Source organism: Crinia signifera, chromosome 3 (assembly GCF_055691185.1).
Source record: "Crinia signifera chromosome 3, ASM5569118v1, whole genome shotgun sequence".
NCBI classification, from domain to species: Eukaryota; Metazoa; Chordata; class Amphibia; order Anura; family Myobatrachidae; genus Crinia; species Crinia signifera.
This window is the reverse complement of record NC_139219.1, coordinates 268,849,817-269,138,174: the sequence shown is the minus strand read 5'-3', so window position 1 is coordinate 269,138,174 and position 288,358 is coordinate 268,849,817. Positions and strand designations below refer to the sequence as shown.

General features: G+C 44.6%; 4 protein-coding genes across 6 annotated transcripts in view; 3 read left to right on the top strand and 1 right to left on the bottom strand.

The window, feature by feature from the left end:
* CP (ceruloplasmin) overlaps nt 1–50,178 on the top strand; it is a 54,070-nt gene extending 3,892 nt beyond the window's left edge. The window contains exons 2-19 of the mRNA XM_083178034.1: nt 4,441–4,685; nt 7,661–7,873; nt 8,883–9,053; nt 11,467–11,721; nt 11,794–11,965; nt 18,995–19,134; nt 20,195–20,338; nt 23,499–23,707; nt 26,478–26,628; nt 34,517–34,729; nt 36,205–36,409; nt 37,516–37,655; nt 38,554–38,682; nt 38,853–38,959; nt 40,208–40,427; nt 47,351–47,490; nt 48,634–48,790; nt 50,002–50,178. Of these exons, the coding sequence (XP_083034160.1) occupies nt 4,441–4,685; nt 7,661–7,873; nt 8,883–9,053; nt 11,467–11,721; nt 11,794–11,965; nt 18,995–19,134; nt 20,195–20,338; nt 23,499–23,707; nt 26,478–26,628; nt 34,517–34,729; nt 36,205–36,409; nt 37,516–37,655; nt 38,554–38,682; nt 38,853–38,959; nt 40,208–40,427; nt 47,351–47,490; nt 48,634–48,790; nt 50,002–50,063 (3,073 nt within the window). The 3' untranslated portion in view covers nt 50,064–50,178. The remainder of the gene's footprint in view (nt 1–4,440; nt 4,686–7,660; nt 7,874–8,882; nt 9,054–11,466; nt 11,722–11,793; nt 11,966–18,994; nt 19,135–20,194; nt 20,339–23,498; nt 23,708–26,477; nt 26,629–34,516; nt 34,730–36,204; nt 36,410–37,515; nt 37,656–38,553; nt 38,683–38,852; nt 38,960–40,207; nt 40,428–47,350; nt 47,491–48,633; nt 48,791–50,001) is intronic.
* Nucleotides 50,179–57,650: 7,472 nt separating this feature from the next.
* Nucleotides 57,651–94,011, top strand: HPS3 (HPS3 biogenesis of lysosomal organelles complex 2 subunit 1). The gene is made up of 18 exons (XM_083178032.1): nt 57,651–58,153; nt 60,340–60,728; nt 62,927–63,412; nt 65,433–65,619; nt 66,459–66,544; nt 67,962–68,139; nt 69,496–69,577; nt 74,181–74,335; nt 74,746–74,854; nt 76,400–76,581; nt 78,121–78,295; nt 78,631–78,861; nt 86,206–86,391; nt 88,083–88,271; nt 88,432–88,536; nt 88,943–89,149; nt 90,515–90,605; nt 93,842–94,011. Exons 2-18 carry the CDS (start codon nt 60,512–60,514, stop codon nt 93,973–93,975), a joined length of 3,000 nt encoding a protein of 999 aa, XP_083034158.1. The 5' UTR covers nt 57,651–58,153; nt 60,340–60,511; the 3' UTR covers nt 93,976–94,011.
* Nucleotides 94,012–100,447: 6,436 nt separating this feature from the next.
* Nucleotides 100,448–176,216, top strand: HLTF (helicase like transcription factor). Of its 2 annotated transcripts, XM_083178030.1 has the most exons (24): nt 100,448–100,613; nt 110,847–111,072; nt 115,396–115,562; nt 116,282–116,415; nt 119,092–119,180; nt 120,255–120,329; nt 123,877–124,068; nt 125,027–125,122; nt 125,677–125,728; nt 127,820–127,874; nt 129,303–129,379; nt 137,484–137,573; nt 138,518–138,606; nt 140,328–140,471; nt 142,061–142,193; nt 147,046–147,181; nt 149,085–149,264; nt 159,378–159,502; nt 161,540–161,718; nt 161,812–161,937; nt 163,573–163,685; nt 172,501–172,681; nt 174,743–174,823; nt 175,578–176,216. In XM_083178030.1, the coding sequence occupies exons 1-24, from the start codon at nt 100,594–100,596 to the stop codon at nt 175,728–175,730; spliced, it is 2,913 nt and encodes a 970-aa protein (XP_083034156.1). In that variant the 5' UTR covers nt 100,448–100,593; the 3' UTR covers nt 175,731–176,216. The 2 variants fall into 2 exon arrangements, with proteins under 2 accessions (XP_083034156.1, XP_083034157.1); XM_083178031.1 differs by lacking the exons at nt 100,448–100,613; nt 115,396–115,562 and having other exon boundaries at nt 110,936–111,072.
* A 19,304-nt stretch (nt 176,217–195,520) lies between these two features.
* GYG1 (glycogenin 1) lies at nt 195,521–209,974 on the bottom strand. Of its 2 annotated transcripts, XM_083178028.1 has the most exons (8): nt 209,817–209,974; nt 202,588–202,723; nt 202,336–202,510; nt 200,330–200,492; nt 199,396–199,522; nt 197,808–198,027; nt 196,423–196,473; nt 195,521–196,226 (listed from the first exon to the last, which is right to left on the bottom strand). In XM_083178028.1, the coding sequence occupies exons 1-8, from the start codon at nt 209,911–209,913 to the stop codon at nt 196,056–196,058; spliced, it is 1,140 nt and encodes a 379-aa protein (XP_083034154.1). In that variant the 5' UTR covers nt 209,914–209,974; the 3' UTR covers nt 195,521–196,055. The 2 variants fall into 2 exon arrangements, with proteins under 2 accessions (XP_083034154.1, XP_083034155.1); XM_083178029.1 differs by lacking the exon at nt 196,423–196,473 and having other exon boundaries at nt 209,817–209,973.
* Nucleotides 209,975–288,358: the final 78,384 nt, after the last annotated feature.

Genomic DNA, 288,358 nt, shown 5'->3' with positions numbered 1-288,358 from the left:
CCCATGATTTGCCGCAACCCCCGCCCCGTAACCCCCCCTCCCGCGATTCGCGGCACCCACCCCCGCGACCCCCCCTCCCGCGATTCGCGGCACCCCCCCCCCCGCGCGATTCGCGGCAGCTCCAGAATTAAATTGCACATGGAAAACACTGACATGGCTATGGTCGACAATGAAAAAGGTTGACATGAGTTTTTGAAGTTTTTTTTTTCATTTTTTGAATGTTTTCATATTCATTCTCATGTGTCGACATGGACACCAATGAAGTGCCACACTTATGTCAACATTTACATGTGTTGACCTTTCTGTGTTGATTTTTTCTTGTGGCGATTCGCGTCACACCCCCCCACCCCCCCGCAACCCCCACTCCCGCGATTCACGGCACACACACACCCCCCCGCGATTCTCGGCACCCCACCCCGTGACCCCCCCTCCCGTGATTCACGGCACACCCCCCGCGACCCCCCCTACCATGATTCGCCGCAACCCCCGCCCCCGTAACCCCCCTCCCGCGATTTGCGGCAACCCACCCCGCGACCCCCCTCCCGCGATTCTCTGCAATCCCTCCCCTCCCGCGATTCGCAGCATCCACCCCAACACAACCCCCCCTCCTGCAATTCGCGGCACCCCCCACGACCCCCCCTCCTGCAATTCGCGGCACCCTCCGCGACCCCCCCTCCCGCGATTCGCGGACACCTAAGTTGCAATACAGGGCATCTTTCATACAATTCTAACCATATTTCTCATATACAAACGTTCACAAATTAAGGGGGCGCAGCCCCTTACGACGGTGTGAAGAGCGCCCGTAGGGCGCGATGAATCACCTAGTCATCCTATATTTGTGGCTAAGGGGTAGATTTATTAAGCTTGGAGAAGAGATAAACTGGAGATAAAGCGGAGAAAAGGTAAAAGGAGATAAAGCACCAGCCAATCAGCTGTGTTTGAAAAAGACAGTTGGGAGTTGATTGGCTGGTGCTTTATCTCCTTTTACCTTTTCTCCGCTTTATCTCCAGTTTATCTCTTCTCCAAGCTTTATAAATCTGCCTCTCTATCCCCGAAAAGAACCATTTTTGATATGAAGTATCCCCCGAATATATCAGGAGGGACCGCAGCAGGAATATTCGATCCCTGCTGCGATCCCCCCTGTACCGCCGCTGGCCGCTTCCCCCATAGCCCATGTATTAACATTGGGCAGCAGCGCTTCGCATCTTGGGGCTACTGCCATTCTGAGATGGCGGTAGCCCATTGTAGCCTATGGACTACACACTGCACTGCTGCCAGGGCATGTGGTCAGCGGGGTTGGCGGGGGGTCAGTGCTAACCACACATGCACATGCGCAGAGACCTTCCCCGGCACCCTGATCAGCAAATCGCTGGGATGGGCTCCTTTTGGGGCCCTGTCCCTGCAAGTCAGGGAAGATACATCCCACCGTTAGGATCGCATTTTACAATACGATCCTGGGCGGTAATATTCTGCCCAGATGGCATTGTAAATGCGATCATTGATAAATGGGCCCCCTTAGAGTGTTAGTACAGTGCATAGTACAGTACATCTAAACACAGTGGGGACCTAATTCAGACCTGATCGCAGAGAACATTTTGTTAGCAAATGGACAAAACCATGCTGCACTGCAGGTGGGGCAGATTCTTATATAGCGCAGAATAAAAATAAAATAACTCAACGAAATGTAACTCTCTCTGCACATGTTACATCTGACTCACCTGCAGTGCACATGGTTTTGTCCATATGCTAACAAAATGCAGGTCTGAATTAGGCCCAGGGTAACACACAAAATATAATTGCTTCCTAACCCTAAATAAAATAAATGTATCCCATAAACATTAAAAGGGATACTTTCTTCTGTCACATACCTCCCAATATTCACATTTGAGAAATCGGGATGCTCTCGCACACCTGAAAAAGGTGAGTGGCCTATGTCACAGGGGGCGTGGCCTAGCAGGGATGTTGTGGCCGCAGGCCATGCCCTGCATTTTCCATCACTACGAGGCATGGCCAGCACTGTATATGCTGCCTGCCATGCCTCCAGCCCCTCTGCCTCTCCCCACTCTGCAGTGCAGGGCAGGGGGGACTCTCAGATGCCCACCACCGCAGGACTGCCGGCCCCAGGCAAGACCATCTAAAAAAAATGGGACAGTTGAGAGGGATGCTGTCAGGACTAATGTCATGTGATATCTTTTGCTCAATAGAAGCAGATATTTGGGCTGACATGTCAGCGAAGGGCCATAAGGGAATGATTTGAAGGCAAGTTTTTGCAGGAGATACTTAGAAAAACAGTACAGAAATAATAAACTATATGGCAAATACCCTTTCCAACAAGTAAAAGAAATGTTGGCACATGTGTCCAAAACTGATGCTTATCAGGAACCCTCTGCAATCGTCACAACTTCTGCCAGAGAATGTAGAAATATGCTGAAGTCCAGTGAGCACTTTTGACCCTAGAAAGCACTGAGCTACTGTAAGCAGAGTTCAACATTTCCTTATTCGGAGTGCGGTTCCAGAAACACCAGAGTAAGACTGGCACCTGGTTACTTCCAAAATAAAGGCAGAATTGAATTCCAAAGTTAGGGTATACAAAGTATAACCCTTAAAATGGGCTGGAATTCCCGAACTAATATAACCTCTAACTTGCAACATTACAATAAAAATAATACAGGAAAACTATCATTTTTACATTTAGATTGTATAACATTTTTAACATACAGTAGTGACTGGTGCGTTCATATCTTCTTCCACTATTAAATTCATTTTGGGAGTGCATAGATGGATAACTACTCTCTGTGAATGGAGATTGTTTGTTTTTTAATACTGTATGCCAGGGGTGGCCAAACCTGTCCTCAAGATCTACCAACAGTTAATGTTCTCTGGCAAACTGTAGGAATGAATGCAGCATGTTTGAAAATGTGACAGTTAGTAATGACTACAGCTGTGCACCAGCTAGGTGTTTGGGAAAACATGGACCATTGGTAGATCTCGAAGACCGGTTTGGCCAGCCCTGCTCTATGCTAATGCTTTTGCTGTCCACTTTACTAAGCCAATATTACAAGCCATAGGATGTTGTTTGAAGGAAAGCTACTTATAAAATGGAAACAATATGGAGGGGAGTGATGGCACATAAGGAGCATCTGGAGTGGCCTGATGGCATATAAGGGGAAAGTGGAGGGTTCTAATGGCATGTAAGAGGCACTGGAAGGTTTTTTATGGCACAAAAGGTGTATGTGGGGTGGACTTTAGGGGCATTTACATGATCTGCCAGGGGTTATCATGCTCTGCCAGGAGTTAAAAATGCTCTTTGCCATGGGATTAACCTGCTCTGCCAGGGGTTACATGCTGTGCCCGGAGTTACATCCTCTGCCAGGGGTTAACATGCTCTTTGCCATGGGATTAACCTGCTCTGCCAAGGATTACATGCTCTGCCTGGAGTTACATGCTCTGCCAGGGGTTACCATTCTCTGGCAGGGGTTACCATGCTCTTTGCCATGGGATTAATCTGCTCTGCCAGGGGTTACATGCTTTGCCAGGGGTTAACACACTTTTTGTCATGGAGTTACAGTATAAGCACTGCCAGGGGTTACATGCGGACTTCCAGAGTTGGATCTCAGCCCCAGCATGGGGATGGGAATTTGGGGAGCGGAGCAGGCTGGATTCTGCAGAGTGGGTGGTACTCCCACGGGAGGCGGCCTCTCTCTGACCCAGTTCCTCCCAGCACCCAGGGACTACCTACCCTAAGTATCCTCCTGTCGCCGAGCCACGGTAAACTCCCAAGTCACGTGGCAGGCTCTCAGCAGGCCCTGGAGTTGGAGAGCGGAAGGACCTCTGTGATGCTGCTGCCCCCACGTCGGCTCGCGTTTGCCCACATCCAGACTCCCAGGGCTGCCACTGAAAAGCTGACTCCAGTGCACTCAGACCTGGCGCACTCGCCACCAAATAAAAAAAACTGTGTGTCCAGACCGGGGCCCCCCTGACAGGCCCGGGCCCGGGTAAACTGTACCTGCTCCCCCCCCCCCCCTCTCGGCACCCCTGCCTATATAAGGGCCAGCCAACAAATTATGATGTATTTATGTTCTTCAAATATCTCTCAAAATGTAATGAATTAGGTCATTCTCACTGTATTTTGGCAATAGCATGTTTTATCCTGATCTGGAACATTTAAATGGAATATACTGGGAAAAAAAATTGCATAGAACAATTATAACTTGGGTGGCCAATCCTGGGGCTGTTTTTTTTTTCAATCCCAGGATTCAAATCTCTGCCAAAAATGCCCTAAATCCCGGGATCCCGACGATCCTGATACCAGGATTGGCATTTATAATAATAACAGTAATATGCATTATGGTTAAGTACAATATTAATAATAATAATAATAATAATAATAATAATAATAATAATAATAATACTGCATATTGTGTTTGTATTTCTTTACAGGCATGCTGGCACCTTTTTACAGCCAGGTCCCAATAGAATAGGCAGAGTCTATAAGAAAGCTGTATACCTACAATACACAAATGACTCCTACACAGAAGAAATGAAGAAGCCGGATTGGCTGGGATTCCTGGGACCTATTATGGCAGCAGAAGTTGGTGACACAATGACCATTCATCTTAAAAACTTTGCTTCCCGGCCATACACCCTACATCCACATGGAGTGCAATACACAAAGGAAAATGAAGGTACAGTAATATCTTGTGACTGGGATTCAGATTACTAAAAAATATATAGCAATAAAATGTAAGTAATTGGGTTAACGCATTAGTGTTGCCAACGTCAGCGCCTGCCCAGAATTCGGTCATCTCCGTCGGAAAGAAAAGTCAGTCTATGACCATCAAATGATTTTTCGCTCATGCGGCCACATGTGAGTGTAAGTGTACACATCACCCTGCATCCAAATGCGTGGATTCGCGTGGGGTGGGGGTGGGGCCTAATGATAAGGCGGCGGGCAGGTGGCGTTTACCTGTTCGCTAGGCTGCGAACATACACAGCCTAGTGAACAGGTCTGAATTAGGCCCCAAATGTGAATAAAGGCAGCACTAGATCAGCTTCCTTGCAGCTGAATCGCCACTCAGTGGGCCCGGTGCCTCGCTACGCTTGGCACGATAATTTATTCTCCCTCCAGGGGTGTCGTGGACACCCACGGGGGGAGAAAGTGTCGGGATTTCGCTGTCGGGATTCCAGCTGTCGGGATTTCGGCTGTCGGGATTCCGGCTGTCGGATTCCGGCTGTCGGGATTCCGGCGTCGGGATTCTGAACGCCGGGATCCCGACCGCCGGGATTTAAACTGCATCCCGAATGCATAACCACCCAGCAATTATGAAAAAACACTAAAGGGTCAACTACTTCCAAGAAGCTGTCCACGGCCCCATCCATATCAGCTAGGAACAGAAGCATATCATCCGAATAAACTGCTAGAGCAGGCTGCAAATCTGAGCATCACGGCAGATAAGACTTACTGTACCAAAGGCTCCAGGGACAACATGAACTGCACAGGGGAGAGCAGGCAGACCTGTCCAGTACTCCTATAATGGTCAAACTGAGCCATGGAGACCATGGGAAACTGAGCCATGGAGCCATGGGAAAGATGACAGTCACAAGTGCGGTACTTACTGCTATCCGCAGTTGATTTCGGTCCGTCACTAAGCACTCTACAGTCTGTGACCAGCGCAATCTACAGTCTGCATCCCTCCTGCAGTGCAGCGGTTCGGCATGAACCAGGTGGGCGCCGCGTGGTGGTATCGGACCTCGCACACACACAGGAGGCGCCCCGCTGAACATTGCTGCTTAGTGACCGACTGAAATCAGTAAGTACCGCACTTGTGACTGTCATCTTTCCCCCATATTCGGGACGTTACTTACTAGCTGAGCACTCCAGCTACCCCATCAGGGGCTCACAAGTGGAATTACAAATTACCCTAGCGTGGAGCTTTACCATCTTACCGCTAATTGATGGGACATTTTCCCTACATTAGGGACTGACAGCAAGCTGCTGTGTCCTTTGTGAAACTATCTTTTCTGAAATTTGTTACACTCCTGGGACCAGTATTGTTGGTAACTATGAAATTATAGTGGAGGACCAACTGCTGATACATTTATTCCCAGCTAGCTTATTTAGCTATACATTTGCATGCATGCAATTAATTGTTTGTATTGTGAATTACTTAATTGTTATTAAATTGTAATTTTTTTGTGGGTACATAAGGCGCCTAGTGGTTTTTTCTTCATTTCTTGTTTGTATTGAGGGCGGCATCCCCCAATCACAGGGCAGCCTCTGTACACGGCACATCACAACCAGTCCCTAGCGCTCATACCTTGCTTCTATATTGCAAAGAAAAGGTGCTGTAAATCTGGTTATACCCCTTTTGTATTGTAGCTACTCCCCTTTGTGTCATATGATCACTTCCCATGACCACACCCGACCACACCCACAATACCACTAAGAGAGTTTTTCTACTTGCACTTCTGTGGCCCAGAGAGTTCTCACATGCAGTTTGAAGCTGGCCTCTACCGCAGCCAGAGAAGGAGCTGTCCCTGCTGTGGTGTATTGGCATCTGCAGCTGTCGATATCGATAGCTGCAGGTGTTGGAGCAGTCAGTACCACTAACTGTTCATACATTACCTGTCATATTGGCGAGCTATCTTGTGGATAGCAGTGCCAATATAGACATTGCGTCCCTTTCATTGAACATACAGTACTTTTCCGCATTCATACATGGTGGAGGAACGGTATAAGCACATGAAGAGCTTGCATACATACTGTATACCCTCAAGTTTGGGAACCACTGCTCCAGACACTCCTCTTACTGCACCTGGCTATGATGCAGCAGGAGTACAACTCTGGATGGGGTTACATTGTGATTTCAGAAATTGGTAAAATATTCAATATGCCACAAAAAAAAACATCAACTCATGTGCAGGCTTCAACTATCACAACTGAGTATACAATTGTGTTAAATGAGTGTGCACTCCAGCAGGAATCCATTTTTCTAAATTGTTGGATCAGTTTTAAAGGTTTTTTTTTTATGAAATATGTTTATTGCAGTATGTGACCAATCACGTGCAGTCATCCTCAGTGACACCTACACCAGGAGGAGAGCACACATAAATCAGAACCCTCTAGGATGGTGCATTTGTGACTTTTTGACAGCCAATTGAGTGCTGGGGGCTCACCAGACCACCCCCACTGGTGAGCGGAGGCTACATCTGACTGGGACGCGCATCCCAGTTTCCTGTCGGCAGGGGATGGGAACCCTGCCCTTCTCTGCTTCAGGGAGAGGGGTAGAGTTACGGGGGGGGGGATCACGTTGGGGACCGCGGCGGGGACCCGGGGGGAGCTCTGTTGTAAGCGGCTGTTCCAGCGGCTGGTAGGGGCTGTCGGCTGGCGAATCTACCACCAGCCCCTGCAAGGAAGAGGGACGCTCCATCTGTACTGAGAACATTTGCTTATGGACATAGAAAAATGCAACTTGTGGCCAAATAAGACACAAACCAAGTTTGCATCAGACTTTGAATAATGCAGTACCAAAAGGTCAATGCAAAATATTCTAAGGTGATCCCTGATTTAAGCATTACATTGGGAGGTCAAAAGTAGAGATTTAAAAAACAATTTCAGTCAATATTACAACCTCCAAAGCATAATTCATTTTTTGTGCAGGAGCAATATACCCAGATAACTCTTCAAAGGGTCAGAATAATGGAGATTCTGTCATGCCCGGGGAATCACACACTTACACATGGGATGTTGTTGAAGATCAAGGGCCAACTGCATCGGATGAGGACTGTGTGACCAGGATTTACCACTCACATGTTGATGGTCCTAAGGATGTGTATACTGGACTTGTTGGACCCTTGATTATCTGTAAAGAAGGTGAGTAATTCATTGAGTTATTTGGTTATTTAATAACTGCATGCTATATGAAGTATTTTATGAAAAATTGCATAATTTGAGTGTGTAGTTTTTATAATCATTTTTGGGGGGAAATTTACTAAGCTAAATATGGCTAAAAAAGTTGTATTTGTATTGTAAAATACGATTTTTTTTTTAGGCGTATTCGTATTTTCAGGATTTACTAGCCTGAAAATACGTTAATTCGTATTCATAGCAAATTTGTATTTGTATTTACAAATACGAATGTAAATGCCATGGTGATTCCTTATTTACTAATCGGACGTATTTTCAATTACCAGCAATTAGCGGGATAAAGCCGCTAATTGCCGGTAAGATACGCCTGAAAAATACACTTCATTTTCTATTCGTATTTGGTAGAAGCCTGCACGGCTGCAGTGTAAAAAAATAGAAAAGTAAATAACCAGCCCCAGGCTCAAAGAGCCAGTCCTGGTTTTAAAAAATCAGGGGGAAAAAACGTGTAGGGTTCCCCTTATTTTTAAAACCAGCACCAGGCTGGTCCTGGTTCCCAAAATACTGGGGACAAATTGAGTAGGGGTCCCCGTATTTTAAGAACCAGGCCCAACCAGTCAGCAGGGTAATGCCACACCCGGGGAGAGACTTTTTATACAAGCCCCCCGGCCAAAGCATTAACCCCCTGACTAGTCAGCCTGGGCAGGGGTCCTGGGGTAGTGGGGACCCCCCCAATGAAGGGGATCCCCCCTCCAGAATGTACCTACCTAGCGTGGGGCTGACCCCGATGCCCCTGTGCAGTGGGCATCCGGCTAATAAATGTGTAAAAAATTGAATAAAACTATTGTATATTGCTGTGGAACTATGAGTTATTGCTTACTGCATTCTTACTACAGTATGGCTGGAATGGCTGTCAATACTAACTTTTGTAATCTCAAATGTTTTAAGGTAAGGCCCATAGTTGTTGTACATGATTGTCAGGGGAAGTTTTTCAAGAGTTTATTTCATTTTACTACAGGTCTCCGAGATGGAGCAAAGGCAAAAATGTATGAGGAATTCATCCTGATGTTCTCTGTGATAGATGAAAACCTTAGTTGGTATCTGGATGACAATATCAATACTTATTGCACTGACCCTGCTTCCGTGGATAAAGAAGATGGGGACTTTCAGGAGAGCAACCTAATGCACTGTAAGTTCTATTACTAATACTACTGTACTGTATATAGTACAATTGGGCGACAATTATGCTGTCTTTAGTCAAAATGTTGAAAGCAAAATGTCGACTATAGAATGCTTATGCCGTAGTAATGTTATTTAAAGCATTTTCGGCATTGTTACTTTACACATGGAGGTACATACTGTAACACATTATGTTTAAAGTTATGATTCTGACAGTTTCTACCATTACATGTACAAGGATAGTTGCACTACATAGTAAATTCAAGGTGGTGCAATTAATAAATTAAAAGAATGGTATTTTATTAATTACTTAATAACTCTTAAAAGATAGGCTTTATAGCCTCAAAGAAAAGACATACAAAAAACATGTAAATTCCTTAGAATAAACCAGAATAGCTGCAAATGAGTGTGCACATTCTGGTGAACCAATAGCCATTGGTTCACCAGGATTGCTGCAAGTACTTCTCCAATCCGCAGTTGCAGCCAAAATTTATTATTCTCATCCTGCACTACAGAACCAACTGGATCTAATTCAGGCCCCACTATTAACTGTGGAGGTACGCCACCTCTCTTATTCGCCTGCTTAGGATCAGACCTACATCCTACTTCAGATATTCCATCTCTGTGAACAAAAGACCTTTGTGGAGGAATGCCATGCCCCCCTAACTTGAGTGGAGGAAGTAGTTGAAGGAACACTGCTCTATACCTAATATTCGGACGAACTACACCTTTTTGGGCCCAAAAAGAAAGGGACACAACAGGAGGAGAGGTGATTCAAAAACCTTTTAAATGTGCACAATCATTTGCAGCTATTTTTGTTTATTCTAAGGAATTTACATGTTTTTTATATGTCTTTTCGGTTTCCTAGCACGGCGCCCACGATGCGATCAGACCCGATTTTTCATTGTACAGCAACCCTGATGGGTGATTACTATGTTAAATGCACCCCCATTGTTAATGCCACCTCCACTATCAATGCCAACTCGAAGCGTGGCGGTACGCGTCCTCCGACCTTTTCATACCCCCACTATCCACGTCGGTGTGGAGTCGATGTTATATAGTGCCCGAAGCATGGCAAGCACAGCGAGCCCCGCGAGGGTACGTGGATGACTTCACGTCCCCTCGCGGGGCTCGCCGCGCTTGCCACGCTTCCGGCTCGGTGGATTGCCACACTATCTAAAATCAACTCCATGCCAACGTGGATAGTGGGGGTATGAAAAGGTCGGAGGACATGTACCGCCGCCCCCCCCCCCCCCCCCCCCGCGCGGGCTCGTTGCGCTCGGCACGCTTTGGGTTGGCGTTGATAGTGGAGGTGGCATTAACAATGGGGGTGCATTTAACATAGTAATCACCCATCAGGGTGGCTGTACAATTAAAAATCGGGTCTGGGGGTGCATTTAACATAGTAATCACCTATCAAGGTGGCTGTACAATGTAAAATTGGGTGTGATCGCGTCGCATCACATGCCATTGTAATGGCATGCGATGCAACGCGATTGTACAGAAAGCTCTTAAAACCCTAATATCGGGTCCCATCGCATACCTTAACTAATGGTATGCGATGGGACCCGATGGGCGCCGTGCTAGGAAACAAGTACCGTCTTTTCTTTGAGGCTATATAGTCTATCTTTTAAGAGTTATTAAGTAATTAATAAAATACCATTCTTTTAGTTAATTGCACAACCTTGAATTTACAACTATCCTTGTACATATAACTATATTGGTAAGGAGGTGACACCCCTTCTTCTTTTGTTGCTGCTTGGCAAATCAGTGCTAATACAGGCACCCTATTCAGATATCTTGGTATCTGTTTTTACTGTTCTTTCGACAGTTACTACCATGTCACATAGGCGTGCGCAGCACATTTTATTAGGGGGTGCACCATCAACGGGGTGTGCCTAGCACCACATCTTAAACATGTATAACACCGCCCATTGGGTGTGTCTAACAGTGCCAATCAGACGTGTCTACCATCATCTATTGGTACTCGCTACAATATAAAACATCTCTCAGTATAATAATACATGCAAATAAAGTAAAAAACATATATGGAGGATATGTAGTGATATGACAATGGTCTGGTACAAGTAACAATGCAAAATACACATAATTGATTGATGGGCGCTTCTTTGAATGGAATACAGTTCTAAAAAGCAAAAGTCTTTGGTAAAGGTATTGCTGGTAGGGAGGTGTTCATAAGGGTGGGCACAGCATTAGGGGGTGCCTGTGCACCCATATGACTTAATGTGCGCACACCTATGCCATGTCAGCATTTCCGGCCTACATTACACTGATGATCATTTGAACACATTCAGGGTAGGAGGTCATTTGACCATTTGACTGCCAACAGCCTAATTGTCGACTATTTAGCTATTTCCAGTGTCTCTTTCCATTATATGAACAAAGTATTTCTGTGTTCATAGCTATCAATGGATACATGTATGGGAATCTCCCAGGCCTCTCCATGTGTGATAACAGAAAGATAAAGTGGTATCTGTTTGGAATGGGGAATGAAGTGGATATACATTCAGCATATTTCCATGGTCAGGTGTTAACACATCATCGTTATCGTATGGACACCCTTAGTCTCTTCCCGGCAACAATGATCGAAGGGGAAATGATTACCAAGAACCAAGGGAAATGGCTTCTCAGCTGTCAGGTTAATGACCACTTGGAAGGTAAGTTATTAAAGTTGAGCTAATGCAGAATCCAAGTAATAAATATGCTCTGATAACTCTGTTGACTCACAGGAGGCATGCAAGCGATCTATGAAGTAAGGAACTGTACAGGCCGTTCAGAGTATTTCAACAGATATTGGGGAGTTGTAAGACATTATTACATTGCTGCAGAGGAAATTATCTGGGATTATGGTCCAACATCTATCAATCAATTCACTGGACAGAAATTAGATCATCCAGACAGGTAACAAAATCTGGTACTATTAGTGCAATTTTTATTTCAAATAATGAAAATCTTATATTGCCTTAACACAAGCTCAGTCTTGGGCAGTAGGTGGGTCAGGTAAAATCGGATGCTTTCCGCATGTGGTACGTAGCCTGCAAACTAGTGGTATGATTAGAAACTTGGAGCCCCCGCGCAATCTTTTAAGAACATCCTATTAGATTTCTACAAACCCTTAGGTCTACTTGTTTAATCATATCTAAATAATTTCCATATCATGCTAATTAGAAATATGTAACATATATATATAATTTACACCCAGGCTCTAAATAGGCAAGTGGGGAACGGGTAGATCCCCCGGTAGGCCACGGTGATTCTGACCCCACCCACTTGTTCAGGCAGGCGGGGCCTGATGCAACCCTAGGGTAATGCCACTGGGCAGTCAGCAGCAAATGACAGACCCGGTGTCTGCAAGGTGATTTTGCTACCGTGGCTGGGCAGTCAACTACTGACTGACCTGGTGGTGGCTACAGGATGCAGGCTCAGAGGCTTTCTTAATCAGTAGTGGCTCCGGAAGTTCAGCTCTGGTTTTCCCAGAGAATCCGTGCGGGTGGGCATCATGTTGCATCATGACTTAGGATGCTGGACCTGCACATCGTACACAGTGAAGGAGCAGCATATACACACTGTGTCTATGTGGTGGGGTAGGTGAAATGCTGGTGGTACAGATCCATCCATTGGGTAGATGGACAAGGGGAAGGATGTGTCTATATATAATATAATAACTATGGAATACACCTATTGTGCCAAGCTAGTAGGGTGAGTTTAGAGGTGCAGCATGCCAAAATATTTATTGTAAGGTGTGATGCTTATAGAAAGGTAGTGAGAGAAGTTTAGTTAACAAATCTTGACATTTATTATAAAAAAATTAAAATAAAATGCGAATGCAGAGTAGCATAAATATCGTCCAGCGTCCAAATTTGGACCTGGCCAAACAGGTCTAAATTGGGCCTTTAGTTAGTAAGGTGGCACAGAAATGCCTGTGTAGTCAGGTCCCTGCCCAGGATGACCCGGTGCATGGAGCACAGTGTCTATGCAAAGGACGGCGTCCTGCTACTCTGCTATGTCTTAGGGCTTAGTCGCAGAACCAAGACATAACAAAGTAGCCACTCTCGGGTCAGGTGGCCACACCCCTTCCAGAAAATTACAATGCCCCTCGGTGGGCCTCTGTGAGTGCATTTTCCTGGTGAGCCCTTCATGCCCCAGTCCGACACTGTTTACACCAAAACTTCAATTCATTGATCGATGCATACAGCACAATATACCGGTGAAGCCACGCTCATTGTTGCTGTTGGATCGCCATCCTGGGGTCCTTGTCGTGCAATGAGATATGACCCATTAAGGCGCACTAAGACATAGTACGGCAAAAGATGATCCAATGGAAATAGCACTACCAAATACAATGTACTGTATGCCTGACAAACGGCTCAGTGCACATTACATTAAATACAGTTATTTTTAATACAATAATATTGCATACATTATGAAATTTGACAAACCTAAGTGTAGCCCCGAGTGCCATTTACTGGGCACCAAATTACAATTGGGGGTAGGAGCCTAGCTATGGAGATGAGTCCCTGTACAGTAGTCCACCCACATAGAATGCACTTTGGCCCTCATTCTGGTAAATGAACTCCTTCGTATATTAGTACGGAGAGTTCAATGTTGATGATCTGCGCATGCGTACAAGTGCATGTGCTGGTCTTCACTGCGGGCACCCTCGGAGACATGCATAGTCTCCGAGGTACTTGCACCGTTGCTTGTAACCTGTAATTTCTCAAACCCATCCTGCATAACTAATCAGACTATGCTATGAATAGTTAGACCCAATTGGGAAGCTGAATTTGCCAGTTTCTGATCAATACTAACAAAAAGTAATCAGTTTCTAATTCTTACTGATTAAAACCGCTAATTATGTTCGTAGCAATATAATTCCTAAAGCAGGGGTGGATCCAGGATAAAATGACAGGGGGGGCACCATGATAAAAGAGGGTTTAGGTGGGGGAGGGGCGGTGCCAGTGTACATGCTAAGAGAGAGGGAGAGAGAGGGTGGGAATGGGATAAAAAATAGGGGTACTTGTTTCCTAGCACGGCGCCCGCGATTTTGATTGTATTGATCGCGGCCGCAAAAATCATGTCGATGCGATCGATGCGATTTTTCATTGGAATCAATGTAAAATGGTCCCTGAGACCCAATTTTACATTGATTTCAATGTAAAAAGCCCCCCCAAAAAAACATTTTCATTTAGTCGGCGTGGAGTTGATTTTATAAAGTGTGGCGAGCGTAGCGAGCCACCGAGCTCGAAGCGTGGCGAGCGGACACGCATAACTTCACAGGTATATGCATCCCCTCGCGGGGGTCGCTGCGCTCGCCACACTTTATAAAATCAACTCCACGCCGACGTGGATAGTGGGGGTATGAAAAGGTCGGAGGATGCGTACCGCCGCCCCTCGCGGGCTCACTACGCTCGCCATGCTTCGGGTTGGTGTCAATAGTGGGGTGGCGTTAACAATGGGGGGGGGCATTAACCATACTTAATACCCATGAGGGGGCATATACAATGAGAAATTGGCCATATTGGCCCATTTCCCATTGTTCCCTATGAAAAATTGCGTTGATCGCGTCGATCGCATCGCATGCCATTATAACGCGATTTTAACTTTAAAACTCATTTAACATTGTTCTATATGGGACGCGTACCGCCAACCCTCGCGGGCTCACTGCGCTCGCCACGCCACGCTTCGGGTTGGCGTCAATAGTGGGGTGGCGTTAACAATGGGGGGGCATTAACTATACTTAATACCCATGAGGGGGCATATACAATGAGAAATTGGCCATATTGGCCCATTTCCCATTGTTCCCTGCGTTGATCGCATCGCATGCCATTATAATGGCATGCGATCGATGCGATCAACGAGATTTTAACTTTAAAACTCATTTAACATTGTTCTCTATGGGAAAATCGCGTTGATCGCGTCCATCGATGGACGCGATCAACGCGATTTTCTCTTTACCGGCAATTAAAGCTGGTAATTGACAGAAAATCGCGTCCATCGCGTCCATCGCATGCCTTAAGTACCTTAACTTAAGCCATGCGATCAACCCCGACGGGCGCCGTGCTAGGAAACAAGTACCAAAATAGGCCCTGGCATTTAAAGTAAGCAGGCCCACCATGGTGACAAAAGTGAAGGATGTAGTTGTGCGAGCGTCGAAGGCGCGCTCCGGAAAAGGGGGTGTGGCCACTCAACAGGGGGCGTGTCCTTGAGTGTAGTGTACAACACCATATACAACTTCTACACATTATGCAACAAAATAGTAGACCCCATTATACTTGCCCCTTACACATGATGCCAAATGGAATGAGCCAAACTTCACATAATGCCAAATGGATTGAGACAAAATTCACATAATGCCACACGGATTGAGCCAAATTCATAAAATGCCATACGGATTGAGCCAAAATTCACATAATGCCATACAGATTGAGCCAAAATTCACAAAATGCCACACAGATTTAGACAAAATTCACATAATGCCACACGGATTGAGCCAAAATTCACATAATGCCACATGGATTGAGACAAAATTCACATAATACCACACGAATTGAGCCAGAATTCACATAATGCCACACATATTAAGCCAAAATTCACAATACGCTTCTTAAACAGGGACATTGTCCACCAAAGACACGCATTAAACATTTACACCATAATGTCCATTACATGTTGGAGGAAATTTACTAAGAATACGAATACAAAAAATTGTATTTGTATTCTTGCTACAGCCATAACCAGCACCAGGCTGAAAGAGCCGGGGCCGGTAATTAAAAATCAGGGAACCCGACAAATAGGGGTTCCCCGATTTTGAACAACCAGCCCCAGGCTTCAGGTCCGGGGCTGGTTCCCAAAATATGGGGGACAAAATGAGTAGGGGTCCCTCCAGGGCCGGTGCCACCACTAGGCAGTGTTAGGCATTTGCCTAGGGCGCCGGCCACTGGGGGGCGGTAGTTGGGAGCAGGGCAGGAGGGAGAGCTGGAGGTCTGGCTTAGCGGGCAGGAGGGAGGGCTCGCTGCGCTGTAGTTCAGTCCTGGTGCATGTCAACTGACATCTTCCTCCACCCGCACCGCGTACAGCCACTCAGCCGGGCAGCGTCTGAGGGTGAGCCAAGTGCTCAGCGCTGCCCGGCTGAGCGGCTGTACACGGTGCGGGTGGAGGAAGATGTCAGTCACACTGCGCCGGGACTGAGCTGCGAGGCCTCCCTCCTGCCCGCTAAGCCAGACCTCCAGCTCTCCCTCCCACCCGCCCGATGAGCTAGACCCGGGTGAGTAATTATGTATGCACTGGAGGGAACAGCACGGCTGCCGTATCCCTCCCTCCCCCCCCCCCCCCAGATCAGTGCGCCGGCCGTATTCGTCCCCACCCCCCCCCCCCCGTGGAGCGGGTGAGCGCCGAGGTGCCCCCCCCCCCGCCTGGGGCGTTCCGGCACTAGGTCCCCCATATTTTAAGAACCAGCCCCAGGCCAAACCAGCCAGCAGGGTAATGCCACAGCCGGGGGTAGACTTTTTATACAAATCCCCCGGCCAAAGCATTAACCCCATGACCGGTCAGCCTGGCCAGGGGCCCTGGGGGAGTGGGGACCCCCCCAATAAAGGGGTCACCCCCCTTTCAGGACTTACCTGACCAGGCTGAAGCCTGGTGCTGTCCCCGGTGGCCCTGTGCGGTGGCCACCGGGCTGATTCAGTGTAAAAAAATAGATGTAAAAACTATTGTTTTAAACTGTGGAACTATCCCAGCAAGTCTCCCCCGCAAGCTGGGACTTGGAGAACCACAAGTTCCAGCCTGCGGGGCATTAAAGGGCCCGCTGGCACTTGTAGTTCCACAGTAAAAAAAATAGTGAAATAAACACACACTGACACATAAGAAAAATAAAACTTTAATACATACATTACACACATACTGATACTTACCTATCTTGATCCCGTAGGTAGGTCCCAGGGTCTTGATCCGGTGCCTTGTCCTGGTCCCAGATCCATGTCGGCATTCTTCTCCATGTCGATGTCCATGTCGGCGTCGTCCGTGTCGTCGTCCGGCCCGGGGTCCGAAGAAATCCATGGGGGACCTGTGGAAGGAAATCCTACTCACCCAGGTCCTCCATGGAAGATCTGAAGTCTTGATCCGCCGTAGTCCTGTGCTTCTTCCAGCTTCTTCAAACTGCAGGGGATTCCTGGAGCTACCCGCGTCGGACTGAGAGGCGCAGAGATGTTTCATCTTCCGCGCCTCTCATCAGAATGATTCTATTGGCCGCTTAGCGCGGCTTCTGATTGGCCGCTAGGTGGCCAGTAGAATCATTCTGATGAGAGGCGCGTATTATCAATATGGCTGCTTAGCAAATCCAAATACGAATGTCCCATCATTAAGAATACGAAAATACGTTTTTTTGGCATAGTAAATGCCAAAAATACGTAAACACCAAAAAAACTTGTATTTTCTTATGAAAATACGATTTTTTTTTAGTAAATTTCCCCCGTTAAGTTACACGCCATTATGTCTATTATGTATTATGCCAAACACCCTATTAAAAATTATGCTACATACAGTAAGTGCTGCTTATCTACATGCTCATTGCCAAGGGTTCCATGCTCATTGCCAGAGGTTCCATGCTCGTTGCCGTGTGGGATTACATGCTCATTGCCAAGGGGGGATACATGCGTGCGGTAAATGGGGGACAGCCGCCGCCAGGCAGAAGTGATATCCACTGACAGTGGCAGAGCCTGGCTGTATTCAGAGCACTGCAGGTCCCGGCTATTTGACATAATACCCCTTTTCACACCAGAAAATGCATTCCCTTTTACACCAGCCTAGTCCCTGCATTTTCTGGTGTGAGGGGGAGAGAAAACCACCCCTCCCCCCCTTTAACCAGTTATCTCATTTAACTGGCTATATCTTCGGAACCAACTGACCCATTTACATGAGACAAGTATCATATTGAAGAACTTTTGAGTGGGCTTTGAATGATTTTGGTCCAGTAAAACTGGAACGTTTGCTTCCAGAGTAATCTGCCCTCAAAGAACATGAACAGCCATGAAATAACATTTCAAAAATAAAAAAATCGGTTTACACGCAATATCTCCGGAACTGATTGACCGATATGGACCTGCCTGGTATCATATTGAAGGCCCAGCGATTGGGAATTGAATGCGATTAACCACAAGCTTCTGTAATGCCAGGGGGAAACTGGCAGCAGTCGGAACCGGGTGGGGGTCGGAATTGACGGGTCCCATATTATCCTATATGGAAAAAACGTTACAGATTTGCCAGGCGATATCTCCGGCTCCCGGGGGGCTGGGCTCGTTGGAAAGCCCTGGTCCTCAGCTACAAAATGAAATGACAGGGGGGGCACGTACCCAGGTGCCCCCCCCTGAATCCGCCACTGTCCTAAAGTGTGATATACATTGGATTTTTATTCTTAGTGGGACATTAACTGATGTCAATTACATATTTTTAATAGCACATAGACCCCTTAGGCTCCTACTTTTCAAGAGTACAGGGCAGCCATCAGGGGAGTACTGTGGGAACTCCTGTTCCGGGCCCAAACAGAAAGAGGGCCCAGGACTAGAGTTTATAAACTATAATTTGTCATATACAAAGTTCACATTTCCCTTGAAGCAATGTAGAGATTGAGTAATGCTGCCAGTGCTGAGGACACTGGAGGTCTCACCAGGCATTCCAGGTGTTTGAGAAAAGGAAGGGGGGCCCTGTCTATTTTGTCTCAGGCCCCAAAATTTCTGATGACAGCCTTGCAAGAGTATATTGCAATTTATCGCAAAAAGCATCAGAAATCCTCGGAACAGTAAGTAACAACTTATGTTGTTACTTACTTAACCATACAATAATGTAATCAGTGCACTGTTAATATGTTGTATATAATTGCAATAGTATGTTGACATGATAACAAATGATTTGCTTTTATTATTACTATCTGTATAGTGAACCAGCAACATTTTTTGAGCACGGTGAAAAGAGAATTGGAGGTCGCTATAAGAAAGCAGTCTATGTAGAGTACACAGACTCAACTTTCTCTAAACGGAAAGAAAGGTCCAGCGAGGAAGCACATCTTGGAATCCTGGGTAAATATGTCCAGATGCTCCATTTATGTTCCCATAATATTTATACTTTATATTTTTAATTTTATTATTAAAAAGCTATTCTTAGGGAGGTATTCAATCTGAGGGTCACGGCAGTCGAGCTTGCTCGATCGCCGTGACCCAGTCCTGTTCTCGGTCAGCTCGACCGAGAACATGCAGGCGGGATTCAATGTCCCGCCTGCCAAGAAGGGGGCGTGGCCGCGAGTTGCGGCCGGGAAGAGGCGGGCTACAGCCGGCAGCTCGTCACTTCCCGGCCGTTCTCGGAAGAACGAGCCTGACAGCTAGTAATGTTGGGCTCGTTCTGATGAGAAACCCTGCTCAATGCTGTCGGGGAAGACAGCATTGAATAGGGCCTGACGGGAGATGCTCGCCGAGGATTGAATATCCCCCTTACGCATTTATTGATACTTAGGTACAGCCAAGGGCGTAACTACCGTAGGTGCAGGGGGTGCAGCTGCTATGGGGCCCAGAGCTGAAGGGGGCCCATCTTTGCTGTCTAATATATTTTACATACATTTATCACCATCAGTTGCTAAAATAGGGGGCCCTTACAAACTTTTGCTATGGGGCCTACAAATATCTAGGTACGGCTCTGGGTACAGCATATTCATGTTCCTGTGGTTGAAATGTAAGGTGCCACACTGCTTTTCGGCACTGTACAAGGGTGAAAGTAGAATCTTTATTATACTGAGACATACAAAGTAGACTAAAAAACTGCAAAAGTGTAAAGGAACAGTGAGAGGGCCCAGGGGACTACCCAAAAAATCAGGAGTCTCTTAGAAGTTCCAGGAAAGTATGGAAATATGCCTATTGTGTCTAATCAGACATATATTAATTTAATATAACATAACATCAGATCATGATATAATACAATGAATATTTGTTAACAAATGTCAAGTGTCAACAGTTGCTGCTTCAGTTCAAAGTGTCCTATACTATAGTATAAACTAGAATTAAAGCTTAATTTTGTTATCTATTTATTTTGGTACTAGATATATTCTTATTCTGCATGATATGTATTAATTTATCTCTCTGTTGTTAGGGCCAGTCATTTTGGCACAGGTAGGAGATTTCCTCAAGGTCACATTTAAGAACAATGCAAGCCGTCCATACAGTATGCAGGCCCATGGAGTAAGCTACATAAAACGCATGGAAGGTGCTGTCTACAAAACAGACATCGACAATGGTGAATGTAAAATATTTTACATACTATATGGGTACTATCTATCTATCTATCTATCTATCTATATATATATATATATAGACATTGGATGGGCTCTGCACACACTAAATTAACTGATAATAAATAGTGGAGATTTGGTTCATGAATTGATCAATGCATTTAAGCCTGCATAGCTTGTGTTAGCCATTTCCCTAGATGATTAGTGACAGGTGTGTTGTTAGCTGCTCACCTATAAAAGCAAAGTCTGCTGTGAGCTTCAGACCTGATAGCATGCCTGGTATCAAACATTGATGTGATAGCTATGTATATTGCAACCATTTTCAGCGATAGTGGTAGGACCTGCAGAACAGTGGGGTCCCTTGAAGGGGGCTGCAGGCTTAAATGCATTGATCAATTCATGAACCAAATCTCCACTATTTATTATCAGTTAATTTAGTGTGTGCAGAGCCCATCCAATGTCTGTTTAAACAATGTGGTCACAAGCCATAGGGCACCCCAAAACTAGGAAAGGTGAGTGCCGATGTTAAGTGTATATATTGTTTATTAGATTAATTTTTTTTAATTAGTCTTATTGTGGTCACATTCTCTCATGCACCCTGTTTTTAACTAAGATTCCATAGCTTGTGTTAGCCATTTCCCTAGATGATTAGTGACAGGTGTGTTGGTAGCTGCTCACCTATAAAAGCAAATTCTGCTGTGAGCTTCAGACCTGATAGCATGCCTGGTATCAAACATTGATGTGATAGCTATGTGTATTGCAACCATTTTCAGCGATAGTGGTAGGACCTGCAGAACAGTGGGGTCCCTTGAAGGGGGCTGCAGGCTTAAATGCATTGATCAATTCATGAACCAAATCTCCACTATTTATTATCAGTTAATTTAGTGTGTGCAGAGCCCATCCAATGTCTGTTTAAACAATGTGGTCACAAGCCATAGGGCACCCCAAAACTAGGAAAGGTGAGTGCCGATGTTAAGTGTATGTATGTGTGTATATATATATATATATTATATATTATAATTACAATAGGTGCGGAACTCCCAAACAGCAACAAACTCCAAGTAGGAGAAAAGGGTTAATTCCAATGCGGTGCCTGCCAGGAATCACGCTCCGCAATGGAAGTTGGATGAATACAGCATATAGTGGGGACGGCGGCACTCGCACAATAAGACAGTCAGGCTTGCTTCACCAACGTTTCGTGGCCCGTCGCCACTTTATCAAGGTGCCTTTAGAGAGCACTCACCAGACTTCCAATTTTTGATGCAGAATAAAACTTTTAATACATCACCAGAGTCTTCATAACAATGTCGATGTTTCGAGCCACGCCGGGCCCTTTGTCAAGACCAAAATGAGGGTGGGTCACAGCCCCAGAAGATATCTGTGACCCACCCTCATTTTGGTCTTGACAAAGGGCCCGGCGTGGCTCGAAACGTCGACATTGTTATGAAGACTCATGATGTATTAAAAGTTTTATTCTACATCAAAAATTGGAAGTCTGGTGAATGCTCTCTAAACAAAGACTGTATATTTGGCTTTACCCCTGGGACTGCGGCTTGAGTTTGGCACCCCAGCAGTTGGAAGTGAGGATTGCGTGTGCTGGTTGTATGCTACAATATCTATATATATATATATATATATATATATATATATATATATATCAAAATGATGGAGCTGCTAGGAGTGTATGTGTGTGTGCCTATGCGTGAGCGTACGAGCGTATGCGTGAGCAGTAATAACAGGTAGGGTTAAGGTTAGCCTGCAGGGGTGGGGAGGGGGAGATAGGTGATATATACCGTATATACTCAAGTATAAGCCGACTTTTTCAGCACATTTTTTATGCTGAGCAAGCCCCCTCAGCTTATACTCGAGTGAGGGTCACACTTACCTGTGATAAATTTTTCCAATTTTTTGTGGTAAAATTAGGTACCTCGGCTTATATTCGGGTCCGCTTATACTCGAGTATATACGGTACTCTAAGTAGCCACAGTAATCACAACCAGTGCCAGATTAAGCCTTTGGGGGTCCCGGGGCACTTTAGAAAGGGGGGCCCCTTCTACTTGTCATTACTGGCCGCAAACTGCATGGGAGAGTATTACACTGTCAATACACAGACTAAAAACAGTATAAACTTGGTCAATGGTCAACTGCAGGGGGGGATTAATATATATATATATATATACACACACACACACACACACACACAGTTCTTTTATGCCGGCACTCCCAATATAAATGGACATCCAGTCCGGTGCACTCCAAAAAGTTTCAGATATCGGTCCAATGACAGAGGCACACAGACGTTTTTCAACAGGTACAAACTCTATTTTGGCATAATCGAGCGCTTTCGGGGAAATGTGTCCCCGTCCTCAGGATAACAGCCACAAAGTGTACAGAACAAACAGCAAGTGCTCCCCCATCCCCCCGCACATAAATACCTGCAAATGTTAATTAGTCACCTGTCGATCCACGCGCCGCGGTCCCTGTTTGTCAGACGTCACTTGCTGTTTGTTCTGTTACATTCTAAAAGACTTTTTGAGCATCTAGGGGTAGAGTCATTAAGCTCGGTAAAGTTATAAAGTGTCCGGTTTTTATCACCGGCCAATCAGCTCCTACTGCCATTTCTCAAACCAGTCCTGTAACTTCACAGTTAGGAGCTGATGAGCCGGTGATAAAAAACAGACACTTTCTCACTTCACCGAGCTTAATAATTCTACCCCCTAGTTCCTACTCTGTCGTTTTCTCTTGCCAAGTTTTGATATACTGTATGCCGAGCTTAATTGTTTAATTCTGTACTGTACTTAGTGTAAAAGCTTGGTACAAAATATTGCGATAAACAATATGCATGGTAGCCATATCGCTAACGACATTATTGTGCATGTGGTCTAGTGTGTAACCATTATAAAATTAACATTGTGCTCTCCATGGGGGGTCTCCCATTGTGTATGCACTTTATCGTTCATTCTGTCAGCTACAGGGAGTTTAAGGCACAACAGTAACGATATTGTTGACTGAGTGTATTGCATAGGGTGTACCGAGCTTAAAAGAAATTGCAGTCATACCTACAGAACAAACCAACAATTGGCAATGTGACTTTTTACACATTCGTAAAACTTTAAACCTCAATCTTTATGTATAATATTCTGACTGACATTCTCATTAAAACAGAGCTGAATACACAGTCCCAGGCTTCTCACGTGGCCCCTGGAGAAACATTTACATATGAGTGGGATGTACCATACAGCGTGGGATCTACCATTCATGATCTAAACTGCTTACCATGGCTTTACTACTCATCAGTTGATGCAATACGGGATACGAATTCTGGTCTTGTGGGTCCTTTGTTAGTTTGCAAGACCTTAACTAACAACAGACAGGTAAGTAGTTTTATATACATTATGCAGAAGTCATCCATTTGTTACAGTGCTTTGGGATTCCTGTGATGGAGAATATAAGTGGCTGTAATTTGTAGGATCAGTAACCTCATGATCTGTATTATGATGGAGGTTCTATTCTTTCAGATGTTGTCAGACGGAAAATAAAGCTAAGCACATAAGAGTACATTTACTAAGATTGGAGTTCTATTGAAGATGGGATGTTGCTATGGCAACCAATCATAATCTACTTGTTTATTTTTCACCTTATACAAGAAAATAGATAGAATCTGATTGTTTGCCCATTGCAACATCTGAAATAGAAATCCCATCTTAGTAAATAAACCCCACAGATTCTCATTGCTGATGCCCAAAATGGTACATACGCCATGATTTTTGGAAAATAGTTTGGGGTTGTGTGGAGCAGGGTGGTGGGGAGTTGCAGGGGCAAATGCAGGATTTTGTAGGGGGGTTTCCAGATATGTGCAATACAGTGTGTGTGTGTACAGATGAAGCTGGCTTCATCTTTGCAGGGGCTGGCGAAACTTTTGCCAACCCCTGCCAGACGCCGGCTCCTGCCAGGGGGCGTGCACGCACGCGACACTCGCGCACCCCGTGGCAATGGAGCTTGCCCCGGGTCCCCACCGCCCTCCTAACCCTGCCCATCTCTCTGAAGCGGAGACGGGCAGGATGCCGCTGCCCCGCCATCAAAGACTGGGACATGTTACGCGTGAGATGCACCCACGTTCCAGTTTTAATGGAGTCCCTCTCCACCGGCGCTTGCCAGGGGAGGTGCTGGTGAGCATTGGCACTGAACGAGAGGGGCTCCATCTGTATGTGACCAGCGACAGTCCTAATGGGGTGCTCCACATAAATAAATAAATATGTATGTATGTATGTGTAATAAATATATAGTACCCCCCTTCATACTCGAAATAGGAACAATGTATGCCAAAGGTGGGCAACAAAAATTTACAGCACGGCTTTGTGGGGAAGGGTCGTGGCCACATAATAGGCTGCATGGTGTGTGTGGTTGGGAAATAACCTTTAAACACACAAGGAACTAAAGAAATCTTAGTCTACCAACAAATGACTGCAGCCAGAAATGGGACTTAAGGTGCCCATTCATTAGCGATCACTTAACAGAGCTAGTGATCCCCCCCCCCCATTAAATTATTTCCCCAACCTATCTGAATTGCCCACACATTACAGATTTGTTTTAGTGATGGGTAGATTTTTCCTGCCACAAGATTTCATCTTTGAATATGGAAATTGCTCATATATCACCTCAATTTGATTGTCATTTTAGCTAAAGCTGGCCATACATCTCCAGATCGATTGTCAGATTGGGCTGGTTGGAACAAAATCCTGGTAATAGATGAAAGCAAATGACAGTTGACCATTTGCTTTGAATTGCTGGAAAACTGCCAAAAACTGTCATTCAGATATTACCAGGATTTTGTTCCAACCAGCCCAATCTAACAATCGATCTGTAGATGTATGGCAACCTTAACACTTCTTGAAAGAATTTAAATAAAGGGTGGTGCTACAAGGAAAATGAAGGGAGGTCAAAAATACAGGGTAAAAAAATGAGTGAAGGTCCCCTTTATTTTGGGACCATCACATGGCTCATGGAGCTGGTCCTGGTTCTAAAACCACAATGGAAAAAAAGGAGTGGGGATCCCCTGTATTTTCAGAACTAGCAGGGTGGTAATGCCACAGCCAGGGCACACATTTGACGGGGACTCATTGGCAAAATAATTATCCTCCCTAACTAGTCAGCCAGAGATTCTTGGGGAGGTGGGAACCCCCAAATAAAGGGGTTCCCCCTCTCCAGAGCACCCCAGATCTGAGCTGAAGCCCAGGGTTATCCCCGCACCCCTGGTTGGCGGGTGCGGGGTTGGTAGCTTTTGCATAAAGTAATACAGTTGGACTACAGGTCCCAGCAAGCCTGCCTTACATGCTGGTATTTAGTGAACCACAAGTATCAGCATGTGGGGCATTAAGGGTCCACTGGTATCTATAGCTCCCCTGCAAAGGCAATATTAAAATAACCACAAAACACCAATTGTTTTCATATTTTATTATTCTGGACCTTCACCTGGTGGCGGCGTTGAAGCTCCTTTGCATGGCTGCCGGCTCCCCAGGGCTTCCTCCACGATCATCTTCTTTGTTCTTCACCCAGGAGGCGGTGGCCTTTAAGCTCTTTGCATTGGATGCCGCCCACCTAGGACTTTAACGTTTTCAATAGCTCTTCCCAGCTCCACACCACCATCACACTTCCTTCCCCCTGTCACATGCTGGCTATTATAGCCAACTTAAAGGGGCTCACCGCGAATGGCTCGCCATGGCCATTTTGAAATAAAAAAATAAAAATTTGCCGCTGCTGCCTCACTGCGCAACAAGGGGACCCCTGGAATGCTGCCACTGCTGGATCTAGGGCCACAGCAGATGCGGTCCAGCATCCAGGGGACCCCAGACCACCACCAATATGTGCATGTGCAAACCCCTTGAGTGAACACCGTTGAGGGGGGTTTTACAATCACCGGGGCAGGCAGGAGACTGCCCAGCATTATATGGGAGTGCCCACAAAAACGGTTGGCATACCTATGGAAACGCTGGGTGGACACCTTCGAATGCAGGTGTGTCTATGCCTGCTTGGGGTGGGAAACGTCAGTCCAGGCTAAAAAAAGTAATTGAAACTCACTGCTTGCAAATCAATGCTACTCAAATTCAGCCCTTGTAATAATATAAATATCTCATTGCATTGCAGAGAGGTATAGCGCACCATTACTTCTTGATGCCTACTGTTTTTGACGAGAATAAGAGCTGGTACCGGGAGGAGAACATTGAGCTATTTACAAGCAGCCCTCACACCGTGGACAAGGAAGATGCAGATTTCCAGGAGTCTAATAAGATGCATTGTAAGTGTTTTACAAAGAATCACCTTAAATCATGGGCAGTTTGTATATAATTTGGCTACCATTACACTCTCTTCCACCATCATCCCCACCACCACAAGGAAGTGGAGGGACCTTTATGTGCGCCGTAACTGCACATGTGCAAAAGGGGTTAGGCCTTGATGAGAAGGGTGTGGCCTCATGGCACGCTACCCCATTTTCATAGCTCTTGGGGTGATGCAGGCTGATGTCCCCCACATACACACAACAGACCTACATTGCAGTCAGCAGTAGTGTTATCACCATGATACAGGCCACCCCAGTGACCATCACACACCTCCAACCAAGCTCTTATGTCCATCCTCCCGTCCCATCACAGAACACCAGAGCACACTGGATTTCATCCCGCAGACATGCTAACATTACCTGCAAGGAGACAAGCGCACAGAAACCTGGCACCCACCACTCCGCCTCCTTATCACCCAACACATGCACAGCCAGCTAGAGAGGGCAGACATTTTCCCTGACAATAGAAGTCATGCCCTCTCTCTTCCCTGTGAGCATGGTCCATGCAGATTTGACAAAACATGTCTTCAGCCATTTGCGGCAATTCATTGCTTTCAATTGAGCATGATCGATTGACTCAGGTACAAAAAATATGCTGCCACTCCCCTTGCCTGATAGGTCCTGCTTTCAAAAGAAACACAAAATGCAAGTAGTAACTTGTGTGCCTATGGAAATTCTGTATTGTTTAATGCAGATTATTTCAGGGACAAAGATACGCACTTGGGGTGAGATGTAATAGGGTGCAATTTTCGGGGAAAAAGCTCCATCTGAAATCGCACATTTTCCAAAAATTGCACATGTAATAGGGTGTGATATGTGGTAAATATTGCACGTTTCATGGTAAAATTCACACGTTTTTACATCTCTAATAAAATCGCATATTACAAATCCATCCAGGTGTTTTCTCATAGAAAAACATCAAAACCGCAAATGTAATAGGGTGCAATTTTTGGTAAACGTTACAAAAATTGCAAACAAAATAGACCATAGCCATTATTTGAATTGACGCGCAAAGCTACGTGTCCCCTCCCCCCGGACTTCCCCACCCCTGTGCATGGCTGCGCAAATAATTAGTGAGCCTTACATCAGTAGTAGTGAAATTGATGGAAACACTCTTAAAACAAAGAGTTGTAGAATATCTCAAAACCAGCAACTGACAGGATCCGAAACAGCATGAGTTTACTGGGGGAAGATCATGTCAAACAAATCTTATTGACTTTTTTGGCTGGGTGACTAAAGTAATAGATCAAGGTGGGGCTGTAGATGTAGCTTATCTAGACTTTAGTAAGGCTTTTAACACTGTCCCACATCGCAGACTGTTGTTGTTGTTGTTTTTTTGGGGGGGGGGGGTGTTAAATTTTTCTTTATTTTGTCATTTTGTTATGGTCAAACAAACAAATTACAATGCAGACTATACATTTCAAATCAGGAAGGAGAAAATCGTATGGCGACATTTCAATTTTTAACAATAATATAATGCATAGATCCATTGCACTTTTGGAATTGGAATGCAAATAAACAAATTATTTATTGCAACAACATTCTACCCTGTCCCTTTTATATATCTAGCTTTGTATTAGGACCTCTAGGAATATACATTTAGCGATCAGCAAGGGAGAGCAACCTGGATTTATCTAGCTCAGTTGCTTGACCCTACCTAACAAAACTCCCACCTCCCCAATTACCCTCCCGCAACAAGTATAGGACGGCTCGGTGTGTTAATCAATGTCAATAATGACCTATGCAGGTACCATGTTGTACCCTCAAACACTGTATAAATGTGGGTTCGCACTTCAGGTTCCACATAATCGATATAGATTCCCCATTTTTTGTCAAATTTTACAACCCCCTTCTCCATATCTATAAGAGCAGCTCTCCTGTCCATGTATAACAGACACAGACCCAGGGCTGACAGACCCAGGGCGGGATGTTCTAACATCCACAGCCCAGCTCCGCTCCCATCGCCGCCCATCGCATACATAATTATAGCATATGCTCTAACATATGTGGTAATTATGGCAAAGGACAGGTCTTGCGTTAAGAGCTGTCCTTTGCGGTGAGTCAGCAGGTCCTGGCGACTCCCCCCTCCCTCCCTTACACGGCGCTGCTGCTGCTGCGCCGGGCTCCTCTCCTCCATGCACCCGGAAGAGGATCATAGTGCAAGGAGGAGGTCACAGGTCAGGGCAGCACAGCTCTGTGCTGCCCGAACACAGGTGAGGGGGGGTCGGTGCGGGGCATCAGGGGTCGTTGCGGGGCGGCGGTGGGTCGGAGTGGGACGGTGCTGGGCGGCAGTGGGTCAAGGTAGAAGCCCATAGGCTTCTATGGGGCATCACCAGATTTTTCTGACGATGCCCCCCCATCGTGGTAACCCAGCAGGGGATGCTTAGAGCATCATTTTTAGTTTAGAGAATCTCCCCCCCCGACAGTTTCTTATTGATGGCTATCCATGAAAGATATGTGTCAGTGAAGAAAAGATTCTCCAACGCCTCCTGGGGCAGGTCAGACTGTGGAACACGTAAAAGGGCAGCAGGGGAATAGGGAGCAAAGATATTCTCCTCTAATGACTTATGGGTGTAAAGTTCTGTACCATGAAACCAATCATGTATGTATCTCATAAACACTGAATGTGTAAAGGCCTGAATGTTAGGGATCCCCAGACCCCCCTCTGCCTTTCTAGAGTATAACCTATGGCGAGCTATCTGTGGCTTTTTCCCCTGCCATAAAAAACACAAATAAACCCTATTAATTTTGGCTATATCAGATCTTGAGAGGCGTAAAGGAATCATTTGAATACAATAGGATAATTTCTGAAAAAAAAAATGGATTGCAATATTGCTGCCCCCCCCCAGTAGATACAGCGGGAGAGTTCTCCATGCTTCAAGCTGCGCCAACACTTTATTTATTATAGGAGCAATATTAAATGAGTATAGTTATACTCATATATAGTTAATTAGTATAGTATAGATACACTATAAGGAATAAATACTCATAAGTATTGTATAGATTGGGTTTTAATTTTAAATTGATTCAACAATGGTAGCGGGTTGGAGGATAATTGCCCTCCTGAAACCTGAAGGATCTCTGATTTTTTTTAACATTCATTTTATATCCTGCAAATTATCCGAATTTCTGCAACATATCTAATGTAGTTTATTGCATATTGTAAACGAAAAGTAACATATCATCCACAAATAAGCAGATTTTTAGGGTGGTGGTTCCTATTGTAATACCCGTAAATGATTACTACTTCTCAACGCTATGGCCAAGGGCTCTAAGGCCAAGGCAAATAATATTGGAGACAAGGAACACCCCTGCCTAGTGCCCTTCTAGATCACGAAGGGGGCAGATATATGACCATTACACGCCACCTGGGTCACTGGGTCATTATATAGGTTCCGCAGCAAATTAACAAAGGCTTCAGGAAAACCAAATCTCTCTCAAGATGTTGCACCGCTGCCAAGACTTTTCTCACGTTAATAACCAAGTGCCTACCATGGATAAATCCCGTCTGGCCCGGGTTGATTATTTCTGGTAATGTAAATTTCATTCTGTCTGCTAAAAGTTTAGTTAGCAACTTATAATCTACATCAGAGGCAGAACTCTGGGAGGCAATGGAGTCATCTGCCGCCGGGATCCTGCTCCCAAGGGGGCACCTCTACTCCCCTGCAACTTTGAATAAGTTAATTGAAAGCCGTTGATATCACTTCTGTTGCTAACTCCCCCTCCTAGCAGGACCATAGATGTCACAGTTTCTTTATTTTAAACATAAAATACATACACACACGTGCATACATAAATTTATATAAGGTGGTGTGTGTGTGTGTTGGGGGGGTCACCAATATTTATCTTGCCTCCGGGCAACTGGGACGAACTTACGCCACTGATCTACATTGAGAAGCAAGATGGGTCTATAGGATCCTGGGTCTTCCGGGTCTCGTCCCCCTTTATAACAGCCGAGTGTGTGGGTAATTGTGAGCCTGTCATCAACTGATTAAACAGATGTTAGGGTATTGCTAATTTCTCAACCAATATTCTATAGAATTCCCCTGAGTCTGGCACCGGTGCCTTCAACGGTTTAAGTTTTGCTATTGCTAATTTGACCTCCTCTACGTGAATGGGAGCCATTAGGTGTTCCATAGTAGTAGATGGCAATTAAAGTAGGTCCATAGCAAAACCAGAAGTGGGTCTTTTTAGCCTCGTCTAAACTCCCTTTCGTATATAAATCTTTGTAAAATTTTTGAAATATAATTATAATCTCTGTGCTTTTATGGGCTTTAGAGTTCAGAGTAGGGACAAATGCGGAGGGATGGCTCCTCTGATTAAATTGGATAACAGCTTGCCATTTTTATTTTCATGGCGATAAAATTGGAAGTTGGAATTATTAATGTATTGGGTAGTCTGGTTATCTAGCAGGGATTTAAAATGGATTTTGGCCTGCAAATAAGCTATTTTGTTGTTAGGAGAAGGCAAAGTTTTATACGTAGCATAGGTAGATGTTAATGCAGACCGTGCCAAAAGAACATTGGCTGACCTATCCTTCTTAAGTTTGTTAACATAAGAGATGATTTCCCCCCTCAAGACCGCTTTTGCTGTTTGCCATAACAGGACAGGATCATCCATGTGGCCCTGATTGTCATGAAGGAATTCGACCCATCTCGCTTCCAATGCTTGTCTAAATTTTTGGGATGTGGCCAAGTATGAAGGGAATCTCCACTGTTTGTGTTTGCCTATATCTACTGATGTAGTTAGAGTACACCACACCAAAGAATGATCAGATATACACATGGGTTATATCTAAGCATCTAGCAATTTAGCAAAAAGGCTCTCTGATGGCAACAAATAATCTATGCGTGAGAGTGTCCCATGAGCTGCAGACAAACAAGTGTAATCTTTAACCGTGGGATGACGAACCCTCCAGCAATCAATGAGGTGTAGCTGTGATGTTATTTGTTGGATCCACAAGGTTGGCGTTGGGGGGGTCTTCTAGGCAAAGAAGACCTATCCATAGAGGTTAAGGCTACTATATTAAAATCTCCTCCCACTAATAAGTTAGAGGTTGCATAGGGGTACAGTCTTGTCAAGAGCCTACCTATAAATTTCTGGGAATAATTATTGGGCGCATATACATTACAAATTATATACATCTCTTGGAGCATGGAGATTTGGTAATACCATATCTCCCTCCCGGGTCGGCATATATCAAATCTATCACTGGGGCTAGTCTCTTCTAACCAAGACAGCCACCCCCCACACTCTGGAGGTATACGAGGCAGATGCCGCCACCGTATATCCCATTTGGTCTAACTTGACATGTTCCGTTTCAGTCAGGTGAGTCTCCTGAAGAAGTGCTATGTCCGGCTCCTGTTACTTAAGGAATTTGATGTTTGATGGGAGAATTGATCCTGCCCACGTTCCAAGAACATATCTTAACCTGTGCCACAGATCACAACAAGCAAAGTCACTTTAAGGACAGTCCTACTGAGCCACCCACCCTCCCCCATCCCCTTCCCCCCCTACCCAAACAGTTATGTCTGTAAAACATTAACAGACCCTAAGGAAAAAAAGGAAACGAGAAAACAGACAACATACACACATACATGAAAGGTAACCATCAGAGGACCTAAACCTCTGAAGCAAAATATCACTCACTCTAATAACTTCCGTAGTATTGTGAAAGGTAAAAAATATAACACCTACTACATTGACCAAAATGCAAATGAATGCACATCAAAACATTATACTGAGAACCAAGGTCATAGCTTAAGCATAATCAGAGTCATACTTGTAAGCACTTGTCCTGCTCACTTTTGGGTCCTGCCCCAGAGGGCTAGTATTTTCATAGCTGCAGGACAATGTTCATGATGTCATGCATGCCTGATATTCTAAACCTGCTAGAAATGAAAAATTTACCATAAGGCTAAAGATAGAAAAATTATATGATAGCTGTGTTCTTATCTGGAGCAAAAGAGTCCGCAAGTCAGAAATTATAACTCTCGCTGTGATCATCAGTCAGAGAGGGGGGGACAACCACTTTAAATCCCGGCAGGGAAGGCTGTGCAGGGTGCGCAGAGATGAAGGGTGTTGGAGGCGTGGCCGCCATCTTGGAAGTCTGTGGCGTCTTAGATACAGATCACCGGCATTTTGTCATGGGGGAGAAGTATCTCTCCATACAGTGGTGGGGAAGCCTTGTGGTCCTGGTGATGTCTCTCAGCCGAGTAGACCGTGATGCAGTGAGTCTGGGGTACCGCCCGAGTCACACACCATGGAGCTCCTCTAACCCGTGTCCTCTCCCATAGAAGCCCATCGCAGACTGTTAAATAAACTTGAAAGCTTGGGATTGGATTCTAAGATAGTTGAATGGATAAGAGCGTGGTTGCAGGACAGAAAACAGAGAGTTGTAGTAAACGGAGTACAGTCAAAGGAGGGAAAGGTTACAAGTGGGGTACCCCAGGGATCTGAACTTGAGGGTAAAATGTGCCTTTTTGCAGATGACACAAAGATGCAACAGGGTAGACACACCAGGAGGGGTAAAACAAATGGTTGATGATCTAGGTAGATTAGAGGAATGGTCAAGGGCATGGCAACTACAGTTTAATGCCAAAAAATGCAAAATCATGCACTTGGGTCTCAAAAATCCAAAGACTAAATATAGTATAAATGGCACTATAATGGAAACTACTGAGGAAGAGAGGGATCTAGGTGTCACTTTTTCAGGGGACTTAAAGGCAGGGAGGCAATGTAACAAAAGCAATGAAGAAGGCAAGTCAGATGCTTGGTTGCATAGGGAGAGGTATCAGCAGTAGAAAGAAAGAAGTAATAATGCCACTGTATAGGTCATTGGTACGACCTCATCTAGAGTACTGTGTTCAGTTCTGGAGGCCATATCTCCAGAAGGATATAAATACATTAGAGACTGTACAAAGAAGGGCACCTAAAATGGTGCATGGCCTACATCACAAAACTTACCAGGAAAGACTAAAAGATCTTAATATGTATACTTTAGAGCAGAGAAGGGAAAGGGGGATATGATAGAAACTTTCAAATATATCAAGGGTTTTAACAAGGTACAGGTGGGAGACATTCTTCAAAGGAAGATGAGCAACAGAACACAAGGGCATGCACTGAAACTAGAGGGAGGAAGATTCAAAGGAAATTTGAGGAAGAATTACTTCACTGAAAGAGTAGTCGATAAGTGGAATAGTCTCCCATCAGAGGTGGTAGAGGCAAATACAGTAGAGAAATTTAAACATGTTTGGGATAGTCATATTGATATCCTTACAAAGAAATAAGATCAAATGCGGTTTGAGGTAACATGTTTAAAAAAGGGGCAGACTAGATGGGCCAAGTGGTTCTTATCTGCCGTCAAATTCTATGTTTCTATGTTTAATTTTCCCCGTTTGCAGCACTGAGTGACCCAGTACTCACTCAGCACTGCAATGCTGTGGGGAGAAGGAGGCTGCTGATGATGTCAGCGCCCCTCCCTCCCGTTGGCCGGTGAATGCTTGTGTTTTCTAGGGAATGACCAGAAAATACAGGCGGCATGCTGCAAGTGCCCGATACCACTGAGCAGACCGCTTGTGCATGTGCACAGTGTACAGTGTATTTAAATTTTTGTAAATTATACCTAAAAATGGTTTGACCAGGTTCTGGGCTAATGACCTAAGCAACTGCCATGCCTGCAGGAAGGCCAAAAGTTATATATATTCCCATACAGTGGGTTTGCCATACTCACATACAGCTACAATAATTACCGACCCCAGCCTTTCAAATAACCTGCAACACCTCTTTATGGAAGCCTCCTGTGTGAATGTAGCATTGTTTTTATTGTCTTGTTTACTGTACACAGCTATCAATGGCTACATGTATGGAAATCAGCCTGGGCTGGATATGTGTACAGGAGATACAATCAGCTGGTCTATGCTGGGACTTGGCACAGAGATTGACATGCATGGAATCCACTTCTCAGGCAACACTATACAAGTCCGTGATGTGACAAGGGATGTAGCAAGCGTATTTCCACACATCTCATACGGAATACTAATGAAGCCTGACAATGAAGGTAAGTCACAGAGCACTGCTATAAAAGATGTTACCGGTCCAGACTTGACAACAAGTCAGTTTGGCAGATGATGGATCTTTTCACATTGCGCACACTCCGAAGCTGACTGTATGCATTTACGGGCAATGCAGAAGCTATGCATTTACGGGCAATGCAGAAGCAATTCCAGACTACTTACTTGTTACTGCACATACTAAAATACGCGAATGTTTAACTAAGTAAAAACTGTGCTTCATCTGTGATTTTATACTTGTTTAAAACTAATTCATGTGAAGTTAAAATCACAGCCCAACATCTCTAGTACGCTATGAGTGGTGTTTGAGTTTTGCAGCCTGCTAAGGACAACAGTCAGGTAATCAGCAACACTTGTAAGTTTGTCCAGCATCATGAAGCAGAGTTCTTGGTTCCTGATGCTGGACAAGCTGGCCAGGAGATGGGGGTGGTGGTTAGTGTCAGGGTCCTGGGACAAAGGGTGCTGTGACTAAAGAGTTTAACTTCTCTGTTTGCTATCACATTTGCTGTGGTTATTGAAGCAGTGGTGAATAAATGCTTTAACCATATCTGCTGGAAATGGTTCTTCCAAGTTGTTAAATTGTAGGCATATGGACTTTTGAGCACCTGGAGAAGACACAGGGATATTATACATACCCTACACTTGTGGGGGGGGGGGGGGACTGGCAAAATAGGGAGGGCCCCCCTGCCCCCCTTCCCCTTATTGGACCCTTTGTGTGATTGGTGAGAATTTCAGTGTTCACACTGACCTCACTACTCAACCTTTAAATCGCTTTAAGGGAAATGTGAACTTTGTTTTCGAAAAAACGAAACTTGATAGACTGCAGTCTCCCCTGATGGATTCCTGCCATTTTATAAAGCCGCCTGGGATTAGGGTTATAGGTACTTTCTGGCTCCAAGGACACTGGTTCTAACAACTAAGCATTACCGTGAATCCATCTACTCATACCAACAGGGAACACCTTGTGCGGCCAGTTACAAGCACACTTGGCCATGACAGTTGCTGTTTTTGAGAACAAGAAGCAAAATAGTTCAGCACGTGCCTAATACATTCCATTCCAGCCACGCCTACGACTATTGCTTATCTGCCCTCTGAGAGCATTTATTATATGTGGAAAAACCCAATTAAACTCCTCAGTTCCGCTACGCTCCAGCCTCAGCGACTAGGACCAACTTAGTTCAGACTCAACCCTCAAGCGTGACACACGGTGTATGCATTAGCTTAGTAGAATTTTAATACCCCCAGGAGGTTTGAGTTCATATATTGTATATTTCAATAAATATTATCATGTTTAATCCTGTGATATATGTGTGATTAAGCGCCTCTGGGTTCCTGTGTTTCATTTTTTCCCGCCTGATTGCAGCCCAGCCCATTACTGTGAAGGCAGCAGCGCTACCTGTTGTGTAACAAACATGTATGTCATGTACAGTAGCATAGAAAACTTCATTTTCTCTCCTCTTAGGTGTTTTTGATGTGGAGTGCATGACTACAGACCATTACACAGGAGGAATGAGGCAGCAGTACAGAGTTAAATCATGTAATAACCAGAAGCCTAAACTTGAGATCTCCCCTATATACAACTATTACATTGCAGCTGAAGAAGTAGAATGGGATTATTCTCCATCCCGTGTCTGGGAACATGAGAGACACGCTTTCCATGCTGAGAGGTAATGATGCAGATTATACACAAGCTATCTACAGTAGATGTGCTCTTTATATCAAACAAATCACTGAATAGACATAGCAGATAATACATTCCACCGACCTGCTTTGCCATGCTAAAATGGATGAAGAAGGTCCAGGCAAATAACGGCATATACATGGCTAATGATACATCTCTCACAGTCCTTGAGCTGCAATGTTGCTTCACTATTTAATGGAAAAATGTACAGCATTGTATAAGTATATTCTGATATCATCTGGATTTATTGAGAGTTTCTTATTTATTTTTACCAGTTATTTATATAGGGCACACATATTCCACAGCGCTGTACAGAGAATAGTTGAACATTCGGTGGAGCTTACAATCTATATTCCCTACCACATGTACACGCACACACATTCTAGGGTTAATTTTTTTTTGTAGGGAGCCAATTAGCCTACCAGTACATTTTTGGTTTGTGGGAGGAAACCGGAGTACCCGGAAGAAACCCACGCAAGTACGGGGAGAAAATACAAACTCCGCACATTTAGGGCCATGGTGGGAATCAAACCCATGACCTCAGTGCTGTGAGGCAGTAATGCTAACCATTACACTGTCTGTGCTGCCCAGCACAGCATATTCCATAGCACTTTCACAAGAGTGATAAAAACAAACTGGGTAGTAACAGACCAATATAGAGGTAGGAGGGCCCTGCTTGCAAGCTTACAATCTATAGGGATAATAGGAGGGATAAATAAGGATAGGAATCTGAAGCATAGCTGTCCCACCAGATTTCCCCATTCGAACCTATTATGACTACCTGCAAACTGTGTAATCAGGCCACACATGACACTTTATCTTGTCCCCATATGGCACAGATACAAGGTAGGAGCAGTAGCTCTTCCTACAGGACTTGGTAATATAAATACTGAAACGGTAAATGTCCAGTGATGCAGTGCTCAGGATGAAAGGCTGAATCACGCAGCGACAAAGTAGCCCAGCTGCCACACATCAGATCTCTGTCTGTATTTTATGTTCATCTAAATTGATATCAATGGTTTATCTACAGCACTGCTGATCTTTGTGGCCAATGTACTCTTACTATAATACTTTTTCTTTATACCCCTACAGCCCTGCAGATGTATTTTTAAACAAGAGCCGAACATCCCTTGGTTCAAAATACAAAAAAGCTGTTTACCGGGAATATACAGACAACACCTTTACAGTGCAGAAGGAAAGAACAGCAGACCAAGAGCACTGGGGTATTCTAGGTAATTAATCAGCAAGAAGTATAAATGAGTTGCTTTTCATATCCAGGTATGTGGAGTCTTGTCTTCCTGGCACACACTGTCTATGTACAAAGCTCTCCTGACAATGATGGTTGGTTTGGGGGCTATGGATGAGGATGCCTGGTGCTGGTGATGTCATTGACAGTTGATGTCATTGCCAGGACTGAAATACAAAATGGGCATTTAGTGCACATGTTCAAAGGAGCAAGAAACACATGGGATGTGCACGTGTCACTCTCAAACTTTACTGTTGGGACAGAGATGATTTCATATGATTTCATATGATTTACTTATATCATACAAGTGCACATTGAGAATCAGCTTTAAGACATGGGCAGGACTCGCTAAGAGTCCTGAATTCTGAATAATAATAATAATGTATTTAAAATGTCGAGAAGGTACATGTTGACATATGAAATCTCAACATTGTTGCAATGTCACATTAGGACTAAGCTGCTGAACGGAAGGGTTTGGAATTAGGGGAATGTTAGAGAAAAGCGCTAGAGGAAGATTAGGGTTAAACACAAGGGAATTTAGGGATAGGATCTAGAGGGATAGTAACAGTTAGGGGTAGGCATTAGGGATAGGGCCATTGTACTCACTGGAGTGGGGGTCTGTCAGACAATAACCTGACCACCAAGACCTGAAAGACACCGCTTGAGCTGCTGCAGCCTTTGGGAGCAGGTAAGTCATTGTGGCTCCACCAGGGAACTCAGACCACAAGCCTGATTTCTTAGATGTCCAGACATTATTTCTAAGCTGGTACCAACTAGTTCTATAAAATACTTTTACTGGAACAGCTTTTAAATCATGTAATTAAAGACCAAAGTAAGCGTCTACATTATCCTTGTTACAAAGAAAACTTTCTTATACTTCACAGGTCCACTCATAAAAGCTAATATCGGTGATGAAATTCATATAATATTTATGAACAAGGCAAGCAGACCGTATTCAATTTATGCCCATGGTATAAAACTAGAAGATAATGAAATCAAACCAGCTCAACCTGGTAAGACATTCTTTATAATAATTATAGAGTTCTAGTCATTGACTTTCCTTTTGGATATAAATATATGTAATGCATTTATGTATAAATCATATAATGTACTGTATGTTGTGCGTTATTTGTATAAAGGGTTTGTTTAATAATAATGCTTAAACTATTTATATTGCTTAAAGGACAGATAGAAAAGTATAAATGGAAAATTCCCAAACGTTCTGGACCAATTAGGGAGGAAGAAGAATGTGTGACTTGGGCTTATTACTCCACAGTTGATCAAACTAAGGTAAGGTTCTTTATTTTCTTCAAAGTTTCTAAGCCATAAAACACTATGCAAATGCAATCAAACACGTATACTATCTATTTTACAGTATGTCAATAAGAGTCCAAGTGTATTTCTCCAAAGATAAATTCCAGCCTCTTCTCAGGGTATTCTTCTCCTCTGTGATGAATAAACTTAGGAAGGAAAGGAAAAAAAGAATAATGTGTAGATACCTTTTTATACACAATTACACTGCTATAGGGTAAAACAAGTATTCTGTTTTCAAAATGTACCCCAGTAATGGGTCTAATGTTGCCATGTTAGCTGCATAACAGGCTAATGGGCGTCTGATGGAAGCAACAACTGAATAGCTCTGATAGACGTCAACTGGCAATAATGCGGTAGGGGGCAATTGACAATTGAATCAGTCTCAAAATGTTATCTGATAAGCATTGCACCTGGAATACCTTTGGTCAATAATATAACCACCCTAAATTCACCCTAACACAGGTATCCTAAGGTAAGTAATATATCCCAGGGAATACAAAGTTTTGGCGATAAGGGGTACTACCATGGTTATATAAGGGATTGTATGGTTGATTTCTAGGTGGACTTGGCTATTGGAAATTCAGTTACCATTAGAGATGTGCAGGCTCTGATTTACTCTGATTTCAAAGCAGGATCTTACTAGCTATCAACTGTCAACAACTGTCATGTGATTTAGGCTAGCCAAAAAGATACAGCTTTGAAATCAGAGTAAATCAGAGCCTGCACATCTCTAGTTACCATGTTTCATAAGAAATGTTGAGAACTATGTAATGTAGATATTGCAGTATTGTATAATCTGAGTGCCAACATATCCTGCTGTGAAACATATCCACAAATGTAGGCATGCTCATCGTTGCCGCGCCAATAAGGTGCAACTCCCGCAGCAATTGGTACCATCAAGACGCCACATGCATATGTCTAATTCGATCAAGCATTGAGCAGCGAAACCCCGGCATGCCGCTTACGTATCGTGGGTGAGAATTTGGCACAACAAACAAGCACAAGCGGCCATATTGCCGCAATGATGAGCAAGGCTACATCTGTATGTTATTACAACTGTTCTCCTTATCGGTACACTATGCTGTCGAAGACCTGCTATCTGCCTGCGTCTGTCCTTTTACGGAGTGAAAGGGGTCATGTTATTAGTAGACATTTTTCTCACATGAGACAATACAATATACGTTTTTTTGAAAGATGTGTTAAAACTATTGTATGTTTCCTTAGGACTTGTACAGTGGACTGATTGGGCCTCTTGTGGTCTGCAAGAAAAGATTTTTATCATTCTTTTTACCCAAAGTACCTCTCTCTCGCTTCGCCCTACTTTTTATGGTTTTTAATGAGAATGAATCCTGGTATGTCGATGAAAATATCAAGACCTACTCCAACTATCCAGATGAGGTGAAGAAAGATGATGAGAAGTTTGTTGAGAGCAATATGATGCACGGTATGTTTCTATTTTCCTTTATGTATTACAATTTGGGTTATAATGACGACTAGTGTTTTATAGTCCACTATTATTGCAGTCTAATCACTGAAGTAACGGTCACCTTTTTTAGCTGTAATGTATTGCGCATGTGCATTTTCCTGTGATGCGTGCTTTTCCTACTCATGTTGCACTTACGGCCTACTTGTCTACTCTCTCAGAATGACCGGAAAGCTCCTGGCCCCCTGGGAGAATAGACATGCTGCACTCCCGCCTGCACCAACCTGGCTGATTCCTCATAGAGAGGGCAGGCAATATGTCATAATGCTGGCCATACACCCGACCAATTTTCCTCAAATCATCCAACTGACCAACCGTCCAACATGTAACCAACTTAGGAGCTGCCAAGGGAGCTCAACTAAAGTCGAATGCGACACTTCGCGAGTGCTACAAAGCACCGAGGATGTGCTGTAATGGACCCAATTCCTATGTTCTGCACGTAGGATATCAGGCTCCAAACTGATGCTCACGGGAACATGCATCAGGTCTTATATGATGTCAAACACCTCCGATTTGGCCAGTTTTCATCTGATATATCAGGCCGATCCGTCGGAATCGGATATCAGGACTGGCCAAATCGCACCAGTATTTGGGCACCTTTAGTTCTTTTCTACCGCTTAAGTGTACAAGTAACAAATAAGTGAAATCATATTTAAAATACCTGGGCACGCCTGCGTTTTCAGAAACACACAAACAAAATGCCATGTTTCCACCCCTAAATGCTGGTTTCCTGTCAATCAAACAGCCACTTCCATGCGACTGCTATGCATACGGGTATTTGTTTGCTAAATGCGGGCCTGCATGCACAATGCAAAAGCAGCGCATACACATTCGATAATCGACCGCATTGCAAATTCTCTAATTAGCAATCCATGCTGATTTAGGCCCTATGTCCTTATTCACTTGCCAGCGTTTATAGTGGTTACTTTCTGTGTGATTCTGGTTACTATTATTGTTTGTCCCAACTCTGACTTCTGGTTTAATGTTCCCTGCTACTCCCCTGCTCCGCCACTAGCAAGATTGTGTGCACACTCAATCTCACTTGTTCTGGGCTCAATGGAAAAAATATAGTCTATAGGAGTAAATTCAGCTCTGCTTAGTACATCTGATCCTAGATGTTAAAAATGTCATAGGTCGGACGCACAAACTCCGCCGGTGCATCCTGGGGGTTTTGCATCCATACTGTTTGCATATGCACTAAAATATGCAATTAGATAAAAGCTGTCCTCACCATATACTATATGGACAAAAGTATTTGGACGCCTGACCATTACACCAACAGGGACTGTAATGACATTGTATTCAAATACATATAACAGGGGTTCCCAATCTTTTTTTAATTACCACACCCTAGAGTACAAGAGTTTTTTGGAGGTTATTCTGATTAATACGCTTGCATGCAAATTCACGCGCAAGGCGAAATTTAGCTTATTACACCTGCGTAACTGCTGCAGTGCGCAATTGCCTGTTTGATAGTCCGTGCTCGCACCTTGCTCACAGAAATAAGTTTGCGAACGAGCCCCAAAATGAAGGCGTGATGTAGTGTTTCTCTCGGCGTGGCCCCACAAGAGGGCAAAAATGGGCAGAAACCGGGGCGTATACTAGGTTAGTTGACCACAATTGCTGGGTGGTGGCTTCGCAACATTGCATGTACACGTGCAGTGCTTGGACTGAAAATCATTTGCAAAAAGTGACTCTCAGGTCTCGCAGGGCTGCAGCTTAGCTGACCAATGTTCGCAACACCAATCAGCAAGCACAATAGCTAAAATACATGCCACCTGCACACAATACTCACCCATGCACCATACAAGTTTTTCTCATTAAACAATTAACTAACCACATCAACTCAATGCAGGGCCACGGTAAGCACAGTTTTGGAGCTTAAACATATGTAATATATATGAGTTTTTCACATTAATATCCAGAACATTTGTAGGAGACATATATTCAGGGCTATTTTTGTGCAGGCTCCAGCAGGAACTGTGGCCCTTATTCTAGTTCACTCTTTCTGACAAAATATTTCTTAGATGGACAAAACCATGTGAACTGCAGGTGAGGCAGGTGTTACTTGTGCAGAGATAATCAGATTTGGGTGGGGTTTTACACCTGCCTCACCTGCAGTGCACATGGTTTTGTCCATCTAAGAAATATTTTGTCAGAAAGAGTGAACTAGAATAAGGGCCACAGTTCCTGCTAGAGCCTGCACAAAAATAGCCCTGCATATATTTAAATGTAGCTAAGGAAGTAATACATAAAAAACACATTAATCATCCATTTAAAAAAGCGTCTTTGCTAATTATTAATGGCCAGTAATTTAGTAAATTACTTGCAATAAGCAAAGTGAAATGAGCCAAATCATGTAATTTACTATAGTGCTCTGAATGGGTTGGCTGCGTGCGTATGGTAAGAGTTGTGAATGAAATCAAACAGAGAGGATGTTCGCAAGCACAGTGCATGATCTTACAAGCATGGCTATGTGCCTAGGACTAGGAGCACACAAGTGAGTGGGTAATTTGAGGCCAACTACCCTTTGGGTACTTTTGCTAACAAGCCCGTTCTCATAGGGCATGGGCATCGGATCGCACGAGCGCGTGCGAATGAATCAACCAGAAAAAGGTCCCATGTTTCCCCTGCTCCACAGTCCAGTGTTGGTATGCTTTACACCACTCTATCTGACATTGGTGATGCAAGGTTTGTATGCAGCTGCTTGACCATGGAAACCCATTCCATTAAGCTGTACATTAATGACAGTGGAATTTGGGATCTCTTCAGCTATGGATTCAGCAGAGGGGTTAGGATCATTTGGTCTACAGCATGATGGTCGACACCATTAGGTCGACTTTGTAAAAGGTCGACATGGGAAAAGGTTGACATGGTTCTAGATTGAAAGGTCATTAGTTCGACAGGTCGTTAGTTCGACAATGTCTAGGTCCACAGTGAAAAGGTCGACATGGGGTTTTTTCACTGTATTTTGACCTGAATGTCAACACAGTTTACATGGACACAGTTTAAAGTGCACCGCATCGCGAGTGCAGTTGGCACACTATTTTATTCTCCCACCACGTCCTAGTGGATGGTAGGGCATGAAATACCGCCTGTGGGCACGTCGGCTCAAAAAACAGTGAAAACCCCCACCTTTTGACTGTCGACATAGACACTGTCGAACTAATGACCTGTCAAAATATTGACCAGTCGACCTAGACCCATGTTGACCTAGACCCATGTCAACCTTTTGGTGTCGACCTAATGACTGTCTACCATCATGCTGTAGACCAACTGACCGCAACCCCAGCAGAGCATTGGTGACTTTTACACACAATGGGGTAGATGTATTAAGCCTTAACAAATAGATAAATGCAAGTGTGATGAGGAGAGATAAACATCCAGCCAATCACATCCTAACTGCCATATTACAGGCTGTGTTTGAAAAAAGTCGGTAAGGAGCTGATTGGCTGGATGTTTATCTCTCTTTATCACCCTTGCATTTATCTCTTGTTAAGGCTTAATACATCTGCCCCCATGCACCTTAAGCCCTGTATACATGCTTAGATTTGCTTTAGATTTGATGTTAGATTCGATTTTCTATTAGATCTGGCATTGGATCTTCCCATTAGATTTGGCATTAGATCTGTACTTTTGCATTCGATTCGATTTGGATTTCACAATGTAGGCACAATGTACTCATTCTATTTACTGGATCGAATTGAGATTTCCTTGGCTGCATAGAAGATTTTTGTGTTCGATTTGGTGAAAACGGGAGCGCGCATCGAATCGAAAGCAGATCAAAAGTGACACAAAAACCATTCGATTTCGATTAGGATTCGATTTGATTTTGCTTCTATAAGCAAAATCGAATCGAAAACAGGCAAAAATCTAAGCGTGTGTACAGGGCTATAGCTGTCATTGACCCTGCTATGTGATTTTACGTGGTCTTCTGCTTGATGGCTGAGTTGCTTTTGTTCCTGAAGGCATCCACTTTATAGTGATATCACTTAAGCTGTGTACACATGCATCAATTTTTGGCTATTTTCGATCTGCATTCGATCCGATTCTCCCGTTTTCTCAAAATTGAACAGAAAAATCTACTGTGCAGCAAAGGAAATATTGAATTCAATATAGTAAATCGAATGTGTGCAATGTACCATGAATGTAAATCGAATTTGATATCTAATGCAAAAGTACAGATCTAATGCCAAATTGAATGGAAAGATCTAATGCCAGATCTAATAGAAAATGTAATCTAACATCGAATCAAAAGCAAATCGAAGCGTGTGTACGGGGCTTTACAGTTGACTGTGGAATATCCAGCAGGGATAACATTTTATGAGCTGTCTTATTGCAATGGTGGCAGCTATCACAGTACCACGCTTGAAGTCACTCAGCTCTTCAGAACGACCCATTTTGCTTCAATTTTATACACCTGTGGCTTCAAATCTGACGGAAACACCTGAATTCCACAGGTGTGACCAAATACTTTTGTCCATATAGTGTTTATTTGTTTTTATTTATTTGAGACCTAAAAAGAAGTGTAGACTAAATTCTGTACTCTTAGAAATCATCAGTACATGAGTATGGGAGAATATGCTAGAGGGAAGCAAAGAAAGACTGGCGCTTGAATGAGAGGGTACAATGAGGAGAGGGATGAAAATACAGTGTGGAAAAGGAGAAATAGATGAAATAAAATAAATAAATAAAATATAAAAAGATAAAGGTAAAAATAAAATAAAAATTAAGAATAAAATAAAGAATAAAAATAAAATAAAAATAAACAAATACTGGCAATAATGTTTACAACCCTTTGAGAGTAAATTGAGATGAATTGTCCCAGAGAGTACACTAACATTTGCTGACCCTATCTACTGGTACCTGGAGTCCGTGTGGTCAGAGCTCTCGTGTGTAGCAGCAAGCGGCAATGTGCTGGTTCCCGGCTTCAGCTTGTCCGGAAGTTTCAGGGGTGACGTCACCTGCTTCTTCAGCGGTACGGAGCAGTGCCGGGTAGTGGTCTGTTAGGTCTTTCTGCTGGGGGTCTTTTTCTTTTTAGGATCTTTCTTTTTAGGATCTTTTCCTAAAAAAATCCCCTCTACCAGTACATGTGTATGACCTGATTAATAACAGTTACCTTAACCCTTTGAGCGCAAGGAAATTTGTCAAAATAGGTGTGAAAACTGCCAATCAAACATTTGTATTCATCACAATGACCTGTAATGTTTACCTTATATAGGAAATATCTTTCTTTACACACATTTTTTGGGGGAGGATTTATATAAAAATGTGATCGACGCTGGCATATTTAGTGGATATTTTGCGCACCTCTCATAGGGCCTTATTTTGGTTAATTCTTTCTGACAAAATCCTTCTTAGATGGACAAAACCATGTGCACTGCAGGGGGGGCAGATGTAAAATGTGCAGAGAGAATTAGATTTGGGTGAGTGATATTGTTTCTGTGCAGGGTAAATACTGGCTGCTTTATTTTACACTGCAATATAGATGTCACTTTGAAGTAAAACCCCACCCAAATCTAATTCTCTCTGCACATGTTACATCTGCCCCACCTGCAGTGCACATGGTTTTGCCCATCTAAGAAGGATTTTGTCAGAAAGAATGAACCAAAATAAGGCCCATAGAGATGTTGGCACTCAAAGGGTTAACAAAATCAGTATGAGAGGTGTGGGTAGAAATGCAGATTTCTGATTCCTAATTACCTAAATCGGAGATCCCAATTAACTCAGGTACTTAAAAAGCAATTGCTGCACTACAGTAAACCATTGCCATAACTACTGTACAGACTAACATCTAAAATTGTACCAGTGGTCCCCAAACTTTTTTGAATCACGGCATCCCTGAGTTTCAAAACATTTTCACAGCACCCCTAGGCCAAAAGTTTGTTATGGAGAAATTCAGAAACTATTCAATTAAATAACTTGTGTCATCCCTAGGCTCAGTAATGTGACGAGGGAGAGAATTTACTTCTGTTTGTACACAAATTTCATGACAGGCAAAACCAGCGCCTGTGGCTGCCAATTACATTGACCATAAATTATTGAAATTGATCCTGGACCACTAACCCAGGGCACCCCAGCAAGTGTTCTGAGGCAACCCAGGGTGCCACGGCACCAGGGCTTAAAGTGGTCCTGGAGAGATGGTGGAACTCCTGACCCCTAACACCGACCCCCCTCCTCTTTAGGCAGAGCTTAGACTAGTGTCAGGGAATTTGTGCCCTACTGTACCTTCTATAAAGGGATAATGGTCCCACAAGGAAGGGGTGTGGTTACACAATAATAACACCAATTAAAATTACAACACACAGTAGCACAATCATATACATATTACACGGCATGTAGTGCCCTTAATTGATATTAAATCACATAGTTGTGCCCCTTATACACATAATGTCCACAGTTGTGCTGCTTATACACATTTGTCTCTGTCACTCCAGCAGCTCACTGTCCATGTCCCTCAGCAGCTCAATGCCCTGTGTCCCTCTAGCAGCTGAGCCCCCTCTCATCTGTCTTTAGCAAGCACAGAGCCTGCTCCTCTTAGTGACCCTTATTCAATTCAGCGGTGGTGATGGCATGACATCACATACTCTGTGTCAGAAGAAGAAGCCGCTGGGACAGACTATTCTGTTGGAATTTCTGTTCAGGGCTGTGGTAGAGGTGGAACTCAGTTCCCCCTACCATTAGATGTGGTGGAACTCAGTTCCACCCCATTCCCCGTCACTTTAACCACTGCATGGCACAAAGTTTGGGAACCACTGAACTAAACAGTTTTACATATTTCACTTTGAATTTGAATAAGAATTATTATTCAAATTTTAGCAATAACTGGTAAAAGTGCAAACACACCTCATCATCATCAATGTGAATGACTTCTTTTATTTCAGGTATCAATGGAAGAATGTATGCCAACCTACCTGGCCTTACTATGCATGTCGAAGATCGTGTAATGTGGCATCTCATTGGCCTGGGGAATGAAGTGGACATACATACAGTGCATTTCCATGCACACAGTTTTGAATACTCGGTAACCATTTTTGGCCTTGGTATTTTTATGTATGAACAGGGGATGTCTGACAACTGTTATCCTGGCGGCGAATGCATGAAAGTAACATTGGAAAAATGGATGTGAACCTAGAGAGGTGCAGCTTCCGGGCGACCTGTGGCAGTGAAGATGCTGTGAGCCTCAGAAGTTTTCAGGGGCAGATGGAAAAAGAGATGAAGAGAGTGGTGGACGTTCTTTTGCACAATTCTTTCACTACTCTGAAAACAGTTTACAGAGGATTGCTTCATTAGGGCTAATTAATAATGGCATAACACAGCAGATGTGAGCAGATTGGTAGTTGCCGGCAACCTGTAAATTAAAAAACCTGATAAAAAACAGGATTTTTGGTACTCCTATCCTTTTGATCCTAGTAGGGCTGACCCCCTATTTAAATGAAGCTTCAATCATACAATCATGCAGCAGATGGATTGTATGAGGGATTGTATGACAGATTGTGAGTACATTGTGTGTCCAAAATCCACCAAGGACTGCCGGGGAGTTGAAGGGAAATTGGACACAATCATGATTATATAGACCTGCCACCATTAGAGTAAACACTGGGCTTTCCCATAGTAAATGCATCTGTTGCATTGCCAACACATTTGTTTTGAGGAGCTCTTTAAATAGAATTGAATTATTGTATTACCATTATGCCAAGATGGAAAGTGAATTTAGGTTGTAGAACATGTCAATTCAAAGTTGCTCCCGTGGAAAGCTGAGGCAGGTTACTAGTTACTTCTACTATTACTAGTGTTTAATACAAACCTGCTTACCTGTAAGAAGAAACTGGAGATGATAATTTTTCCATATTGTTTTGATGTAAGCTGCAATTAATATTATAAATTGTTAAGTATAATACAATTACCATGGCAACCACAGTCTCCTAACAAATGGATATAAAGAGGATTTTTGACCACTTATACAATTTTTGGACAATGCAAAGATTAATACATATAGCCAAATATACCACAGATTGCTGAACCATTTAAAATTACATAATTGACATAAAGGAAATTTAAGAGGGAGAACATTTACATTTACATTGTTTTCTTTGTGTTTTGCTGGATGAATTGTGTATGTATTACTTAGTACCCTTTAATGTCTTACTTATTTTCTGCTCCCTAGACTGGAATTGATTTCCGATCCGATGTATTTGATCTTTTCCCTGGAACTTTTCAAACTGTTGAATTCACTGCAAAGAACCCTGGAACATGGCTATTACATTGTCATGTGTCTTACCACATCCATTCTGGAATGGAAGCTTTATATACAGTACTGGACAGTAAGTTATTAGAGAAAAAGGAGGGAGATAGTAGCGCTAATGACAATTTATAGTTTTTTGTGATTACCAACAGATCACTCAAATCCAGCTGCTGACTTATTTAGGATAACCAATCCTAACAGAAACAACCAAGAAGCAAAAAATATAAGAGAGCGCTTGGATTTGAGGGATATATTGGGACCAGTCTATGTTATAACATATAGATACAGACAATAAAAGTTCAATATTAAAAATAATTTAATAACCAATCATAAAGGTACCGGCCGATACCGAACAATTAACAATGCAATTAAGATAAATCACAATAAAAAATTCAGGATTGCCCTGAGAAAAATGAAAAAAAAAAAAAAAAAATTATAATAATAAAAATACCACTATATATGTGTAATAATCCACTTAAAACAGCCTCATGTTAGTAAAAATAAAAACAGTCCAAGTGTTTGTCTGTGGTTAGATATTAGCAGTCCAGTGTTAGTGGTTATAGCTTAGCAGTTATTGGTATAGTTACCACATCCCTGTTTGCATAGGCTGAAGGGCATCAGGTAGATAGAATTGGCACCGATCCACAGGCAAACATTCAAATATGTGAAGTGGAGATGCAGCGCAATTGCGGTAAAGCGTTTCCAATGGGCCAGCCGGCAGTACCTTTCAATTAGGCAAAACAGATTACGATCTAATCTGTTTTGGATTATTACACATATATATTGGTCTTTTTATTATTATTATTTTATTTTTATTTAATTTTTTTCATTTTTCTCAGGGCAATCCTGAATTTTTTTTTTTCAAAGTTCTAGTATAGGGTGTGTGCACAGGAGTCCAATCTCCTATAAAATTTGTTTTCCAGCACTCACTAGTGATGAGAATAAGCGCTCCATAGTGCATGAATCTGTTTTATGATTGGGTAAACCTATCCGAAACCCTAGAAGCATTGAAACGTTTTGATCAGGGTCATTTGGGTAGTTTCTGTTGTCATTTTTAAAAAAAAGAGTAAACAAAGTTGTTTGACAATAAATGGCTTCACCCAACAAATAACATGAGTGAAAGAAAAGTTTGTGAGTTATCATTAAAATTCTCTGACAAATGGCCAGTTAATCACAAATTCTGCTAGGGTATGTAAACTTATGAGCGCAACTTTATATAATACATAGACCTATGACTTTTAAGTGATTCTGCATTTTATTCATTTACATTTTTCCTTTTTTCCTATACAGATAAATCTTTAATTCAAAAAATTATTAAACCCATATTTGGACATTTGAAGCATGGTGGATAAGATACAGCAACTTAAACAAACAATTACATAAAATGTCACTTACGTATGTTTTGCATTTCAGCTGTATGTACTGATGGAGAATGTGTTTACCAAAATAAAACCCAATAGCTATTAATTTATTTTCACTCATTTATGTACTTTCATTTATCACTAAGATGATAAAAATGTATATGTTATGTGTATCAGCAAATGAAAAGCCATTTTTATGGCCCGCACACACCTACTGGGGACCCAGCATCAGCATCCACACTTGCCAGTTCTGGCCCTCATGAACGATGTGCTCCCTCATTTGTACATGCACAGACGATGGGGCAGGTTGTTATGGACCCATGGGAGCACGCGGAGTTGGAGACGTACACATTGAAAGGATATAGGGTTTTCCAACCTAAATGGCGCAATGCTGCCTCAGTAAAAAATCTGTTTCTAAAATGTCAACCACATTTTCAAGCATATTCTAACATAACAAAAAATTTAAACAGACAACAAACATCAAGGCGCAAATGTATATCAAAGGTAATATAAAGGAATTATATTTTTAAAAATACGTCCCTTAATCCAGATATACAGTAGATGTTTTGGAAGTTTTCAAGAGAAGTAGCGGGATCAGCTTCAAGATGTCGCAGTGTCTTTATTAAGTTGACTCAAACCATGTGAAAAAAGTAAAAACAAACCAATGTGAAGATTTTTTTTTTAAATAATAAATAATAAATGTGCTATGACAGTAGGGAAGGAGACGTACCAAGCTCACACTCTATGGTGCAGTAAAACTCCTATCTAGGTTTTTTTATTTTTCAAAGGATAATTCTAAGAGACGGGAATCGTTTAGGTGATGTAGGAAGATAGCGTACCCAATTTACAGCTTCTGATGTTTATGACAAGCCCATAGTGGTTTCTTTTGTAAACTTCAATGAATTCTGAATATCCCATCGTTGATTCGTTTGTAGTAGGGTACGACACTCAGGATGATTTAGAATCGAGTTAAATAGAAAACACTTTTACATATAGTATTGTGAGGCTAAAGTGTCAAACACCCAGTGAAAAGAATAGGTGGTGAAGGGGCATACCCTTACTCACAATGGATACCGCTGGATATGTGCGTATAAAGGTTTCTTTTAAACTCCACAGAAAAAGAGCCTCCACCTTTCAGAAAGACATTATGGCTATACTGTGCAATGAACTGGAGTAGAAAAAACATATACCGGTTTCTTTCAATTTGATCAGAACAATGTGCATACTCAACTCACATGATTATAAGAAGTTTCTATGCATATCAAGGTTTCTTTATGGGTTCCCAATTGATTCTGACAACACAGTTTATTGTCAATTTTATGTGTAGGACTGTATGCATAGACAGTAACAACACCATGTGGAAAGGAGGGGAACACACTGATGATGGGGCCTACCCTGACTCACTCTAGACGCTGCAAGATTTGTGCCTATCAAGATTTCTTTAAGCTTCAGAGAATGAGCCTCCACCTCTAGATGGGCACCATAGCTGTGAAGTGCATACCTTACAGAAAACTTGGGTGAAAAAGATATAACGGTTTCTTTGATCAAAACAGGGTTTTGTGTGTACCCAACTTCGACTTTAGTGGAGAATTTTCAAGCATATAATGGTTTCTTTTCCCATTCACTGAATCACTTCACAGGAAAGGTATCTTTCTCCAAATCCTTAATATCGTAGTTTGTAAAAAAAAGTTTTTATTTGTATTATTAATAGTAAGATAACCCTGCACAAACCAGGGAATCTTAACACATTCTATATAAAAGTATATCAAAGTGCACAGGCATGAAAAAATGTAAACAATCCAAAAAAGGGCATTTCCAATGGAAAATACATACTGTACAGGGTAGATGAGGTTCACAAGGTCCACGGTAAAATTCATCTGTTCACATTCTTGGGTCACGTGTTTTGGTCACAGGGAGTCTTGAAAAATATGACTCCATGTTGCTGAACATCAGCCTGATGACTAATCTCTGTCAGTGATACAAGCAGCAGTGATCACGAAAACCCCCAAAAATAATGGGTACCTGGGACCCCTCACTTACAAAAATCGGGGTCCTACTTGACCTTTTCTGGGTCCCAACGGAATAAAGCCTCCTCTCCCCTTCCCCTGAGCCTATTTTATTTTTTATTTTTAGAGTTAATTGGTGAGCTGCAGCCTCTCTGCCAGCCATGCAGTGAGGGGAGGAGGGGACAAGTGGGCCATTAACAGCCAGCACTCAAAGCCTCGAGGAGGTGACAGTGACACACAAGAGAGCAGCACCGCGAGGTAGGAGAGGTAGAGGGAAGTCTGCAGCCCGAGTCCTGCTAGCAATAAATCCCCTTACATGACACAGCCAAACAGCCTGCTAAATGGACCACGCACCCCTCTTACCTCTACTTCCTGCCCGGGTCTGCTCCATCCTCACTGTCACACCTCCCTGGTTCTGGCCCCCAACGCTGGTTTCAGTTCCTCGTGCTCCGTCCTCACACCAGCCGCAGCTCTGTTCCCCTGCTGAGCAGCTGCTTCTGGTGTTGGCTCCAGCCGTCTGTTGAGGCGCAGTGCAGGAGCCAGCTTACGCGGCTTCCGTGCACTGCTGCCTATGACTCTGCGATGAGAGGGACCCTTTCATTTTCGCGCCCAGCAGATGTATGCAGTGGCCGTACGTCATGCTGTGTCTTCTCCACGGTCGCATCACAACTGAGGGGGAAACAGATCCCTCCTCCCTTGTCACACATATTAACACGGCCTGCACGCTGAAATGGCTGGGTCCCAGGGGACCCAGCCATTCATAAAAAATTAGTCCCTGGTGCTCCAAAGTGGGTAAAATACTCGCTATAGCGAGTATTTGCGAACCCTGAGCAGTCTGCAAAATGTGGTTGTCTCTTTCTTCAGACTCCTTTCATTATTTTGTGCCTCCACATGTGTGATAACCATTCTGAGGTAACTTGCTGGTGTACTGAAATAATTTTTATTGTCTGACGGGGTCCCAGAGCAATATAATTTGAGAATCCTTGGTTTGTGTATATGCAGTGTATCGTTAATTAGGTATACGGTCATTAGGTCGACAAGCATTGGGTCGACATGCTGAAAGGTTGACATCGGTCTAGGGTGAAAGGTCATTAAAGTTGACTCAAGCACTAGGTCGACATGGGAAAAGTCGACAGTCAAAAAAACGACATGGGTTTTTCACTGTTTTTTTGAGCCATGTGCTGACAGGCGGTATTTCATGCCCTACCACCCACTAGGGCGTGGAGGGAGAATAAATAATGTGCCTGAAGCATGGGGAGTGCAGCAAGCCATGCGAGGGGACACGGTGCTACGTTTCAGTGTCCATGTCGACTGTGTAGTCCCATGTCGACCTAATGGTGTTGAGCCAATGCTTGTCGACCAACTTCTTGTAGACCTAATGGTCCATACCCGTTAATGAGGAGTGCTTTCACAAGTTTTTAAAGATGTCCTTTGTCATGTAAACATAGTTACATTTTCACTATATTGTCAATGACTACATGTTCTAAGTGGGAGACAGGTGACGTCACCGAACAATAAAAATAAAAAACACAAACGATATAGCTCATGGAGCATATACTATACTGTGTACAAGGCTTATGACTGAGCTGATCATCCTCCCACCTTCCTCACTTCCCACTATTTCACTGTATGAAATACAACTAATACATCCAAATTTTTCACTAAACCCAGCAAAATCTCATCTGAGCTCTGATCCAAGCTCTCTGTATACCCCATATGTCTCATCCCAGTCTTCCCCTCCTCTTTACAATGTAAGCTCTCGTGAGCAGGGCCCTTTCTCCTCATGCATACCTCCCAACATTGGTATGCTGTGAAGAGGGACACATCGCACGTCGAAGCCGCACACCCACATTTTTGGGGTTATGGTCTAGCAATATGGGGGTGTGGCCTATCCCGCGAGGCCACGCTGCTGTTTTCACCACTGGGGGCATGGCTAGTGGCTCTCTGAGCTGCTGAGGAATAAAAGGGGAAGGCTGAACCACGGGTGCTACTACAGCTGCTGTAATGGGAGGGTGAAAGACTGCCTATGTGATAAAGAAAGAACGAAAGTAGATACAGCGCTTGGGTTGACTGAAGAATGTAACACTGACAGATAATAAAAATTAAATTAACATTTATTCAATAACAACAAACACTATAAATATAAATAGTATAGAGAATTCTCTAGAGAAAACTACATTAGCTGTAGAAAAAATATATACGTATAAAAAAGGAATGAAAAATGAATAAAAATCAATAAAAAGTGCTCCAGCTTAATATGTTGACTCCATTGAAAGAATAAACAATGTTTCCATGGTACCAATAGATTGTATAGTTACCAGACTTGGAATTTTGAATAATATGATCTCCTTAGGCTGGAGTAAATGTTCTAAATGAGTCCCAGAAAATTGCCCAGTATGGATCCTGGATTAACTCAGATGGCATCTAAGCAAGGAAGTCTTTATGGTATATGAATACCTGGCTTATTTTTGGCTGCAAATGAGCTGAGGATATGGGATCCAAGATGATAAATGTGCAACTGGTCCAGATAACTTAATGGGTCTGGTTAGGTGTCAATGCTGGAGAAGCTGGAACAAGATAAATGGCTTAACGCTTTCCAACGTGTTCCCATGTCTTCATCAGGAGAACAAGTGGACACTGTCGGCCCCGGGTGGGACAGTCCCCAAAAAAGGGACGTTCCTGCAAAAAGCGGGACAGTTGGGAGGTATGCTCATGTGCTTTTCCTTCTCTTAAACTATCCTGCGTTTTTCTTGCCATCCTGATACTTATAATTATAATTTGAGGTACTTGTGTACTAGCACAGCGCCCATCGCATCGCACACCATAAGGCATGCAATGGTATGCGATGCGATGTTACGTGATGGCAGCCGATGTTATACAATTTTAAATTGTATACCATGGCAATGTATGGCATTGTATGCCATTTAAAATTGTATAAGCACCCTAATGGGTTTTCCATGTTAAAAGTGGCCCATGTTAAAAGCACCCCCAACGGCACCCCCACTATCAACGCCAACCCGAAGCGTGGCGAGCGCAGCGAGCCCGCGAGGGGCGGCAGTACGCGTCCTACGACCTTTCATACCCCCACTATCCACGTCAGCGTGGAGCTGATTTCATATAGTGTGGCGAGCGCAGCGAGCCACCGAGCCCGAAGCGTGGTGAGCGCAGCGAGCCCCACGAGGGGACGCGGAATACAAGTAAAGTAATACGCGTCCGCTCACCACGTTTCGGGCTCGGTGGCTCGCCACACTATATAAAATCAACTCCACGCCGACGTGGATAGTGGGGGTATGAAAAGGTCGTAGGACGCGTACCGTCGCCGCTCGCCACGCTTTGGGTTGGCGTTCATAGTGGGGGTGGTGTGGGGGTGCATTTAACATTGTTAGCCCCCATTAGGGTGCTAATACAATTAAACATCGTATAGGGGGCTTATACAATTTAAAATCGCATCGGTGTGCATCGGGTGTCTGCCATGCGATGGGATTATATGTCGTGCGACCTAATATCGTGGGCGCTGTGATAATACACAACTACCTAATTTTATTTATAAGGCGCCACAAGTGTTTCGCAGCGCCGTACAAAGGAACAGTACAGGGAGACAAAACTTGGTATAACATAGATTAAATAACAAAAATAGAGAACAAATAAAGAGTGCCACAGTTCAATACACATTACACATTATAAGTAGTGAGGACTAAATTGAGGCCAACGATGGAGATAAGTATGCAGACGAAGATGGTCACTGAGTGTTTGAGTATAGGAGAGCTGTGAGTGAAATGTGGAGAAGAGGGCTTTGACAACAGGAGGGAAGAGGGCCCTGCTCGGAGGAGTTTACAATCTAGTAGGAAGGGGAGACAGACATATTACAAGAGGTGCAAGCAAGTGGGTGGTGGTTAGATAGCAGGATGTAAACAGGCAAGGGGGTCGGAGAACCAGCTAGTTTATGCAGTGGAAAGGTACTCTTTGATGAATAGGTGAGTTTTCAGTGCCCGTTTGAAGCTTTGCAAGGTCGGGGAGAGTCTAATGCCCCTTTCAGACCGCACTTTAAAAACGGTATATTGCCGTTTTTTTACCGTTTTAAAACGGTAATGTGTGCGGTCTGAAAGGTGCAGGACCACTTAACCGGTTAGAAAAAAACATTTTTTCTAACCGGTTAAAATGCAGGGTCCTACCCGTTTCAGAACCGGTATTTTAGGCTCTGAAACGGTATTTTCGGTTCTGAAACGGTATTTAGGACCCAGCCAATGAGCTGGGTCCTAAATTCAGCACAGGGAATACTTAATGAGCGCTCATTAAGTATTCACAGCACTGGAGCCCCCCCCGCGCGCGTGTCGACACCCCCCGCGTGCGTGTCGACGCCCCCCGCGCGTGTCGGCGCCCCCCCCCCCTGTCGACTTACCCCGTGCCGGTATCTCCGTTGTGGTTCCCGGCACTGCAGCTCAGTATGCTCGGAAAGCACTTATGAAAAAAGTGTCTTTCAGAAAATGGCTGCCCCCATACGAAAGACAGTTTTTTTAAACTGGGTTTCCTATGGGGCAGCCATTTTCTGGAAGACACTTTTTTCATAAGTGCTTTCCGAGCATACTGAGCTGCAGTGCCGGGATCCACAACGGAGGTACCGGCACGGGGTAAGTCGACACGGGGGGGGGAAGGCGCCGACACGCGGGGGGGGGTCGACACGCGCGGGGGGCGTCGACATGCGCGGGGGGCGTCGACATGCGCGGGGGGCGTCGACACGCTCTCGGTCGACACGCGCGAGGGGGGGGGGAGCTGCACGGAGGGGAGGGCTGAAGGCTGCACTGGCTTTGACCCTGTATTTGGAAAGTTTCCAAAAACGGGTCTGCCAGTGTCAAAAAATCGGCACTTAAACGGTAATATACCGTTTAAGTGCTGCGGTGTGAAAGGGGTTTTATCTGGCAGACCCGTTTTTGGAAACGTTTCCAAATACAGGGTCAAAGCCAGTTATGCGGTCTGAAAGCAGCATTATGGAGCGAGGGAGTGCGCTCCACTGAAGGGGTGCAGCACGGGCAAAGGGGTAGATTTATGAAGCAGTGATACGGGAGGAGAAGTGCCAATCAGCTTCTGACTGCTAAGTTACAGGCTGGGTTTAAATAGGAGTTGATTGGCCGGTGATAAATTACCAGGCACTGTATCACTTCACCTCCCTTATCACTGCTTCATAAATCTACCCCATAGTCCTGTACTCTAGCATGGGAAGCAGTGATCAGGGTGGAGAAGAGAGGACGGCCGACCGTAGAGGGTGTGTGAATGGAGATGTCAGCGCTATGGGTTATGTACCCTGTACTGGTCCTCTATTGTATTCAGCTGTAACTGTTTGTGTTCTTGTTTTGCTTATAATGTTAATGTACCCTGTAAAGGCACTGCGAGTTCCTTTTGAAGCCATATAAATAAATGAAAAAATAAATAAATAAATAAATAACACAGTGGGAAGGTGAGCATGATGTGATGCCCTCTCTCCCGCTTCCGGTGCACGTAAACATCCGGTCGGTGCTGCGCAATGTGTATTGTAATGTATACTGACGCTGTTACTACCACGGGGAAGGACTCAGTGCTCATCCCCCGGGTAGGGCGGGGTACATGATCGGTCAGCTAGGGTGCTCCCCCCGCCATGTGTGCAGCTGCTGGGGGGTGTCAGCCCACTCAGCCGGTTCCGAAAGGGTGTCATTCAATTCGATTACCAGTATCGCTACACAGATTGTAATGTGACATAACTGCCCCGGGCTGGGTCCAGGCCAGGGACCTATGGCAGACACGTAGAATACTCCTACCATCCCCCCAGCACTTGTGTATACCGATACTCTCTGCCTCCGTCACTGCTAGTGTTTCCAAATTCCAAAATGAGAGTCTTGTCTTCCTGCACCGGCGCTGCGAGGGTTAAGCGCCATGCATCATGTGACACGGTGTAATAGCCGAGGAGGCCGTCACGTGATGGTGCCGCTGCTGTAGTTGTACTGTGTATCACATCGCACTGTCCCTCAGGCTCATACACAGACTCCCAGCACAGCAAGGACCCCGGCGTATCAGCGCCCGTCCACCACCCTGCAGAAGCATAGGGTAAGAATGATGCCATGTCTGTGGGTGCTGCCACCATCAATGTATGTGTTATTAGTGGGGTTGCTGAGGGGGTGGAAGGGCGGGGGCTGTGTGCCATCTCTGTGTATGCACCCACACTAGACCCATCACCCAAGTGTACAGCTGTGTTTACTCATATCCTGTCAGGGACATAGCTAGAACTGTGTGGGCCCCATAGCAAAAGCCTGCATGTAAAAAGAAAGACCTCTCCAAGCACAGTCCCACAGCGCTGGGCATTACCTGCCTGCTGCTCATCCTCCTTGTACCGTGGCACCAATCACTATATATCCTTGGGCATGTGAGGACAGCGTGCGACATATGACCTATGATGTCACTTCGCTGTCAGTGGGGTCACACCTGGGCAGTATCTGGCCCATTTGGTGATGCCTGGAGCTAAAGTTTATGAAGGGAGGACATAAGTGTGCCACTGGTGGGTGTGTTCAGCACTAAAACATTATACCCCAGTTTTCCGGGGGTACCTTTTATATCAGCACTTGGCTGTGGGGACAGCGTTTGTGTGTGGCTGTGGGGGCAGCATCTGTACACATGAGGCAATAGTTAAAGTGATTGTATGAGATGGGGGGCTCCAAAGGAAAGCTCTGTATATTGGAGCCAAACAAAAAACGGTACTTGTGTATTATCACGGCGCCCGTCGCGTCGGATTGCATACCACTAATTAAGGTATGCGATGGACCCGATTTGAGGCTTTTCCCGGGATGAGTGTACAATTTTAATATCGCGTCGCTTCGCATGCCATTATAATGGCATGCGATGCGACGCGATTTCAATGTTAAATGCCCACCCAGACCCGATTTTTAATTGTATCCCCACCCTGATGGGTAATGACAATGTTAAATGCCCCCCCCCCCCCCATTGTTAACGCCACCCCACTATCAGCGCCAACCCGAAGCGTGGCGAGCTGTGGCGGTATGCGTCCTCCGACCTTTTCATACCCCCACTATCCACGTCGGCCTGGAGTTGATTTTATATAGTGTGGCGAGTGCAGCGAGGGGACGCACATTACCTCACAAGTATTACGTGTCCCCTCGCGGGGCTCGTCACGCTTCAGGCTCGGTGGCTATATACAATCAACTCCACGCCGACGTGGATAGTGGGGGTATGAGAAGGTCGGAGGACGTGTACCGCTTCGGGTTGGCGTTGATAGTGGGGTGGCGTTAACAATGGGGGGCATTTAACATTGTCATTACCCATCAGGGTGGGTGTACAATGTAAAATCGGGTCTGGGTGCCTGTACAATTAAAAATCGGGGATAATCGCGTCTCATCGCATGCGATGCGATTTTGTGGTTGTACAATGCCCTGCGATGGAAATCGGGAGCGCCGTGATAATACACAAGTACCCAAAAAACAGCAATGGATAGTATAGGCAGCTCAGCATCAGCAGCTTCACTTTTTCTCATAATTTCAGTGCACAGAACTGACTGACTGATAGCTCAGATGTCCTGTGGTTGAAGGAGAATTATCCCCCCCCCCCCCCCCTCCCTTTCATAATAGGGACAGTTTTCACCAAAGGCACATGCCAAATACTTAGAGCATGTCCAAAGTATAGCATAAATTCACATGACTCCACACAGTATCTTCCCTTATTCATGTTACCCCACACAATAGTGTCCCTTATACACATTACTCCACACAGTAGCGTCCCTTATTATGCACGTTACCCCACACAGTAGTGTCCCTGATGCACGTTACCCCACACAGTAGTGTCCCTTATGCACATGCCCATGCTGCAGCACTGCCCACTGTAAAGTATATTAGCAGTGGTGTGTCCGGCAGATTAGGAGCTGGGCACACTGCTACGAGTAGATATTCCAGGAGGCAGTGCGCATAAGCAAATGGAGGCGTCAGTTTTCCCCAAGAGGGTAAGTGCTCTCTGTGCGCACAAGCTGCACCATAGTTACCATCTGTACAGCCAATGGCTGTGTTTGAGTGGTGTGGACTCCCTGAACTCATACTGCATACCCAGCTCCCATTAGAGATACACTGCTGCCCCCAATCTTTCAAAAAGTTTGTCTCCTATGGTAACTAACAGGTAACTAACACAACAGGTGGCGTTGCTGGGGTGTAGTCTAATGCTTTCTAGGTTGCAGCAGTGAGAAGATACATGTACAATTTTTTTTTAATTGTTTTCCTTTTGTTTGCTTCTAGGTTTACAGAAGGTTTTGCTTCTGTCCCAGATACATATCTGGGCAATGTGTTTCTTTAGATATCTAGGTAATTCCCTGCTTGGGCAATGCATTTATATGAATCCTATCACCAATGACTAAAATGTCTAACTGGAGAGATTTGTGAACTCTAAATTCATCAACAAGAAAGAAAAATGGTGCAGCTGTACAATTGCCATCCCTTTGGCTCACAAAGGATTGTGCCCACCAAGCAGGCGCCAGAGGTATTTTGCTGTGGACGGGACAGTGTGTTTGTGACTTGCGCTGGTGGCTGTAAAGTGGAAGTATTCAACGTGTGCAAGGAACAGTGCCAACCAGTGTGCAGCTTCAACACCCTGGGGAAAGTGCTGCATATGAGTTACAGTGAAGTAGGTAAGTCTAGGACGGCAGCTAAAATTCTAATACGTCTACTGTATGCAAAAGTTCTCAATTACATTCACAAAGTCAAATGGGTTGTAGTGTTCCTTCTAGGAACTAAATGAGATAGGGTGCTGTTGTATTTGGGGCAGCATAAGAGGGGCGGACCTTGCACGCCGACGTCACTTAAGGGGGCGTCCCCGGGCCGCCACGTCACTAAAGGGGGGCGCGCCCAGCCGCAACAACGTCCCTGAGCTGCCGGGAAAGCGCTGGGCTTGCTAACTGCGGCGGCGCTGGGCTTTCCTGGTGCACCCCGGCGGGACAGGCAGCAGGCTGTTTTAGTGGGCCGCTTCTAGAGGGGCAGGGTGCATTTTGCCCTTAAAATATCGGGCAGGGGGCAGCGCCCCGCTAAAACAGCTTAGCGGGAACACTAGGTTAGAGGTTGGAGAAAGGCTGCAGTTGTGTTGTAGCAGTGGTTTCCAAACTCAAGGACCCCCAGCAGTTCTGATTCACCAGGTCACCTGGCAGGTACACAGGTGTACTCATTACTCACTGACATTTTAAAAGTTCCATAGGTGGAGCTAATTATTTTACTTGTGAGTCTTAAAGGAGACCTGGAAAATGTGCACTATTGGGGGGTCTTTGAAGACCCAAGTTTGAGGACGACTTAGTTAGAGGCAATAATATGCAGGCAAAGCAACATGGGTACTTTAGAGATTCAGGGCCGGTTGGTAACTAAGAATATTTATTACTGGTTTATATGAATCTTCTTGTTTTGTGTATTGGAGACTGGTAATTGTGAACCAACACAACGTATCATTTTGATTATGTTAGTTAATAATCCTTTAATTTCTGAATGCCCTTTCACTAATTAACTACTGTTAGTTGATTACTGTTAAAATGAGGGTCAGTAGAAGTTAGGAGGAAAGCTGAGCAGCTACCTTTTAGATCTTAATCCTGAGTACTCTTTAATCACGTACATAGTTAATGAGATGTACTGTGTGTTTAAGCAGCCTGATCTTTCGACATGCCTGAGGCAGATTACTGCAGTTGGATTATGACTGCACACAGACAGGTATGATATCCTTTGACCACGTTTAACCCATAACATAATTGGGTACTCTTTACCTAGCCCATCGCAGGTAAAAAAATCGCGGGCATCGCGGCCATTGAATGCGCTAAAAATCGGGTGCGACGCGATGCCCGCGATTTCTTATAGGGATCAATGTTAAATTTCTCAATTGACCCGATTTTACTGTTCAATGCTTCAATGGACCCGATTTTTCCATAGGAAACAATGTTAAATGGCCCACAGAGGTCAAATAGCCACCCTGAAGTGTGAAATGGCCCCCACAATTGTTAACGCCACCCACGATCAACGTCAACCCGAAGCGTGGCGAGCGCAGTGAGCCTGCGAGGGGCGGCGGTACGCGTCCTACGACCTTTTCATACCCCCACTATCCACGTCGGCGTGGAGTTGAGAATAGAATAGTGTGGCGAGCGGAGCGAGCCACCGAGCCCGAAGCGTGGCGAGCGGACGCGGATACCTTTACAGGTAAACGCGTCCCTTCGCGGGCTTCACAGGTATCCGCGTCCCCTCGCGGGGCTCGCTGCGCTCGCAACGCTTCGGGCTCGGTGGCTCGCTGCGCTCGCCACACTATTCTATTCTCAACTCCACGCCGACGTGGATAGTGGGGGTATGAAAAGTTTGTAGGTCGCGTACCGCTGCCCCTCGCGGGCTCGCTGCGCTCGCCACGCTTCGGGTTCACGTTGATCGTGGGGTGGTGTTAACAATTGTGGGGGCCATTTCACACTTTAGGGTGCCTATTTGGCCTCTGTGGGCCATTTAACATTGTTTCCTATGTAAAAATCGGGTCAATTGAGAAATTTAACATTGTTCCCTATGGGAAATCGCGGGCGTCGGTCGCGTCGCACCCGATTTTTAAGTGCATTCAATGCCCGCGATGGGCGCTGTGCTAGGTTAAGAGTACCCATAATTGTGTTTATTGAATTTCATAGACACATCTAAACTTGTGCTGCACATACTTTTTGTACTAGATTGCATCTCATTTGCATTGCAAAACTGATGTGATGCTATACGATCTAGTATAAATTGTATACAATAATTGTACCATGTATGGGCACCTTTAGGGTTAAGTATAATATGACTTTATTTAATCTAACATTATCTCAATCTCCTATTTACCACACAGGAGACTATTTGGTTACCATTGAGGAGAAAAACAATATCTCGTCTCTGCGGACATATGTGAACTGCAGAAGTCAGTCTACCGGGAGTTCCCGGGTCAGTGTGCGGATGGTTGGCCTCCAGTTAGACTCTCTCCAAACTGCAGTCTCAAAAGACCAAATGGAAATCATAGAAATGCCGATCTCTGAAAACCCTCTCTGTCTCTCTTGCTGTCCTGTGCGGGGAGACCTCCTGGTTGGCTGCAAGAACAAGCTGATGCTCTTCCGCTTAAAGTACTTTTCCATCGGTGATGCATCTGTGCTAGATTTTGACAGATCCCTGATTATTCATATTGTTGGAATTGTACCTGCACAGGTGTCTTTCTGCGCTGGATATGTTGGTGTCTTGAGTGATCTGGAAGTCTTTGTGTTTAGGATGGCCTCTGAGCCCCTGAAAGGATCCCTTACTAGACCCACAAATCTGACAGCTCTACAAACATTCCCAGAAAAAGGTAACACATTTTATATATCGTTTCTGTTTGGTACAGGTGCGCTAGTCTTTGGCTTCAGTTTAGTTAGAAGTCCATATAACCAGACAATCTACCACAATCTCGGCGCCAGCTGAGGTTAGTGCTAACAGTATCGGGTTCCCACATCCATTAGGACTGCTGCTCCCCACTCTGGCAAAGATGGCTACTACAAGAAAAAGTGGAAGGAGCGTTCATGGTGCAATATCTTTTATTAAACATATATGTTTGCACGTAAAATTGGTAATTGTTTATGAGTCGTACCAATTACTCCCACTATGGGCTAAAAACCACATGGCATAATGTTTATCACCTGGCAACACAGCAGTGCCGTCAGATGTTCCTGCAGGAGAGAAGGCCACCAGTACTTGCACAGCTCCGTAATCTCAGTGCCCTGCCTAGGCACAGTGCTCTCCGGGACACCAGCAGCATGTCACGAGTATATTTTTTGTATTTTTAAGAATTTTTGATACTTGTTTCCTAGCAGGGCGCCCACTTTTCCTACGTACGCTACCATACCGAAATCGCATTCGGTTCGCCGTGTGCACGCACCCTACATGGCGAGCAGGGGGCAGAGAAGGGCGGGGTGCGCCGGGCAGCCCCATTACCATATGGGAACGCTGGGCGTTCTCATGGTAATGAGGCCGTGATGGGGATGTGGGGGTCAAGCAGCTGACCTCACCAGATGTCTGCTGCCCACCCATATCCATCCTAGCGTGCACTCATATGGAAGTGACTTGGAAGTCACTTTTATATGCATGTACCTTCCACATCTTTCGATGGTCGGCGACCATCGAAAGATGTGGGTTTCCCCGAAGCATGCGAATGGATATTTAAGCTAAACATCCATTCGCAGCCTATGCAGACGAACCCGCTCTGCGAGGGGGAGCGGGCGGCCGGACATTCGCCGGGTGGGGTTTGGTGGACTTGGCCTTGCGAATCAACCGGAATAACCCCCTTAGTGTTTTCCTATAACAGTTTGGCTTTTTTGGGAGTTTGGCAGATTTCCCTACTTGGAGGCGGACGCACGCATAGCTACGTTCAGCTGTTTTTTTGCGGAACTATTCATGCATAGGCTGCGAAAAGTTCAATCGTGGTAACTAACTACATTTTCATAACTAATTGGAATCCGGCCTCAGTTTCAAAATATAAATTTCTCCTTACTCGCTAAAAATAGGTGTTGGAGAAAACATGGCCGTACTAAAGTATTTGTGCACATGACTGGTTAATTTCCACAAATAGTGCCTGGTTTCTAACCTCCATTCATGCAATGCTAGTGATATAGATATTTTTTTCTTCCAGAGGCTACAGAGCCATATTAAGATGCCATAGGGTCCTAGGCAAGACACTGATTTGGGCCCCATTTCTGCCCTCATTTAGAAAAAGAGAATTTTGGTCAGTCCAAGGCTCATTGAGCCCGAGACTTGGGTTGCTAAGGAATTGTCCAGCTTAAGTGCATACCTAGGCGCTATGCTCGGAACAAATGGCAGCCAAAAACAGAATGGGCAGAATTTCAGAACATACAGTAACAAATTCATGAATTTGTGTAGTTATCTTTAAAAACAAAGCATTTGAAGTAGGCTGATTTCTTGTAAGGCTACGGCCACACGGCCAAGTGGGTCCCCTGGGGTCACACATAGTGTTGTGGCCAGATCCTGCAGAACAGGATCCAGGCACCTCCGACTGGATTTCAAGGGGAACACAGTGCAGCTCAGCCGCAGTGTTTGACAAATACATTTAAATATTTGTATGCGCCATGAAATCCTGTCGTCCTGTCTAACTACAACATTCTGCGGTTGGACCAGGCTTTTGCGGCCCCACCATGTATTTGTGGGTGGCTGTATAGTAGGCTCTGCACAGGCTCCTTCCAGCCAATCTGGTTCCGTTCTTAGCCGCTATATGTCTCCCCAGCATAAGTTGGTCAATACTTTTTATAAATCTGTATGTTAAAAATTCATTTTTTAATTTAAAATTGTATAAAACCTACTTCCTTTAAACTTTTTAGGTAGTAAAGATGCTCTTACATTGACGTCCACTCATCCATTAGAGTGTGAGGATTTTGTCATGTGCGATAGGCCTGTAGAACTTGTTGGTGAAGAGTGTAAACCCTACAGCATTATAGTAACCCCAGAGTCAACAGGGTTGTCTCCCGATACGCAAAGTCCTTTCTTTGTAAATTACATGTTGTACAGGTAAGTCCCATTTTACAGTGAATAGAAATAAATCATAGGGGCTTGGGGTTTAGCTACCATGTCCAATCAGACACTTGCTTTCATAATCAAACTCACATTAGCTTGGCAGATTTTTTGTTTAATTACTGTACATTTGCATGGTATAACTTTGTTGACATGAGAGTCAGAACGTAGCATGTAAATAGTGACCATATCAATATTCATCCTGTCTACCAGGATGATCAGTGGACATGATGAACTGTCGACAAACCGTCCATGGTGGTTTTAGTGGCTACCCGCAAATATTAAGTATCTCCCAGATATAGTATGGAGAAATGGCTGCAGATATCTCCAATATTTCCTGTAGTCTCTCCTTTCCCATACACATTTAGTAGTGTTCATTCTAGCACCCAGCTATCTTTGAAAACCCATGCAGTTCCTCTTCCCTGCCTGGGATGTTGCTGTCTGCTGTAGTGCTTTTAGCACAGTGTGGTCTGTATATCAGCACTGATATGCAAACCAGACCTGTGCTAGAAACAACACAGCAGACAGTGACATCCCAGGCAGGGAAGAGGAACTGCATGGGTTTTCAAAGATAGCGGGTGCTAGAATGAACACTATTTAGTGCTGCTGGATTTAGCAAGCTCCATAATGCAAAGTGTTTCGTTACCTGTCCATGATAGAATAATTCCATCTCCGGATGGCGTTGCCCTGTAGTCACCTATGGCTTACTTTTGTTTTAAAAATGAATCTGATTACTGATCTGAAACTGATTAATTAGCAAATATGCCCCTTAATGCTACTAAGTCTGTCTCTTTGTAATGATTGCAGTACTGTAAATGCCTTTTTGTGCTCTGTAGGAGGTTTGCACCAGACTTAACAGATGGTTTCAGTGTTGAAAGCACAAGATTACATTCTCTGCAGCTACTGCCATTGTATAAGATGGGTAAAGTAAAATGTTATTTTTCCATTGACTCCTCCTCATGGTGTGTCTGTGCACTACGTGCGTGTGCTTTACTGTGCTGATTATATTATAAAACCTAATACACATTGGCCTTCATATCAGTTGTTAAATGGCCTTCTGGAACTTAAGCTGGGTACACACATATATACAATCGTCGGGCTGTTCTTCCGTTCTGGGACGAACGGCCGTTCGATTTGTATAGGTGTGTACGCTGTTCCGACTCCCTCTGTACGATCGATAAACGGTCTTGTCCGTGCATACTCGGTCGGTCGAAGGTTCAGTGCTGTTTAATATTCATCCGACAGGACAGACCCATATCGGAACAAAAATGCAGTGTGTACACACGTTCGATGGATATGCTGGCCGTTCTTGCGATTATACTGCCAAAGCTGGAACGCCCATGTGGGCGTTCCATAGCTGCATGATCTCTACTACAGCACAAGAAGCGTTCACCTCTCCCCATGTATATTTAAATAAATAATCATAATATACATGCACCCCACCTTTACAGGTCGCTGTATCTGTCCCATGTCACGCTGCTGTAAAGACGGGGTACGCGACTGCAGTCAGCCGGCAGGGTGACTATGGACAGATACTGCAAACTGACTGTAGTCGCGTACCCCGTCTTTATAGCAGTTTGCTGTATCTGTCCATAGTCACCCTGTGGCTGACTGTAGACGCTTTCCCCGGTCTTTATAGCAGTTTGCCGTATCTGTCCATAGTCACCCTGCTGGCTGACTGTAGACGCTTTCCCCCGTCTTTTTATAGCAGTTTGCCGTATCTGTCCATAGTCACCCTGCCGGCTGACTGTAGACACGTACCCTGACTTTTGTTTAGGTTCTGTAATCACGCCTCTTTGTTTTGGTATGCCCTTAACCCAGCCCATTATGATAATTATGTTTATATATATATATCGTGTCAAAAGCTGTTGTTTGTGGACGGTCTGTCGTGTCTATGGTCGGTTGAACGGTCGCAAGAAAACAGGGATTGTATATATGTGTACCCAGCTTTAGTACATTCCATTTCTGTGTAATCACATTTATGTAAATGGCTCTGTACACAGAACCCACTTTGTAATAAGCATTTGGTTCACTACATCTACTTCAATTGTTGAAGAATTCAGAATTGATAAACACTCAGTAATATAGAAGTTACTTTACTGTCCTGTCTGTTGCATTGCCTATAGTGAGACACTCCCTCTCTCGCTTACAATCCGATTTCTCCCTATGCGCTTCTATTGGTCTACAACTGATTCAATTGAATACTAATTGATTGGCATAAATTATGTTTAGAAGTCCCTATATTTAGTACAAACACTTTACTAAGTCATCGCAAGGCCAATAGCAGTCCATATGCTTTCTGTTCTTACTTATTGAAATAGAAAACTGTATTGTTGCAGACTCCAGAAGTAGAAGTACAGAAAAGGAATTGCTGAGCCTGTTCTGTTTCTTCTCCATGCCAAATGCTGGCTATTTGTACACGTTGGTGAATGTGGTGGAGCTGATATCGGTGTATCAGTATCCTGAGCGGTCTCAGCAGGCAGTTCTCACTCCACAGTTCCTGCATGTCATCACCAGGTACTTTACTCTCTGTAACGTGTTCAGATTTGGTTCTGCTGAGTATTAGTCATGTGACGGAGTAGTTAGCATCTGCTTCCATACATTTATACCACTGACCAGCAAATACCACTAATACTAACCTATAGTAATGTTTTAAAAGTGAGTGGAGGGAAGGAGGTTCAGAATAATTTTATAATGATGATGTCGTCATGGTCACCTGAACTATGAAGTCCTTTGGTATGGAGGGCCCCAAATATTATCTTGTGAATTCTATGAACCATAACAGTAACTGTATGGTATATGGTTATTGGTGAAAAGGTTACTATTGATTTCCTTTTCAGGGTCCATGGGTCCCACAGAGACTGAAAGAACATAGAAATAAAGGAAGTCAGGAGCAGATTTATTAAGCTTGGAGAAGAGATAAACTGGAGATAAAGCGGAGAAAAGGTAAAAGGAGATAAAGCACCAGCCAATCAGCTGTGTTTGAAAAAGACAGTTGGAAGTTGATTGGCTGGTGCTTTATCTCCTTTTACCTTTTCTCCGCTTTATCTCCAGTTTATCTCTTCTCCAAGCTTAATAAATCTTCCCCTTAGTTCTGTTAGATTTTATGTTACATTTATAATTTCCTATATTTCTGCCAGGACTGGATACAGCAGGGAATTTTACTTAGAATTTACATTTTGTTTTTGAAATTGAAACAAGGAATGTTTCTATATTTTGTTAAATTGTTACAATGAATAGTACATATTTTATTTGGGCTATTGCATAAACATTTTTTTTAGCCTATGTAATTATCAATGCCATTAGTTGCATCACTCCAAAGTCCACTGCCAGCTACTTATACACAATAATTCACTCTAATGGTGTGTACACACTGTCAGATGTGCCTTAAGATCCTATCCACGATAGGATCGTGGATAGGATCTTAAGGCACATCCGATTTGCATCCAATCTTGACTATATAGTGCAGATCTGCACTATATAGACAAGGCAGCCAAGACTTTCTGGCTTCCGATACGTGAACCCGCATCGGGATCGGATCGGGATCGCAACGGTTAAAACCCTTGCGATCTGCATCCAATGCCGATCCGATGTTGACTATATCGTCATATATTTAGCCCCAATGCTGACTGTTATTGGGTATTTGAAGCAGGCAAAACCATATCCCAGTACGTAAAAAAAATCCTGCAATGACTACACATAGGTTTGCGGCTTATCGTGGGCACTACGTGTTCTCAGGTGAATATGGGTCATATTTTGCCCAGGAAATAACCACCAGCCAAATATCGTGTTAAATGCCCATTTTTTCAATGTCAAAAAATAGCACAGCTAATTGGATACCCCCTAACCTTTTTTTCTCTCCTGGCTTTCCAGTAACAACCTGCAGTGTTTCACAGTGCGGTGCAGCGCAGCAGCAGCTCGGGAGGAAGACCCATATATGGACACCACTATGAGGGTAGGGCATCTGTGAATAGCTGCTTTAATCTCATGAGCTCTTTAAATAATGCTGCCATATTTATTGAGTACATTTTTTTTTTTCCCCCCACTGGATAATCATATGTCAGGTGTCGCTTAATTAGAATTGACAGATATTGTAACTTAGCATTAAAAAAATATTTGTTTCTTGGCTTATCTTATAACTGTACTGTTACAGTCTAAACTCGTCTGAGCTGCTTTCAGCTTGAAAGCCGCCCAGTGTGTACGGGGTGGCGATGAGCGCTGATGTATGCTCCCATATCATCACTGGCCTGGCTGCTCATCTGCTGGTATTACCAGCAGGTGAGCGAGAGTGTGGACAGCTTTCCATAGAGTCCTGCTATGGAAAGTCGTCCACCCTGGGGAATATTGCTAAAACGGGAGCAATCTCTCGGTGTGTAAGCACTGAGCGTTTTTCAGCCCAGCGATTTCCCCATCATCTTGTCAGCATACACGCTGGGCAATGACAGTGATTTTTCAACTAACGGCACTCCAAAGAAGATTTTTTTTACTTGCACACCATCTGATCCCACACAGGGAAAAACACACTGTTCCCCCAGGGAACAAAAGTAAAATACATTTGCCCTTACATGTTGGCACTTACCCCACCTGGTGAAGAAGACACCTCACATGAAAATAATTATTACATTGATCCCCACGAAAATAAAACAAACAATGGCATTGTCCCCATAGAACAAAAAAAGAAAACACTAAAGGTGCCCATTCACGAGCCAATTGCGATGAATCGGGCCGTGAAATGGGCCTAAATCGTTTCGGTGTGATGTCCCCTCAGGTCCGATTTACGGTCCTGTGTGCATTGGACCCGAGCAGGTGGTCGAACTGCTGCCTGTCCGACCACCCATCCTGGGACCTCCATCCCGTGCAGCAGGGGATGCGGTCTAGCCAGCTGGGAGCGGGCAGCGGCGGCTGGGAAGTGATGTCCGTGCGGGGCGGGCAGCGGGGTCCCTGCGGCGCTGGGCATTAAGTCAGTGGGTTCGTTGCTGCAGATGGGAACTGAGTAGCGCTATTTGCCGGGAGGCGGCGTGGGAAGCACTGCTGAATTTGAAAACACTGGCCGGATGCTGATTGGCTGAATATCAGCCACATGCTGCAGGGACGTCGCTGCCCACCCCACGGACCCCCGTGCCTGCCCCCCCCCCCCCCCCCCGGCGCTGCCAGCTCCCCAGGGATATACATGCAATAAATCGCATGCGATTTATTGCATGTATAATTTGGCACATCAAGTGCCAAATCGTAAGCAGCCTCCTGGAGAGCTACTGGTGGTCTTTCAAGGGCAAACTGGTCCAACTTGTCTTAAGGACAAGTCGGATCCAGTGTATGGGGGCCTTTAGGGCCAGATGTATTAAGCTTCAAAAAGTGATAAAGTGGAGAGTGATAAACAGCCAGCCAATCAGCTCCTTCCTGTCATTGTTCAAAACCAGCCTGTAACATGGCAGATAGGAGCTGATTGGCTGGTGGTTTATCACTCTCCACATTATCACTTTTTTGAAGCTTAATACATCTGGCCCATTGACCCCAAGATGAATACAGTACAGTCTGTGCCAGGCAGAATACAGGAGATACCTTATGCCAATTGGTTTCAGTGTGTAGTGCCCCAGGGGGTAGAGCTAAAAATGTCCTCATGTGAACACCATATGTCACTGTCTAGCTGCCATTATGTTCCCCTAGGGAGCTAATGGGGATAGTATAACAGCAGGACACCCGAGCAGCTCCTCACCTAGCTCCCTGTGACTTGTCTTCTCTATATCAGATTTATGTCCTATGCAGTCTCTGTCCGTATCGGTCAGTGTGCATGCTCTATATCGTTCTCCCACTATATCGGCGGATGCGGGAATCGCCCAGTGTGTACACAGCATAACAAGTAATCAATGCAGTGGGTGTTTTGTTCATCTGAAGTATTTATATAGTCACTTACAGAAGAATTCTAGAGTTAACAGACATCAACGAGATCAAATGCCTCTACAGGTGCCCATACACGTTCTGATCCTGCCGTGCATTTTGAGCTTAAATAGCAATGTATCGCATTACATGCCTTGTGCATGCAATGCGATGCGATAAAAAGACAGTACAAAAAGTAAGAGCAGCACATACTTTTTGTACTGTGCGATGAGATGACGCGGGAGCACTCATCTCATAACACACATCGCAGCGGCAGGATCGGAACGTGTATGGGCACCTTAAGACTTTAGGTGTTTTTTTTTTTTTTACAGGTTACAGACTGTAATTGTTTAAAAGTGGGAATTGGGTTACCTTATATTTCCTTCAGTTACACATAACTTGGTATATCTGGTCCAGGCCATCGACTTCTACCAGGAGTCTATAAAGCTCTCAAAATAATTGTGGAATCAGGTAGTGTGGTATCTCCTTAAGTGCAGAGATTTATGTGGCCTCACACAGACACACAAAGTGGTGTCCACTGGGGTCGAGTATGGGTAAGATGGATAGCAGGGTTTCCTCAGTATAGTTAGGGTTGTAGTTGGCATCAAGAGTTTTATATATGTGTTTGTATGTACAGTATGGCATGGTGTGCGTAGTCTGATATCAGCTACTGTCTGATCATACTCTGACCGTCTGTGTTTTACCATTACTTGCAATTAGTAATAACAAAACATAAATACATGGAATTACATTATTTAGGCATGTACAGCATTTCTGCTAAGCAAGATTAGATCATGACATTGAGCACATCGAGCCTCAATATGTCTCCTAGAAGGAGGTGCCTGGAATTAATGCGCTGACAGGTTCTGTGCAACTCTACTACCAGCAGCCATCTTTTTTTGCCAAAAATTCATATTTTTTGGCAAATTAATTAATATGCTATTTTTATCACTCACACATATTCCGCAGCTCTTTATAGAGAATATTTGAACATTCACATCAGCCCCTGCTCCAGTGGAGTTCACATTCTATATCCCCTACCAAATGTACATGCACACAGACATTCTAGGGTTAATATTTGTTGGGAGCCAAATAATCTATACCAGTATATATTTTTGGATTATGGGAGGAAACACAAGCAAGCACGAGGGGAATATACAAACGCTGCACAGTTAGGGCCATGGTGGTAATCGAACCCATGACCTCAGGACTGTGAGGCAGTAATACTAACCATTACACCGTCCAAGTTTTCGTCAAATGACCAATTACAGCAGTCTCTCACTGAACCTTGTATGTCTAGAGGGGCTAAAACATTGTATAAATTGAAAGACAAGTAGGGGATTGTGGAGTTTAGGTTTATACAATATTGAGTGTGTAAAATGTAAGTACAGTGATCTATCCATTTCCTCCACTTCTCCTTCACTTAATGTTGTAAGAATTTTGTCTGACTGCAGGGCTCCTTCAGTATAATAAGGGCCTCCTACTGTTTTCTTGCCAAGGACATGTAATTGACTGATTAGATTTCTGTAATTGGAAGTCATATGATCATTTATAGACAGTTTTACTTTTCAGGGACAAACACGATTTCTAGTCGTTTATTTCCATATGCATGACATTATATGATACGTCACAATGTGTTGTTAATAACATATAGAGCTAGTAATTGATTACTAGTATCTGCTTATCTGGTGAGTGGTTCTCCTATAGAAGCTGCTATTGACATGTGTTTGCATTGGCCAAACTGACTCCACTGACTTGCAAAAAATGAAACCATGCTATGGATGGAATCCGGTCCCTGGGTCAACAATCTGCGGTATTCAATGCTCTGACGGCGAGCTAGGACAGCGAGCAGTGGCGATAGCTCAGAGTATACAACTGCCTCCCCATCACTTGCCGTTTCCACCTTGCTGGTTCTTTTCAGCAAGCTGACTATTGCTGACTATTTTCAGGTGTCGACCTAGTCACTGTCGACCATTTAGTGGTCAACCTAGTGATGGTTAAACTAGACACTGTCAGCTCCCTATACCATAACCGCTATGGATATGTCAGTCATGCGTTTCCCCACTAGCACCCCCTGCCTGAGATCGAGCTGCATGTTTCACCACTGGTAGCCGGCTGTCGTGGAAACTGTGGCGAACAATGTGTATGAAGCAGCTGGTGGCAAATCAGACTTAAGTGTTTAATGGTCACTCAGCCAATGAGACTGTTGTGGCATACAACTCATATTTATTTATATGTGTGTCTATATGTATATGTGTGTGTGTGTGTGTGTGTGTGTGTGTGTGTGTTTGTGTGTGTGTGTGTACACACAGAGAAAGTGTACAGATAAGGAGCTGATCTAGAATGAGTGATTGTTTGCCATCTTTATGTTTTTTTTTGTTAATCTATCAATCATATATAAATAGATGTAATACACTAGAAGTTGGATCAGTGATGGTAGCCAGTAATATTATTTATCGAAACATAGGCAGATACTTTGTATAGGGATTACAAGACTGTTAACCATGTGTTCATTTCATTTACAGTACTAATCAGATGGATGACAGAACATTTAATACTAAACTCTAAACCACTGTATTCCCTCCCGAAGTGCGCCTTTGTGTAGGCTTCTTTTTTATTTCAGAAGATTCTACAAATGTTAGAGATCCGCAAATTGTTTAGCATTGACTTCTCTCTTTTGCCAGACTTGCCCACCTGTGTCCCTTGATGTCTGCACACTGAGAATGCAGTTGTTTATAGGACTCAAAGCTATCCAGCACTTTAACAACTACATAATCATCTTGACAAAAGCAGATATTGAATGTATGACGGAGAAAGGAAAAAATGACAAAAGATCATCGTAAGTTTTTCACTTTCACTTTTTGGCTTGGGGGAGATGGGGTTGTGGTTTGGCATTGGGGTAAAATACTTACTGGAATGCGGTGTGTGCTGGAACTGCTGCTCGCATGACAATCACGACTTACCTGCTACCACAGGTACCATGTGAGTGACCGCTGGTCCACCAGGGATGTAAGGAAATGTTATAATGTCCACATGGCCTCCTTGTAGATGTGATGTATAACCGTATGGTCATGATCAACATTCTAAGCATTTCAACATTTTAACCATGTCAAAATTATCATGTCGACTTGATCAATGTAGACCTAACATGCCACACCTATTTCCTAGAGTCGATATATGCAGTGTTTTACTTTTATTTCTATTTTGCTGATCCTCCCCCCCCCCCCCCCCCCCTTTCTTTTCTTGTAGTATAAGAAAGTTGGGCAGTGTAAAGAACAAAGCCGCAGCTGAGACAGAATCTAGCTGGAATCTCTACATTGTGAGCACTACACCTGCTGTCCAGCTCTACAAAGAAATGGTACTCCCCTTTACTACGACGTATATTATACTAAATATACACCGAAGTGCTTTGACATAAAGAAGTAATATATTTTACTATATTTGCTGTGTCATTTAGTGCCAACAACAACATACCTAGCAGTGCCTGCAAGTATTCTTTTCATTTTAATGGGCAGTCCATTTAAAAATAACTTACAGCCACATGGGCTTGCTCTGAGAATAAGCTGGATACAAAGGCAGGTATTCAATGCAGCCGGCAAGGGGGTTAAACAGCAAGGATTGCAGAAAACCAGCGATCCTCGCTGTTTAACCCCCGCGCCGGCCGCTCGCTCTATTCAACGTTCTGGGGAAATCCTCGCCGTCACAGTACGGTGAGAATTCCCCAAAACAGCGAGACCCGCAGCTAATGCAGAAAACTCGCTGTATTTAGCTGTGGGTCTCGCTGCTTCTGGAGCCGCATACGCCAATTCCCCCTCGCTCAAATAATGGAGTGAGGGGAAATTGACGTATGAGGGGGCTTCGTTGAATACTGACAGGGTGAGTGGTGACAGCGAGCAGGAAGCTCTGCTCGCTGTTGCCGCTCGCCCACAGCATTGAATACCTGCCATTGAGGTAATCTGAGGTCTGCCAGAACCAAATAATGAAACCATTAACTGTGTTAAAAGAACATTTCTGTACTTTCGTTGTAATAACATTTATTATGAATTTTAAAATCTACACTAGAGGTATTTTTTTTTTTTTTAATAGTGCGAACATTCTAGTTTTTAGTAAAACGTTTTTAGTGCCAGCCTGTAAATTGCTGTACTAGGCTGTGTTTGGCTTGAGAAAATGACGCCGATCAGCGTATAGCTGCAATTCCGTTCACAACTTACTCAGCATCTAATGATTTTTGCAGTGTGCGCAGTCTGTGCATAGCCCAGGACTGGGCAGCTGTGACAGAAACAGGCTGATCGGGGCCTGAGCTGACATCACACGACTGCCTTTCAAATGCCTGGGCACACCTGCGTTTTCCCTTACACTCCCAGAAAACAGCCGGTTACCACCCCCAAATGCCAGCTTTCTGTCAATCAACTTGTCTATGGCCAGCAATAAAAAAAAGTAGCAGGATTTTATAGCAGGACAGCCTCACGTATGCATACTACAATCTGTACGCATGTCGTTTGATTAGCACCCAGCCTGCAAATTTGCAGCCGTGCGATCAGGTCTGAATAACCCCCAAAGCTTTTGAAAATGATGGCAGACCCTTGAAAGCCATTCCAGAATTACCATGTGGTTTATTATAGTGGGGTTTCGCCACCTTCTGAGTAGACTTTTTCTAAAATCTCATGTGCAGATTTTTTGCAGTTCTGTATTTCTGTCCAGTGATCCAGTGAATTCCTATACTCTTATATACAGTTTCAAAGTAATATTTAACAATCTAGATATTGGTGTAGTCTGAAATGGTTCTATATTTCTGCGAAATGAATTATTAAACAACGCTACATAAAAAGCTACATAAAAATTGCAGCGCCTCTATGATGGCTTACCCCAATGTGGTCACAAGCCTTTCTACTCTTGTCACTAGGTAGAGTATAGCCGGATATACGAGACTATGAAAACACATGGCACCATTCACCTTCTAAGCGAAGCTCACCTGCTGCTAAAGGCAGCTTTAATGGACCCAGACTTGGCGGACTCTGCGGAGAAAGAGGAACTAGTGTCAGCGTTCAGAGAGAGCTGTGCACACTTAGGCGACTGTTTCAGCAGGTACGTGTTTCAGCACATCAATATGAGCTCCACCAGCTATGAATAAGCGAGGATGCAAAAGAAACACCTCTAGAATGATTATGGATTTGTAGCTAGGGAAAATACAAGCGGCTTATGTACAGCGATGTGTTAAAAGCTCCATACACACGGACCCTTATTCAGATCTGATCGCAGTACAAATTTGTTCTCAAAATGGGCAAAACCATGTGCACTGCAGGTGGGGCAGATGTAACATGTATAGGGAGAGTTAGATTTGGGTGAGTTATTTTGTTCCTGTACAGGGTAAATACCGGCTGCATTATTTTTACACTGCAATTTAGATTTCTGTTTCATTACACCCCACCCAAATTTAACTCTCTGCACATGTTACATCTGCCCCACCTGCAGTGCACATGGTTTTGCCCAGTTTGAGACCATTTTTTTTACTGCGATCAGATCTGAATAAGGGCCATGATCATTCCATCAGTCACGGCATATTAGTAGACTCTGCACGACCCTGCTTTCCTCTGATCCAGCAGAGAATTTTTGGGTTGAGAGATGACAAACACGAATAGGCATTAATGCTCCCCGTATCTCATGAATACAGAGGCACAATTGCAGGACAGTAGTGCATGACCGCTATCCTTCTCACTTTAAGGGGTTCATATACATTTTGTTTATTCCTATAAAGGGTCATATCCCTCTTCTCCAGTGACAGAAATTTTCCATGGAAAGTCTGTATGGTTGGCGGTGTGGTGCGGTGCATACTGGAAGGTCATAGTTGACATGGGACTTTTGTCATTTTGTTACCTCAGAGAAGAGGGAAATAACTGAAGAATTATTGCTGGAATTCTTATAAAGCCTCATGGTTGTCATCAATGAAAAAAAAATAAAGACTGCTGCATGGTCTTACCCCACCTAGTCCTTCAAGCATGTGTGACTCCACCCAAGCCTAACATTTGATGAGCAGCAGAATCAGTGACTAGCTTGGCAGTACCTGCTGGAGACCAAATTGGACAGGGTTTGACTGATTCCTTTAGGACATGACCGTGTCCTGTTCATACATTTGAACCATGTGTGGTTTCTGTGAGCATTTATAAACATGCCTTATTCGGATCCAGTGGATTTAATCTGGTTTGGATTGGGCATTGCAGTCTGTTCAGATCCAACATGATTTGGGCCAGTTGTACTGTTACCACATGTGTGGCCAGCTAGCTTTTACGCCCTCATGGCATCTTGTATTTGTACTGCAGTTCTGAGTTGGATGTATGTAGGAAGTCATTTATGGGGATTTGTATACTTTTGTGTTGCCTTCCTGTTTTTTGCATTTTTCTGAACAATAATTCTTTGCGCACAAATCTTAGAAAGATGAAGATTGCTATCATGTTCCAGTATGTGACAACCCACATTCTGCTAGAGGTTCTAGTGACTTAGATTATAAATCGTCTTCTCCAGAAGTGCAGATACCTGACATACAATTATTTTGGATGTATCCAGTCTGCCTTACTGACCGTACTAGAGTTGACTTGTAGAGTTGACTTGTTCTTTCATGGTGTTTAGGATGGACACAAAGAATTCCCATTTGGCACTCCCTTACTACAAGATGTCGTGCCTGTCTGTATCTGACATTGTAGACCGTGTACTGTGCAAAGATCGAACACAGGACTATGGGAAAGGCTTCATGTTTTACTTGAAACATATACTTTTTGAAGAACTGGACGAACAACTGAGTGAAGTATAAATGATTGTTTTGTTACCGTGTAACATGTGCCTATAGCAGTAGTGACCCATTAATATCGGAATTATAAATTCTATTTCTATGAATGAATGTTTTTAAACTTTTTTTTTTAATTATTGGATCAATTTATATTTTGTGTTCAATGGCACATTAATGGGAGTGATCAAATCACATATAATGTTAACCTTGTTCTATATAAAATGTACAAGCATTAAATAGCATACAGTATAACAGTATTGCTGATGGCCGGCATTAAGAATTACATAATGACTTTTGTATGTTCTAATCCAAGCGTGATGATTGGTAATAATCATATTTGTTTGTTTTCCAAGGACATGGCCATGAAAGTGATGGAGATCTTTAGTGCCACAGAACCAAGCCAGCTGCCTCATGTATTATGCAGTCCCTGTATGACTAATGCTAGCCCCACAAAGTCTATGGAGTTTTTGGAAAGGTTAGAAAATTCGGGCCCCTCGGCCCTCCTTTCTCTTACAAAGGCATCCATGGCCCTGAGAATGCAAGACCTCCAGGCCTACGAGGCAGCAATGCTGCGCCATTCTGAGGTGAGACATCATGTGTGCTATAGCAGCACTTCAGTTTTAGGTGGAGGTGTATCAACCCTCCAGGCCTACGAGGCAGCAATGCTGCGCCATTCTGAGGTGAGACATCATGTGTGCTAGAGCAGCACTTCAGTTTTAGGTGGAGGTGTATCAACCCTCCAGGCCTACGAGGCAGCAATGCTGCGCCATTCTGAGGTGAGACATCATGTGTGCTATAGCAGCACTTCAGTTTCAGGTGGAGGTGTATCAAACCCTGGAGAGAGAGAAAGAGGAAAAGTAGCCCACCGCGACCAATCACCCATCATTTCTCTTTCAATGGTCCTGGTGACACAGCTCAACACTGGGATGTAGGAGGGTCCGAAGGAGCCAGGCACCTATCCTAAAGTTTTAGAGGGTAGGCTCCTCCCCTACTGCATCCCTGGACTCTTCAGTTCGTGTTAGGTGCCCACTGGAGTGGGTGCTATTCTAAAGGGCTGCAGGAGCAGCCGAAGAATTAGAGTAGTTAGGGGATTTTTATTATTTTATTAACTTTTACCCTAGCTAGGTAGGCACAGTGTGAGGATTCTCATAGTGAATCCTCACACTGCTTGCGCAGCAGGAGCTGACAGAAGCGCGTCCTGTCAGCTCACTGTGCACAGGGGAGACGCTGTCTGGTCTCCCTGTGCAGCGCTTATAGCCTTTTCTAAAAGGCTGCCTGGGCTCCGGAGTACCCTGAAACCGGCTCCACGCTTAGGTGGGGATCATGGGGGACAGGCGCTCCGTGATGGCGGCGGCCATTTTATGCGGAGCTTACACGCTGAGCTCCTAGATGAGAGGACAGCAGCGTTGTGACAGGCATGTTCCAAGTGATCCCCATTTGAGGGGGAGACACTGGAACTAGGAAATCCTACCTAAGGAGCGGCTTGCTGGGGGTGGTTGGCGCCAAAAGGTCACGGACCCCGCAGCAGCAGGGACCTGTGGTCTCTTCCTTCACTCTGACTTTGGCGCCTTTCAGAACGCTTGCAGCGGAGCTGAGCTGGCTTACTGATCCTGGCAGAGTGACTTGGATTTCCTGGGCATCGCTTCCCCGCAGTTGAAACCAACAGACAGATAAGTGATTGGGTGCATTGCCTCTGTATAAACGCTTGTACATTGTTTGCACTGTGTATACTGATAGATATACTTTTATCACTTGCGTCATGTCTGAGCATCAGGCTGTGGTTTTGGGGGAGGGAGCCCTTAATGCACTGAGCGCGTGCAATGTTTGCACACAAAAATTTGTCCCTGAGCAGATGGCCAAGGGGGGCTTATGTATTACTTGCGCTGATGTGAGACCCATGGGCAGTGATCCCCATAGGGCAGAGCATATGGAACCTGCGTGGGCCAGGGCCCTAGGCAGGTCAGTAAACGCTTTGGTGCAGCTTTTGGACAGGCAGAGTGATGGGCTGGTAGAATCACAGAGACCTATGCCATCATCTCAGCAGTCGTCTGGCTCCTTGCCTCTTACCCAGGCAGATCCTGCACTTATCCAGGTGATGCAGGATACTGCAAAAGGGATTAACAGGTTCAGTGAAATGCTGGACAAAATGGATGATGTGGCAGGGACCCCTAGAAGGTCTTATGCCTTAACTACTGTGGTAGATGAAGAGGAAGGAGAGTATACTGACATCCCCTGGGATCAGGGTGATGATTTGGAAGAGAACTCTGCTGCTGGTATAGAGGATCTCATTATAGCTGTGAAGCAGGCTTTAAAGCTGACTGTGGAGGATAAGACTCCTGTTAAAGGTGTTTTTAAGCGACAGCGGAAGGAGGCTGTTACTTTTCCTTCAGATGAGGGGTTACAGGAATTGTTAGAAGGGGCTTGGAAAACTCCTGATAAGAGGCTTCAGATGCCTAAGCGATTCCTTAGTCTGTACCCCATGCCAGAGTCTCATGCGGAGCTCTGGGAAAAGGTCCCAGTTGTGGACGCTTCAGTGGCACGTTTGTCCAAGGCTACTGTATTACCAGTACAGGGCGGTGCAGCTTTTAAAGATTCTGTGGATAAAAAGCTGGAGGGAAACCTCAAGGCTATCTTTGAAGGGGTGGGGTTTACCTTACGACCCCTTATTGCTTCAGCCTGGGTTTCTAAGGCCATGATAGAGTGGGCTGGTGAATTATGCACCATGCTGCAGGCTGACCCGGGTGCATTACTGCTGGCAGAAAAGATTAAGGCAGCAGCAGAATATGCAGTTGAAGCAGAGGAGGAAGCTATTAAAATGGCAACCAGAGTGTCCACAGTCTCCATTAATGCCAGGAGAGTGCTTTGGCTAAAAGCCTGGGAAGCAGACAATGAGTCCAAGAAGGCTCTGGAAACATTAGCCTTCAAAGGAAAGGTACTCTTTGGTACCGAATTAGAGGAGATTATAAAACAGGCCACAGGCGGCAAAAGTACATTCCTGCCGGCCTCCTCAGCAAAGCAGACGTCCAGATTTTCTGCTTTTAAGCCGTCCTTTCGGCCCTCCCCTAGAGGTGGTGCGTCCTTTCGAGGACAGTCTTTCAGGGGAAGGTTTCAGCCCTCTAGAGGCAAGACACAAAAGTCAAAATTTGGCTCTTTTCACAAGAAGCCTGCCAATAAAGGAGAGGATAAACCCTCTGCATGACTGTCAGGGGCTTTGCCCGACAGTGACAAAAGTGGGCGGGCGTCTCACGCTCTTCAGGGACGCTTGGGCTTCTCTAGACCAGGATGCCTGGGTGCTAGACATCATAACACAGGGTTACAAAATCCCTTTCAGAGGGCCACCTCCGAAGAGGTTCATTCCCACATCCTTACCTAAGGAGGCACGGCTGCGTACAGCTCTTGTGAGAGCAGCGCACTCCCTTTTGGAAAAAGGGGTGGTGACACTAGTCCCCAAGACAGAGTGGAAGAAAGGCTTTTACTCCACGCTGTTCCTGGTGCCCAAACCAGACGGGTCTTTCAGACCAATACTAAATTTGAAGTCTCTAAATGTTCATTTATGGGTAGACCATTTCAAAATGGAGTCTCTACGGTCAGTACTCCTGAGTCTGGACCAGGGAGAATTTTTGGCGTCCATGGATGTCCAGGACGCATATTTGCACGTTCCTATACACCCGGAACATCAGACCTTGTTGAGGTTTGCCATAGGAGACCTGCATTTACAATTCCGGGCGTTACCCTTTGGGCTAGCAACCGCGCCAAGGGTATTCACAAAGATAATGTCAGTAATGGCGGCGGTGCTGAGGCTCAGGGGAATCACAGTAATACCCTATTTGGACGATCTCCTGTTCAAAGCAGAGTCAGCAGCCATGCTGCAGAGTCACTTGGCAGAGGCCATCAGTTTTTTGCAGGCTCACGGCTGGATTTTAAATTTGCAAAAATCTCAGTTGGTACCGTCACAAAGGCTCCAATTCTTGGGAGTCATACTGGACACCCATCTTCATCGGGTATTCCTCCCGGAGGTAAAGGCCAGGGATCTGGTCACCCTAGTCCAGGAGATTCTCAGGGCTCAGAGCATTTCAGTATGGAGGTGCCTCAAGCTCCTGGGGAAGATGGTGGCGTCATTCGAGACGCTTCAATTTGCCAGGTTCCACTCTCGGAGGTTCCAATGGAACATTTTGTCAGCTTGGTCAGGAAACACTTTGACCATGAAATCCGAGATGATAGTGCTGTCTTCGGACACCCGAGAATCTTTGAAATGGTGGACAGAAGTAGATTCCCTTCAGTGGGGTCGGTCATTACAGACCTGGGACTGGTTGATAGTAACTACCGACGCCAGTCTCAGGGGCTGGGGGGCAATAGTCCTGGATCTCAGGCTTCAGGGCCTGTGGACGGCAGAGGAATCAGCGTTACCAATCAACATCTTGGAGCTGAGAGCTGTCTGGAAAGTCATTTCCTTGGCGGGAGACAGGTTACAGAACCTCCCTTTGAGGATTCAGACCGACAATGCCACAGCTGTGGCGTATCTGAATCACCAGGGAGGTACACGCAGCAGATTGGCCATGTGGGAGGTATCCAGAATCTTCCTATGGGCGGAACAGAATGTTCCAGCTGTATCGGCTATATTCATCCCAGGAATAGAGAATATAGAAGCCGACTTCCTGAGCAGGGAGGAGCTCAAGGAAGGGGAATGGAGCTTACACCCTCAGGTGTTTCACCAAATCACTTCGATGTGGGGAACTCCGGATGTGGACCTGATGGCATCCAGGATCAACCGTCAAGTGCCCAGGTTCTATGCCAGAACAAGGGATCCACTAGCGGAGGCAGTGGATGCCATGACTATTCACTGGCAGGGAGATCTCCTTTATGCATTCCCACCAGTACCAATGTTACCGATACTTCTGAAGAAAATACAGGGGCAGAAGGTTCCAGTGATCTTAGTGGCCCCAGATTGGCCAAGGAGATCCTGGTACTCGAGGCTTCAGAGGTTGTCTGTGGACTCATGGCGTCTACCTCTGAGACCAGACCTTCTAAGACAAGGCCCTTTCAATCACCTGGATTCAGATCGATTGATTTTGACGGCCTGGCTATTGAAACCACCATTTTGAAAAGAAAAGGGTTTTCTGAGGCAGTAGTACAGACTATGATAAAAGCCAGAAAAGCTGTATCTTCGGCAAATTATTATAGAGTCTGGAAGACTTACATTCGATGGTGTGAGAGAAGAAAGGCTCATACATCTCATTTTAAGCTATCAAGAATGATGGAATTCTTACAAGATGGTTTTTCATCGGGCCTAAGCCTTCAGTCACTGAAGGTGCAGATTTCGGCCTTGTCCATCTATTTCCAGAAAAAGATAGCCATTTTGCCGGAAATTCAAACCTTTTTACAAGGAGTATCCAGGTTGAAACCTCCATACAAGCAACCAGTAGCACCTTGGGATCTATCACTGGTTTTGGAATGCCTTCAAAAGGCACCTTTTGAACCTTTAAGGTCGGCTGACTTTAAGTTTCTTACGTGGAAGCTAGTGTTTTTGTTAGCAGTAGCATCTGCTAAAAGAGTTTCAGAATTGGGAGCTTTGTCATGTAAATCTCCTTTCTTAATTTTTCATGATGACAGGGCTGTTTTAAGAACAGTGCCTCAGTTTTTACCGAAGGTGGTATCTACCTTCCATTTAAATCAGGAGATAGTTCTACCTGTGTTTCAACCCCCAGAGGGTTCTAAGAAAAGGGACAAGTTGAGAACTTTGGATGTTGTGCGTGCCTTACGCATATATGTGGACAGAGTGAAGAGTGTCAGGAAGACTGACACATTGTTGGTATTGTATGACGTACACAAGATTGGTTGGCCTGCATCTAAGCAGACTATTGCTAGGTGGTTGCGGTCTGTGATAGCCTTTGCATACACCAAAGTGGGTAGACCAGTACCGGCCAAAATAAATGCGCATACCACCAGGTCAGTTGCCACCTCTTGGGCGGTTCGACATGGGGCCACAGCTGAGCAGGTTTGCAGAGCTGCCACTTGGTCATCTGTTCACACATTTGCCAAATTCTATAGATTCCATGAGTTCGCGTCGGAGGACGCATCATTCGGGCGAGCAGTGCTGAGAGCTGCAGACCTGAGCGTACCCTCCCAAAGGACCGGCTCTGGAACGTCCCAGTGTTGAGCTGTGTCACCAGGACCATTGAAAGAGAAAAAGGGATTTTTGTAAGAACTTACCGTTCGAATCCCTTTCTCTGATATGGTCCTGGTGACACAGCGATCCCTCCCTTACGCTCAGTAAGTATGCCAGAAGTTTCATGATGTTCATGTTAAAATGGTTAAAAGTTAACAGTTTTCTGTTATAAAATGTGCATATAATATGTGCAGGCGTTTGTACTGAGTTAATGTATTCCAGTGGCTTTGAAAGATGAACTGAAGAGTCCAGGGATGCAGTAGGGGAGGAGCCTACCCTCTAAAACTTTAGGATAGGTGCCTGGCTCCTTCGGACCCTCCTACATCCCAGTGTTGAGCTGTGTCACCAGGACCATATCAGAGAAAGGGATTCGAACGGTAAGTTCTTACAAAAATCCCTTTTTATATAGCTTAGTCTATAAAATAGTAGAAGCTGATTCATTCCTATGGCAAACTTTTCCACTTCTCTACAAAGGTTTGATATATCTCTGCGTAATGAGCTATAAACAACTGCTGAAAGGTAAAATATACTATATCTTAGTAGCAACGTTTTATTAATTACCATTTATTTATTTAGAACATGTTGGTGTTTCAATGATTGCAGATCCCTGGTTTTCATTTGCGCAGTGGCAGATTGTCGTCATGAAATGTGTCAGACATTCCTGTAATTTACATAACAACCTCCACAACGGCATCTCTCTCTGTCCCCCCTCCCCCCCCCCCCCCCCCCCCGGGCGCGGCATATCTGTGTCTCTCGTGACCTTGCTGGACCCCCCCCACCCCCACCCCAGTGGAGCTTCTATCTCTTGTGCCGTTTGTTGCAGGGAGGGGCAAGGATGGGGCATGCCCACCGCATTATGGTGTTCCCATGGGCACGTGGGCGGGCCGATGCCTGCCGGGGCGGGTGGCTGACATCACAGGACATCGCCTCGTCTTTATCCACTTGCTTGCAAATAAAAGTCAGCTTTTACTTCTATTCCTGCAGCGGAGGCATGCGAGGGGATGTGTTATCGTTACACATCCCCTCTCATGATACCGTTGGGGCGGCCTCTCAGGTGCTCGGTTAGCATCGCAGCTTACTGAGCAAACCTGAATCAGGCCCCATATGTGTTATGTATTGTCTATGTGCAAACTTGCAGTAGTGAACACAGGTGCAAATCAGCGGCCATATTGGCTCAGGGTATATAAACCCAACTACACCAGCATTACAAACACCTTTGAAAACACGTCATATGCCAACTCTGGGCAATGCTCTAAGCTCCAGCAACTGAAGTCTGAACCAGTCCTGGACCCGATCTTTTGGTCTGTGGGTGGACCCCATCCTTTGGCCTGTAGACACCCTTTCTAATGCTGCACAAGAGCTGATTCACTATCTACCTCCACACTGTGACAGCGGTTCTAGCAAGAGAGGGGAACGGCACACCGTCAGCCACTGCACGCCTAGAGAGGAACATTTGGGTCCACACTAGCCTATAGATACAAATTTGGGGATCCCCCACCAGGACACTATAACAGACATACGCTATATCTTCAGCTGGACCTTGTCCAACGTGGGTGATTATTTACACTTGCAATTCATGCAGTATGCTATTTATTTGTGATTTTAATGTGCTATAATTGTTTTACTTATCTACACCGGGTTATTAGCGCAGTTACTACCTTTCATTGTGAGCTGTGTTTTCTCTGCAGCATATGGTACTTTGTAGCGGAACAGTCTGTGGCTAAATGTATGAAGTCATGAGCTTCTCTGATTCTTCCTGCAGATGCTGGTGCTGTGTGGTTTTCTGGATGAGCCAAGGCTGGTAATGAGGCGCAGAAATGGAGAGATCATACCAACAGAGATGTCTTTTCATTTCCGGGATACTCAGCCTGGACTTCTCGTAGCCATTGTGGTGTCTCTTCATGAAAACAGTAAAATTAATCTGAAAGAAGCAGAGTTATTCTTTAAGGTGATTTACTTTCCCTCATTTGAATACAGTTCTACTTTTTCTTTCTATGAATTTTTGAATATGATATTGATGGTGTGATGCCCGCTTCTTCCAGACTCACGGCTCAGATAAGTTTGAAGAGTAGAAATAGTAATTTATGTATTTACTTCCCTTCTCTATCTTGAGTACCTATGCTACATTTGCTAAATCTTTGTTTTGGTCTACTCTACTGCAAACAACTTGTCTGGTTTATTTATTTGATTTAGCAATACCCTTTTCTCATTGCCAAATAACCTGGGTTCTTGCCAGCTTGACCCGGGTCAAAGTGCAGTTTGAAAGGGTCTGACCCAGGTTATTCAACCTGACAGTCTGTAAAAGGTGCTGATTGGCTGTTTCTGTGTCTCCCTTGATGATGTTTGCTGCCAAAGATCTGGACACACAGGGAGCGCACTGCAGGCATCCAGAGGAGCAGCATTTTATAAGTACAGCAGTGTGACAGTTAATTGCCATGGCTAATTGGAGTGATGAGGTGAGGGAGCTGTTAAGGATCATGTGGGAAGCTGAGATATGCAGACAAATTGCAAGCACTGGAAAAAAGCACTTGTAAGGAAAAAAATGGTTATGAGCTATGTGTAAGTCCATGGGGCTGTGCTTTCCCTACCTCTAAACACACAGAGCGTGTGGAAGCAAAGCCGCTCGTCTTGTACGCTGCCCGGTCCTTGTTGGTGACGTCACGCAGTCCAGCGGCACCAAGGAGTTACTTCTGGAGTGCAACTGGGAGAGGCTCCTCCTCCCCAATACCCATTCTGTCCCAGGCCAGTCAGTTCTTTCCTTGGTGCCTCAGGAAAAGGGGACAATTTTAGGAGCATGGCACTTTAGCCCTGATTTAAACTTAATTTTTAATCTATTTATCGATTTGCCTTATGGATCACCAGTTGGTGGTACGATGGGGTTGTCCCAAAATCAGCCTGTTTGCCTCACAGCACAACCACAAGCTCCCCCATTACGGAGCACACACAAGAGACCCGGTAGCTTTCCTAATCGACGCTTGGCGGTCCCGTGGCCATTTCACGCGGTGTACCTGTTCTCTCCGATTGCTCTGCTTCAACGAGTACTGCGAGTACTTCGAAAGATACAGGAGGAAAGGGTAACGGCCATTCTATTTGCCCACAACTGGCCGAAACGAGCGTGGTTCGCAGATCTAAAGAATCTGTCCATCACACCCCCATGGCGTCTACCTCTACGGACAGACTTGCCCATACAAGTCCCATGCCTTCACCCAGACCTTCCCCGTCTGAGTTTGATGGCATGGCGGTTGAGCGGTCGGTCTTAAGGGCTAGAGGTTTTTCAGACCGGGTTATTCAAGTGTAGCAAACGTATTTTTCAAGGTGATTAGCGCATCATTTTTCACATTTTTTTGTATCAAGACTATTGGCTTTCTTGTTCACTCAGCTGGTCATTAACCCTTTGAGTACCAACATCTCTGTGAGAGATGTGCAAAATATCCGCTAGAAATGCCAGCGTCCCTCACATATTTTTCTTTATTTATTTATTTATTTGAAGTTCTAGATTTCGACCTACTGTATATAAAGTAAATAGTACAGGTCATTATGATGAACAAACATGTTTGCTTGGCAATTTTCACACTGACTTTGACAATTCACTTGGCACTCACAGGGTTAAATAAGAATTTTCTTTGCTGTTTTTTTTAGGCTTTATGTGAGAAGGCTGATGAAGATGTTCCACAAATACTTGTAGATTTTTGGGAGGCCCGTCTCACCTCCTATCCCCCAGAATCTGTTCTACAAGACATTCTGTTTAAACTTACGTCTCACTATGTGTGTAGGATATGCAAACCGCAGCATGTTTGTGTGAGGTCCTTAAAGTCCCCTGAAGATTTGGTAAGTTCCTCATTACATTTCCTCATCCCCATACTTTTTACCTACCTGAAATATCTGCTTCCATTGTGCCCTCTTTCATTATTTCATATATGAGACATAAGTGATTTTATAAAAAGAAAATAAAACCATATATATACTGATGCAGCCCCTGTGCTTGCAGAGAAATTCCTGCAGCCATTTTGGCGTAATCAGCCCGTGGATAACGAAGATGGTATCTTTAGAATCCATATGCTGCTTCTGCTGTGGAGACTTGATGAAGCTACAGGTACGTTTTATTTAGTTAGGGGGTGGTGAGGGTTTAACTACACACACACTCATTTTAAACCTATGATGTGCTACCGTGCTAATACCTTTAGTGCCATGCAACAACAAAATGCTGGGGCACACTAAACAGTAGGAACACTGGTAGTTGTGAATTTTATTATTGTTCTGACAAATGACACTTTGGGGGGAGATTGAGGTTCACTCGCCAAGCACATTTGGTTTGCTAATAGACAAAACCATGTTCACTGCAGGTGGGGCAGATGTAACATGTGCAGAGGGAGTTAGATTTGGGTGGGGTGTGTACATCAACCGGATATCTATATTGCAGCGTATAAATAAAGCAGCCAGTATTTACCCTGCACAAAAGATCTAACCATATTGTGTGTTGCTGCTTTATGTTTTGGTAGTCCCTTCTCTGTGGACCTTCTTTGGAAATAGCATCATTTCTTCCATTTTTGAACTTCATACCAGAAGATAAAAATTCATTTTTGAGCATCCACATTGTATGTGCAACACGCCTCCTGAATTATGAGAGCTCTATAGAGAAACTTTTGGAACGGTGCCCTGAAGCTGTTACATTGTATGCAAGACATGAACTGAAAGATGGAAGCCAGGTAACTCCTAAATTACACTAAAGGTGCATACACACGGTGCGATTTTGGCTATCGATCTTGACTATATTGTTTCCAACAGCATTAAAGGCAGATTCTGACAAAACAGATTTGACTTTAAAACAAGTCAGATCTGTTTTGTCGGAAAGAGTCGCGGAAGAGAGATTGTGTTTGGGAATTGAAGATTTGTCATAATTTGAGTTTTTAGTAAAAACTGGTCTATTGGTTCTCTCTGATGCCTGTAAAATTGGTCCATACAGAGGACGTGGAACTTCAGCTGAGTTGCTGTGTTTAGCATCCACATTTCCGAAGTGCATGCCTTACACAATTTGGCAAATTTAAAGTGAGAGTGAAAGAGGGTACACACTGTGAGATATGCACTATTTTTCTATTCCACTTTGATTATAGAAGCAAAATAGAATTGAAATTGAATGCACATTGAATGCTTTTAGGAGCATTTGATGCAGATTCAATCCTAATGCGCGTTCACGTTTAGTAGAAATTGAAAAGAGAAATAGTCTTGCCAGGAAAGACTATATGGTATATAGAATCGAAAATTAATTGAATACCAGATTGAATGGAATGGCTTATCGAAATCAAATCGAATTCCACATCTAACCGTATGTATACACCTTGATAGAGGGTACACACGGTAAGATATGCATTATTTTTCTATTTGATTTTGCTTATGGAAGCAAAATTTAATAGAAATGGAATGCTTTTATTAGCATTCGATTCACATTTGATCCCAATGCGCGCTCCCGTGTAGTGTAAATCCATATAGAGAAAAAAAAAAAAAAAGACTTGGCAGGCAAGACTATATAGTGGAAATCTAATAGTAGATAGTGCAAATCTATTGTGTTCACTGCAGCATTCGATTCGATTTCAATCTCCTCCCTGAGGAATCAGGAACACTCTGAGATCGAATTGAAATCGAATAGCAAATTGAATATAATGGACAATAGTGAAAATCCAAAAGGAGTAGAATAAACTTCAGAACAGGCCAAACCTAAGCGCAATCGAATCGAACCATGTGTCCCCAATATTTGGCAGGAAGTACCTACCGTATGCAAATTTACAAGCATGCCCACGTTAATGGATAGCTTGAGGAAAACTGGAATGTGGATCATTCCCACTATAAAGATTTATTAATTTTTTTTTGAGTAGTCAAGAGTTGCAATTTGTTGAATACTAATTACGATGTCCCCTAATCTTGGTAAAAAATCCTTAGTCTTCAGTAAAAAAATTTTTTTATTGTATATGGAATGATGGCTTATTAATGTCTAGCAGAAACTTTTGTTAAAATACAGTATAATCTTGTGGCAGTTTGAGAAAAACGTTTAATAACAAAGTTCTCTTTTGGTGTAGAACCTGTGGTGGAACAAGTTGCTACCTGAACTTTGCAATCGTATTCGAGAAAATGAAAGCACTAATGAAGTATTTATCTCCTCTCTGAAAGGTAGGAGACTTGATTATAGGGTAATTTACAAAGAGGTCTAGGGTCATCTTACCTGTGAAAAGGAAGCGGGAGCATACTGCACACTGCACCTATGCCATCCTGTGGATCATGGGTGCGTATGCAGTGCACGTTCGTGGGCACAGAAGTCATGGTAAACAACCACCATTATTATGGAAAAGATGGGATATATAAACCAATGGCGCAATAAATAATACTTATAATTTCTGTGTATCCAGACTCTTCCTAGTGAGGCGATGGTGATTCTCAGGTAGGTCGGATTTTTCCAGATGGAGGTGTTTGACGTGAAAAAATAAACAAAAAAGCAAAAATTAGATAGGTGTGTCTGTGTCTATTTATTATAAACGCTCAAAGGCGTAGTGTTCATTTATATATGCGGAGATCGTTTCGATGCCCCTTAGGCGTACCAGAACTCACGTGGGTTCAAGATGGTACTCCTCTTGTAAAGGTTTCTTTACTGTGTTGACCAAAGGGGGATGTGACTTCTCTTATCTCTGGCAAGATATCTTTCGCTTTCCTTCAAACATACAAAGATACCTTTACACGTGTATCACTTCTTCCTATTTAGTAAGTGAGGTACGCTGTTTAAGCTCTTTTGTACTTACACAGCCCTCACATCACTTATTGTATGCACATATGATGAGACCATAGATCTCAGACATCTTTCTTTTTCCCGAGTAACCACGGAAACATCGGGATTCATTCACCCATCGGTGACACCAAACCAGTGAGATACCGTACAAGAAAAGAAACCTTTGTACGTTTGAAAACCTCTCGAAACACCGTGAGTAGGGGTACGCTTTCCCTCAAGCATACAAAGACACCTTTACACGTGTATCCCCTCTTCCTATTTAGTAAGTGAGGTACGCTGTTTAAGCTCCTTTGTACTTATACAGCCCTCACATCACTTATTGTATGCACATATGATGAGACCATAGATCTCAGACACCTTTTTCCCGAGTAACCACGGAAACATCGGGATTTATTCACATATCCACTTGGAAAAGTCACATCGAAACGATCTCCGCATATATAAATTAACACTACGCCTTTGAGCGTTTATAATAAATAGACACAGACACACCTATCTAATTTTTGCTTTTTTGTTTATTTTTTCACATCAAACACCTCCATCTGGAAAAATCCGACCTACCTGAGAATCACCATCGCCTCACTAGGAAGAGTCTGGATACACAGAAATTATAAGTATTAATTATTGCGCCATTGGTTTATATATCCCATCTTTTCCAAAATTGTATGTATTGAAGTAAGGGTGTATCTTCAGGGATTGGTAACCTAAGGCAGCATTGCGCCACGTACCATCTATCATTTTTCTGTTTCTCGTACCCACCATTATTAGCTGGTAAGAAGAGCAAGGACTTTTAAAATTAGGTTTATAAAATGAATTTGTTTGTGATGAAACCAGAGTTAAGTCATAAAGCCCCCCTTTAACTACAGTGATCACCAGTGGCGTAACTGGTGATCACTGCCCCCCCCCCCCCCCCCGCCGATAATTTGGCAGTGCTCCGGCTACCCATTCCACTCCGTGCCTTGCCTCTCCCACCCAGCAGCAAGGACCTGCAGAGTTTGTCATTGGTGCAGTCCCGGCTCCCTTCCTGGCTTCTGCTATGAAAAACGGACCATCAGAAAATGTCCGGCCCCATACAGCACACAGTTTCAGAGAATAGTCTGCTATATGGGGGCGGACATTTTATGATGGTCCGAAACCAGGAGGGGAGCCAGGACTGCAGTGAATACAAGTAAATCTGCAGGTCGGTGGCAGCGGCGTTACAATAGCCCCGCAGCCCCCCGAGGCCCGCACTTCCCCGCTACCACGGGGGCTGCGGGGCTAATGTTAAACCATTAGTTATCACACAGATAATGAGATACACAAGACTCCTAGGTGACATCACACGATCATCAAAGTGCTTTTTTAACAACATCTCAAATTTATTATGAAAACCAGTCTCTATGAAAGTCCCAGCAGAGTCCTCAAAACCCATCAGAGTCAGTTACTAGAGTTTAATACAGTTCCTACCATGATCTCAGGAAAACAACTCCACCAAACTCTTCCGGGTCCCGGCTACTCGCCCATTGCACTTCACCAATATGGTGGAGTCCTGGTAACCGTGCCTTTATCATCTACAGCTTATAGGAATATGCCAGTGCCTTCAGAATACTTCTGCTCAGGCTATACTAGCATAACCAGCTCCTGCTACTTCTCACTTTGCTAGTGTTGCCAAACACCAGAGCTTCGACATCTCCTGCAGCATAAAAACGTTTGTTCAAACAAATTGGTTAAATGCGCGAGTTTGTCTGTTGAACGTTTTATTTATTTTTCATTGTAATGTGTTTGGAAACAAATGGTGGATTGCAATTTGCTCCGATCCATTACCAGATGTTCCTTCCAAACACGCCGTCTGCCAGATAATTGCATAGTGTATGCCCAGCTTTTAATATAAAAAGTTAAAAATACCCTGAGGGGTTTATATATCAAGTATTTAAAAGGGTTCAAGAAGTTGCCTATAGCAACTAGTAGGCTTTGAGGATCATTTATCATGTACACCAGGCATTCCCAACCGATTTTAGATGGTTAGGAATGGTTGTATAAAAGGCCTACAGCTGGAATGATATTTAGTAATCAGGATATGCAGTAAGGAGGCGGTTACCCATCTTCTATTTTGTATGTATGCTGCAGCTGACATCATTTAATTCGTTGAGTGCCAACATCTGTGAGAGATATGCAAAATATCTGCTAAAAATGCCAGTCGCTGACATTTATATAAATTCAAATAACAAATGGGTACTTGTTTCCTAGCACGGCCACACCGATTTACATCGGGGTGGTCGTGTCGGAAAAATCGGGTCGATCGCATCGCATGCGATCGACCGATTTTGGACCCGATTTTTTTTTTTTTTTTAATGTAAATCGGGTGTTTGCTTGGCAATTTTTCACACCTATTTTGCCAAATTCACTTGGAACTCAAAGGGTTAAGGAATTGATTCCTGACATCATATATTACAAGTTCTATATAGCTGTATTGTGAGGAGCTTGTTGGATTATAATGCCATAATTGGTGTGCCACAGCATCTGGCTCCAGGTAATGGAATTAATTTCAGGTGGGGGATATATTAGGGGGGGGGGGAATGTAGGTTACCTTTAATGTTAAAGTATTAACCATAAGAAATGTTTTTGTGTGTGTTTGTCTTTGCCTTAGATACTTTGGAGGTGATCGCTGTGGAACTTGACCTTCACGATTTCGTTAATGTGCTGCCTGATGATGGAACTGCAGCATTTTTCTTGCCTTATCTTGTAAACCAAAACAAAGGAAAGCTGCAAGGTGTATTGTGAGATCTGTGGTGTCTAATAAACTACAAACAAACAACCGTTTGACCATATTATTTTTATTTGTTTAGTAGTTGTATAAATAATGAGACACAATGAAATCGGAAAGCATGTGGCTATATTGTTTTAGTGCATTAATGTTCCTGTACGCACTTGCTTGCCCAGTAGTGCAGCAGTATGATAGACAAGCTGCGTACTGCAACATGCACTCCTGTGTCTGCCTTCTCCAAGCAGCAGGATGTTAAGCTAGAATATCTCCATAGGATGCAATAGACAGCTTGGTGGTGGGGGTGATGGCATTTGATTTATGTCTAGTACAGTTATTGGAAAGCTTTTGTACACATTAGACAACGCTGCGAGTGATGCGAGGTCAACTATTTCCCTTAAGGGCCCATACACAGTAGACCAGCGGTTCTCAAACTGTGGGTCCTGACCCTAAAGCTGTTCTCGACCTATTCAGCATGGGGTCGCGAGAAGGTTGGGACCCACTCCATGTTGCTGACCATCAGGCTGATGACTTTTGTAATCACAATAGGTAATTTAAGGAATCTGAAAAATCTGTAGGATTGTCTGTTATTTTAGACTCTCCCCATCATCTTGTGACTCCACAATGCTGCCATGCATGTCCTGTCTGCTGCCTACATATGTGACCCTGTAACTTGCTGGGGGGTCCTGTAATTATTTTCAATGTCTGATGGGGTCCCAGAGCAAAAAAAGTTTGGAGGACCCCTGCACTAGACTATTTTCAGCTGAAAATCACTACTTTTGGGTGTTTTGACCGATTTTGTCAGCTGAAAATCGCCTAGTGTGTATGGGCCACCGATGGCAGACTTGCCATTATGCACGCTCCACGTTGGCTTGTTTTACCAGCATGTCTAGCGATGATGAATGGTTTTTCATCCTTCATTGCTGTGTGTGTACATCGGGCTGAAAGATTAGTCACTTTCAGCCCGGTGGACCGCCCCGCTGCCGCCTCCTGCTCCGTATATTCATGGAGCAGGGAGGAAAAGCAGTTTTCCATGGTCTTCCAGATCTTTTGGTGTTGCTGAGTGGTGCGTTCTTTCTTTCTAAGAATGTTCCAAACAGTTAATTTTGGCAACACCACCTAATGTTTTTGCTATCTCTCTGGGTTGTTTCTTTTATTTATTTTTTCAGCCTAATGATGGCTTGAAGATGGAGAGGAGGAAATGTTACCCCAGTGCTGATCCTGTACACTCTAGTGGAATAGGGGGAATGTGACAGAAACACTGGGGGAAATTTACTAAGATGTGAGTTGTATTTCAAATGAGATGTTGCTATGGGCAACCAATCAGAAACTACTTCTCATTGTTTTAGCACCTTCTGGGAGATAATAGATAGTGTATGATTGGTTGCCCATAGCAACATCCCATGTGAAATACAACTCACATCTTAGCAAATTTCCCTCACTATCCAGACTCATGGTAGATTGACGATCGGTTGACAGGGTCAAAATGTTGACATGGGTATCATTTTTTTTAAATTTGAGCTGACATGTCCCGACAGGCGGTATTTCATCCCCTACCATCCACTACGATGTGAAGAGAGAATATAACAGTGTGCCCGAAGCATGGCGAGCATAGTGAGCCATGCGAGGGGAAGCAGTATGTTGAGATGAACACCAAAAAACCACGAAAATCTCATGTTGACCTTTTGACCATGTTCACCTTTTGACCATGTTCGCCTTATGACTGTAGACCTAGACTTTGTAGATTTAAAATACCATAACCACAGACATATACTGTTTCAGCAGATCATGTAGCACCCTTCGGTGGCTGGCAGATCCCTGCACAGATACTTCTGTCTGAGGTCAGAAGCTCGCTTTTCTGGCAAGCTGCTAGATCCTAATGCCCAGCATCTTTGTAGTTCCAAATGAGCCAGCACAGATTGCACCTTAGGCTCTCACTGAACCCATAAAAGCAGGACATTTGGGCTTCTTGAAGTCTGCTGTCAGAACGCTGGAGCACAAACCCCAAACTAGGACATTCATTATCCTTAGGTATCTAATGGTGCCCACACATGGTGAGATGTGTCCTAGGTGTGATTTGAGCTTATAAAATGTGTGTTATGCAATTTGGACTGTACGCACTGTGCAATTTTGAACAATGCCAGATTTTGACTACACTACAATAGTATGTAGTACAAAATACCTGCATGCTCATACTATTTTGCCTTTCTTTATTGACTATGCAGAGCGCGCATTGCAAGGGAAAATGTGTGTGCGCACCGTTAGACCTCAACCAGAGAGATACACCTCTGGTGAAATCATGGCTCACGTGACTAAATGCGGCAGACCTTATGAAGCTATGCACTCGGTCATATAATTAAATGATAATTTGGAACCCACTGGATGCAAAGGCCAAGCAAGCTTACCCAGTGCTGGTGTGAGGTTTTTCGGCAAACCAGCTTATTGCTCCCAGCATCACCCACACAACAATACCCACTTTCCAGAACCCAAGGTGAAAGTCTAAAGCTGCCCAATTGTAGAGAAGGCCCCCGTGCTATAGTTATACTATACCTGAATGATACTATATGCCTGAATTGTAGTACAGATTTATAGAAACTGGGATATCTACAATGGTTGCAAGGTGTGCGGTACACAAGGGTCTCAGGGGGCCCACACACCCTGGGGTGCCATGTTCCCATGAGCGTATGCTCAGTAGATCCTAGCACAATACCAGCCTACTGCACTGCCAGAGAGGAGGAAGCACAATCAGAGCCTGCACATGGGGTCCCTCCTCTTATAAAGTGTCTCTGGTGCCAGATAGGGGCCCATGTGGACCTGGAGCTGAAACACTATGGGAGGTATTCAATTTCAGGGCGAGCGGCCGGCAAGGGGGTTAAACGGCAGGGAGCGCTGATAACAGAGAGACTTGCGAACTAAACAGCGAGACTTGCGGCTAATGCAGCGAACCCGCTGCATTTAGCCACGGGTTTCGTGGCTTCTGCAGCCGCATACGATGATTCCCCCTCGCTCAAAAAACAGAGAATCCTTGACAAAGGCCGTACGGCCGAAACGCATTGGACTACAGCACCCACAAGCCACCACAATGTCTCCTCCCCCCAAGTGAGTTGAGCGCATCAACGTGGCAGTGATGTGCTTAGGAGCACCGGGTCCCGCAGACCAGCATCCACACCCCGTCAGTGGGGACACCAAACGAACCTATAGTGCACGGGGTACTTATATGTTAGTTGGGCACCCACTATAGTTAGTATGCTCCTACCCCCACTATCCATGTCCGCATGGAGTTGATTTTATATAGTGTGGCGAGCCACCAAGCCTAAAGCGTGGCGAGCCCCACGAGGAGATGTGGAAAACAAAGCAAATAGCTTAGTGGGTGCCCAACTAACATATAAGTACCGTGCACGGTCCCAGGAAAGTCCACAGCAGTTGGCGTGTGAAGTACACTCGCAACACATCTCGCTCCAGGACCAGACCATCCATCGTGCGGCCGGGCACCAGACGGCACCGCACCGCTGAGTGGGGAAAGGGTAAGAGGCAAGGTGTGGGACGCTGCTCCTTGGCTAGCCAACCCCTCCTTTACTACAGCCTGCAGTTCACACTGTGTCCACGTCCCCCAACATCCGTGACATACAACAGTGTAGTGTACAGGCACAGACACACAAACCCAGCTGTAAAGATGTGGTAGAGACATAAGTCCACACAAACGACTTATGGTAAAAAGGGGAATCTGTTGACACCCTCATTCCCACAAGGGCACTCCATAGAAACAGCACATGTGCTCACCAGTTGAGAGACACTCCAGGGACTGACTTTTGAACTTTAATACCACAGAGGATGTGGTATATTAGCCCGACAGTCGGGATTCTGACAGTCATTAGTCAGACGTCGGAATCCCGACTGCACAGCGTGGGGAGCGCAATGAAGCCCCTTGCGGACCCCCACGAGGGAGCAGTCGGGATTCCGACGTCGGAGGAATGACTATCGGAATCCCGACTGTGGGGGAGCCATCCGGCACCCACCACAGATATAGGACCCCCTCCTCACACCCCCCCATCTCATGTGAGCGACAGGATGGCATCCTAACTGTTTGATCTGGGACGTACCCCCACGTACCCATTATCCAAGACTACCCCCTCCTCCATTTCTTCTTAGTTGTATAAATACAATAAACACAAATCCTAAACTACATCTGTGTATCAGTTGTCCTTTGAATACAAACACCCACATAGATCCTAGAAAGTTAATGGTAAGTGACTTTGTGCGCTGACACCCTCCCAGTGAATAACGTGACCGTGAGGTGAAAGAACACCTTATACACCTCTTTATACAAAGTGAAAGTGAGTGTAAATGTAAGACGTTTACTCTCCTTATCTTACGTGTCTTCACCTCATCAGAGGCTCTCCATTAATATAATTATGAAGGAGACATGTAAAACAATAGAAATCCAAAATAGTGCAATATTGTAGGGATAACAAATTTATTCAAAACATTCAATAGGGAAAATTTTCAAAATGCAGGGTAAAAAATCAGATAAAAAGAACACTATAATGTATCTTAATTTATTTAGGATGGAGGTTTACCAGATTGTGGAGATAAAAACGCTAGTTTTCCGGATCAACCAGGCCTTCAGGTGTCTCCAAAGTCCGCAATGCAACGCGTATCGGAACTTCCTTGTTCCTTCCTCAAGCAGATACTCCAGTATTGTGGACTTTGGAGACACCTGAAGGCCTGGTTGATCCGGAAAACCAGCGTTACCTTATGAGAGAAAGATCTTTCTACAGGCGCTTTTATCTCCATAATCTGGTAAACCGATTTTCGGGAGACTCCCAGCCATTGCGGGAGGGTAGGCAACCCTGGCATTAGGTCGAGTTTTTCATGCTTATTTTGTCGACATGGACACCATCTTACCATGCTTCAGGAACGGTGCCTCGGCACACTATTGTATTCTCCCGCCACGCTGTAGTGAATGGTAGGGCATGAAATACCACCTGTCGGCACAAAAACATGCGAAAAACTTGTCAAGTTTCCCATTGTCTACCTAATACATAGCCATGTCGACCTATTTCAGGTGTCAGTCTTCAGTGTTCGACCCAATGCATGTCAACTTAAATAGGGTTGACCTAATGACCGTATATATTATAGTAGGGTAAATGTAATAGGATGTGAGAAGCTGGAAGAGCCGGAGTTCGTCGAAGAATGGTGTATTTTTCAAGCGGCAATCATTAACCGGGCTAGTTTTGCCTTATAAATGATTGCAGCTGTAAAAATATAGGTGTCTTCAGATACACTCCACCAACTCCAGCTTGTCGCATTGTATTAAATTTACCCATATAATTATACCTATACCATGTATCTGTAATATATTACCATACCCTACAACATGACCCATTGCATTCGGTACACAATGCTCTGCTCCTGGACTTCCCTGGTAATGTATGATTGCCAGCACCTGTAGGGAGCTAGGTAATTGACAAGAAGGGTGTTTCAACACAGGTGATGACAATCATACATTACCAGGGACATCCAGGAACTGCACTGTGTACCGAATGCAATGGGTCATGTTGGAGGGTATGGGCTATTTCACACGCTCCTGCCGGGCGGCGAAACCCCACACGGCCAAGAAGCTGTGCTGCACTCAGGAGTTGAGAATGGTGGGGATGGCCACAGCCTGGCAGCCGTCCCTTCCAGGGGTGGAATCTGTCTGCAACCGGGCCGTGGCCATTTGAATGGACACATTTGTGTCATTATTAACTTCTGTGTGCAGCACGGCTTCCTGGCCGTGCGGGGTTTCGCTGTCCGGCAGGAGCCTGAGTGACTGTGTGAAATAGCCCTATGTATTATATGGTTGCCTACCTGACCTTCTCCATGAGGGAGAAAATGCTCTGTTCCTGGACTTCCCTGGTAATGTAGGATTGCCAGCACCTGTGGGGAGCTAGTTAATTTATAAGAAAGGTGTTTGACCACACGTGATAGCAATCATACATTACCAGGGAAGTCCAGGAATAGAGCATTTTCTCCCTGAATGAGAGGGTCAGGAAGGCTACCATGATATATAACACTATACTACATCTATACCAGGGCTGGGCAACACCAGCCCTCCAGATGTTTATGAACTACACATTCCAGCATGCCTTGCATCAGTTTCAGCATGGCCACATAGCAAAACTAATGCAAAGCATCCTGGGATGTTTAGTTCATTAACATGTGGAGGGTCCGGTGTTGCCCAGCCCTGATCTATACCATAGTCTGCCTACATATACATGTACGCTAGCTATGCCACACCTATACTACCTATAACTAAACTTCATTAGACAGTACGGCCGGCGCCATCATCATATCAATAACAACAGCTGCTGCACTACACGTGGCGGCAAAATCCGTACCCAGTGGGTAGGAGAAGAGAGCACCGCCCCCGGGCCTTTCCTATTGGTTACCCTGGTCCTGTACAAGTTCTAATTGGTGAGTGTGTAATACGCTCGGATGCTGTTTGGCCGAAAGGCGCGAACCCGGAAGAGGTTGTACAGGGACTGGGAGAGCGGGCGCAGTCAGTGTGGGCAGCGCTGACCGGGCAGGGATTGCTGAATGCCGGGCTCCGTATGACCTGCTAGTAATTCACCCCGCTGCGTCTCCTTCGTGACAACATGTCTCGGGGATTTACAAGGTAACAGTGCGTGCAGCAGACGCCGTTGCAGGAGAAGATGCTGTTGCCCCAGGCACAACGGCGCCTTCCTTTTCGGCGCTCAAATACTTTAACAAAATTGTACGGGGGCGTGGTCACGCATGTCGCGATTACGCCACGCCCCGAAAAAGTACTTGTTGTTCCCAACTTCCCACCTGAGCTCTCTGCGTCTCTCCCTGTGTGTGTGCTCTTTGGTTTGGAGGGAGGCAGCAGATGCTGCATGCTTATTTCTGTAATCACTAGTGACCGGTTGCCCTTTCTGTAGGGATGGACATCTTAAGCCGACCATCAAACGATGGCTGGGCACCCGCCATCGAATCTGTTAATGCAATGGTTACTAATCACAATGACATCAAAAGTATTTGATAGGGAAAAAAATAGTACTTGTGTATTATCACGGCGCCCATCGCATACCGTATTTAGCCCCTTCCTGACAGAGCCAGTTTTTGCGTTCCTGACAGAGCCCTTTTTTTCAAATCTGACATGTCTCACTTAAGTGGGGATAACTTTTTTTTGCTTTTACTTATCCCAGTGATTTTGAGATTGTTTTTTCGTGACACATTGTACTTCAAATTAGTGGTAAATTTGGGTCGATACAGTCTGTGTTTTTTTGTGAAAAATACCAAAATATCGTGAAAAAATGGAAAATTTAGCGATTTGCAAAATGTTAAATTTTCTGCTTGTGAGACAAATAATCTTACCACTCAAAATAGTGAATAACTAACATAGACCATATGTCTACTTTATGTTGACATCATTATTTCAACTTCCTTTTAATTTTTTGGGACACTAGGAGGCTTACAATATGAATAGCAAATTCTCAAATTTTCAAGAAAATTTCAAACACTGATTTTTTTAGGGACCAGTTCAGTTCTGATGTGACTTTGAGGGACTTGTATGTGAGACACCCCCATAAATGATGCCATTTCAAAAACTGCACCCCTCACAGTATTCAAAACAGCATTTTGGAAGTTTGTTAACCCTTTAGGTGTTTCACAGGAATTAAAACAAAGTGTAGGTGAAATTTCAAAATTTCTTTTTTTTTGCAGATTTGCAATTTTAATACATTTTTCTAAGGAACACAGTACATTTTACTAGAGAAATGTGACTGAAAATTGATTCCCCCAATTCTTTTGTTTTCATAAATATCCTATATGTGGCCCTAGTGTGCACGGTGACCAAACCACAGGCTTCATAATAGAAGGAGCACCTACTTGATTTTGGAGCCTCCTTTTTATGAGATTATTTTTTAGGCACCATGTAGGTTTCTAGGCACCATAAGATGCTAAAAGTTAGGAACCCCCCCACAAGTGACCCCATTTTGCAAACTACACCCCTCAGGGAATTCATCTAGGGGTATAGTGTACATTTCAAACCCCCAGGGGTTTCACCAATTGTGGTACAACTGGGCAGTGAAAATGAAAAATTATTTTTTTTACACAAAAATACAGTTCTGGCTCCAAATTTGTCATTTTCAGAAGGTATGAAGGAGACAAAGCACCCCAAAATCTGTGCCCCAATTTCTCCCGAGTACGGCAATGCCTCACATGTGACCAAAAAATACCAGTTGGGTGCATGGCAGGACTCAGAAGGGAAGGAGTGATTTTTGGATTTTGCAGCTCAGATTCTGGTGGAATTTTGGTGGGTGCTATGTCGCATTAGCAAGACCCCCAAAGCACCAATACAGTGGAACCCCCCCACAAGTCACCCCATTTTGAAAACTACACCCCTCAGGGAATTCATCTAGGGGTATAGTGTACATTTCAAACCCCCAGGGGTTTCACCAATTTTGATACAAGTGGGCAGTGAAAATGAAAAATTACATTTTTTTACACAAAAATGCAGTTCTGGCTCAAAATTTTTCATTTTCAGAAGGTATGAAGGAGAAAAAGCACCCCAAAATCTGTGCCCCAATTTCTCCCGAGTACGGCAATGCCTCACATGTGACCAAAAAATACCAGTTGGGTGCATGGCAGGACTCAGAAGGGAAGGAGTGATTTTTGGATTTTGCAGCACAGATTCTGGTGGAATGAATGGTGGGTGCTATGTTGCACCAATACAGTGGAACCCCCCCACAAGTCACCCCATTTTGCAAAGTACACCCCTCAGGGAATTCATCTAGGGGTATAGTGTACATTTCAAACCCCCAGGGGTTTCACCAATTTTGATACAAGTGGGCAGTGAAAATGAAAAATTACATTTTTTTACACAAAAATGCAGTTCTGGCTCAATTTTTCATTTTCAGAAGGTATGAAGGAGAAAAAGCACCCCAAAATATGTGCCCCAATTTCTCCCGAGTACGGAAATGCCTCACATGTGACCAAAAAATACCAGTTGGGTGCATGGCAGGACTCAGAACGGAAGGAGTGATTTTTGGATTTTGCGGCTCAGATTCTGGTGGAATTTTGGTGGGTGCTATGTCGCATTAGCAAGACCCCCCAAGCACCAATACAGTGGAACCCCCCCACAAGTCACCCCATTTTGAAAACTACACCCCTCAGGGAATTCATCTAGGGGTATAGTGTACATTTCAAACCCCCAGGGGTTTCACCAATTTTGATACAAGTGGGCAGTGAAAATGAAAAATTACATTTTTTACACAAAAATGCAGTTCTGGCTCGAAATTTTTCATTTTCAGAAGGTATGAAGGAGAAAAAGCACCCCAAAATCTGTGCCCCAATTTCTCCCGAGTACGGCAATGCCTCACATGTGACCAAAAAATACCAGTTGGGTGCATGGCAGGACTCAGAACGGAAGGAGTGATTTTTGGATTTTGCAGCTCAGATTCTGGTGGAATTTTGGTGGGTGCTATGTCGCATTAGCAAGACCCCCCAAGCACCAATACAGTGGAACCCCCCCACAAGTCACCCCATTTTGAAAACTACACCCCTCAGGGAATTCATCTAGGGGTATAGTGTACATTTCAAACCCCCAGGGGTTTCACCAATTTTGATACAAGTGGGCAGTGAAAATGAAAAATTACATTTTTTTACACAAAAATGCAGTTCTGGCTCAAAATTTTTCATTTTCAGAAGGTATGAAGGAGAAAAAGCACCCCAAAATCTGTGCCCCAATTTCTCCCGAGTACGGAAATGCCTCACATGTGACCAAAAAATACCAGTTGGGTGCATGGCAGGACTCAGAACGGAAGGAGTGATTTTTGGATTTTGCAGCACAGATTTTGGTGGAATGAATGGTGGGTGCTATGTTGCACCAATACAGTGGAACCCCCCCACAAGTCACCCCATTTTGCAAAGTACACCCCTCAGGGAATTCATCTAGGGGTATAGTGTACATTTCAAACCCCCAGGGGTTTCACCAATTTTGATACAAGTGGGCAGTGAAAATGAAAAATTACATTTTTTTACACAAAAATGCAGTTCTGGCTCAAAATTTTTCATTTTCAGAAGGTATGAAGGAGACAAAGCACCCCAAAATCTGTGCCCCAATTTCTCCCGAGTACGGCAATGCCTCACATGTGACCAAAAAATACCATTTGGGTGCATGGCAGGACTCAGAAGGGAAGGAGTGATTTTTGGATTTTGCAGCTCAGATTCTGGTGGAATTTTGGTGGGTGCTATGTCGCATTAGCAAGACCCCCCAAGCACCAATACAGTGGAACCCCCCCACAAGTGACCCCATTTTGCAAACTACACCCCTCAGGGAATTCATCTAGGGGTATAGTGTACATTTCAAACCCCCAGGGGTTTCACCAATTTTGATACAAGTGGGCAGTGAACATGAAAAATTACATTTTTTACACAAAAATGCAGTTCTGGCTCAAAATTTTTCATTTTCAGAAGGTATGAAGGAGAAAAAGCACCCCAAAATCTGTGCCCCAATTTCTCCCGAGTACGGCAATGCCTCACATGTGACCAAAAAATACCAGTTGGGTGCATGGCAGGACTCAAAAGGGAAGGAGTGATTTTTGGATTTTGCAGCTCAGATTCTGGTGGAATTTTGGTGGGTGCTATGTCGCATTAGCAAGACCCCCCAAGCACCAATACAGTGGAACCCCCCCACAAGTGACCCCATTTTGCAAACTACACCCCTCAGGGAATTCATCTAGGGGTATAGTGTACATTTAAAACCCCCAGGGGTTTCACCAATTTTGATACAAGTGGGCAGTGAAAATGAAAAATTACATTTTTTACACAAAAATGCAGTTCTGGCTCAAAATTTTTCATTTTCAGAAGGTATGAAGGAGAAAAAGCACCCCAAAATCTGTGCCCCAATTTCTCCCGAGTACGGAAATGCCTCACATGTGACCAAAAAATACCAGTTGGGTGCATGGCAGGACTCAGAAGGGAAGGAGTGATTTTTGGATTTTGCAGCACAGATTCTGGTGGAATGAATGGTGGGTGCTATGTTGCACCAATACAGTGGAACCCCCCCACAAGTCACCCCATTTTGCAAACTACACCCCTCAGGGAATTCATCTAGGGGTATAGTGTACATTTCAAACCCCCAGGGGTTTCACCAATTTTGATACAAGTGGGCAGTGAAAATGAAAAATTACATTTTTTACACAAAAATGCAGTTCTGGCTCAAAATTTTTCATTTTCAGAAGGAATGAAGGAGACAAAGCACCCCAAAATCTGTGCCCCAATTTCTCCCGAGTACGGCAATGCCTCATGTGTGACCAAAAAGTGGCAGGACTCAGAAGGGAAGGAGTGATATTTGGATTTTGCAGCACAAATTCTGGTGGAATGATGGTGGGTGCTATGTCGCATTAGCAAGACCCCCAAAGCACCAATACAGTGGAACCCCCCCACAAGTGACCCCATTTTGCAAACTACACCCCTCAGGGAATTCATCTAGGGGTATAGTGTACATTTCAAACCCCCAGGGGTTTCACCAATTTTGATAAAACTGGGCAGTGAACATGAAAAATTTACATTTTTTTACACAAAAATGCAGTTCTGGCTCAAAATTTTTCATTTTCACAAGGAATGAAGGAGACAAAGCACCCCAAAATCTGTGCCCCAATTTCTCCCGAGTACGGCAATGCCTCACATGTGACCAAAAAATACCAGTTGGGTGCATGGCAGGACTCAGAAGGGAAGGAGTGATTTTTGGATTTTGCGGCTCAGATTCTGGTGGAATGAATGGTGGGTGCTATGTGGCATTAGCAAGACCCCCGAAGCACGGTGAAATTATGAACCTAATATTCCATAGATGTGTGGTATATTTTAAAACACTCCTTTATACATAGGCCGGGTTTGTCGGGGCAAGTGTCACACTGGAAAATAGTTTGCTTTCTTATTCCCTTTTTATAGCAAACTTTGCACCTTTTTTGTGTCCTGCCCTTTTTTCCAGTGGAGGGGATTTCATCAGGAAAATGCTGCCCTGGTACAATACGGGGGCCAGTACTAGAAGTACTGGGGCCCTCTGCCTGCTGGTTCCCAAATATTAGGCCCTTTATGACTTCCTCTTGAAAGTGCATAAATGTCCCCCTCTGGCCGGTAGAACGGAATAGCACGTAAGCGTTATACAGTGCCATCTGGATGATATACACGGCCACCTTCTTGTACCAGATTTTTGTTTTCCGCAGGGCACTGTACGGCTTCAGTACCTGATCTGAAAGATCCACTCCGCCCATGTACCTATTGTAATCCAGGATACAATTAGGTTTTGAGGTGTGGGTACTGGTACCTCGTACAGGGACGGAGGTGGTACTGTCTCCGTGAATTGTTGTCAGTATAAGGACATCCCTCTTGTCCTTATATTTGACCAACAACATATTTTCGTTGCATATTCCCCTGCTTTCACCCCTTCTCATTACTTGGGCAATGTGCGTTTTTGGGAGGCCTCTTTGGTTCTTGCGCACAGTACCGCAAGCTGCTGTACCTCTTGAACCAAGGGCCTTAAACAGGGGGATGCTAGTGTAAAAGTTATCCACATAGAGGTGATAACCTTTATCCAGGAAGGGGTGCACTAAATCCCAGACAATTTTCCCACTAACACCTACGAGGGAGGGGGGGCATTCTGGCGGTTGAATTCTTGAATCCTTCCCTTCATAAACCCTAAACCTGTGGGTGTACCCTGAGGTGCTTTCACACAGTTTATACATTTTTATGCCATACCTTGCCCTCTTACTGGGAAGGTACTGGCGGAATTTAACCCTTCCTTTAAAATGTATAAGGGACTCGTCGATACAAATAAATTTTTCAGGGATGTACACCTCTTCAAATTTGGCACTGAAATGATCAATGACCGGCCTGACTTTGAATAGCCGGTCAAAGGTGGGATCATCTCTGGGTGGGCACTGTGCATTATCGGTGTAATGTATAAATTTAAGAATTGTCTCAAATCGAGTCCGGGGCATGGCCATACGGTAAAATGGAGTACTGTACAGAACATCTGTACTCCAATATTGCCTAATTTCTGGCTTTTTTACTATGCCCATATGAAACACCAGACCCCAAAACGTCATCATCTCTACTGCATCTACAGGGGTCCACCTAGCAAATGATGACGTGGGGTTTTGAGCAATAAACTGCTGGGCATATAAATTAGTTTGGTCCACCATTAAATTTATAAAATCATCAGAGAAAAATAATTTGAAAAAGTCAATTTCTCTGAGACCTGTGGAATCAAATTGGATTCCTGGCATGGCCAAAAACTCAGGAACCTGGGGCTCAAAATTGTCTGGTGGTGGGGTCCATACTAGATCAATTATTGGGGGGGGAATCTCAGCTGATCTACGGGGGCGTCTTTGGGGGGGTCCCTCATCACCAGAGGAGGAAGAGGAGCTTAAGACGAATCCTTCAAATTCCCCGCTTGCATCACTGCCTGTGTCAGAGTCAGAGGCAAGCATGGCATATGCCTCCTCCACTGAATACATTCTCCTGGATGACTGGGAGGACATTTGGGAGGACATTTGGGAGGACATTTGGGATGCCATTTTTATTTTTGTGTTACTGGTAGTGAAATGTTTCAACACGTGTATAGTGTAGGGGGGGGTACAAACTTTATTTCAATCCGGGGGGTATGTAGTGTGTAGTGTGTATGTGGTGCAGAAAAAAAAAAATACTTTATACCAATAAAAAAAAAAAAAATGAAGGGGTTAAAAATAAAAAATTGAAGGGGTTAAAAAAAAAAAAAAAAGGTCCTGCGCCAAAAATTGAGCACAGATGTTGGTCAGTAACGTCTGTCACTGAACAGCGCTCAAAGGCAACAGGAATCTGATCAAAAAAAAAAAAAAAAATTGATCAACCCTGTGCCGAAAAAGCTGATCAGTGATGTACGTCACTGATCGGCGCACAGTGGCCACAGGACACCCACAAAATCAGTGTGTGTAAAAAAAAAAATTAAAAAAAGACCCCACAGCACTCACAAAAAAAAAAAAAGGTGATCAGTGATGCGACACTGATTACCAGTGAGGGACAGCAGGTGCACAACCTTTGGTGCAACTGACAGTGCAACTGGCAGCAACTGACAGGTATATATATAAAAAAAAAACCTCTGCGCCCCCAAAAAGTTGCTGATCAGCACAGATATACTGATCAGCACAAAAGGGGGGGTAGCAGACACAAAATATACACTCTCTATCACTCTCTGTCACTATCTCTCTCTATCTCTCTATCTCTCACTATCTCTCACTATCTATCACTCTAGGACACTGCAGCAGCAGCACTGACAGTTATATGTATAAAAAAAAACTGCACCCCCAAAAAGGGGGGGTAGCAGACACAAAATATACACTCTCTATCACTCTCTGTCACTATCTCTCTCTATCTCTCTATCTCTCACTATCTATCACTATCTATCACTCTATGACACTGCAGCAGCAGCACTGACAGTTATATATATAAAATAAAACCCCTGCACCCCCAAAAAGGGGGGGTAGCAGACACAAATCTCTCTATCTCTCTACCTCTCACTATCTATCACTATCTATCACTATCTATCACTGTATGACACTGCAGCAGCAGCACTGACAGTTATTTATATATAGAAAACCCCTGCACCCCCAAAAAGGGGGGGTAGCAGACACAAAATATAGCTCTCTCTGTCACTATCTCTCTATCTCTCTCTATCTCTCTCTATCTCTCTCTCTATCTCTCTATCACACTGCAGCAGCAGCAGGAAGTCTCAGGAAGTCAGATCCAGGAAGCGTCCAGCACGCTACAAGCAGTGATAAGGTGATCAGGTAAGGTATTTGCAAGGATCAGGTAAGTATTAGCAAGGATCAGGTCGGTATTCACGGCAGGCAGGCACGGTGACCGTTCTGCACGCTATTCCAGACCGGAATGGCGTCTGCAGCGCAGTCACCGTCAGTTTAAATGTCGCGCCTTGGCTGTGATTGGTCCGTGGGTCCCACGGACCAATCACAGCCTTGGGGGCAGGTGGGGTGAGGGTGGGGTGAGGTGTCATCGTCACCGATGACCCCCTCATGCCCCCTGACGCCCGGCGGTGATTGACACCTGTGTTACCGAGCGTCTGATTCGCTGGTAACACAGGAAAACGCTGTGAATGGCTGTTCACACTGAACAGCCAATCACAGCGATCGCCGACGGGGGGGCGGCATCGCAGCCCCCCCTGGGCATGCAGGGACATGTCTGCTGTCAGGGACAGCAGACATCGTCCCTCTGTCACTGCGTCTCGAGACGCAGTGACAGTTTAAACTCATGACGTACATTTATGCCATGTGTCGGGAAGTACCTCCCGGCCATGACGTAAATGTACGTCAAATGTCGGGAAGGGGTTAGTGGTATGCGTTGCAATATTTGCGTTAAATGGCCCGTAATGTACAATTAAATATCGCATGCCATGCGATTTTTAATTGTACAAGCACCCTGATGGGTGCTTACAATGTTAAATGCACCCCCATTGTTAACGCGACCCCCCACTATCAACGCCATCCTAGGGATGGCCATCGTTGCCTTTGCCATCGATGGCAAAAGTGCAACTGCCCATCGATAGTCTTTAACCATTCTATGGATGACCATCGATGTTTTTGCATATCGATGGTCATCCATTTTCTCTGATTGAGTGGCCTGTGGGCCAATCAAAATGTGGGGGCGGGGCTTCGCAGGTGTCGGGGGCGGAGCTATACTCCGTTTCCCGACAGTACTGTAGGGAAAAAGCAAAAACGAAACTATTCGTTTATGCTTTACATCGATGGTGGGAAACCATCTGGTTCTCCCCCAATGATGCCAAAACTATTCGACATCGGCCATAAACCATAGATGATTTCTAATCATCGATGGTCGATGGCCATCCCTACGCCAACCCGAAGCGTGGCGAGTGGCGGCGGTTTGCGTCCTCCGACCTTTTCATACCCCCACTATCCACGTCGGCGTGGAGTTTATTTTAGATAATGTGGCAGGCACAGCGAGCCCGAAGCGTGATGCGCGGACGCGGAATACATGTCAAGTAATCCACGTCCCCTCGCTGCGCTCGCCACGCTTTGGGCACTATCTAGAGTGAACTCCATGCCGACGTGGATAGTGCGGGTATGAAAAGGTCGGAGGACGCGTACCACCGCCGCTCGCCACGCTTCGGGTTGGCGTTGATAGTGGGGGTGCATTTAACATTGTAAGCACCCATCAGGGTGCTTGTACAAATAAAAATCGCATGCCGCTATATTGCATGCGATGAGATGCACTTTGATCAAAATCGTAGGCGCCGTGATAATACACAAGTACCAAAAAAATTAATGTGATTGGTGCTTGCTCAAAAAAATATCTTAGTTGTGCATGCGCAAACATTGTCAGCCTTGTCATACATGCGCAGAAGCATTGCAATATAGGTTGCAATGCTTAGGTCTAAATTGTAGTGGGGTAAAGGACCTCCTGACATCACAGGGGAGGAGAGGTGGTGGAGAGAGGAGAAGCAAGGTCGGAAGAAGGGTCCCAACTGGACCCTCAAGGGCTTGCTTCGGGCGCGGTGGCTCGCTTCGCTCGTCACCAGGTTACTAAAGGCAACCAGTGGATAGTGAAGGAGTAAGCCCTCCAACCTTGCTCCTCCCCCTGGGTGTGAAAGGTCCTTTAGCCCGCTACAATTTAGCATTTACCATTGCAACATGGCAGGCTGGTGGGCGCGACCATCGGAACACCATTGAATGTTTATAATTGGATGGCGGCATACATCAAATGGTAAAACCACTACCATCGGGGGAAAAAATGGTAACATCGCGATTACTTTTCTGTAATGTATGATGAGCTGTGCATTAGCCTAACTACCACCTTTGTTTTGTAATATCACCAGAAGCTCAGATTGGAGATTCCTGCAGTACGGACAGAATGGAAGCCATAGGAACCCCACAGTACACTTCTCTCCAAAGAACCTGCCTCCAAACCTGTTTTTTGATGCAGGACAGGATAACACATCATCAGCGGATGATTCCATGTCTGCCGAGGATGATTTGGATTCTCAAGTTTTATTTGGCTCGTTAAGAGGGAATGTAGTTGGTCTGCGTTACTATACAGGGGTGGTAAGTGTCATAGATGGGAAAGCCGTGTAAGTGAACTGACACCTGTTTGCTGGGCAGATATCGGAGCGATATCCTTTGCTGTTCCTTGCTTTTTGATTGCAGAAACGGCCCTAGGTTCCAAGGGGGACTGCGTCAATACCTTGTTTACCAAGATTAGCTGAAAATCACATTTTAGAATTTTTTAATACTCCATTAGAAATGAGAGCAAGCTGTTATTATACTTAATAGATTATTAATAAAACTTCAGGAAAACATCCAGATCCCACAAGATTTATTGCTCCACAATGTTGCAAGCAGTGTTATGCTATCGGTTTCTTTTTTTGTCAGTATTAAGCTTAGAAAAAATGGTTTAATTATTACCATTAAAGTCCCAGAATAGCTTGAACACTAAAGGTGGGTACACATTAGACAGCTTGCGTAGTCTACTAAGCTATGTTAAGGCCCATACACACTGGGCGACTTTGAGCTGAAAGTCGCTCTAAACAACAGGTTTAAGTGGCTTTCCGCTAAAAGCTGCCCAGTGTGTATGCCCTGGTGGTGAGAGCTGCTGCGCGCTCCCGCATCATCGCTGGGAAAGCCGTTCATCTGCTGGTATTACCAGCGGATGAGTGGCTTTGCATAGCTCTGCGCTATGCAAAGCCATCCTCCCCCCCCAACATTGGCGCAGGGCAGGGGGAAAGTATACACACTGAGCGGCTTTCCCCCCCAGCGATGAACGCGATCATTGCTGTCCATACACACTGGGCATAGTTGCCCAGTGTGTATGGACCTTTAGTCTGGGGAATAGGTTCTATGATGTCATGCCTTTTTAAAGTTTCCAAAAATATACAAATCTGCTGACCTTTGTTATATAAACCTCCAATGCTGTGTTTATAAACAGATCTATCCAGGACAAAAAGAAAAGGGTGTTAGATCTAGATGATTGCTGCTTCCAGGTGGATGGATTTCCGCAACTCTCACATAATTTTTTTTCTATTATTTGAAGTTTGAATGTCATGGGACTGATAAAATAGACACTGCCCCTGGGTGTGGCGCTACAGTGGGGGTGAGCAGTCAACTGGTGCGCAATGCACCATTTGGGTACTGCCACCTCCGTATGATCCATAAATATCATCATGGCAGCTCCAACACACACACACACCCACTCCCTTTCACACACCTTCTTGTGTACATGTGCACATATCATTTCCATTTAATAAAACTCTTAGAACTTTAGTAGAGAAATATGGAAGACATTTTTTTGATCAACGAAGTTCCCCCCCCCCCGCCCATATGACCCAAAATGTGTATAACCGTGGTTCCCAAACTGTGTGCTGTGGCTCCCTGGGCTGTCTCAGGACCAATGTCCCCTCTAATTTTACGAAGGCTGTGTGCAGCAAAAGATTTTGGCTGTGCAACTTTGGAAGGAAATAAAAAAAATTGTGCGTCACTTAAACATAACTGGAAAATGACGTTCAACATTTGTTTTAACTTTACTTCAAAATGATATTAAACATTTAAACATTCAAAACACTGCACACAATGTAGTTAATGAGTGAAACACACATTAATTGAGTCTACAACTGCAAAAAGGGACCACTGCTGCTTTGTGCGCTCTGTTGTAATGTCTGTGCGCACACTCGTCGAGTTGTGTGCGTGCGCACAGCTTAGAGGGAACACTGCTCTGGACACTTGTTTACTTATGTTTACCACATAACTGACACTAGGAATTGTATATAAACCCAATCTAATTATTTTATTTGTGCCTAGGGGTGCTGTGAAAAAAATGTGATACTCTAGGGTGCCGTGATTCAAAATAAGATTGGGAACCACTGGCTTATCCCCCACCCCCTTTTTTTTTTTTTTTTTTTTTTTTTTTTTTATGGAACACCTGTTGCATATTTTGTATGCAGCAAAAAAAAAAAAAAAAAAAAAAAAACATTCCAAATTGTACCAACCAACAGCTTTATCAGCATTCTTTTCATTTGACGTTCTAATGGCCAAGTTCCCATAATATTTAATAACTGATAAATGCTCAGGGACAGAAGATTAAACCTGGGTGTAATTGTCAGTTCTGCTTGATTATCTGTAGCAGTAATACACACCTTTCTGAATTATGTACACTTAGCAACAGTATGTATGCCATGTTGTAACTGGAACCTTACAGCATGTACTTGGTATTAGGCCATCTGCATTAATGTTTGTATACCACTACTATCACAGAGGTGGGAATAAAGATCTTGCATGCATGCACAGCCACAAGGCAGCCTAACCCTGCTGTGTGAGAAGTCCTAATACCTGTAAGTGGCCACAGAGTTCTGTTGGACTTATCAATCTCACCCAAGATTCCCTTCTCTCTCACATTCACCCCCCTCACAGGGCTACATTTACTAAAGCTTCTAAACATGAAAAAAGTGTTGTTGCATAAAGCAACCAATCTGATTCTGTCTGTTTTCTATTGCATCCTAGAAAATGATAAACGGAAGCTGATTGGTTGCTATGGGCAACACCACCTCTTTATTTTTTAAAAGCTTTAGTATGTAAATGTGACTGCTCACCTTACTGAGGTCACTGCGCCCCTAGTTCCCCTGCAGGTCAGTGTGTAGCAGTGGCTACTTGCTCTGCCATGATACCGCAAGAATAATGTTGCCTTCTGTTTAACTATAGTTAAAGGTGACGCTGCCTTTTGTTCATGTAGTGTTCATTCTAGCACCCGCTAACTTTGAAAACCCATGCAGTTTCTCTGTGTCGCTGCCTGCTGTAGTGCGTCTAGCACAGTGTGGTCTGTATATCAGCACTGATATGCAAACCAGACCTGTGCTAAAAACACCACAGCAGACAGTGACACCACAGGCGGGGAACAGGAACTGCATGGCTTTTTAAAGATGATGGATGCTAGGATGAACACAAATATGGGTACTTGTGAGTTATCTGGACGCCCGATTTTTTGATTGTATGCCTTAAGTTAAGGCATACAATCAGATGCGATGCGATGCGATATCGCATCGCATCGCATCGCATGCGACCATCGGATGCGATGACCCGATTTTTCCATAGGAATCAATGTTAAAATGATTCCTATGGAAAAAGGGGTCCTTTTCATACCCCTACTATCCAAGTGGGCATGGAGTTGGATATAAACCTGTGGCGAGCGTAGCGAGCCACCGAGCCCGAAGCGTGGCGAGCGAAGCGAGCCCCGCGAGGGGACGGTATTCCGTGTCCCCTCGCGGGGCTCGCTACGCTCGCCACGCTTCGGGCTCGGTGGCTCGCTACGCTCGCCACAGGTTTATATCCAACTCCATGCCCACTTGGATAGTAGGGGTATGAAAAGGACCCCTTTTTCCCATTGAATTCCATGTTAAAATGGACTCAGTCCATTTTAACATTGATTCCTATGGAAAAATCGGGGCATCGCATCGCATCCGATGGTCGCATGCGATGCGATGCGATGTGCCCGATCCGACCCGATTTTGAAATCGGGCGTCCGGATAACTCACAAGTACCCAAATATGTATTTGTATTTTTGTCTCCTCCTGGGTATCTGTCAGACATTTAAGATTTGTATCCATATTGACAAAAAAAATAATTATATTAACATTTAAAATATACATCAAATGGCCGGTGAACAATTATATCTAAAATATTAACAGTACTAATTCGGTATAGGTCACGTATCACTGCTATTAGCTTAAATCGATATAATCAGTCCAGCTAATTACTATATTTAGTACACCTGTTAATCTTATCTATCAACATTATATTGCATGTCAAAGAATCAGAACATGCTTACAACGGAACCCATATAAAATTCCAAAAAATACATTGTAAAATAAAATTTCATAGTTTATGTGGATCTCATGTTTGTTCCTCAGCAATTTTGTGTGTTTCCAGAATCAATATATTCTTCTTAGTGCATCTTTGATAAACACATAAAGGGGGGTATTCAATGTCAGGGGAACGGCTGTCGAGCAAGCTCGACAGCCGTTCCCCTGTCCCGTTCTCGCTTTGCTCGACTGGAGCTCGGCGGTCGGGATTCAATGTCCCGGCCGCCGAGCGGCAAGAAAGGGGCGTGGCCGCGAGTTGAGGGCGGAAATAGACGAGCTCGGGCCGGGAGCTTGCCTATTTCCGGCTTTTCTCGGCAGAACGAGCCCGACAGCTTGTGATATCGGGCTCGTTCTGCGGAGAACCCCTGTTCAAGACAGCATTGAATAGGGCCCCGCAGCCATCTCCCCTGTTGGGAGATGGCTGCGGCAGGACGACAAGGATTGAATACCCCCCGAAGACTTGTCCTTTCACCTCTTACAGTTATACCATACACTGACTAAATTACTGTATCTGTTACAGGTGAACAATAATGAGATGGTTGCTCTTCAGCGAGAGCCTCAAAACCAATACGACAGGAATGCAGTGAAGGTGAACAATGTAAATGGGGAACAGGTTGGTCACATCAAGAAAGAATTAGCTGCAGCCTTGGCCCAGATCATGGATACAAAGTTAGCAAAGGTTGAAGGGTGAGTGTAAAGTGTAATGTAATCCCAGAGGCCAGACTAGCAATAGGGGTTTCTCTTTTAAGTCCAGGGCACACAGCGGGACAGAATGGCTGCATAGTATACGACCATGAGCTCATTCTCTGCATCCCGTTACATTTGGGAACTATTAAAACAAGACTGTTATTAACAAAAAGAGATATTAAGGTCCTGCTTCCAGTCAATATAGTTCAATATATGAGGTGTAGAGGACTGGTATTCAGCTGGTATAGTTTAAGGAATATTGGTAGGTTAATTGGTTTATTACAAAAAAAAGTGTGTCCATGTGGCAAGGAATATACTGTAGATTGGCGCAAGGGCTGATGTTAATGACTAAAAACATTCTCTGTAAAGTTCTATGTAATATGTAGTAGTATGTAGGAGGAATAAAGCAGCCGGTACGCAAGGTTCTAGAACCCAAGAAATGACAAGATTGTAAAAGAACAGTAAATCAAGGTGGTTACAAAGAATAAAAATACAAAATACGTCCCTAAAAAAAAGTCTGGGTGGAGCAGGTGAGTACTGTAGGTTTTCACTGTTACGGTTTAGGCAATACAGGAAATATTGCTGTACCAAAGGCATTGTAATTCCCTGGCGGTAGTGTACGGCATATATTGGTTAAAAGTTTAGAAGAAGTTAATTGACATTGCATTGCTTTAGTCTTGCTGTAATGCAATATATATATATTTTTTTTATTTTGTTAGGGTTGTGCCTTATGGTGCTCACAATGCTTTTACTATGCCTGTTAACCTGAGTTTTTGGGGAAGAGAGGAAAACAAACAGTCTGTACTAGACAACATGCAGAGATATGGTTTTAAGCTTGGACCCCTTCCAAAAAGTGAGTAATGACATTTTATTTATTTCTGAAGGTTTTTTTTTTTTTTTTTTATAGTGCAACACGTTTCCAATTTTAAAAAATTGAATAACAGTGATTAAAAAAACAAAAACCCTGGGATAAATAACAGACAGATATAGAGGCAGGAAGGCCATACTCGCAACCTCACAATCTATAGGGAAATGGGTATAGGTGCTACCTATTGAGTGGTGGTCCAGCCAGACTGCAAATTTTCATGGTGGGCATATGATGTAGTCACACAGCAGTGAAAAATCGAAACAGTTGGGAGGTATGTAGTTTATGATGGTCATGTGGGTGGTTCTTGTATATGATAAGCTTGCCTGAAGAAGTGAGTTTTTAGGTAATGTTTGGAGACTGAAGGAGAGAGATATTGTGTGTGGGTGGGGCAGATGTAACATGTGTAGAGTTAGATTTGTTTTATTTTGTTTCTTTGCAGGGTAAATACTGGCTGCATTATTTTTACACTGCATTACATCTACACTTTAGACTTCAGTTTCAACACACCCCACCCAAATGTAACTCTCTCTGCACAGCACATGTTACATCTGCCCCACCTGCAGTGCACATGCTTTTGCCCATTTTGAGAACAAATATGTTCTGCGATCAGATCTGAATAAGGGCCCTTGAGCAGAGAGGTTGAGTTGGAAGATCAGTATTTTGACATAAGGGAAGAGATGTATGATGGTGTAGTTTAGTTAAAAGCCGTATATGTAAGTAAAAGTATTTTAGTTTTAAAATGGTAGACTACAGGTAACTAACAAAGGGGATCAGCAGATGGTGAATGTTTAGCGAGGGAGATCAGCCTCACAGCTGCATTCAGAATGAGTTGTAGTAGTGAGAGCCTCTTTTTGGTAAGACCATTAAGTGGACAATTGCAAAAATCATTGTGGGAGATAATTAAACAATGAATTAGAGTTTTTGCAGTGTATTGTGTAAGATATGGTCGTAGCTTCGATCTGTTTCTTTTAGATACATGGTAGTATGAAATTTGCGACCAATTGAATGTGGACCGCAGAGGTGAGGATGACACCTAGGCCGTTAGCTTGTGGGGTAGGACTGACTGAGCTTTCAACAGTGATCAAGATATTTGGTTGGTTACTACTATTGGCGGGTGGAAATATAATTAACTTTGGAAATAGTAACTTTAGAGGTGATGAGTTGGCATTCAAGGTGAAATGCCTCTTTGCTATTTCACCTTGAATGCCAACTCATGAAGCAGACCAATACAGATGGTGACTTGCTGTATCTGTAGAGTGTATAGGTATATACTCTTATCCACTGTTGTCCGGAACTCCTACTCCTGCAATAGTCCCCTTGCCTGGTGCCCTGAATGTAGTAAGGATAATAGTAGTGTGGGGTCTGGAACTCTGGGACTTGGCATACTGTAGGAAAAACATCACAATGACTCAGTAAAATATGTCAGTGTCTTAATGTATGAACCCCTTTGCCAGGGCACCCAGCACAGGTCTGGCGCACAGGAGATTCCAGGGACATGTCCAACACCCGCTGTGAAATAATACACATAATAGCAAGCTGAATCATAGATAGAACACCTTTACACATTAATTCCATGTTCAGTACTTATATCAGGGCACTTACAAAGTAATATATGATATAAGTACTTGTATAAAGCAGAAAACCATCTAGCACCAATAAACATAGGGGGTCTACTATACTGAGGCATACCTATGTATGTAATTAATCTAATGTCCCTATGTTAGGATACTATGGCCCTTATTCAGATCTGATTGCAGTACAAATTTGTTTGGAAAAGCGGCAAAACTATGTGCACTGCAGGTGGGGCAAATGCAACATGTTAGAGAGAGTTTGATTTGTGTGAGTTATTTTGTTTCTTTGCAGGGTAAATACTGGCTGCATTTTTACATTGCAATTTAGTTTCAACACACCCCACCCAAATCTAACTCTCTCTAACATGTTGCATTTGCCCCACCTGCAGTGCACATGGTTTTGCCGATTTTCCAAACAAATTTGTACTGCAATCAGATCTGAATAAGGGCCATAGTATCCTAACATAGAGGGAGTTAGATTTAGGTGGGGTGTGTTGAAACTAAATTGCAATGTAAAAATGCAGCCAGTATTTACCCTGCAAAGAAACAAAATAACTCACACAAATCAAACCATCTCTGCACATGTTACATCTGCCCCACCTGCAGTGCACATGGTTTTGCCCATTTTTCAAACACATTTGTACTGCGATCAGTTCTGAATAAAGGCCTCTGTGTGACCACTGTTGATTCGAGCTTTGCTATGATCTGAGCCTGCACCAGCTTCTCCTCTGAATACGCCTCCAGCTTCTTTCTTTTGTCTTTATTGATTTGACCCACATTCTTTCTCAATTCTTGGCCACGATTACTTTATTACCTTAATTACAGACAAGCCCAGGTCAAATTTTCCTTTGGAACCTTGGACTTCTGTGACCAATATTTCCAAACTTGTAGCTTCCCAGCAGCAAGTTCTCTTATGTTCAGTTACTTAGGACTGGTTTATGTTAGGAGTTACATCTTCCTAAAATATGTAGAATAATGCAGGCCATCTACTTGGGCCTATTATAATTGTGCCATGTTATTACTGTTTTATTGTTTTACAAAGCTTGTTTTAACATATATATATTTTTTTTAAATATGTTTTTGAAAATAGGCTCCCCTGGCTTTTCTTCAAAATCGCAGCCAGCTGGCCCCAGTAACAGGGCCCCAGGTCTTCCAGCTGTGCAAATGACTACTGAGCAGGTTAGTATTTTAAAACTAAAACAAATGACTTTTCAATAGGTCTTGTTGCCCATTAAAGCTATTAAGTAAAGCATTATCCCAAACAAACTGGTTTATTTGACTTTTTCAGTGAAACCAGAAACCCAAGTAACTCTGTTTCTGGAACAAACTGCTATTGGGGGCAAATATATTTATATTGTTTCTCTGAAGGGTAAATTCTGGCTGCTTTTGCATGTAGCCCACGGAAGTAAAGCAGCTTTATTTTTACACTGCAATTTTAATCTCAGTTTGAACCTATCCCGCCCAAATCTTAATCTGTCATATTACATCTATTTTATTTGTGCAAAAATCAAGGTTTCAAAACTTGAAACCAAGTTTGTGTACTATCTCAGACACTGAATTTCAATAGCAAACAATCATTGTCTTGCAGATATTTAGTGCCAGTTACGCTGTTATAGATGTCCTCAGTAGTGCCAGTTACGCTGTTATAGATGTCCTCAGTAGTGCCAGTTACGCTGTTATAGATGTCCTCAGTAGTGCCAGTTACAGATACTGTTTAAGTAGTGTTCATTCTAGCACCCGCTATCTTTGAAAACCCGTGCAGTTCCTCTTCCCCGCCTGGGGTGTCGCTGTCTGCTGTGGTGTTTCTAGCACCGGTCTGGTTTGCATATCAGTGCTGATATACAGACCACACTGTGCTGGAAGCACAACAGCAGACAGCGACACACCAGGCAGGGAAGAGGAACTACGTGGGTTTTCAAAGATAGCGGGTGCTAGAATCAACACTAGTTTAAGTACCCAGTAGTACTTTTTAGCTAGAAATATAACATCAGATATTCAGCCAGAAAATGTATTCTTATCTCAAAATGGAGTTTCCTTTATCATTAGAGTACTCTTATGCAGCCTTGGGTTACCAGGTGATGCACAATATGTACCAGCAGAACCTGATGGATCAGATGAAGCCTGGTCTAATTTTTACAATATTTAAGTTATTTTTTACTATCATTAAAACGGCATATGACATTGTGGCTTTACTAATGTGTACTGTTTATAATCTAAAATATAGATTTATTGTCTTATGTCCTGATTTATTAGTTGAAGACTGAATTTGATAAATTATTTGAAGATCTTAAAGAAGACGACAAAACACAAGAGTTAGAACCTGCACAGGTAAGATTTGCTTGGCTTCATGTTTATATTGCCCACGTATTTGTTACTTTATCAGTGCTGTAAGCACTTTAAAGTCGCTTTCTCTCTAGGGCCAGATGTATCGAGCTTCGAGAGTGATAAACAACCAGCCAATCAGCTCCTACCTGTCATTTTTCAAACCCAGCCTGTAACATGGCATTTAGGAGCTGGTTGTTTCTCACTCTCCATTTTATCACTTTTTTGAAGCTTGATACATTTGGCCCTAGATCAGTTTTGTTTCTATGTGCGAGAATATTTTCTGCAGAATGCTATGCTCTCTCCTCCTCCTCCTGCCTGTACTGCAGATAAATAAGATTTTTGGATCCCTGAATCCATCTCCGGGACATTGCTACCTTTGGGTGTAGTGTATGCCATTTTAGAAGTGGACACTTTTTCAGACACTGTAACTCTTCAGTTTACTAACAATGGGCCAGATGCACTAAGCTTCAAAAGTGATAAAATGGAGAGTGATACACAGCCAGCCAATCAGCTCCTACCTGCCATGTCACACACGGTTTGAAAAATGTCAGACAGGAGCTGATTGGTTTTTTATCACTCTCCAGTTTATCACTTTTGAAGCTTAGTGCATCTGGCCCAATGTCTGCTACAGAGAATAAAATCTAATCACATAAGAAATGGCAAATAATAATACCTTAAGTTTAGATTTCATGGAGGGACTGGTAGAATGGGATGTAGCCAAAAGGTTGACATCTACAATGTTGACATGCACCATGTAGATGTGTGACATGATAAAGTTAAGCAGCAAGAGTTGGTTAGGGTTACATTGCAGCAGAAGGAAGTTTAGGGGAAAAAATGCACAAAAGATAAGAGGTCTGTCCTGGAAGTAACACAGGACCTGGTATGGTATCAGGCTCCAACACTTGGGATTCTGACTGTCGCTTCTCCGACATCGGAATACCAACTGTCAGGAGCCTGACCAGTAGACAAGCGCATTCAAGCCCCTTGCTGGCTCGCTACACTCTCCTGTTCTGTTCTCCCTCTATGGGGATCGTGGTCCCTCGTAAGGGAAAATAGGTCCTGTAAGTCGTGATCCCGCTGGTAACAGTTGGGATTCCGATGTTGGACAAACCAGCGTTGGAATCTCGACTGTCGAGGAGACATCCGGCACCCCTGGAGGACACCAGTACCACAGTTGAGAGCTGGTATGTCACTGCTGAGCCACATCACTGGCTACATGAGTGTTGCCATAGTAAATTTCAACATAACGAATATGTCAACATTCTCATACCTTCAGTTTGACTATATCATACCATACCCAATGGAATAGTAGTTGAATTTGTTATATTGTAATTGAATACACCCTGAAGAAAAGTCTGCAGTTCTGGAATAGCAGCTAACTTTCTCAGGGAACCGAATCCCAAGATCTAATTAATCCAATCCATATAAAAAGGAGAGTAATTTAAGCAAACTAAATCTACCAGCATGAACGCCTTTAATACAAAGAAATGTAATATTTTTCAAACTAGAATTTATAGAAGACATAGGCTTTATTTTCTAATTGTTTTGTTTGACCTCTTTAGAACATCCTTTTGGACCTGAGAATCATGGCCTCAAAACCCAGGCCCTTAAATGCAGGGGCTTTTGGATCCATAGTTCTGGCTTCATAAATTATTAGATCTGTTTTTTGTTGACCCTAATGGTCTTTTACAGTTGAAATAAATTAGGTGACAAGTCTTTTGGATGAATTTTGTGTTGGCTAAGTGCGCCCTGCCCAATTTCTAAAGTTTCTATTCTTGCTGGTTGACTCTTGGTGATTGCTAGACTTCAGTCATGGAATTGTCTGACTATAGGCGAAGATGACATCCCTGAAGGTGCTGTTGAAAAATTTAAAGACCTTTGCAGACATCCAGAAGTTGCCAAATGTCTGTTGCTCGATTTTTGTTTTGGCTACGGAACAATAGCCCAGGCGACGTGAATGGAACATTTACAGCTCCCCAACTCTGTAGACTATTGTCCATTTTGTTATTGATATTTACGAGCCTTTCATTAGATTCCTCCTCTGTCGCCACTAGAGTAGAGATTATCACAACTGAGAGGGCAGTTTATCTTTAGTCGTGCATTTGTTCCATCTGGCTAGTAGGTTGAGCTGAAGGGGCCTGGAGTGGAAACATGTTAAGGGGACTTTTGAAGAAGGATGCCATTTTCCCTTAATAGTTTCATGCATTGTAAAATGGAGAAGAGATCAGCGTTGCATCCCTATTCTTTCCTGATCTTTTTAAACTGGTACTATTACCCCTTATAGGAGTAAAGGCCCATACACACTAGTTGATCCTGGCCACGGCCAATATATAGTAGTTAAGGATATTGGCCACGGAGGCCTTCAGAGCTGTGTATGGGGCTTAAGGATTGTGTCACCTTTTTATAGACCCTGATATTTTCTGATATCTCCTGGGATTGCAGTAGCAACTGGGTGTATGGCCTACCAGGTGTAGGATATAACCTCCCATGATTATACCCGATACCCAATGGTATGATGTGAAAGCCATCTTCTGCTCATGGAATAGCAAGGGGACTGCTTCCCCGCCATAGGAGTTATTGGGTAGAAGCAGAGTCCATCCAATTACCAGTTTTTCTGTTGGCTAAGAACCTGGACAAAGTCCCCTTGTAGTCTTTTCACCTATATAGAAACCCCTTTGTGTTTCCGGGAGAATCTCAGAAATGACTTTAGTGATTTTGAAGATTTAATTGGTAGGAAAAAGCTCTTCCCTTGTATTATAACTCTGATCCCCACACTATTAGCTAGCCCGGAGAACAGTGATACCTGCATTTATGTGATACCTGCATTTATGTCTTAGAAATAGCCAGATGGGTACAAATGTAAAATTTTTGAGTTACTGGCTATATCAGATGGTTAGGATGAAGAGGGGAGGAGTTTTGCCAGTAGAGTGCCAATGGCACGCTATACCCCAAAGTAGCAGTGTCCTCCAGATAGGATGAAAGTAAAAGCTGTGACCTGTAAAGGAATTCAGCCCATTTGGCCTAATTAAAATGCATTTGCAATATCAGTGGTGGTGTAATTCAGTGATAATCGATAGCAGGTGTGTCGTTCTCATGACTGGTCTCATACAAATGAAACATGGTACCGGCATTGCAGCTGCTACAGCCCTGGAGGCACTTTGCGTCTATGTTCCTTGCATCCGCATAGCAGTTGTGACAAAGTATGCAGTTGTTGCGATGGCTTTGTGGTTGTCCCAGTTCACTCGTGGATGGCTGCTACACGTGCGATGATTCACCGTTCCATCACTGAAAAGGATCGCTGCTGCATTGGCATAGCGACGCTATCTGAATCTGCTCCACAGTGAGGATAGTGTTGACAGACAGCTAGGAAGCTGGTCCAGGCTGCCACAGTACAGTGTTTACTATTGGACTGGCTTCCACTGGCTTCCTCTGCATATCACAGCTCTGCAGCTGGAGAAAATGTGCACAGCAAAGTTCAGAAAGTTAAATTATTGGCTGTCTTATTCATCTGTCCTATATGATTAAATTCCATGCCACTTAATCTTTATAGTCTGTGGGAACTTTGTTGCTACTTCATCAGAAGCAGGCACTGTCGTGGATGGTTTCACGTGAGAACAGTACGGAACTGCCACCATTTTGGGAAGAGAGGAGCAACCTTTACTACAACACACTTACAAACTTTGCAGAGAAAGAGAAGCCAGAAACTGTCCGAGGAGGGATTCTAGCAGATGACATGGGCCTGGTATGTATTTGTCGGTTCTCTACACTTACCGTATACTACATATTTATTTTTGGTGTGTGTTGACAGCCGAATGTGACTGATACCAACTTTCTCAATTTGTCCTTTTTAAGTTGACTTGATCTTCTACCTTGTTCTCTATCTTTGCTACTCTTGCTTATTTGACATACAGTTGTGCTCATAAGTTTACATACCCTAGCAGAATTTGATTTTCTGGCCATTTGTCAGAGAATATGAATGATCACTTACAAACTTTTATTTTAGAAACTCATTGACCTTTTATACACACACTGATTACAAGCAAACAGATCACAGGTGAGGATGGTTACCCGTTGTAGCCATTCAAACCCGTTTGTGTCAACTTGTGTGCATGTGATCAGGCCAAAATCTCCAGGGTACGTAAACTTTTGATTGGGGTCATTTGGGTAGTTTCTGTTATTATGAGTGATCATTCATATTCTCTGACAAATGGCCAGAAAATCACAAATTCTGCTAGGGTTTGCAAACTTATGAGCACAACTGTATGTTTTGCACTATAATATGTCTTGGAACTATACTTTGTGGTCCAACAAAAATCCTAAAACACTGCTGCCATCACCAACACACACAAACATAGTGTCCAGTAGGATATACACCAGGGAAGAGCAGTGTGCTATACATCTGTAACAGCAATAAGGATCCTTGTTGCAATCAGCAGTGGTTGGGACGGGTCAGAAAGGTGAAATATTTATTTCTGCTATTTGCACCTGAACATTTCCTGTGAGTGTAATTACAGTCACATTACTGCAGGTGTTTCCTGTGTTGGGCCAAAGCTGCTGTTATAGTCTTGCAAGCTTGAATATTTTTTCATACTCTATATTTTTCAATGTTAAACAGTTGTTGTACTTATTTCTCTTCTATTAATTTGGTATACAATGTGTGTATAGTACATGTATAATTTTTGTGTTGCGTATCATTTTAGGGAAAAACACTTTCAGTGATTGCTTTAATTTTGACAAATTTTCATGATGGGCAACCCTTTCCAACCATGCAAGTTACAAAGAACAGGATACAGCAGGTGAATTTTTTTAATGAATTCAAATGAAACTTTATGGGTAAGCACTTGATTCGTTTTATGTTATTCATACCCCTTTTTACACCGCTACAAAAACCCGGGTTTTTCCCTTGTGGACCCGGGTCAGAAATGGTGTAAAAGGGGTTAGCCAGTGTTCCTTTAAACGGAACTTCTACCCAGGTCCTGACCGGGTAGAACACGGGCAGGATCTGGGTAGAGGGCAGTGTAAATGGGTATGCCGGGTTGAATTTACAGCAATGGGGGAAGCCCAACCTCCGGACCGCAGCGTCTTGCTGTCAACATGGGCTGGGGACAGCCCAGCAGCTTAACTTGGTGCTAGGCTTGCCCCCAGCGCGACGATCAGCGGTCTCAGCGCTTGGAAATGATGTCCTCTTCAAGCGCCGCTTCCGTTTACACTGTGGGTAGACACTGCATTGTAAATGGTGCAAATCCCGGATCCGACCTGACTTGGATCTGTGTTCCAAATGCCAGGTCGGATCCGGGATTTGGGTGTAAAAGGGGTATCAGTAGATTAAACATACCTCCTTTTTCCCCAGGTACCTGCTTCAGCCCTACCAAACAGCAAACTGTCACAAAGACAAACCAAAGGTAGGTTTAGCACACTTAAAACACAAAGCCGCCTGTTATTCACAATTGTGTGTAATAATATTTGTAACCTTGGTATAAGTGATTTTATTAATACTCAATATAAGGTTATTAGTATTTTTAAGTTTTATTTTATTGCAATTCTTTTTCTTCTGGTACGGGCCCAGTATTCCTATTACACACATGGTCAATGGACCAAGCTTGTGCTAGCGACCAGTAGCGCAAACTTTATGGAACTGTAGCCAGCCCAAGGGGATGGGTGACATTTAGGTGTCTGAACATGTCAAAAGAACAGAAACTGATGTGTTTTTTAGTTACCTTAAAAACAAATGGAGTAAAATTGCTAGAGGAGAAGCAGAATGTAATAGCCCATTCTGAGTTTTTAACCATATTTTTTTCATATACACTCCTCTCTGTGCTTTAATAGTGATTTTGGCACTACTGCAAATGGGGGAAAAAAATCAGCTCAACTGTTTGAATCTGCATCGTATAAATCATAGGTACAAATGTATACTCTTTTTTACTATTACTTTTCAAAAAAATATCTTCGATCCTTGGCTGGGGTTTGATTTAGCTCGCAGACAATTTCTAGACCGACAGCCAAATGGTCAATACCAAACAGTTAACTTGCACAAGCTCGACATTGAAAACATTTTGACAAATGAAAAGGTCATATTAAAGGTAAATAACTGATTGTCCAATATGGGAAGTTGAGTATCAAAGTTTTCATCTTTCATTGGAATGTCAGCAAAAATCACAACCGTACAACAGCCAAAAATAGACCTCGCATACAATACCATTCGAAAGCTTGGGGACAATTTCGTGTTTTACGTGAAAACTGACTGTTATATTCATTTTGCAACTCATTTGATAAATAACAACATATAGTAAAGACATTGGCAAGGTCATAAATAAGGTTTTTTTATCTGAAATAATAATTTTGCCCTTCAAACTTTGCGTTGTTGCGTCGTTTGCTCCTTGTGCAGCAATTACAGCATTGCAGACCTTTGGCATTCAAGCTGTTAATTTGTTGAGGTAATCTGAAGAAGTTTTACCTCACACTTCCTGAAGCACCACAAGTTGGATTGGCTTGTTAGGTACTTCTTGCGTAGCATACAGTCAAGCTGCTTCCACAACAGCTCAATGGGGTTGAGATCTGGTGACTGAGCTGGCCACTCTATTACAGACAGAATACCAGCTGCCTGTTCTTTCCTAAATAGTTCTTGCACAATTTGGATGTGTGCTTTGGGTCATTGTCCTGTTGGAGGAGGAAATTGGCTCCAATCAAGCTCTGTCCACAGGGTATGATGACGTTGCAAAATGGAGTGATTGCCTTCCTTATTCAAAATCCCTTTTACCTTGTACAAATCTCCCACTTTACAAGCACCAAAGCAGCCCAGACATCACAGTAGTTGTACATAGTGGTGATCTGCTAATATCTGCGTACCTTCATAAACTCTACCATTTCTATACTTTTCGTATGGAGGACAGATATTTTGGGTGAAACGTACTTTGTGCAGTGACTTCCTGCCTTTATAAGCTTGCTTTTGGAACTCCGCGTGTAAAGGGTAACTGCAGTGTTCCCATGAGAAAATTTGGGTTATTGCCTCTCATCTGGGAAACACTGCGATCCCCTCCCTGACATCTTGTTCTTTGGGGCTATTGCATTTTTTGGGTGTGTTGCTTTTTTGTGTGTTTTCCTCCATGCTAAATGTACAGTCGGAAGATGTGGTGGACCTGGAAGGGGTAATTAAAGGGGACAGTTATTTTTAACGAGTTCAGTGCCAAACTCCTATATGTAGACTTCTAACTCACATGTACGGGTACATTTACTGAGATGGGAGTTCTATTGAAGAGGAGATGTTGCCCATAGCAATTAATCACATTCTATTTATTTAGCACCTTCTATAATCCCATATTAGTAAATGTATCCCATAATTGCTAACAGCAGTGTTTCCCAGTTGTACGCATTGAGTAGTGTTTCGCTGTGTCTGCGTGACAACATATAGTATTTTTACGCTATGTGTATGAGGGCACATTTGAATAGCTGTGTGTGTGGGAAACTTATTTCCTGTTTTATTCTTTGTTCTAAAGAAACAAGTGAGAGTGCAAATAGCAGTCAAGGAGGAACACGAACTCTCCCTAAAAGGTATGTATGTATGTATGTATTTTAACACATCTAATCATTGTGCATATGGATGAATAGGGTTCCCAGACTTAGGGGGATATTCAATCACCGGCGAGCATCTCCCTTGGGGGAGATGCCCGCCGGGCCCTATTCAATGCTGTCTTCCCCGACAGCATTGAGCAGGGTATCTCGGCAGAAGGAGCCTAGCATCACAAGCTGTCGGGCTCGTTCTGCCGAGAACGGCCGGGAAGTGACGAGCTGCCAGCCACTTGTGGCCACGCCCTCTTCTCGGTCCCCGGCAGGCGGGACATTGAATCCCGCCTGCATGTTCTCAGTCGAGCTGACCGAGAATGGGACTGCCGTGACCCTCACATTGAATACCCCCCTTAGTATTTTACCATCATCTATCACTCGTCCAGAGGCAACTAAATGAGCATTATGAGAGGTCATTTTTAGTATGGAATATCCATAGATTAGCAATGTTCGTATTTTCAAATTATATTATGAGCCCTGACCTCAACCCCATCAAGCACCTTTGGGATGAACTGACACCGAGATTGCGGGGCAGACCTTCTTGTCCAACATCTGTGCCTGACCTCATAAATGCTCTAAAGAATGAATGGGCACAAATATTAAAGTATACGTGAATGCAATGTCATTACAGTTCCTGTTGGTGTATTGGTCAGTCTTCCGAAATACTTTTGTCCCTATAGTGTAAGTGCTGCCAGCGTATCTTTAATTGGCATTGCCACCTGTAGAACCAGGAATACAGCATTAAGCTGTAACGACATTCCACTACTGTGTGTGTAGTTCCTTTCATGTGGGACATTGCCTGTGGATTTGTCCATTCAGGACGTACATTATGTCAGAAAAAAAATGCTATGCCTCCTCTGTGGGTCTGTAATACAGTATGTGGTAAAGTGTTGTCGATATCACAATTTTAACACAACAGCAGCCCTTTTACATTCATATGTGGTGCAACCATTTCCAATAAGACATTTTATTAGGTGTTGCATTAATTTTTATATACCGTTGAAATAATACTCTTCGTTACTGTGTATGTATCTTCTTATAAACCAGAATATCCCAAAGCTTCACAATTATAGTCCAGGTTTTAAGGATGCCTGAGCACAGGTGACTTTATTAGTACCTCAGTCAATTTCTTTTAGATTCAAGCATGAATATCCTTAAAAACCTGGGCTGGTAATGGCGGCGTTTGATCAACTGTGTATAAACCAAATTTCTTTTGATGCTTAAGTGAAATAAAAAGAAATCAAAGTTGATGAACATGGTTATAATCAAAACAATATTTAAATAATAGATTTAGTTTACAACGTTCCTTGTTTGATCTGCAGACTATAATATTTTTACGATTCATTGCTTCCTAAGAATGAGGTGTGTCACTTTGGTGTGGTCATGTTGCTCCTAAACTGGTTCATATTTCTTAAGGCAGAAAGCCAGGAAGGCCAAGTATATTTTCAGTGAGTCTGAAGAGGAGGAGGAGTGGCTTCCACGGAAAGTGAAAGGTAAGAAATAAGAAAACTCCTCTCTACTAATTGTCCCTAAACACATGCTTTACTAAATTGGTAACAATTTTTACCTTAAAATCTGTTTGTATAGTGACTGGTGGAAAACCATCTCTTCTGTAGACTGTAAAGTACTGAGAGAGATGCAGTTCCCGGCAACAATACGGTAGTTACTTGTTTAGTTTCACAGCGGCAGCCTATGCTGATAATCTAGCTTACTCTGCCGCCGTGAAACTACAGAAGTAAGGCAGCCGTTGGGCTGATCTTAGCGTAGCGCAGCTGCCGGCGCTACGCTGATAACATAGCTTATAGAAGTAAGGCAGCCGTTAGCGTGCTGCCAAGATTCAAACATAGCGTAGCGTACAGCTGCTGCTGTGAAACTAAACAAGTACCTGTTTTCAGTATGAGCATTTTGGGCAAAGTGTTTTAAACCTGGCCATACATCAGAACGATATCAAGCCCGGCCATACATCAGAACGATATGAAGCCCTAACGCACTATTTTGACGGGTCGCGCAATTGATCGTGTGCACACTGCGTACTGCAGCTGAATCGTATGATGCATCGTTGGCACATCGTGTATCAAAAATGCACCAAATTTTGAGTCCAGGAATGCCGAGGGGTTCAAGAGAAATTGTGACACAATCAGGATCGTAAGCTGGTCGTTCTAATGCATGGCCAACTTTAGCATAGTTTTGGCTGAGAATACCTTCACCTAGGAGCAGATTTGGAATGTCCTCATGGTTAGCAGTGACCATTAAATAAGAGAACAGAGAAAATAGGGTTTTTATTACCCACCATTAAATTGATTTCTCTTCACCTATCTGGGGAGCACTGTGCTCTTATCCTTAGTGTTCCAGGTTGTGTGTAATCCTGATTTAAGTGTTGGTTTTTGGCTCTCCTATGGTCTTTATGTTTTAAACTGGAATATTATTGGCCATGTAGTGTTTGATAAGATGTAGGGGGTCAGGCTTAACTACAGGCAAGTTCAGTTTGATTTCCTTTTCAGGGTCCATGGGTCCCACAGGGGACATCGGGGTTGTAGGTGGATCCAGGGGGTCCGAGGCACCAATCAGCGAAGCTTCTTAAGATTTCCCAGGATGCCCGTGCCCTCTCCCCTACAACCCCGCCTCCAGGCTCACACAGCTCAGTTTTTGTTTGGTGCCTGCAGGAAGCAGATGCACCTTTATATCAGCGGGGGTTACCTCACTGAGGTAACCCCATTAAAGCTTATTTTTATTTTTAATTTTTACTTTTCTATTTTTAAACTTTTTAAATCTGCCGCCTCAGCGGCAGAAGCCGCTTCGCGGCTGAGGCTGCTCACCGCCGTCAATCACTGACGGCGGAGCGAGCAGCTACGTCACCCCGTCCGGCGCCGGCTCCATCCAAAGACGCCTGTCACGGAGGACCTCGGCGGGGGAGACCACGACGCCTAGCACCGCCGACGGTCTCCCCCGGGCAGCGTGGCCGGATTCGAGGGCAGGTAAGGCTCCATTAGGAGCGCAAACCGCTGCTATACTGCGCTAGCGTGGGAGACGCACGCGGTAGCTGGCGTGGGTACACGATTCGGCCTGGGACCCCACTAGACCACCGGGGACTGAGCGCAGGCCGGGGCAGAGGGACCCCATTATTTAACAGGCTCCACATAGCCCCGGTGGGGGAAGTCCAGCAAGGGGAGGTGGCGTCTGGCCTGCAGCCCCTCTCCCAGCTTTGGCGCCAATCTCGCAAGGGATCTGCCGTTCCATTAGCTGCATTAACCCTGTGCCCGCCCCCCTTCTCTCAGACCAGCGCCATTTCCACAGGCACAGTAGTCTTTCAGAGAGAGGGCACAGTCTCCCCTGTGAAACCGTTCACTGACTAAGTAATCGCTTTCACAGACACCCTAAATCCCCCTTACTCCAATAGAGTTCAAGCGGTTGATACAGGGTGTGATAGCATATATAGGCTGTAAAATGGCTGTATGTAAATGCTTGTGTATGTGACTGCAATGTGCTAGTTCTTTTACTTTCATTTTCTGTCAGTACTTCTGCACTGTCCACTGTATTTCTCTCATCTTCTGAGGAGGATGACAGAGGTTTAATCCTCTAAGGTCACATACACTCAGTGATATCACTCTAGGTTTTCCTCTGTGGTATATACCTATTGTGCACTGTAACCCCCCACTTTGGGTTTGTTTGCATTATATTCAAACGGGGGTACAACCAGACAGTGTTTACAAAGCTCCTGTCCTGCAAGAGCTGTGCTGCAAGCCTGTCTAACCAGAATGTCTTCCAGGACAGGTTATGTGGTATTCACTTTATCCCCCCCTGGCCAGTCCTCTGCCACAGTGGTTTCCCACAACCTCCCTGGGCAGCCTAACAACAGTCACTAGGCAACCTATTGGATTGCCTTTGACCCCCTACTGCACCCTCTGTAGTCCAGCCCCCTCCACCTTGGTGGGAGGCCCTGTCTACCTCTGTGCAGATCTGGCAGCAGTTTTCGGTAGTTAGGCAACACCTGCTACCTGATGCTGCACTACCTAATAGGTTCCTGTTAACAATTGTTTTCTGTAGCACAGGTTGACACAGATCACAAGGGGGAAAATAATGTTAATGCTGAGGATGTCATCAATATTCATAATGCCAATATGATAATGCTATGCCTACAGCGCTCCTGCTTCAAAGCAGGGACAACTGATGTGGCAGCTCTCACTCATGCAATCCGTGAGGTGTTAATGTCAGACTTGGTGAAGCCTAAACCTACTGCTAAAACCAGAGATGGTTTTTAATAAAAGCAGAAACTAACCCTAATGCCCTCTTTCAGACCACTTGATGGAGATCGGGAGGGATTAAGGGGCTAGTCAGGTTTGTGAACCACGACTACTCCCTTGGTTTATTCTAAGGTATCCTTCAACTGTCGGTCACTTCAGGATTGATATTTAAAGACCCTACCAAGGTGTTTGAAACACTCCTTAAGGGCCATATCCCCATTCACTGGGAAGGACCTCTATGGACATGGCTAAAGCCACTTTATACAGGTCCTAGAAGACTCCTCTGAGGATGCTAAGTTATGTGTACTCCACATTAAACAAGCAGCATTATATACATACATATATAGATATATATATATATATATATATATATATATATATATATATATATATATATATATATATATATATATATATATATATATATAGAAAAGAAAGGGTGTAGAGGTGCGCTCAAAGGGTGGTTTCACCAGTCCACAATTTGTAAAAATACAGAATATTTATTTTTTACAATAAAACAGTTTAAAAGAGTACAAGTTTTGAAATCGTTTTGCACTATTTTTCATGGTTCAGTACAGGACTTCAATCACAGGTGTAACATGATCATACGATAAAACCCAACGCGTTTCGTCCCTTGGGGACTTCTTCAGGGGTAGTACACCAAGATCAATGAGTCTTTTAAACCTTGATTAAGTGTATAAACCTAGAAATACACTCTTGAGTGAGTGCTTTAAGTGATAACAAGGTCTCCGCTGTTAGTCTACCAATTCTGTGTTGGTCCACTCGATGGGAAACAGCGATTTCAGAACTTTAGGCGCAATAAACGCCTCTCCAGCTGATGTTCTTTTCCACGTTACCGTCAGTTCTAGATAACGATGGATAGTGTTCAGAGTTTATCTGTCTGTGGCACAGTCAGCGTGGAGAGAGATGATCTCTCTCCACGCTGACTGTGCCACAGACAGATAAACTCTGAACACTATCCATCGTTATCTAGAACTGACGGTAACGTGGAAAAGAACATCAGCTGGAGAGGCGTTTATTGCGCCTAAAGTTCTGAAATCGCTGTTTCCCATCGAGTGGACCAACACAGAATTGGTAGACTAACAGCGGAGACCTTGTTATCACTTAAAGCACTCACTCAAGAGTGTATTTCTAGGTTTATACACTTAATCAAGGTTTAAAAGACTCATTGATCTTGGTGTACTACCCCTGAAGAAGTCCCCAAGGGACGAAACGCGTTGAGTTTTATCGTATGATCATGTTACACCTGTGATTGAAGTCCTGTACTGAACCATGAAAAATAGTGCAAAACGATTTCAAAACTTGTACTCTTTTAAACTGTTTTATTGTAAAAAATAAATATTCTGTATTTTTACAAATTGTGGACTGGTGAAACCACCCTTTGAGCGCACCTCTACACCCTTTCTTTTCCATTCCACACACCAGACTCCCATTAGCGGCGGAGCCTTCAGAGTAGTGCTGCTCACTCACAAGCGCAGGATCGGGTCACAACCCCCCCCTTTCATATACATATATATATATACATTGGAGCTATATCAGAGGCTGGCACTGTCGCTGCCCAGACATCCACCAGCTTCATTCAGGCCAGCCGTATCATTTGCCCAATACAGGGAAAGTGGACCTGGAGTCCTGGTAGACCTTGGAACTTTTACCTTTTTAAGGGTAAAAATTAATTTGGGGAAAGGCCTTAACAAATTTGTGGCCTCTCTGACCGCTGCCAGAATGGCGTGTCTATCCACGGCTTTACCTCAAAAAGGAAAGCCTGAGATCAGTCCTATTCTAGGACCAATCATGCCATTAAGGCAAGCCCAAGCATGGGCCGCTACAGGCTCCTGCCCATCCCGGCAACCACCTGCATAACGACTCCTCCACAGGGGGAACACCAAGCGGGAGGCTGACTTCTCGTCTTCCCCACCTGCAGCCATACCACACTGGATATCACATATCTCGTCCAATCCTGGAAAACAGTGTTGGACCTGGTTACTAAGTGGATCGGAGTCCACATGGGAACACCAGGTGCTGTAGGAACACCAGTGACTATACATAAAAATATGTCACAGGGATACTCCATCTCATTCAGAAAGACCTCTCTCACTAAGGTCTTTGCACGGGTCTACTTCACAATTCAGACTAAGCAGAACAATTATTAAAATAAAAAAGGTCTGCTAGGGTCATCCCTCACCACTAGTGAAGACTCCGCTACTACTCGTCTTTGGTCCTGGTTCTAAAATGGAACTTACAGGCCAATTCTAAAACTGAAGTCTCTTTAAGGTGGTGCAGGGTTCAAAGTTTCGGATGGAAACTTTAAGGACAATAATCCTACCTATGGAACGGGGGATTAAATAGTCACCCTGGGCATTCGGGACGCTTACTGGCATGTCACAATTCTGCCAGCACACCAGAAATATTTCAGGTTTGCTATTTAAAATAGCCATTTCCAATTCTAGGCCTTCTACTTGGCTTAGCCACAGCCCCAGGATTTTCACAAAAATCATGGCAATTATGGCTGAACATCTCCACTGTCTGGGTATCCGAGTCTTTCTATATATAGACGACCTACTACTGGTGGCCAAGTCCCTATTATTGCTGTTATCTCACCTATAGATAACAATCAGGACACTCCAACATCTCGGTTGGCTCCTCTCGCAACAAATGTGGCATTTGGAGAGCTACCCTGGACACTCAGTCATGGAGGATGTCTCTTCTCAGGGACAAGGACAATTCTCTGCAACACCAAATATGGGTGTTTTTTTGCAGAGTCCCAGAGTCTTAAGCCACTGGGCGCAATGAAAATCTTAGGATTGATGATGTCAATGTTTGAACATGGTGGAGTGGGCACAGTTTCATTTTTGCCCTCTCAACACCTCATTCTGACAAAACGGATGGACAATATCAGGGCCACATTTCTCAAGTCAATGTCCCTTCTGGTTCTAAGAATGGACGATCCTCACTTACGACGCCACCCTTCGAGGCTGGGGGACATTAGCTTACTCCCGAGCCTTGCAGGGCGTATGGACCAATCCAAACACACGTCTCTCCATCAACGTGTTGGAGCTTCGGGCAGCTTACAATGCCCTAATCCACTCTCAGGACCTTCTTCAGAAGAACCCGGTCCTGATCAGAGCAGACAAGGCCACGGCTGTGGTGTACATACTTGACCAAGGAGACCCTCGCAGCACTACTGCTCTCCAAGTAGTCTCTAGGATCTCTTCCTGGGCGAAACAGTGTCTTCTGGCTCTGTCTGCGATCTTCATCCCAGCAGTTCTAAATTGGGAAACAGATCCCTAACTCGACTTCCATCGGGGGGAGTGGTCACTCCATCCAGAGTTGTTCGCCCTCCTCAAAGACCGATGGGACCTACCAGACGTGGACTTAAGGGTGTCCAGACACAACAAAAGTGTCAACATTCGGGTCAGGGTACAGGGATCCTCAAGCTAGCTTCATGGATGCCCTAGCAGTTCCAAGGAATTATCATCTTCCGTATGCCTTCCCACCAAGATCCATGATTCCCAGGGTAATCAGGATATTCAAACAGTGAGGCGGGAATCTCGTCCTGATAGCTCCAGCCTGGCCACTCAGCACTGGTATGTGGACCTTCTACAAATGTCCTCCCAACCACCCTTCCTCTTAACCTTTCGGGTGGTCTCATACTCGAGGACCTTGTCAGCGCCTGTCGTTGATAGCGTGGCGCTTGAAACTACTTTACTGTAAAGTAAAAGTTTTTTTCTTCCAAAAAAAAAAAAAAAAAGCCAAGGTCATGATTCAGGCTTGCAAGCCAGCATCATTCAGAATTTATTACCAAATATGGCACACCTACTGTATGTGGTGTACGGCTAGGAAGTTTGATCCAAAGGTTTTCAAGGTGGCCAGAATTCTGGCATTCCTACAAAAGGGTCTGAACATTGGACTTAGACTGCCGTCTCTGAAAATCCAAGTCTCACCCTTATCCATCTGGGTTCATATGAAATTAACCTTCTTACCGGAGGTACGTACACTCCTACAAGGAGTGATTCTTTTTCACCTCCATATGTTCCTCCTACAACTCAGTGGGATTTGTCACTCGTACTGCAGGCCTCCTTTCGAGCCGCTACAAGCGGCGGATTTCAAAAGGTTGACAGACAAGATAGTATTTGTCTTGGTCATTGCTTCCGCAAGATATGTCAGCTTTTTCATGTAAGCTCCTCTCCTCATATTTCATCCCAATAGGGATGTTGTGGACTAAAACATCGCACCTTCTAAAGTTGGTCTCCAGATTCCACATCAATCAGGAGATTGTGATTTTGGCATTCAACACGGAATATCTCTCTACAGAGGAACGCTTATTGGATGTGGTCAGGGCTCTGACCATCTACATTGACCGTACTAAGACGGTCAGAAAATCTAACTCCCTTTTCGTGGTTTATGAATTCCACAAAAGGGGTTAGCCAGGGAGCAAACAGACTATTGCTCGCTGGATCGGCATGGCTTCAAGATGCTTATTGGCAGGATAATCTGCCTTTTCCTCCTTCCACCAAAGCACACTCTTCCAGAGTGGCTGACCTATCATGGGCAACACGCCAAGGTGCTTTGGCCGAACAGCTGTGCAAGGCTGCAACGTGGTCATCTGTTCATACCTTCATTAAGTTCTATGCTTTTGACACGTTCGCCTCCCAGGATTCCTCCTTTGGTCGTCGGGTACTTCTGACACCTCAGGCAAATTCCCTCCCTTGAAATACGGCTTGTGACATCCCCGATGTCCCCTGTGGGACCCATGGACCCTGAAAAGGAAAAGGAAAGTTATGGTAGAACCTACCTTTGTTAACTTTCTTTCCTTGAAGTTCATGGGAACCACAGGGCGCCCTCCCTTCAATTTGTTCCTGAGGTATCCCTAGGTGTGATATACTGCACTGTGACCTTTAACGACCATAGTCTTGTTCATGTACCGTGATATGTATGTATGTGTACTTGGACATGTGTTCTCTCTGTCCTCTTCTTTTCTCTGCTTCCTGCTTACGGCTTGTTACCAAAACTGAGCTGTGTGAGCCTGGAGGCGGGGTTGTAGGGGAGAGGGCACGGGCATCCTGGGAAATCTTAAGAAGCTTCGCTGATTGGTGCCTCGGACCCCCTGGATCCACCTACAACCCCGATGTCCCCTGTGGTTCCCATGGACTTCAAGGAAAGAAAGTTAACAAAGGTAGGTTCTACCATAACTTTCCTTATTCCTGCTCCTCTCAACACCCTCTAAACCCCAGATGTATGCTTTGTTTATGTGTTAATATTACAGTATTTGATACATTTTTATGTTTTTTCACTTACGTGACCGCAGGAAATATATGTTGATTGCTGTTTTATTTAGGGTCTCCTGCATGCAGTCTTGTTGATGATGATCCGTTCGCTAAGGCTCTTTCTGGTACATCTGGTGGGAAGAAAAAATCGAAGAAAAAAGGTACGGTTTTGTATTTCAATATATTATTATTTGGGGAAAGTAACCGTTGGTGAATGACATAAATAAGAACCAATGATATTTGTGCAAATCGTTTATTGTAATTGTATATTTAATAAACCGTTTTTTATTGCAGAAAATAATTTTCCATATTTGCCCATTTTAGTGTCTGTTTATAGTTATTTGCAATGTAGACCCTTTATATTTTACTTTGGTTTGTATCCAATTAGCCCTGATAACTGGCACTTATGGGGGGATTATGCATCGCGTGCCTCACGATAAGCAGACCTCTGAGCTGCTATTATATATGGGATCAAGAGCTGCTCATAGTCTACTAGAGATGCCAGGCTGCGACCGCAACCCACACAGGAATTGTGTTTACACGCGTACATACAAAGTCACAGATTTAGCGGAACTTGGCGTGAGGAACAGCTGCAGCCACTTATATTTGAACCCTATTTACACTGATTCAGTATCACGCAGGTGTACAAATGTCGCAATCCAGTCATCTGTGTATGCTAGCAATGCAGCTTTGTTGCTTAATTTTATTTATGCAATTAAAATACACCTTTTAAATGAGAACGGGGCTGCGCAGAGCATTATTCTCACTCAAAATGTACCTGGTATGCGAGTCGGGCTATTGGACTTGACTAAAGCCACATTTTACACATGACCTCTTCTTAGTGTTTTATGTAACCCATTTAGAAGGTTGGTTCTAAATTATTCTATAGTGAGGTCTGCTCATCCGCCTGAATAGCCAGCCATAGATTAACCTTCTGCTCTCCTTATGTGACCAATGCATCCTGTTTATCTGCCCTCATAGCTGAAGTTATTGTTGTGTTTGTAGTGGAAATCCCATTATATAACTATTGCCTTCTCTCTGATATCCAGATTCTTTTGGATGTAAAATATATTTAAAGGTTACTCGGCTTCTGTTTGTTTTCCAGGTAAAGCTGCTGTTCCAGATTGTGATCCAGGCAATCGTCCAAGAACAACTCTGATCATATGTCCTCTGTCCGTCCTGAGCAACTGGATTGTATGTCGGATTCTTGCTGATTATTTTATTTTTCTGCTGAGCAACAACTTTAAAAAACATTTGTATAGCCATTGCGCTTTAGGAATGAATGAGCTCTTACTACACTTTTAGCAATCTGAGATCAATGCACATTAAAGAGATCTGAATAGACTACACATAAATATGTAATGATAACTTTGTTTGGAGGCTATTTTAGTTTCCTTGTATATAAGAAGTTAGCCTTTCCCCATAAAGCCGAACATTAACGGACTGGAGAATCTCCCCACCAGTGTAAGGTCCATCAGTTCCCATCACCCTCTAAGTTTTCTTTGTGCACTTTTTAGAAGGCGAAGTCTGTGCTCCTTTCTATGTGACTTAAATATGCAAGAATCAAACGTCAGTACAGGCAGTTGTGCCTCACCTGACTACTAAAACATAGGGGATCCTCTCGCCAATACTCCAGCTTGGATGTGATCTATGTTTTACTGTCTTCATCACTGCTAATGGTGAAGGGGGGCATTGTGTCAGCTGCATGCCTCTGTTTCCCAGTGCAGTGCTTCTATTGTGGATCTTCGGATATAGGAGCAGCTTGATCAGTGGTTGTATTGGTCCATACTGATTTCAACAGCTTGCTATTGTTGCAGAAAGACTGGCAACTGAAGCGACCACCGTTTCTCCTTTTTACTAGGAAGGTGAAGTGATTGGGATCATTAGTCCTGAAATACTGGCAATTTGCTGCCCGCTTCCTCTCCATGGCTGCTGTGTGGCAGCTTCTTAGTGTACTACAGAGTTTCTCTATTTCTGGGACACAGTATGTCTGATTTCTAATACAATGGATCCAAAGCCAGGACAAATCTGCAGCAGGTGTATTTGGGAACAAGTTGTTACCTTTGTTCACCCCAAAGATTCACTGGGAAAGGATAGTCTATACTGAATTCTAATTGGGCCTGTACTCATCTCTCATCAAGCTTCATGGTTTAGAAAAAAAAAAACCCAGAGACCAGTACAGCGGTCCTGCAGATTTAAGGCTGTTATAGATTTTTGTATACAATTCATGTCTGGTTTTTCCAAGGCAATAGAAAAGCATTACTCTTCCCACACCTTCTAGTTTTCTCAATGTGAAGCCTCTGACACTTTCCTCCCTATGGAGCAGGTTTGTATGCAATCCATAAGATCAGTCAGTTCAGGTCCTAAAGCTAGAGGACTTTGTGGAAATAGAGAAGTATAAATTGACATACCTTATCTGTCAGTAATGATACAGTGTTTCATGTCTGACTTTGTTTGCCGGCTGCTCCTTGTGTTTATTGGGGTCATGGTGTTGATGATAGCCTCCTAATGACTCCTTCCCTTCCTGCTCTATTGAAATTATCACATGTGCAGAATGGGTCCTGCGCCATCGGACGCTTAAGCCGCAGATGTTTGAAAGCATGTATGGGGGGCCATGTCACCTCCGGAGCCAGTGTCTGTTTCTCCTGACACAGATTTCCTGGACTCTGCAGCATGAATACCCCGCCCATCCCGTGTAACCTGATGTATTACTCAGATGACCAATGTTCCTGAATGTGGACGCAGCAGCGGCCCCCACAAGCCTTAGCCTATTTTCAAACAGCGGCTGCATTCGTCTGAATCAGGCCTTCTATTCATAAATGATTCTAATAATACTGTGTTTTTTGTCTTTGTTTTTTTTATTTCAAATTTATAGGACAAAGAATTTGGGGTTTCACTGATTGTGTTCTTTGCAGGACCAGTTTGAGCAGCACGTTAAAGCAGATGTGGATTTGAATATCTATGTGTATTATGGGCCTGAACGCAGCAAAGACCCAGATGTTCTGTCTCAGCAGGACGTTGTGCTGACCACTTACAATGTAGTAACTCATGATTACGGGGTAAGTATACTGACCTCTGCGGCAGAGCTGTTCAATATATTACACTTCTCAGAATACAACTGTATCAGTATTTGAACATTAATAGAACTAACATTGAAGGAACCAATATATACAAAAGTAAATGCAATAAGTGATTAAACCATAATAATTGGAATATTGAAGCAGGACAGGAAAAAAATTGTCGAGGTGTGGTGCACCAGAACCCATAATAACCAATTACATGTCACCTCCTACATTTTGACTGTCTGTAAATACCCTGTTTGTTGTATCACTGTCCCCTTTGTAAAGCGCAACGGAATATGCTGCGCTATATAAGAAACTGTAAATAAATAAATTTCCACGTGTACAATAGAGGAATCATAAAGCAGGTATTATATCATTATAAAAGGGGCTTTGTTCCTGTGCACAAGCTTTAGTATATGAATAATGAATAATTAATTTTAATTTCATTGCTGTATAACAGTCCAGTCATTTTATTTATTTTTGGAAAGCAAAAGGTATTCTTCGCTAATATAATTAAATAAAAATACATTCTAATAATAAGAAAAGCCAAATCGCCTAAATTCTACATTTCTCATAGATCAAAACCAAGCAGCTTAGTACATCAGAGGTTCATTTCTGGTCTAAACCCCTTAGGGACACGAGGACCGGTTGGATGTTGTTCTTTTAATGTTTGCCACAATAAAAATTTAATTCGCTGTATGAGTGTCACGAGAATGCTTACAATGGCAGAAAGTCCTCTTTTTTAGGGCCTAGTTCACTCTGCCCTGACAAAATCCTTCTTAGATGGACAAAACCATGTGCACTGCAGGTGGGGTAGATGTTACAGATGTGCAGAGAGAATTAGATTTGGGTGGGGTTTTACTTCAAAGTGAGATCTATATTGCAGTGTAAAAATAAAGCAGCCAGTATTTACCCTGTACAGAAACAAAATAACTCGCCTAAATCTAATTCTCTCTGCACATTTTACATCTGCCCTCCTGCAGTGCACATGCTTTTGTCCATCCAAGAAGGATTTTGTCAGAGTGAACTAGAATAATGGCCTTAGTGCTGTAAAATGAGCGCTTTTGTCTGCACCACTTCCTATACAAAGACTTTTCACCATGAGCCAGAGAATCCTACTGGGACACTGCTGAGTGGGTGTTGGCACCAAACCTCTAATGCTGGGTTGGCCAAACTGGTCCTCGATCTCTTACAACAGTTCACATTTACCAGATCACCTAACTGGCGCACAGGTGAAATTATTACTAACTGCCATATTTTGAAACGTGCTTCATTTATTCCTATCCGACACTGTACAGATCCACAGGTGGCCTGGAAAACATGAACTGTTGGTAGATCTCGAGGACCGCTTTGGTCACCCTGCTCTATTTTATTTGCGGAAATTGTCAACTCAAGACTTTTTAACGTGCTTAATATCCCCGATCCCCCGACTGATCACCGATCACTACTATCCCAACACTAGCAGGTTCTCACAGGATCTGACACACCCATAGGGTTGGCTTGGCGCGACTGCAGATGTATGATGAATCCTCTGAAGATGTGAAACCATACATTGCTGCTTAACAGGTATTTGCTTGTTTTTTCAGTGTGACAGTCCGCTGCACAGAGTAAAATGGCTTCGAGTGGTGTTGGACGAAGGGCATACCATCCGAAATCCGAATGCACAGCAGACGAAAGCTGTTCACAGCCTTGATGCAGAGAGAAGATGGGTGCTGACAGGTAAAAGTTATATATTGGGTCATCCAGGGAAGAGTGCTGAGAAGGGATAACTAGCAAAGGAACCATATAGAAGAACTAGAAAAGTAGAATGATCAAACAAGTAACTTGCGAAGAGTGATCACAGCAAAATATCTACATTAGATTATTCTAACAGACCAGTGTATTGTGTTATCTCTGTCTGGGGTCTAGTCACAAGTCCAGTTGTTTTATACGTGTTGTGTATCTTTAGGGGAGGATCCTGGTTGGTTTGCAAAATAACTTTTATAATGGACAAAACCATTTGCACTGCAGGTGGGGCAGATGTAACCTGTGCAGAGACAATTACATTTGGGTGGGGTGTAGTCAAACTGAAATCTAAATTGCAGTGTAAAAATAAAGCAGCCAGTATTTACTCTCCACAGAAACAAAATATCTCCCCCCAAATCTAACTCTCTCTGCACATGTTACATCTGCCCCACCTGCACTGCACATGGTTTTGTCCAATAAAGAAGGCGTTTTCTTTTTCAAACTAACCAGAATCACCCCCTTAATTTAGAAGTAAGCATTCTTTCTGAAAGGGGATTTGGCATAGTCTAGGATTTAAATCATTGGTACTTATGTAGTATCTGGACGCCCGATTAAAAAATCGGGTCCATCGCATCACATGCGATGCGATGGACCCGATTTTTCCATAGGGTTCAATGTTAAAATGGACTGAGTCCATTTTAACATAGGATTCTATGGGAAAAAGGGTCCTTTTCATTTCCCCACTATCCAACTATGCATGGAGTTGGATATAAACCTGTGGCGAGCGTAGCGAGCCACCGAGCCCGAAGCTTGGCGAGCGCAGCGGAATACTTTTTAACGAATCCGCGTGCGCTCGGTGGCTCGCTACGCTCCATGCGTAGTTGGATAGTGGGGAAATGAAAAGGACCCTTTTTCCCATAGAATCCTATGGAAAATCGGGTCCATCGCATCGCATGCGATTTTGGTCGGATGCGATGTGATAATCGGGCGTCCAGATACTACAGAAGTACCAAATCATTTTTATATGTTCATGCTTTCTATAGACTTCATACTGTATTAGGCATTTTCAAAATTTTTCATTGTCCTATTGTATATCATTCAAAAAACAAAAAAGACTTTCCTACACCATGTTGTGCCCAACTTGATAAGTTTTGCCTGCCCTGATGAAGCTGCGAGATGGCTGGATACCCACACAAGGCTTGCTATTGCCAAGGGCAGTTTGATTAGAAGTGGTCCACCTTTTGAGTACAGTTCCATAGCTTCAGGTCACTATAATTGTCAGAGGACAATATTGATGCTAGACTTCACATTGTGATGGGCTTACTTTGTTTCCCTAAAGCAGGCATGGACAAACTGTGCCCCCCAGCTGTTGTGAAAGTACACATCCCAGCCTTGCCATCGTTTTAGCATTCCCTAATAGCAAAACTGTGGCAAGGCATGATGGGACTTGTAGTTTCACAACAGCTGGAGGGCCATAGTTTGGCCATGCCTGGCCTAAAGCCTTCCCTCCTTATTTGCCTTGCTCACTCGCAGTTGATTAAAGTTAGTGGCACAGTGCATCCAGATTTATGTTGTACAAATATATGGTACTTGTTTCATAGCACGGCGCCCCCGATTTCCATCGAAGCGCATCGCATGCAATATAGCGGCATGTGATGCAATTTTTATTTGTACAAGCACCCTGATGGGTGCTTACAATGTTAATTGCACCCCCATTGTCAACGCCACCCCCACTATCAATGGCAACCCGAAGCGTAGCGAGCCCCCGAGGGGCGGCGGTACGCATCCTCCGACTTTTTTCATACCACTATCCACGTCGAGCCCGAAGCGTGGCGAGCGGACACGGATTACTTAACATGTATTCCACGTCCCCTCGTGGGGATCGCTCCGCTCGCCACGCTTTGGGCTCGCCACACTATCTAAAATCAACTCCACACTGATGTGAATAGTGGGGGTATGAAAAGGTCGGAGGACGCGTACCGCCGCCCCTCGCGAGCTCGCTGCACTCACCACGTTTCGGGTTGGCGTTGATAGTGGGGGTGGCGTTGACAATGGGGGTGCATTTAACATTGTAAGCACCCATCAGGTTGCTTGTACAATTAAAAATCGCATCGCATGTCATGCGATATTTAATTCTACATTCCGGGTCATTTACCCGAACATCGTATACGGTATGCCATGGTATGCGATGGGCGCCGTGCTAGGAAACAAGTACCAAATATATTTATGGTCATTTAAAACTGAGGATTTAAGACTTTGGGATTTCCTAATATGGACACCAAGGTCATGTATTATCTGGGTCCAAGCCGCAGCAGCTAATTTTACTCCTTTTGGGGCCTAGTCATCAATGAGGGACCTAATGATTAAGGATCCAACTTGCAGTTCATTGCAGTGGTGGATACTTAGTTGCTCTGGTAATGACGTATTGCTCCAGTGCATGGATTGCCATCCCTGTGCCAAAAAGCAGCCATCCCCGAACACTAACAATGCTACAGAAGTAGTACACCTATGTGCTGGTGCCTGAGGTCTCATAGGAAATACCGGGCTCCAGGAATAAGATGGTGTTTGGTTGCCAAAGACAAAGTTTTAAAATTTTATTTTTCAGAGGTTGCTGAATACAAGGTGGTCCCAATGGGCGCCTAATAATGAATGGTCCTATTACGTAAAATATGCAAACAATAGTGTAAGTATATTTAAGCTGGAACATAGTGCTTGCAGAAAGCACTGGGCCTGATTCTGGTTCGGAAGTCAGTCCTTCAAAAAATAAAAATAAATAACTTTTGTGCATGGAACAGCCTATGTTGCTAAGCAAAGGGAGCAAATACATTTCTATGGTTTCCAGGCAGGACAAACACTGTCTGCATATGCATGTAGCCCACACATACTGCTTTCAGTTTGAACACACCGCACCCAGATCTAAATCTCTCTGCACATGTTTAAGCTGTAATGTGTATTGAACTGTGGCGCTCTTTATTTGTACTGTATTTTTGTTATTTATTCAATGTTATGCCAAGTATTGTCTCCCTGTACTGTTCCTTTGCACGGCGCTGCAAAACACTTGTGGCGCCTTATAAATAAAATTATAATAATAATAATAATGTTCCATCTGACCCACCTGCATTATTGTGACCAGTTGCTTGTTTTTTTGCTTTTCCTGGAAACCTGAATCAGGACCATTGTTTTCTATGGAAAAAATATCCTCTATGCCCATATTATAATCCTAACACTCCAGAAACCTATAATACACCGACAGTCGGGAGTCATTACTCAGGCGTCGGAATCCCGATTTCACAGCGGGGGGAGCGCAATGAAGCCCCTTGCGGGGTCGCTGCGCTCGCCACCTATTTTATTCTCCCTCTATGGGGGCAGTGGACCCCCACGAGGGAGCAGTCGGGATTCCGACGTCGGAGTAATGACTGTTGGAATCCCGACTGTCGGGGAGCCGCCCGGCACCCCATGCATCTGTCCTGTTGCTACCGGCTTTACTTGACCATACTTGGGTGAATCGGCCACGGGATGAACATTGTCAGGCTTAATGCATTAAAATACGTTTTGGCGCCTCCATTGTTAACGCCACCCCAGTATTGACGTCAACCCGAAGTGTGGCGAGCGGCGGCGGTACGCGTCCTCCAACTTTTTCATACCCCCACTATCCACGTCGGCGTGGAGTTGAGAATAGAATAGTGTGGCGAGCGCAGCGAGCCACCAAGCCCGAAGCGTGGCGAGCGGACGCGGATACTTCACAGGTATCTGTGTCCCCTCGTGGGGCTCGGTGGCTCGCTGCGCTCGCCACACTATTCTATTCTCAACTCCACGCCGACGTGGATAGTGGGGGTATGAAAAAGTTGGAGGACGCGTACCGCCACGCTTCGGGTTGACGTCAATACTGGGGTGGCGTTAACAATAGAGGCGCAATTTAAACCATCAGGGGGGGGGGGGGTTTCCTATACAAATCGTGGGTTTGCGGGGTTATTACATTGAAATCAATGTAAAATCGGGTCTCAGGGACCATTTAACATTGATTCCAATGTAAAAATCGGGGTTGATCGCGTCACCACATGCGATGCGATCCGATTTAAAATGAAATCGGATCGGATAGCATCGTATGCCATCGTACATCATCGTGTACCGAATCCGATGCGATACGATTTCATTACGGTGCCGTACGTTGAAAACCTGGGCGCCCAGATAGGAAACATGTACCGCGGCATATTAGAGACGCGGCCAGTATGAATTACAGCAGTTGAGGCATTAGCATAGTTTCTCAATTCCGACGCTTATAAAGACGCGGTGGTAACAAGGTGGGCATTCACCACCTCTGAATAATGCCATTGCTCATTCACTGGACTTGTGTGTTTTATTTGCTGTCACTGGGCATTCAGTGACTGGTAATGTCTGCATCTCCTCTGGTTTGTGGCTATAAAATTCTAACTGTTACTTCAGTCTTTAAACCAAAACATTTATTTTTACAACAGTAATGGTTCATGTCTCAAAACAGTTTCTGTGTTGTGTCTGCAGCAAACGAAACATTTCACTTAACCTTTCATTCATTGGTCAAGTCACCCTATATGCAACCTTGATATGTTACTGGCACCTCTTAAGGGCACTTCTGCAAGTGACTTGATGAGTAGGGCTCATCTATTGAATATATAAAATATATCAAGTGTATCTGGGGATTGCAAAAGGTGCTTCTTTCATTTGGTAAACTATACATTCGTATTTATGAAACCAAAGGCATGTCCTGCTTGTAACAGGGTTTATGTTAGAAAGCAGCTGGATTCTGTGTGTAAATTTGTCATTACTTTTGATTTGCATCCACTTACTGATCTCTCGCTTGATAATACAGGTACCCCTATTCAGAACTCCCTTAAGGATCTGTGGTCCATTCTGTCTTTCCTGAAACTGAAACCGTTCACAGACAGGGAGTGGTGGAACCGTACGATTCAGAGACCAGTCACCATGGGTGATCAGGGAGGACTGCGGTAAGAAAGCTTACAGTATGTTTGTACAAAGCCTCGCTAATCCCCGCTATCTTTTATGTTAATTCATGTTTATACTGTAACTTTCTACCATAGCGGTATAAATAAAATTCTTGTTAACTTAATGAGCGCATTACCTCTGTACCATTTAGCCGACAGTTGTAGTTAGTTTCAGCATCTTTAGGAAATGTCCTAATTGGATCTGATCTAGGTGACAGCTGCTGTGATCTGTGACCTCTATCAGGATCCACAAACTGTTTCTGCAAAACAAACCTCTCACTCAGTGACTCCCTAACATGGTCCTCAAGGTACCCCCAACAGTCCAAGTTTTGGAGTAGTGTTCTCCCCAGCGCTGTTTTTTCGGGCACTCCGTCCTGCAAGGTGCACCAGGCCATCAGTCATTCCCCTGAGTCCATCTGCGCTCCTCGTCCCCAGCAGCGGGCGCTCCCCTGTCCCCGCGCACTGTGTCAGTTGTAACCAGAGCGCCTTCTGAGAGTAGCAGTCAGTGTGCCCAGTGAGGAGGTGATCCTGTACTGTGGCAGTGAGAGAGAACAGTGCCTTTAGTGTGTGCAGTGTGTCCCTGGGTCCTGCCAGCTATCCCCAGTGGAGGGAGCTGGCAATCTCCGCCAGAGGGTTCCCTGTATGTAGCGCTGCATACAGGGGGGGTCCTCACTCCGGCGTGGTGATGGGGAGAGGTAACACCATCACACACACACACCCCCGGCAATGAGCATGTACCGCTGGCAAAAAGTGTGTAACCCCTGGCGTCAAGCATGCAACCTGTAGTGACGAGCATGTAGGTAAGCTGTACTTATGTGGCATTACGTGTAACAGGCATTATGATGTGTGGTATATGTAATGAGCATCATGGCATGTGGTATAATATATAACCAGTATTATGGCATGGAATAATGTGTAGCGGGCATTACTGTGTGGCATATTGTGTAATGGGTGTGTAAAGTGTAGTAGGCATTACAGTGTAAATTTTTGTTGTGCACCTACGGCTAGCACTGTGTTTTTAGTGTGTGTTTGGTGTGGGCTGAGATTTTTTTTTGCAATGAGTTACAATAGAAGATGCTAAACACTTCCCACTGACAGTGCAGTAGCCGGGTGGCTACTTCTTAATGCCACCCTGCTGGAAACATGTTCTAGGGAGAACTCTGTAGAGATATCCTTGGTTGTGCACAGATTGTATAATCAAACTGACTGAGGTACTAATTAAGTCTCCTGTGCCTTAAGGTGCCCGCACATGGTACGATGTGTGAGTTTTGTACTAGATCACATTGCATCTAGTTCAAATCGTATGATATATGCTAATATATATGCATTGCACTAGATGTGATGAGATTCAGTACAAAAAGTACTGCCTGCACATACTTTTTGTATTTTGTGATATAGTTAAAAGAAACACGGTGTGATGCGAACTGCAAGTGATGTGTTTAGAACTAAAAAGTTCAAAATGCATATGACCATTGCACCGTGTATGGGCACCATTAGCATGGATATCCTTAAATCCTGGACTGTTGGCATGTCTTGAGGACCGCTCTCCCTCATACTTTGCCAGTTTAGATCAGCACACACTTTCCTTCTCATTAATTATATCTGATTGTTGCTCTAGAACTTTAAAACAAACTGTCCAAACGCATGTAGGCAAGCTTCCTCTAGTATTAAAAGTCCTCTAAATCTAATGAATGTTGCACATTTAATAATCACAATTCTGGAACTTAATAGGATTTTAAGAAGAAATATTTTTTTTCTAGTTAAAATCTTTTAACATTCAATGTTCAACATTAATCATGTGTTTAAGGGGGTGGTCTAGAAAATAGCTATTTTAAAATGATGCTTTATTTATATTTGCATCTGCCTCAGTATTGATGGTAACTATGCTGCATATCTATCTTTCTAGCCGATTACAAGCACTTATTAAAAATGTCACTCTGAGGAGGACAAAAACATCCAGAGTGAAAGGGAAACCTGTGCTGCAGTTACCAGAGCGTAAAGTCTATGTCCAACACATAAAGCTTTCTACAGAAGAGAGACAGATCTATGAATCTATGCAGAATGAAGGGAAAGCAATTATTGGCAGGTACAGTAAAGCCTTAAACTACAGCATTGAATGTCTTTGGTAACTGCATACGTTGGTATTTGGAAAACTAAACCTACTCTACTGCTGTAGAATTTACAGAGAAAAGTTTTCCATAGGGAACTTGTACCTTTCATATATGTGTTTTACGTGACAGCAGGTACAGGAGAATCTATAGCTGCTGGTGGTGGTGTGTGTTTTTGTTGTTGTTTTTTTTTTTTTTAGGCTTTTGCTTGCGACATTTTATAATAGAAGAATCCACCCAAAGAGTGGATACAGGAGCGTCTGCCATATAGGAGTCAATATTTTATGACACCTGACAGGGCCGGTGCTAGGGTGTTTGGCGCCTACCTGCAAACTCTAAATTTGCGCCCTCCCATGTATTATAAAAGAGCGCACGCTAGAGGCACGCACCACAAAAAAAGTAGTTGTGTTCTCCAGGGCTGTGGAGTCGGTAGATAAATGTTCCGACCCCGACTCCTCGTACTTCTGATGCCGACTCCTCGACTCCGACTCTGACTCCTCTGTATTAATATGCAAATGTATTTGATACATTCCTTGAAGGAAAGAAAGGCAACATACATATTATTACTACAGAAACTAGAGGCTGGGAAGCCAACAGTCTACTGTATTGAACAGTTTTAAGCAAAGAACAAACACAATGAAAACAAAGTTTTATTAATTTTTTTTATTAATTAATTAAATGGCTGGATAGTAGCAGTAGGCATAAACATCAGGAACAGGAACTTTACCAGTTTAAAGATAAAAAAACACATTATTTGGTCGTTTTGGGAACAAGAACAATAGAAAAGTTTCAGAAGTGTGGAGCATGAGTTCCGCATGCTTTGTGACGACAACAAAAATCAACGAGCCACAATCTCCGCTGGTTTGCTTGCTCGTCACTATTCAATTCATGGACACAAGGAACGATTTCTTTACCGAATCGTTACTGGCGACGAAAAATGGTGCCTGTACATCAATATGAACCAGCGTAAGGAATGGCTTAGCCAAGGTAAACAAACGACCCCGCGCATGAAACAAGATCTTCATCCGCGTAAAAAGATGTTGTGCGTATGGTGGGAGAGCTTGGTTGAATTAATTTTTCGAGTCTACACCAGGTGATTTCTACCAACGAGGTATTGAAAACCTTATTGAACGTTGGAAATAAGTTGTAAACTACAAGGGAGAATACATTTATAAGTATTGGTGCTCGGAATTGTGCGTTGCGTGCCATATAGTGAAGCACATGAAAAGCATGCTTTTTCACGGTCACTTAACGTGTTCGTTTTGCGGTTACGTGAGGCACTGCATGCATTGGTCTTTATTCTTACAGTAGAGAAGTCATTAATTATAATTTCTTCTTCTTACTTCATGGCAGCCGGACAATGGGTTCATCCCTCTCTCCCCTCTTAATTAGACAGGTAGTTTTTCCCTAGGACACGCCCCTTCTCCACCTGTACATTAGCCAGCACCTTCCCCCATGCCTTCAGTCTTTTTCCTGTCTCCTAAGTAGCTAGACAGGGTAGTGTAGGTTTTTTGTTTTACTCACTGGTAGGCGTTATGCTGCCAGTCCTGGGCAGCATAGGGATGGCGGTGCCGGTTCCCTAAGAGGTCCTGGCCGGTGGTGTGGACCCCCAGACACGATGTCCCTGGTGAGCGGCGGGTGCCTCGGCCGGTTCTCGGCTGCACGCCTGGCGTGGGTTCCCGGCGTGTGTGTATCGCACTGTGCTTCCGGCGGAAGTCTGTGCGGGTGAGCAGCGTGCGTTCCACTGCAGGGCGCACTAGCTCTGACCAGGGCTGGCCAGCGGTCGGCGCGTCCCCTGATGACGCGCAATTCACTGCGCCGGCATGTGCGGCTCACCGGGGCCGGAAGTCAGGCTGGCGTGCGTTCCAGCGTCGGAGAATGACGCGCACGTTGCCTGGCTTCGGCCCAGAATGCTCAGGGGCGGAAGTAGCCTTTATAATGCGCCTGGTCGGTGTAAAAGGCGCTTCCTAAGTGTGCTGGATTCAAGGTTGTGCTATAGCACCTTGTGTTAAAGACATGGACGCAGAGGAAGCCTCTCAGAAGGTTTCTGCATTGCTGCCCAGGTAAGTCCTCTCTGAGGACTGGTTATCTTATGTTAGGTTTTATGTAGCATAGTTAGTGATTACTGTTTGTTTAATTTTAGTGTGCCTGTGGTGACTAAGAAGTTGGCTAAGAAGAAGCATATTAGTAAAACCTGCATTGGATGTGATAAAGTTTTCACTGGTGAAAAATCCATGTGTCAGGGCTGTTCAAAGGATGCTGATGCTAGTATTGGTACTGTATCCCAGATCAGTGAGTTAATGACTTGGATGAAGGAGGACTTTGTTTCCAAAAAGGAATACCAAGGTAAAAGGTCAAGGTCTCAGACCAGTTTGGACCAAGAATGTGATGTGCCTGCAGCTGCAGATACTGATGATGATATGGGGTCTGGAGCCTCTGGTGCAGAGTCTGGCGAGCTATTTGAAGAGGAGCGCTCTTTCAATTTGGAGCTTGTGGAAGTTGTCCTTAAAGAGCTGTATAAAACATTGAACTATAAGCAGCCAGTCAAAACTGAGTATGATGCGTTATTTGAGGACAGATCCAGGAAGGGAAGGTGTTTTCCCATCCACAAAGTTGTTAAAGAAATACTCACTAAGGAGTGGGCCAATGCAGATAAACGTATTGGTTCTGTTAAAAGGACAGAAAGAATGTACCCGATAGAGGATGCAGAGTTCCTAAAGTGGTGCAATATTCCCAAAATAGACGCAGCAGTGTCCGAGGTCACCACTAGGACAACAATTCCCCAGGAGGACGGTGCCTCTCTTAAAGACGCTATGGACAAACGTATGGAGAGTGCATTGAAGAGGCTTTATATCTCCAGTTCGACCTCCATTAAATCAGGGGTGGCCATTGCCTCATCAGCCAGAGCTCTCAGAATCTGGTGTGCTTCCTTACAGGAGGATCTACAGGAGCGTGTCGCCAGAGAGCAAATTAGTAGTAGTCTGGCCCAGATTCAGCTTGCCGTCGACTACATCTGTGAGGCATCGCTAGACGTGCTGGATTATTCAGCTAAAGCGTTGACGTCTGGAGTGGTGGCGAGGAGGGCCCTGTGGCTTAAGTCCTGGGCGGCAGACTCCCACTCTAAAAACAAGCTGGCTACTCTGCCGTTTGAGGGTGAGTTCCTCTTTGGCAGTAAACTAGACCAGATGATACAGAGGATGTCAGGGGGTAAGTCAGTCAGACTTCCCCAAGATAAGAGGGGAAGGGGATCCAACTATTTCCCCAGGCAGAGTTTCAGGCAGGCCAGATCCTACAGGCCTGGGAGGCCATTTCGGGAGAGATATACCTCGGGGATCTCCAGGGCATTCTTCCGACAGACGGTTAAAAGAGGCGATAAAAAACAGTGACAAACCGTGTCCCGTGGAGAGTATCCAGGTTGCCGGAAGACTGCTGCAGTTTGCCCACGTGTGGGAGCAAATGGTTCAAGACACTTGGGTACTAGAAGTAGTGTCCACGGGGTATCGCCTAGAATTCCTTTCAAAACCCAGACAGGAAAAATTTTTAGTTTCACAACTTCCAGTTTCAAGTGTGGAGCAAGAAGCTCTGGACTCAAGTATAAAGGATCTGGTGGAGTCAGGAGCGGTAAAGACTGTTCCGGAGGCGGAGGAAGGCCTAGGGTTTTACTCTCGCCTATTTGTAGTGTCAAAAAAGTTCTGGAGGATTCAGAACAATTTTAGATTTAAGAGATTTAAACGCCAGAATCTGGAAACGCAAGTTCCATATGGAGACAGCCAGGTCTATATTAATGGGACTAAGAAGGGACGACTACCTGGTCTCAATAGACCTAAAGGACGCTTATTTTCATGTCCCTATTTGTACAGGTTCTGGGCGTCGTCATAGACACATTACAATTCGAGGTCACTCTGACCAGTCAGAGATGCAGCAAAATTCAAGGTCTGGTGACTGCTATTCAAAGAAATCAGAAAGTTCCTCTGAGACTGGCGATAAGTCTTCTAGGAATGATGGCGTCTACAGTGGAGGTAGTTCCGTGGGCCAGATGGCATATGAGAACGCTACAGTGGCATCTTCTCCCCTATACCAGGAGTCAGGTCCCTCTGGACCGCTACATCACGTTACCCCGTCCAGTGGTTTTATCTTTGCATTGGTGGCAAAGCAGGTATATGGCATCCAGAACAATGTCTCTTTCAAGTCCGCAGTACGTAGTCCTGACAACGGACGCAAGCGCCACAGGGTGGGGAGCGCATTGTTTAGGCAAAACTACCCAAGGTATTTGGTCCATTCAAGAGTCAGATCTGTCGTCAAATCACAGAGAACTTTGAGCAGTGTATATGGCCATAAGAGCTTTCAGCACCGAGATAGAGGGGTCCCATCTGCGAGTCTTCTCAGACAATATAGCCACGGTCGCATATATCAACAAACAAGGGGGGACATGAAGTCGCCCACTGTTGGAAGAAATTCGATCGGTTATGGTCTGGGCAGAAGAACATCTCTTGTCCATTTCGGCACTACATGTGCCGGGAGAGGAAAATCAACTGGCAGACTTCCTAAGCCGAAATCAAGTATTGCCAGGGGAATGGGAGCTAAAGGGCTCTGTTTTCAAGCAGATAGTTCGCAGATTCGGCCAACCACAAATAGACCTCATGGTGACTCCAGAGAATGCAAAGACTCCTTGGTTCTTTTTCAGATTCCCGACGCAAGGGTCAGAAGGGGTTGACGCTCTGTCTCAAAGGTGGGAGTTCACTCTAGTGTACATATTTCCACCTTTCCCACTCCACAAAGTTCTATAGAAGATCAGGTCGGAGAGAGTTCAGGCGATAGCCATTCTTCCATACTGGCCCAGGAGGTCCTGGTTTCCGATGGTGGAAAGCATGGCGGTGGCAGAGCCATGGTTTCTTCCAGTGTCGCACGATCTTCTGACGCAGGGACCAGTAATGTGTCAAGATCCACAGAAGTTACGTTTAGCGGCGTGGAGTTTGAAAGGAAGCAGTTGGCAGACAAGGGTTTGCCACCAGTCGTGATAGACATACTTTTGCAAGCAAGGAAAAAGGTGTCGTCTGACATATATATTACAGAATCTGGAGAATCTTTGCTGGATGGTCAAAAGATAGGTTCCCATTTCCCAAGGCAAAAATGTCACATATTTTACAATTCCTCTGTGAAGGTTTCAACAAAGGGCTATCAATAGCGACTCTGAAGGTGCAAATTTCAGCGCTCAGCGCACTGTTGGATAGGAAGTTGGCAGACCACGCGCTGATAAAGAGGTTTTGTCAAGCAATGAAGAGAATCTGACCAAAAATTAGACCGATAGTCCCTCAGTGGGATCTCAATCTAGTATTAAATGGCCTCATGGCAACTTCATTTGAGCCATGTGAGAGGTCTAAACTAAAATTTCTCACATGGAAAGTGGTGTTCATGGTGGCTATCACGTCAGCAAGACGAGTGGGGGAGCTGCATGCGTTGTTATGCTTCGAACCCTATCTTAAGTTATTCCCGGACAAAGTAGTCCTGAGACCCAAACCTTCATTTTTGCCGAAGGTGGTTTCCTCGTTTCATATGAGTCAAGATATTGTTTTGCCGTGTTTTTTTCCAAACCCAACCAGTAGAAGAGAGGAAGATCTTCATACTTTGGATATGGTTAGAATAATAAAAAATTATTTGGACCGAACAGCAAGCTTCAGGAAGACTAGGTCATTGTTTGTGATCCCTCAAGGGGCGAAGAAAGGATTCGCTCCTTCAAAACAAACTATCTCCAGGTGGCTCAAAGAAGTAATTTGTTTCACGTACAGGAAAGTTGGCCGTCAAGTTCCAGAAGGTATAAAGGCACACTCGGCTAGAGCAATGGCAACTTCCTGGGCAAGAGAGGCTAACGTCTCGGTCAAAGACATATGCCAGGCTGCAACATGGTCGTCCATACATACCTTTGCGAAGCATTATGCATTGGATGTATCTGAAGAATCTTTTGGGAGCAGAGTTCTACATCAGGCCTTGATCTAAGGTATTGTAGCCCACCCTACTGCTTTGGTATATCCCATTTTCCGGCTGCCATGAAGTAAGAAGAAGAAAGCTACGGATTATACTTACGATAATTCCTTTTCTTCGGAGTACTTCATGGCAGCCTATATTATTACCCCCCCCCCCATGTTTGTGTTTTTCCCTAGGATCGGTGGCGGAGACATGTCAAAAGACTGAAGGCATGGGAGAAGGTGCTGGCTAATGTACAGGTGGAGAAGGGGCGTGTCCTAGGGAAAAACTACCTGTCTAATTAAGAGGGGAGAGAGGGATGAACCCATTGTCCGGCTGCCATGAAGTACTCGGAAGAAAAGGAATTATCGTAAGTATAATCCGTAGCTTTTTGGAGTCGGTGCATTGTTTGCCGACTCCGACCCCGACTCCAGGTACTCGAAATTGACTCCGACTCCACAGCCCTGGTGTTCTCACAAGGAATGTGTTCTCAGAGTACATCACACAGCACAATCTATTGCCATTACACTGCATGTAGTGAAACTGATTCAAACTATACCACACATCAGATTCCCTTATTCCCATTACGAAACAAAGTAGAGTTCATTATTTATGTTATGTCAGGCCTTTATACACATTATGCCACACAGTAGTGCCCCTTATATAAAATACTAATAGCAGTAGTGCCTTTTACACATAATGTCCACAGGATTAAGTCTTACACATAATGCCAACAGTGATGCCACTTATACACAATTTCCAGAGTAATGTAGGTTACACCTAATGCCCACAGTAATGCCGTCTACACATAATGCAGAGAATAATGCAGTTACACCTAATATCCTCAGTTTTGCCATCTACACATAATGCCCAAAGTAATGCTGCTTACATATAATGCCCACAATAATACCACTTACACATAATGCAGGTTACATATAATACCTACAGTGCAGTTTCTTACACATAATGCCTAGACTAGAGTAATGCAGGATACAAATAATGCACACAATAATGGCGCTTACACATAATGCCTAGAGTAGTGCTCCATACACAAAATGCACACAGTAATGCCACTTACACATAACGCAAACAGTAATGCTGCTTACAAATAATACCCACAGCAGCGTTGCATATGCATAATGCCAACAATAGCGATGCTTACGCATAATGCCCAGAGTAACGCCCCTTATGCATAATGACCAGACTAGCATTGCATACATAAAGGACACACAGCAGTGGCACTTACACGTAATGCCCAGAGTAGCGACAATTAAGCATAATGCCCACAGTAAAGGCGCTTACGCATAATGCCCAGAGTTGGGACAGTTACATATAATGCCCAGAGTAGCACACCATAGCTATAATGCCAACCATTGTATTGTTTGCATATAATGCCCAGAGTTGTGCCAGCACAATGCCCCTTCTATCTCTATAATATGCAAGTGTTTCTTCATAAACTTAATTTTGAGAGTGCCACTGCCAAGTCTGTTTTACTACAGATTGTGCCTCTCATGTAGGGGAAATGCCACAGTGTCTAGTATCAGGGCTGTGGAGTCGGTTGATAAATGGTCCGACTCTAACTCCTCGTACGGCTGCCCTCGACTCTGACTCCTCTGTATTAATATGCAAATGTTTTGATACATTCATTGAAGTAAAGAAAGGCAACATACATATTATTACTACAGAAACTAGAGGCTGGGAAGCCAACAGTCTACTGTATTGAACAGTTTAAGCAAAGGACAAACACACAATGTTTGTCCGCTGGTTTGCTTGCTCGTCACCGTTCAATTCACGGACACAAGGAACAATTTATTTACTGAATCTTTACTGGCGACGAAAAATGGTGCCTGTACATCAATATGAACCAGCGTAAGGAATGGCTTAGCCAAGGTTTGAAATAAGTTGTAAACTACAAGGGAGAATACATTTATAAGTATTGGTGCTCGGAATTGTGCGTTGCGTGCCATATAGTGAAGCACATGAAAAGCATGCTTTTTCACGGTCACTTAACGTGTTTGTTTTGCGGTTACGTGAGGCACTGCATGCATTGGTCTTTATTCTTACGGTAGAGAAGTCATTAATTATAATTTTCGGAGTTGGAGTCGGTGCATTGTTTGCCGACTCCGACCCCAGGTACTCGAAATTTGCTTCGACTCCGACTCCAACTCCGACTCCACAGCCCTGTCTAGTATACTGGATCACCGTTCTGGCACTGGGTAATTACCCTTTTATTTACAGTGGCACGTACCTTTTTATATACACTGTCACACAACAGCGCCTGCCAGCATGGCCTCTCTGACTATGTATACAGGCTCCCACAGTTTGTCCCACGCTTGTACATCATCCTGCTTTATTAAAAACCAGCCGCCGACACTTCCCCCTGCAGGCATTTGTTCGCGCAAGAGCGTCATTATGTCACCTGCCCTGCTTGACACTGGGGAAGGGAAGTCCCGGCACTGTGACTCCACAAGCTCCGCCGGACAGGAGGCGGGCAGCGTCACTCAGCAGGACTGGGACATGTGGTCCTGCTGTGGAGAGCTTCCGTCTGGTGGGCTAAGCCTGCTGCTGGCGCCATTGCCTCTCAAATACTTTGACAGGCTCATTTTGAAGGTGATTTAAGAACCAATATAATGCGCTATAAGCAGCCTAAGGTCTCACTACCAAACAATCGAGACACTACTTCAATAAAACATACAATACCAAACGAAGATATGGAAGTGTTCCTCTGGCGCTTATAATTCAAATTCTCTTTTTTTATAGTTCAAGTAACCTTGGCACTGGATGGATTTATCGAGGTTTTCCTTGCAATCCCGGAGTTATGTCACACAATTTCCCAGGTCCTGGCTGACGCCGCTCAGTGTCTCCGCCACTTCCAGCGGCGCCTGCGAAATTGTGTGACATTACTCCGGGATTGCAAGGAAAACCTTGATAAATCCATCCAGTGCCAAGGTTACTTGAACTATAAAAAAAGAGAATTTGAATTATAAGCGCCAGAGGAACACTTCCATATCTTCGTTTGGTACTTTGACAGGCGCAGGCTGCGGCAGCCCGGAGTATAGTACAGTGTATTGAAGGAGGGGAGAAAGCGCCTCTAAGGGCCGGCACCTACGTGCTATGCAGGCTGTGCTAAGCGGGTAGCGCCGGCCCTGACCCATTCTATTTAGAATCAGTGACCAGTGTTGGTGGAGGGGTGCAAGAAAATTCGTGAGGTTACTGTACTGTAATTATCGGTGATGAACGCATCAGCACATCACCAATAATTGAATAACCCCCTTCAAGAGCTCTAATTGTATAGCTGCTGTACCCTGAGCTCTTGATGCAAAGTGTGTGTGTGGGGGGGGGGGGGGGGGTCTGATTTCAACTAAATCTAAAATGCAGTATATAGGTGTGTCCACGTTCATCTATGATCCTTTTGTGCTAAACGGCACTTCTTCTCGTGATATGCTGTGGTTTGACACGGTAGTGACAGACTTCTTGTTGTGAATTGTTACATTAAATAACATTTTATTTGCAAAATAGCAGCTAATTGAGTAGCCCGATAAAAAAAATTGAAACAACAAGATTGTAGTTAAGGATACAATTCTATACTTTGTTATTTATTACATTATTACAAAAATGACCCTGAGGGGTTTATTTACTGAGATGAGAGTACTGCGGAAGATGGGATGTTCTATGGGCAACCAGTTCATCAATTATCTTCTAGAAGATTATGCTTTGTTGCTATGGGCAACATCCCATTTTTAATAGAACTCCCATCTTAGTAAATAAACCCCTTTAGTGTCTAATTACCTTGGGAAGTCTCACTGTATCTGTGTAGAGTTTTGCAGGAGTTCTGTTGTCTTCAGCTTACCAGATCATTACATCCTCCATTTAGTGTTTGTGGTTGTCAACAGGACTTCTCTAAATATAAAATGTATATTTAAACATATATATATTTATTAAATTTTTGGCTTATGTATACATTGTTTTGCCCTTGTGCGTTTATATGTCAGTGTTCCTAATCCGTTTCTGTAATACTAAGGTCATCCTCGCCCAATTTTAATGGGATTTAAATTCTAGCGCCATTTTTAGTAAACTGTGTTTTAATCACTCCAACTCTTATGACCCATGCACCTGTCCATGTCTTCCAGGTACTTTAAAGAAGGAACAGTGCTGACACATTACGCAGATGTACTTGCTTTGCTGATGAGATTGAGGCAGCTGTGCTGTCATCCCCATCTGGTCTCAAGCAGTTTGTCTTCCATTTCTTCTGCAGGTCAGAAGATGCTATGAATACATTCTGCAGTTTACTGGATATCAGGGCCGGATTTGTCACTAGGCCCGTGAGGCACGGGCCTAGGGGCGGCACCTGTCAAGGGCGGCAGCTGGCAGGCATGTCCTTCACTCAGTTTGTTTTACAGAGCGGCCGCTCGCCGCCACTCCTCAGTGCAGGGAGGTGCTCTCTAACCTCCCTGCATCCCCACAGCTGTGCCTGTGCGCTCAGCGCTGTTGGCGGCTGCCACTGTACCTTTAGCAGCGCTTGCAGCCTGAAGTCCCGTCCGTCCCTCCCTCCCTCCTTCCGAGCAGAGAATACAGGCAATATGCCTGCCCTGCTCGCACACTGACAGCATCCAGCGCCCGTCCACACAAGCTGTCTAACACTACCCTGCAGTGCTCTCAGGTTACGGAGCCCTCCGTCCTCTCATGCTGCTGCTACACGGAGCTAAAGGAATGTCTCTGAAGCACTTTAACTGTTTGCATCCCTGCTATGAAACAGTAAGTGCTAATAAATTGCCATATTAAGTGTGTGCACCCAAGTGTGTACCAATCATTGTGTTTACTGTGATTTTATATATATATATATGTGGGTGCACATATACATACATATGGGTGGGGGGGGGGCGCGCGCAAAAATTGTGCCTAGGGGCGGCCTGACCCCTAAATTCGCCCCTGCTGGATATGTATATAGGAAATGATAGTGTTAAAATGTAAATATCGTGATTATCCTAAGGAACTTAGATTGTGGCTGTTGAATGGTTCATCTTTATAAATCCTTATGTAGCATACAGTTTAGAGCCTATTTTCTATATAAAGCTTTAGTGGGTTATTTAATGTGCCGATATTTCTGACAGTTGGAGGTTGCAATACACACCTGTTTAATACAGCCATTTTCGGTTGCATTGAAGCTCATGCATATTCCACTTTTTTTTTTAAAGTCGAATCTGCATTGTTGAAAACAGCCACTAGATCAGTGGTGGGCAATTACCGGCCCTCCAGCTGTTGATGAACTACACATCCCATTCTTATTGCCCAGCACTGCACTAGATTGTCGAATCTGCAGCTGTTTTTTGTCAAAATACATGTGGATCTGTGGGTTTTTCACAGATTTAACGCTTTCAGTTTCTGACTGTCGGAACTTTTTCATTGGTCGGAAGGTTGAATATAGATGGTCGACTTGGCCGATATTTTCGACTGTCTGAAAAAAGATTTAAACCCCCCAACAATCTCTACAGCATTGGACTATGACTGTTGGACAACCTAGTCTTTTAAGCACCAGGGGGCACTGCCACATATAATACATATTATAGATAGTACAAAGGGATGATGTGAAAAGAACTTTGCCAGTAGTGGTCTAGAAACAGAATCCTAACATGTTATCGGACACTAAACTTAGCACAAAAAAAACCTTTTGAATGAAGATTTTGTGTTGTTACCCTATTATTAAAAAGTTCCAAATAAAAATCCTGATCAATATATTACAAAGAGCACCATTTGGCACATTGTGGACATTCTGACTTAGCTGCACCATGTGTCATTGTCCTAAACTGTGCCTGTGTTGTGTTATAATAATTCTAAGTACTTAGTTTAGTTATTATCGATGGAGAAAATGTAGCAAAATAAGCATTGTCGATATCTCTTTCTCGTGAATCACAAACGTGATGCAGAAAAAAAAACCGCTTCCTAAAACTGCACTGATTCATTTGATATGCAACAATTGTGTGTCTGCGTATAGATTCACACTCAGTGGCACGAAGCACAACAAATCTTGGCGTGAGAAACAGCCACAGCAGCTGCATGGTAGCACTCTGTGTACAGACTCTGCCTAAATGAATCAATGTAGCCTTGTGATGCTGGTTTGTTGCACCACATTGTCTATATACTACATACACATGTATGTCTTAATCACAAAGAGGCCACTACTGTTGGTGGTCATTGCATTTAGAACCCCAGTTAAATGGAATTCATCATTTTGACTAAAATATCAATTGTCCTTGATTTAAAAAAAAAAGTATTTTTGCTTGTAACTCCGCAGGTAGCTCCACTTCAGAAGACTTGCGCGAGAAGCTTGTGAACAAAATAAAGCAGGTGGTGAGCTCCGGCTCCGATGTAGAATGCGCTATTTGTCTGGACTCTCTGAACATGCCAGTAATAACCCGCTGCGCTCATGTCTATTGCAAGCCATGTATATGTCAGGTCATTCACAGCAAGCATGTAAGTGTTTATTGTATTATTCTCCCACTCTTACTGAAGTACTTTGTTACTGCGCTGTACAGGCTGTGATATATCTGTACGTTTCTTCCAAAGCCAAATGCCAAGTGCCCTCTATGCAGAAGTGATATACGCATGGAAGACTTACTGGATTGCCCTGAGGAAGACTCGATCTCTAGTGACAATCAAAGAACAGATGGAAAGTGGATTTCCAGTTCCAAAGTAAGACATTAAGATTCATAATAACCGTAGCTGCTAGTTTTATTATTATTATTATTATTATTATTATTATATGAATTTTTGGGGCTCTGTCCCTTCTTCACGCTCTGGTAACGAAAAATATCTCACATTATTCCTTCGTAACCTCCCCTTCATATCTGAGTTTATATTTTATATCACGCACTTGGTCTGACAGGAGATTATTTTTGTCTTCCAATTTGGAGACCTGTCTCTCGGCCTCCCTAATTTGCCCTTTAACATCTCTGATGTTTTGTCTCATAGAGGTGATGTCAGCTTGTATATCAGTGATTTTCTCTGTCAGACATTGCTCACTACCTTTTATAGTTTCCAGTACTAGTTGTAGTGTAATATGTGTATTGCTGCCTGCCCGTGATCGGGCATACTTCTCCAGCTGCGGTTGCATTTCTTGTTTTCCCCATTTCTGTCAGTGCTTAATGGCACGGATATCTTGGATTGGATTATTTACTTGAGTGTAGAGAATTAACTTTCTCACCCAACAGAAGGTCACATATTTTTAACCCCCGCACACTGCTTCAATATGTGTCCACACTATGGGGGGGGGGGGGGGGGTATTCAATCACCAGTGACCATCTCCCCAAGGGGGAGATGGCCGCCGGGCCCTATTCAATGCTGTCTTCCCCGACAGCATTGAGCAGACTATCTCGGCAGAATGAGCCCGACTTCACTAGCTGTCGGGCTCGTTCTGCCGAGAACGGCCAGAAAGTGACGAGCTGCCGGCTGCAGCTCGCCTCTTCCCGACCGCAACTCGCGGCCACACCCACTTCTCGTCAAACTGCAGGCGGGACATTGAATCCTGCCTGCGGGTTCTCGGTCGAGCTGACCGAGAACAGAACAGGGTCACGGCGGTCGAGCCACCTCCAGATTGAATACCCCCTAAGCCTTGATCGCTGATTATACAGATTCTGCTTGGCGCACACAGGCTTAACTGTGCTTGCTATTTCCTTGTACAGTTATAATATTATATACAGAGGTTTATTTTCTCTCCAGCACTCAGATTTCTTAATGATAGTCTTTTACAGCAGAATATAAAGGATTGTTGTTACTAGGTTTAATATAGATAGTCCTTCTCCACAGAAAGGAAGTCGCTTATTTTTGATCACACACTGCTGCAGTATAAAAAGATTATTCATTGTACATATCAATTAGTGGCACACCTGATTTACTTTATTTTTACTGTTTCCACACAAGCAGTTGTGGTGATATACTGTATAAACCTGAGCTTAATTCTGGAAATGCCTTTTTTCTTGTCTAGCAGTTTTTCCCCAGAGCTTGCTATAGTGAGGAATGATCCTGGTTTCAGTTCTTTATCACCTGAGGTTTAAATGGTTCCAGAGCCACAAGCTGCTTCCCCGCTAATTCCCCTCTACTCCACAGGGACAGTGTCTCAGGGTTAGTGGCTTGCCCTTGCCCGGCGGGCAGTAGCCAGTCAGCGGCATCCAGCTCCAGGCTTAATACGCCTGCATGCTGCCCAAGGCATATACAAGAATAGTGTCCAGGGAGCTTTCTCACCGCACTCCTTTACTCCTGTGCTGCTGTGGCCACACCCCCCTCCCCCCTCTTATTATACACATTTTCATTATTTCTGTGCTTTTTCAGATAAATGCATTAATGCATGCATTAACAGAACTGAGAGACAAGAACCCTGATGTCAAAAGTATCATCGTATCCCAGTTCACCTCATACTTATCATTGATAGAAACTGCTCTTGGGTAAGAATACACGAAGCACCTTTTTCTATAATACAGTAAGCTGTTATTGAAGGTCTACTTTTTTCTATATAGTGTAAATTTGAATTTTTCCTTCTGGTATCCATGAGCGTGTAGCCCTCTGTTCCCTGTACACCATTCACCTTAATGCTTGGGCACCAGTTGGGGTTAGGTGGAGGCCAAATGTGTTATTTTCTCTACAAGCAATAGCTAGAAGTGTGTAAAAGCACTGCGTTAATTTATATAATTCTTTACAACATGTACTGAATCACATGCATCAATGGTAATATATAAAGTGTATTTATTTTATATAAGGTGTATTTAGGTGTATTTATTTTGAAAAATAATAATTTTATATATATATATAAATAGAAATGGAAGATCCGGCACTCCACTCGCATTAAGGATGCAGCTTGCTCCGGTGCCTTCCCTGAACCAATAAGGCACAACAAATAGAAGACAGGCAAGGGCGTCACTCGGAGACTTGTTTCTTGCTGAAAAAGGTTTTTATTGCATGGGTGAAACCGACACCAGTGTTTCGAGCGTGTAGCTCGTCCTCAGGGTACAACCCAAATGTGATACAAACATGGCTTAATAAACCCTTGAAGATTCCCGCCAAACCAACAACAGGTACAATCAATTGATGTGTTTAAAACTCACCTGCGCCAGGTCAGCCCGCTGCTCGCCCCATCCAGCGTACAGTCCAGCTGCCGTCAAGACACCGCGCACTTCCGGGTAGCGTCATCCGAACGCTGCCATCCCGGTGGAACGCATGATGTCATCCGGCCGTCGAGACTTCCGCCTCTGTGAGCCGCAGCGTACCGCCGGCTGCAGGGAATCACTAAAAATACAAGTACAAATCATTATATATTAATGCATTGTGAAAACAAAACCACTCCAAACAAAATTACATACGTGATCATACTAACAAAAAAATGCATATACAAAAATATAAAAATGTGAAAAAATTCATAATTCATGTATATTAAATATTCAATAATAATTGATAAATATTAAACCCCACATCCATAGTGCATAACTTATTGTGAAGAAAAAAATCTTTTTTAAATAAAGAAAAAAATCAATGTTAAAAACATTTAAAAACTGGGATGGTGGCACGTGCTGTAGGCTGCTTCAGCCAATGATTTTTTATATTTGTTCATTATTATCAATATTACACTAACTGAACCCTTATTCTGTCAAAGCGGTCCCCCCTAGATATTTTAATTTTTTTATTTATTATAATTTTTAATTTTTCAAAATTTTATTATTATTAGGGGAAATCCTTGGACAAAAAAGGGCAAGAAAAAGGAAAAAACACCAATTATCGGCCATATTCTCACAAGAAACTATGCAACCCATGTTGTTCGTTCAAACCACGGGGAGAAATTGTGTCCAGTATATGGATCCACCTCGCTTCTGCTTGGAGTAATTTTCTACCCCTATTACCCCCCCGAATGAGAGGGGGTACATGCTCCACAATCTTAGAACGCAGACTTGCTATACTGTGTCCCATTGTGACACAGTGTCTCGCCACCGGTTGGTCACTCGAGCCACTACTTAATGCCTGTCGGATGGCGTGACGATGATTCGCCATCCTCTCTTTAAATTGACATTCTGTCTTGCCCACGTAGTAGAGCCCACATGGGCAAGACAGAATGTATACTACGAATTTAGTGGAACAGGTCACTGCAGATCTGATCGGGATCTTCCTACCAGTATGGGGGTGATCGAATTACCCACCAGCATTGAACTGCAGGTGGTGCACCCCAGACATCTAAAACAACCCGCAGCTCGGGTCAAGAAGTGACTGGGTGCCGCTGGTTTGGTAAGCTGTGAAATGTCCAGCTTCACCAATAGATCACTTAAATTTTTACCCCGTTTGTAAGCTGGCATTAGCTGCATTTTATTGAGACCAGGCAAATCTCTATCAGTAGTGATTAAAGGCCAATGCTGCTTTACTTTTCTAGTAACAACCTTACTGTCACTGGCGTATTGATTTACCCATGGTATCTTCTGTGTGGGTAGCCTGGTCCTATCAGGGGGGTTTAAGGCCACATCCCTAGGAATCTGCAGGACCCTGTTCTTAACCTTAACTAGGTGGTCCCGCCTATATCCCCTCTGCTCAAATTTAGTTAATCATTAATCTGCGCCACGAGAGTTGCCACCCGTTGCCTTTACGGGATGGTCTCCCTTATTCCCAGATGCTCAGGGTGAGACGCATTACTAGCGATCCCCAAGAAACTATCCAACAGTTGGATTTAATGCAAACTAAATTTGAGCAGAGGGGATATAGGCGGGACCACCTAGTTAAGGTTAAGAACAGGGTCCTGCAGATTCCTAGGGATGTGGCCTTAAACCCCCCTGATAGGACCAGGCTACCCACACAGAAGATACCATGGGTAAATCAATACGCCAGTGACAGTAAGGTTGTTACTAGAAAAGTAAAGCAGCATTGGCCTTTAATCACTACTGATAGAGATTTGCCTGGTCTCAATAAAATGCAGCTAATGCCAGCTTACAAACGGGGTAAAAATTTAAGTGATCTATTGGTGAAGCTGGACATTTCACAGCTTACCAAACCAGCGGCACCCAGTCACTTCTTGACCCGAGCTGCGGGTTGTTTTAGATGTCTGGGGTGCACCACCTGCAGTTCAATGCTGGTGGGTAATTCGATTAATCACCCCCATACTGGTAGGAAGATCCCGATCAGATCTGCAGTGACCTGTTCCACTAAATTCGTAGTATACATTCTGTCTTGCCCATGTGGGCTCTACTACGTGGGCAAGACAGAATGTCAATTTAAAGAGAGGATGGCGAATCATCGTCACGCCATCCGACAGGCATTAAGTAGTGGCTCGAGTGACCAACCGGTGGCGAGACACTGTGTCACAATGGGACACAGTATAGCAAGTCTGCGTTCTAAGATTGTGGAGCATGTACCCCCTCTCATTCGGGGGGGTAATAGGGGTAGAAAATTACTCCAAGCAGAAGCGAGGTGGATCCATATACTGGACACAATTTCTCCCCATGGTTTGAACGAACAACATGGGTTGCATAGTTTCTTGTGAGAATATGGCCGATAATTGGTGTTTTTTCCTTTTTCTTGCCCTTTTTTGTCCAAGGATTTCCCCTAATAATAATAAAATTTTGAAAAATTAAAAATTATAATAAATAAAAAAATTAAAATATCTAGGGGGGACCGCTTTGACAGAATAAGGGTTCAGTTAGTGTAATATTGATAATAATGAACAAATATAAAAAATCATTGGCTGAAGCAGCCTACAGCACGTGCCACCATCCCAGTTTTTAAATGTTTTTAACATTGATTTTTTTCTTTATTTAAAAAAGATTTTTTTCTTCACAATAAGTTATGCACTATGGATGTGGGGTTTAATATTTATCAATTATTATTGAATATTTAATATACATGAATTATAAATTTTTTCACATTTTTATATTTTTGTATATGCATTTTTTTGTTAGTATGATCACGTATGTAATTTTGTTTGGAGTGGTTTTGTTTTCACAATGCATTAATATATAATGATTTGTACTTGTATTTTTAGTGATTCCCTGCAGCCGGCGGTACGCTGCGGCTCACAGAGGCGGAAGTCTCGACGGCCGGATGACATCATGCGTTCCACCGGGATGGCAGCGTTCGGATGACGCTACCCGGAAGTGCGCGGTGTCTTGACGGCAGCTGGACTGTACGCTGGATGGGGCGAGCAGCGGGCTGACCTGGCGCAGGTGAGTTTTAAACACATCAATTGATTGTACCTGTTGTTGGTTTGGCGAGAATCTTCAAGGGTTTATTAAGCCATGTTTGTATCACATTTGGGTTGTACCCTGAGGACGAGCTACACGCTCGAAACACTGGTGTCGGTTTCACCCATGCAATAAAAACCTTTTTCAGCAAGAAACAAGTCTCCGAGTGACGCCCTTGCCTGTCTTCTATATATATATATATATATATATATATATTTATATTGTGTGTGTGTGTGTGTGTGTGTGTGTGTATGTGTATGTGTATATATGTGTAATATATATATTTTAGATTATTTTAATTTAATGCACAGTCCACGTGGTGCCCAACCAAAAAGTAATGATTGACAGTTTACTTGCCGTATTTGCGGGCCGCTGGTAACCGCTGTGGTATTGGGACTCGATATTCACAGCAGGGGTCCTGATGGTTCAGTAAGACAGGCATCTCTCGCCCGCTGTATCTGCGTGTGACGGCGATGACCAGATGCCGGTGTGTGGATAGTTCCAAGGGAGACAAACAATGTGACGTATGCTGCTACACTGCATCTTTCATAATCGGTAGCTGGTTTCTTTCTCCTTCACCTGGTATTCTTAAAGGGAATGTAATCATTTTATGACACCGTAATACAGTCAGAGGAGGCAAGTAGTAGTGCCGTAGGTGCCTGAGCTGAGACACACAAGCGTAGCGCACAATCACTCTGGTCTCTGTTAACAGTGGCTGTCAGCTCTTTCGCCTACCCACCGCCACGCTGACACAACTGAGTTCTTTAGTGAGAAAGGAGAGCTGGGTTTGGCTTTCCTGCCTTGACAAACCCAGTCCACTTGCTTGTATGAAATTATAAATGGAGATGCCAGGGAGGACCCTTTTTGTGGCCATCTTTATTTCAGCTCCTCAGTGATGTGTTTGTGCTGCTCTCTCCAGTGCTTCACCCTATTGGACCAGCTTCCTTCCTAGGCTTATGGCTAGGTATGCGATGGGACCCGATTTCCGGGTGCACAGACCTGCACTGTGCGATAAAATATCGCATCGCATGCCATTACAAATGGCATGCGATATTAAATTGTACAGGCACCCTGATGGGTGATTACTATGTTAAATGCACCCCCATTGTTAACGCCACCCCCACTATCAACGGACACCCGAAGCGTGGCGAGCGGCGGCGGTACGCGTCCTCCGACCTTTTTATACCCCACTATCCACGTCTGCGTGGAGTTGATTTTAGATAGTGTGGCGAGCGCAGCGTGCCACCGACCCCAATTCGTGGCGAGGGTACGCGGATTACATGTGAAGTAACCCGTGGGGCTCGTTGGCTCGCTGCGCTCGCCACACTATCTAAAATCAACTCAAGGACACGTACCGCCGCTGCGCTCGCCACGCTGCGGGTGACCATTGATAGTGGGGGTGGCGTTAACAATGGGGCTGCATTTAACATAGTAATCACCCATCAGGGTGCCTGTACAATAAAAATTCTGGTCCAATTTGGTCGGATCGCATGCGATGCGACCAAAACTATGTCGTACGATGGAAATCTTGGGCGCCCACATAATACACAAGTACCAAATAAATGTCTGACAAGGTGTTATAAAATACATTAAATGAGCTGCTGGTTTAAAATAAAGATAATAAAAAGCATAAATGCTAGTTTGAAGCTGAGGTGTCACAGGATGGTTTATATAGCATAAATGTGCTGCTTTTAGCTAGGCCACAACCCAATTAAAAATGGGGAGTGGCCTTATGGGAGCTAGGCCACGTCCATTTTTGCAAGTTAGCGGCTCTTTGTCTTACCATAACATATATTTTTTGGCTCATTTTCTCTGACTGGTTGGCCACCTCTGCAATATAGAGTTATGGGGTGTACACACAGGCTTATATGCTGGATGATATTTGACTAAGCTATTTGTGGCTTAACTGAACCTTGATTTTCACAAAGCCAGACTGCCATCTTCAGCCAGCACGCATATACAGCCAAATACACTGTGTTGGGGCTAGTCAAAATTGTTTTGCCTACAGAGTCCATTTGGCCGGGACATAGTGACGCTGTGGGACCGCGCATCGCTATTGCCCGCAGTGTACACGTGGGGTGATTCTGGTTAACCACCTAGCCGATTTGGACTTCCTAGGCAAAATAGCCTGGCCAAATTCCACCGTGCATACATGGCTTTAGAAGTGTCCAAGCTACATATGGCACATTTGTTGCTTCCTACTAAGAGAAATAGGGCTCTGTCTGTAACCTAAACAAGTTCATTATCTGCTGTGTCTCCGCACTAACAAATCTAGAAGTAGTATTAACTTAGGTGTCCCTGACATCTACAGATGTGTCCTCGTACATCATTGCTGCAGCCCTTCTCTGCTCGCCAGGTTCTGTAAGTACAACATGCAAACAAACTAACTCGAACGCCCAGACAAATGATATAGTGCATACATGCAGTGCAGTCTTGCGAAAGACCTAGTCAGTGACCACATCCAGGAGCATGAATACATACAAATCTTCATGTATGTTCTGAAGAAGCGACCAATGACTAGCAGGAATGCACATCAGCCTCATAATAGATCAAACACACTGGACAATGTAAACGATTTATAGTTCAGAACCCAACGTTCTTGTCCTCATCGTTAAAAAAAAAAAAAAGTTATGTGCCTCTGGATATTCTTTTGGGAGGTAGGTAGAGAATGTGGAGAGACTGAGTGGGACTTTAGCAAATATAGCCATGCTTTCTGTGGCTGCGATACAGCCCATAGTGCCCACTTGGCACAGGATCGCACTTTAGTCTCTCTTTTCTCCGGTCTTTCTTCTCCCCACCTCTTTCCCCATGCTCTCTCTCGCGCTCTCACCCCCTCTTTGGCCAGTATTCAATGCTCCCGATTCACCGTTTTTTCGGAGAATCTGTCTGTTTTCACTCCTTGCAGTGAATTTTTTTCACTGAAAATCTGATTCACCCTATTCAATGTTCACTGTTCGCCGAAAGCAAACAGTGAATGCCGGACAGTTCTCCGTTTCATGCTTGCTACAATTCGCTGGTGTATTTCAATGGGGTTTTCACTGGGATTGGCCGAGAGTGTATTCAATGCTCAAATGGAGAACTGCTTTCTCCATTGATTTTCGCCATGATTCTCCATTTTACATTCGTCATCTTTTTTAGGTGAACTGGAATGTGGCATGCTATTTTTATTCATGTGCTTGCAGCACATGAATATATTTTTAATATTATTATTATTATTTTTACACATTCGCCAGCCGGGGCCAGGAGACGCTCATTAATATTCATTTATTCACTTCACACTGGTCCCGATCATTTCATATGCACGACCGGGACCAGTGAGTGTAGCGGCTCCCTAGCACAGCCCCCTGCCAGCTCTGGGGGACTCTCCCTGTGTCCCCGAGAGCCCTCCTTCACCCCCACAGTGTCTGGCGCAGGGAGGCTTCCATCTCCCTGCCTGCAGCCGTCCCCCAGCTCCCCGGCGGCATTCGCCGGGGGGGGGGTTAAAATTCGCCGCCTGGGGCAGAGAGCCCCTGACGCGTTGAATAGGGCGAACGGGCGGCTGCCTGACGAATCGCCCTGCAGGGAGTGTTGCGGCGAAAGTGCAGCGAATCCTACACAGGATTCGCTGCCGCCCGCGAGAATCCCCATTGAATACCTACCTCGATCTCTACCTCGTGCAGTCTCTCTTGCTCTCTTCCTGACACCCTCTCTGACACTCACTCCATCGCCAACCCCTTTATCTCCCTGACACTTTAATTTTCTCGTTCAATGACACCACCTCTCTTCCCCTTTCTCTCTCTGACACTCACTATCTCTTGCTTCCAACTTTCATTCTCTTGACATTCCTACTCCTCCCCATTTCTCTATCTCGCACCATCTATCTTTCTCTCATTTGATGAAGCCCCTCCCTCCTGACCACCCCTCTCTTTTCGCAGTCTCGTTCTCCAACACCCTCTCTCTCTCTCTCAATCAACTCACTCTACCTTTAATGGCTTTGCTCCTCCTCTAAAAGGCATTGTATTGACAGTAGGGTGGGAGGTGGATGGGGGTAGCTCAAATGCAGAATATGTGGCGGGACCCAGAAACCGTGTAGTAACCAACTTTCTAAAACGAGGGGTCCCACACATTTTTTCAATGAGCGCAATCCCTGCAGATGTTCAGGCAGTTTTCAGTTTGGGGGGGGGGGGGTTTGTTTGTTTTTATAATGGATATGGAGTTTATTTATTATTACGTAAAAGGACTATGCAGTTGCAAAACGGTAGCCTCTTTTGTCTTCTAGATAAAAAGCGGTCACATCCTACAAGCAATACATCACTTAACTTTAAAATGAAGGCTTAAACCTCACCATATTGAAAGTAGTGACTAATACAAATTATTCCTTACCTGCTCCTGTTGACCAACCTTTCAGCCAAAACATCTGTGTTTCTACCATGGATACAATCTAACTTGCAGACAGCCTGTTTCCGTCTCATTAATAATAGATAAAAAAGCTTTTATAGTAGTGGAACCTCTGGGATTATATTTCTTTTCCCTTACAGCATAAATAGCAAATGATACAATACTGTTTGGGAAAAAGCACATGACTACGCTAATGTATAATATACTATTTGTAATGCTGGTTGCCATAACTATTCTTATTATTAGATGTGTATGTGACTTTTTTTGTAAGCTGGCTTTTATTGTATTTGCTAGTGAGGGATTTTTGGCATTTTCTAACCCACTTTCCTATAATTCCAAACGGTGCACTGTCCTAACATTTTTGCAGTGTTTTGGTCTATAATTCCGGCATGTGCTTATATTGTACTCCTATATGTTATCCATAATCATTGGGCTGAACAGTTCAGTGCTTTGAGTTTGATTCGGTCTAATTGTGACCATGCACAACCATAGCTGAGTAATGATTCATAAGTTCAACATAAGGTTAGAAATTCTGCCATATTTAGCCCTTTGACCTCTCGCTTAGCAGTTATGTAACCTAGCTTAATGCGAAACAACACAGGATTGACGCCAGTTCATCCATGAAATATCCGTTGTCATAGAGACTGTATACTGTCCTAATTTTTCTGCATAGAGAGTCTGGCTTCACGTTTACACGCTTGGACGGCTCGATGACACAGAAAAAGCGAACAGAAGCAATTCAGTCTTTCCAGAGCAGTCATATTGGCTCTCCTGCCATCATGCTGCTGTCGCTGAAAGCTGGTGGTGTCGGCTTGAATCTGACTGCAGCATCCCGTGTGTTTTTAATGGACCCTGTAAGTAGATAATTTTGCAAAAACATGAATGTATATTTATTTAACGTGCACCCATTTTTACCTGTACACTAATTTATATGTAGACTGATCTAGGAGAAGGCATGTGCATTTGTTTATAATTGTTAGTATATGTTACTACCCCATTTGTGAACATCATTTGGCAGACAACCTATTGGAGTCTGTTATCTAATTCAGTTCAGGAAAGTAAAACATCTGTGATTTTATGCTGCAGGTGTAGAGCACCCCTTTTCTTTAAAAATATTTAGTAAATGTCCCAACATATTCAGATTTCTATATTACAGCTGGGATCAGTGTTTCACATCTATCATGACCAACCCATGGCAACCAGATTGAAGGTCTCTTATTTTTGTGTCAACTTGCGAATTACCTGAGATAGAAGGGACTTTAAAGGAAAAACATACATCAGTGGTAGGTCAAAGTTGCGGACAGTCTGTAAAAAGGCCCCTGGAACAGTAATGAGGATGCACTTGTGATTTAGTCTTCATCAGGTTTATGGAGCGGTGACCTCTGACATTCAACCACCCCACTCCCTGGGTGGATATCCTGGCAGCTAATATAGTTGGCCTCCCAATTTTATACTTCTGCAATGTAAACAGCAGGATCCTGCTCGGTTCCCTCTTGGCCTGGTGATTCCAAAATGTATGTAACATCAGTGGCGTTGTCCAAGCAAATCTTGACTGGATGGCCTTGGAGGGTATGTTGTGTCTGACACAAGGCCCTGTAGATTGCTGGAAGCTCCAAGATGTTTATGGGGAAACAAGATTCCATTTCCGTCCTTCTGAAAGGTTGCCTTTTGAGTGACTGCCCCGGAGGCTGGCTTCCATGGTGAGAGAAACCATTTCTGAATCCGTAAAGGGGACCCATATCTAGGTGACCTGTGCTAAGCCACCAACGGCGGGAGTGGACAGAATGTCTACCTGCAGGATCCTGGAATGGAACTGAGCAAACTCTATCATGATGATAATATTTTTCCTTAGAAATGCACTGATGCTCTTTGAAGACTGAGAAGGGACTGGATGCTTGCAGGGAGACCATCTTGCCCTGTTAAAGAAACACTCTTTAAACCAAAATGTCCAAGAGGGCCTACTAGCTGCCGAGGAAACATCAGGCTGGATTTGCACCAGTTGATGATCCAACCTTGGGATGGAAGGATCTGTGGGTCCCAGTGACATCACTGAACAAATATTCAGTGTTGCCCCGCACGTTGTTCAGTTTTTGTGGCACCACTGATATACTCAGCAATACCAGCGGTGCCACATATAGTATATTGTGTAAGGGGCATTACTGTCTTAACAACTTCCATGTCTTCTGAGAAGACTTTGCACTAGCTTTTACAACATGGCTGCAGAGATTTACATCCATTTATTCACAAAACCATTTGCCATGTAGCTTACTGATGTCGGACTACAAAGCCTTAGCCTACCAAATGTGCTTCTAGTGGTTTTCAATGTGTGTGAGGTAAGTAGGGACACTTTCTGCCCTAGATTCAGAACCATTAATACGGTGTATTATGGTCTGTGTTCTTGTACTGCTTTTGATGAACAGGATGTTCTTGCCAAGTTGAATATTGATATATGTAGCTGCAGTTTAGTCCTTTTATAAATAATAAATGTAAAGATGCCCAAACTCGTGAAATTTGGTCACTGTTCAGCTGAATCCAACACATTGGACCTAGAAACCATGTGGAAAATGTCAAATCATATGTATTTTACCTCAGATTCTGACCCGATGCTCTGTCCTGTGCGCATTGGATTGGAGCCGGAGATCGCCATGGCTGCTAAATAATTTTTTGGAATCCTGCAGCTAGGAGTATAATCGTATAGAATAAATTGTATGCAAAAGGACCGCAGACAGTGTTTGGTTTGCGATCCTGCCGCCGGGGAGTTCACAGGAATTCACATGCGACTTTATGCCTCTGATAAGTCGCACTAGTGTATGGGCACCCTTCATATTAGTTTTGTAAATATAGCCCTTATTCATTTTAGACACTATAGTCATATTATAGTATATTCCTTAATTGTTCTTCCCCCCGCATTTAAGGCCTGGAATCCAGCCGCTGAAGAACAATGCTTTGATCGCTGTCATAGACTGGGACAGACCAAGGATGTGATCATCACCAAAGTAATGTTACACCTTTTATGTGCATGAGTTCTATTTCTCACAATACCTCCCAGAGTGGCAGTGGTTGTAACCGTGCGTTTTTCACTGTTCATCATGAGAGGATGGGTAGGCCGCACACATATGAAACTGCATCCAGAGCACAGGACGTCTGCAATAGTGCTAGCTTGCCTGGCCACTAATTTCTGCCAATATGGCCATGTTTCAGCACATAGAACTCCCATCACACTAAATAAAACCCTGTTTCAGATGGGATGTTGCTATGGGAAACAAGATTCTATCCATTCTTTTCTAGAAGGTGCTAAATAGATTCTGATTGGTTGCCCATAGCAACATCCCATCTGAAATAGAACTCCCATCTTAGTAAATAAACCCCATAGACTATTAATATGGGTTATGGAGAAAGTGGACAAGTAGAGACATTGTCGATAGCAACCACTCTTCACAGCTCTCTTGGTAAATAACATGTTATTCGTTCTTGTTTACTGAATGTATTTGAGTAAATGATACCCTTTAATTCCTCATCTTTCAAAAGCAGCTATTTAAAGGTGCGTTAAAAACAAATCTTAATTTCAGTGTTATTAAAAGCAAGGAGTAGAAAATGTATAATTCAGCATTAGCAAAATACACTACACCAACCGTCACAAAGAGCTTGGAAATGTATTTTATCTGTAATAATGCTAACACGCTGTTGTCCGTATAAGTAGTACGAACTATAAGTCGTCTTCTTCTTTTTTTATTTATCTTTTTCATTCAGTTTGTTGTAAAAGATTCAGTTGAAGAAAATATGCTGAAGATTCAGAGCAAAAAGCGAGAGCTCGCTGCAGGAGCCTTTGGCGCAAACAAGCAAAGTTCCACCGAAATAAAACAAGCCCGAATCAATGACATAAAGATACTTGTTGATTTATAACTGGTTATTGTACAGTATGTTTTATATTGTTCCTCCAAACGTTTTTGTTCATGTGGAAAATCTACTATTAAACAGCTGTAGTGGAAATCTGTATAATAGCTAATTAACCTGACTGTTACTTTAGAACGCAGAGTCAGGCTTGAGCACTTACTCAACTGCGATGGTATCAGAGTTCATCCCATCCTGACCAGGAACCAACCACAGTTCTTCGGTGCAGATGTTGCAGCTATAGGTCAGTTGGCACTGCTGATGCAAAAGGTTTTAGCTTCATATTTCTTTTTATATGGATTAGATTAAAATGTTATGCAAGATACCTCTAGGGTGTGTTAGATTGCAGACCACTAATTCTACAATTTTATAGTTCATGTAGAGCTTTTGTGGCACCCTAAAGTGAGCAATGTAGTGGTGCAGATAGTATGAATCCTTTATATAGTTTAGTCCTATGTAATTGAGAGTGCTTTAAAAATAAAAAATCCCTTAATTATATATTATTGTGTGTTATTTATTCTAAGCTCTCCTTAGTGTGCCACAGTGAGCAAGACATGACCGGTATCTGGAGATGGTGTGCAGATTTAGCATCCAGCAGATCCTGGTAGAATGGTCTGCTGGCCTGTAGTAAACGTTAAGTGTCAGGATGACATGCATATCAGTAACATTATATTGTGCATGTCATCTAATGTGAACGCACTATGCTGTTAATGATATGTGCTCCTGTGAGTCATTAACGGTCCTGTCTCTCCTTCCACCGCCCCAGCTATGAACCTACCTTCAGACCATAAGAATGTATATACATTTAATGTGCCTGTACTTCTGGCTGATCACAGTGTTGCCAGGATGCGTAACGTGTGGCCCAGTTTGCTCACTTGCGTAAGATTTAGAAGCATGCTTAAATGCAGCCTGTAAAAAAATAAAGAAAGAAATAATGTACTTTGGCACACTACACTAACTACTGCAATTATTGTAACTTTTACATCCGTTTACTATCTATCTATCTCATGGTAAAACAGCAACCTACCCAGAACTAAAAAAAAAAAAAAAAAAAAAAAAAGGATTTATGGTCTTGCCTTGGTAAATCCTTTTCTTTGTCCATAGGGGGGCACAGGAATCATTACGGTGGACATAGGCTTGACTGGCAGGCACTAAAAGAGTTGAATTAAAACTTTGACAGTGCCTGGCTCCCCGGGCTCCTATACCCCGCCCTCAAGCCCCACGCCATCAGTTTTAGTAGCAAGCATAAGCTACATACATACATACATACATACATACATACATACATACATACATACATACATACATACATACATACATACATACACCAGACATATAGGAATGGAAACTGCCCACACCACCAATACAGGTAAAACCCCTGCAAGGCAGGGAGGGCATCCTGTGCCCTCTATGAACTCAAAGAAACAGTTTTACCAAGGTAAGACCAGAAATCCTGTTTTTTCATTCATGCCAATGGTGGTCACTGGGACAGTGGGGTGTGGGTGGAGCTTCAGCTACAGGCACCAAGTAGAATAGAGTTCTTCAAGTGCAGCCCAGGCTCCTCCTCCTCCACGCGCCTACAGGCTTCAGTTGTTTCTTGGTGCCTCAAGGCACAGGTACCATGGGACAGGGCTCCGTGCCCTGTCTGAAATCTTCAATTTAAATTTTTTTTTTTTTTTTTTACACGGAGACAGCGTTACGCTGCTCCCCTGTGGCTGGCAGCGGCGCGCTGACTTTCATAGCCAGACCCGCCGCTCTCCTCATGACACGGAGGACACCGTGCTCCACCACAGGTAAGCGGGCCCTCCATGTTAGGGGACGCGCGCACCATTTTATGTGCGCACCGCTAGCGGTCGAGTCACCGGGCGGGGTGACCCTGGCAGTGGCACCCAGTCTTTTTTTGCGCGGCCACTAGACCACCAGGGAGCCGTACTGTGGAGCGCCATTTTTGTTAATGGCGCAGGGCACTGATGGTTCCAGGGGAGGCGGGGCCTTGATCCACAGCTCCCCGCCTCCACGCTTAGAGCGACATAACGCTGTTTTCCCGCCTGAGCTTAGCTTCCCCACGCCCCAGCAGCGTACTGAAGACGCCATTACGCGGGACTACACTGTGGGAGAAGTGCACCGGAATCCCTGCTCCTCTACACGCTACAGGAACAGGTTTTTTTCTGCAGCCCTCTGTACCTCAGTATTTAGCTGAGTGTCAGAGAGTATAGTGTCTTTTTCTACTGCCATCCATCTGTATACCTTTATAGTTTCAGAGGGTGTTACTGTCCACTGTATTATTGTAACCAGTGCACACAGGGCCTGTCTGTGTTAAAATGTCACAGAAAAACCCCAAAGCAAAGCCAGCTAGGGATTCACCTAAGCTGCATGCTTATACATGCACTAACTGTAAGGAGAATTATTCCTCCATGCAGGAGCAAGCTGGTTTGTGTGAACGCTGTTCTGCACAGGACTCCCTGGGGGGCCCCTCAGTCCCAACAGAACCCAGTTGGGCTTCCACTCTCTCAGCAGCCATGAAGGAGTTAGCTACTCAGTTAGCTGCAAACAGAGAGTCTGCTGCGCAGCCATTGCCAGCTCAGCCTGCTGTTGCTGCATCAGAGCCGGCCTGGGTACAGGGTTTATCCTCCTCTGTTCAGGATTTAGTCCACTTGTCTGCTTCTCTGCAATCTGCATTGAGGGCTCCACCTAAACGCAAAGCACAAGCTCCTTTAGCCTCTAATCAATCAGATGCTGGGGATGACTTGGACGACCAGGTGCTGGTCGACACAGACGATGATGTTGACATAGATGATGTTGACATAGATGAACCTGATAAGGAGGAAAAAATGACCCAGTCCAGAGTAGACTCCTTAGTTAAGGCTGTTAGGATGTCTCTCAATATACAGGACACCCAGGCCACAGCACCTGACACACTTCTTTTTAAAAAGAAAAAGAAGGAGTTGGCTCTTTTTCCCTCAAATTCAGACTTAAATGAGGTCTTATCTGAAGCGTGGCAACACCCTAACAAAAAGTTTTTGGTGTCCAAACGCCTGATTTCCTTCTTCCCGCTCGCTCCAGCGGACCGTAAGAAATGGGAGGAGCCTCCACAGGTTGATGCTCACGTAGCCCGCCTAGTTAAGGCTACTACCCTTCCCATTCCTACAGCGGCCTCTCTTAAAGATCCTACTGATAGGAAGATTGAACACTGCCTAAAATCAGTGTTCTCCAATGCTGGCGTGTCAGCAAGACCAGCTATGGCCTCAGCCTGGGTAGCAAAGGCAATAGCAACTTGGGCTGACTCCCTGCAGGAGCAGATTTCCTCAGGTACACGTCGCTCTGAATTGTTATCAACGGTGGACCTCATTAGGGAAGGGGCCACATACCTGGAAGAGGCAGCGATAGATGCAGCTGCCCTCTCCTCAAAAATTTCAGCTTCTTCAATTGCTGCCCGGCGTGCACTGTGGCTGCGTACTTGGAACGCAGATTCTGATTCCAAAAAGGCATTGGAGGCCCTTCCATTCTCAGGAGAGGTTCTGTTCGGCTCTGAGCTGGACAAGATTGTAGCCACCATTGCAACGTCCAAAACAGCTTTTCTGCCTTCGGCACCGGCTAGGCCTAGATCTCAGTCCTTTCGAACCTTCCGTCCACAGGGGAGGCCCAGGGGTCAGCCTTCATCAAAAGCGCAGGCCCCCACAAGGCGTTCATCCGCTCCCAAGACCAAACAGTCCTGGGCGGGTCGCCGTCAGGCCCCAAAACAGGCCGACAAGCCCTCAGCATGAGGATCAGGCGGCCCACCAACCACATCAGGTGGGCGGTCGCCTGTTGTCATTTGCCGGGGTTTGGCAGGCCACTACCACCGACAGGTGGGTAAACACCATAGTGGCCCAGGGTTACTCCCTCTCCTTTCAGGGGCGTCCGCCATCTCGGTTTTTCACAACAAGCATGCCCCGGGAGAAGGACAGAGCGGCTGCTCTGACCAGCTCCATTCACACCCTGCTGGCAGCAGGGGTCATAGTTCCTGTCCCACTTTCTCAGCGAGGAGCAGGTTTCTACTCAAGCCTGTTCCTGGTGACAAAGCCGGACGGGTCATACCGGCCCATCCTCAACCTGAAGGGCCTGAACAAACATCTCTGTATTCCCAAGTTCAGGATGGAGTCCCTCAGGTCTATCCTGCAAGCTCTGGAACCGGGGGACTTCATGGCATCCCTGGACATCCAGGATGCCTACCTCCATGTGCCAATTCGATCGGACAGCCAGTGCTACCTCAGGTTTGCAGTCAAAAGCAACCACTACCAGTTCATAGCCCTCCCCTTCGGGCTGTCGACCGCGCCACAAATCTTTACAAAGATTATGGCCACCATGGCGGCGGCCCTAAGGGCCCAGGGCGTTCGTCTACTACCATATCTAGACGACCTCTTGATACTGGCTCAATCCGCACAGACACTCCAGAGGCATCTGGAGCTAACGGTTTCCCTCCTGCAGACCCACGGCTGGCTCATAAATTGGAAAAAATCCTCAACAACCCCATCACAGCGGATGGTGCATCTAGGAGCCTTGATAGACACAAAAACTCTCAGGGTTTACCTGCCGGAGGACAAGTGGATACTCCTCAGAGACCTCCTGAAACTCTTCCTGAAGCAACACAGGGTCTCTGTGCACCTGTGCATGAAAGTCCTAGGCAAGATGGTCTCTTGTTACGACATGGCGGAATTTGCGCAGTTCCATTCCAGGCCCCTGCAGAGGGAAATGCTGCGTCACTGGAACCGTTCCCAACCAAGCCTGAAATCGCAGACCTTTGTTCTGTCCAGGCAGACACGTCTGTCGCTCACATGGTGGCTCAGTCCTCTAAACCTTCAAAAAGGGCGCCAGTTTGTCATCCCTCAATGGGTGATGTTAACAACGGACGCCAGCCTCTGAGGGTGGGGAGCTGTTCTGGCAGAACATTCCTTCCAAGGCCGTTGGTCGAGGGAGGAGGCGCTGCTCCCAATAAACATACTGGAGCTAAGAGCCATCCTGCTAGCCCTCAAGTCAGCAGGCCCTCTGATTCACTCCAAACCGGTGAAGATTCAATCAGACAATGCCACTGCGGTGGCATACGTCAACCACCAGGGGGGGACCAGGAGCCTAGCAGCCATGAGGGAGGTAACATCAATTCTGCAGTGGGCAGAACATCACCTGTTAGCTTTGTCAGCGGTACACATACCAGGGGTTCAGAACTGGGAGGCCGATTTTCTGAGCCGCCAGGAGGTACAGTCAGGCGAATGGGGGCTCCACGAGGATGTGTTCCAGGAACTAGTCAGCAGATGGGGACTCCCGCAAATAGACCTAATGGCCTCAAGCGTCAACAAAACGTTACCCCGCTACGGGGCTCGCTCCAGGGACCCACAGGCATGTCTGGTGGATGCCCTGTCGGCTCCATGGCCATTCTCCCTGGTCTACATTTTTCCTCCAGTGGCACTGCTACCAAGAGTCCTCAGGCGCCTCAAACAAGAAGGGACGACAGCAATCCTCCTGGCCCCAGACTGGCCCCGCAGAGCCTGGTACTCAGACCTTCGGGAGATGTCTCTGCAGCCACCTTGGAGACTGCCAGCTCGTCCGGACTTGCTAGTACAAGGACCATGCCTTCATCCGAATCTAGGCAGACTAGCTTTGACGGCGTGGCTCTTGAAACGGAAGTTTTAAGAGAGAAGGGATTTTCATTACCGGTCATAAAAACCATGATAGCAGCAAGGAAACCTGCTTCTTCCCGGATCTACTATCGAATCTGGAATGCCTTTTTCACCTGGTGTGCGAAGAAGAACCTTCCGCCTAGGGAGTTTCGTCTTTCCAGGGTCCTGGCCTTCTTGCAGGCGGGCCTGGATTTGGGCCTAAGGTTGTCCTCCTTAAAGGTCCAAGTTTCCGCACTCTCTATTTTGTTTCAGCGGAAGTTAGCAAAGAAGATGGCTATACAGACCTTTTTGCAGGGCGTCCTTCACATACAGCCTCCCTTTGTACCCCCAATCCAACCGTGGGACCTCACAGTGGTGCTCTCAGCACTGCAAAGACCACCGTTTGAGCCTCTAGAATCCTCAGAGCTCAGGTGGCTAACATGGAAAACAGTGTTCCTACTGGCTATTTCTTCGGCCAGAAGAGTTTCGGACCTGTCAGCCTTGTCTAGTGCATCCCCGTATCTGGTGTTCCACCCGGACAGGGCAGTCTTAAGAACAAAAAAGGAGTTCCTACCCAAAGTTATTTCCAGTTTTCACATAAACCAGGATATCGTTGTTCCTGCTTTTTCCCAGTTGGAGGACTCCCCAGACTTACGCTCTTTGGATGTTACAAGAGCTTTAAAAGTTTACATTAACAGGACTCAATCCTTACGCAAGACAGAGGCCCTGTTCGTGCTCTATGATGCAAACAAGAGAGGCTGGCCTGCAACGAAGCAGACATTGGCTCGATGGTTGCGGCTAACTATAAAACAGGCTTATGTATCTTCCAATAAGCCAGTTCCATCCTCTATCAGAGCCCACTCCACGCGTTCGGTAGCGGCCTCTTGGGCGGCTCATCAGGGAGCCTCTGCAGAACAGTTGTGTCGCGCGGCCACTTGGTCCTCTCCGCACACCTTTCTAAAATTTTACCATTTTGACACGTTCGCCAGGGCAGATTCTGCTTTTGGACAACGCGTCATCAGTGCAGCTCAGGTGCGTTCCCTCCCGTAAAAGGGACAGCTTTGGGACGTCCCACTGTCCCAGTGACCACCATTGGCATGAATGAAAAAAGGGGATTTTGGTCCTACCTGTAAAATCCTTTTTTCTGAATCCATGGTGGACACTGGGCGCCCGCCCTCTCACACTGATCTACAGTAATGGGGGTCGGCTTACACCTTCCTGAAACTTATTCTTCCTTCGGGTTGCTGGTTTCTTTCCTGTTTCTCTTCCTTTTCCTGTACCTTGCCGGTAAGCTGTTGAACAAACTGAAGCCTGTAGGGGCGTGGAGGAGGAGGAGCCTGGGCTGCACTTGAAGAACTCTATTCTACTTGGTGCCTGTAGCTGAAGCTCCACCCACACCCCACTGTCCCAGTGTCCACCATGGATTCAGAAAAAAGGATTTTACAGGTAGGACCAAAATCCCCTTTTATTTTTCATCTACTAGAGGGCACAAGAATCATTACAGTGGTGCATCCCAAATGTTGATCTGAAGAAGACTCACCCTTGGGGACCAACTGCTCTGTAAGGCTTGGCCCTTGATGACCACCACCCATCCCCCAAAGACTGTCATCGGGGTAAGGTCTATTCCAGAACTCAAAAGGGACAACTCTTGTCTAGTTTGGACCGAATAAGCTACCATGTTAGGGAGAACTTCCAGAGGAAGAAAGAGCTCCGTCCCACTGCCTGAGCAATTTCCACTCAAGTGGGCGCAGAGTGTCTTAGACCATGTTGAATACCGCTACCATCAACCCCAGCACCTCATGCAGGAGTGGATGGTCACCCGGTGTTGCTGGAAAAGATGGTGGATATGAGAAGGTAGAAGAATTGGCTTGTCCAGTGGTAAAAAGTCCTGCTGTTCCCTGGAGTTGAGGATGGCCCCAAAATGATGCATATCCTAGGAAGGAGTAATAGACATCTTCTGCTAGTTTATCTTCCAACCATGAGAATGGAGTCCGTACTGTGGTCTGAGACCAACGCAGAAGTAACAGATCATGCAGGGACGGCAATATCTTCACCCATCTGCGATGCAGGTCTGAAGCCACCACTGCAATGATCTTGGTGAAGACACTCGGAGGTGTAACCAGACCAAATGGCAATGTCCAGAATGGATAATGTTGGTCCTGGAGGGCAAACTAGAGAAAGACCTCATGTTCTGGTCTGATCGGGACATGGAGATATTCATCATGGATAGCCAGGGTATGCCATGTAATCTCACAGCTGCAAAGAGAGAATGATGTAGCACAGAGACTCCATTTGAAATATGGGAACTCTCAGATACACGTTAAGGTCTTTGAAGTTCATTATCGGCCTATAAGAACCATCCATTTTTTTTGTACCAGAAATGGGGATGTATAAAATCCTTGACCTTGTACATTCTGAGGGACTGGGATCCCTCAGAATGTGACATCGGCTTTCCCAGGACCCCCCGGGAGCTCCATGGAAAAGCACAAGGAGGATGCGCCAAAAAGTCATAGCATAGCATTCTGAGACAACTGCCCTCTCCCAGGTGTCAGTCGACATTTCCATCCAGTTTGGAGCAAATGACAAAAGGCAGCCCCCAGGAGGGGACCTGTCCCTTCATGCTTCAAGGCTTAACTCCCTTGGCCGGAGCCTGAAATCTCAACAAGGCCTGTCCCTTGACTCGGACCTGTGGACAAAAGGAAGACTTTCGGAGCATCTGCAGAAGGGATAAAGGCAGTTTTGAAAGTAGCTAAATACATAACAATTTTGTCCAATTTCTGCCCGAACACCAGCATATGGGAAAGCACCCAGTGCCGCCTTGGCAGTAGTATGTGCCCTCCAGGAACACAGGCACCAGGTGCATCTGGCTTCAGTAGTAGAAGACAAAGCTTTGGAAGCTAGAACCACTATATCATAGCAGCTTCTCCCAAATAGGTACAACCTTTTGCATATTATTGACCGCCCAATAATTCCTTCCAACTAACTGAGGAAGGGAAGACCTGCTGAAGCGGTCCAATCCAGCTAGATATGGCTTTTTTCACCCACACCGACATAAGTGCTTGCTTAGCAATTGGGCTGACATGAGAAAAGGTTAGCCTCAAAAATCTCCAGTTTCCAGTCTATGGGATCTTTTAGGGAAGATGTATCTAGGATTGGTACTTAGGTCAGCCTTGAAAAAGCCGACACAGGCGAAATGCGCATCGGCAGCTCGCTCTGATCTAGCCGTTGCTAATTTAGTCAAATGTATTGAAATTTAATATTGTATATGTAACATGGTAACCAGTGTATAATGTTCTATAATACTTAGCTCATTGTGTGTACGTGTGGGGATAGCGAGACGTACTAGAGAAGCTGCATCATATGCACAGCTTAGTGACCAAGTCCTCTGCAGTGTGAGCTGCAAGCCAGTCACCTCGCACATAGCGCCGAAGCACCCGTTTGTTTAAAGCGAGTGTAATAAATAGAGATGTGGAACGAACTATCACCCTATGTGCACACGGACGGGGGGCAGCGGGATACCCATGAAAAGGTGCGATATACGCACAGTATAGTGACTTTATCTGTAATTACGGGAGCTGCCAGCCGGTCATATTCCACATAGCGCTACGACGCGTGGATATCGCATATGATCCAAATATAAGGACATGTGTGAAAGTACTAACTTCACTGTGCAGCCACTTTGATTATAACGTCACGGCATTTTGTATATCCTAAGGGACCTAATATAGATGCGGGAGTGCCAACAATATTTATCCCAGTGTGTACATATGCGGGGGGCAGCATAGTGTATGTGAGACGGTGCACTTATACGTAGTACAGTGACCTTATCCTCATAACGGGAATTCACAGCCAGACAGTTCTCCCACAGCGCAACGGCGCCAGCACACTTGATACAGTATGACAGGAGGTCATGTATAAATAATACTTACCTTTGTGTGTACATGGGCAGCATAGTGTATGTGAGACAGTGCACTTATGTGGGAACTCACAGCCTGTCACATCTCCCATAGCGCAACGGCGCCAGCACACTTGATATAGTATGACAGGAGGTCCTGTATAAATAATACTTACCTTTGTGTATACATGTGGGGGGAAGTGAGGTGTACCTGAACCTATGCCCAGCTGAGTGACAGAATTTCGTCCACAGCTTACATAACGCTACGGCGCGCTTACATCCCTCAAGGGACATAATAGACTGGTGATATCTGATGTGTGATTAGACGTGAAATACTGGATGAGCGCAAACCTATAACCAATATAACAGCTTCCAACTGTGGAATCCCCAATACGCATTGTAAAATATTCTGACAGAATTTCCCTCTGCAGAATTTATATCAAAACCCTTGGGAATATTGGTGAAAATAATACTCGCATAACCCCTGGAATGATGTGCACTGTATTTGAGGAGCAAGTGGCTTGCATGAAATGTGTCTAAAAGCGCTAGACCAGCGCATTGTGTGTAGCTCAATCATTAGAACTGGGCATAGGCATATGCTGAAATAAGGAGCATATGTTCATATTATATCTACACATGTTCAGGAGTTTGGATAGAAGGACCATTTCTTCAACCCCAAGTGGTGTATGCTACATCTGATTAATTACACATATATGCACAATGAGGAATGAACTCTGCTTACACTAACATACATGTGATTATTGAGTCAAATCTATAGGAATTGAGAGGTAGTTTACCAGGCTATACGGCAGGCCACTACCCACTCCCCTATTTACCCTCACATGATATTAGCTGCATGTACCTCTGAAGGGACTGGTACTAACCTCGCTATATATGCATATGTATATTTGAAACAGAATAACCACGCTGCATACAGTAATTATATTATATGAAATTGATGTGTCTAAAATCACAACACATCTTATGAACACGCAATATAAAAGACACTGGTTGCCAAGTTGGGAATAGAACCCCTTTATTACCTACACTTGTACTAATACCTTATCTGCATCAAAAGCAGAAAATACTCTATACCAACGGCTAACAGAGAACTATTTTAATCTTTCTAAAAATTTATTTTTCTCTATATCTATCATCTTTCTGATTTTAATACTTTCGCTATTATAATCCCTGACACAGGGTAACTAATTATCGGGTTAAACATTAGTGAATAATAAAAATGTATAATTACCACTACAAATAATGATGACCTGTAAGTAAAAATGTTCTTTGAAACATTTAATAAAGATATTACATAATTTTAGTCACTCTGTGACAGTGTGAATGGGGAGTGCGTCAAATTGAACTGATTTGCTTTCTCTCTCTTACATAATTCATGTTTACTAATCAGTCGACAGCACCCCCAACCTAGTAGGGAAGATTTATATATAATAAATTCCCACAGGTGGGCATATATCCGTTCACATCCATACCAATCAACTCAGATTAAAAGCACTATATCTGGTGCGGGTCGCTCATTCTCTCCTCACGTATCTAGGATTGGTACCATAGACGAGTGCACTAGATGAGAAATGCGTGCATCTTCTGGAGGAGGGGTCTCACATTTAGACCTGTCATTCGGAGGAAGATAATAAAATAAACAAATGTTCTCGGTTATCCAGACGCTTTATCAGGTTTAGCCCATGCCTGTTCTAAAATTACATCTGATTGAGCGGAGGACGGAAACTGGGTAGTCAAAGACAAACTGCATTTCTTAAATTAGGGTATATACTTCTGAGGGGGATAGAGCCTCCTCCAGTGAAAAGGAAGTATCCAGATCTGACTCCAGAGACTCGTTATACACCTAGTCAGAAAAAAATTCTGATGTGAAATTCCCTCAGAAACCGGCATGGAACTTGCCTAGGATGCACGAGGGTGCCTGACACACTGCAGAATTTGCTGCATTTTTGTCAGTCCCTGGACCGATTGTACTACAGATTTCATCCACAGGGGACAGCAGCTGGCAGTACCATAACCTGTGGGGCAGGGAGTTGAGCTGCTAAGTGATCTACCAGCTGCACCATTACCTGAGTCAGGGTGGAAGTCAACACAGGCCCGGGTGGAGGAGCCTCTGCCTGGGACTCCCATGAAGGGGCTGAGCTACGGGATATGGTCACTGGATTACCAACAAGTAGGTCGACAAGCATTAGGTTGACATGGGTCCGTTCAATGTATTTTGAGCAGACGTGCTGACAGGTGGTATTTCATACCCTACCATCCATGTGGTGGGATAATAAAATTGTGTGCCCGAAGCATGTCGACATGGGTAAAAAAAAAAGCCATGATGACTCACTGTCGACCTTACCCATGTCAACCTAATGACCCGCTCGACCTTACCCATGTTGACCTAATGACAGTCTACCTTTAGTCATGTCGACCTAATGCTTGTCTAACAACTTGTTGTAGACCAAATTATCCGCTGCAAAGTGTGGCGTCCTGTGATGTAAGCAGAGCAGGACAACTCAAGCAAGTGGGAGGTTCTGATGCAGCAGCCTTCTTACCTTTTTGAGGACAAGTCACAATAAATATACAGTATCCACATGTAACTACAGAGTAAAAGATACACCAGTGTCAGTGAGAATCCCACACAACAAATATCTTACAAAAGTTAATGGGTGAGATTTAATGCCAACCGAGTTCAGCGTCAGTGCGAGATGTCCACCGAACTCAGACTTTTTTTTAAAGGGGAATTAACTTACAAGGTAAAAAAAAAAACCATCCGGGTTCGGCAGACATCTCGCACTGCCATTGAATTTGGGCAGCATTAAATCTCACCCAATGTGTTTGTAGAGTACTTAGTCTGTTCAGGAGAATTACCTCTACTGGTGGTATAAAGCTCAAGACACACAATACACGTGAAATAATAAACTAATTGTCTCAACTGTCCAGTTAAAAGCAGGCAAGAAAATAGCTGAACCTGTCCCAAGAGCAAGGTATGGGTGACCTATGTAGGAATGAAGCAGCACTGAGCTCTGAAAAAGGCTGCCCAGCATTTTATGGTTGTGCCAACTGGAGGGGCTAAGCTAACCTGGGACAGGCCCTGAGTAAACTACTAACAAGACCCAGTGATAGGGGAGAGGCTGCAGGCTAGGTACCCTCAGTCTAAACCCAGATACCCTCCGGCAGTGGGCATTCAGGAAGAACTCCACAGTGGAGGGATGCAATGGAAGTTACTAGTCTTGTTTTGATGTCCTGGCATGAGGCGTTGAAGCAGCACCACTCATACAGGAACACAAATTTTTATGAAAGGTACTTGTGGAGTTTCACGGCACCAGCATGGCCGTGCGTCCGTGTCCCCTTGCGGGGCTCGCTACACTCTCCACACTATTTAAAATCAACTCCATGCCAATGTGGAAAATGGGGTTATGAACTATCCACATTAGATCGGCCATGCTGGCGCCGTGAAACTACACAAGTACCTTATGAAATAACAGGATTTAGGTATTGCGTGCGTTCCTATTCCCCTCTCTAACTCAGTCTTAGAAAACTGTGCCAAGGAGAGCTGGAAATTCAAGAGAGAAGGAGCAGAGACGCATACAGATGGTGCCAGTCAGCTCATGCCTAATTCACAGTTATGGATGTGCAAGCATGTCAGATGTTCCTACGCCCGTGATTGGCGAGCCAAGACGTGTCTCTTTGGTGCGTCAACGCTACCATAAACTGCAGTTCCATCTGTAAACCTAACACAAACAGGTGTAAACAGAACAAAGACATGGAAACTGAACAAAAGCAGAACAACAGAAAAACCATCACCCAGACAGAAAGAACAGTGCCGGACGGGCGTTCAATGTTCCCTGCGGATTTGGAGAAATGGATTTAACAGTGAGTACCAAAATCCTATTTTCTCCTTCATCCAGCAGGGGACACTGGAATGTAGACTGATTGAATGTCTACAAGCACACAATTTCTCTGCCAATAGTATTTACACGGTCATTTTAAGCTTTCTATTATGAACTTGTTCACCAGCTGTCTTGATGGAATGAGTCTGTAGAGTTATATATCCTTTGAACTCTGCATGCCTAAATCATGGCCTAGGTAGGTCTTCACATTAAGAACAAGTGAGACAATGTTTTGTCAATTGAAGACTGACAACATGCTAGTAATGCAATTTTAACTATTGTAACAGTATCTGCTTAAGAACTTCAAGCATGCTTTACATCACAATAGAGTCAACATGCCGGGTGTGACATAACACTGCCTCTATTACAGTTCATAACTTTCCTACATCACACTAAAGTGATCTAAGTGCATGATCTGTGCCTGCTAATGCAGAGGAAAAGAAGACCAGAACAACTTGGTCTCTAGAACTCTCTCCAATAGGACTTTAAGCAATCTACAGCCATCCAGAAATACACAGGAGACCTAAGCAGTGAATCAGCAATAGACAAACCACAAAAATACCTAGAGCGCAGCAAGTAAACATAATGTAGCCATTTTGGGTAATAACTTTCATGGATCAAGTATTCCACCATACCAAGTGAGGTAGCCATCTTGGGAACATTGTAGCATTACCCAGGGTGGAACAGTCTTCCCCTAGAAGAGAGGACACAAAATGAGGCAATTGCAGCATCCAAATTGGAATTTTTTATTTTAACAATTGGAATGACCAATAGTTAAAAAACATTCCATGTTGGCATAACTGGCACGTACCCACCAGTTGTTAATTTTGCGTGCTGATCCCTTCAGCATGCAGAAAGAAAATGACCTGTCTTGTACAATTTTGCACACATCATTCAGTGCATAGTCATGATTAACATGCCAATGGTTTGAAATGTACTCATCTAATACCGATTATTTACTCAAACATTGTTTGCCCATTAGTGTCCTGGATGTCAAGAGAAACATGCTGACCACACATGAACACCCAGTTGTTCTACCACCTGTCCAATAAATCCTGTTATTTGTTGCACTTACATAGATTTGTGGAAGTAGTGTGATGTAAGGTCCATACACACTGGGCATAATCGCCCAATGATGGGGAAAATATCTGGGCTGAAAACTGCATACACACTGAGCGATTTTCTCCAGGGGAGGACTGCTCTCCATAGCAGGATGCTATGGAAAACCATCCGCTCTGTCGCTCATCTGCTGGTAACACCATCAGATGCATGGCGGCCGGCAGCGATGATGCGGGGGCACGAGCAGTGCTCACCACTGCCCTGTCTGAACACCGCTCAGAAGAGAAAACTGAACAGCTTTCACATGAGTCCCCAGTGTGTACAGGGCTTTAGAGAACTCATTTCAAATGGTCATAATTTAGACACAGATCTCACTTCACAAATCAGAACTTAAGATTCTAAAAACACCTGGCCTAATATTGTAGTATACTCTAGGCAATTTTATATTGCAAAGTATAATCGCCTTAAATTGTAGCTGAAGTGATAAGGTGCCCATACACGCTGCAACAGCGTTCCAATGGGATCAACGCTCCGCACAGTACAAAAAGTATGTGCTCCACATATTTTGTACTGCCATCGCATGCGATTCTTGCAGCGTGTATGGTCACCTTTAGTACCTTATACCAAGTTATCTTTACTCCATATGTAAACACTTGGAATGAAAATTCTGCCTAAAGTTTAAGTTTTTTGGATATAATTAGAATTAATTTTTAACTAAAGAGTTGATTAGCAATTACTTGTTTTATGTAACAGTAGTAATTCCGTTTTTCAGCAGCATATGTGGGTTCACATTTAAAGCTCCGGCCTGATTGTCAATCAATGCAGTCTTTTCTTAGCCCTGGCAAAGGGCCTAGAACAGTTTATACCTGGGTTTTAAGGCCTAGAATCCTTTAGACTGGTAGCTTAAATGCCCAGTTATTCACAGGTCATATTCTCAGCATGTGTCTGGAAACAAAAGAAATCCTATCCCCTGTACATGACAGAAAACCTGACCACCTGGGAGTAGTAGACTGGTGTTAACCACTTGTTTTAACAAATTTGAAAGGAATAGTGAAGCTGTGAATAGCTCGGGTATAAAATAAATTTGAGAATCATTGATATTAGGTTGATTATGGACATCCAGATAATGGTCAGTTTGCTTCCCATTCCAGACTTACCCTTCATGCAATGTTGGGATAGGATCCTGGTTTTGCTAGGTTACAAAATAAAGTAAATATATATTTTAAAAATGCTACAATTAGTTTATACACAGAGCTGATGACCCGCATTGCCATTATGTAGTATAGGTTTCTTTGATAACCTGCATACAAGGTAACATTGTACAAGTGCCACTAACTACACATTAGCCCAGGTCTCCAAAGTCAAACTGAAATAGAACCTGTGCTCTAGCAGTGGGATAGAGACTACACACAGTTTGGATATTGAAGATTGAAAAGCAGTGTTCTAGATTAAGTCTGATGATTAGGATCAGATCTATTTTTTGGGTGGGGGACAGAAGTGTCTTTTGGTGGTGCACCAAAAGAGAAATGAGACTAAAAATATGACTTAATGAATTTTAAAAATAGTTGTGAAATAAATCCAAACATGTAACAGTTTTAAAAAGGATGAAATCCTCACTTAGTGGAACCCCACTGAATATCCCTATCTTTACTGGCATTTTAATAACATTAAATGTAATTGGGAGATTTGATGATGGGATAATACCCTTGAATAGTTGAAAAACATTTGTCGGCTACAACCTGTACAGTATTCTAGCGACTGATCACGTGTTAATGGTACATAACAGTGTTGGGACATTCTTAATTTATGAAGTCAGGGGAAAAAGGACCATGGGGCTTCCTATGCAGAAGCAGTCTGCGCCGAATGCAGGTAATGATCCCGCTTCAGCGTAGCTGTTCACTGCAGGAGCCGCTGGTTATCCTGTCTGTATGCCGCTCGTGTACAGTGGTGTGCACTTGAAATGGGGGGGTCAGTTACCTAGGTAACTGTAGGGGCGCCTGTATGAGTGGCTTCCGCTAGCGGCTGTCAAAAAAAGGGGGTGTCAATCCCTATAGAGAATATACAAGAAAAAGGATGGTAGACTGCGCTCATTGATGACAGAGTGAGGAATTAAAAATAGTATTTTAATTATACAATTAGCATGCTATAATAAACACATAAAATACAGTGTACACAATAAAAAAAAGGGGAAGGGCTGGAAGATTGAAAAAAGCTGCATCCACTGTAAGTGTGATATCACCTTGTTTTAGAGTCCACAGTCCAATGGATAACCGATAAGATGGATAAATATATCGGAGCCTGGCCGCAGCGGTACTTTAATGAAGCTTTCTCCCGATAGTAGGGGGTAGCAACCCTCCCGACTTGGGATGAGAAATTATGGTATGGATGTCCGCTGTAAGACTCTGGGTGGGTATTAGATAGGCGGCTTGCCTTCAAGAGGTGAGTGCCTCACTCCAGGTCGATGGGGCCAGTGGTGATAGGCAGGTGTGGATCTCCAAAACGATATTCAGTGGAAAAGGTGATTGTGGAAGGCAGCGTTTTGTGGTGGGCAGTTAGGAGCCTGGGCCAACGCGTTTCACTGCACAGAGCAGCTTTATCTTGAAAAATCCTACTACAATCGGGAGAAAGCTTCATTAAAGTACCGCTGCGGCCAGGCTCCGATATATTTATCCATCTTATCGGTTATCCATTGGACTGTGGACTCTAAAACAAGGTGATATCACACTTAGTGGATGCAGCTTTTTTCAATCTTCCAGCCCTTCCTTTTTTTATTAGTGTACACTGTATTTTATGTGTTTATTATAGCATGCTAATTGAATAAATAAAATACTATTTTTAATTCCTCACTCTGTCATCAATGAGCGCAGTGGTGTGCACTTGCCTCATTTGCTCGGGTGGGTAGAGGCAGAGAGGACGCTGAATCTGGCACCAGATATCGCATCACTCAATCAGGGTTTCCATGTACAACGATGACCCGTGATTGCGCCACTAGATTACAGATCAATATTTACATTGGTATGTGGGAAAGGGATAGTGAGATAGCAGCGGCTCCCGCAGTGAAAGGCTATGCTGAAGCAGGATCGCTACCCGCATTCAGCGCAGACCGCTTCTGCATAGGAAGCCCCATGGTCCTCTTCCCTGACTTCATAAATTAAGAATGTCCCAACACGGTAATGTACCATTAACACGTGATAAGTCGCTAGAATACTGTACAGGTTGTAGCAGATGAGTTTTTCAACTATTCAAATATTATCCCATGATCGGGAGGAATAGTCAAATCCCCCTATTACATTTAATGATTGCGCCGCACCATGTCAAATACCAATAAAGATAGGGATATTGTTCAGTGGGGTTCCACTAAGTGAGGATTTCATCCTTTTTAAAACGTTACATGTATGTTTTTATTTCGCAACCATTTAAAATAATTCATTAAAAAAAAAAAAAATCATGTTTATCATACCCCTTTCAGACATACTCCAAAATCCCAGGTTTTTGCACATGAACGCGCATCAACCCGGGATTTTGGTATGTCTGAAAGTGTCAACCCGGGTGTTAAAGCCCAGGTCCCCGACCCTTCTTTTTACCTGGGTTGAGGACCCAGGATTACCTGGGTTGACCCTTTTAGGTCTAAGAAAAACCCAGGTTTTTCAGCAAATTACCAGGTAGAACTGCTGGTGTGAAAGGGTGCAGACTGCACCTGGGAAAATGACATGGCAGTCAAAATACTGTGTAATTCCTGGGTAGTATTTTTAAAAGGGGTGGTCTAATTTGTTTGGGTGCACCGGCAAAAGACTCTTCTGTCCCCCCCAAAATAACTACATTTTGCCAGTGTCTGTGGTAGTACACCCTCACATTTTCAACACCAATTGAATATAAGAGGAGGGTCCATTCCATACATATGAATCTCCATCTCCTGTGCAACTGACAAAACCTTTCTTTATAGTATCAGATCTAGGTGTCCTGGGAGCTTCTGCATCCTGTGATTTTGTCCTGCCTACATAGTTACCTTACTCCAGCACCTCTTCGTACCCTCACTAATGGAGTTTCCCATTTGTCTAATGTAGGAAATACACTAGACAATACGGGAGACCCATGCAGTCTTGTTTGAAGAAGTGATAACATGGGAGCAAGTGTCCACTCTCGAATGTTATCAGAAGACTTTTGGGGGGAGATCCATGTCGACATGCATTTGTCAAAATGGATCCCACAAGCTCTATTCAATGTGGCCAAACCCCAAATTTGGCCACTATTGCTCACCATGCTGTAACAGCAAATTGGTGTGCTGGATCAGCTGCTGCTCACCTAGCACAGTCCTCCCTGCCTTAACTCACCAAGCCAGCTTCCCTCCTCACCAAGTTGGATTCAGATTGTTGGAAACTGGGCCAAACCCTGATGTGGCAGCGTTTGACCAAAAGTACATGAATCCTCAGCTATTCCAGATGGTTTACAGCAGGTGGAAACATTGACTGGTCAGGGTTATTATTTTTTTTTTTTAAAGCCTTTATTAAATAGGTTGGAACTGAGGTCTTTCTGACCAGACAGCAGTTTAGTTATATACCTCTTGGTCTGTTTTTTTTCCAGTGTGGAAACTGTCTGGTAACCCATGGGAGCCAATGACTGAGACCTACCAGATTTAGTGTATGCTTAATTCTATATCGAGGCTGGGAAACGCTTGAAGTTATCGAAGCAAAATAACTGTAAAAGGTACTTATGTCACCTGCGCTCAGTATGGCTACCCTTAGACTGACTATTAGTGTGCCTTGAGAATAGGGATGGCCATTCTGCAACTGGCCTTTGATAGTGCTTAACTATGTAGTGGACGACAATATTTTTACATATCGATTGTCATACAATGTGTTTGATTGGCCTTTGGGCCAATCAAAACACAGGGGCGGGGCTATGCTCTTTGTCCCGGGACTTTGAAGAAAAACTAAATAGTTTTGCTGTTCCATCAATGGAGGGAAACCATCTAGTTCTCCCCATTGATGGCAAAAGTATTTGACATGGGCCATGAACCATCAATGATTTTGAATCATCGATGGCCATCCCTACTTGAGGACTGGTTGGGAAGCTCTGGTCTAATCTTAAATTAGAACATGCTGTAGCTTTGATCAGGAACGTGGGCCATATTTTGACTAGATACAACTATTGGAGTATAGCACCTCTATTAAACTGTAACCTATAAGCTGTTTTCAGAAAAGCTACACAACATCTTTGGTCTTACAAGTTAGTATATATACACAAAGGGTGGGGGGTTTGAAGGAATCTACCCATGTAGCACAGTAAAAGGAAAAAAATAAAGTAGTAATCCGCTACTGAACTTAAACCAGTTTATTTGAAGTGCCACATTACAGTTGGGTTGTAGGAAGCATTACATAAGCTCTGGGTACTGAGCTGGACAGAAATCATTCCCAGTTTAAGGTGCAATTGAGTTCACATGAGTTTCTGAGAACAGAAACTGCTTAATCATGCAAACATCTGAAGAGGGAATGGAATAATTTGGTTGTTAGGCATTTTCACATAGACCATGAACAGTGAGAGTAGTTCTACCTTGTTGGCATTGGTCTTCAATTTACCAGGTACCAGTTAAGTGCATCTTGCAGCAGAGTCCTAAGCAGTTCCCTTAAAATGAGTGAACATACACCTGGTTAGTCTAAAGTGTGGATAATGGCACAGAACTGGGCATGTAACAAAAGATGCCTAATTTACATTTCCCACTCACGAGTGCAAGAAGCCACCAACTGAGGCTTAGTAAAGCTCCTAACAGTTTAGTAAACAGTGTAGTTGTACAGTCCTAGATGCCAAGCAGCTCTTGACCAAAGTCTTTCTATTTCCTTGTGCATGATAAATCCTATTCCAGAAAAGAATCCAGCTTCTTCTTGATGTTGTCATAAGAGTCTTCTCCCATGTAATCCACCTGGCCCTGTTCCCATCGCTCCCTGCGTTCTTCTGAGGACAGAGGAGGGGGTGGTGGTGCTACTGCTGCTATAGACATCTGTGACACGGCTTCTGTAATTTCCTCCTGTAAAACCCAGGCAGGAGGAAGTGTTAGATACAGGATCCCAACAGCAAGATTAGGCTCAACTCAAAAAAATTAGTAAACTAATGATCGCTTCCATGCAAAGCAGGCATAAGCGGAACCAGACAACAAGCAAATATTGAAGAAAAAGCTGCAATGGAGTCTGCAAATTGTAAGTTACATTGTAATTTGTTCATACCTCTCTACAGAAGCGACAAGAGAAAGCCAGTGAACAGACCAAGCCCGATAGCTGTGAACAGTGACAGTTAAGAAACAAAAGCAGGAGAGGTTGAGGATTAAGGACACCCTATTCAGGAACCACCTGCTGCAAGAACACAGCTCATGCAATGGTTAGCTAGGTCACTTCAGGATTCAGTGAACCCTGCAATACCCCATTTAGAAAAAAGCCATAATTACATGTATGCCATCTCCTGCATGGAGAGTAGTTTAGCCTGGAAAGATTGCTTTAAGACCACAATTTGCAATTCTGTATGGCTATAGGCTACTGTAATTATGTGCTGAAATTTGTATAACTCCAATAAATAAAAAAGCCACTTATTAGGGATAGCGAAATGTTTTAATCCAATAGATAAAGTCTCATTTAACACCTTTTAAGTCGTTTGAGTCAATTAAAAGCCATTAGATTTTATTGGTACTACTGTGACAAAGTGCCATACACAGGATCCTAACTGCAGAAAACCTTCCAGGAGCTTAACCAAACTATAGTGGTCCTTGAGACTTATGGGGCCCATGTCAAGGGGGGGGGGGGGGGGGGGGGGGGAGAAGAGTTAAGGAGAACCAACCAGGCAGAGTTCCTATTCCAGACTCCATTTTGAGAGAGACAGTTTAGTGCTGCATTTATATCACATTTGGAAATAGTGCTGTCAATTTTAAGCACCGAAATTGCATCTTATTTACATGAGTATACATAATGCCTGCACATTGATTTCCAGATGTAATATCCTAGCATCTGTTCAAGTGGCAACATAAAGCATGATCAGTACTTAAGTGGCTACTGCAGTTATCGGGTAAACTTGTACTACTGCATAACCGTATTATATGGAGAGCCATTGACGAGAGGACATTCTCTACTTTGAGAGTCCCGAATACTAGTGTAACTGGACTTAAATCTTTCCCTCAACTCAGCCGGCCATTCCAGGCATGCATTAGTTCAAGATGTAGCATGATTTCAACTTTACACATCCCAATTGCAGGACTTTAGTGCAATGGGCAGATTATAAGCCAGTTTTAATATGGCCTCCAGAACACTTGTATTACATAAGTTGCTTCAGAGACCTACTAGCCATCTCATTCAGATTCCCACCTTTGAATTGTCAATTAAAGGAAAGGTAACACCAAGATAAGCTCAGCAAGTTTAGTAACTGCATGCTGTAATAGTTCAAACATTTGTGGCTTTTCATTGGTTTTTGAAGGGTGTTGGGAGCAAAACCTTAAATTTGAGAAGGGTGAGGGAGATTCAATGTGAAGAAAGGACTAAACTACAGGTTTAACCTGTAGAATAAGGTTTCTAAAGCAACACCACCCCGGTAGCTATATTCAGACACACATTGTAGGTAAACATACCGCTTTAAGGCCAGTTGATACATCTTTAACCACACCATGTTCTGTTAGGAGTGATAGAATTCTGGAAGTGTAGGTATCCCACCAGAGGTTGAGGTATTCTGGATGAATTAGTGTTTGATCATGTCCATCACCTTTTACAGTCTTTGTTTTACTGTCATACGTGTAGTTCCATGGCTTCACTTTACCCAAGAAGTGTACAACCTTTGCATTTGCTCCAAACCTGTAAGCAATCATATGAAAGGAGGAAAGCTCAGTCTGGAGAAGTTGATATTTGCAAAGTGTTCTGTACATACTATTTGAAGCTCCCCATTTGTCAGGAGCTTAAGTGTTAAGTTGTTGATTACCATTAACCTAACCAATACCCCTTTCAGACATTACTATCTGGGGTTTGCAACCAGGGTTGATTGCAGGTGCTCAGGATACAAGAGTGAAACCCCAGGAAGACCCTCAGACATATGCTAGTCCTTGGTTGCCGCGTGGTCATGCGAAAAAAATCCTGGGATTTTTGCATATGTCTGAAAGGGGTACAAGTGTCCCTTGTACAAGGGACAGTATCTTCAGCTCTGCAATCACTTTCTGCCACTTACATTGTTAAACCGCAGTTCACTGGGGGAATTAGCAAGGAATATTGCAGTTCACTGGGGAATTAGCAAGGAATATTGCAACTCACATCCCCAATAGATCAGAGATTCTCAAATCATTCATGTAATCCAGGTCACCCAGCCATTTAAGAGATTTACAGGCGGAGCCAATTAGGCCACTTGTGATTGAGAGCTGTGGATGGCGGCAATGGCACACAGCAAAATAAGCCAGACAATTATTGTTATTATTTTAGGAGCTCCTGTAACAAACACACAAACCCCTAATACTACTCTTCTCCTGGACTAAAGATACCCAAATACACCATTACTCATCTGGACCAGCACAACCTATTAGATGAAAACTCAGCTTGATCCTAAAAATTAGGAGTGCTGTAAAATATGTAAATAAGCATGATCTGACCCAGTGGGGGAGGGGGGGGGGGGGATGGGGGATCTGTAGAAAATTTTGGCCAAACTCATATTTAGTAGATTAAGCACAGACAGTTTTGCACTTGCAAGAAACCAAGTAGGAATGTAAGCATTTATGTTTCAAGTGCAGCAAGACGGGTCTAGATTAGATGGCCTGTATCTGGCCAGTAAGAGGTCATAGGTACTCTCCAAGCCTGTGTCATGTCATTCAGTGCAGGAATCTACTTACATTAGTATCTTATGTTCCTGGCAATTTAAAACCCAGATTCCCTGCACCACTGCATTGTTAGCAACTGTCACTTCAGGACAGTGGGCCCTACTAGACATCTTCTAAGCAGCTACTGCAGTTCAGATGTATTTATAGCCTTCCTGGGAAAGCCCAATGCAACCACAAGTTGATTAGAAGCCAAGTTCAGTCGTGCTTCTGTTAGCAGTTGTAATAAGCCCGAATAACTATGTTGTGAGCGTAGGAGGAATTTTCATGTGACCAGTATGTCCTGTCTGGTACAGTTACCAATCTCCTAGTGACAAATTCAACATCTGTTATGTCACATGCATAAGAAAAACTGTGTACTTACGCCTTAAATGCTGGTAGATAGGAGTATATAGATATAGAGCTCAAGTTGTAAATAAAGGGTAGATGCTTGTTTATATCCCTTGTAGCCCAGGTACTGAAGAAGCTGTTCAGCAAGCCTTGGTCTCCACCTGAAGACAAATAAAGTTTCTTAAAGGCTTTTTTTTTTCTCCTTTAGAGACCAGTGAATTACAGCAACCAAGACAGGTAAATATATAATGTACAAGATAGGCGTTTGAGATTCGTAAAATGCTGGCAGTGTTCCAAAATAAACTAGGTATATGCAATATGAAGAGGCCCTTATATCTTCCACCACATTTGAAGAAAGGTGCCTTTTATGCTAGTTCTACACCGCTTACATCAAGCTAGGAGTTTGTATTAGTCCAATGAGGTTGGAGGTATGTGAAGGTGCCCATACATATTACAATAAGTATGCATTAGACTAAATCACCTTGAGATCTGAAGCTAGTTCAAAAGTGTACATGCAACGGGATGAGTGTGGGAGCGTGCATTGCACCATGTATGGGCACCTTAAGTACTAGTTTTCATTGAGAAACTAAATAAAAACGAAATATATATATATATATATATATATATCTCAAGATTGTGTCTTTAGCGTGATTATAACACTGCTAAACTTTTAGAATTGCAAGCTATACCATGCACTAGAAGATTGGACAACTTTAATGAGAATATAGCCAAGAAAAAACCCAGACAGCTGCACTGTTCAGACTAAGTCTAGCTAGAGAGGCATCTGTCAGAATAAGTTGCCATCAGCAATTGTTAAAGCTATGTGAAAGAATTCACAGCAGCCACAATCTGCCCCTCCCAATAAGTGGACTGAATTAGTTCAAAAAGCTTTCAAAGTGAATTTGAAGGAGAAGCATAAAATGTAAAAATTAGCAAGTCAGCTATAGTGCGCCAAAGCCTACACTTACCGTCAAAGCTGCCTTTCTCTGTAGCCATCTGTAACAGCTGGTTATAGGTTTCAGTGGATGGGCAATATACAAACACTCCGGAGTTAAAGCAGTCGGGCCATCCTGGGTCTGGTGCCGCAGAGAGCTCTTCCCGCTCAAATAGCTCATCAACGTTTGCCAGAACCTGCAGTTTGAGATACAATCTCTAATGAGCCACATACAGAACAGTGTGATGTAGTAGTAGGCATTGGTAACAATCACCAATTTATATTAGGATAGCAGTCTCTTGGCTCCTATGCCAGGAAAGCATGACTGCGCTGTTAAGGCCCCCCATACACCAGAACGCAACGGAATGCACACAATCATGCAATGCATTGTCCTGTGAGACAAACGGTTGGTCCTATGATCAAATATGCTGCATATCTGATCTGTCATGATTGGAAGCAGATTACATGCGCTTTTAAGCACATGCAGCTCAACTGAGTCATTTGAGTGACAGTTGAGGTGCATACAATGGATTATAAGATGCAGTTGCATGCAACAGCTGGATAATACAATTAATTGTGTCCACATGGTATCCATAAGCAACCAATTCATGACTGCTGGGGAGTTAAAAGGGATATCTGAACACAATCATGATTGTGAGCAGGTGGTTCTGATTTATGGAGAGCATAAAAGTCTGTTTAAAAAAGTTGAGACTTAAACTGTCATTTTATCTTGACTATGGGAATAATTATACAAAATTTATCCTGATTGAATAAAAACACAAAACACATTGATCACTACCAGAGACTGGAGTATTAGTGCTCCTACATACACCATAGGCAGCCTGTTAACAAATAGGCGCTTGTCCGTTGGAGACAAAATCACATGTAAAGACTGTAGAATCCTCAAAATAATGATGGCTTCAGAGTCAAGCTGGGTACACATATATACAATCGTCGGGCCGTTCTTCCAATCTGGGGGCAAACGGCCGTTCGATTGTATAGGTGTGTACGCTGTCCCAATTGCTGCTGTGCGACCGATAAACGGCCAAAAACGCTCTTGGCCGTCCACGGTCGGTCGGTCGAAGGTTCTTTGCTGCTTAATATTTCATCCGACAGGACGGCTCCATATCGGAACAAAAGTGAAGTGTGTACGCACGTTCGATCGATATGCTTGACAGTTTGACAAAGCACGGTGGTATGCTGCATTATGAGAGACCCTGTAACCCTTTGCCTGCTGTTTTAACTAATGTGTGTTTAATGTCTCACTGCCCCACACTTTAAAGGCATCACTTTAAGACATTAATCAATGTTGAAGTTTTAATAGAGTGGGCTGGAAGCTCTTTTTTTAGGGCACCATAACACACTATTAAAACTTCAACATTGATTAATGTCTTAAAGTGATGCCTCTAAAGTGTGGGGCAGTGAGACATTAAACACACATTAGTTAAAACAGCAGGCAAAGGGTTACAGGGTCTCTCATATACTTCTTGCGATTGTTTGGACGGGAGTACATCGGACGTCTCAAGCAAAATTGTACATATGTGTACGCGCAGAACGGTCGTATGTTTTGGACGGCCGAACGTGTATTCGGTCGATCGAACGGTCGCAAGAAAAAGGAAATTGTACATATGTGTACCCAGCTTCAGACCCAAGCCATCTGTGCAAGATTAAAAGTATTGAAGACTAACTGTAGGGGAGGCACTTGAAGGATGACTGCATTATGCAACTCTTGTATTACACAAGTTGCTGTCATGTACTCTTATTGGAGTGGTATTGTGCCATATATAGTGGCTAGTTTGTACAATAGCCATAATGACTTATACATATGTGCAGCAGGGTTAAATCACTGAGCTTTTAGTACATGAAGCATGAGATGGGCAGTCTTATCCCACTGATGTCTGACCAGTTCTATTACATTGCAATACCTCTCCCTCTGACAGGTAAGGAGTACTCTGCTCAGACTCCTACTGGAATAGGACACAGCTTTGTGAGTGCAAATGAGCTCAACTGGAACCATTTGAGGTATTTGGTGTATATTACCATAGTATCTGCATCCATGAAAACACATTTAGTGTATTCCGTCAACGTCCAACAATGAATTTTTGTCAATGTAACACCAAGTTCAGGTCTCTCCATTAAAGCCAGGTGTGCCGAGTCCTCACTGTCCAAGACATCTACCACGCGGACATTATCATACACTTTGTCCAGTACTTTTCTGTAGAAAGAATATCAGAGTAAGTGGATGTCAGCAGCTCTTCTCTGCCATCAGCAGTACTGATCAGTATCACTCACCTCATAGAGTCCGAGACCTGAGGAGTAATGAGCACAGACAGCTTTTTTGTAGTATTGTGTTTCCGCAGAGACGATCCTAATACTAGTGCTCCTTTCACATAGGTATCATTTGTGGCAAGGGTAACAAAGGAGTGATCTATTAATAAGACAGAACAGTTTTAGATATAAAGAAGTCAATAGACATTAACAGATAACTGGGCATCTCCAACATTATCCATCTAGCTAATGGTGTGTACACATGGGGAGATTCCCTTGCTATTTGACTGCTATACAATCTTTGCTAAATACTTTTTTTTTTTTTTTTATACATACAATCCGCACTATAGTCATTGCTGGCCTGTCTATATGGGTTTCGATTTGTGCTGCCATGGGAGCGCAAGGTAAAAACCTGTGAGATCTGCATGCAATTTTGACTATATAGTCAAAATCTCATGCTGGATTGTACTGTGTGTACACAGCATAAGGCATGGCAAAAGTTGTACAAGCAGAGTTCTTCCTGTGGGGCACTAAACCTATACAGGGCTATGACATATTGTAAGCTAGCTTTTGTATAACTGCCAAATAACCAGGAGTTATGGCATTATTAATGTATTTTTTATTTATGAGGCACCACAAGTGGTATGCAGCAAAGTACAGATAGAACAGTACAGGGTAAACAGAACTAGACATAGTGACAGAAGATCAAAAACAGCACAATTAATACAAACCTTAGTACACAATACAGCTGAGATAGTGAGTGTGAGTGAGAAGAGATGCAGATATAGATTGTAGGCGAGTAAGAGAGCAGTAGTTGAAATGCAAGAAGGGTGCTGTGAGAACAGCAGGGAAGAGGGCCCTGCTCTAAGGAGCTTACAATCTATAAGGAGGGGGAGACAGGTGACATAAGTGCAGGTAAGGAGACCTGAGGTAAGAAGTGAGGATGGCAGGGAGGGTCAGGAAATGAGGCAGCAGGTAAAGAGAATGGACTAAGTAGTCATCTCCCTCCCCCTATCCCCCTCCACCATTGACCCCTAGCAGCCCTGCACTGTGGCAGGGCAGATCATACACTACTCAGTATCACACTTGCCATATACAATATAAAGTTGTAGCTTACAGAAAGCCACAGTAATGTTGGAGGTGTCTTAAGCGAACATAAAAGTGATCTACAGGTTGAGTATCCCATATACATACTAGAAGAATTTTGGATAACTGATTATTCCAGAATATTTTTATATTTTAATTATTTAGCCTAAGGTATCTTGCATTTATGCCATATAACAAACATGAAATACACAAATATTTTATTTGTGCATAACAAGGTTTCAAAACATACAATCTCAGGCACTGAATGCAAAACAATCATTTTCTTGCACATATTTTGTGCCAGTTATATCCTCAGTAATGCTTTTTTTTTTAATATATATAATTTTTTCTCACTTTCTGGAATGTATGGTCTCTGGAATAATTTGGATAAGGGATACTCAACCTGTATTGGCCATTATACTTATGTCCACAAACAAGATCCTTGTTATCCAAGCATGCCATTGGTTGCTTATATACACTCCCAAATGTAGAGAGCAAAACATGTGAGGAAAGAACACTCTTGTAGACAGAAGCACGCTGTACAGACACTGCAGACTTGTTCACCTCCACATTCCTAGACCTTCAGGTTGCCAAGAGTGTAAAATTGAAGTAACTAGAAGCAAGAGATCAAAAACTGCCCCTTCATCCTCTCAGAAGGATAACCAGTGCCTTAATTCACGTCTCATTAACACTGCAGATCTGTTATATCAGCCAACTACAGCAAGCCACACCTGTAAGTGTCTTTACCAAAAAGTTCTGATCAAGCTTATTTGTATGTTAGCTAGACATGAGCAGCACTTTATTATAAACACAACCTATGGGTTAAGATGGAGACAGAGCCAATACTGTAGTTGTATATTGGCCGTTCACATGTGTGCTTTGTGAACGATACATCACAGAAACAAATGACTAGAACCAGTATGAGGCAATACAAATGCCAGTGACCTGGGCACAAAAGTTGCCTGCAGGTATAGATGCCAGCTGTAAACTCCTACCATTATGTATGCACCCCTTTGTATCCCCCTCCACCTACTTCATGACATGGCTCAAACCATGACTGCCATTAGAAGCATGACTGCCATTGTGAAGACCACAAATAAAGCAAAGGATGGCAGCTTCATTTTATTTTGATGAGTACTGTCACTGTAAGGGGTTTTACCTGCTAAACAGCTTATTTAACAGGACTCACAGCATTATCGTTTACACCTAAACATTTTAGAATTCTAACATTAAGACAGCCTGTAAACATTAAATTAGCCATTTGTCAGGACTACTGAATGGTTTTGTGGGTCTTTGCCACTGCATCCAACTGGCCATTACATTTCATTTGTACTGGGCTTCAGTGTGATGGCATCCCTGTTTGACATATCTGTTACAGATCTTAGTGCATCAGGAATTAGGAGGGAACGCAATCAATCCTAGCAGTAACCAGGTCCTAGCTAGAGAGAAGCCCCAGGAGGGCAAGCTAAAATGTTGGCAGCCAGATGCACCTGAATTGATCTACACTGCAGGCCCCCTAGCGGCTGTTGGTGCAAAATCATTTGCATACAGCCCACTGAGCAACTTTCCCCAATCCTAGGGAGAGCAGACCAGAGTTCCAGAACCTGCCTTGCCCATTTTTAATTAGGTTCTCCCAAACATTTTTTGCTAGAACATTGGTAAAAATGGTTCAGGGATAATAGGAGAACCCTGTAAGACAAGATCAGGCTGGAATGTGTTGCAGGCCATTAGCTATGACAATACATTTTTGATGAGGTCTTGCCTACAGCTCTATATAAGGCTTGTTCCAAGCTCTGAACAATTGAGCCATTTAAAGAAACTCTAGGCGATACAGATTACCTGCTGGCGTTCAGTACTGACATCGGCAGGGTTCAGCCAGGTATACCCTCCCACCCCACAGCTTTACCTTAAATTCCCTCCTACTGCCTAAAAACTACCCACCTTCTTCGGACTAATGCTCTGCATTCCTACCAAAGGGATACTAAACCCATGCCCACTCTAGAGCAGCCAGCATACAAATAAGTATCAGCCCATATAAAATTATGACTTTAGCGTGTGATGCAAGAGCCTGCCTAACCAATAACCAGCATTTCTCATTGAGAGTCTGCAGGCTGAGGAGTGTCAAACTGAATTTTCAAATAAATGTAGCTTTTTAAAGTCCAAAAACAGATACAATGCAACAATTTAGAATATGCCCAAGCCATGTTAATACCAGAAATATTTGAAATAGCTTCCCAAAAAATGCCAGATGAGCCAAGGGCAAGAGATTAATATGTCCAGACAGAAACACGTTATGCTGCAGACTGTCAAACTGAGATAGGTAAAACTAGTAACAAGGCTTCTATTATGACCAATAGTTGCTGCATGGAAAGCAGTGAAGAGACAACTGCAGGGCTTATCCCAGTGTAAGCCAGAATGAAAGGATGGCATTACATCTTGTTTAGGAATAATCGCCTGCCCTTACCCACTAAATGCCAGCCTGTAAATAGTTCCTGTGGCAGGATTATTAAGATCTCCTAGATATTTTGGGTGTCAAGCTTACATCTGCATTCTCTTACAAAGAGGTACATATCCCTAGAACAGATCTGTTGCTGTACAGATCTGGGTCACTTGAGTAAATACTACACTGAGGTTACTGTACATCATACTACTATTACTGCACCAGAGAGGGAAGGAGCAAATTGCACAGGCCAAACAGCATTGTGCAAGACTTACATGCTTTACAGTATGTAGCTTGGAGAACAGTAACATCCAGCAGCCAACTCTTTCACATTGCCTAAACGTTTAAAACCTGGTATTTCAAAATTATATTTAAAACTGGTCTGAGCCACTAAACCCCTTTCACATTGCCAAATTAAAAAAATAATAATAAATATGTTTTAAATAGCATGTAATACCATTCACATTCAACCCCCAAGTAACACATTTTAAGCCTCAGAAATAGAGCCTTTCACACTGCCAAGAAACAGCCGAAACAGGTAGGACTTTTAAACCGTTTAACAAATAATGGTATTTGTTAAATGGTTAAAGCAACCTGGAGCTTTCACACTGCAGTTCAACCTATTTGAAAAGACAAAAAAAATTAAATAGCAATTTACCGTTTGAGAGCTGCAGTGTGAAAGGGGTATTGTCACAGAAGTCATTGGCAACTATGGGGGTCAGAACACTTAACCCTCCAATATATTTCAACCACCTATTTGTAGTGCAGATAATAGCACTCACTGCAATGTCTGCACAGTAGTCCTGGAAAGAACTGTCAGCAATGTGACCACATGGATGAGGAATAAACACTGTCAGAGAAACTACATGGAAGGAGGAGCTAAAAATAGCTGGGAGCCACGTCAATATTAGTCAGACCAACAACTGGGAAGGAACATACTGGCACATGGCCGGAAATACCTACTACTCAGGAATCTACCACCCAGGTAAGGTAAACAGCCTCACATAAACACCATCAAGCCTTAATACACTGCACAGATTATAGCCTGCAGCTTCACATTACCCCAGGGCAGCTTCATCTGCATAATCTGTACAGCTGGAGTAACTGCATAATCATCAAGCCAATCATAAGCTGCAAACCAATTTAGCATTGGTTGTAATGAACCCCCCCCCCCCAACAAAAAATCTCTCTTTTAAGAATAGTTCCAATAGGATGTTGTGCACACCAGTAGCTATAATGTTTGTTCCACTACTTTATAGGTCACTTCTGATCAGAAGAATTATCTCCCCCAATAGATTGTAAGCTTGCAGCAGGGCCCTCCTACCTCCAAGTCTGTATGTTGTTACACAGTTTGTTTTATCACTGTCTACTATTGTAAAGCGCAACGGAATCTACTGCACTATATAAGAACCTGTAAATAAATAATAGAGAGCAGCTAATGCAATATATAGTTGGTCATAAGCCCCATGCACACTAGCCAATAGGCTCTGCGCGATATCTGCAAGGTTTCCTCCTGAACTCAGGTAAACTATATACAGGGACACAACTGGGATCCACTATATGCAGGCCATTCTCCATATAGCCAAAAATGGACCTGCATGTTCAGCAGATGGAAGGTATTAACAATGAGAGCTCAGAAGGGACCTTCTGAGAGATTGTAAGCTCAGATCTAGTTTGTATGTGCCTTTAGGCATTTGTACTAAGCAGCAGGGTTTTTACTGAAACAGGCAAGACTACAGTCTAGGTACACCTGAAGTCATCTGTTCAATGTTTTGAATTTCCAAAAAAATTACAAACACAACGCAATAGCAGCCCTTCAGACAAACTGGTATGTTTGTATAAACCAGTTTATTAAAATGACCGTTTCCTGACATTTGAGAAACAACAATTGCTATTTTATGGGGCCATGTGTGCCACTGAGCGATCTGTCAGGGCCAGTGTTCTCTGCAGAGGACACTGGCCCTGACTCCCAGCAGTTAACTCGATTTATCCAGCATATTAATTGCAGTGCGATAGCGCCGCACATCGATATTCCCCTACACAGAGCGATATTGGGGCATTTTCTAAGCGATCTAGTGCTATTTTAGGAAATGCCCAATTACATGCCACATTTTTTTCCAGCTAGATAAGTCTGTAGGTGTGTACCCACAGGAGACAGCCTCAATAAGGCCAATCCGCCATATTAATGTTTATGCTCCTTCAGGAGACGGACTTAATCACCTAACACAATGGTTCCCAAACTGACATAGCACCCTGGGGCGCCTGGGATTAGTAACCAAGTTTAGGTCATTGTGATGGGTAAATCCAGTGCTGGTTCTGGAAAACCATGATCCTGTCCCTTACCACATAAATACCAAGGATGAGACAATATACTTAATTATTTTTTTGTACATCTCAATAAGAATATTTTCATATTGGTGCCATGAAAACAATTCTGATACTCTAGGGCAGGGGGTCTCAAACTATTTGCTCTGGGACCCCGTCAGACAATAAATATTATTACAGGACCCCAGCAAGTTACCATAGAATAGCTGCCACATGTGTGGTCAGTGAAGTGGCCGCTATTGTGACAGGGAGGCAGTGGGTAATGAGGGGATGGAAAAGGGGGATAGAAGAGGGAAGCAGTGGGTGTTTACTTAATTAGTTATCCCTGTCCCCCCTCAACAAACACATTAGTCTGATGGCCAGCAACATGGAGTCATGACCCCATGCTGAGGTGGTCAGGACCCACAGTTTGAGAACCGTTGCTCTAGGCCAGGGCTGGGCAACACCGGCCCTCCAGATGTTAATGAACTACACATCCCAGGATAATTTGCATTAGTTTTGCTATGTGGCCATGCTGAAACTGATGTGTTCAACATCTGGAGGGCCAGTGTTGCCCAGCCCTGCTCTAGGGTGACTCAACACAGATGTTTGGGAAACTAACCTAGCACCAGAAAATGCAAAGAAGCAGCTTCAGGCAAGTTGTGCATTGGACACCGGTGACAAGGAGTGTCTTTAGAACAGAGCTTACATTTCTACCCAATATCTTGATCATGGCTTAAAAGGAAGTATCCTCTGATCAGGGCAGATGTGCAAGGTTTAAATGACTGCAGAGACCCCATACCACCTGACCAACCCCATGTATGAAACACCTTCACGGACGTGGGAAGTGTCTCCATTCTCAGTGACCAGGTCTAGGCAGCAGCTAAGGGTCTAAATCTACAGAGCAAGCAACAAGCCTTTAGCAGCCTCTTTGGCTTCACAAGTGAATAAAATGCCACCTCAGTACTGGCACATGGGGGGGGGGGGGGCTGCTACACGCCGTGCACATTAGTGTAATATTACTATGAAGGTTCCCCCTCTTCCCCAAGAGAGTACTTTACTGCTACAGAATGCTCCAGTAATCAGGAGATCTGCACAGTGCACGGATTAGGAGATACCCAGGAGCAGATGCTGAGTGCATACTCGGCCAGGTCATTTGATGCAGCTGCACAGTGCCCCAATACAGAGGGACGTACAGGATGGTAGGCAGCGTCCCGGGCTGCACGTACAGTGCGGCGAGTGCCCTGCTCATATATGCCTGTCAGGCACCGTGACCCCAGCACTAGCATACCCAACACAGGGTGCACCGAACGGAGCAGAGGAGCCCGGACAGGACGCGGAGGATAGAAGGGAAACGCTACCCTGCAATGACACCCCAGCGTGCACACCGCACTGCCGCCCGCCACTCACCCCAGGGACTTACCGGCCATCTCTGCGCTGTTGTGAGCCTCGTACTCAGCTGTTCCGGACACACCGCTTCCTATGAACCAGCTGTGCTGCTGCTGCCGGGCACACGGCATGGCCTGCCTCTTATACGTGCCCCGTCACGTGACCAGGCCCCGCCCCCCAGCGCTGAGGACTTGGAGGATATAACACGCACAGCTGCGCCTCATAATGTCCCAGGTGCTTACAATCGTATCAGGACCCCAAATATACAGGCACCTATTAATCAAGCTTTATTCCCCATACACATACCTCCCAACATGACCCTCACCAGGAGGGACACAATGCTCTGTTTCTCGACTTTCCTCTGAATGCACGATTCTGTGCCATTCAGGGTAATTGATAAGAAAGGCGTTTGCATCTACCTTGACCCGCACAGGTGATTGCAGTTATTCATTCAAAGGGAAGTTCAGAAACAGAGCAGTGTGTCCCTCCTGGTAAAGGTCATGTTGGGAAGTATGATATCATTTATTTATGTAGAAACTGGAGTTTCTACACAATTTATTGGTTTTAGAATAATACTGCAGAACACTAATTACTGGGTTTTAATTAGTTACCTAGGTAAAGGCCCCCATATACTAGTCCGAGTTGTCCTAAGGACAATTCAGACCATTTGCCCTTGAGAGCCCCCGGCAGCACCCCAGGAGGCTCGCTTACGATTTGGCGCTTGATGTGCCAATTTTACATCTAATAAATCACATGCAATTTATTGCATGCAATCCCGGGGAGCGGCAGCAGTGCGCTTGTAGTGCTATTTGACCCCGCTGCTACACATAGGTGTGTGCCCTACAGATCTGACACACACATCACGGGTGTTTGCCACTGATTGGTCTGATCCAATATCTTTAATGTGCAGCCCGTCCGACTTCCCCACTCCGATCCGATTCTGCCAGGACCGCGCATCAGGTCAGAGGGGAATTCAAACACATCCAATCTGGGACGATTTCTCGCGCCAAGCCGTCCAGATAAGGTGATATCGGCCCATATCGGACAAGTGTATGGGCACCTTTAGTTTTATTTAGCCATCTGTACTAAAACATATGAGAAAAATTTTCTCCCAAACGCTGGAAAACAGAAAATGGATTCGGCATGAAAAGCCGGCGGTCGGGATCCCGGCGTTCAAAATCCCAAAGGAATCCCGAACGCCGAAATCCTGACAAGGGGGGGACGTGTATCGCCCCCCCCCCCCCCCCCCCTTGCGGGCTCTCTGCGCTCGCCACACAGCGGGCCCGGTGCCTCGCTACGCTCGGCACACTCATTTATTCTCCCTCCGAGGGTGTCGTGGACACCCACGAGGGGAGAAAGTGTCGGGATTCCGGCGTCGGGATTTTGAACGCCGGGATCCCGACCGCCGGGATTTAAACTGCATCCCCAGAGAATGGTTATTCAGACAAATTGGTTAAATCCATTTGATCTAATAAATATATCCAAACAATCGTTTTTGGCCATTTTGTAGCATTTGAGAGAAAATAGTTAATTGTCATATGCTCCCATACATTAGCAGATTTTTGTTCCCACCAGACAGATTGAACAAAAAAATCTGTAGGTGTGTACCCAGCTTTAGGGGCCTTGCGGACCAAGGTTGAGGAACACTGGTTCACACCATCTTCAGATGGTGACATAGTGGCAGGGGGGATGGGTCATAGGGCTGACTGCATGAAGGTCGACTGTGCTGAGGTCAACACCTGCAATAGGTCGACAGGGCTAAGCTTGACAAGGTCAGAAGGTCGACACAAGCATTAGGTTGACATTTGGAAGATCAACAGTCAAAAGGTGTACATGAGTCTTTCACTTTATTCGTCCTGAATGTCGACAAGTGCACTGCATCTGCTCGCCATGCTTCGGGCGCGGTGCCTCGCTGCGCACGGCACACTATTTTATTCTCCCACTGCGCCATAGTGGATGGTAGGGAAGGAAATACCGCATGTCGGCTATAAAACGTGAAAAACTCATGTCAACCTGTCGACCGGTGACCTTCCCATTGTCAATATAATGCCTGTGTCAACCTTCTGACTCTGTCGACATAAGCCATGTCGACCTATTTCAGATGTCGACCTAAGCCTTAACAACATTCAGTGGTCAAACAAATGCATGTCGAGCTCCATAGGGTTGACTCAATGACAGTATACCAGTGGCAGGAGAGAGATCTCTTAATCCCACACCCGCAGTCTCCACTGGTCGCCGATTCCGGAGACCGACATTGTACACATGCGCAGTGCTAGATTCCCCTGGGGAATGGTAGTGACTAGGCCGCTTCCGTCCAGGCCGCTTCCTGCACCACCACAAGTACATGAGCGATCAGCCCCAGGTGCAGCCTGGTTACACGGCGGCCGCTCAGTCGTGGGTGACATAGTGATGCCACCCAAGAGCGACCAGCCTGATAAGAAAGATGGGCAGCGGCATTGCCCAAAACAAAATATGGCCGCAAGTATCTTCCCCATAGGATGATGTCATCTCTCCAGCGTCGGCCGGCCCTGATAGCATGGTCGGTGGCCCAGCCAGGGAGGAAAGCGGCCAAATCTGGACCGGCCCACTGGAAAATGGCCCGATTTCCCGGTGGGCCAATCCGCCCCTGCTGGTGCAGAGTTAAATTGGGCCACTGCTGTTTTTGTGCTGCTTGCATATAAATAAATGTGGATATTAGTCTTTATGAAGAGTATGCATTTATCACACTATTATACTCCCATGCTCTTATACAAGGGCAGGAACAAAGGCTGACACCTTATTACAGGGACATGCAGGCACACAGCTGTTCAAGCACAGTCTTGTCTAGTGAGCTTTGAGAATTCTAATATACCGGTAACCTGCAGTTTTTCTTATTCAATCTGCCAATGCACTCTGCATAAGGCTGTTATCTGTGGCAGTGGTAGGCCCAGCTGCAAAACTGTACTTTCCCACTACAAAAACGCAAGATGAGGGTTATTCTGGTTCACACGAAGCACTCCGAATTCCCTCACACGGCTGCAAATGGATGTCTAGCTGCCCACCCCTGCACCTGCGTCACTGGGTAATTGCCATGGGAACACCCAGCGTTTTCAAGGAAACACCCATGGCCGCAACCCCCGGCCCACCTCCCCACACCCCCCACCCACAGTCTTGTGTGCGAGCACCCGGCTAACAAACCACATGTGGAAATGCGCATGCGCAGGAAAAGGTAGATATTACTTTTTAAAGTCAATGTCGACTGGTGACAACATGGACCCCTAATTTGTGTAGCATGTACAGTCACTTAGCCCACTTTGCTCGCCATGCTACCAGTCAGGTGCCTCACTCCGCTTCCGCTGCGCTCAGCACACTTTACCGTTCCTAATCAGAGTTCATGTGGATGTTATAGTATGAAAAAGTCTAAAAAAAACTAAAACGAAAAAGTTCAAAAACTCATGTCGACCTTTTCAGGCCGACTTCTTGCTTGTGTTGAGCTTTTTCCAATGTCGACCTTGTGGTGTCGACTTATTGACTGTCTACCTAGAAACTGACTGTGCCTATCAACCGGATACCTGTGCTTAGAACCCCTTACTTTGATTTAGGTGGGACAGGGGTTGTAGGTGACCATAGGTAAACTAAGAGCATTTCTTACCAATCAGATTCTACTTCACATTTATGTAGCACCTTCTAGAAGATTATAGCTAGAATCTGATTGGTTACTATGGGCAAAATTGCCAGTTTTATAAACCCACACTTTAGTAAATATACCACTGTTTCCCATTCATTGATGTCTGCCAACAGGGGCATTAGTTCATCTAAGGGACGGTGCCTATAAACTAGTCGGATTTGGGCATATTTCACCCAATTTCAACTGCTCTTGCAATGGAGCTCTGTGGTTTCAACAGATCGGGCCGAGAAATGGTCCAAAATCAGTGGTGTTTGACGACCACTTGGGTCCGATGCGCGTTCCGGTGCACATCGGACATGAGCTGGAGGTCGGACCCCCATCCGGCAGTGAACAGGGTCCCATGTGATACATTACATGTGAAATTACCGCATGCGATGTACTGGAAGGCTTAAGGGGGGGGGGGGGGTCGGATGGTCATACACTGCTGTGATACATCGCACCTGTATTGATGTAAATCAATTACATGGCAAAATCAACCTGGTTTTGCAGTGTAATTGATTGCTGCTTTAAAAAACATGGGGAAACTCTCCCAAAATCTCTCACTTTCTGAAACTCTCACCCTATTACATTTGGCCCCAAGTGTTCAAATTACACCTGTGTGACACTAGCCTTAGACCAGTAATGCTACATTTTTATGATATTGAGACTACACATAAAAGTGTCCGAAAGCATTTTCTGCATCACCAGTTATCTGAAAATGTGACTTAAAAATGACTGACATGTACTGTACATACCTGTAATTTTCCAGCATACTAATATAGCAGGTGAATTACTCCAATAGCATCACACCTCTATCATAAAAGATGTGGCAATGCTTGAGAAGAAAGTGGGTTTGTATGAATCTTGGAGATATACGAGGGTGGATCAATAAGTACCTGCATTTAAAGACAGGGGGCGTTGCTGAGGAAAGTTGGTATTACTATCGTGTATTACCATCTTTCAAACAACGCCATACCAAATTTCAGATTGATTCATAGGTTAGTTTTTTTCCACCACAATGACAATGCACCAGCTCCCTCATCCAGAAATGTTGCGACGAAATTGCATGAATTGCTCTATGAATTGCTTTTTTTTTCCAGCGAGCCACATTTTCAGGTAAGGGAACATATAGAGGTCACAGGGAGCCAAGTCGGGAAAGTACGGTGGATGCGGCAACATTTCTTCAGCAACGACACCTGTCTTCAAACACAGGTACTTATTGATGCACCCTCTTATTTCTTGGCTTAACCTGAATTTGTTTTCAAATTCATTGACATTTTAAGGGGGAATTTAGTAAGTACCCAGTAATATGGTAAATCCCCACACACACTACAGGGCCCTTCTGAGAGATATAATTTAATAAAATGTACAATGTGTATGCTCAGACCTGGTGACGACAGTATTTATGCTTTGGTTTGACGGCCTGCTGGTAGGCTAGTGTGTACGGGGCTTTAAAGCTAGCTAAACATTAAGGTGCCCATAAAATAGTGCAATATTCACTTGATTGCGACCCATCAGCCCCATAAATCGTGTGAAAAATGTCATATTGTACGTGATTTACTTCCGATTGTAAACCGATGCCCAGTCCTCTGCTCATTGAATTGGATCCAGGGATTGCGATGGCTGCCACAAGGATTTGTCGTATCCTGTAGCCATAACTAGGATCATGCAATACCTCGCACAAGTGTAGGGGGCCTTTAGGCGATATGCTCTATGAACAATATTGTTAATGATTTCCTTTGAACTCCCAAAACTTCCTAACATCGTTAATGACCCCTCAATTTGGCTAAATAGCCAATGACCTGCATTGGATATATAGTAAGGATTGAGCTGCATGAACAGAACTATTGAACATACTTGCCTACTTTTGAAAAGTAGTTTCAGGGAGATTATAGTTGGTAGGAGAAGTTTGCACAGTGCCCCATTGAGGGGGCGTGTCATGCTCCACCCAAAGGGCGTGTCTAGTTTCATATATGGAGATATTGTGAAAAGAGATTGTGAATGTGGCACCCAGAAGCGTGGGTGTGCACTGCTACATCTGAGAGGAATCTTTTTAAATGATTTATATCCAAATGTAGATTATCCCCAAAGCAGTTAGTAAGAGCTACTGTACTTGCTAAAGTGATAGGAAATGATGTTTCAATATCTCTCATTCCTTTTTTTGTGTAATGTGGGCTAGGTGAAATGAGAGAGATTGCTAGACTAATGAGGGACAGAGGGAGATTGCTGCTATTTCAGGGGGTCTCCTACAGAATGCAGGAGGGTAGTTCACTGCCCCTAATTCAGACCTGATTGCGGTGCAAATATGTTCTCAAAATGGGCAAAACCATGTGGGGCAAAATTTACATGTGCAGAGAGTTAGATTTGGATGAGTTATTTTGTTTCTGTACAGGGTAAATACTTGCTGCATTATTATTACACTGCAGTTTAGATTTCGGTTTGAATACACCCCAACCAAATGTAACTCTCTCTGCAAATTTGCCCCACCTGCAGTGCACATGGTTTTTCCCATTTTGAGAATACATTTGCCCTGTGATCAGGTCTGATTTAGGCTGACTGCAGGGGCAAACGCAGGATTTTCAGAGGGGGGTTTCCAGAGGGGCGGAGCAAAGCACGGAGACGGACACTTAGGTGACCCAGTATATGCCGGGTCAGTTAAAGTATTATAGATAGACCAAATGTATATAAATAATAGTAATAATAATAATTATATATATATATATATATATATATATATATATAGGGTGTAGGGAACAGGCGGCACTCTCGGATTTGTGAAAGCAGAAAACCAAGTTTAATCCAACATGTTTCGGGCCAAGTCAGCCCGTCCTCAGGGATCAAATAACATTACACACGTGCACAATATAAATACACCAACCAAGTAAGAAACACCCCCCCCACGCTGTGCGGTCACCCGCCCCTCATACCTGCGCCGTCCATTGCCAGTCAATAGCTCTGCCTATATCCAGCGTGTATCTCCATTCCCGGCGCCATTAGGGAGGCTGTCACTCTGCCCAGCGTCCAGTCACTCCCTCTGACGTCATCGGGCGTCTCCTCACGCTGCGGTCCAGGTCTAGAGCCAAGCCTCGCTCTGGACTTGTGCAGGGAGATTGCGGTTGCCATGGTGCCTGGGGGTACACAAAAATTACACATTATACACATTATAAAATTACACATCTAAAATAACGTGATAATTAGGGGCTGATACAGCCGAATTACGAGGCAACAAGGTTGCCATCAAAGTGAATAAAGTGATAATATAAAAAAAGAAAAATATAAGAACATACATTTAAAAAGCATTTGCAGTGTGACATATCAGCTTCACAGTGTTTGCCTGGGGGGTCCTTTGTTAACACACATATTGTGAGTATGCTAAGTAGTTAGTTTACATTAATAAATCTTGAATACCCCTTGTCTGGCATGACACTGTTCCGCTTAATGTCCAGTATATATGAACAGCTGTTGACCTTTATTATGGAAAAATTCATGTTATTCTTATTATAAAAAGTGATACATTCCATGCTGTTCATTTAACCCTCGAGGAGAGAGTGTGTCCAGTAGGTGAATCCACCTTGCCTCCAGCTGTAATAGCATTCTTTTTCTATTACCACCTCTGTATGGTACTGGTACATGGTCCACTATTTTCGACCTAATGCTTGCTACACTGTGTTTCTTTTCAGCACAATGTCGTGCGACAGGCTGCTCACTCCGGCCAGTCGTGAGTGCCTGTCTGATGGCCAGGCGGTGGTTAGCCATCCTCTCCTTAAACTGGCATTCTGTCTTGCCTACATAGTAGAGCCCACACGGGCAAGACAGAATGTACACAATGTAGCGGCTAGAGCAAGTGACAGAATGTTTGATCTTAATTTTGCGGCCTGTATGTGGATGATTTATTGTATCCCCTGCCAACATAGAGCTGCAGGTCACACACCCTGTGCATTTAAAACAGCCTTTGGGTCGCGATAGAAAATGGGTTGGCATGGTGTTTTTCTTCATTAATCTAGCTACATCTGTTTTTACTAGTTGGTCTGCTAGATTACGGCCTCGTTTGTATGCTGGCATAATACGGGTGTTGTGTAAGCTTTTTAAATCCCTATCTGTGGCCACTATGGGCCATAGGGTTTTAACCCGTTTGGTAGTTTCCATGCTACCCACTGTATGCTGTGTGACCCATGGGATCCTATTGCCCAGATCCTTTTTCTTGTTGTTTGTTGTGAGTGCTATTTCACGGGGAATGCTAAGGACTTTACTTCTGATCTTCTCCAGATCATTTTTGTTGTAGCCCCTATGTTCAAATTTATTTTGCATATCTTCTAATGCTTGTTGGGCCGTGTCATCATTACTGGTGATTCTCCTTACTCTCAACATCTGAGAGTAGGGGAGGCCTTGACGAAGTGCTATGGGGTGACAACTGTCATGGTGCAAGATGGTGTTACGGTCCGTATTTTTGACATATAAAGATGTTTCAATTTTACTGGCTCTGAGATGTATTTTTACGTCCAGGAAATGTATGACCTCCATACTCATGTCAAAAGTAAATTTAACAGGATGCAAACGACTGTTGTGTTCCTCAAACACACTTCTTAGCTCCTCTGCAGTACCGTTCCAAATGATGAACAAGTCATCTATAAACCTACGGTACAGAATGACTTTGTCTGCATGTGGGGCTGAAAAAAACAAAGATTGATCGACCTCGTTCATAAAAGCATTGGCGTAGGATGGAGCCACATTGGATCCCATCGCTACGCCAAGCTGTTGTCGATACATCGTACCATTGAACAAAAAATAATTTCGATTTAGCACTAAATTTAACAGGCTCATGAAGAATGACACTGAAGGACCCTTGTAGGCCTCACTAGTGCTGATCAGATTTTCTACTGCACTCATTCCCTCAACGTGTGGTATACAGGTATACAATCCCACAACATCAGCACTACATAGGATGGTACCTATAGGCAGATTGTTCAGGGAATTCAAAAGCTCCAAAAGATGGTTTGTGTCCTTAAGATAGGACCGTGTTGCCTGTATGCAGGGATTCAGATAGGCATCTAGATAGGTAGACACAGGCTGGAAAAGAGAACCCCTGGCAGATATTATGGGTCTGCCAGGGGGTTTCTCCAGCCTCTTGTGGACTTTGGGCAGCATATTCAATAGGGGAGTAATGGGAAATTCACTACAAAGTGCTTTACCCAGTTCCTCTGAAATGGTCCCCTCTCTAATGGCAGAATTTATTACCATTTCCATTTCCTTCTTATAGTCCATCGTAGGGTCCCTATCAAGCACCTCATACGTTTCAGTGTCCGCCAACTGGCGTATACATTCATTCACATAGTCCTGTAAGTCCTGGACCACTACTGACCCACCTTTATCCGCCTTGCGGATTACGATGTCAGTCCTTTTTTGTAGGTCTCGCAAGGCGTTTTCCTCCTCCCTTGTTAGATTTTTATGCCACGCTCGAGTTGTGGGTGCATGGCCAGCTTCTTCCATCATGCGGGAGAATGTCTTAATGGTTGGGCTGGGTACTTGAGGGTCATAGGTAGATCTGGGCATCAATTTCTTGAGTTGTATGGGGATGTCTTTGCCGCTCTGTGTCACGCTTTCCTTGCCCCAAAAGTGTTCTTTCAACCTCAGAGAACGTCCAAATTTATAGCAGTCAACTTTCCATTCAAATGGATTAGATGTATGACTTGGAATGAATGAAAGTCCTTTTGATAAGACTGCTGTCTCTGCAGGTGTTAATGGGGTCTTGGATAAATTAAATACCAGTTCCTCTAGCGGCGGCTGCCTTTGCGGCCTGCTCTGCCTTTCGGCCTGCCGACCGCGCCGCGTCCGCCTCCTCTGTCGGTGGGTGTTTTTAGACCCGCCCGGGTCCGTACCCCTAAAGGGGGATTTCCCTCTGTGGTTTCTTGAGTGGCACTTTTAAAATCGCTAGCTGAAGTGCTGGTGCCTTCCTCATCACCTCCGCGTCTGTATCTTTGTCGACGCTGCTTGGGGGGTCCCTGTGGATTTGTATGTGGACCCGCTGTACTGAGCCAATGGTACACTCGATTGGTCTCATAATCGGTCTGTACCTTTCTCTTTTTTTCTCTTTTAAACTTCAGGAGCTCTTTGTGATAGGCTTCTATCTGATTTTTAAGTTTGCTGCCCCAATCTGTTTGGGTGTCAACCGTCAATGTCGACACATGGGTAGACTCGAATGATGCAATCTTTTCTTTCACTGCCGTTAGTTCCTTGGTCGACTCATCTACTACTAATAAAAGCAGATCCATAGAACATTTGTTTAAAATGCCTACCCATCTCTTGCAAAAGGCGACATTATTTCTCCCAATAGTGGGGACATTCCGAACTCGGAATCCCCGTGGGATCTGTTTGTCCGTGAAATATTCCGCCAGGGTAGAGGCATGTAGCATGTAGTCGACCTCTCTTTTCTTAAGTGCATACCAGTCTCTGTAGAGCTCTTCATTTTCCACAGCAGGTATCTGCACCTGTACAAATGCAGCTTTTATGATGGTGTCAGCATCACTGTCTGAATAGCTGAACCTGTCTCCCGTGTCGATCTGCGTCAGGTTGACACCTGCCAGATTGGGCTCCATAATCAGGATACTCCTTGTTCCTCCTCACTTTTACAGCTGCTGTGGCTTGCAAGTAGAGGAGTAGAGGGTAGGTAGGGGCGGTCAGTTGTATGGAGGACTGGTTAAAAAATGCACACACTGGACAACTGTCCCTGCTCCTCTGTGCTGCAAATGGATGTTATGGCTTCTCCCTTAGTTGAGGATAAGTTGACCTTATGTGGGTGCCTTGCCGGTATGCAGTCCTGGAGGAACTCACAGTCTGTGTTACCTTCTTATAGCTTGTGTGGTGGCCGGCACTCCCAATAAACGGTCTAGTCGTATGCTGACCCGGTGCCTTCTAATATGGACCTTGCGGCCCCAATGCAGGGTGTAGGGAACAGGCGGCACTCTCGGATTTGTGAAAGCAGAAAACCAAGTTTAATCCAACATGTTTCGGGCCAAGTCAGCCCGTCCTCAGGGATCAAATAACATTACACACGTGCACAATATAAATACACCAACCAAGTAAGAAACACCCCCCCACGCTGTGCGGTCACCCGCCCCTCATACCTGCGCCGTCCATTGCCAGTCAATAGCTCTGCCTATATCCAGCGTGTATCTCCATTCCCGGCGCCATTAGGGAGGCTGTCACTCTGCCCAGCGTCCAGTCACTCCCTCTGACGTCATCGGGCGTCTCCTCACGCTGCGGTCCAGGTCTAGAGCCAAGCCTCGCTCTGGACTTGTGCAGGGAGATTGCGGTTGCCATGGTGCCTGGGGGTACACAAAAATTACACATTATACACATTATAAAATTACACATCTAAAATAACGTGATAATTAGGGGCTGATACAGCCAAATTACGAGGCAACAAGGTTGCCATCAAAGTGAATAAAGTGATAATATAAAAAAAGAAAAATATAAGAACATACATTTAAAAAGCATTTGCAGTGTGACATATCAGCTTCACAGTGTTTGCCTGGGGGGTCCTTTGTTAACACACATATTGTGAGTATGCTAAGTAGTTAGTTTACATTAATAAATCTTGAATACCCCTTGTCTGGCATGACACTGTTCCGCTTAATGTCCAGTATATATGAACAGCTGTTGACCTTTATTATGGAAAAATTCATGTTATTCTTATTATAAAAAGTGATACATTCCATGCTGTTCATTTAACCCTCGAGGAGAGAGTGTGTCCAGTAGGTGAATCCACCTTGCCTCCAGCTGTAATAGCATTCTTTTTCTATTACCACCTCTGTATGGTACTGGTACATGGTCCACTATTTTCGACCTAATGCTTGCTACACTGTGTTTCTTTTCAGCACAATGTCGTGCGACAGGCTGCTCACTCCGGCCAGTCGTGAGTGCCTGTCTGATGGCCAGGCGGTGGTTAGCCATCCTCTCCTTAAACTGGCATTCTGTCTTGCCTACATAGTAGAGCCCACACGGGCAAGACAGAATGTACACAATGTAGCGGCTAGAGCAAGTGACAGAATGTTTGATCTTAATTTTGCGGCCTGTATGTGGATGATTTATTGTATCCCCTGCCAACATAGAGCTGCAGGTCACACACCCTGTGCATTTAAAACAGCCTTTGGGGCGCGATAGAAAATGGGTTGGCATGGTGTTTTTCTTCATTAATCTAGCTACATCTGTTTTTACTAGTTGGTCTGCTAGATTACGGCCTCGTTTGTATGCTGGCATAATACGGGTGTTGTGTAAGCTTTTTAAATCCCTATCTGTGGCCACTATGGGCCATAGGGTTTTAACCCGTTTGGTAGTTTCCATGCTACCCACTGTATGCTGTGTGACCCATGGGATCCTATTGCCCAGATCCTTTTTCTTGTTGTTTGTTGTGAGTGCTATTTCACGGGGAATGCTAAGGACTTTACTTCTGATCTTCTCCAGATCATTTTTGTTGTAGCCCCTCTGTTCAAATTTATTTTGCATATCTTCTAATGCTTGTTGGGCCGTGTCATCATTACTGGTGATTCTCCTTACTCTCAACATCTGAGAGTAGGGGAGGCCTTGACGAAGTGCTATGGGGTGACAACTGTCATGGTGCAAGATGGTGTTACGGTCCGTATTTTTGACATATAAAGATGTTTCAATTTTACTGGCTCTGAGATGTATTTTTACGTCCAGGAAATGTATGACCTCCATACTCATGTCAAAAGTAAATTTAACAGGATGCAAACGACTGTTGTGTTCCTCAAACACACTTCTTAGCTCCTCTGCAGTACCGTTCCAAATGATGAACAAGTCATCTATAAACCTACGGTACAGAATGACTTTGTCTGCATGTGGGGCTGAAAAAAACAAAGATTGATCGACTTCGTTCATAAAAGCATTGGCGTAGGATGGAGCCACATTGGATCCCATCGCTACGCCAAGCTGTTGTCGATACATCGTACCATTGAACAAAAAATAATTTCGATTTAGCACTAAATTTAACAGGCTCATGAAGAATGACACTGAAGGACCCTTGTAGGCCTCACTAGTGCTGATCAGATTTTCTACTGCACTCATTCCCTCAACGTGTGGTATACAGGTATACAATCCCACAACATCAGCACTACATAGGATGGTACCTATAGGCAGATTGTCCAGGGAATTCAAAAGCTCCAAAAGATGGTTTGTGTCCTTAAGATAGGACCGTGTTGCCTGTATGCAGGGATTCAGATAGGCATCTAGATAGGTAGACACAGGCTGGAAAAGAGAACCCCTGGCAGATATTATGGGTCTGCCAGGGGGTTTCTCCAGCCTCTTGTGGACTTTGGGCAGCATATTCAATAGGGGAGTAATGGGAAATTCACTACAAAGTGCTTTACCCAGTTCCTCTGAAATGGTCCCCTCTCTAATGGCAGAATTTATTACCATTTCCATTTCCTTCTTATAGTCCATCGTAGGGTCCCTATCAAGCACCTCATACGTTTCAGTGTCCGCCAACTGGCGTATACATTCATTCACATAGTCCTGTAAGTCCTGGACCACTACTGACCCACCTTTATCCGCCTTGCGGATTACGATGTCAGTCCTTTTTTGTAGGTCTCGCAAGGCGTTTTCCTCCTCCCTTGTTAGATTTTTATGCCACGCTCGAGTTGTGGGTGCATGGCCAGCTTCTTCCATCATGCGGGAGAATGTCTTAATGGTTGGGCTGGGTACTTGAGGGTCATAGGTAGATCTGGGCATCAATTTCTTGAGTTGTATGGGGATGTCTTTGCCGCTCTGTGTCACGCTTTCCTTGCCCCAAAAGTGTTCTTTCAACCTCAGAGAACGTCCAAATTTATAGCAGTCAACTTTCCATTCAAATGGATTAGATGTATGACTTGGAATGAATGAAAGTCCTTTTGATAAGACTGCTGTCTCTGCAGGTGTTAATGGGGTCTTGGATAAATTAAATACCAGTTCCTCTAGCGGCGGCTGCCTTTGCGGCCTGCTCTGCCTTTCGGCCTGCCGACCGCGCCGCGTCCGCCTCCTCTGTCGGTGGGTGTTTTTAGACCCGCCCGGGTCCGTACCCCTAAAGGGGGATTTCCCTCTGTGGTTTCTTGAGTGGCACTTTCAAAATCGCTAGCTGAAGTGCTGGTGCCTTCCTCATCACCTCCGCGTCTGTATCTTTGTCGACGCTGCTTGGGGGGTCCCTGTGGATTTGTATGTGGACCCGCTGTACTGAGCCAATGGTACACTCGATTGGTCTCATAATCGGTCTGTACCTTTCTCTTTTTTTGTCTTTTAAACTTCAGGAGCTCTTTGTGATAGGCTTCTATCTGATTTTTAAGTTTGCTGCCCCAATCTGTTTGGGTGTCAACCGTCAATGTCGACACATGGGTAGACTCGAATGATGCAATCTTTTCTTTCACTGCCGTTAGTTCCTTGGTCGACTCATCTACTACTAATAAAAGCAGATCCATAGAACATTTGTTTAAAATGCCTACCCATCTCTTGCAAAAGGCGACATTATTTCTCCCAATAGTGGGGACATTCCGAACTCGGAATCCCCGTGGGATCTGTTTGTCCGTGAAATATTCCGCCAGGGTAGAGGCATGTAGCATGTAGTCGACCTCTCTTTTCTTAAGTGCATACCAGTCTCTGTAGAGCTCTTCATTTTCCACAGCAGGTATCTGCACCTGTACAAATGCAGCTTTTATGATGGTGTCAGCATCACTGTCTGAATAGCTGAACCTGTCTCCCGTGTCGATCTGCGTCAGGTTGACACCTGCCAGATTGGGCTCCATAATCAGGATACTCCTTGTTCCTCCTCACTTTTACAGCTGCTGTGGCTTGCAAGTAGAGGAGTAGAGGGTAGGTAGGGGCGGTCAGTTGTATGGAGGACTGGTTAAAAAATGCACACACTGGACAACTGTCCCTGCTCCTCTGTGCTGCAAATGGATGTTATGGCTTCTCCCTTAGTTGAGGATAAGTTGACCTTATGTGGGTGCCTTGCCGGTATGCAGTCCTGGAGGAACTCACAGTCTGTGTTACCTTCTTATAGCTTGTGTGGTGGCCGGCACTCCCAATAAACGGTCTAGTCGTATGCTGACCCGGTGCCTTCCAATATGGACCTTGCGGCCCCAATGCAGGGTGTAGGGAACAGGCGGCACTCTCGGATTTGTGAAAGCAGAAAACCTACAGGGCCCTTCTGAGAGATATAATTTAATAAAATGTACAATGTGTATGCTCAGACCTGGTGACGACAGTATTTATGCTTTGGTTTGACGGCCTGCTGGTAGGCTAGTGTGTACGGGGCTTTAAAGCTAGCTAAACATTAAGGTGCCCATAAAATAGTGCAATATTCACTTGATTTCGACCCATCAGCCCCATAAATCGTGTGAAAAATGTCATATTGTACGTGATTTACTTCCGATTGTAAACCGATGCCCAGTCCTCTGCTCATTGAATTGGATCCAGGGATTGCGATGGCTGCCACAAGGATTTGTCGTATCCTGTAGCCATAACTAGGATCATGCAATACCTCGCACAAGTGTAGGGGGCCTTTAGGCGATATGCTCTATGAACAATATTGTTAATGATTTCCTTTGAACTCCCAAAACTTCCTAACATCGTTAATGACCCCTCAATTTGGCTAAATAGCCAATGACCTGCATTGGATATATAGTAAGGATTGAGCTGCATGAACAGAACTATTGAACATACTTGCCTACTTTTGAAAAGTAGTTTCAGGGAGATTATAGTTGGTAGGAGAAGTTTGCACAGTGCCCCATTGAGGGGGCGTGTCATGCTCCACCCAAAGGGCGTGTCTAGTTCCATATATGGAGATATTGTGAAAAGAGATTGTGAATGTGGCACCCAGAAGCGTGGGTGTGCACTGCTACATCTGAGAGGAATCTTTTTAAATGATTTATATCCAAATGTAGATTATCCCCAAAGCAGTTAGTAAGAGCTACTGTACTTGCTAAAGTGATAGGAAATGATGTTTCAATATCTCTCATTCCTTTTTTTGTGTAATGTGGGCTAGGTGAAATGAGAGAGATTGCTAGACTAATGAGGGACAGAGGGAGATTGCTGCTATTTCAGGGGGTCTCCTACAGAATGCAGGAGGGTAGTTCACTGCCCCTAATTCAGACCTGATCGCGGTGCAAATATGTTCTCAAAATGGGCAAAACCATGTGGGGCAAAATTTACATGTGCAGAGAGTTAGATTTGGATGAGTTATTTTGTTTCTGTACAGGGTAAATACTGGCTGCATTATTATTACACTGCAGTTTAGATTTCGGTTTGAATACACCCCAACCAAATGTAACTCTCTCTGCAAATTTGCCCCACCTGCAGTGCACATGGTTTTTCCCATTTTGAGAATACATTTGCCCTGTGATCAGGTCTGATTTATGCTGCTTTCAGACCGCATAACTGGCTTTGACCCTGTATTTGGAAACGTTTCCAAAAACGGGTCTGCCAGATAAAACCCCTTTCACACCGCAGCACTTAAACGGTATATTACCGTTTAAGTGCCGATTTTTTGACACTGGCAGACCCGTTTTTGGAAACTTTCCAAATACAGGGTCAAAGCCAGTGCAGCCTTCAGCCCTCCCCTCCGTGCAGCTCCCCCCCTCCCCTCGCGTGTCGACCGAGAGCATGTCGACGCCCCCCCCGCGCATGTCGACGCCCCCCCACCCCACCCCGCGTGTCGGCGCCCCCCCCCGTGTCGACTTACCCCGTGCCGGTACCTCCGTTGTGGACTGCAGCTCAGTATGCTCGGAAAGCACTTATGAAAAAAGTGTCTTCCAGAAAATGGCTGCCCCATAGGAAACCCTGTTTAAAAAAACTGTCTTCCGTATGGGGGGCAGCCATTTTTTGAAAGTCACTTTTTTCATAAGTGCTTTCCGAGCATACTGAGCTGCAGTGCCGGGAACCACAACGGAGATACCGGCACGGGGTAAGTCGACAGGGGGGGGGGCGCCGACACGCGCGGGGGGGTCGACACGCGGGGGGGCCGTCGACACGCGCGGGGGGGCGTCGACACGCGCGCGGGGGGTGTCGACACGCGCGGGGGGGGGCTCCAGTGCTGTGAATACTTAATGAGCGCTCATTAAGTATTCACTGTGCTGAATTTAGGACCCAGCTCATTGGCTGGGTCCTAAATACCGTTTCTGAGCCGATTTTTGCGCTAAAATACCGGTTCAGAAACGGGTAGGACCCTGCATTTTAACCGGTTAGAAAAAACGGCATTTTCTAACCGGTTAAGTGGGACTGGACCTTTCAGACCGCACACATTACCGTTTTAAAACGGTAAAAAAACGGCAATTTACCGTTTTAAAAGTGCGGTCTGAAAGGGGCATTAGGCTGACTGCAGGGGCAAACGCAGGATTTTCAGAGGGGGGTTTCCAGAGGGGCGGAGCAAAGCACGGAGACGGACACTTAGGTGACCCAGTATATGCCGGGTCAGTTAAAGTATTATAGATAGACCAAATGTATATAAATAATAGTAATAATAATAATTATATATATATATATATATATATATATATATAATGCGAACAGTCGGCACTCGCTTTCCTGGTCAGCTGCGTGGTGCTCGGGGCAAGGGGGTATGTAGTAGACGATAACCCGGCACTCACATATCAAAATAAGACTCACAGGCTCATAGTTTGCGTTTGCAACGTTTCGGATCCCTTTATTGGATCCGTCGTCAGGCAGTACAGGGATACTGTACTGCCTGACGACGGATCCAATAAAGGGATCCGAAATGTTGCAAATGCAAACTATGAGCCTGTGAGTCTTAAGGAGCCCATACACGGTCCGTTGTGTATGGCTCCGTTCTGTACTATGCGATGCGCGCTCCCGCGCATCACATAGTACAGTACAAAAAGTGTGTGCTGCACATACTTTTTGTACAAGCTATACATCGGATCGGATCGCAGTGCATGCATACTACATGCACTAGGCATGCAATCCGATCCGATGTGTGTTGTTAAAGCACACAACGGATCCGATTAACGGACCGTGTATGGGGGGCATTATTTTGATATGTGAGTGCCGGGTTATCGTCTCCTATATATATATATATATATATATATATATATATATATATATATATATATATATATATATATATATACATACAGGGGCGTCAACAGCAGTGTAGACCCCTGGGCATAGCAATGTATTGGGGTCCCAGCAGTAGGGGTGGGGGAAGCTTTGATGTCCCGCAGATGGTAGGGGGTATTATATCAACCGCACAGCATGTAGGGCCTGAATCAGTCATTTCCACTAATTACCCCTTTACGTCACAGATGGTGGGAGATGGGATGGGAGAAGGGGGCATTGGGCTGAATGAAGTGGCCCTGATACATAACTTCCAGGGTGGTAGAGGATGTTTAATATGCAGAGGAGGGGTGTATAGTGGAGTGGGCTTATTATTCATAATTTTCTGGTGGGAGGACAGCTTGCTTGACTGCAGATATCTTCAGTTCCCGGAAATAGATTTAGATTAGATAGATTTTAATGGAATTAAAGACTAGATAATACCACCTACCAAATGGTATTGGGGAGTAGGGGATCAGAGTTCAGGAGGCAGAGCAATCTGCCAACGAGTATATAAAACTACATACCAGGTATGTGGAGCTGGAGCAGTAACCAGCTGCTGGAAGGCTGATATCTCTGGTTCTAGGAACAGTAGAGACAAGCTACTAGTGTCCGTCAAAGTGGGAGAGTCACAGCTTTTGGAATATACCCTCAGAAAAAAACTAATTCAGACAGAACCTGAAATATCTGACTGGGAAGAGCAATTAACAGGCTTGGATGGGGACCACTGTTTGAAATCAGATATCTCCGGTTCCCAAGGGCCAATTTTAAAAATTCTTGTACTAATGGAAAGAAGGGATCCTCAGCTTTCTGCCTAGGTCCCTTACTCTCCTGGGGGGGATTCTGGGTACTCAGAAACCCCCCTGTGTGCGCTACTGGACTGTGCCCAAATGTCATTTTTCTTGCAAATGATGGCTGCAACAAATTGTACATTCTAAGTCCATTTATTTTTTCAGCATCACAGCAGAAAAAGGGCAAAGCATTCATTCCAGAGACCACGTCCATATCTGGCTGAGGGTGCACCCAGTGAGCTATCTAAAAAGGAAAAAGAAAACATTAGCACAAGGCTCAACAGACCCACAAAACCATTTAAAGTTACCTTTAAAAATAAACAGGATTTTTTTGGGAAACAATATTTTGCTACGGGGCTCACAGACTTCTAGTTACGCCCCTGAATGCTAGATAATGTGTAACATCAGTTTTGCCTTAATTTTTTGGGTAAAGTGCCCAAAACTTAAATAGTCCCTACCAGCATGTTAGGTGCAAACATGTGATGCCAGACCATCTCTTAATTCCTTTTTATGTAGTCTGGACTGTAACAAACTAAGCAGAGGCATGGCTATGAATAGGAGTGCTTGCAGGTGTAAATGTTTGTGTGAAGGAGGCAGTTGATCCGGCGCAGCCTGGGGATGAAAGCACAAAAAAATGTGCAATGGCCAATTGATGAAGGCATCCGTATACAAATGGCCAATAATCTGAACTCCCGCCTATCTAACCTAAATCAAGCAGTGAGGGCACTCAGGCCCAGACTAATGCCCTTGTGTACCTGCAAATCTCTTATATATTTAGCCAGATCTGTCACTCAGCCCCTGTGTATATAACGTTCCCGCCCAGCGGGATACACAAACCCGCCCCCCTAGGGAAAAGACCAGTGTTCTATGTGTATAAGGTTCCCGCCCAGCGGGATACACAAACCCGCCCCCCCCTAGGGAAAAGACCAGTGTTCTACACACCACCATATCCGTGACATCACCTCCCCCCGCCCAGCCAGGGCTACAGTACACTCTCACCATCCACCATTACACCAGGTGAGTGGCAGTTCTGCCCGCAACACCCCCCCCCTTCTGCCAGCACCCCGCCCCCTCCCACGATTTGCTGACCCCCGCCCCCTCCCGCTATTTGCGGAGCCCCCCCCACGATTCACACCCCGCCTCCCGCGATTCACGGCACCCCCTAGCCCCCCTCCCACGATTCGCGGACCCCCCCGCGCCCCCCTCCCGCGATTCACGGCCCCCCCTCCCGCGATTCACGGCACCCACCGCGCCCCCCTCCCGTGATTCGCGACCCCCCTCCTACGATTCACACATTCCCCCCCCCCCCCCCCGAGCCCCCCTTCCATGATTTGCGGACCCCCTCCCGTGATTTGCGACCCCCCCTCCAGCGATTCACCCCCCCCCCAAGCCCCCCTCCCGCGATTTGCGGACCCCCGCCCGCGATTCGCGACCCCCCCTCCCACGATTCAACCCCCCCCAAGCCCCCCTCCCGTGATTTGCGGACCCCCGCCCCCTCTCGTGATTCACACGGCTTCCTGCTCTCATGCACCCTAACTCCCACCCAGTAGGAGGAGACACCGTCCTGTACTCCTGTGCTGCCACGCTGGACCCTCACCCACTGACAGAAGCTGCACAGTGTCCCCCACCCTCCTCTTTAGTCCCCCTTATGCCCACACACCCCTATCACTACCCAGCCTCCTGTTTTTCTGTGTCGTGACCAACGCCAGTGGGGAGCCGCTGACTCAAAAACACCCTACTTTACTATTGCACACACACACACCTAAACAACACGCACCCCCCCCCCCACACCCACAAATGTCACTGTACCATCCACACTATCAATGTACATCTTACTCTGTAACCGCTTTTTAATTAAACAAAACAATACACACCCCCTTCCACATCATATGCTCTCTATTTAACACATTTCACCTATAACTCAAGTTGCAATACAGGCATCTTACATACAATTCCAACCATATTTCTCACAATACAAAAGTTCACAAATGAAGGGGGTGCAGCCCATTACGCCGGTGTGAAGAGCGCCCGTAGGGTGCGATGAATCACCTAGTCCTTTATAATAGGACAAAGACCCAGTATGGATGCTTCATGGGTATATATTGTGAGTAGTGTGCCATCTATCCCCTTACTGCATCACCTTCCCTCCCCCAATATAGCCTGCATGCACGATGAGGAGCAGTGAAAGGCCACATGGGCTGTGCTAGTCCTGGGTCAAACACGTAACTCTTCCCATTTTTATGTTACTCACATCGTTGTGTAATGTTTATTGTATGAATAAATGACACATTTCTAAAATGTCCTTTATGTATAAATGGTTGTTGCAAAGGACACATCATTTCCACTCTCCTTAATGTACAAATGGTTCATGGTAATACTGTTATTTAGGGTTTCTTATTGTACATTAAAACACACATATAGCTATAAGGGGTTATGTGCATTGTACAATCACCAAACTGGGAACACACTGGTAGATATATCTGCAGATCAATTGATATCTGCTGTTGGATCGGTAGCATGTTCTCTATACACACTGCCCGATACGTCCTGCAAGACGTCACAACTGAGTGGGCACACTTACATGCGCCTGCCCAGTTGAGCTTATGCACAATGTTTTCCAGCATACTACCCATTCGCAGCGTACACTTTGCTCAAGCTCCAGTGTACATATCTGTATCCAATGTGCATGTAACAGTGAGTACAGTTGTACCTGCTATCAATAAGCAAAACCACTTATTAAGTAAATGGCTATTCATAGTTTGAGTCATCTGCTGGCGTGTGCCTATATAACTCTAATATCAACATCTGCATAATTTTCAGCAGATAAATACTGTATTTCTTCCTTTCCTACTCTTTTTCACTTAATCTACAGCAGGAAAATCTTTGCAGACAAAAAATACATGTATGTGGCTTGATAGTACTCAGATACAACTCATTTGGCTGCTGTATCTGTACTCATGACCTATACATTGTGAGTGTGGGTTTCTCATGATAGTACCCTTAGTCCCTGAAATGAATAAGGCCAATGTTCCCCTCACAGGAAAGTTTACTGTATGAAAACATCTGTTAATGTATGAATAAGCAAATGTAACTACGCTGTACATATCCAAGACAGTCATTTAGTTCAGTGGATTCATAGTCATGGGCGAGTTAGGAATTTCAGACACATTAATGGTCTCTTTGGGGGATTCAATTAGCTGCAGGGTTTACCAATAGTCTCCTAACTGCCATGTTAACTGTTGTGTTTGAGAAATGGAGCTGGTTGGCTGGTACTTTACCTCTCTCTACTTTATCTCTCAGCATGGCTTAGTAGATAGACCCCAAAGTTCTATAACCAAGCACAAGAATTCGATGTACATACCGGGTCGGATTCAGAGATGCTGTTGCTGTTGCAGTTGTGAATCTGTACACAGTGACTCTGTGAGAATATAGAGATGTGCACCGGCCACTTTTCGGGTTTTGGGTTCTGATTACCTTGAGGTTTTGGGTTCTAATGGGTTTTGCCAAAACACCTCCTAAGTGTTTTGTGTTTGGATTTCTTGGGTTTTAGGTTCTGATTTTTTTGTTAAAAAAGCATAAAAACTGCTAAAATCGCATAATTTTTTTATTTTTTTTTGCTCCTACGCTATATTAACCTCAATAACATTCATTTCCACTCATTTACAGTCTATTCTGAACAGCTCACACCTTACAATATTGTTTTTAGGGCAAAAGGTTGCACCGTGGTAGCTGGATAACTATGATAAGCCACACAAGTGTGCGGCACAAACACTAGACTGATATGGCACACTTAGCATCCCCTCTAGGCTGATACTGCACACCTAGAATTACCCCTGGACTGATATGGCACAGGTAGCATCACCCCTGGACTGATACGGCACATTTAGCATCACCCCTGGACTGATATGGCACACTTAGCATCCCCCCTAGTCTGATACGGCACACCTAGAATTACCCCTGGACTGATATGGCACAGGTAGCATCACCCCTGGACTTATACGGCACATTTAGCATCACCCCTGGACTGATATGGCACACTTAGCATCCCCCCTAGTCTGATACGGCACACCTAGCATCACCCCTGGACTGATATGGCATGCTTAGCATCACCCCTGGACTAATACAGCACACTTGGCAGCACCCCATGAATTATACGGCAGACTTGGCTTACCCCAGGAATTATACGGCACAGATGGTGGCACCCCTGACCTGATACAGCACACATGGAATTATACGGCACAGATGGCGGCACCCCTGGATTGTTACGGCACACATGGCGGCAGGCATGGAATTATACGGCAGACAAATTCCTGCAGTAAAAATAAAAATGTGTATCTTTTAATTATAAAAAAGAGCAGCACACCTTACTTAGCAACACCCCATGAATAATACAGCACTCTTGGCTCACCCCTGGACTACAGCACATTTAACAGCCCTTGCAGTAAAAAAAACAAAAAAAAAAACACCTTAATTTTATTTTCATTAAAAAAAAGGGCATCTCCCCTGGTCTGATATGGGACACATGGGGCACCCCTGGAATTATACGGCACACATGTGGGCACCCCAGGACTGATACAGGACACATGGGGACACCCCTGGACAAATACAGCACACATGTGGGCATCCCTGGATGGATACAGCACACATGTGGGCACCCCTGGACTGATAGTACTGGTAGCCAGTGGAAACAGCAGATTGGAATTATATACTGCAATAAATACTGGTAGCCAGTGGCAACAGACTGGAATTATATACTGCGATAAATACTGGTAGCCAGTGGAAACAGCAGACTGGATTTATATACTGTGATAAATAATACTGGTAGCCAGAGGCAACAGCAGACTGGAATTATATACTGCGATAAATACTGGTAGCCAGTGGCAACAGCAGACTAGAATTATATACTGCAATAAATATAATAATGGTAGCCACTGCCAGTGGCAACAGCAAACTGGAATTATATACTGTGATAGGTACTGGTAGCCAGGGGCAACAGCACACTGGAATTATATACTGCAATAGGTACTGGTAGGCACTAGCCAGTGGCAACAGCAGAGAGCAGACTGCAGCAGACACTAGGCAGTGCAGGGCAGGCAGTGGCACTAGCAGCACCAGTGGACTATCACACTGTGACTGACTATACAGGAGCAGACTCAGCAGAGGCAGGCCCCAGCACAAAGGAGAGACAGAACACAGCACCAGTCATCCTTGCAATGGTGATGTCTTGATCACTGAGCAGAGACACAGTACACAGCAGCACGGGCCCCAGCAGAGACCACACACAGCAGCAGCACACCCTTCCCTACTCTTCTCCGAGATTGGAGTGAAGATGGCGGCGCGAGGTTGCGGAATTTAAGGGTTCCGTGATCTCGCGAGAATCCGACGCCGGGCGATGACGTTTTGCCCGTGCGCCTGGATTCGAGTCAGGCGGGAAGCGCCGAGCGCTGCTCGTATCCGGGCCCGGTTTGATGACGTCCGTGCTGGCTCGGATCTGAGGAATCCGAGCCCGCACATCTCTAGAGAATATACACATTTTAAAGCCATCAGGATTTGTACTGAGGTGCCACCTGAGGGTCTCCGAACTGCCATTTGCATACAAAGGTGCAGGGCAGCTGGACGTAAAGCCATTGTAACTACGTAATATACGATGATATGCGATCCCATTCATGGCTGCTGGATCCTTGTGGCAGCCACGATGATCTCTACATACCCTCCAACTGTACCCATTTAACCGGTACAGTACCGTTTTTAAACGGTCTGTACCGGCTAAATCAAAGTGTACCGATTGTACTGGTTTTTTAAGCGATCGGTTGGCTCCTCCCTCCCTTGACCTTTGACAGGTGATGGGAACCTGTGCGCAGTGCGCGGCTTGAAAGAAGAAGGTATTCTCTGCCTATTCTAGCTCTTCTGCACCCGTGACCTGATCCCAGGGGTGCATTGCAGCGGGTCCCAGGGTGCATTGTGGAATGTCATGACCTCACATCATGTGACCAGCGGACTCCCGGGCTGAGAGACGCTGGGGGAGCATAGTCTATATTTTGGACGCATGCCATCTGTGGCATCATTACCGCGGGAGATGAGGGGAGCTCTCAGCGTGTGAGTGTGTAACCAGACTTGATGCTCGTCTGTGCCGGCTCTATTGCGCTGCTCTTTTGGGTATGGCTATTAATGTACCCAGTTAGGGCCAGCGCTAGATGTTTCTATATATAAAGAACTGTTAAATGTACTGTGCCCTGTACATAGTCGGAAAGGGGGTGTCGACACGCCCCTTTACTTATTGCAATGCCCTCTTTGCCACTGGCCATGCCCCCTTTCCAAATGTGTACCAGTTTCTAATGTTCAGATGTTGGAGGGTATGTCTCTGGATCCGATCCGATGTGTACTGGGCTGCGCATCGGATCAGAATCGGAAGTAAAACACATACAATATGTCACTTTTCACCCAATTTATCGGCACGATGGGCCATAACTAGTGGATGTGGGTCTATAATTAAATATTGTAGAATTCATAATACAAACAGAGTGAACTGTGGATCTCAATAGAGAAAGATGAAAACTGTGAGATTCTACTAGCAGATAAGTATTTAAGCTTTGTTACTTGCATGCCCTCTTAATTCCATCCTGACTGATTGACACACAGATACAAAGCTTTTCACCTTTATACTCAGGCCTTCGTCCAAGAGCTCAATAATCCACAGCATGAAATCCACATCTCATCCATCAGCTTAGCTGACAGTATCTTTAGATAGGTCTTAGCTGCGTATGCGTGAAAGCTGCCTGTACTGTTACTATAGGGGTTATTCTAGTTGACTCGTAAAGCTGCAAATTTAGCAGCTTTACGAGTCATTTAAATGCCGCACAAAAGCCCGCCTACCGCACGCACTGCAAATCTTCCCGCACCTATGCAAATGGATGGGGGGGGGGGGAATTCAATTGGCGTCGAGGGGCCATTTCAGAAATGGTAGCACCCTTCACCCAGCTGATTTACCCCCGTCCCCCGGTACTGGTTTCAAAATACAGGGGACCCCCAGATTTTTTGTCCCCCGTATCTTTGGAACCAGGACCGGTCCAAGAGTCCGGGGCTGGTTTCAGAAATACAGGGGACCCCTACGTATTTTGTCCCCCGTATTTTTGGAACAAGGTCCGGCTCAATGAGCCTGGACCCCATGCCATTTAAAAAAAAAAAAAACACTTTTACACATTTTTTTACACAGGACCATGCACAGATCTCAATGATCTGTGCATGGTTTTGTCAAAACCTGGTCTATTTTTTTGGCGATGTTTAAATCGCACCCTATTACATTTGCGAGTTGTATACTTTATATTGGAAAAACATCTGGATGCGAATTGAAGTGTGACTAACTATTGCCATGTCAATATGTCCGAATTGCTGCAAAAAGTGTGATTTTTTTTACCGCGAACCGCACCCTATTACATGTGTGAATTTTGGATAATGTGCGATTTTGGCCGGTTTTTACCAAAAATCGCACATTTCTAAAATATCGCACCCTATTACATTTTGCCAACATGTCTACTTACTGTATTCTTCCCTATGAAAAGAGGGACCGGGTTGCAAAGCAGCGTTCCTCCCCTAGGTCCCCAGATTCAGCAATGATAGGGATTGCAGGAACATCATCTTTTTGGAGCTGTATCTGGGCAATAATGAAATGCTCCTGTAGCAGCACGATGGCATACCTCCCAACTGTCACGATTACAGAGGGACAGTCCCGATTTTCGGGTCCCGTCCCGCTGTCCCACCCGCGGCAGGCATTGTCCCGCTGCGGGGGGGGTGGCAGTTGGGAGATCCCCCAATCTAATAGATCCAATCTAATAGAATAGACGCATGCGCACAGCGTCTATTCTCGTATGAAAATGAGGTCGCGGCTAATTAGCATAAGCCGCGCCCTAATTTGCATACGCCCCGCCCCCTTTTCGGACGCTGTCCCTATTTATGAAGCAAAGAAGTTGGGAGGTATGTGATGGATATATAACTAATAGGTGACTTTGTGGTAAATTTACTAAGATGGGAGTTCTATTGGAGATGGGATGTTGTCCATAGCAACCATTTAGAATCTAGTTCTTATTTAGCACCTTCAATCTGGATGGTTGCCTATAGCAACATCCCATCTTCCATAGAACTCACAACTTAGTAAATAAACCCCTTAGGGCCATATTATTAATTATGCAGGAGATGAGGGCCAGATGCACTAAGCTTTAAAAGTGATAAAATGGAGAGTGATAAACAACCAACCAATCAGCTCCTGTCTGGAATTTTTCAAACACAGTCTGTGACATGACAGGTAGGAGCTGATTGGCTGGCTGTTCATCACGCTCCATTTTATCACTTGAAGCTTAGTGCATCTGGCGAGAGAGAGAAAGAGAGAGAGAGAGAGAGAGAGAGAGAGAGAGAGAGAGAGAAAAAGAAAATAGAGATAGCTATGCCTGTTAATTGGCCACACCCCCTTTTGTGATTGGCCTAGTCCCTCTGTGGAGCCTTTTATTGTATTACTCCAGTGGTTCCAATTAGAGATGTGCGGGCTCGGATTCCTCAGATCCGAGCCAGCACGGACGTCAGCAATCCGGGCCCGGATACGAGCAGCGCTCGGCGCTTCCCGCCTTACTCGAATCCGGGCGCACGGGCAAAACGTCATCGCCCGGCGTCGGATTCTCGCGAGATCACGGAACCCTTAAATTCCGCAACCTCGCGCCGCCATCTTCACTCCAATCTCGGAGAAGGGTAGGGAAGGGTGTGCTGCTGCTGTGTGTGGTCTCTGCTGGGGCCTGTGCTGCTGTGTACTGTGTCTCTGCTCAGTGATCAAGACATCACCATTGCAAGGATGACTGGTGCTGTGTTCTGTCTCTCCTTTGTGCTGGGGCCTGCCTCTGCTGAGTCTGCTCCTGTATAGTCAGTCACAGTGTGATAGTCCACTGGTGCTGCTAGTGCCACTGCCTGCCCTGCACTGCCTAGTGTCTGCTGCAGTCTGCTCTCTGCTGTTGCCACTGGCTAGTGCCTACCAGTACCTATTGCAGTATATAATTCCAGTGTGCTGTTGCCCCTGGCTATCAGTACCTATCACAGTATATAATTCCAGTTTGCTGTTGCCACTGGCAGTGGCTACCAGTATTTTATTTATTGCAGTATATAATTCTAGTCTGCTGTTGCCACTGGCTACCAGTATTTATCGCAGTATATAATTCCAGTCTGCTGTTGCCGCTGGCTACTAGTATTATTTATCACAGTATATAAATCCAGTCTGCTGTTTCCACTGGCTACCAGTATTTATCGCAGTATATAATTCCAGTCTGCTGTTGCAGCTGGCTACCAGTATTATTTATCACAGTATATAAAAATCCAGTCTGCTGTTTCCACTGGCTACCAGTATTTATCGCAGTATATAATTCCAGTCTGTTGCCACTGGCTACCAGTATTTTATTGCAGTATATAATTCCAATCTGCTGTTTCCACTGGCTACCAGTACTATCAGTCCAGGGGTGCCCACATGTGTGCTATATCCATCCAGGGGTGCCCACATGTGTGCTGTATTTGTCCAGGGGTGCCCCCATGTGTCCTGTATCAGTCCTGGGGTGCCCGCATGTGTGCCGTATAATTCCAGGGGTGCCCCATGTGTCCCATATCAGACCAGGGGAGCTGCCCTTTTTTTTAATGAAAATAAAATTAAGGTGTTTTTTTTTTTTTTACTGCAAGGGCTGTTAAATGCGCTGTAGTCCAGGGGTGAGCCAAGAGTTCTGTATAATTCATGGGGTGTTGCTAAGTAAGGTGTGCTGCTCTTTTTTATAATTAAAAGAATACACATTTTTATTTTTACTGCAGGAATTTGTCTGCCGTATAATTCCATGCCTGCCGCCATGTGTGCCGTAACAGTCCAGGGGTGCCGCCATCTGTGCCGTATAATTCCATGTGTGCTGTATCAGGTCAGGGGTGCCACCATCTGTGCCGTATTATTCCTGGGGTAAGCCAAGTCTGCCGTATAATTCATGGGGTGCTGCCAAGTGTGCTGTATTAGTCCAGGGGTGATGCTACCTGTGCCATATCAGTCCAGGGGTGATGCTAAATGTGCCGTATCAGTCCAGGGGTGATGCTACCTGTGCCATATCAGTCCAGGGGTAATTCTAGGTGTGCAGTATCAGCCTAGAGGGGATGCTAAGTGTGCCATATCAGTCTAGTGTTTGTGCCGCACACTTGTGTGGCTTATCATAGTTATCCAGCTACCTCGGTGCAACCTTTTGCCCTAAAAACAATATTGTAAGGTGTGAGCTGTTCAGAATAGACTGGAAATGAGTGGAAATGAATGTTATTGAGGTTAATATAGCGTAGGAGCAAAACAAATAAAAAATTCTGCGATTTTAGCAGTTTTTATGCTTTTTTAACAAAAAAATCAGAACCCAAAACCCAAGAAATCCAAACACAAAACACTTAGGAGGTGTTTTGGCAAAACCCATTAGAACCCAAAACCTCAAGGTAATCAGAACCCAAAATCCAAAACCCAAAACCCGAAAAGTGTCCGGTGCACATCTCTAGTTCCAATATATATCTTGCCCCCGGGCAATTGGGACAAACTTACACCACTGTGTTCAGCTTTACAATGTGATTAAGATAATTTATTTCAGAGTTCAGTTCCCAACCTGTCAGGGGATGTAGAACAAACTGTTTAGGAAGTGGTTTCTCCTCACTTCTGTGCTTTCGGACAGAACTGTCTAATGCAAGAGCAGCCGCCTTGTACGGTCACACATTGTGGTTCGTTACAGGAATTATGTTGATCAATACATTTCCCAATGACAATTTTAATATGAAATAGCTGGTAAAATGTATAGTAAAGTAAATCTTGGCTGTTGCAGAAAAAATGGTATGGGCAGTGTAGCAGATTACAGGATAAATCCATTCAATCTATTGTTCAGAAACAAATCCAAATATTACAAAGCTTACTCTTTAACAGATTAATTCCAGAATGAATTGCTATACTATGAGAAGCTGTAATGTGGTAGTCTGTAGTATTATCAATTACTGTACTAAAGATCAATGAATAAATGAGTATTTTCATTGTTTAATTATTATATGCATAGGCAACCCAGTATAAGCAATAATAGCATCCAGTATATACTATATAGCCACGTCTGAGAATATAGTGGGAGACTGCATGCATTCATGTGCAGGTTTAGTATGTGTGACATGCAAAAGGCAAAACTTCACATTAAACAGCAGCAAATTGCTGGTTGCACGGAAAGAATATGAAACAGGCCATGTATGAAGTAGCTTATTAGTGAAACATAAATGCATGGCTGTTACACACAATGTACAGTGGCTAGTGCTGTATAAGTATATTGCCTGTCAGTAAGAAAACAAATAAGGATAATAACTCCCCTAGACAGGGTTGCCTACCCTCCTGGAATGGCCGGTAGGGTCCCGGCTGTCGGGTCCCTCTCCCGGTCCGCCGGAAAGGGGGCAACCCTCCTGCATTGCCCTCCATCTCCAGAGACACCCCCCCCCGCGGGTCAAATGATGCAATCTCTCTAGAAACGCCCCCAATAGGGCAGCCCGTCCGTGACCCCGCCCCCGAACTGCCCCTTTTGTCCTCCCGGTCCCGGTGATGGCCCTGACCCTCTGCTTCACTGAGCTGGCTGACCAAAAACTCGTCAACTCTGCCCTAGGATCAGTCTGGTCATCTTGAAGGGCCCATAAACATAATTGGGAAACTGCACCAGTTTGCTGACCACCGATACTGTAGGTTCTTATTATACCCCTTTCAGTTGGGTACCAGGTTAATACTGTGAAATATAGTTCATGCTTTGGCAGTTGGCAGTGGGTAGATATAATGTGTGCATGGTGTGTGGTGCCCCCCAACATTGGACTGCCCTGCAAAGGGACACTTAGCATGCACGAATTTGGGGGCATGGCCTAGCAGTGGGGATGTGGCCTATTCCTGCGAGGTCACACCCCATTTCCACCACTAATGCTGCATCCCCAGTCCCTCAGGCTGCAGGAATAGATGCGGCAACATTTGTAGTGCACACTTGTGATATGCACAGAACCCCATATGCATGCTTTGCATTGGGGGGATCCATGCAAAGCATGGAAATGGAAAGTCTAGATTTGACACTGATTTTTTAATAGTTCTACATGGGGCAATCATGCAAGCGTAATCATCGGCTGTCAGTGCATGCTACTACATGCACTATATTGCTCACAGAAACACCCTGGTAAGCATATGGTTTGGCATCAACTATGTGCGGGTTTAAAGGCTTGCAAACAGCTACACATCGGATGTGAGTTCTAGCATTTAACTCACAGGATATTAAATTCTTTGGTTGGAATCTGAAACGGTATTATATGTGAGGTGGTTGTAAAGTAAACCATATACTGTACCTAGCCTTTTTTATTTAAAAAAAAACAACATATGTCTACCTTTAGTACATATGTGCAACACTCTGCTGTCAGTCCTTGAGTTTTTCTAATATGAAAAAAATAACTCGGTAGAAGAATTAGACTTTGTAAACGTTGACCACTGTGACACTGGCTGGTAGATTTATTAAACGTCGATCAGGGGAATATGCGCTATCCCCGTGCGTTATAGCAGGGGATAGCGCTTCCCCTGATCTATCACACCCGCCGAGCGTTTACTCTAACGCCGGCAGTGTGGGGCAGGAGGCATAGCGCAGGGGCGATGTTTTGCACTGCGCCCCTGCCTCTTGCCAGATTTATGAACGGTCAGCATCGCTGACCGTTCCGCCGCCTGCAGCTGTCGACTTCGCCAGCTGCAGACGGCGATGCCTATACCTAACAACAGGGACAGCGCTGTCCCTGCTGCTGGGGCTGAGCTGCGCTGGGATCTCGCGAGACTAGCGAGATCCCGCGCATGCGCAGTGAGCCGGCAGGGGGAGAAGGAGACGGCGCATCAGTATTAACTGATGCGCTGTCTCCAGGAGGGACATCGCCGGAGGGGGGAGTTAGCGCTCCCCCACTCCGGCGGCAAGATCTTAGTAGATCTTGTCGGTGTCCCCTCCTGCTTCGCCTCGCTAATGAGGCGAAGCAGGAACTGTTATAGCGGCGCGATAGGCGCCGCTATAATAAATCTACCCCTGGGGATCTTGCTGTAGACCAGCATGCTAAATAAAGGTCCATACACACTAGAAGATTTTCGTTTCCAAAGACTTTGCCAAAATCTCTGAAAGATATATCTTTCACCAAAGTAGTGCATACACACTGAGCTATTTTCCCCAAAGAGCGAGAGATTTTCAGGAGGCAAAAGACTTTGATGAAAATCTTTCATTGGAAAAGCTATTTACATAATGGGCTGGGTGTAATTTCCAAGGGTGGGAGCAGGGGTCATTTTATTCCACGCATTATTGAACATTGGTGGCCAGTTACTCCGCTAACGCATACATCGATGGGGCAGGCCAGCGATGTATACATTAGCGGCTAATTTTTTAACATTGGTGACCAGTTGCACCGCTAAAGTATATAACGCTGGCCTGCATTTTGTTATCATTGGTGGTCAGTAGTTTGCTGTCACTACCAGCATAATATAGAAAACATTGGTGGTCAGTGGTTTGCTGTCACTACCAGCATAATATAGAAAATATTTGTGGGCAGTGGTTTCACTAAAAGCCTATTTAAATGCATTGGTGGCCAGTGTTGTTAAAATGTGCACAGTCGCACATTCATTGTGTACTCACTTCATTGTATGCAGACTGCAGAGTGCTCCGTGCAGTGGATGGAGCAGCAGAGTGGGTGAGCAGGATGGGGACGGAAGCAGGGACTGCGGCACTGTCACAACAACCAGGCGAGTGAGCAGGAAGGGAACAGGGGGTGGGAACGGTGGGCGGAGGCAGGGGCCGCGGCGCTGTCACAACAACCAGGCCGGGTGAGCAGGAAGGGGACCCCCTCGGGAGCGGTGGACGAGCAGGGGCCGCGGCACCGGCACAGCAAACAGACCTGGTAAGCATGAAGGGGAAAGGATGCGGGAATGAGAGCAGGGGCTGCGCCGCCATCAGAACACGCAGGGGCGGGTGAGAATGATGGGGGACAGGGGGAGGCAGCATAGGGAGGGAGCAGGGGGAGAGAGGCCAGGTCAGCAGCTGTTCATCTTTTAGCCATCATCGCTCGGTACACAAGTGTGTATGGGCCTTTAGTCTCACTTGCACAAAGACTAAGGGGTTAAGGTACTTGTGTAATATAATAATAATAATAATAATAATAATAATAATGATATTTATATAGCACTTTTCTCCCAATAGGACTCAAAGTGCTTCACACATTGTCTTTACAGCTCGAAATACAAAACAAGCTTAACCCCTTCCCGACATTTGACGTACATTTACGTCATGGCCGGGATGTACTTCCCGACACATGGCATAAATGTACGTCATGACTTTAAACTGTCACTGCGTCTAGAGACGCAGTGACAGAGGGACGATGTCTGCTGTCCCTGACAGCAGACATGTCCCTGCATGCCCAGGGGGGGCTGCGATGCCGCCCCCCCGTCGGCGATCGCTGTGATTGGCTGTTCAGTGTGAACAGCCATTCACAGCGTTTTCCTGTGTTACCAGCGAATCAGACGCTCGGTAACACAGGTGTCAATCACCGCCGGGCGTCAGGGGGCATGAGGGGGTCATCGGTGACGATGACACCTCACCCCACCCTCACCCCACCTGCCCCCAAGGCTGTGATTGGTCCGTGGGACCCACGGACCAATCACAGCCAAGGCGCGACATTTAAACTAACGGTGACTGCGCTGCAGACGCCATTCCGGTCTGGAGTAGCGTGCAGAGCGGTCACCGTGCCTATCTGCCGTGATACTGACCTGATCCTTGCTAATACTTACCTGATCCTTGCAAATACCTTACCTGATTACCTGATCACTGCTTGTAGCGTGCTGGACGCTTCCTGGATCTGACTTCTTGGGACTTCCTGCTGCTGCTGCAGTGTGATAGAGAGATAGAGAGAGAGATAGAGAGAGATAGAGAGATAGTGACAGAGAGAGCTATATTTTGTGTCTGCTACCCCCCCTTTTTGGGGGTGCAGGGGTTTTTTATATATATATAGTGCTGCTGCTGCAGTGTCATAGAGTGATAGATAGTGATAGATAGTGAGAGATAGAGAGATAGAGAGATAGAGAGATTTGTGTCTGCTACCCCCCCTTTTTGGGGCTGCAGGTTTTTTTTTTATATATATATATAACTGTCAGTGCTGCTGCAGCAGTGTCATAGAGTGATAGATAGTGATAGATAGTGATAGATAGTGAGAGATAGAGAGATAGTGACAGAGAGTGATAGAGAGTGTATATTTTGTGTCTGCTACCCCCCCTTTTTGGGGGTGCAGGTTTTTTAGTGTCCTAGAGTGATAGATAGTGATAGATAGTGAGAGATAGTGAGAGATAGTGAGAGATAGTGACAGAGAGTGACAGAGAGTGATAGAGAGTGCTAAATTTTGTGTCTGCTGCCCCCGCCTTTTGTGCTGATCACTATATCTGAGGTGATCAGCAACTTTTTGGGGGTGCAGAGGTTTTTTTTTTTTTTATATATACCTGTCAGTTGCTGCCAGTTGCACTGTCAGTTGCACCAAAGGTTGTGCACCTGCTGCCCCTCACTGGTAATCAGTGTCGCATCACTGATCACCTTTTTTTTTTTTGTGGGGTCTTTTTTAAATTTTTTTTTTACACACACTGTGATTTTGTGGGTGTCCTGTGGCCACTGTGCGCTGATCAGTGACGTACATCACTGATCAGCTTTTTCGGCACAGGGTTGATCTATTTTTTTTTTTTTTTGATCAAATTCCTGTTGCCTTTGAGCGCTGTTCAGTGACAGACGTTACTGACCAACATCTGTGCTCAATTTTTGGCGCAGGACCTTTTTTTTTTTTAACCCCTTCAATTTTTTTTTTTTAACCCCTTCAATTTTTTTTTTTTTTTAACCCCTTCAATTTTTTTTTTTGGTGTAAAGTATTTTTTTTTTCTGCACTACATACACATTACACACTACATTCCCCCCAGGTTGAAATAAAGTTTGTACCCCCCCCTACACTATACACGTGTTGAAACATTTCACTACCAGTAACACAAAAATAAAAATGGCATCCCAAATGTCATCCCAGTCATCCAGAAGAATGTATTCAGCAGAGGAGGCATATGCCATGCTTGCTTCTGACTCTGACACAGCCAGTGATGCAAGCGGGGAATTTGAAGGATTCGCCTTAAGCTCCTCTTCCTCCTCTGGTGATGAGGGACCCCCTCAAAGACGTCCCCGTAGAGCAGCTGAGACCCCCCCCCCAATAATTGATCTCGTATGGACCCCACCACCAGACAATTTTGAGCCCCAGGTTCCTGAGTTTTTGGCCATGCCAGGAATCCAATTTGATTCCACAGGTCTCAGAGAAATTGACTTTTTCAAATTATTTTTCTCTGATGATTTTATAAATTTAATGGTGGACCAAACTAATTTATATGCCCAGCAGTTTATTGCTCAAAACCCCACGTCATCATTTGCTAGGTGGACCCCTGTAGATGCAGTAGAGATGATGACGTTTTGGGGTCTGGTGTTTCATATGGGCATAGTAAAAAAGCCAGAAATTAGGCAATATTGGAGTACAGATGTTCTGTACAGCACCCCATTTTACCGTATGGCCATGCCCCGGGCTCGATTTGAGACGATCCTTAAATTTTTGCATTACAACGATAATGCACAGTGCCCACCCAGAGATGATCCCACCTTTGACCGGCTATTCAAAGTCAGGCCGGTCATTGATCATTTCAGTGCCAAATTTGAAGACATGTACATCCCAGATAAATTCATTTGCATAGACGAGTCCCTTATACATTTTAAAGGAAGGGTTAAATTACGCCAGTACCTTCCCAGTAAGAGGGCAAGGTATGGCATAAAAATGTATAAGCTGTGTGAAAGCACCTCAGGGTACACTCACAGGTTTAGGGTATATGAAGGGAAGGATTCAAGAATTGAACCGCCAGAATGCCCCCCCTCCCTCGTAGGTGTTAGTGGAAAAATTGTCTGGGATTTAGTGCACCCCTTCCTGGATAAAGGTTATCACCTCTATGTGGATAACTTTTACACCAGCATCCCCCTGTTTAAGGCCCTTGCGCAAGAACCAAAGAGGCCTCCCAAAAACGCACATTGCCCAAGTAATGAGAAGGGGTGAAAGCAGGGGAATATGCACCGAAAATATGTTGTTGGTCAAATATAAGGACAAGAGGGATGTCCTTATACTGACAACAATTCACGGAGACAGTACCACCTCCGTCCCTGTACGAGGTACCAGTACCCACACCTCAAAACCTAATTGTATCCTGGATTACAATAGGTACATGGGCGGAGTGGATCTTTCAGATCAGGTACTGAAGCCGTACAGTGCCCTGCGGAAAACAAAAATCTGGTACAAGAAGCTGGCCGTGTATATCATCCAGATGGCACTGTATAACGCTTACGTGCTATTCCGTTCTACCGGCCAGAGGGGGACATTTATGCACTTTCAAGAGGAAGTCATAAAGGGCCTAATATTTGGGAACCAGCAGGCAGAGGGCCCCAGTACTTCTAGTACTGGCCCCCGTATTGTACCAGGGCAGCATTTTCCTGATGAAATCCCCTCCACTGGAAAAAAGGGCAGGACACAAAAAAGGTGCAAAGTTTGCTATAAAAAGGGAATAAGAAAGCAAACTATTTTCCAGTGTGACACTTGCCCCGACAAACCCGGCCTATGTATAAAGGAGTGTTTTAAAATATACCACACATCTATGGATTATTAGATTCATAATTTCACCGTGCTTCGGGGGTCTTGCTAATGCCACATAGCACCCACCATTCATTCCACCAGAATCTGAGCCGCAAAATCCAAAAATCACTCCTTCCCTTCTGAGTCCTGCCATGCACCCAACTGGTATTTTTTGGTCACATGTGAGGCATTGCCGTACTCGGAAGAAATTGGGGCACAGATTTTGGGGTGCTTTTTCTCCTTCATACCTTTTGAAAATGAAAAATTTTGAGCCAGAACTGCATTTTTGTGTAAAAAAATGTAATTTTTCATTTTCACTGCCCACTTGTATCAAAATTGGTGAAACCCCTGGGGGTTTGAAATGTACACTATACCCCTAGATGAATTCCCTGAGGGGTGTAGTTTGCAAAATGGGGTCACTTGTGGGGGGGTTCCACTGTATTGGTGCTTTGGGGGTCTTGCTAATGCGACATAGCACCCACCATCATTCCACCAGAATTTGTGCTGCAAAATCCAAATATCACTCCTTCCCTTCTGAGTCCTGCCACTTTTTGGTCACACATGAGGCATTGCCGTACTCGGGAGAAATTGGGGCACAGATTTTGGGGTGCTTTTTCTCCTTCATACCTTCTGAAAATGAAAAATTTTGAGCCAGAACTGCATTTTTGTGTAAAAAAATGTAATTTTTCATTTTCACTGCCCACTTGTATCAAAATTGGTGAAACCCCTGGGGGTTTGAAATGTACACTATACCCCTAGATGAATTCCCTGAGGGGTGTAGTTTGCAAAATGGGGTCACTTGTGGGGGGGTTCCACTGTATTGGTGCTTTGGGGGTCTTGCTAATGCGACATAGCACCCACCATCATTCCACCAGAATTTGTGCTGCAAAATCCAAATATCACTCCTTCCCTTCTGAGTCCTGCCACTTTTTGGTCACACATGAGGCATTGCCGTACTCGGGAGAAATTGGGGCACAGATTTTGGGGTGCTTTTTTTCCTTCATACCTTCTGAAAATGAAAAATTTTGAGCCAGAACTGCATTTTTGTGTAAAAAAATGTAATTTTTCATTTTCACTGCCCACTTGTATCAAAATTGGTGAAACCCCTGGGGGTTTGAAATGTACACTATACCCCTAGATGAATTCCCTGAGGGGTGTACTTTGCAAAATGGGGTGACTTGTGGGGGGGTTCCACTGTATTGGTGCAACATAGCACCCACCATTCATTCCACCAAAATCTGTGCTGCAAAATCCAAAAATCACTCCTTCCCTTCTGAGTCCTGCCATGAACCCAACTGGTATTTTTTGGTCACATGTGAGGCATTGCCGTACTCGGGAGAAATTGGGGCACAGATTTTGGGGTGCTTATTCTCCTTCATACCTTCTGAAAATGAAAAATTTTGAGCCAGAACTGCATTTTTGTGTAAAAAATGTAATTTTTCATTTTCACTGCCCACTTGTATCAAAATTGGTGAAACCCCTGGGGGTTTGAAATGTACACTATACCCCTAGATGAATTCCCTGAGGGGTGTAGTTTGCAAAATGGGGTCACTTGTGGGGGGGTTCCACTGTATTGGTGCTTGGGGGGTCTTGCTAATGCGACATAGCACCCACCAAAATTCCACCAGAATCTGAGCTGCAAAATCCAAAAATCACTCCTTCCCTTCTGAGTCCTGCCATGCACCCAACTGGTATTTTTTGGTCACATGTGAGGCATTGCCGTACTCGGGAGAAATTGGGGCACAGATTTTGGGGTGCTTTTTCTCCTTCATACCTTCTGAAAATGAAAAATTTTGAGCCAGAACTGCATTTTTGTGTAAAAAATGTAATTTTTCATTTTCACTGCCCACTTGTATCAAAATTGGTGAAACCCCTGGGGGTTTGAAATGTACACTATACCCCTAGATGAATTCCCTGAGGGGTGTAGTTTGCAAAATGGGGTCACTTGTGGGGGGGTTCCACTGTATTGGTGCTTGGGGGGTCTTGCTAATGCGACATAGCACCCACCAAAATTCCACCAGAATCTGAGCTGCAAAATCCAAAAATCACTCCTTCCCTTCTGAGTCCTGCCATGCACCCAACTGGTATTTTTTGGTCACATGTAAAGGCATTGCCGTACTCGGGAGAAATTGGGGCACATATTTTGGGGTGCTTTTTCTCCTTCATACCTTCTGAAAATGAAAAATTTTGAGCCAGAACTGCATTTTTGTGTTAAAAAATGTAATTTTTCATTTTCACTGCCCACTTGTATCAAAATTGGTGAAACCCCTGGGGGTTTGAAATGTACACTATACCCCTAGATGAATTCCCTGAGGGGTGTAGTTTGCAAAATGGGGTCACTTGTGGGGGGGTTCCACTGTATTGGTGCTTGGGGGGTCTTGCTAATGCGACATAGCACCCACCAAAATTCCACCAGAATCTGAGCTGCAAAATCCAAAAATCACTCCTTCCCTTCTGAGTCCTGCCATGCACCCAACTGATATTTTTTGGTCCTATGTGAGGCATTGCCGTACTCGGGAGAAATTGGGGCACAGATTTTGGGGTGCTTTTTCTCCTTCATACCTTCTGAAAATGAAAAATTTTGAGCCAGAACTGCATTTTTGTGTAAAAAAATGTAATTTTTCATTTTCACTGCCCACTTGTATCAAAATTGGTGAAACCCCTGGGGGTTTGAAATGTACACTATACCCCTAGATGAATTCCCTGAGGGGTGTACTTTGCAAAATGGGGTGACTTGTGGGGGGGTTCCACTGTATTGGTGCAACATAGCACCCACTATTCATTCCACCAAAATCTGTGCTGCAAAATCCCAAAATCACTCCTTCCCTTCTGAGTCCTGCCATGCACCCAACTGGTATTTTTTGGTCACATGTGAGGCATTGCCGTACTCGGGAGAAATTGGGGCACAGATTTTGGGGTGCTTTTTCTCCTTCATACCTTTTGAAAATGAAAAATTTTGAGCCAGAACTGCATTTTTGTGTAAAAAAATGTAATTTTTCATTTTCACTGCCCACTTGTATCAAAATTGGTGAAACCCCTGGGGGTTTGAAATGTACACTATACCCCTAGATGAATTCCCTGAGGGGTGTAGTTTGCAAAATGGGGTCACTTGTGGGGGGGTTCCACTGTATTGGTGCTTGGGGGGTCTTGCTAATGCGACATAGCACCCACCAAAATTCCACCAGAATCTGAGCTGCAAAATCCAAAAATCACTCCTTCCCTTCTGAGTCCTGCCATGCACCCAACTGGTATTTTTTGGTCACATGTGAGGCATTGCCGTACTCGGGAGAAATTGGGGCACAGATTTTGGGGTGCTTTTTCTCCTTCATACCTTCTGAAAATGAAAAATTTTGAGCCAGAACTGCATTTTTGTGTAAAAAAATGTAATTTTTCATTTTCACTGCCCATTTGTATCAAAATTGGTGAAACCCCTGGGGGTTTGAAATGTACACTATACCCCTAGATGAATTCCCTGAGGGGTGTACTTTGCAAAATGGGGTGACTTGTGGGGGGGTTCCACTGTATTGGTGCAACATAGCACCCACCATTCATTCCACCAAAATCTGTGCTGCAAAATCCAAAAATCACTCCTTCCCTTCTGAGTCCTGCCATGCACCCAACTGGTATTTTTTGGTCACATGTGAGGCATTGCCGTACTCGGGAGAAAGTGGGGCACAGATTTTGGGGTGCTTTTTCTCCTTCATACCTTTTGAAAATGAAAGATTACAATAGGTACATGGGCGGAGTGGATCTTTCAGATCAGGTACTGAAGCCGTACAGTGCCCTGCGGAAAACAAAAATCTGGTACAAGAAGCTGGCCGTGTATATCATCCAGATGGCACTGTATAACGCTTACGTGCTATTCCGTTCTACCGGCCAGAGGGGGACATTTATGCACTTTCAAGAGGAAGTCATAAAGGGCCTAATATTTGGGAACCAGCAGGCAGAGGGCCCCAGTACTTCTAGTACTGGCCCCCGTATTGTACCAGGGCAGCATTTTCCTGATGAAATCCCCTCCACTGGAAAAAAGGGCAGGACACAAAAAAGGTGCAAAGTTTGCTATAAAAAGGGAATAAGAAAGCAAACTATTTTCCAGTGTGACACTTGCCCCGACAAACCCGGCCTATGTATAAAGGAGTGTTTTAAAATATACCACACATCTATGGATTATTAGATTCATAATTTCACCGTGCTTCGGGGGTCTTGCTAATGCCACATAGCACCCACCATTCATTCCACCAGAATCTGAGCCGCAAAATCCAAAAATCACTCCTTCCCTTCTGAGTCCTGCCATGCACCCAACTGGTATTTTTTGGTCACATGTGAGGCATTGCCGTACTCGGAAGAAATTGGGGCACAGATTTTGGGGTGCTTTTTCTCCTTCATACCTTTTGAAAATGAAAAATTTTGAGCCAGAACTGCATTTTTGTGTAAAAAAATGTAATTTTTCATTTTCACTGCCCACTTGTATCAAAATTGGTGAAACCCCTGGGGGTTTGAAATGTACACTATACCCCTAGATGAATTCCCTGAGGGGTGTAGTTTGCAAAATGGGGTCACTTGTGGGGGGGTTCCACTGTATTGGTGCTTTGGGGGTCTTGCTAATGCGACATAGCACCCACCATCATTCCACCAGAATTTGTGCTGCAAAATCCAAATATCACTCCTTCCCTTCTGAGTCCTGCCACTTTTTGGTCACACATGAGGCATTGCCGTACTCGGGAGAAATTGGGGCACAGATTTTGGGGTGCTTTTTCTCCTTCATACCTTCTGAAAATGAAAAATTTTGAGCCAGAACTGCATTTTTGTGTAAAAAAATGTAATTTTTCATTTTCACTGCCCACTTGTATCAAAATTGGTGAAACCCCTGGGGGTTTGAAATGTACACTATACCCCTAGATGAATTCCCTGAGGGGTGTAGTTTGCAAAATGGGGTCACTTGTGGGGGGGTTCCACTGTATTGGTGCTTTGGGGGTCTTGCTAATGCGACATAGCACCCACCATCATTCCACCAGAATTTGTGCTGCAAAATCCAAATATCACTCCTTCCCTTCTGAGTCCTGCCACTTTTTGGTCACACATGAGGCATTGCCGTACTCGGGAGAAATTGGGGCACAGATTTTGGGGTGCTTTTTTTCCTTCATACCTTCTGAAAATGAAAAATTTTGAGCCAGAACTGCATTTTTGTGTAAAAAAATGTAATTTTTCATTTTCACTGCCCACTTGTATCAAAATTGGTGAAACCCCTGGGGGTTTGAAATGTACACTATACCCCTAGATGAATTCCCTGAGGGGTGTACTTTGCAAAATGGGGTGACTTGTGGGGGGGTTCCACTGTATTGGTGCAACATAGCACCCACCATTCATTCCACCAAAATCTGTGCTGCAAAATCCAAAAATCACTCCTTCCCTTCTGAGTCCTGCCATGAACCCAACTGGTATTTTTTGGTCACATGTGAGGCATTGCCGTACTCGGGAGAAATTGGGGCACAGATTTTGGGGTGCTTATTCTCCTTCATACCTTCTGAAAATGAAAAATTTTGAGCCAGAACTGCATTTTTGTGTAAAAAATGTAATTTTTCATTTTCACTGCCCACTTGTATCAAAATTGGTGAAACCCCTGGGGGTTTGAAATGTACACTATACCCCTAGATGAATTCCCTGAGGGGTGTAGTTTGCAAAATGGGGTCACTTGTGGGGGGGTTCCACTGTATTGGTGCTTGGGGGGTCTTGCTAATGCGACATAGCACCCACCAAAATTCCACCAGAATCTGAGCTGCAAAATCCAAAAATCACTCCTTCCCTTCTGAGTCCTGCCATGCACCCAACTGGTATTTTTTGGTCACATGTGAGGCATTGCCGTACTCGGGAGAAATTGGGGCACAGATTTTGGGGTGCTTTTTCTCCTTCATACCTTCTGAAAATGAAAAATTTTGAGCCAGAACTGCATTTTTGTGTAAAAAATGTAATTTTTCATTTTCACTGCCCACTTGTATCAAAATTGGTGAAACCCCTGGGGGTTTGAAATGTACACTATACCCCTAGATGAATTCCCTGAGGGGTGTAGTTTGCAAAATGGGGTCACTTGTGGGGGGGTTCCACTGTATTGGTGCTTGGGGGGTCTTGCTAATGCGACATAGCACCCACCAAAATTCCACCAGAATCTGAGCTGCAAAATCCAAAAATCACTCCTTCCCTTCTGAGTCCTGCCATGCACCCAACTGGTATTTTTTGGTCACATGTAAAGGCATTGCCGTACTCGGGAGAAATTGGGGCACATATTTTGGGGTGCTTTTTCTCCTTCATACCTTCTGAAAATGAAAAATTTTGAGCCAGAACTGCATTTTTGTGTTAAAAAATGTAATTTTTCATTTTCACTGCCCACTTGTATCAAAATTGGTGAAACCCCTGGGGGTTTGAAATGTACACTATACCCCTAGATGAATTCCCTGAGGGGTGTAGTTTGCAAAATGGGGTCACTTGTGGGGGGGTTCCACTGTATTGGTGCTTGGGGGGTCTTGCTAATGCGACATAGCACCCACCAAAATTCCACCAGAATCTGAGCTGCAAAATCCAAAAATCACTCCTTCCCTTCTGAGTCCTGCCATGCACCCAACTGATATTTTTTGGTCCTATGTGAGGCATTGCCGTACTCGGGAGAAATTGGGGCACAGATTTTGGGGTGCTTTTTCTCCTTCATACCTTCTGAAAATGAAAAATTTTGAGCCAGAACTGCATTTTTGTGTAAAAAAATGTAATTTTTCATTTTCACTGCCCACTTGTATCAAAATTGGTGAAACCCCTGGGGGTTTGAAATGTACACTATACCCCTAGATGAATTCCCTGAGGGGTGTACTTTGCAAAATGGGGTGACTTGTGGGGGGGTTCCACTGTATTGGTGCAACATAGCACCCACTATTCATTCCACCAAAATCTGTGCTGCAAAATCCCAAAATCACTCCTTCCCTTCTGAGTCCTGCCATGCACCCAACTGGTATTTTTTGGTCACATGTGAGGCATTGCCGTACTCGGGAGAAATTGGGGCACAGATTTTGGGGTGCTTTTTCTCCTTCATACCTTTTGAAAATGAAAAATTTTGAGCCAGAACTGCATTTTTGTGTAAAAAAATGTAATTTTTCATTTTCACTGCCCACTTGTATCAAAATTGGTGAAACCCCTGGGGGTTTGAAATGTACACTATACCCCTAGATGAATTCCCTGAGGGGTGTAGTTTGCAAAATGGGGTCACTTGTGGGGGGGTTCCACTGTATTGGTGCTTGGGGGGTCTTGCTAATGCGACATAGCACCCACCAAAATTCCACCAGAATCTGAGCTGCAAAATCCAAAAATCACTCCTTCCCTTCTGAGTCCTGCCATGCACCCAACTGGTATTTTTTGGTCACATGTGAGGCATTGCCGTACTCGGGAGAAATTGGGGCACAGATTTTGGGGTGCTTTTTCTCCTTCATACCTTCTGAAAATGAAAAATTTTGAGCCAGAACTGCATTTTTGTGTAAAAAAATGTAATTTTTCATTTTCACTGCCCATTTGTATCAAAATTGGTGAAACCCCTGGGGGTTTGAAATGTACACTATACCCCTAGATGAATTCCCTGAGGGGTGTACTTTGCAAAATGGGGTGACTTGTGGGGGGGTTCCACTGTATTGGTGCAACATAGCACCCACCATTCATTCCACCAAAATCTGTGCTGCAAAATCCAAAAATCACTCCTTCCCTTCTGAGTCCTGCCATGCACCCAACTGGTATTTTTTGGTCACATGTGAGGCATTGCCGTACTCGGGAGAAAGTGGGGCACAGATTTTGGGGTGCTTTTTCTCCTTCATACCTTTTGAAAATGAAAAATTTTGAGCCAGAACTGCATTTTTGTGTAAAAAAATGTAATTTTTCATTTTCACTGCCCACTTGTATCAAAATTGGTGAAACCCCTGGGGGTTTGAAATGTACACTATACCCCTAGATGAATTCCCTGAGGGGTGTAGTTTGCAAAATGGGGTCACTTGTGGGGGGGTTCCACTGTATTGGTGCTTGGGGGGTCTTGCTAATGCGACATAGCACCCACCAAAATTCCACCAGAATCTGAGCTGCAAAATCCAAAAATCACTCCTTCCCTTCTGAGTCCTGCCATGCACCCAAATGGTATTTTTTGGTCACATGTGAGGCATTGCCGTACTCGGGAGAAATTGGGGCACAGATTTTGGGGTGCTTTTTCTCCTTCATACCTTCTGAAAATGAAAAATTTTGAGCCAAAACTGCATTTTTGTGTAAAAAATGTAATTTTTCATTTTCACTGCCCAGTTGTATCAAAATTGGTGAAACCCCTGGGGGTTTGAAATGTACACTATACCCCTAGATGAATTCCCTGAGGGGTGTACTTTGCAAAATGGGGTCACTTGTGGGGGGGTTCCTAAATTTTAGAATCTTATGGTGCCTAGAAACCTACATGGTGCCTAAAAAATAATCTCATAAAAAGGAGGCTCCAAAATCAAGTAGGTGCTCCTTCTATTATGAAGCCTGTGGTTTGGTCAACGTGCACACTAGGGCCACATATAGGATATTTATGAAAACAAAAGAATTGGGGGAATCAATTTTTAGTCACATTTCTCTAGTAAAATGTACTGTGTTCCTTAGAAAAATGTATTAAAATTGCAAATCTGCAAAAAAAATGAAATTTTGAAATTTCACCTACACTTTGTTTTAATTCCTGTGAAACACCTAAAGGGTTAACAAACTTCCAAAATGCTGTTTTGAATACTGTGAGGGGTGCAGTTTTTGAAATGGTATCATTTATGGGGGTGTCTCACATACAAGTCCCTCAAAGTCACATCAGAACTGAACTGGTCCCTAAAAAAATCAGTGTTTGAAATTTTCTTGAAAATTTGAGAATTTGCTATTCATATTGTAAGCCTCCTAGTGTCCAAAAAAATTAAAAGGAAGTTGAAATAATGATGGAAACATAAAGTAGACATATGGTCTATGTTAGTTATTAACTATTTTGAGTGGTATGATTATTTGTCTCACAAGCAGAAAATTTAACATTTTGCAAATTGCAAAATTTTCCATTTTTTCACGACATTTTGGTATTTTTCACAAAAAAACACAGACTGTATCGACCCAAATTTACCACTAATTTGAAGTACAATGTGTCACGAAAAAACAATCTCAAAATCACTGGGATAAGTAAAAGCAAAAAAAAGTTATCCCCACTTAAGTGAGACATGTCAGATTTGAAAAAAAGGGCTCTGTCAGGAACGCAAAAACTGGCTCTGTCAGGAAGGGGTTAACTAGCATAGGAATAACTGCACCTTTATGAATAGCGAAACAATTTCAATTTGGTCTTGCCAACATGGAAATATATGTTCAACAGGCAAACATAAACAGGAACTGTAAGGGCCCCGGGATTGGTACACTGAGGCAGAACTAAAAAAATGTATAGTTTTCATAAGAAAAACTGACCGGGCACTAATAAGGAAAACTACTAAGCAAATCAGGACTGACACATCTATACATGACAATCACAAGAGTCATTATGCCAACAGGCATTGAAGGGCGCAAGAGGTAAAAATATTAATCCGGCCAATCTTCCGCCAGCAAAGGAGATGTATATAGAGCAAGTTTCTCTCCAACTGGATATATTCCACCATAAGCAGGGCAGCAAGCCCAGAGTGGTACATAGACCATTAACATGAGGCAGGGCAGTCCATGGCAAGGTTCAGCAAGTGGAGAGCCTCGGAGCAGAGTATTCAGAGGAGCCTTTACAGTAGATACAACACCCTGGGAGCACATATTTTGGGTATTCAGAGACACAGGAGCTATTGGGGTTGCCACATCTCCGTGCTCAGGAAAAGTAACAGGCAGCATTTCAGCACTTGGATCACTTATGCAGGAGAGATAATTGTCGTCTCTCTGGACATCTGTAGCTTGAGACATGGAATCCTCGCCTATATTGCACTCCTCCACGAGAAGGGAAGTCCCAGATTCAATTGTAGAGGTATCAAGTACAAGGATTTGGAGTGTAGAGATATTAGACATAAGAGCAGGATCAGCACTTATAGTTGGAGTAGAAGAAGCACCGGTATTTATTGCAGTGAGCTCACGACAGAGCCTGTCGGCAGAGGCGTTTATAGCCCGCAGGATAAAGTTCAGAGAGACCTCCATTTTAGTATAGGAATTAAGTATGGCCGGAGTCTAAGTTAGACACACGAGTCGCCAGCCCAGGAGAGGAGATCTTAAGACTGAATTGGTGGTGGCTAGCACACCACCTGTTTAAGTATAATATGTGGTAAGGATAGTCAAGAAGCTAGGCACAGAATAAGGCAAGGTCTGTTAACATGGAGATCCCGTATCAGCACACCTGCAGATATGCAGAGGATAGTGGCAGCAGGGGAACAATTGTCAGTGAGCACAGTTACATGTAGCCAGCAGGGAACATTTGAGTCTGAGATGGCCACCGGAGCAGTCACAGCCAGCAGGCAGAAGATCACAGGGGAGAAACAGCTGCCGCTCCTGTGCAGGATAGTGCCGGCGTCCCCAGCGTGATGAGCTGTATGTGAGGCTGTAGCAGGCACAGTACGTCCGCGCCACCCCACAATCCGGCAGTCTCTCCCACCTCCAGAGCCCGGAGCAGGACGCAGCAGGGGGAGGATGTCAGCGGTGCCTGTGAAGCATGGCCCGCCGGCGCAATAGCAGGGGGGATCAGGCCGGAGCTGCAGAGCGGGTCCAAAATGGCGCCCGTGTCCAGAGCGCAGGAGGCACAATCTGCCGTTGAGTCCCACACCGGTCGTCCCGGAGGCCGGTGGAAGCCGCAGGAGGTGCAGGAGAGGTTCCGGGGAACGATGGGGTTAAAGTAGTTTGCCAGCGGTCCCTTAGGCAGGATAATATAACAGGATTTTTACCGGAGCTCTCCCCACCAGCGTCCGCTCACCTCGCTGGCCAAGCCACGCCCCCACGACCCCTTTTCTTGAGATCACGAATACTGTTGTCAAACCAGGGAGCTTGATGGTGTGGTTTGCAGGGTCGAATACGCAATGGGGCTATAGTATCCAGTGCCTCTGTCACAGCCCTGTTATAAAAATGGACTAGGGAACATGGATCTTTACAGGTCCCCATCACTGCTGAGAGGTTCAAGTTAGCTGCCATGGCCTGAGGAGTCATAGCCCTCCTTGGGCGATATTTGGTCAATTCCATGGGCACAGATCTATTTTGAGGGGTTGCGACTGAGAACCATATTGAGTGGTGGTCTGACCATGTGACTGGGTTTATCTTTAGGTCAGATACTTCTAGTCCAATCTGGAAGACAAGATCAAGAGTGTAGCCACTTTTATGTGTAGCAGAGGGGATGACTTGAGTGAGCCCGAGAGCATTCATTGTGCACATGAGATCTTGGCCAAGGCGTGAAAGCTCATCATCGACCCATGCATTGAAATCCCCGAGGATGAGCCATCTCATATCACGCCGCAATATCACGGCGCCCGTTACATAGTTAGCGTAGCGTCCATGTCAGAATCAGCGTAGTGTTCCCGCGGCCAACGTAGTCAGCGTATCTGTCAGATTCGGCGTAGTGTTCCGCGGCCAGTGTAGTCAGCGTCCCTGTGTGATTTGGCGTAGTGTTCCCGCGGGCAGCGTATAGTCAGCGTCCCTGTCAGATTCGGTGTAGTGTTCCCGCGGGCAGCGTATAGTCAGCGTCCCTGTCAGATTCGGCGTAGTGTTCCTTCAGGCAGCGTAGTCAGTCAGCGTTACGCAGTTACCGCAGTCAGTCAGAGGTGAAGGTGAAGTGACTGCGTAATGGCTGCGGAACTTATTGTACTTTGTTAAGTTGATTTTTTCTTCTTTATTATTAACTAAAATCCAGTTACCAGTTAACACATGTCATCATTCCTGTCTCAGATGTATGATATGGCAGGTGTGAATGTGTTCCAAAGTGTGGCGAGTGGACGCATTACGCGTCCTCCCGACCTGTTCATACACCCACTATACACGCCGGCGTGGAGTTGAATTTATAAATTGTGGCGAGAGCAGCGAGCCACGGGAGGAGACGTGGAATACATGTAAAGTAATCCACGTCTCATCGCGGGGCTCTCTGCGCTCGTCACGCTTCGGGTTCGGTGGCTCGCTGCGCTCACCACATTTTATAAAATCAACTCCACGCCGACGTGGATAGTGGGGGTATGAACAAGTTGGGAGGACACGTAACGCGTGCGGTCGCCATGCTTCGGGCTGGCGTGGATAGTGGGGTTTTGAAATGGAGGCATTTACCAAAATAATCCCAAACCGATGGACAATAAGTGAAAAGCGGTATCCTTTCTCAGTACTAAGTACTTAAACACACTTAAATACACCAGGTATAATTTCCTGTAAACCCTTCTGCTTATTTGGAATAAGTACACAAAACTTGGTATAAATTCGCACGCCGATCCTTTTTCAGTACTAAAGTACACAAAACTTGGTATAAATTCGCATGCCGCAGGGAGGCGGGGAATGGCGGTAGGCAGGGAGATGGAAGCTTCCCAGCCTGCGACAAAGGCTGTATGGGGGGTAGGAGGACTCCCGGTGACACAGGCAGCACAAGCTGCCCCCTAAGGAGAGCTGACAGGGGCGCTACACTGACTACGCTAGGCAGCCGTTGGCAGGCGCGCTACGCTGACTACGCTAGGTAGCCATTGGGCTATGCTGACAACGTAGCTTAGCCTACGCTGAAAACGTAGCGTAGCCAGGCGCCGTGGCAAAATTAGTGCCTGTGTATTTAGAACTGGACAGCTATACTTTTACACTACCATTCTGATTTCAGGTTTAATGCACACCTCACAAATCTAAATGTCTTTGCACATTTTTCATTTCTGGCACCTGAATTGCAACATGGTTTTGCCAAGGTGCAGTTTCTTGCAGGACCATCTTATCATATGTGCTCACTGGGCAGCTGCCATGGGGCCCTTGATTCTATTGGCATTTGAGCAGATGCATTCTGGGCAGATGCATTTGCCCTAGGAGCTTTTTGGGAGACAGGTAGAGGATGCTGTCAAACTACTATGAAAGTGAATGACACAGAGTGACCATGCAGCATTCTCTACATCAGGGGTGGGCAATTATTTCAGCTGGACGGCCACTTAATATTTACAGCAGATATTCGAGGGCCACACTCCATAAATAGGGGGTGTGGTCACTCAAAGGTGGCATGTCTTTGAATGTATTGTAGCACACCATATACCCCTTTTACACATCATGCAACAAAATAGTAGGCCCCGTATACTTGCCCATTACATTAGTAATTCCACACACCAGCCCACATTAGTAATGCCACACATGCCCTTCACATGTCCACACATCAGCTCCCCTTTATTTATTCCACACACCAGCTCCCTCTTAGAGGGAGTGGATTATACAGAGAGGGATGAGAGGGAGAGACAGGACAATAAGCCCAGTATACAGCGTGTCACAGATATATTTGTACATCGGGTGCTGCGTAAATGGGGAAGAGGGTGTTGCTGATATCGCCGTGGGTGAGGATTCACCCAGAGCTCTGTGCCCCAGCTCATGATGTCCCGGGAGGCGATGGGTACCCACGCCCTCTCAGCACTGCAAAATACGGTACACTCCTCTCTGTCCACATGGCAGCGGCTGGATTCCCTCTACCACATGGATCTTTTAAAACCAGACGTGGAGGACGGACACTAGCCACGCCCAGCGGTGGCCCCCAGGGTTGACGGCAACAGGCAGCGTGACCGGGCAGAGGCCACTCCCGGTGTATCTGTCTCTGGCTGGCTGCAGCATCCCCTGTGCACACAGAATACGCATCTGGGGGGGGGGGGGGCTCATTTGACATCAGGGGATGCGGACCTCATGGTTATTAAAATATCAGTTTATTTGAATTGTTCATGGTGTGCTGTACCTTGGACTCCTAACTGGATCAATGACTAGGATATTTCTCCTGCTAAATTAGTTGCCTACTGTTGTGGCAATGGAGTTTTGGGGTGAAAGCTGATGTGATGAATCCATTGTCTTCTGGCGCGACAACTTTTGTGTCGTGCACGCATTCTGTCCTGTTCTGCCCTGCCCATGTTACTGCTTATGTTGCAATGTCTGTCTTGTAACATCACTCTCCCTACACAGTATACACCAGGTGTAGCTAATCTTATTGCTGAGGCCCTCTCTATATTTAACTGGGTGAGTTTTAGGGAGCTGAATCCATGTGCATCTTTGATTCAGCTCTACTAACAGGGCCACAGGCAGTGTTTGGACTGGTATAGGGAGGACAAAACTCAGTTGCTCCATTGGTGAGTCCGTGTTGTGTGGCAACGCCAGGTGGCAGTGGGACCCCAGTAGAGATACAGCCAGCATCTGGTGGCTCTCCAACTGGCTAACTTACTGCAGGAACGGCACAATTTTAAGTGCCTGTGGTGCACCCAGAAAAGAGGGGGAGGATATTGGTTTGCCCAGTAAGGGTGTGTGCTGGGTGTGCCCATTAAGAATAGGCTGGTGGGGTACTAAGTCTGCCTGGCAAATGGGGGGGTGGTTGAAGGATGCAGGGTGTGTGTAAGGAGCTGCGTGTCTGTGTAACTGCAGCCTGACTCTTGTATTTGTTCTGTATGCAGTTTCACCTGTCACATAATTAGGCAATTAGCACTCTGCTGCCTTGTGTGTCAGGCTGCTCACCTGCAGTGACTTTCCTCATTAAGGGGGCTTGTAGCTGTTCTGATTAAATATTGCTCCCTATATTACCCAGTCTTCCCTATGCTCTGGGTTGGCTGTACTGCTTGTTTATGGCTATTGCAGCAGATCATACTCAGTATTTCCTGACAAACCCTGATTCTGATCTAATCCTGTCTAGCCTGTGTTACCCAGAGATACGTCGAACTTGCTTTGGCTCTGTAAGAGCATGTTCCTGTGTTCTCCTGTATGATCCAGCCTTTACCTGCTCTATTAGAGCTTCTGCTTTAGTCCTGTGTATTATATCCTGCCCTGTTTGTCCCTGAGCTTCTGTTTAAAACTTGTGTACGTATTATTGTCTTATTGGGGGTTATTCTAGTTCACTCTTTCTGACAAATTCCTTCTTAGATGGACAAAACCATGTGCACTGCAGGTGGGGCAGATGTTACTTGTGCAGAGAGAATTAGATTTGGGTGGGGTTTTACTTCAAAGAAAGATCTATATTGGAGTGTAAAAATAAAGCAGCCAGTATTTACCCTGCACAGAAACAAAATATCTCACCCAAATCTAATTCTCTCTGCACATTTTACATCTGCCCCCCTGCAGTGCACATGGTTTTGTCCATCTAAGAAGGATTTTGTCAGAAAGAGTGAAGTAGAATAAGGCCCATTGTGTTCTTTGTACTTGCACCTATTGAACTCCTGTGTGTATACCTGTGCTTACATGTCAGGACACCTGTGCTGGCACTGCTCCTCAGTCCATTCCAGTAGTCCATTTGTCTGCCTGTAACCAGTATTGCTTAGCATTCTGGTTCTGTGTGTTTGTCTGCTCACATTGAACTCAGGTGCTACAGTGATTGCACCTCTTACACCTTGGCCATCGCAGTTCACTGCCCAGTGCTTGGTAATTCCATCTCCAGTGCTGCTGTGCTCATGTATACTATCTCTTGCAGTGCTACTGTCTGTCCTGTGTGCCTGTCCTTCCTTTTGTGTCCAAGTCTGACTGCAATCCTGTATTTGCCTTGCCCAGCCTCCTGTAGCAGCCTTGTCCCTCTTTAAGACCTGGTGGCACTGGAGTGGGGGCGGACCTAATTCGCCCTCACAAATGTGGCTGTTATAGGAGAAGCCTTAGCCTGCAGGAGGCTTTAAGGACTACTGGGCAAGTGCAACAGCGCCACCTATACTAACTTGGTTGCATTCCTAATGCAGCCCACACACGCGCCGATGCCGGCGGTGCGATGCTTTACGATGGGGTGCGCGCTCCCGCGGCACCTCATCGTACAGTACAAAAAGTATGTGCTGCACATACTTTTTGTACTAGCTTTTTCTAGCACAGCATCGCATCGCATGCATATCGTATGCACAAGGCATACAATGCGATGCTGTGTGTGCTAGTTAAGCCCACAACGCACGCTGGAATCGGTGCGTGTGTGGGCTGCATTACAGTGTGCCCAGTAAGTAAGTGTATTTTTGAATCATACCACCACTCATATTGTTTACTGGCATCTGCCAAACATAATACTATATTTAGAGATCCAGTGATAGCCATCTTAACATGTACTGACAGCAGCAATTCAATTTTGGTTTGAGAAATCAACAAGGACCTTGCTTATAAGCTAGGAAATAACAGCTAGGTCATGGAAACATGTGTGAGGCTGTTACCAGCTGTAAAGAGTATGTAATATATTGGCTTAACACTAATTTGTTTACCTTCTCTTGGTCCTAAACTGGTAAAAGCAGTCATACAGTACACATACAGTAAACATACTGGGGAAACAGAGGCGATTTGTTACTGCACTAACTGGGACACAAATGCAGGTTTATTTATGGATTTTATGAGCAGGAGGATTTGAACCCATGATCTCAGTGCTGTGAGGCGGTAATGCTAACCATTACACTGTCTGTGTTGCTATTTAAATGTTTTCCTTGCATTTCATTGATTGTTATAGCGTTATAGTTAATACATGTAGTTATACGCAGCACTTTTAGAGTATTATTTTCTTAATATTTGTATTTATTATTACTTTTTATTTAGCTCTGACAGAATTTCCGCTTATTTTGTGACCAGCTGCTTTAGGCTTTTATCTATAGCAGTGATGGCTAACCTTGATACTCCAGCTGTTGTTGAACTACACATCCCAGCATGCCCTGCTACAGTTTTACTATTTGGCCATGCTAAAACTGATGCAGGGCATGCTGGGATGGGTAGTTCAACAACAGCTGGATTGTCAAGGTTAGCCATCACTGATCTACAGTGTCGACACTGCGCCAGGGAATTTTTTTTCTGTTTATCTCATCATGATCTAATATGACATATTTTACCCGGCTGCACCTTCCTTCTGCTTGTATGGGAGACAAAACCCCTAAGGACTTGTTCTCTGTGCATCTGAGTAGAACTGTATAATTTATGTCGCTCTAAATAACCTTTTTATTGTTACGTAATGGCAGATACTTCATCAAATGTTAAATTCATCAATGTGTGTGGCAGGCAGGCTCCATGTCACTATGCTCTGGTGTGCAAAAAACATAAAAAAAAAAAAAAAAACAGATTATTAACAAACACAAAAGCAATTTTTGCTTTTGTGTTTGTTAAAACAATAACTGTAAACATAAGATAAAATGTCAGTAATCTATAGTGGACAGTAAGGGACATTTATAAATTCTAACCATATTTCAAGGTGCAAGTCAACTTCTTGGTCCTGTAATGGGGGAAGCGCAGTACTTGTGAACACTGGGAAACGGTCATGATGTAAAAACATGACTATGCTGCCTTTCCTTCTACTATTTTAGAATCACCTACTTGATTCATTTTAAATGTTTAGTTTTACCTAGGGTTGCCAATCCCGGGATCGACGGGATCTCAGGATTTGGCCCCCAAAACACTGGGATTTTGGGATTAGACTGCGCATGCGCAGTCTAACGCCGGCTAAAGTCTGAGCACTCACTCAGATGCTGCCGGCTATTCCAGGTGCCCAGAGGGCACGCTGTGCAGGACGAACAATTGCTCTGCCCGCCCACAACCGCACACATCGCGGCCCTGCCAGGCACCAGCCTGCAGCACATCATCTCTCCCCGGCCAGGCTCCTAGACGCCCCAGCTGCCTCGCACCCGGCCATGGGTATTTCCTAAAATATTTTTTAGGAAAGCCAATCCCAGGATTGAGCATTTTTCCGGGATTGAAAAAATGCCCCAGGATTGGCTTGCCTAGTTTTACCCCTAACATTAGGCTCAGTTTAGCCTAATGTCTTAAACTATTCATTAGGACTGTCTTTATTAGATGTAGAACCCTACTTGCCTACTTTTGAAGTTTCAGGGAGATTATAGTTGGTATTAGAATTTCGCAAGGTACCCCGTTGAGAGGGTGTGTCATGCTCCTCCCAAAGGGCGTGTCTAGTTCCATATATGGAGAGATTGTGAAACTAGAGTGTGAACGTGGCACCTAGAAGCGTGGGTGTGTACTGCTACATCTGAGAGGAAACTTCTAAAATGACTTATATCCAAATGTAGATGAGCCCCAAAGCAGTTAGTAAGAGCTACTATACTTGCTATAGAAAAGTCACTGATATGTGACAGGGATTGTTCATCTATTATGTTTTACATATGGTTCCATATAAATGGCCACAAGACATGTATGTAGCCATAGGGATCATTGTGTTGTATCACCAATGCTGGGAAATGGTGCTGATGATTCAATATAAATCTATCATTCCTTATTTTCCTCAAAAATGCTACAGAGTGTGGACTAGGCTAGTTGAAATGATCACGGCCATGCGATCAGGGCTGAACCAGGCCCTAGGTCCTTTCTAATAGCACAAAACATATACTCGCTTAGCTGGAAGGCTTTGAACTCTAATGTCAACATGCTAGAATTCCAGTAGCATTTTACCTATTAATAATAATGTATGATGTATAATGTCAGTGGAAAGCCCTGTGTCTTAAGCTAAATATAGTCCTGAAGGGGAGTCTGCCCTCTATACAGTGTGAGGCATTATCTGCATGTTGTTTCGCTGCAGCTGCCTCACACATCATCAGCATGTAAGTTGTAGCACTACTACACATTCCAGGCTGTGAAATATCTGCGGTCACTCTGCGGTGCTACTGTTTGCTTTCATGTATAATATAACTTCCAACCAGAGGAACCTCTCACAGCTGTTAATAACTACATGGGTTGTGAGGGAAATTTGAATCCTGGTACTGTATACATACATTGTTCAGAAAGCAGTTAATGTGACAGATGTTAGTGACCTCCTTCATTCAGATAATCACATTCATAAATTAGTCACACAAGGGGGAAATGTAATGGGGTGCGAGGAGTAGGGTTGCCACCTCAGGCATCTTCGATTCCTAGAGACCCCCACCCCCCTCAGCTACACTCCCGAAAAGTGGGCGTGGCTTTGTAAAATGGGTGTGGCTGCTTCAGAAAAGTGGGCGTGGCCTCTAATACAGACATTTACGTGCCTATTGTTACATTTAATAACAAATTTCCCCTACTGACAACTCCTACACACAGAGATACCTCATATATCCTCCCCTAACCCTCACACCAGTGACAACAACTTCGCAGCAAGCTCCCACCCCCCTTACTTCTCTAGCATGCATATCTGCCCCAAACACTGACCGTCCACATGCACAAATCCCCCCTCCACACTGGCCTCACCATTTCCTCAGCTGACAGCACAGGCGGCAGAGGTCCCCTGGGACTGATACACAGTAGCAGCAGGCTTATCTCTCCTCCGAGGCTCAGCTTGGGAGGAAGCGCTGCTGCAGCATCCTAAGCTATTGGCTGCACAGTGCTCCTCCGTCCTCTCCTCTCCCGCGGCCCAGTTTAAATATTTCTGGAGACGCACTGCACACGCCCTGTGGCCTTTCTGTCACCTGGAGCTCGCGTTCCACCGGAACCACCCTCCTTACTCCCCTGACAGTGTGCACACTCAGTTGGGAGGCTGTGGAGGCTTTCAAAGTATTTTCTATTATCCCATCCCTAGCCTCACAGGAGCTGACAACTCCCACTAAAAACGTATGTGTCAATCTATCTATCTATCTATCTATCTATCTATCTATCTATCTATCTATCTATCTATCTATCTATCAAGGGATTTTTTTCCGCTGGTGGGAGCAAAATTTATAGTTATGGCGCTGAGATGTATTTATGGAGAACCAAAGCATATATTGGTCATAGCTGCAGTGCTCAATGTTCAGTCTCTCACTAAGCCGCTTGGCAAAATCAAAACTTACAGCATAACCCTCCATTACTTTTCAATAATCGATCTTCATATGATGTCTGAAGAACGGTATTTATTATTCCGTAAGGGGATCACGGATATATGCGATGATTGATTGGATGGTGTAATAAGTATAACATTGTATAGACATGAATTGAAGTGCGTTGCATATAGTTAAGGTGAATTGGTAAAACTTTAAACAAACATAAACATTCAATTACAATTTGCACATAGGAAAATGCAAGGTAAACATATGCAATACACATAACATTGTGCATACAGACATGGCATTACATATAAAAGATATATGCTAGAGTGTAAAGGCCCATACACACTTGACGATTTTCAGCTGAAAATCGCTCAAAACAGCCGTTTTGAGCGATTTTCGGCTCAAAATCGCCTAGTGTGTATGGCCCAGAGATTGCCCACTAGCGATGATGCGCGCTCCCGCATCATCGCTAGGAAAGTGGTTCATCTGCTGGTTTTACCAGCAGATGAGGCGATGATGGATGGTTTTTCATCCATCATCGCCATGTGTGTACGCCTGCCGGGCTGAAAGATTAACCACTTTCAGCCCGGCGGACCGCCCCGCTGCCCCCCCGCCCCCTCGCCTGTCATACTCACGCCTGTCATTCTCACGCCTGTCAGCTCTCCCTCTGGCCGGCTGGCGCTGCTGCTGCTGCTGCTCCCCGGCCAGGTTAAACACCCGGCTGGCCCCGCCCCCCGCCCTGCACAACACGGAGCAGACAGCACAGAAGTGCTGTCTGCCCAGCTAAACACACTGACCACCAATGTTTATATATTTCTGCCCACTGCCACCAATGTATTAATTTAAAGGCAGCAAATATATATATATATATATATATATATATATATATATATATATATTATATTATATATATATATATATTATTATATATATTATATATATATATATTATATATAATATATATATAATATATATTATTATATATAATATATATATTATTATATATAAAATATATATATATATATATATATATATATATATATATATATATATATATATATATATAGAGCAACGCGATACCCGCGTTGCTCCACGGGGTATAGCTCCGAGGGAGGGAAGGGGCTGCGGGTGATGCGGCCGGCGCTGCATGGCTCCACGGGGGGGAGGCTGGCGGGTGATGCGGTGAGGGCTGCCACGTCGGAACCCTTGGAATTCAAACCCAGCCCATTTATAATGAAAGATTTTCAGCAAAGTCTTTCGCCCTTCTGAAAATCTCTTGCTCTTTGGGGACAATAGCTCAGTGTGTACGCACTACTTTGGTGAAAGATATATTTATCAAAGATTTTGGCAAAGTCTTTTGAAATGAAAATCTTCAAGTGTGTATGGGCCTTAACTGGAATTGCTAGCATACATAACTGCCTAAATGGGTTCATGGTGACACATGATAAACTCACCATTGATGTTAGGACCCGGGGACCCGTGGGTGTACGGACTGGTGCAGGATCCCCGGCGTCTTGTACCTGTAGCGGGATGTCCCTCAGCGCTCAGCAATAGGCGGGCAGGCTCCGGCGGCGGTTTTGGAGTCTTTTGTGCTCTGGACGCAGGTGGTTGCCAGGCAACCAGTCTGGCGCACAACTAATATAAATTGATATTATTTTGTGTCCACGCCCCTTCCCCATGAAGCCACTCCCCTATATTTTTGGCTTGCGCACCCACCAGCAAAAACATAAATCGGCACCTATGCAGACTCTACTGCATATGCGCAAACCACCGGAGAAATGGCATGGTGGCAATTCCGACAGCACTGCTGCATTCATCACAGGACTCCAGAGGGTAAGTATTAAAGAATGGGTGCAGTGTGTGTGGTGTGGACCCCCCTGGGACTCAGGGGCCTGTGTGCACATTGTACCCATTTTAAATACGCCACTGATCACTACTTCTAATTGGAGCCCCTGCCCGTAAATGTGGTTTTTTTTAATACATGGCAGAAATCATTAATTTGTTATTGCTACAGTAAGTAGAGATACATATTTATAATTATCAAGCTTAAAACTCGATTATTAATGAATATGCCGATAAGTCTACAGGTACTTACCTTTCTGTGGGAATCCAGATTTTATCACAGATCTAGATAAAAGCAGGTAGAGGTTGGCCCACATTTAGAATTGTGACTTGGCTACGGTTCCCAAACATAGCTCCCTCCTGAGCAGGTGCAGCACTGTATACATATTCCTGTAAGGGAAATATCTTACTAAACCTATATTATGTCAAGCGTCTGGTGAGCGGACAGTGGACATAGGAATTATTGATGTACTCATTTCTCTAGCCAGCATTGTCAGCTGTAAAAAAATTAAAATCTTCTACATAGATGTAATGGACTACACTATATAACTCACAGTATTGAAAATGGTTAAAGGAATTTTCCAGTACATTAGAACTCTGAACACTTAAATATTGCATTGCGGCAACCCCCTGCCTCGTAAAGGGTAGGAGCCGCCACTGGCTGTATGTATGTCAAATGGTCATCAATAGTCACCATCAATGCAATTTATGACCATCATTGAATTCACCCAATGATGGGCACCCATGTTCTTTGAATTACTGGCCCGTGGGTCAATCAGAACGTGGGGGTGGGGTGGCATAAGTGTTTGTGGGGCAGAGCTATGCTATGAGGCTTGGCACCTTGTAAAAAAAAAAACATTTGGTTATGTAGTGCCATCCATGGAGGGAAACCACCTGGTTCTCACCCATCAATGGCAAAAGCATTCAAGATCAAACATAGAACATTCATGGCTAGGAATCACTGATGGTTTGTGGCCATCCCTAGTTTCTTATTGGGGACAGAGCTACAGCATGTCGATCTGTTTCATGTATCAACCTTCTGCCTGTTCACCAATAGTGGTCGGCATTTTGACTTTTGACCTAGACACTGTTGACCTATTGATTGCAAACTACAGGGGGGTATCAAAACCCTGCCTTGCGAATGGTGACCTGGCCGCCACCCATCCGCAGTGTGTGTTTGCACGCACTGGCTGCGAATTAATGTTTTACATAAACATCCATTCACAGACAGTGGAGGAACACCCACATCATTCAATGGTCGCCGACCATCGAATGATGTGGAAGGCACACGCACATCCTTAGGTGGCTCAGAGCCACCTTAGATGTGTGTTTGCACTTTGAAGGAAGTGGATGGGCAGTTGACATCCAGTGATGTCAGCTGCCTGCCCCCGCATCATTGGTCCATTAGCATAAGAACGTCCAGCGTTCTCATGGGCGTTCCCATATGCACATGGAATGGCCTGCCGCCCCACATCCCTCTCCACCCCCAGCCCACACTCATGGATGCGTGGCCGCACGCACCCGACGTATGCACATGTGCAGAAATGACCCTGCACATGTGCATAAGCACACCATCGATGCCCTTGCAAAGATTCTTGTCCGTGCAAATGGACCAGAATAAGGGCCACAGTATAGACAATGGCATGCTGGTTTGGGTATGTTAGGGGGTAGAGGGTGTGGGTGTGTTAGGGGGTAGAGTCTTGATGGCTAACCTTGACACCAGATGTTTTTAAACTACACATCCCAGCATGCTCTGCATCAGATTTAGCATGGCCAAAATTAAAGATTTTTCTATTGGGCCCACAAAGTTCTAGGGCAGTGTCCTAGAAGAAGAGCACCAGAGGCTCGAAACGCATCGGCAACAGTGACTGACTGAACTTGACCTTGGGTGAACCTACTAAGTGCTAAGGTATTTGGGGCCATTGCAGGGTGCACTTCCGGACTGCATCCCTGCCATATACCATCCCTTGCTGGCTCCAAATACCCTTAGGGGTAAGAATTCATACTGTTCTTTTAAAAACATTGTATTTTTTAGAAGCATCTTTTATCAACATACTGTATGATTGTTTTGTATAAATAAATTGGAATTTATTTTTTAACCCATTCTCTAGCGCCTGTTGAAATGATCACACCTATGTAGAATCAGTGTAGTGTTCCCGTGGCCAGCGTAGTCAGCGTAGTCAGCGTCCCTGACAGTATCAGCATAGTGTTCCTTCCCGTTTGTGGCTAGCCAGAGCTTACATAGCGTAGTCAGTCAGGTGTCCCTGTCAGCATCGTGTTCCTGCCCGTTCGTGGCTAGCCGGAGCTTACATAGTTAGCGTAGTCAGTGTCCCTGTCAGTATCAGTGTTGTGTTCCTGTTCGCGGCTAGCCGGAGCTTACGTAGTTAGCGTAGTCAGTGTCCCTGTCAGTATCAGTGTTGTGTTCCTGTTCGCGGCTAGCCGGAGCTGACGTAGTTAGCGTAGTCAGTGTCCCTGTCAGTATCAGTGTTGTGTTCCTGTTCGCGGCTAGCCGGAGCTTACGTAGTTAGCGTAGTCAGTGTCCCTGTCAGTATCAGTGTTGTGTTCCTGTTCGCGGCTAGCCGGAGCTTACGTAGTTAGCGTAGTCAGTGTCCCTGTCAGTATCAGTGTTGTGTTCCTGTTCGCGGCTAGCCGGAGCTGACGTAGTTAGCGTAGTCAGTGTCCCTGTCAGTATCAGTGTTGTGTTCCTGTTCGCGGCTAGCCGGAGCTTACGTAGTTAGCGTAGTCAGTCTGTGCTTATTACATTGTGTGGGAACCATTGACCATTATAACATGCCTGACATGACAGGTGTGAATGTATTCCTGAAAAACCCCCACTATCCACACCAGCATGAAGCGTGGCGAGCCCCGCGAGGGGACGCGGTATGCGTCCTCCTGACTTGTTTTATACCCCCACTATCCACATCGGTGTGGAGTTGATTTTATAAAGTGTGGCGAGCCACCGAGCCCGAAGCATGCCAAGCGCAGTGAGCCCCACGAGGAGACGCGGAATACACGTCAAGTAATCCGTGTCCCCTCGCGGGGCTCGCTGCGCTCGCCACACTTTATAAAATCAACTCCACACAGACGTGGATAGTGGTGGTATGAACAAGTCGGGAGGACGAGTACTCACCATGCTTTGGGCTGGCATGGATAGTGGGGGTTTGAAATGGAGGCATTTGCCAGTATGTAACATGGAGCACTGGCAAATGTATCTTGTGCATGGGACGCACTTGCGCACCGCACCCCCCCCTCTTTGTGCAGGAGACCCTACCGAACCCCTAACCCTGTCCATCTCCCTGAAGCAGACACAGGCAGGGTTGCCGTACCCTGCTGCAATAATTACTGAGACGCACAAGCTTCTGAGACGCTCCTGCGTCTCAGCCAGACGGCGCCAGCATGATCCCCTCTCTGCCAGCATCTGCCAGCACAGGGGATCTAGTGGTTACCGGCACTGTGTGAGAGGCGCTCACTAGACTTGCCAGGGATGCTGGGGACAGAGCTGCAGCTCCAGGGGACAGTACGGTGACTAGCTGCCTGACGGGGACACTACACATGACTACGCAGGGCTGCCACGGAGTCACTACGCTGACTACGCTAGTCAGCCGTTGGGCTATGCTGACAACGTAGCTTAGCCTACGCTGAAAACGTAGCATAGCCTACCGCCGTGAAACTACACAAGTACCTATTACTGATTTTAGGTTCATGTTATCCATACTTGCCTTCTTTTGAAAACTAGTTTCAGGGAGATTATAGTTTGTAAAACAATTTTGCATAGCACCCCATTGAGGGGGCATGTCATGTTCCTCTTAAAGGGCATGTCTAGTTCCAAATATGAGATTGTGAAAAGAGATTGTGAATGTAGCACCTAGAAGTGTGGGTGGGTACTGCTACATCTGAGAGGAACCTTTAAAATGACTTATATCCAAATGTAGATGAGCCCCAAAGCAGTTATTAAGAGATACTATACTTGCTAAAGTGCTGGGAAATGGTGCAGGTGATTAAATGTAAATGTATCCATCTCTCATTCCTTTTCCCCAAAAATGTTTTACATTGTAATGTGGGCTAGGTGAAATGAGGGAGGGAAATTGCTAGACTAATGAGGGAGAGAGGGAGATTTCTGGTATTTCAGGGAGTCTCCTGCAGAATGCAGGACGGTAGGCAACTATGATTGTTATCCCTTATATGGATTCAGTACTGAATCCCGGCGGTCGGGATCCCGGCGTTCAGAATCCCGACGCCGGAATCCCGACAGCCGAAATGCCGACAAGGGGGGGACGTGGATCGCCCCCCCCCCCTTGCGGGCTCGCTGCGCTCGCCATGCAGCGGGCACGGTGCCTCACTACGCTCGGCACACTAATTTATTCTCCCTTCAGGGGTGTCGTGGACACCCACGGAGGGAGAATGTGTCGGTAATTCGGCGGTCGGGATTTCGGCGGTCGGGATTCCGGCGTCGGGATTCTGAACGCCGGGATCCTGACCGCCGGGATATTAACTGCATCCCCCTTATATACATTGGTGCTACAGTGCTTATGCTAATATACAGCCACATTTTTATTAATAATTCTTGATGATTCCAATAAAATGTTAAATTCAATGTCTAGATTTAAGGTATTGCCACAATCTTGGAGAATCATGGGTACTTGTGTATTTTGACGGCGCCCATCGCATCGCATACCATAACGCATGCGATGGTATGCGATGCAACGCGATTTCGTTGGTTAGTGTGCGATGGCATGCAATTTTCAAATTGCGTCCTACGACCTTTTCATACCCCCATTATCCACGTCGGCGTGGAGTTGAGAACAGATTAGTGTGGCGAGCGCAGCGGATACCTGTGAAGCCCGCGAAGGGACGCGTTTACCTGTGAAGGTATCCGCGTGCGCTCGCCACGCTTCGGGCTCGGTGGCTCGCTGCGCTCGCCACACTATTCTATTCTCAACTCCACGCCGACGTGGATAGTGGGGGTATGAAAAGGTCGTAGGACGCGTACCGCCGCCCCTCGCGGGCTCGCTACGCTCGCCACGCTTCGGGTTCACGTTTACAGTGGGGGGGGGGGGGGGGTGGCGTGGGGGTGCATTTAACATTGTAAGCACCTTTAGGGTGCTTATATGATTTTTCATCGCATAGGGGGTCAAAATCGCGTCGCATCGCATGCCATCGGGTACATGGCATGCGATGCGACGCGTTCATCGCACGATGCTGAAATCGGGCGCCGCCAAAATACACAAGTACCGAATCATGAATGAGAGAACAAGCATGCATCTATAACTTTCATCTGTGTTTCAATGTAATGGATTATGTTTTATGCTGCAGGTTTTATATGTAATATAAGCGAAGCATGTGCTCAGTAATGGTGGTCCTGTGTCATATTGATAGATTTATGGAGTTGTTTTTAATTAACTGTTTTATTACTTGACTGCTACTTGAAATAAAATGTGGACTTGTGCTATTAGGTTATTACAGGTACAATGACTGTAAACACATCATTTGCTGCCATCTAGTGGAAATATTAATGAACTAGTGATTCTTCCATAACATTTAGAGGGCCAGATGCACTAAGCTTAAAAAGTGATAAACAACCAACCAATCAGCTCCTACCTGACATTTTTCAAACACAGTCTGTGACATGGCATTTAGGAGCTGATTGGATGGCTGTTTATCACTCTCCATTTTATCACTTTTGAAGCTTAGTGCAACTGGCCCCTAACCTGTTATATACCTGATACTATGAAACCGAGGGCCTGATTAATAGCCCTTTCAGATATACGGAAAAATCCCAGGATTTTTCACGTGCGACTAAAATCCCGCACCTGCAATGGACCCGGGATTTTTTAAAACCTGAGATTGAACTGGGTTTAAAAACCTGGGTAGTATGTCTGCATACCTCCCAACATGACCCATTCCAGGAGGGACAAAATGCTCTGGTCCTTGGCTTCCTTGCCAGTGGCAATTGCAGAGGTGGGACTAAACCACTGTCCCAAATTCAAATAGGGGAGCCACACCTGCTAGTGATTCCTTGACTGTGGAGTTTGGGGTGGCAGTTGGTGCAGCTCCCCTACCTGCATTTTGGACTGTGCTACAGCCATGCAACTCTGCAACTGCCACTGACATCCAAGTCCAGGAAAAGCATGTTGTCCCTCCTGGAATGTTTGGAGGTATGTATCTGAAAGGGGTATAAGAGGTGGATGCAGAACCAGCCAAATGCAGCATGCCCCCAGCCATCTCTTGTCTCCGTCGTCTCCGCCCATCAGAAAGTGTATTTGCACTTGCCGATGTCAGCTCCCATCGTGTACACTAGCCACCCTTGATCACATACCTCCCAACTTTCATTGGTGGTCCATTGGGACCTCCGCGTGCCACGCAGCCATGCGCCTGAATTTTGGGGGCATGACCTCGTGGCATGGGGGCATGGTCTTCAAAAGACGTCACTCGCGCAAGGCCATGCCCCGTTTTGCCGCCGATGCCCCTATGCCTGCGGGGAATAGACTGTGCACATCGCCTATTCCCCGCTGACCAGCGGGTGGCAGAGGGGACTCCCAACTGCCTCCCCTGCCGTGGGACACTGTTGGCCCCTGGCGAGCCGCGGGAACGTTCCCCAAAAACAGGGACGTTCCCATGGTAAATGGGACCGTTGGGAGGTATGTGATCATATTATAATTTAAAAACATTGTTTTTCTCTCAGTTGTTTGGCTGTTAGAAAACCTGATGGCTTAAAACGAGTAAGTCATATATGGAAAAGAGGTGCAGTCTAGTGGATTTGGGGCCTGATTCAGACCCACTCACTAGGCAGCGTACACTTACTGCATTGTGTGCGGGTAAGCGCCACCCGCTGCCACAACGAACTAGGATGCGAGGGGAAGCGGCTGAATGATCGCTGACCATCAAATTAATTCTCTCCCATAAATGCTGCGTGTTCCCCTGATTCCGTCCCCTGTCTGCCCGCCTCCTTCCCCTACACTTGCCGAAGGCATTTGCACACAGGGTCTATGCATGTGCATGCATGAGCGGGACCAAATTTGGCCCCTTCTGATCATTCCTGAATTAGGCCCTTGTTGTTTGGTCAGAATATATTCTATACAGAATCAGATAAACACATAGGGGAGATGCAGAAGTGTCACTCACCTCTCAGAATCTACAGGTACGCCCTTCGGCAGAAAGGAGGCGTGGCTTTGTCAGGAGAGGGCATGGCCCAGATGGGAGAGGGCACAGCTTCATGGTCTGACCCCAGTTTTCATCACTCCAGGGCAGTGGTGCAAGTAGAATTTTTTTCTTGGTGGTACTTATAGCCTCCACCAAAAATGGGCGTGGCCATGTGTCATGAGGGGGTGTGGTCACACAAAGCTAGAGGAGTGACTAAATGACAATAGTAGCATGGCATCAGGAGACAGGGAATGAGAAACAGGGAATGACTGGGGGTGTGTTGGCTCTTGCTTGGGGGAGAGCTGGGCAGCTTGTGCTTACAATTGTGGAGCCTGCTCTTCATACTGTTGGCACCGCTGATGCCTGTCAGTTTGACAGGCTAAATCAGCTGTAGCCGGTAGCTGCATACAGCACGAATCATAACGCTGGGTGGGCGTGCTGCGGATGCATTATATTTAGACTTAAAATAAAAATAGAATTGACAGTGGGTCATGGGTTAAATGGTACTGTGTACCTACAACATATTTCTTACAGGTACTCCGTACCACGCCGTACCCCCTTACTTGCAACACTGCTCCAGGGGTCCTAGAGATGCGGGCTACCACCATAGACTATATAGGCTACAGTGCCAGCTCCTGCACAATGACAGGAGATAGTTGCTGCCAGCAATGTTAGTGCAGCACTTGGCTCCTGTCCAGTGGTGTATCTATAATGGGTGCCGTGTGTGCCATTCACATGGCCCCTGAGTCCCAGGGGGCCCCAAACCACACACACTCCACCCAGTTTGGTAGCACTTACCCTTCGGAGTCCTGCAGCACTTTTCCGGCAATCTGCCCATGAGCAGGGGAGTCTGAGCGCTCTAGTGCGCAGACTCCACAGTGAAGCAGAGGTTCGCGCACAGTAGGGTCTGAGCACTAGAGCGCTATTGCTCCCGTGCCGCTCCTGGCAGAGAGTAGGGGCCTGGCCAAGGAGGCTACTCCTCTCTTTAGACACTGTCACTGAGCAGGAGCCAGCATTTTGGTTTCATCCCTTGGCACCCCTGTAGTAACACCACTGGGGAGATGCCTTCGAGAGTGATAAAGTGAAGATAGTGAAAGTAACATAGTCATAGGCGTGCGCAGCCCATTGTTTTAGGGGGTGCACCATTGGAGGGGTGTGTCCATCACCGCCTTCTGGACGTGTCTATCACCGCCTTCTGGGCGTGTCTATAAACTCTTATTGGGCATCAATGCACACAAAATACAAGGTGACTTATTTATGTATATGCGCTGTAGAAAGAATCATACCCCTTAAATACACAAGAAATCTGGACAGTGCGTGCCAAAGGCGGGCTGCAAAAATTTACGCTGTTATGCCCATTCCATATAATGCCACATATTGCAATGCCCATTCCACATAATGCCAAATACCATAATGCCCATCACACATTAAAGCCCAGCTCACATAATGCCACACACCAAAATGATCATTCCACATAATTCCGCAAATTGTAATGCCCATTCCACAAATTGATACACACTTTAATGCCCATCAAGCATAACCACCTACCATAATGGGAGACCCGGCGGGCGGGAGGTGGGATAGAGCAGGTAGGAGTCGGAGACCAGACAGGCGGGTTGAGGGACGGAGTGGGTGTGCGCGCTATGCGCGCTGTGCGCCGTGACGTCTAAATGTCACAGCGGGGCCGGGGGGCTGACATTATGGAGCTGAGCGATGCAGCGCCCCAGGTCCATCCACGCAACAGCACCCATTATGTCCCCAGCTGCCGTGATCTGTTTGGCGTGCTGGAGACCAGCGGCAGCAGGCAAGTCATGCAGCAGTCCTGACCGCTGCTGAAAATCTATTTTGCGTGCAATCCTGTGGGGGGTGCCGGGTCATTAGGAGGTGCCTGTGCACCCCTGGCACCCCCCGTGCGCACGCCTATGAACATAGTAGATACCAGGTTTGTACATTTTGATTCTATCATCAGCAAAGTTAATGAGTCTACACCCTGGGCTTCAAGCAAATATAATATAGTGTGCGTGCTTTACTGGTCATAATATTATAGTCAGCTGATGACATTAATCCTTAGATAACTGGTGAGATCTTCTCTTATTACAAAGCCACCAGGCAGCTGCATGCTAAGTACAAGCCTTGCTCACACAGGAGAGTGACAGGGAGCTGCTGGTAACCGTGGGATAGCTTGTGGCTGTCAATATGCATTGACTAAACACTGACAAGCTAAGATAATAGATATAATTGAATTGGTTGCCCATAGCAACACCCCATATTCAATAAAATTCCCATCTAGGTAAATTTACCCCACAGTGTTTCTCTTGTCATGGCAGTAACAGCTGACAGAGAAATGGAGGGTAACTCTTCTGAAAGTAATTGGGACAGAGGCGCACCTGGGTGTGCCTGCACCTTATTTATACTCCGTTTATACTGAAAAGCCGGATCGCACCCAGGATTTAGACCCGACTCCGTGGTGTCATATGCAGGGGGCGCAGCCTGTGGTGTCCTGTGCAGGGAGAGAAGCCTGTGGTGACCTGTGCAGGGGAAGAAGCCTGTGGTGTCCTGTGCAGGGGGAGAAGCATGTGGTGTCCTGTGCAGGTGGAGCAGCCTGTGGTGTCCTGTGCAGGGGAGAAGCCTGTGGTGTCCTGTGCAGAGGAAGCAGCCTGTGGTGTCATTTGCAGGGGGAGAAGCCTGTGGTGTCCTGTGCGGGGGAGCAGTCTGTGGTGTCCTGTGTAGGGGTAGCAGCCTGTGGTGTCCTGTGCAGGGGTAGCAGCCTGTGGTGTCCTGTGCAGGGGAAGCAGCCTGTGGTGTCATTTGCAGGGGGAGAAGCCTGTGGTGTCCTGTGCAGGGGGAGCAGTCTGTGGTGTCCTGTGTAGGGGGAGAAGCCTGTGGTGTCCTGTGCAGGGGTAGCAGCCTGTGGTGTCCTGTGCAGGGGGAGAAGCCTGTGGTGTCCTGTGCATGGGGAGCAGTCTGTGGTGTCCTGTGCAGGGGGAGCAGCCTGTGGTGTCCTATGTAGGGGGAGCAGCCTGTGGTGTCCTGTTATTATGCAGGGGGGCAGCCTGTGGTGTCCTGTGCAGGGGGAGCAGCCTGTGGTTTCCTGTGCAGCGGGAGAAGCATGTGGAGTCCTGTGCAGGTGGAACAGCCTGTGATGTCCCGTGCAGGGGGAGAAGCCTGTGGTGTCCTTTGTAGGGGGAGCAGCCTGTTTTGTCCTGGTATTATTAAACAGGGAAATTTAGCTGCTGCATTTACCACCCTAGGCTTATACTCGGGTCAATACGTTTTCCCAGTTTTTTGTGGTTAAATTAGATGCCTCGGCTTATATTCCAGTCGTTTTATACGCGAGTATATACGTTATGTAAAAAAAACACATTATTTTATATGTTCTTTATTTTCACTTCTTTATACAGTAAGCACCTGTCTTTAAATATGATTTATATACAGCCTGCGTGCTAAAGCACATTTAATATTTTATGTAAAAGAGCATTTCTCTAGATAAAATGTTAATCCATAGAAAAACCTTGAGGCGAATCAAATAACAAACTCACTGTATAGTCATTGCAGATTCTAACTAGAGATGAGCGGGTCCGGATCTTTGAGATCCGAACCCACCCGAACATCGCTATCCGAGTCCGGATCCGAGCTGACTCGGGAGTTTCCACCCGATTCAGGACCAAAAACAAGGTAAAACATCTTCATTGCGCTTCTCGCGGGATCTGGATTCTATATAAGACACACGCGCACCCCGCCATCTTCACTCCATTATAGGAAAGGGAAGAGGGTAGTTGGGATCTGTGCTCTGTGCTGTGCACTTTTGTTTGGTGCTGCAGTGCTCCCTCGATTAGGGTCTGCACGCAGGGGCTGCTGACTGTACACAAGTCCAGTGTACAGGGGCTGTGTTCAGTGTGACAGGGACAGTGTCCAGTGTGACGGCTGTGTCCAGTGTACAGGAGCTGTGTCCAGGGGCGGTGTCCAGAGGCTGTGTCCATTGTCCAGGGGCTGTGTCCAGGGGCTGTGTCCAGGGGCTGTGTACAATGTGACAGGCTGTGTCCAGTGTAAAGTAAGAGAAATAAATGAAGGTAAGAAAGAAAATTAAAACGAATTTTTGGAGGATGATGGAGTAGGAAATAGTGGGAGATCAGCAACCTGATAGAAGTGCTGAAGCTGCTACCACCAGTCATGACAAGGCCAATGGTCAAAGCCTAGAGGCCATGTGAAATCAAAGCAGAAATGTCATTTTACAAAGAGAGAGAGAAGCATAAAATTGGCAATATGCCATTCACCACACGCATTGGGAAGGAAAGGCTAAGACCTTGGCCTTTGTTTCTGACTGATGGTACAGCGTCTCAGAATGATGGTAGCCCTTCTGGTAGTACAATCAAACAAAGGAAAAAAGGAAACAAGGACAATTTCATCTTGCACCTCTTTGTATTTTTTTGCTTTTTGGAGCATTTCTCTTTTTTTGGGGGTAGTTTATTAAACTGCCACCCTGTCTGCCCCTGCAGTGCCGCTCTGCTTCCAAGATGTGCCAGGTTGGAAGTGTAAGGTCCACATGTATGTGATGCCGACTGCTGTCGCTTAGCTCAGTCATCCAGCTACCTCTGTATACCCTTTTGGCCGAACTACAGTAAATCAAAACAATTTTGTGAGCTGTGAAGTGATCAAAATTGACTAGAAATGAATGGAAACTAATGTTATTGAGGTTAATAATACTTTAGGGGCAAAAACAGGCCCAAATTCTGTTATTTTAGCAGTTTTTAGCATTTTTTCATAAAAATCCAGCTCCAAAACCCGCAAGGGTGGTTTTGCTAAAACCAATCCAGATCCAAAACACGAAGGGAGATCCAGATCCAAAACCAAAACCTGAAAAAGTGGCCGCCGCACATCTCTAATTCTAACTACTGCATGTAGAGTACATTATCAGAATGAAGTTCATTAATACTCCACATGGGGTCTAAGGTTGGGTACACACTAATACTCCACATGGGGTCTAAGGTTGGGTACACACTAGAACAATCTGTACCCAGCTGATCAGATGAGCGACTACAGTTGCGTACACACTTGCACCATGCAAGTAATTTGGCAGCATTGCATCATACACAATATCTTCTGATTGGATGTGCATCACAGATGACCAGCTGATATATCATTCTGATTTGGGCAGAAACAACATATCAGTCTTAAATCGTTGTAGTGTGTACCCACCCTAATTCTAACTAGCCAATCAGAATGGCTTAAAGATGCCCATAGCTGAGTAAGTGAGGATTCCTAAGCAGATTCAATGTTTCAGCTGTCATACTGGGGTATTACATAACTGCATTATTGTAATCGCTGAAGCTCCTGTTAAACACATGATAACTCATTGCACGTTATCACTAGAAGCTGGATATATGCACATTATATTGCTGTGGGATGATGTCCTCGTGTGCATATCTGTTGTAGTGTTTATTTATCTCTTATCATTAAATCCATGGAGTCCTATCAAATGCACTCAATGTGCACAGTCCAAGATTAGATTAGATGTCATTGGAGATACAAATGTACTAAATCTGCTCTCAGCAGCACATAGCTCTTTATAGGCTCTAGACAGATAATACTGTCGCAGTAGGTTTTTTATTTCAAATATGAAAATGACAGTATTAAACCATGAAGCATAATAACAGATAGTGCTACCACTTATGAATACATCTGGTAGGTAACAGTATACTGTATGTACGCATTACATTTCACTTCCTGCTGAACTTGGGGCATGACGGGCGTACGCACAGTAACAGTACAGAGTTTAGAATAGATGGAGTCACAGGAAGCGAAACGGAAAATGCCTCCGGAGAGAGGAACATTTTGCTGAGCTTCAAGTGACAGATATATTTGCTAACATGACAATACACAATGAATACACAATACAGTCCATATCTGGACAGCGTTATTAGTAAAAAAAAATCGGTACTTGTGTATTATCTGGGCGCCAGATTTTTTCATTGCATGCCACTACTTAAGGCATGTGATGCAATGCAATTTTTCATTGTATTGTCACCCATGGGTGATTCCATAACCCCACTATCCAACTACGCATGGAGTTGACTTTATATAGTGTGGCGAGCGCAACGAGCCACCGAGCCCGAAGCGTGGCGAGGGGACGCGGATTACTTTACATGTATTCTGCGTCCCCTCGCTGCGCTCGCCATGCTTCGGGCTCGGTGGCTCGCTGTGCTCGCCACACTATAGAAAATCAACTCCATGCATAGTTGGATAGTGGGGGTCTTTACAATGAAAAATCGCATCGCATGAATTGTATGCCACTATATTGCATGCGATGCGATGCAATAAAATAAAAAAATCGAGATATTACACAAGTACCAAAAAATCAAATTCATCATGCCAATGCAAATTAGCATACCTCCCAACTGTCCCGTTTTTTGCGGGACCGTCCCGGTTTTATTTGGGATGGTCCCGCCCCCCCCCCCCGCCCGCGGCAGGCAGTGTCCCGTGTCTGGGAGGGAAGCAGTTTGGAGTCTCCCCAGCCTGAAGGGAATAGAAGCTGTGTGCATGCACATAATGTCTATTCAGCGAGCAGAGGGCAAAAAACAGAGGCGGCACCTGCATTTGCATAAACCACCCCCCCCTTTCGGCGCGCAACTGCACGGTGCATTTGCAGGCATGTAAGGCCGCAAAACGAGACTATTTCTTGTGTAGAACACCTGTGTACACTTTTAAAGTGGGAGGATAAGGAATGTGCTTCATAACCATTCTTCACGTTCCTTAGATGTTCTCCCACTCTAGTTTTTAAAGCTCTTGTTGTTCTGCTGATATAATGTTTTTTACAGCTGCACTCGATAGTGTATATAAAATTTTTTTGTGTTGCATGTAATAAAATCTTTAATTACCATATTGTAACCATTAATGGCATATTCTGTGATTTTACTGGTGCCTTTACTTTTGATATTCTTGCACCCAATGCAACTCCCACACCGCTGTGGGTCTTGTGGATTGTTATTGTGGACTTTATGGTGTCCTACCATCATGTGGATGGAGGATTTTTAAACCTTCTTGTTGAAATAAATTTTTAAAAGGAAAAGGAACTGTTTCCAATTTTTCGCTGGTTTTTGCTGAACATCTGTAAGAGGGAAGGTGGATATTTCATTCCCCACAAAGAATATTGAGTTGCTTCCCCATCTCTTTGCCTTTTTATATACTGGCCGGGTGACTGAATGTGGACCTACAGGTTTATACTATCAACCTGAGGTTAAAGAAAACGTTATATGAACATAGAGACTTACATAATCGTGAGTCTGGTACGCCAACATTACTACTATCCATAGATACTCCTTAACCCCTTCCTGACAGAGCCAGTTTTTGCGTTCCTGACAGAGCCCTTTTTTTCAAATCTGACATGTCTCACTTAAGTGGGGATAACTTTTTTTTGCTTTTACTTATCCCAGTGATTTTGAGATTGTTTTTTCGTGACACATTGTACTTCAAATTAGTGGTAAATTTGGGTCGATACAGTCTGTGTTTTTTTGTGAAAAATACCAAAATGTCGTAAAAAAATGGAAAATTTAGCAATTTGCAAAATGTTAAATTTTCTGCTTGTGAGACAAATAATCATACCACTCAAAATAGTTAATAACTAACATAGACCATATGTCTACTTTATGTTTCCATCATTATTTCAACTTCCTTTTAATTTTTTTGGACACTAGGAGGCTTACAATATGAATAGCAAATTCTCAAATTTTCAAGAAAATTTCAAACACTGATTTTTTTAGGGACCAGTTCAGTTCTGATGTGACTTTGAGGGACTTGTATGTGAGACACCCCCATAAATGATACCATTTCAAAAACTGCACCCCTCACAGTATTCAAAACAGCATTTTGGAAGTTTGTTAACCCTTTAGGTGTTTCACAGGAATTAAAACAAAGTGTAGGTGAAATTTCAAAATTTCATTTTTTTTTGCAGATTTGCAATTTTAATACATTTTTCTAAGGAACACAGTACATTTTACTAGAGAAATGTGACTAAAAATTGATTCCCCCAATTCTTTTGTTTTCATAAATATCCTATATGTGGCCCTAGTGTGCACGTTGACCAAACCACAGGCTTCATAATAGAAGGAGCACCTACTTGATTTTGGAGCCTCCTTTTTATGAGATTATTTTTTAGGCACCATGTAGGTTTCTAGGCACCATAAGATGCTAAAAGTTAGGAACCCCCTCACAAGTGACCCCATTTTGCAAACTACACCCCTCAGGGAATTCATCTAGGGGTATAGTGTACATTTCAAACCCCCAGGGGTTTCACCAATTTTGATACAAGCGGGCAGTGAAAATGAAAAATTACATTTTTTTACACAAAAATGCAGTTCTGGCTCAAAATTTTTCATTTTCAGAAGGTATGAAGGAGAAAAAGCACCCCAAAATCTGTGCCCCAATTTCTCCCGAGTACGGCAATGCCTCACATGTGACCAAAAAATACCAGTTGGGTGCATGGCAGGACTCAGAAGGGAAGGAGTGATTTTTGGATTTTGCAGCACAGATTTTGGTGGAATGAATGGTGGGTGCTATGTTGCACCAATACAGTGGAACCCCCCCACAAGTCACCCCATTTTGCAAAGTACACCCCTCAGGGAATTCATCTAGGGGTATAGTGTACATTTCAAACCCCCAGGGGTTTCACCAATTTTGATACAAGTGGGCAGTGAAAATGAAAAATTACATTTTTTTACACAAAAATGCAGTTCTGGCTCAAAATTTTTCATTTTCAGAAGGTATGAAGGAGAAAAAGCACCCCAAAATATGTGCCCCAATTTCTCCCGAGTACGGCAATGCCTCACATGTGACCAAAAAAATACCAGTTGGGTGCATGGCAGGACTCAGAAGGGAAGGAGTGATTTTTGGATTTTGCAGCTCAGATTCTGGTGGAATTTTGGTGGGTGCTATGTCGCATTAGCAAGACCCCCCAAGCACCAATACAGTGGAACCCCCCCACAAGTGACCCCATTTTGCAAACTACACCCCTCAGGGAATTCATCTAGGGGTATAGTGTACATTTCAAACCCCCAGGGGTTTCACCAATTTTGATACAAGTGGGCAGTGAAAATGAAAAATTACATTTTTTTACACAAAAATGCAGTTCTGGCTCAAAATTTTTCATTTTCAGAAGGTATGAAGGAGAAAAAGCACCCCAAAACATGTGCCCCAATTTCTCCCGAGTACGGCAATGCCTCACATGTGACCAAAAAATACCAGTTGGGTGCATGGCAGGACTCAGAAGGGAAGGAGTGATTTTTGGATTTTGCAGCTCAGATTCTGGTGGAATTTTGGTGGGTGCTATGTCGCATTAGCAAGACCCCCCAAGCACCAATACAGTGGAACCCCCCCACAAGTGACCCCATTTTGCAAACTACACCCCTCAGGGAATTCATCTAGGGGTATAGTGTACATTTCAAACCCCCAGGGGTTTCACCAATTTTGATACAAGTGGGCAGTGAAAATGAAAAATTACATTTTTTACACAAAAATGCAGTTCTGGCTCAAAATTTTTCATTTTCAGAAGGTATGAAGGAGAAAAAGCACCCCAAAATCTGTGCCCCAATTTCTCCCGAGTACGGCAATGCCTCACATGTGACCAAAAAATACCATTTGGGTGCATGGCAGGACTCAGAAGGGAAGGAGTGATTTTTGGATTTTGCAGCTCAGATTCTGGTGGAATTTTGGTGGGTGCTATGTCGCATTAGCAAGACCCCCCAAGCACCAATACAGTGGAACCCCCCCACAAGTGACCCCATTTTGCAAACTACACCCCTCAGGGAATTCATCTAGGGGTATAGTGTACATTTCAAACCCCCAGGGGTTTCACCAATTTTGATACAAGTGGGCAGTGAAAATGAAAAATTACATTTTTTTACACAAAAATGCAGTTCTGGCTCAACATTTTTAATTTTCAGAAGGTATGAAGGAGAAAAAGCACCCCAAAATCTGTGCCCCAATTTCTCCCAAGTACGGCAATGCCTCACATGTGACCAAAAAATACCATTTGGGTGCATGGCAGGACTCAGAAGGGAAGGAGTGATTTTTGGATTTTGCAGCTCAGATTCTGGTGGAATTTTGGTGGGTGCTATGTCGCATTAGCAAGACCCCCCAAGCACCAATACAGTGGAACCCCCCCACAAGTGACCCCATTTTGCAAACTACACCCCTCAGGGAATTCATCTAGGGGTATAGTGTACATTTCAAACCCCCAGGGGTTTCACCAATTTTGATACAAGTGGGCAGTGAAAATGAAAAATTACATTTTTTTACACAAAAATGCAGTTCTGGCTCAAAATTTTTCATTTTCAGAAGGTATGAAGGAGAAAAAGCACCCCAAAATATGTGCCCCAATTTCTCCCGAGTACGGCAATGCCTCACATGTGACCAAAAAAATACCAGTTGGGTGCATGGCAGGACTCAGAAGGGAAGGAGTGATTTTTGGATTTTGCAGCTCAGATTCTGGTGGAATTTTGGTGGGTGCTAAGTCGCATTAGCAAGACCCCCCAAGCACCAATACAGTGGAACCCCCCCACAAGTGACCCCATTTTGCAAACTACACCCCTCAGATAATTCATCTAGGGGTATAGTGTACATTTCAAACCCCCAGGGGTTTCACCAATTTTGATACAAGTGGGCAGTGAAAATGAAAAATTACATTTTTTACACAAAAATGCAGTTCTGGCTCAAAATTTTTCATTTTCAGAAGGTATGAAGGAGAAAAAGCACCCCAAAATCTGTGCCCCAATTTCTCCCGAGTACGGCAATGCCTCACATGTGACCAAAAAATACCATTTGGGTGCATGGCAGGACTCAGAAGGGAAGGAGTGATTTTTGGATTTTGCAGCTCAGATTCTGGTGGAATTTTGGTGGGTGCTATGTCGCATTAGCAAGACCCCCCCAAGCACCAATACAGTGGAACCCCCCCACAAGTGACCCCATTTTGCAAACTACACCCCTCAGGGAATTCATCTAGGGGTATAGTGTACATTTCAAACCCCCAGGGGTTTCACCAATTTTGATACAACTGGGCAGTGAAAATGAAAAATTACATTTTTTTACACAAAAATGCAGTTCTGGCTCAAAATTTTTCATTTTCAGAAGGTATGAAGGAGAAAAAGCACCCCAAAATCTGTGCCCCAATTTCTCCCGAGTACGGCAATGCCTCACATGTGACCAAAAAATACCATTTGGGTGCATGGCAGGACTCAGAAGGGAAGGAGTGATTTTTGGATTTTGCAGCTCAGATTCTGGTGGAATTTTGGTGGGTGCTATGTCGCATTAGCAAGACCCCCCAAGCACCAATACAGTGGAACCCCCCCACAAGTGACCCCATTTTGCAAACTACACCCCTCAGGGAATTCATCTAGGGGTATAGTGTACATTTCAAACCCCCAGGGGTTTCACCAATTTTGATACAAGTGGGCAGTGAAAATGAAAAATTACATTTTTTTACACAAAAATGCAGTTCTGGCTCAAAATTTTTCATTTTCAGAAGGTATGAAGGAGAAAAAGCACCCCAAAATCTGTGCCCCAATTTCTCCCAAGTACGGCAATGCCTCACATGTGACCAAAAAATACCATTTGGGTGCATGGCAGGACTCAGAAGGGAAGGAGTGATTTTTGGATTTTGCAGCTCAGATTCTGGTGGAATTTTGGTGGGTGCTATGTCGCATTAGCAAGACCCCCCAAGCACCAATACAGTGGAACCCCCCCACAAGTGACCCCATTTTGCAAACTACACCCCTCAGGGAATTCATCTAGGGGTATAGTGTACATTTCAAACCCCCAGGGGTTTCACCAATTTTGATACAAGTGGGCAGTGAAAATGAAAAATTACATTTTTTTACACAAAAATGCAGTTCTGGCTCAAAATTTTTCATTTTCAGAAGGTATGAAGGAGAAAAAGCACCCCAAAATATGTGCCCCAATTTCTCCCGAGTACGGCAATGCCTCACATGTGACCAAAAAATACCAGTTGGGTGCATGGCAGGACTCAGAAGGGAAGGAGTGATTTTTGGATTTTGCAGCTCAGATTCTGGTGGAATTTTGGTGGGTGCTATGTCGCATTAGCAAGACCCCCCAAGCACCAATACAGTGGAACCCCCCCACAAGTGACCCCATTTTGCAAACTACACCCCTCAGAGAATTCATCTAGGGGTATAGTGTACATTTCAAACCCCCAGGGGTTTCACCAATTTTGATACAAGTGGGCAGTGAAAATGAAAAATTACATTTTTTACACAAAAATGCAGTTCTGGCTCAAAATTTTTCATTTTCAGAAGGTATGAAGGAGAAAAAGCACCCCAAAATCTGTGCCCCAATTTCTCCCGAGTACGGCAATGCCTCACATGTGACCAAAAAATACCATTTGGGTGCATGGCAGGACTCAGAAGGGAAGGAGTGATTTTTGGATTTTGCAGCTCAGATTCTGGTGGAATTTTGGTGGGTGCTATGTCGCATTAGCAAGACCCCCCAAGCACCAATACAGTGGAACCCCCCCACAAGTGACCCCATTTTGCAAACTACACCCCTCAGGGAATTCATCTAGGGGTATAGTGTACATTTCAAACCCCCAGGGGTTTCACCAATTTTGATACAACTGGGCAGTGAAAATGAAAAATTACATTTTTTTACACAAAAATGCAGTTCTGGCTCAAAATTTTTCATTTTCAGAAGGTATGAAGGAGAAAAAGCACCCCAAAATCTGTGCCCCAATTTCTCCCGAGTACGGCAATGCCTCACATGTGACCAAAAAATACCATTTGGGTGCATGGCAGGACTCAGAAGGGAAGGAGTGATTTTTGGATTTTGCAGCTCAGATTCTGGTGGAATTTTGGTGGGTGCTATGTCGCATTAGCAAGACCCCCCAAGCACCAATACAGTGGAACCCCCCCACAAGTGACCCCATTTTGCAAACTACACCCCTCAGGGAATTCATCTAGGGGTATAGTGTACATTTCAAACCCCCAGGGGTTTCACCAATTTTGATACAAGTGGGCAGTGAAAATGAAAAATTACATTTTTTTACACAAAAATGCAGTTCTGGCTCAAAATTTTTCATTTTCAGAAGGTATGAAGGAGAAAAAGCACCCCAAAATCTGTGCCCCAATTTCTCCCGAGTACGGCAATGCCTCACATGTGACCAAAAAATACCAGTTGGGTGCATGGCAGGACTCAGAAGGGAAGGAGTGATTTTTGGATTTTGCAGCACAGATTTTGGTGGAATGAATGGTGGGTGCTATGTTGCACCAATACAGTGGAACCCCCCCACAAGTGACCCCATTTTGCAAAGTACACCCCTCAGGGAATTCATCTAGGGGTATAGTGTACATTTCAAACCCCCAGGGGTTTCACCAATTTTGATACAAGTGGGCAGTGAAAATTAAAAATTACATTTTTTTACACAAAAATGCAGTTCTGGCTCAAAATTTTTCAT

What these genes read in the sequence shown, in the direction of transcription:
- HPS3 (XM_083178032.1), top strand. Translation starts at nt 60,512, where the DNA reads ATGGTGCAGCTGTACAATTGCCATCCCTTTGGCTCACAAAGGATTGTG. An exon ending in ACTGCCATTGTATAAGATGG is followed by an intron (nt 66,545 to 67,961) that starts GTAAAGTAAAAT and finishes GTATTGTTGCAG; the next exon opens with ACTCCAGAAGTAGAAGTACA. An exon ending in AACTGAAAGATGGAAGCCAG is followed by an intron (nt 89,150 to 90,514) that starts GTAACTCCTAAA and finishes CTTTTGGTGTAG; the next exon opens with AACCTGTGGTGGAACAAGTT.
- GYG1 (XM_083178028.1), bottom strand. Translation starts at nt 209,913, where the DNA reads ATGCCGTGTGCCCGGCAGCAGCAGCACAGCTGGTTCATAGGAAGCGGT. An exon ending in CAACAGCGCAGAGATGGCCG is followed by an intron (nt 202,724 to 209,816) that starts GTAAGTCCCTGG and finishes TCTTATTAATAG; the next exon opens with ATCACTCCTTTGTTACCCTT. An exon ending in CTTGTCGCTTCTGTAGAGAG is followed by an intron (nt 196,227 to 196,422) that starts GTATGAACAAAT and finishes TGGGTTTTACAG; the next exon opens with GAGGAAATTACAGAAGCCGT.
- HLTF (XM_083178030.1), top strand. Translation starts at nt 100,594, where the DNA reads ATGTCTCGGGGATTTACAAG. An exon ending in GTCACAAAGACAAACCAAAG is followed by an intron (nt 125,729 to 127,819) that starts GTAGGTTTAGCA and finishes TTTGTTCTAAAG; the next exon opens with AAACAAGTGAGAGTGCAAAT. An exon ending in GTCTTCCATTTCTTCTGCAG is followed by an intron (nt 159,503 to 161,539) that starts GTCAGAAGATGC and finishes GTAACTCCGCAG; the next exon opens with GTAGCTCCACTTCAGAAGAC.